General features: G+C 41.4%; 10 protein-coding genes across 15 annotated transcripts; 5 read left to right on the top strand and 5 right to left on the bottom strand.

Moving 5' to 3' along the window:
• Positions 1-3,710: 3,710 nt before the first annotated feature.
• Positions 3,711-6,620, bottom strand: LOC308318653 (E3 ubiquitin-protein ligase BRE1B-like; the record flags this gene model as incomplete). The annotated part of the gene is made up of 1 exon (XM_080768277.1): positions 3,711-6,620. The coding sequence occupies one exon, from the start codon at positions 6,618-6,620 to the stop codon at positions 3,711-3,713; it is 2,910 nt and encodes a 969-aa protein (XP_080624403.1).
• Positions 6,621-25,734: 19,114 nt separating this feature from the next.
• mc5ra (melanocortin 5a receptor) lies at positions 25,735-31,246 on the top strand (the record flags this gene model as incomplete). Its single annotated transcript, XM_080768276.1, has 5 exons — positions 25,735-25,787; positions 26,178-26,352; positions 27,285-27,391; positions 29,299-29,487; positions 30,676-31,246. 5 exons carry the CDS (start codon positions 25,735-25,737, stop codon positions 31,244-31,246), a joined length of 1,095 nt encoding a protein of 364 aa, XP_080624402.1.
• Positions 31,247-38,985: 7,739 nt separating this feature from the next.
• Positions 38,986-40,508, bottom strand: mc2r (melanocortin 2 receptor; the record flags this gene model as incomplete). The annotated part of the gene is made up of 2 exons (XM_080768275.1): positions 39,914-40,508; positions 38,986-39,544 (listed from the first exon to the last, which is right to left on the bottom strand). Exons 1-2 carry the CDS (start codon positions 40,306-40,308, stop codon positions 38,986-38,988), a joined length of 954 nt encoding a protein of 317 aa, XP_080624401.1. The 5' UTR covers positions 40,309-40,508.
• Positions 40,509-45,144: 4,636 nt separating this feature from the next.
• Positions 45,145-61,503, top strand: LOC308318983 (palmitoyltransferase ZDHHC3-like). Of its 5 annotated transcripts, none has more exons than XR_013964401.1 (9): positions 45,145-45,340; positions 48,622-48,737; positions 49,133-49,425; positions 50,380-50,504; positions 50,929-51,025; positions 51,359-51,440; positions 53,781-53,911; positions 57,547-58,279; positions 58,435-60,435. XR_013964401.1 is itself a non-coding variant. In XM_080768739.1 (8 exons), exons 2-8 carry the CDS (start codon positions 48,683-48,685, stop codon positions 61,486-61,488), a joined length of 981 nt encoding a protein of 326 aa, XP_080624865.1. In that variant the 5' UTR covers positions 45,145-45,340; positions 48,622-48,682; the 3' UTR covers positions 61,489-61,503. The 5 variants fall into 5 exon arrangements, 3 of the variants coding, with proteins under 3 accessions (XP_080624865.1, XP_080624864.1, XP_080624866.1); XR_013964402.1 differs by having other exon boundaries at positions 57,547-59,915; positions 60,199-60,435; XM_080768739.1 differs by lacking the exons at positions 57,547-58,279; positions 58,435-60,435 and adding an exon at positions 61,279-61,503 and having other exon boundaries at positions 49,145-49,425.
• Positions 61,504-63,257: 1,754 nt separating this feature from the next.
• LOC308318986 (transmembrane protein 42-like) lies at positions 63,258-65,511 on the bottom strand. The gene is made up of 3 exons (XM_080768744.1): positions 65,247-65,511; positions 64,793-64,939; positions 63,258-63,418 (listed from the first exon to the last, which is right to left on the bottom strand). The coding sequence occupies exons 1-3, from the start codon at positions 65,409-65,411 to the stop codon at positions 63,278-63,280; spliced, it is 453 nt and encodes a 150-aa protein (XP_080624870.1). The 5' UTR covers positions 65,412-65,511; the 3' UTR covers positions 63,258-63,277.
• A 68-nt stretch (positions 65,512-65,579) lies between these two features.
• kiaa1143 (KIAA1143 ortholog) lies at positions 65,580-69,016 on the top strand. The gene is made up of 3 exons (XM_080768743.1): positions 65,580-65,795; positions 66,880-67,021; positions 68,195-69,016. Exons 1-3 carry the CDS (start codon positions 65,676-65,678, stop codon positions 68,515-68,517), a joined length of 585 nt encoding a protein of 194 aa, XP_080624869.1. The 5' UTR covers positions 65,580-65,675; the 3' UTR covers positions 68,518-69,016.
• A 170-nt stretch (positions 69,017-69,186) lies between these two features.
• Positions 69,187-84,155, bottom strand: gpd1l (glycerol-3-phosphate dehydrogenase 1 like). 2 transcript variants are annotated; one of them, XR_013964400.1, is made up of 9 exons: positions 83,950-84,155; positions 82,978-83,155; positions 82,124-82,264; positions 75,129-75,267; positions 74,700-74,812; positions 73,311-73,547; positions 72,435-72,541; positions 69,815-72,196; positions 69,187-69,594 (listed from the first exon to the last, which is right to left on the bottom strand). XR_013964400.1 is itself a non-coding variant. In XM_080768737.1 (8 exons), exons 1-8 carry the CDS (start codon positions 83,991-83,993, stop codon positions 72,100-72,102), a joined length of 1,056 nt encoding a protein of 351 aa, XP_080624863.1. In that variant the 5' UTR covers positions 83,994-84,155; the 3' UTR covers positions 69,620-72,099. The 2 variants fall into 2 exon arrangements, 1 of the variants encoding a protein (XP_080624863.1); XM_080768737.1 differs by lacking the exon at positions 69,187-69,594 and having other exon boundaries at positions 69,620-72,196.
• Positions 84,156-85,280: 1,125 nt separating this feature from the next.
• osbpl10b (oxysterol binding protein-like 10b) lies at positions 85,281-151,792 on the top strand (the record flags this gene model as incomplete). Its single annotated transcript, XM_080768729.1, has 12 exons — positions 85,281-85,519; positions 92,708-92,889; positions 97,227-97,306; positions 110,589-110,681; positions 112,728-113,097; positions 114,801-114,928; positions 138,030-138,197; positions 140,669-141,152; positions 145,168-145,354; positions 145,519-145,701; positions 150,644-150,797; positions 151,109-151,792. 12 exons carry the CDS (start codon positions 85,281-85,283, stop codon positions 151,151-151,153), a joined length of 2,313 nt encoding a protein of 770 aa, XP_080624855.1. The 3' UTR covers positions 151,154-151,792.
• A 35,388-nt stretch (positions 151,793-187,180) lies between these two features.
• Positions 187,181-252,508, bottom strand: LOC308318977 (dolichyl-diphosphooligosaccharide--protein glycosyltransferase subunit STT3B). The gene is made up of 16 exons (XM_080768728.1): positions 251,953-252,508; positions 218,895-219,003; positions 217,362-217,649; positions 214,871-214,936; positions 213,963-214,062; positions 208,267-208,365; positions 207,487-207,633; positions 206,104-206,152; positions 204,924-205,078; positions 198,028-198,239; positions 196,594-196,781; positions 195,689-195,860; positions 194,574-194,747; positions 193,973-194,086; positions 191,653-191,862; positions 187,181-191,077 (listed from the first exon to the last, which is right to left on the bottom strand). Exons 1-16 carry the CDS (start codon positions 252,225-252,227, stop codon positions 190,997-190,999), a joined length of 2,439 nt encoding a protein of 812 aa, XP_080624854.1. The 5' UTR covers positions 252,228-252,508; the 3' UTR covers positions 187,181-190,996.
• A 10,934-nt stretch (positions 252,509-263,442) lies between these two features.
• LOC308318980 (acidic amino acid decarboxylase GADL1-like) lies at positions 263,443-279,804 on the top strand. The gene is made up of 15 exons (XM_080768731.1): positions 263,443-263,817; positions 264,499-264,680; positions 266,089-266,215; positions 267,369-267,459; positions 268,061-268,167; positions 269,238-269,353; positions 270,263-270,342; positions 273,313-273,367; positions 273,730-273,846; positions 274,183-274,247; positions 274,517-274,598; positions 275,632-275,831; positions 277,234-277,285; positions 277,434-277,523; positions 278,674-279,804. The coding sequence occupies exons 1-15, from the start codon at positions 263,787-263,789 to the stop codon at positions 278,845-278,847; spliced, it is 1,569 nt and encodes a 522-aa protein (XP_080624857.1). The 5' UTR covers positions 263,443-263,786; the 3' UTR covers positions 278,848-279,804.
• The last annotated feature ends 1,337 nt before the right edge of the window (positions 279,805-281,141 follow it).

Here is a 281,141-nt window from a genome sequence, read left to right as displayed (position 1 = left end):
CTGCGGTCTGAATAAAGACAATCCTACTCAGCCTGAGCCTATAGTATATAGATTGAGTGGGTATGCCATTGGTTAATCACTACAGCTGTGACTGATTGTGACGTTATACTGCATAACATGCCTACTTCCGATAATGTATCAGGACTGATGAATACCCACACTCCCACAGCGGTCGAAACGCTCTTTGTGGCTAAAAATAAAGTTTCTACTGGGAGCTACAGTGTGCAGACTTCCCTTCCTTTCCTCCTATGTACGTATTGTTGTTCCACACCGGTTTACTGTAAATTTGTTGGGATGTGCGTGCTTCCCATTAGTCTCTGCTCCTCTTCTTGCATCATCACAGAGTTTGATGTCTAGTTGTCTGTCTATTGAAGTCTAGTCCAGGAAGGTTTAAGAGCCGACATCTTCAGTGGGAATTAATAAAGCTGATCTGCTATCTGAACAGGAGCAGACGTCACAGGAAGAAAGAAAGGCCAAGCTTTCTCAAGACGTGTGATCTTCTGAGATGGGAATGTTCACAGGTTTCTGTAACTAGGACAAGCTCCTTTTGTTTGTCACACACACATACAGTGTGTGCAATGCATGCATGTGTGAGGGTGGAGGGGGTGGCCCTAAGCAACAGCATAGACTGCTTATGCCATCAGCTATCCCTGCATGTGATCAACATTTATAAGTTAGATTTTTCAGATCCCATTCCAAGTGGCTATGACCAAAGTTTACATGCCCGAGGGTAGTCAACCCGGTCAGCCGGAGACTAGTTTTCTTTGTCTTTGATTTAATATATTGCTGCTTCATTAGCCAAACAGCACAGATTAATACAATGGCAAGCAGAGGAAAACAGTCTGTTTCAGGACTAATCATTGCTCATGTAGGGTTGTGACCAGCAGGATACAGTTTAGAAAAACTTTAGGAAACTTGTGCAGCGTCAGTGATGGAGAAACACATTCTCTTCCTTCAATAATATCTGACGAGAGGAACTTGTGGTAACCCCAATTGTTCCAGTGGAGTTTCATGCTTCCTGACAACAGAAGAAGACTACAGTACCGTTGTTCCTCTTGAGTGACAGCGTGTGTGTTTTGTCGAAACTCAGAAGTGGAGAGTTTGCTAGGCATCTTCCAACATCACACTCTGGTAACTACATCTCCCAGAGTGCACCAGCAAGATGGCTGCTCGTTTGGCTGAGCTGGAACACCTGAAAAGGCTGGAGGGAGCATTCAAACAAACTATACCAGAAACAAGAAGCAAGATCTACTCGGCATGTTCCAAGTCCAAAGACGCCAATGGTCGGTGATATTATTTTGTCTTAATCAGTGATATTTGTAAATACTGCTTAATGTGTTTAAAATCTGGCTTTAATGTGCTAATGTATTTAGTAACTGCTACAGTTTGGATTGGAGAAGGACCACATTGCAGTATTTCATGTTATGAATGGAAGCTTTCATTTGTGTTTCAAAAGTATAACTTTACAAAATAAGACAAAGTTAGAAATGATTTACTTTAAGAATTTAAAATGCTAACTAAAATGTGAACAGTTCATGTTTCACCGTGTTAAAGGTTTAAAATGCCTAGTTGGAAAAGAGCTGAGCTACAAGCTCAAGGATCAGCTAATTATCTAATTTCTTTATTCCAAGTGTTTAAATGGTTAATTTGAAATATTTAATTAAAATGGTTCTTAAAATGACTTTGCTAAATTAGTTTAAAAGTCCTTTAAATGAAGCATTGGATTGCTTAAAATACATTTAATTGTTTAAAATACTTTATTGCTTGAAAACAAGACTGGTTAAAAATAACTTATTGATTGGAAAAGTGTTTAAAAATAATTATCATTTGTTGTTTGGCATTGTTGTTAATCTTTGTCTCTCTGTTTTTCAAAGGTTTTCAACCCAACCAACCAAATCAACAAATTAAGCCAACTGTGCACAGCATGAAAAAGTTGGAAAATAAAAGTTGAATGAGTTGGAAATCTTGGAGTTGTTTCCTTAATGTCCTTTGGAGTGGAATTAGAGTTTGACTTGACGGTGTGTAATAATATGCCAACACATCCCTCAGCAACCTTAATCCGGTCGTATTAACGCATCCTTCACCAACCTTAATCCGGTCGTTTTAACGCATCCCTCACCAACCTCACCAACAGGAGGTCGAATTAGGGCAGCCCCTGCATACAGGAGTTCTCAACCTTCCTTGGGGAACAGGGAAATGCAAATAAATTTTACATTTGTGACCTTTAAACCAATATTTCAAGTCATGCATTTCTTCTACAGTATGGCACAATCCAATATGCCATGGTTGGGACTTGGCAGTATATGCCAACAATAAAATGTAGCGTATAAAAGTCACAAATGTGTTCAAAAAGCAAAAGAAGAACAATGCCACAGAACATTGTTTATCAAAAGAAGAACAATGCCACAGAACATTGTTTATCTTAAAATAACATATCCCTTTTTTGACTATTGATATACTCCACAAACATTGAGATGTATTAGATGTGTTCTCTTTCATTTGACATAAGAATAAAGTTAAGTATGTGGTCTTTATCCTATCCATGACAGGTTCATGCTCAGCTCCCTTCCGAGAAAATCACAAATGAAACACAAGGCTATAAGGCGAAATAATTAATAATGGAAAGATTATCCTCATTTAATTACATGCTTATGAACGATTTAGTCTCCCTCACCATGGCAAATTGGCAAAATTACTCCAATGTTTCTGTTTTCTTATGTTCTATGAAAAATATAGTGCATGCATACTATAGGTATATTCTGTTTAATGTTCTGACATTCCAAATGTTGATCTTACCTAATCAACCCCTATACACTCAAGACATGCTCCTTATATGGCCAGTACAGCATTCATTCCATGTTGATCTGACCCCCCCATGCCAAAGCGCCAGCGTCTGCCGTCAACTACTGGTATTAAGCTGGATAGCAATTACATAATAAATAACAGTCAGTGTTCTGGGGTTGTGTTTAAAGTATTTTGTATGGCTTCTATGACCCTGTTGAGCTCTGGGAGGAGCAGCAGGCATGAGGAGTCAGCTAGACAATAATCTGAATCGGTGCGAATAACGAGGACCAGAAAGTCTGTTTGCTTGTTGAGTGTGAGTAAAACTGAGTTATTGTGTTAATTTGATGTTTCATAATAGTTAATGTGGTTACGATAAGTGTGAGTGTTTCTCTCATGCCATATATCTTTCTTTATATCTCTGCTGTCAGAAGATTCTTCAGGAAATGAAAAATATTTTCTTTTCAGGAAAAAAAAGCAATACTGCCTCATCAAAGTTGGTGTTGTGGCTTTATATACTGTTAATTACTTGCAGTGGTAAAGTTAGTTGCTTTAGCAGCCAGACAGTCTGAGGTCCAATAGAGTTAAGATGTTTTGTCTAAAATGTGTTTTACTTCCATTATAGTTCAATGTTTTCAAAACAACACTCAGACATAAAGGGTGTTCAATCAATAGCACTGATTTATGCAAACAAATCGAAAACCTCAAAAAGGGATTTATAGGAGGTTTCCTCCTGACAGCAACGGTATATGAAATGAATAAATCTGCTGACACACCAACGATGGCACCAATTGGTAATGATGAACAAAACACTTTCTGGTGAGAGAGAGTGTGAGAGAATGCCTGCATCTCTGAATAAATCAGTTAATTTACTCTCCTTTGGTTCTATCCACCTACTATTCTTTCCCCCTCTCCTTTATCTCTGGGAATTAGGTGATGTAGATGCGGTGGAAATCGCTGGCTCCGAAGGCGCAGTTGCAAATGGGGCACTTCCTCTGCCGGGTGCCGTAGCGTGTCTTCAGACACTCGTAGCAAAACACATGGAAACACTTGGTGAGAACCGTGTCCTTGTCTCGCATGTTGCAGCACGGACATTGCAGCTTAGCCTTGTACTGGTTGATGTCTTCTTGCAGGACCTCAGAATCTGGGCAAAACTCCACCTTCTGTTTCTCCAGCTTCCGTCTCAGCCGGGACAAAACCTCCTGCGCTCGCTTGAGGGTTCCACTCTCCCTTTCTTGGGCAGTGCGCTTCTCAGCTACAGAGACTTGGATCTCCTTGAGCTTGGTCTGGGTGTGTTCCAGTTGCACCTTCAGTTCCTCTGCCATCTGAGCAGCTTCCACAGTCTTTCTCTTGCTGGATTCCACTGCTTGAGTCCGAACCCCCATCTCTTTTTCCAGAGCAGCCAGAGAGCTCTGGAGGATGCCCCTTTTCTCCTCTAGCTTCTGTACAACCAGCAGCTGTGCATCCCTCTGGGTCTTGAAGGTCATGACCTGCTCGGCTAGCTCCTCCTTCTCCAATCTCAGCTGCTTGTATGTCTGGTTGGACTTATTGAGTTCGCTCATCGGCTGAAAGTTGACGTCTTTTTCCCTGAGCTGCAACATTAGACAGCTGTTCTGCTCCTGCATGTCTTCAAATGCCTGGCACGTCACATCCAGCTCACTCATCAAGGACTCCTGCTGCTTTTTAGTGGCAGTGAGTTTCTTCTGGAGGTGGTCGATGGTCTCTTCTGCCACCCTGATCTTCCCCAGTGTGTCCTTTTTGGCCAGCTTCTTGCTCTCCTTACTCTCTCGCTCCTCCATCTCTCGCACACGCACCCTCAGTTCATCCAGCTCAGTTTTGGACATAAATTCGGCTGCCATCAGCTGGACTTTGTCCGTCTTGCCTTTGGGGCCAGACTTGTACATGTCCAACAACGGCTTCATCTCCTTCTGGGATTCCTGGGCTTTCTTGAGCTCATCTCCCAGCATATTCAACATGTCTGAATCCTTCAGCTCCTCGCTGTGCTTCCTCTCTCTCTCACACTCACACTTCTTGGCCTCCCGCTCTCTCTCATGGGCATGCTGCCTGTCCTGCTCCTTTCTCCTTTCCTCTTCATCCTCCTTCTCCTCAAACTCCTCTTTCTTCACATTAGTGCTATCGCTCATCATCTCCAGGATGAGGACGGTGGCAGTGTTTCCGCTCTGGTACCCTAGCTTGTTAATCTCCATCTGTGTCGCTTGCAGCTTCCTCTTGTAGTGCTGCACATTGCCCTTCAGGTGCATGTTGTAGTTTTGCAGAATGCTGATGAGGTGTCTCACCTCTCTTCTGGTGGGCGCTGCTTGTTCGTTAGCTGCTAGATCCAGCTCAAACTCGATGTACAGCATCTCGTACTCTTTGCGCACCTGGCCCAGCATTTCCTCCAGCTGGATGACCTCAGTCCCCAGCTTCTTCTGAAAGGATAGCTTGTCACTCTTCATTTGTTGGATCCGTCGGAGGTGGGCATTCCTGGCTGAGAGCAGCAGGGCCTGGGCCTTGTCCAGCTGTGTCTTCACCTCCACAGACTCATCGAACAGCAGGGAGAACTGGGACTGGAGACACTTGAACTCTGGGCTCTCCTTCAACACCTCCTCAGGAATGTTAATCAGGTCCATCTTCAGTTTCTCCCTCTCCCTCACAGCCTCTAGGAGCTCCAGTTGTAGCTTTTCTAGCTCCGCCATGCGGCCGTTAGCCAACTTCTGGTTGTGCTCCAACTCAGCAGTCAGACTCTGAAACGTCTGAATAGTGAGAGTGATCTTCTGGCCACCAGGTAGGCCTCCTGAGCTGTCTAAACTGTTGTATGCCGTGTTCAACTGCTCTAGGGCCTCAGCCAGACGCTCGTTGAGCTTTTGCTCCCTTTCGTGGAGCTTCTCCATGTCCCACTGCAGGTGCTCTACAGTCGTCTCCATCTCAGACACCCTGGTTTCTGAGCTTGTAACCTTATCCACCAGCTCGTTGTACTCCATAGACCATTTGTGGTGTCGTCCCTGCAGGAAGCAGGTGAGGTCCTGCAGCCAGACATTTTCCTCCGTCAGTGTGCGGTTCAGACTGATGATGTCAGATCGGCTGTCACCCTCACACACTGCTTCCTGAACATGGTTGCAGAGCTCAGAAATGCAGTTGTGGAGCCTGTCGAAGGCACACATCAAGCAGGCGATGGCCTTTGTGCTGAACTGCATGCGGTCCTGCAGCTGCAGACGGAGCTCATCCTCACTGCTGTGGTCCAGTGTGGCTAGGAGGGACTTGGCATTCTCACTAAGGGGAGGACGAGGCAGAGCACTGGTTGTGCGTTCCCACCCCAGCTCTGTGTACGTCTCCACCAAGACATCAGGAGGAGCCGGGGGCTGACGCCCCCAAGTCTCCTGCTGATTGTCCTCCTGTTGCTCCACTGGTGATGGTGGAATCATTCCCACTTCCATCGAGACAGGGTCTAAGGGAGGGCCCAGGGGAGGGTCAGGAGCATGTGCTGCTGGAGGTTCCGGCTTGAGGCGTTGGCTCAGTGCACGAATGTTCTCTTCCAACTGAGACCAGTAGCGGTTGACAGTCAGCAGTATGGTGTCATCAGTGGCTTGTCTTTTCTCAAGCTTCTCAATTTTTCCTCGCAGCTCGTCCTCCATCGCCTGGCGCTGCTCCAAGCGCTCATACAGCTTCCTTGTCTGGAAGTGAATCACCTTCATGTCCATTTCCTCTGTGGAGGACACTGGCCCTATGCGAAAAGGTTCAATGAGGGTGGTTGTTGCCTTTCCTTTTTTGTTCTTCTTCTCAGGTGGGCAAAGGGGACTGTCTCCTCCTGGGGGTCGCTTCCCCCTGCCAGAATCTGTCATGTTGACTTATTCACCCGTAGCATCAAAGACTGCAACATCTAGCTGCTACCCGGTTTGTCTTTTTATACTGGAGAGCAGGCTATATTCCTCACATCCCAAAGTGCTTTTATGCAATAAATTGGCGAGTGGAGTTGACTCGCTGTCAGTCTAACATTCAGTGTCATCATCTAATCTAAATGGAATATAATCTAATTCTTGGCTATTAGCAAAGGGGTGTATTGTCAACTGTTACATCAATGGTTAACCCATATTGCCAATCAGAGTATTTGGAGGTCATTCTGATGTCATGGACTTCCATTTTTGGGCACTTGCCCAACACGAACGTTGATGACACGAGCATTCTGCAGCTTAAAAATCACACCTGTGTGAAGTGAGGCGATACATGATGTCATTCCGGCCAATCACAATTTGCGTCTTCACCTTCGTCTTAAATGTTTGTGTTTACACAAACTCAAAGCTGGCCATTCATTGTCAATGGCATGCAATCGCAATGTTTGTATTAACCCAATGTTTGTTTACACAAACCCTCAAAGCTAGACATAGCTTAGTCCGTTGCTCTCCCCAGGTTGGCGGAGGGTGTGTAGAGCCCAGGATCACAGTAGATGATTGGCACAGGGGTGAAAAATGGGTTACAAATTCGTGGGATAAAAAAAAGCTGGACATAGCTAGCCTGGCTAATAACCCAGACTCAAATCACACTGTCGCCAGCAGGCAATTTTTTTTGCCAACGGCTGATTCAGTCTGGCTTAAAGGTTATTAGCCAGGCTAGGACATAGCGCCCCTCAAAAATGGAGAGATTCAAAGTGAGTGGTCCTATAAGGGGACACCTGTAAACACAAACATTTGGGATCATAAGCAGACATCAACAGCCAAATGTCAAATGCTGAGGAATGGACCTCAACATTTGATCAGAAAATCACCATATCTGTCTATAACGAGCCAGAAAGGGGAGACACACAGATGAACCAAGATTGTACACTTGCTTGTTTTCAATAATCCCACAATCTGCTCCTCTAGTGATTTGTTTAAATATAATATTATTTTTGATTGTACAATCTATGGTTCAAGAGTAGACTAAAAGGTTAAGCAACCTTTTATAGGTTTACTATGAGGAGGCAGATTGAAAACTATTGGGGTGGATGTTCTTCTTCTGCCTACTGTGGCGGCCAGCGTACATATCTTCCTCTGCCTATACTGTGGCGGCCAGCGTTCATACAACGTTTATCTTCCTCTGCCTACTGTGGCGCCAGCGTTCATACAACGTTTATCTTCCTCTGCCTACTGTGGCGGCCAGCGTACATACAAAGTTTAGGGCTGATCTGGCCGGTGGTGCCGGAGATGAGCTGGTTACAGACATACATACTGTGTGTCCGGAACTAATCTCACAAACTGTTCCATCAAGTTTCCACACGTTCCTCTGCACTTAATGCCAGAATCTTGGCAGACTGAGAAATGTTTCTGCCGTAGATGTCATTGATGAGCTTCCAGCCCTGGCTATGCCATGGTTACTGTTAAATGATGTGACTATTCAACCTCCCTGAGTGATCTGTTGTTCGAGTGTTGAGTTGGTATATTGCTCCTCTTCCTTCAACTTATGCTCCTCCCTCATTGCAGGGCTCCAGACTAACGATTTTCACCAACGTCCCGGGAACCGTCCAATTTGAACAGTCCCAAAGTGAATGTATACAATCCGGATTTTGTATTCATTCAAACATGCACTAATGTGAGGGCAGAACATATAATAGTTATTTAAAGGCTTCCAGCATTGCTTTTAAAAGTGGCAAGGAATCATAATAGGCATATCAAGGTACTGTATCAATCCTTGATAAATGCATTAACCCTTGAAGTAAATGCCTTCTTAGAATCTTTAGATCAGCACCAGAAGGGTAACCAACGTTTTTGGAGGGGTCGCCAGGTGCATTTCTGAATATGTGCAAAGTAAAAGCACAGTCACAATAAAGACTATTTAGGTAGTTAGTACAGTAGGTAAAAGCTTTTGGATGCACACATCTGCGTGTGTGGCACTGAAAACGTAGTTTTACTGTATATGTCAGAACCTCAGGCTCAGACATATACGTAGGGCCGATCAATGCACAGCCTCAACTTGCCCACTGTGATCTTCTCACTTGCGGGTTGAAGTTGTCATTGTGGGGTGTTAGGGTAACACCTCCGGTGTTAGGTGTGTGATATATTTTTATGAATATATAATATATGAATATCTTACAAACAGCAGGATGCATCCACCACATTGTTCCAACTTCCATCCACCATCCACAGGCTTAATCTCAACAGTGCTTCATGTACAGTATTAATTTGTGACAATTTCCTTACATACAGTATATTAACTTTTGGCTGTCATTCTTGTTTTATAAAAAAAATTCTCTTCTCTTCAAATAACGCAGCATTTTTCTGACATGAGGGTACAGTACAAAAACTCCTCTAGAGAGAGGAGAACACACTTACACAAACACATGAGAATTAACTTCCCATCAAACTATCCCATGGATAGCCTTCCACCCCCCCCCCCCTCTGTATGCCTCTGTATTTAATAGCCTATCTGTGAATGTAAATAGATAAATACATGTCTCCTCCAATACACCTGGCCAGCCACTTGTTTTCTTTCACCTGGCTGTGAGGTGCTTCACTGGAGGATATTGTGTGGAGGAACATCAACACGCTATCCCTTCCAATTCCACTCCCCGCGCTGCATGACTACTGACAGAAAACACCCTCCCCTGTCGGCTTTTCACATGTGCCACAGGCACCACACCAAACAAGTACACTTTGAGAATTAAACCAAGACAGCTCCAACTGTGTCAAGCATTCAATTTCTGGATGAATAAATCTTGTATTGACCATTTATTGAGATAAACTTGTGACATGAGTGTGACATTTGTGTATTTCACGCCTCGACAGACTGAGCATCATGAGAACATTTTCTTCTCTTTTATGTGAATTAACTTGCCATACTGCACTACTGTATTATTAAAGCACCAGTATAGCCTACTTTGTGAATCTGCTTACATATCAATGAATCTGTGTATGACTCAATGCTTTCTTCTTCTACACACAGCCGCCTTCCACCCCCCCCCCCCCCCCCCCCCCATCAGCTGGGTTATCTTTTTTCCTCCTACCCTTATGCCCATGTCGCCACGCTTGCATGGCTACGCTTGCATGTGGGCCCTTTGTCTAAGACAAATTTCTTCCTCGGGGGACGAATAATAGTGCCCCCCCGGACCCCCCCGGCATGGCAGGGCAGGGGGGGGCACATATTATGTTGCTTGGGGCCACTAAAGGCCTAGAACCGGCACTGGCCATACTGTACTACTGTATTATTAAAGCACCAGTATAGCCTACTTTGTGAATCTGCTTACATATCAATGAATCTGTGTATGACTCAATGCTTTCTTGTTCCCTGCAATTACAGACTTATTCTGCTTGACTCTGGCACACTTGCAGATGGACTATAGGAATCTATATATACACATCTGTGACAGATGCCTCAGAAGGGTAACTTATATTACTTGTTGTTTATGATTATATTATGGACTGAGATTTATCTGCTTGACCCAGTAAATAAATGTGTTGATTCACTCTATCAAGATTCAAGATTGCTTTATTTTGTCATCATTTCCAACTGTAGCAGCAGAAAAAAACGAAATTACCAGATGGATCCCCATTAGCTGCCACCGAAGTAGCAGCTACTGTCAAGGGTTACGCCAAGGTATTGACAGACTGTACATCCTTATGTATATATATATATTATATATGTATATTCAGGCATATATTCACTGGTGATAGCAATAGGAGATATATTTACAGAACAAAGTGGTGTGGTTCCGGGCAGGGAGACAGAGGATGCCACTCCCACAGGCGCCTCATTGAGGCCCAGGGAGTGCGTTTTTTTACTCTCTGGGGGCAAGCTGGTAAGAGACCACTATAACACCCAGGAAGGAATCAAACCCTGGGTGTCCTGTGTGGAAAGCCAACATCTTAACCACTAAGCCAAAGGGATATCTAATGAGATAAGGGGAGATATTAGACTTTTGAGGCCATCAGGCTGAGGTTGTGACTTGTGAGTCACTTTGCTACACTTGCTCCAGTGCCTTTCTTCTTCATACAGATACCAGCCCCGCTCCTGAGATACACCATGGTCGGACCAGCCTGAACTTGGCTTGAGGCAAAGTCACCGTGGTGGAACCCCTTTGTTCCTGATCTGGGGTTAGGTGAGTCCTGGTGTGGACTGTGGAGGTTTAGCAGCAGTCTGGTGAGTTTGTTTTTTAGAGGTCTGTAGTGTTGTTTTTAGTTAACCATGCTAATAATAATAATCTTTATTGTCCCGAAGGATATTCGTCTTCACAGTCTGTTCAAACCAGGGGGGCAGTCAGACAGATATTTTGTGAAGCCACTGAGGAAATCGGGATTTCCTGAAAGTTCATATAATGAAAAACCCATAGCCCCATAGAAGTCCATGTATTTGGGCCCAACTTCACCTAGACTGTATTACCTTAATAAATATGGTCATGAATACTTTCTGCTTCCAGTCACTAGTTTAAAGTCTCATTTCTAATGTTATAATATTCTTTTTGGAAAATTATGGTCCCATTTATTAAAAAAATGACCATAAAGTCGCGTATGTTCTGAGGGGCGTGGCTACCGTTACAGTCTATGATCGGGATTCCCCTCCCACTCGAGTCAAAATAAAAACCAACGAAGAAAAAGGGGGGACGTCCCGCCTCGTTGTCTGGGCCAGCCAATGGCCAGCTAATAACAACACTCTTCCCCAAAGGACACTTAGACATGAAACAAGGAGGAGCCAGGGATCGACCCTTCCGGCTCCGAGTTAGCTCCCGAGCCATTGCCGCCTAATAGCAATGGAATTCCTATTTCTAATTAGAAACACAGACCCATCGAAAATAGAGAAAGAACCAACGAGGCAACATGTACAACAAAAAAATATTTCTGGTAAACAATCAGTGATCACAGTATTTATACATGAATGGTCATTGGACGACGTTCTCATTTTGCTTTTTATGAGAGGCAGATAATGAAGAATGATGCAGAAAGAAGGTGAAAATGTGTCTTTACTTTTCAATTTGAATTCGATTTGGTTTATGACTCACTAATTGAAAATTGACTTGCATCCTTATGTTATTAAAATATTAAATTCCTACACTGGCAGTTTGGAGTCAGCCGCAAGCCTCAAGGGAGATATTGCAAGTGCAACCTATCACATTACTGAACAGTGACTGACATGTTTAAGCTCACTGGCTAGAGGAAAGAGGAGAGGAGCCAGTAAGCTGTTAAACCAGGTGTCCCAAAAGACACCTGTAACACATCAGGAAGTAACAGATGCCTTCTCAATCATGAATGCAGCCAAGCGTTCCATTCCCATAACATCTTATTAGCGGTAGGCTACACACTATGACATGGGAGTATAAAGTCTCAAACTGAAATACATGGATGTGACTTAAATCTGAAATCTTGGTATTAGAGGTGGCCTCCCTGCTATTCCACTGAGAAATGTAGACACTGCATGGTATAGGGTAGGACGCCTACAGTTTGACAAGTAGTCCTGCCTTAACCACTTGAACTCTCTAGACATAATAAACTGAACCTGAGTTGTTTCTGTACTTGGACAGCTTTTTTCCGTCTACTCTACACCAAATCTCTTTGCCAAACATTGCTGATCTACAAGCTCACAACGTGCTGCGACGTGTTATTTTTGGCTAATGTTCCCCCCAGAATATGGATTCTACGGTTAAGTGGTTATGCTCATATTGTCAGGATCTGCCTTCCGTGTTGTGTTTGGTGTTCCTGAATCTTATTTTGAAGTGATGCTTTTGCGTTTCCTGTCCTCCTTTGTAGTAGTTTCCTGCCTTGTCTCACCTTCCCTGATTTTTGGTTATTTGTTTCACCTGTGTCTTGTTTTCCCCAGCCAATCCTTGTGTTGATTTGATTTGAGTTCACCTGTGTCATCACATTATCACCCCCTCCCATAACCCCTCCCCCTTTATCATACAACTACAGCTGTGGGTGCGGCTTAAATTCAGGTGGATCACCACCCATCACCACCCACCAGGCAAACCAGGCATACTTAATGAACTGGTGGAGGTGCCCACATAAAAACATTTTAACCTCCTTATTATATATAACAATGAGACCTGATGATCATGTTTTAGGGTGGAAAAAAATCATGGCACTCCATATTTAAGCTCCTGCTATTCTTTGTTTGAATAAAGAGTTCCTCTAATATCCCTACTTCCTTGCATTTGGGTCCTACTTGAAAACCACCTCTGAGTCCTGACACATAAGCTCAAATTGCTCAATGTCTCTCCTGGCCAAGTGGGGCTTCCTTCATGAGTTAAAGAGCCTAATTGCTGTTGGGACTTACTGTACGTGTTCTTAAACCGTTCATAACGGAACAGATCCTTGCGACTGCTTTTCCGGCCTGCCAGGATGTTGTGCAGAGGATGACTCACATGGTAGGCCTATAGATGTGGTCTTCAAAGCAGATACTCAAATCCCAGGCATTGCAATTACTTCCTTTGGGAAAGGACATAAAAGATACGGACGGCAGGTTTAAAGCTCTTGGCATGATATTCTATATTCATTCATTGTGTGGGTTACTCAAAACATGTTTACACTGCCTGCCTGGACAACAAAACAGCCCAGGGTAATTGTGTATTGTGTTCCAAGTGTGTCAAATGTGTTCCAACTTCAACAAGGTGTTCTTGTGAAGCAGATAAGAAAAGAGTATTGGATCTTGCAATGTTGATGTAAGAAATGCAGGAAATTTAACAACATACTGAGTATTTATGCAAACCTTCATCCCATCCAGGCTGGATACACACATGGTCACAACTGGATGATCCAGCTCAGTGACCATGGCAGAACAGGTGTGCACTGTATCTCGTTCGCTTGCATGCACGCATGCTCACACACTCTCTCTCTGTCTCAGGGGTGAAGAGGGCATTGCATAACTGCGTGGACCGATTTGGGTCTTACTTGTGTGTAACCGCGCAAAATTATTTTTGTGGATATTTTGCAGATTTCAAGGAAAATTTGGAGCCAATCTGATCCAATAAATAGTAATACAAGAGTACAGATGGATCTTTTAAATAAAATAAAAAATAAATCAGACCCGTCTGAACTGGGTGGTGCTGTGTGTGCGTGTGGTGTGGGTATGGCCAGACAGTCACGTTGGGTTTCTAAACAGCTGTTGGATGAAAATGACGCTAGTGCGCAGCTTCAACTTGTAGTGTGGGCGAAAAACGGAAACGCTTTACCCGCCAAGTTGAAGCCGCCATTTCCATCCACCAGCTGTTTAAAAACCAGGAAGAGACGCCTGAGCTAGGCGTTTTCTTGACGCCTCTTCATGCTACTCTCTGGTCATACCCTGTGTGTCAATCAGGAGGTTGATGACCTGGTCAGCTGCATGGTACAGACAGACAGTATATACGTCACCCAGAGGAAACACTGAAGGGAAAAATACATGGTGGCCGAAAGTAGGTATAGGCTAGCTGCACACGCACGGTACTCGTTCATGTGTTTGGCCCACAGCGTTCACGTATGGCCTAAATGCATCCCAGAATCGCCTCATATGCGCTGAGTGAGCAACTCAATGCAAGTGGATGGGAGGAGAAATCTGACTCTATTATAGGCCTACTGTAACTCTATGACTCAAACAGACAGACCTATAGACAAAGCTGTGCCACTCACCACTCAAAAACAATATTTTGCATCCATGTTGCAACTGGCATCACTTAACAGCCCTTTAGCCTGTGAGTTCTTCATACAGCCTCTGCAGTCAATATTCCTCCTACGCAGCATCTTTGAAAAGCTTAAGCACGCACGCACGGACGGACGCACGCACGCACACACACACACACACACACACACACACACACACACACACACACACACTCTCTCTCTCTCTCTCTCTCTCTGTGTGACTGTCTCTCACTCTCCGTAGTCTCCGCTTGGAGACGTCATAACTGCGTTTAGACCAGACTGGCAGCAGCCAATAGGCTACTTGGCGGAAGATCCTCCTGATCAAATCGACAACAAAACACACACACACACACACACACACACACACACACACATTGCAAAAGACCAACACCCACGTGAAAGGAAGGATCCTTCATCCCTGCTTGAGCCTTGCCCAATTGACAGGTAGGTCAATAAGGCCATACTCATTTTAACAATCTAATTTTAACATAATCTCATACGCTCGTTTTTCTTCAAACTCTCAAAACAGTGTGCACCTGCAGGCTATTTGATAATTTGATTAAGACTAATTATAGACGAATTTGGTAGGCTATATTGTGTCAGTGACACCGTCTTTAAAATGCATAATTTTCTCTTTTTTTTGCTTATTTTTTTACTGTGAAAAAGACAATAAAAAGTAGCTATATAAATAGTCTCAATTCCTAAAATATGCCTAATATTGGACAAAATCTTGTGTTAGCTCAGCTGTCAGTGTTGTTGCTTGCAAGTTCTAGTTCTTGCAGCACACCGTCCAGCTGATTAAAACCTGAGGCAGCTGCGGCTCACCATGCACTGTCCATTATAGACTTACACAAGTACACAGTACACTACTGTAGGCTACTGTATGTTGTTGAAGCCTTTTTGACACAGCATCGATACATCATAATTTATTGTGCGTACGTGTGATGAACGCGCGTGACATGTGAAAAATAGAACGAGTGCCTATAAACCCGTTAATCCACATAGTGTTTGTGCCTCGATCAGTCTCTCGGTGTTCCACAGCCTCACAGGTAGGCCTATAGCCTATTTTTTTTCTTTTTATAGTGAATTTCTCCTGTTGGCTGTTGCACCGATTTATTATAATAAATGTAATAACAACCATTCTGCAAAAATGTCCCTTTGTATCACGCTATTTATTGTCACGTTGTCGTGTGTGTGTGTGTGTGTGTGTGTGTGTGCGCGCGTGTGTGTGTGTGTGTGACTCGCATCATTTTTTATTGAGTTCTTTCTTGCGCGTGTTGAGCTTAATTTAAGTGTTGGCTGCTGGTTGGTGCCACCGTTGACAGGTCTATTCTATACGGCGTCAATCAAATAGAATAGTTAGTGTCAAGTCAAATGTTAACATATGTGATGTGATCCAATTAGCCTATGCAGGCTAATTGGATAATATAGCTACTGTATAGGCTATAGGTCCAGTTATCCATTTAGTCTGTCAACATGACTGGCAGGTTACAGCAACGACAATCTTAAATTAATGTCATTGAAAAGGAACCAAAATAGTTTTGCCTGTTTTCACTGAAGATGCAGCCTAATTGGTCTCTCTCTCTCTCTCTCTCTCTCTCTCTCTCTCTCTCTCTCTCTCTCTCTCTCTCTGACTGCTACATTTGGTAATTCAATTAAATTAAATTCAAAGGGCTTTATTGGCATGCAAAAACATGTAAGTTTACATTGACAAAGCAAAACATTCATGCAGCAGAGTTCATGTTGTTCTGAACTCTGCATGCAAGAATCATGTGTGATTGGTGTGATGTAAACATCCTTTGGCTTTGGGGAATTATTATTAATTAATTCCTGGCTGGGGAATTGAACTGCCCACACAGTTCCCACTAATTGATGGGGGGGTTCCTTGTTAGGTTATATCAAATTCTAAGCATGTCCTAGCATTGTGTAAACTGACCCAAAACCATTGCACAGTTTAATTCATACTTTGATGTCATTTTACAATCACACTTCCTTTTCCTGTCCATCATCAGGGCTATGCATTAAGACTCATTTCATTTATGTACAATTTAAAAATGAATGCATACAACAATTAATATAGCATAAAGCTTTACTCACTGTCAAACTAGAAACTATACATAATTATCTCTCATGAAATCTCCTTGAACACATTTAATTTAGGTTAAGATTAGGAATGTTAATCGTTAATTCATTGTTAATTAACCGATTAATCGCTGTTAAGAAATGATTAAATTCAACTTAACAGTTAACAATTAATCGTAAATTCTGCAGTTCCATCATTGGGCGGTTTTCTGTGAATGTAATGCTGTCTGGCCGGTTAAAAAAAGTCAGGACAGTGCACTTTTCATTACATTTTATTCCTCATACAAAGATGCCATTGCCTGGACCGGTATCTCAAATGGTCAAATATGTATTTGATTAAGGAATATAATATGCCTTTTGTACTCATTCTATATATCAGCAAAATGTAGATTTTTATGTTAGACGTGTTTACTTAGTTTTTATTCCTTTTTAACAGGTTATTATACAGACAAGCATTTCAGTCAAAACAGTTCCATTATTTTTTGTACCCCGGATCCATTGGGCCGCAGAGGGAGGTTTATCTACCTTCCAATTCTTTAATATGAGCAGTGAGGCGAAAGCAATCGCACTTCTCATCTGGCCCGAGAGGTTCACCTCTTGGGACCACCCCCAAGATGGCAGGGTTGGGACTTAGTGTCATATCCCCCATTGATGAGAAACATTCAAAGACCCCAGACCAGAGGTCTGTCAGTAATGTAGTGACATCTTGGACAATTAAAGCTGTCCGTCAGGTACATCTTAGACAATTTTTCAGGGGAGTAGTGCAGTCTATGGAATACTTTGAATTGTATCAGATTTTGTCGTACACAGAATGATGCAGTTAATTATGGAGATACTTGACCTTCAAATTTCCTCTGAGATTTCCACCCCAAGATCTAATTCCATACTAGCCTATTGTTGTTCCAGGTAGGAGCACACATGTCCTGTATTGTACTGTATAGTTTTGAGATCAATCCCTTTTCTGTGGGATCAATTTTGAGAATTAAATATATTGGGTCCTACTGCAGGGGGTATGGGGTAGGTGGGGAAATTCCCCATAATGAAACTGCGTACCTGTAGGTAACGGAAGTAATGGTTTCTTGGAATGTTGTATTAATTTAAGTCAGTGAGCCGAAGGATTTATGACCTTATGTAATTGATCTCATCTCATGCATGGGATCAGTATGATGTTTTCCCAAGTCCGACCACCTACTGTACGCGATGTCTCACTCATTTTTGTCTAATTGTCTCCAGCAGGCTGAAGGAATGAGGGGAAGAGTATGTTTTGCACTCCGTCCATGTGTGTGTGTGTGTGTGTGTGTGTGTGTGTGTGCGCACGCTCGCGCGCGTGTGTGTGTGTGTGTGTCCGCCCGTCCGTCTGTTACCAGCTAATCTCCGGCACCGTTAACCCAGTCGTCGATGCCATTTTGTACAAACACTCCCTGGATGCCATTGATGAACCTCTGCCCCAAATTTTGTAAAACAAAATGCCGTCTTTTGTAAAACACATTTTTTTATATTACTCCTCTAGATTCTGTCCAAAAATCCCGCAAATCGTTACACAGTATCTGTGTTCAAGACGGATTTTTCATATTCCATCCTAATTGGCTAACATTGGCTTTCAAATTTTGCAGGATTGGCCCGTTTTGAACAAAAAAAAATCAAATCATGAATGCAGCGTGCAATTTACGTGAACTCTTTCACAGAGTTTCCTACTAGTAGGCTGAGGAATATATACCAGCCTTTTTACATTGGCCTGTTATAGCACCACCAGCAGGTGGATTTTTGGAACAAAAGGCCTCAAATTGCCATTAAAAAAAAAAATGGCACCCTTTTCACATTGGCCTATTATAGCGCCACCAGGAGGCCACAACCTGACTTGGCCTGGTGGAGACCTGTGCCCCAAGGGGCACTTTATCTAGTTTTTACTCATTAGACAAGAAAATAAACCCTGCAGTTTACTTAGCGATACTATCCCATTTAACAACAACAACAACTTTAAGTCCCAGCCACCCTTAACCCATTAAAGCCCCAACCATAGCGTTGTCCCAGCAGTGTGATATGTTCTGTTGCACGTCGACGCACATCGTCCCAAGTGATTCAACTGGTTGAATTCAATGGCCCAAACCACACCACATGCAACTTCTCGCAACCGTTTGGACCAAAGGAGTTGCATGGCGACCCTTTGGTCTGGTTTGGGCTTAAAACCGGGAAAGTTTATTTTATAAAATCTTCAAAGTGTGAGAACTAACTGATTTAGAAGACATTAAATCGCCTCAGCCAGGTCTTAATGGGTAATTCACCGTGCTGTTCTGAACTCTGCATGAATATTGTGTGATAAGCCTCTGTGCACATAAGCAGCCCCTTGGGCCACGAGCATATTATTTATTTATAATTCTCTGTTTTGGGCCCAATTCCCATCATAGTACTACAGTAGGATGCTGGGATAAATCTTGTTGAAATTGATATGACTGTTACTGTAAGATCACCAGCCTCGACTATTTCTTTATTACATTACATTACCAAATATACAAAAGATTTATGAAGTGAAGCATGAATGAAAGCTACTGTCGCCAATTATTAACCAAATCAGTGATTCTCAACCTGTGGGCCGGTGCCCACTGGTGGGCCGCGAGGGCATTGCAAGTGGGCCCTGCAAATAATTGGCAAATATTCTAATGATAACATTAATAACATTAATAGGTGAAAAATAAATATATAAAAATATGTTTTTTAGAAGTATAAGATTTCTGTCTGGGAATGCTCGCTTCAGTACCCATTATCAGAATACCAGGCCAGTCAGTATGATGACGGTACTATGGCATCAGAACATTGTGTTGGAATTGCTTTGTTGTCTAACAAACTCGTTAGACCCTCTCCCACGCTCTCTATTCGGCTGTGACATAAGCCCTTAATCCAGATCTAAGATCATTTACAGGTTTGACTGTAACATTAACATTGTAATATTAATTAATAATATGAATAAAGATGATACCGAGCTTGGCCCAGCATAGTCCTTTTAGTGGAAAACGATTGAATTGCCATCAGCCAACTCGTAAAACTAAAATAAATAAAAATAAAATAAAAACAAGGATATTGTGTATACAAATATTGTGATTAAATATTGACTGGTGTAAAAATAAACACCAAACTAATAAATTAGAGTTCATGTTCTTGTAATTCATATTGTATTTCAACACATACAGTACCTATTAGATGTACAAATGAGTAATACCAGAGGTAAATACTGTATCCAGTATTCTTTGGTGCCCCTGAGAATATAGTATTGTATTTTTATTCTACTTTTGAGGAAACCTTGTTGATATCCACGAATGTAGACAGAACTGTTGCAAGAAGATAGTAACAAAATATGTTACATTTGTGTAAGGGCGGGTTATTCCTTTGAGTCTTTGATGTATTTAGATTTAATAAGGTTACATTTGTTATTTTTGGCTTGATCCCTCTGGGACATATACTGTAGCTGAGCTCACATGATATTCTATTCAACACTCAACCTGCAGTCATGAGTAATTTGTTGTGCTTTGTATGTTTCTGCAAAACATGTTTATTACCGGTATTTACATTTCTGGACCCAGAGTTTTATATACTTTTTCAGATATGTGTATATTAACGTAATGTGGTTTTAATTTAAGGATAGATTGTAATTAAGCATAAGAAAAGGAAGAAAATCTGTACCCACTTCAGTACCCATTGTCAGAATACTTGGATATTCATATTTGTTTACGGGTGGGTTATTCCTTTGAGTCTTTGATGTATTTAGATTGAATAAGGTAATTTGTTATTTCGGCTTGATCCCTCTGGGACATAGCTCACATGCTCTGCACAAGGGTTTTCATTTGATTGACTGTGCTTGTGACTATTGCAGCCCAGATATCAATCAATTCCTGCTGTGCATTTGTAAAAAGAAAAAAGGAAAACGATTTAGTGCATTAGAGATACAGAGAATCAGAGGATCAGACCTGTCTGATTACAGCTGGGGGTGTGATTGCATGAACACAATCACTTCACTGAACACACAGCCACTGCAGAACATTCTGAATTCCTATAGAGGACACACAAAAGCGACAAGGTCAGATTGATATCTAGGCAGGGAGATAGTTTCAGGAAGGATGCCAAATAGGGAAATAATAGGGGATGGATGGTACCAACCGATGTGCTGGTTGGTACCTTGCATGGCTTCCGCTGCAATCGGTGTATGAATGTGTGTGTGAATGTAATGTACAATCTATGTAAAGCACCTTGGACAAAGGCGCTAAATAAATGCACCATTTACACCATGCGTTGATGCCATGTGTGCATATGTGCAAGCACCCAACACTATATCCATACAAAAACACAATACAATACAGTACAATACAGGAACAGATCAACATGGTACAGGGGGGAATAACATTTTCAATCAATCAATCCAATAAGTGATCATATATACCTGTTGGCGGTAGTCACGTTGATTGTGATGTGTCACCAACAACGAGAAGAGGACATACCAGTGCGCATTTCTGAACGCACCCTAGATACGGCAGTCAAAGCCCACACGGTACTTTTTTCATAGTTTTGTTTGATTTGTGTAAGGTATGAAAAAGTACTGCAGGCAATGACTTAAAACCTGCTTGAGATAGAGAGAGAGGCAGATTAAGTTGCATATGGTGCAGTAAAGAATTGCAGTATTGATATGATGTGAAAAGCTTGGTTGGTGTTGGGTATTTTCAGCACATCCAGCTGCACTGCACTGATCCAAAACATTTTGTCAGGGTCAGGGCTTTTGCACTCAAGGCATTTTTTATTACTCTTTTCATCTTGTTGCCACTTGCCAGATTGGATTAATACTTTAAAATGGCTTTAATCCAGTGTATGAAAACATTTAACAAGTACATTCAATTAAATAATGTACTTGGAAGGGTCTAATAGTGAAAGTGCACAAATGTAATGTTTTCTATTTATATTGTGTTGTTACACCTGTGTAAGTACAGTATAGGGAGAAAATATCTTACATCGCCCTGACCCAGAGATGAACTATATGTAATATCACACACACACACACACACACACACACACACACACACACACACACACACACACACACACACTGGTATCTGTCATAAATTACCATATAACGTCATACTGAATGTGATCACATTTTGGCCTCAGGAAAATGTTCTTAAGCAGGAGGACATGAATAGACATGTTTTTCCTCGTAACAACACATAATTAACTGTTCTTCACTGTATGTTATATATGAATGTGATATGGTAATAATGGTAAAATGTACTGTGTGCAAACTAAGTCTAGATTAAACTTATGTTATAAAATATTTGTAAATGTTTACTCCACTGTCATCAGAAGGTTGTCTGTTTTGATTTTGAATGCACCTTTTTCACATCATCAATTAAATTAAACTATTATACTCACAACAGCATGAATATTATTCAACATAACATTATCGCAGTTTTAAAATAATAATAGTTATGGTTAAAACATAATGGATTTGCTACATTTGATAAAACATTATGGATTTTGTCCTTATTTTGGGCATGCCATGAAAATCTTCAAAAATGTGTAAACAAATTGCAGACACACACACACACAACAAAAAATAGGTTAATGGGAAACACAACGTTTCAGATAACCTGATGAAGGTCTCCAGACAGAAGCGTTGTGTTTCCCATTAAAGAACACTTTACTTGTGTATTTTATTTGTTGACATGCATCAGGTTTTCTTCTGCGTTGACCGGCCATTGGTTTTCTCTTACGCACCTGTCGTTTTACAGGTGGGCAAAAGCCTTGCTAAAAAAATATAATAATAATAAAAGAAAATTGGCGATTTTGGAAGAGGAAGAGTTTGGATAATGACATTTTGTTAATTGGGTATGCGATACATTTCATTTGTCAATTGCCTTTGCTTGAACTGGATTACATCTTGACACTGCAATCTCTGCATGTGTATTTCCTCTTTCTCGTTCATTTCTTCCAGCCATGGCGCACCCCATGGGGCAAAGAAATCTATATCTTTGCCAGAATCTATAGCTTTGCTAATGTATCCCTGGGGGACTCCAGTCAACCAAGTATTCTGGCAACCATAAATCCCTTAATAGACCCGGGCTTGTATTTGTTTCACTGAAATATTTTCCACTTTTCCTCTCCGATGCCCCGGGCGACACACCGTTCCGGAGCAATTGCCGTTTTTAACTGAAAAGCACACATCTACAAGCCCGGGAAAACACACTTTTCGGCACCCGGGGTCCGCACGAACGGCCCAGAGCACCGGGGTCGTCTCCGAGGGACCCGTCCGGCTCCGCACCTGCACGTTACGTTATCATTTGTTCCATATACGGAAGTATAAAGACAGGGATGAGTCACGTGGTATCATAGTAATCACCTTGTGACTTAAAAGAGGCGTGTATTAGAGACCGGCTTTTATTTGCTTATATTTTAACGGTGCCCCATCAGGGCTAGTTTTTAATTGAATATCGGTCACTATTAGAGGATTTACAGTAAGTGGTTAATAGGATAATATGATTTGGACTCACGTGTTTGAACATTTGGTATCATCATCAGGGCTTTTCTTAGTTTTTATGATTGTTTTATTATTGTTAACATAGATTATCTCCATTTTACTCAAAACAAGCTTAATGTCAGACATCATTCTGACCAGTTAGCTGATAAGGAAAATAATCCAGAGGCAGTGGATATTCAGCCATTGCATTTCATTGTCAAAGGAATGGTGCCGGTATTCCTCTGAGATTGTTACCCTAACCTTAACCACACCAGAAGCAGATGAAACAAACAAAATGTAATTAATTATCCCATACCAAATCCATGAAACCATACTAACTGTGCCTAACTGAACTTAAACTAATTAAAGCATCACTAACTACTCATTAACTTTCCAGTGCTGAAATTCTTACCACTGAACTAATTGAGCCTACCTGCTCTGGGGAGAAATGTATTTCTCCCCAGAACAAAGTTTGTGAAACAAAGTTTGTGTCAACGGTCTGAAACTAAAAACAGGATCGTGTCAAAGGTCATTTCCAACCGAGACACAGGATCTAAAGGCTCAATAGAAGAACATGGAGACCAAATACAACCACCGCAATTGTATAAGTTATAATGTATTATCATCTTCTTAATTTTTTTTCAAAATAAAGCTTTAATTGCCTAAAGTTAATCTGATCATGCCTAACGAAATTGCTGCAATGAATTATGTAAGGGATACTGTATGGCTCATTGTTTATAGATAAATCACAGACAGGCTGATTAACCACCAACGCGTCAATTAATAAATTGACCCAAAGCACAACAAAACCAGGTATTTCCTGTGTCGCGCTGGCCGGCGTCTGCCCAGCTGCAGCACAGTCGGAAGTGGAAGTGGAAGTGGGTTGATCAAATAGAATCCATTTTCTGCATCGTCTATTCCTCGCTCAAATGTTTTCAAAAACATTTTGAGAGCAATGTTTAGCTGTAAATGAAATTGTGTGTGTGTTTACATGGCTGTTATGTTGGAAACAGAAGTAAATCAGCTGGGCACAGCAGGATTTGATTAAGCATCAGTCTGTTATAGAGCGGAGCGGTCATTATCCAGAAATAACAGACAGCTGAATTTGGCGATTGACCAATCAGAATCAATTAAGCATTCAACCAAGCCGTGTAATAAAAGTCATTATACCACCTTGTGCCAAGTTAAAAGCATGACTCTTACATCTTGCAAAATATTACATAAATTATATAATAATAAACTCAAGAATTAAATTAAGGTGCATTTCAAGGTCCAGAGTAAGAACCAAATTGTTAAATTATTAGATAATTAGAAACTCAGGATCTCAGGTCAGGAGTATATTAGATAAGAATGAATTAATAGATGAATAAGAATGAGATTCACTGTGTGTGAGTGTTTAACCCGTGTTTGAAGGAGTTATTTAAAAGGATCCCTGGCTAATGTTTAGTTTTTCACTAACGATGTTGACAAGAAAAACTGTCCTGTGATGCAATAAAAAATATTAGCTTTCATAAAAAATAACCATAATTATTCCATATGTTTTTGTGCTATTTTAATTTAAAGCATATACTATTGGGACAGACATGTGATGCAAACATGTATGATCACAGGCATAATCCTATTCTTCAGGGAGGTTTGGTAAACAATTTAGTTGCACCTCACGTTCATGGCTCACTGTTTAATTGTGCTGTTCCTTTCATAGTCCCCTTTCTTTAACAGATACTCTCATTTATTTTCAAATACACAGTCATAGAGAATGTCTGCTCCATTATAGATCAAAATGACAAACATGCAATCATTGACTGCATTTAGACAAATATTGGATGATCTGATTTCTAAACCCTTCAGGCGCAGATCCAATGCTTTCCAGATTGTCTGGTTTGTACAGAAACATCTAATTGCCTGTTTGTAGACAATATTGAAAAGATCTATCCAGACTTTATTATTGATTTTCATTTTGTGACAATAGACAGAATACAGGGTTGTGATAGTATCATGTTCGTCCATGTTCGGAGAGGACCAAATTACTTCACGTCTTGTGGGTGCGAAGATGGCGGATGACGCCGGTACGTGCACGGAATGTCCTATTGCAGTGAGGGCATGTGGTGTCTGGGGGCTGGGCTGGCTACAGTGCATGCGTGCGTGCGTGCACTGTAGCATGTGTGTGTGCATGTACAGAGGCCTCTAAGTAATGAGGGCGTATACATATGAGAGGGAGGAACTGGCTCTGGTATTTCGGAGCTGACGCTTCAGTTTGGCTTCCTGGATGCGGCGCTTTTCAGAGTCCTCTACTCCATGTCTGACTGCAGAGCGCCAGTTGGAGCGGTGTTGGGCATCGGCCTCCCAGGTCTCAGTATCCAGACCGCAGCTCTTGAGGCTGGCCTTTAGGGTGTTCTTATAGCGTTTCCGCTGGCCGCCGCGTGATCGCTTGCCATGTTGTAGTTCGCCGTACAGTAGCCTTTTTGGTAGACATTCATCTGGCATGCGGCAGACATGGCCAGCCCATCTCAGCTGGGAGCGCTTGAGCATGGCAGCCTCCTGAGGCATCACATGTGAAAACCATTGAGCTGCTTCGCATGCATAAACAGTCCATCTCTCGCAGGCGTACAGGAGGGACGTGAGGACAATAGCACGGTAGACTTTCAGTTTAGTCTGTAGGCTGATCCCTCTACGGTCCCACACAGAGGTGCGGAGTCTACCGAAGGCAGCGCTTCCATGGGCTATCCTGTGCAGGACCTCCTCATCAATGGTGGCCGCACGTGACAGGGTGCTACCTAGGTAGACAAACTTTTCGGCAGCCTTAAGATGTTCACCATTTACACTAATGAGGGGCTCAGTGTACAGGGCACGAGGAGCAGGTTGGTGCTGATGGTAAGGCCAAAGTCTGTGCATGCTGTGGCAAGGTTATCCATGCTCTGTTGCATTTCCAGCTGGTTTGAGGCATTCAATGCGCAGTCGTCCGCAAAGAGGAAGTCGCGAACGGTAGTCGTCTGCACTTTTGTCTATGCCTGGAGTCTTGGCAGATTGAAGAGTTTACAATCAGTGCGGTTAGGGTTAGATCAAATCTTAAATTGTCTTCCATACCTCCATCATGTATCAAGAACCCTATATCATTCTATTTTATTTTAAACCTTCTTTCCTAACGTAATACTGCATTTGATTTCCATTCTTTGCCCTTTCAGGCAGCCTGCAGTAAAATGCAACCCACAGTCCTGCAGTGATCCTTGCCTCCAACACTTCTGAACCAGAACAGCAGAGATGAATGCGTCAGACGAATCCTCCTACCTGCAGGAGTCACTGTACAGTAACTCCACCCTGGGTTACAACTATCACCAAAACTACACTCTTCCCCCCTCATTGTTGCCGGGCAAGTCCAGCACATCCAAGCCTACAGGATGTGAGCAGGTCCACATCGCCACAGAGGTCTGTACTTTATGTGCAGTGTGTGTGTGTGTGTGTGTGTGTGTGTGTGTGTGTGTGTGTGTGCGTGTGTGTGTGCATGCATGCGTGCGTGCGTGCGTGCGTGCATGTGTGTGCATGTACAGAGCTCTGCAAGTATGTAATGAAGGCATACATATTATTTTGCCATCTCATCTGTATTCTCAATATGCATTATCACCAAAATGTCGCTCTGCTCTAGTTACAGTATTAATGTTTGTATGATTTGGATTGTGATATTAAAGACAAGTTAATATTACACAAATCTTTAAAGCTGCTATAAGCAATAATATGTCAACATTTGAATGACCTTTTTCTCTCTTGTATTCAGACAGCCAGCAATAGGTAGAACGCTCCCAAAATACAACTAGGGGCCGCAATCTGCATTCAAAGATTTTCCTAGAAGCTTTGTCATTGGTCGATTTACCTGTCTACTTCCTGATTGGTTAGTCATTGCAACCAGGTTTTTTTTCGACCAATGACAAAGCTTCTAGGAACATCTTTGAATGCAGATTGCGGCCCCTAGATGGGTCACAGAGACTACATTTTTTTGGGAGCGTTCTACCCATTGCTGGCTGTCTGAATAAAATAAAAAAGTCATTAAAATGTTGACATATTATTGCTTATAGCAGCTTTAAAAGATAGCTGTTGTTCGAATAGAGGAGAAATTGACCTTTGGCATCTGGGTAAAGCCCATATTCCCAAATACTGTAGCCTACATGAGATTGCGTTCTTATTTCAGACTAAAGCCTGTCATGCTGGAAGTTATTTCACAGAGCTCTGTGTTGTGATGTAACTCACCCTGTAAAAGAAGACGGAAGCTTTATTTACTCCAATAATGGTATTTTTTATTAAACTCAACAGGATCACCCAAGCCTAAAATGTACTCTTTACTACAAAATTCTACTCTGCTCTAGGTCTTCCTAATTCTTGGCATCATCTCTCTGATGGAAAACATCCTGGTCATCACAGCCATTGTGAAAAACAAGAATCTCCATTCGCCTATGTACTTTTTTGTGTGCAGGTACTGTACATGTTCGGACATTCTGTTGTGATGAAAGGAAAACACAAAATGTGCTGAGCCTGGTATTCACTTATGCGCTGGGGTCACGCTAATTGAAACAATAATAATCAACCCACCAGCACCCCCTGCACCTAGACTTTGGGATTTTGGCTTCTGGTATCCATTTCATATACCCTTTAGAGAAAATCAACAAATATAAATACCACCCATCATGTCTATTAGGCTTTAACTTTGCGTTAAAAAAAATACTTTTTCATTTTTACTTTTATTTAGTGTAATAGTATTTTTATTGATTTATTTCAGTGTCAATTATCTAATGTAATCCTGGGCGCTACACTTCCTCTTCCAACCTGGGGGGGGGGGGCAGCGGACTGACCTCATGCTTCCTTCTATGCATGAGGAGTCCAAGCTGCTTCTTTTCACGTGACAGGGAGGAGTTTCCCGGCCGGACGTAGCGCGTGGAAGGAACACGTTATTCCGACCAGTTCCTTTCCCCTCCATCAGGCTGGCCAGGGGGAGGTAGTTTAGAGACCAGGATTACTGCATGTTTTTTGTTCTCCCCGTGACCCTAGGGGACACGGGGAGAACATGTGAGGGTACCTACCGAGGGGACACGGGGAGAACATGCAAACTCCACACAGAAAGGCCCTTTCACCAACCCTGCCTCTGGTATGGCCACTGATGACACGGAGGAGGGTCGGAGGGAACATGACCCCAGCGCCCACAGCGTTTTAGTTTAATAGTATTTATTAGAAATGTTAATTTATTTATTTATCTGTCTCTGCTACACTTGGAGACAAATAATAAAGTTTTACTTTCTACCATACACATTACAATAATAAACAACAGACATCAATGCAGTGAATGCACACAGGGACAGGGAAACCATTTCGTTGCTGCTGGGAGGAAACCGCCTTCTTTTTCTTTTTTGCATAAATCAGTGCTATTGGACACCCTTTACGTCTGTGTGTTGTTTTCGCTTTGGACAAAACCTCTTAACTCCATTGAACCCTCAAACTGTCTGCTAGAGCAACTAACTCCACCACCTCTCCCCCTCTCATGCAAGTAATTGAGGAAGGAGACCTTTTGTCTATACTGCCAAAATGTGAATTGCAGACTTGAAAAGAAAAGAATCCAAGGCACTCCGTCTTTGGTGAAAAATTAAATAGTTTATTTGATGATGAGCAAGGCAAATAAATAACAGGACCTACGCGTTTCGACCAAAAGGTCTTCGTCAGGGTCTATCTGATTTGATGAGGCAGTATTGCTTTGTTTTCAAAATATACGGTTTTCTTAGTTTCCTGAAAAATGTATATTTTTTTAATTTCCTGAAAAATGAACATGTGGTTTCTTCCCATCAGCAGAGAAATGCAATGCATGCAAAAGGACCTGCAGTACCGTCTCTAGGCCTAGTGGTTCCCCAACTTAGCTCAAGACACAAAAGAGAAAATAGACATTTTCCTGGTACCCAAACTAGTGTAAATAACAGATCTACAAGTTCACAACGCAAAGCTTCGCAACATGTTGTGTAGTGTAGATTGGCTATTTTCACTACTTCCACGACCCACAAAAAGGGTCACAACCATGTACACATTTGTCTTTAAGTTATAGGCGGGTTGGTTCAGGGGTAGAGTGGCCGGATGGAAACCGTAAGGTTGCCAGTTCAAACCCGGGCTCCCCCAGAGTTAGTGTTGAAGTGGCCTTGGGCACTTGACCTCCTTGACCTCCTGATGTGTTGGTTGGTGCCTTGCATGGTTTCCGCTGCCATCAGTGTATGAATGTGTGTGTGAATGGGTGAGTGTAATGCACAATCTATGTAAAGCACCTTGGATTAAGGTGCTATATAAATATACCATTTACCATTATGATAACCGTTTGACTTAATCTAATTTGTCTTGGTTTTGCAGTCTGGCAGTGGCTGACATGCTGGTTAGTGTGTCCAATGCCTGGGAGACCATTATCATTTACCTCCTCAACAACAGGCAGCTGGTGGTAGAAGACAGCTTCATCAGGCAGATGGACAACATGTTTGACTCCATGATCTGCATCTCTGTGGTTGCCTCCATGTGCAGCTTGCTGGCCATCGCCGTTGACAGGTACTGATGGTGGGGAGATGGACGGATGGAAGAATGCATGAATTAGTGTAAATGGTCTGTTTGTAACTCTGTCATGTTGATATACTTAAGTGTTTATCAAAGTTTATTACACAGCTTGGCTGAATGCTTGATTCTGATTGGTCAAACATTTAATTCAGTTATTTCTGTATAATGACTGATGGGCTCAATACCAGACTGCTGTCTAATCAAAGCGTCAGGGTTACTTCCTTGTTTTCCGAGGAAATTACTTCGAGTGGTTGTCAATCCCTTGCTCCTGAGATCCAATGGCTCACCTGGTAAAGCACATACCATTGCCGCAGCTGGCTCGTGCTTGAGGCCCTTTCCTGCATGTCCTTCACAATCTTTCTCTCCTACCATTTTCCACCTTTCTCCATTAACGTTATCGACTCACTATGAAAAAAATAAGAATAGCTTGAATTTATTTAGCGCTTTTCATGAACCCAAATTAAGGCTTATTGGCATAACCATTGACATAACTTTAGTCAGACTAATGTCTTGTCGGACTAATGTGTTAAAAATGAGGAGTTTCTATGGTCTGAATATTGGATCACAGACAATTGGAGTGTTGGACTATTGGTTGTCGGACTTTTGGGTGTCGGACTGTTAGTACGTCGGACCAAAGAGTGCATGCTTGCTGGGTTGTCTATGGACACAAACAGAAACAAATTAGAAAAAGTGGCACAGGTGAAATCTCAATCATCTCTCTCTCTCTCTCACCTCTGCTCTGGAGCCTAAAACAATCAAAATGGGGTTCAGGTCTGTTTGTCAGGAAAGGTCTGCACTTTAAATGAAATGTGCATCATATCATATTTTTGTGCTTTGAACAGAAGTGACATTGTATATCACCCCATTATTTAGTCTGTCTAGTGGGAGGGGCCATGGGGTAGGCTATATACAGAGGTAATCAGGAGCTGTCACTGTCTCCAAGGAGATATCATATCTGGTCGCCTGTGTTTGTTTTGCTAAAACTATGTTAATCTGCCAACTGCATGCTTTGCCATAATTTGATTATGTCGGTTTGTGCTAAGAGGTTGCACACTACCCTCATCGTAGGCAGGGCTGTGACTTTGTCTTGAGTCACTCACCACAAAGTCACAGCCCTTTCCTGCCTGGGAATAACATTATCCTTATATTATATACAGTACTTACAATGTTTGTTGTGTCTAGGTACGTCACTATCTTCTATGCGCTGAGGTACCACAACATAATGACGGTGAAGAGAGCCGGGTACATCATCGGTGGGATTTGGCTCTTCTGCACGGGCTGCGGCATAGTCTTCATCATCTACTCAGACTCGACCCTCGTCGTCATCTGCCTGGTCTCAATGTTCTTCGCCATGCTGCTGCTCATGGCATCCCTTTACAGCCACATGTTCATGTTGGCGCGGTCGCATGTCAAGCGCATCGCCGCCCTGCCCGGCTGTAACCACACCCACCAGCGTGCCAGCATGAAGGGCGCCATCACACTGACCATCCTGCTGGGGATCTTCATCATCTGCTGGGCTCCTTTCTTCCTCCACCTGATCCTGATGATCTCCTGTCCCCAAAACCTCTACTGCCTGTGCTTCATGTCCCACTTCAACATGTACCTCATACTCATCATGTGCAACTCTGTGATCGACCCGCTGATCTACGCCTTCCGGAGTCAGGAGATGAGGAAGACGTTTAAGGAGATCATTTGTTGTTACAGCTTGAGGAACGCCTGTGCCAATTTCTGCGCTCTGCCAGGGAAGTATTGAAAAGGGTAGTGGTGTGGTAGTGGCAAGCACTTTTCATTGCCACCACCATATTGTGTGTGTGTGTGTGTGTGTGTGTGTGTGTGTGTGTGTGTGTGTGTGTGTGTGTGTGTGTGTGTGTGTGTGTGTGTGTGTGTGTGTGTGTGTGTGTGTGTGTGTGTGTGTGTGTGTGTGTGTGTGTGTGTGTGTGTGTGTGTGTGTGTGTGTGTGTGTGTGTGTGTGTGTGTGTGTGTGCATGCGTTTACAAGCAGTATTTGTTTTGTTTTGTTGAATTACCTCAGCATCCATCATTGTTGGTGGGGAATGTGCTTTCAAGTGTAAAGAAATATGTAAAAAGGTGGATATAGGAAATATAGCATTACCACCACATGCTTCGTGCCGGAAACTGGTTTGGTTGTTATAAAATCCAAAGTGACTCATTGGGATTTGTTTCATGACAAGTTGTTCTGGCTGTAAAGAATAACACAGTTGCCCTTAAAGTTTGTGAATGTTGGAAGCAACATAAATAGAAACTAATTAATTACAGGTAGCTAGCTTGCCTAAAGAACTATATTCACAAGATTTGTATAAATTATTACCATATTGTTATTACCACATTGTTTTCTTGGTTGTTTTGCTTGGATGTTGACAAGGGTTTTCACTTGTTTCCTAGCATTTACTGTAAGTGATGTATTGCTTTTTGCTTTACACACAGAGACATGAATAATTGCAGACACTGAATAATCAGTATTATATATGAAAAGCATTTAGTCCTTCAATATTCTAAGACAAAGAATACACAATTAGACAAACATGCAGAATGGAAGTCCACCCTACAAATAACTAAGAACTAAGAACACAATCATAGTATGTACAATGACATAATATGTATAACCTGTGCAATACATGCATGTCGGGATGTATACATCCCGACATGCATGTACATGTATACAATGTGAAACATTCTGTGAACTTCAGCTGGAAATACTTATGTCAAAGAATTATGTAAATAGAAAGCAAAAAGTTAAAGGGTGGCCTGAAGCCGGATACTGTACATGGGGAATATAGACTAGTACATTTCAAAGTGCTAAAGTGATGATAAATTTAAAATAAAATAAAATCCCGAAAATGTTATATTTGACAGAAATTGTATTTTAACTACAGAATGTTAATTGTACTGAAAATTACACATTTTCCCCTTTTAATTCAACAGGTGATATAACTTAAACTTGCTAAATGTTTACATTATCATTCATACAAAAAACTTCTTGATATCAGACCTTAAATGGTGGCAATGTGTTGGGGACCAGTTTATGGTATATGAATATGATATTGTGCCCTGCATGTGACCCAATGAATTATTAAAAATACTATTTATCTTATCCAAGGTGTAAATGGCATATCTTGACAATTGCATAGTGTTGATGGACGTATGCAATCCTTCTCATTTCAAAAAGGATTTGAAGAAATTACATTAGGGCTAGGTGTCACGGTCTGTCTGTCCACAGACCGTGTCCCCACTTCAGCCACTCCCACATTCCATTCCATCACACCTGCTCACACTCCCTCATCAGCCCAACAGTGCCATATGCCCCTTTCACACCTGAGAACATTTCCCCAATCAACCCACCTCCTATCAGACTGGACTAATTTCACACACTCACTGTCACCCTTGTGTTTGGTCTCGCTTGTTCTTGGACTCTGCGTTTTTGGACATCCTGGTTTACTGCCTGCATTTCTACACAGTAAGCCTTGTATTTGTTGGACTGCTACTTTTCTGCCTGCATTCTGCTCTGTAGATTAGCATGTTTGGACTACTGTTCTCCTGCCTGGTTGTTACTGTAAGATTTGCCTATTTTCTGTTATTAAATTCTTAAATCTACTCTGTCTACTGTGGCTTTGCATCCTGGGTTCAATCTAAACCTCACTCCTGACAGTATAACCTGACCCTTAATATGAACCCAGCAGAGCTACTGTGTTTTTAGAGGAGGGTTAAAGATTTTGAGCCGGCTCATGGCCTCTCCACCTAACCAGTGTTTTGCACTCCAAGAGGAGATTGAAACGCAACAGTTGTGGTTTAAGGAGAGACCGTGGGTTAGTCATTTTGTCCCCCACCTGGATGTTATTCATGGGAGGCTTAAAGACTTTTTAGCCACCAGCTCGCTTCCCAGTGCTTCCCAGCCAGTTTCTCAAACTATAAGCCTGCAGTCCACCAACCCTGTTGCTGACCAGCAGAATATCGAGTACATTGACTTGCTTAGCTATTTTGGCAGAAAGGCAAAAATGGAATCATTTTCTGAACGACTTCATGCCCCGGATCCTTATTTTGGCACATGCCCGGCTCTGGGAGGTCCCAGTAGTAACAACAAACGGGGCAAAGTCTCTCGGGGTCGCCAAGCCCACCCGACCAGCCATCTCAAGCCTGCTGTCAGCTCCTACCCAGAGACCACCAGTGTCTGCAGCTCCACCTGCAGCATCGCCTTCTGTGCCTGCAGTCCCGCCTGCTGCTCCGCCTGCAGTCCCGCCTAAACCTCCGCCTCCAGTGTCTGCAGTCCCGCCTCCGCCTCCAGTGTCTGCAGTCCCGCCACCGCCTCCAGTGTCTGCAGTCCCGCCTCCGCCTCCAGTGTCTGCAGTCCCGCCTTCGCCTCCAGTGTCTGCAGTCCCGCCTCCACCTCCAGTGTCTGCAGTCCCGCCTGCAGCTCCGCCTGCTGCTCCGCCTGCAGTCCTGCCTGCAGCTCCGCCCCCTCCGCCTGCAGCTCCACCTCCTCCGCCTACAGTCCTGCCTGCAGCTCCGCCCCCTCCGCCTGCAGCTCCGTCTCCTCCGCCTACAGTCCTGCCTGCAGCTCCGCCCCCTCCGCCTGCAGTTCCGCCTGCAGCTCCGCCTCCTCCGCCTACAGTCCTGCCTGCAGCTCCGCCCCCTCCGCCTGCAGTTCCGCCTCCTCCGCCTCCAGTGTCTGCAGTTTCGCCTGCAGCACCTCCGGCCTCGCCTCTGCCTGCTGCACCTCTGGCTTCACCTCTGCCTGCTGCACCTCTGGCTTCACCTCTGCCTGCTGCACCTCTGGCTTCACCTCTGCCTGCTGCACCTCTGGCTTCACCTCTGCCTGCAGCATCCTCTGGGGTCCCGTCTCCTGAGTCTGCAGCGTCCTCGTCTCCTGAGTCTGCAGCGTCCTCGTCTCCTGAGTCTGAAGCATCCTCGTCTCCTGCAGCCCCGTCTCCTGGGCCTCCAGGCCGTCCGCCGGATGACTCCGCTGCCTCGTCTCGGCCTCCCAGCCGTCCACCCGACGACGTTTTGACTGCCTCGTCTCGGCCTCCCAGCCGTCCACCCGACGACGTTTTGACTGCCTCGTCTCGGCCTCCCAGCCGTCCACCCGACGACGTTTTGACTGCCTCGTCTCGGCCTCCCAGCCGTCCACCCGACAACGTTTTGACTGCCTCGTCTCGGCCTCCCAGCCGTCCACCCGACGACGTTTTGACTGCCTCGTCTCGGCCTCCCAGCCGTCCACCCGACGACGTTTTGACTGCCTCGTCTCTGCCTCCTGGCCGTCCACCCGACGACGTTTTGACCGTCTCGTCTCGGCCTCCCTGACGTCCTCCAGATGGATTCTAGGTGTTGTTCAGAATCATGATGGTTTATACAGAGTTGAGTGTGGGTGTCGGGATACCAGATTGACAGATTGTACTTGGTTGGTAATACTTGAAGTCTTGCTTTGATGGTGAATTTTAAAACATCCTCCCCAATAGCAGCATTTTTGTACATCGAATGTGAAACAGAGTGATCAGCTGAATAAACACAGGCCAACTTTCCCTGCAGTCGAAGTCCATGCCAATGTGGCTTCAGTCTGTATTTTACTAAGCAGAACCCTTCTTGCCGTTTCTTCCTGTGGTCTAGTGTCCCCTCCCTGGTAGCCTCCACTACCACGCTGGAGTCTGTAATTAATCCATAGAGATTGGCACATTTTAGCTGGACGCCTGTCCGATGGCAGGGGTCGCTCAGATCTGGCCAATCAAGCCCTTGGCTTGTGAGTCCAGAGTCTTTCCTCCTAAAGCAGAGGAAGTTATTCTGGTCTGCAGCAGCCAGGGGTACCTTCCTCCTGCGCAGGTCCAGTATGAGTGATGCCCTGGCCTTTTCTCTGACGGTACCACCATCATTATTGAGCATGTGTAGTAGGTGGCTTAGCTTTGTTGCTGCATAAATCCACTCTACGTTTGGGACTCCCACCCCCCCTGGGACCTTTTCCCCTTTTAATTCAACAGGCGATATAACTTAAACTTGCTAAATGTTTACATTATCATTCATACAAAAAACGTCTTGATATCAGACCTTAAATGGTGGCAATGTGTTGGGGACCAGTTTATGGTATATGAATATGATATTGTGCCCTGCATGTGACCCCATGAATTATTAAAAATACTATTTATCTTATCCAAGGTGTAAATGGCATATCTTGACAATTGCATAGTGTTGATGGACGTATGCAATCCTTCTCATTTCAAAAAGGATTTGAAGAAATTACATTAGGGCTAGGGATAGATATGAATGAATATGAGTAAAGAAGAGTGCTTGTGCTGCTGCCTCTCTCACTCTCTCTCTCTCTCTCTCTCTCAATCACACACACACGCACGCACGCACGCACGCACAGAGAGAGAGAGAGAGAGACTCAGCGCCGTCTGGGTTTCATACAGATAGGATAGATGAATATCTTTTTGGTCCAGAAACTATGATATTTGTATTTATTTATTCAGCACAGTATAAAACAATACAGTGAACATATAAATATAAGAAGGGAAAAGTGCTAGGCTGAGGCAAAAAAGCCCAAGGGGCTTATCCGAGGCCTCTACCCACAGTGAAACATCTTATACAAGGCCTCTACCTACAGTATGTAAATCACAATGAAACATCTTATACAAGGCCTCTACCTACAGTATGTAAATCACAATGAAACATCTTATACAAGGCCTCTACCTACAGTATGTAAATCACAATGAAACATCTTATATGAGGCCTCTACCTACAGTATGTAAATCACAATGAAACATCTTATACAAGGCCTCTACCTACAGTATGTAAATCACAATGAAACATCTTATATGAGGCCTCTACCTACAGTATGTAAATCACAATGAAACATCTTATACAAGGCCTCTACCTATGTAAATCACAATGAAACATTGTACAAGAAATAATGTATCCAGAATACATGATTGCAGTATATAAAACAACAAAACTAAAAACAATACTGGGTTATCTACAGTACATGATTAGAGAAAAGAAGAGATGATACAAAGAAATATAATTAAGTGATCTGGTCAATTAAGTGGGCCCTAAACTTGTGTTTGAAATTATTTAATGAAGTAGAATTTGATGAGATTGCTGTATAGGTGTTCCATAGCTGGGGCCCCCTGTATCTGATGGAGAACTGACACAGACCAGTACGGAACTTTGGGAGATGTAAATGATTTGCCTGTCTTGTATAGAAGTGGTGCACATCACTGTTGAACTGGAAAAAGTCTTTACATGGCAAAGGAAATGAAACTGGTTCAGTGGTTGGAACAATACTTTGAAAATCTTTTTTGCAACATGTGGAGTTTGTGAAGATGAGTATTATAAGTAGCTCCCCAAATGATATTGCAATATATAAGCTATGGATAAATTAAGCTATAATAAAGAGTTAGGAGATAATTTTGATTAACCAGACTACGGAATTGAATGCCAATAATGCCAATAGATTTTGGTATTTTCTTACAGACATGCATGGCATGGGTTTGTCCAGCTTAGTCTTTCATGGATAATTACACCAAGGAAGGTTGTTGATGTAACCTGAGTGATTGGAGCATCTCCTATAGACAGACAGGTGTTAGAATTACAATACTTTTATAAAAAAAATTATGTAAATATAATAACATTTGAAAAAGGTTATGTTTAGTGATAATTTGTTTAATTTAAACCATTTCGAAATATTTTCAAGATCGTGATTAGATCAGATGATTAGTATCATCTGCAAAAAGTACAGGAAACAAGGAGGACAAAGTTGCGGCCAAATCATTAATATAAATCAGAAATAAGAGTGGGCCTAGTATATACCCTTAAGGTGGCACTCTCTGATGATTTACCGTTGATGATAACAAATTGTTGACGATTATGAATATAATTTAAAAACCATGTATGAGTGATTCCAGTAAATCCATAGTGTAGTAACTTTTGAAGAAGAATATCATAATTAACAGTATCAAATGCTTTAGATAAGTAGAGTAGTAGAAAAATCCCCAAAGCCATATTCATTATTATTGAATGCAGTATGAATTTTATCAACCAATTGAAGTATAGCCATTTCTGTAGAATATAATATATTATGTTATGGTCCTGCAGATGTTCCATCATTCTGTTAAAGACTAATTTCTCCAGAATCTTTGAGAAACATGGGAGAACAGAAATAGGGCGGTAGTTACTAAATACACTATGGTCTCCAGATTTGTAGACAGGAACTACTTTTGCAATTTTAAGGTCATTGGGTATTATTCCAGTTTCTAAAGATTTGGTGAAAATGTGGGTCAAAGGCTTAACAATTGAATTTCTAGTTTTGATGATAGATCTGACATCATCATGACCATCAGCTGAGTCTTTCATGCACATAAATATGTCCATGATTTCCTTCTCTGTAGGAGGTTTGAAGCTCTGAATAGAAGGATGGTAGTCAGTCAGAAACTCAGATGGAGACCCGGCTGTAGGACTTATCTGATAGAACTGTACCAATATTATTGTTAAAAGCATATGCAATGTCAGATGGGTCAGTGTAAACTCTATTTTCATGAACAAATTGAGATGGTAGAGTGGCTGTAGCCTTTTTCCTATTTAGAAGCTGGTTGATGACTCTCCAGGTGATTTTGATGTTATTTGAAGCCTCATTGAATTTGTCTGAAAAGTAGTTTTTCTTAGCAGTTCTAACAAGATGGTTGTAATTGTTACGATATTTCTTATAATTTGCTATATTAATTGGGGATGGATTACAGACCTTGTTTGCTTTTTTACTGACAAGAGGAAAGCACCTGTTGAATACAGAGTTAAAGTACTTGACTGACTTGTACAACATCATCATATCCATGCAGAAATAAATGTCAAATAAGGTAAAAATGAAAAGCAATGTGATGACTCCAGTAACATGATTGGTCGACTCCAAACACGCTGACACTGGCTCATTCATTATTCATGAAGCCTATTTTTTTGGTGTCGCTCTCCGAGAACAGCCGAGATCGGCAGATCTACAAGCTCACAATGCCTCGCATCAAAGATGTGTTGTGAGCTTGTAGGTCAGCTAATTCCTGCTACACCGTCGGCGTGAGACAAAGTAAAGTATGAACTGGGTTTAATGTAGAAAATATCGCACCCATGCAAACTGAGCGGTGGAACTATACTTGTATTGTTATAGTTACTTTGTGTATAGTTACATAGTGACTGTGTGTTATAATACTGTGTTATAGTGTGTGTGTGTGGTGCCTTGGAGTGTTGGAGCCAAGCACAGTTGTTGACTAAAGCATCTGCAGGGTCAATAGGTCCTACTCAGACAGGGGTCAAAGGTCCTATTCAGACAGACACATACACACACACACACACACACACACACACACACACACACACACACACACACACACACATGCACAGCTGTCCGTACTCAGACATACGGACATACATACATACATATTATGGACAGACACACATGGCTGTTCATTGGAGGCGGTTTGCCACTGCTCAAAAATGATAAAAGTTGTTAACAGCTCCGCCTCCAGTCAAAACAAAGGAGCAACTTCCTGAAGGTATGTCTTAGTTCAGCGCTGCGGAACGCGTAGATGGCCGGGTCAATGAGGGCGTGGCTCATCAGCAGCAGCAGGTGCAGTTGAAACAGAGAGCGGTAACACTCACAGTACGGGTTCATGGGACACACAGTCATGACGATGAGGTGAACAAAGAATGGGGCCCAGCATATCACAAACACTCCAAATAAAATGGTGAGGGTCATGGCCCCTCTCATGCTGCTACCCCACAGCTGACGTCGCCGATGTGTAGGCCTACCGCTGCCCCCGAGTGCTGCGATCTTCCGCATATGGAGGCGCGCCAGCATGAACATGTAGATGTAGAAGAAGCCAATGAGCACCAAGGAGACGAGGAAGAAGACGACGAAGGAGATCTTAATGACATGGGTCTCAAAGTACCATATCATGGGGATAGCCAATACTCCACACGTTGTCCATATGGTGCCCAAGATTGCTGCTGCACGCCGCATGGTCATAATATTGTAGTAGCGCAATGCATGGAAGATGGTGATGTACCTGGAATATTAAGCATTAAACTTTAGAAAGGTGTAGATGTGATCCATCACAGTTATCAGGTTTTTTTGGATAGTTATCTGTTGGGGATCTTGGTGGCACTGAGGTAATGCTTGATTTATACTTTGTTGCACAGTGAGCTGGGACAGGAGTTTGATTTATACTTCTACTAGATCTGCTATTTTTAGTGTGTGACACCTGGAACTAAGTATAAAACAGGCTTAAAAGTACTCTGCTACATATAGTACAGGTAAGTGTTTCATGTCCATTAGAGTCAAAGACACATATACATTTCCAAATGTACTGATAAAGACAAAGAAATAAATAATCTTATTCTGCTTAAAAGACAATTGCTTAAAGGTTGTTACATACCGGTCCACAGCAATAGTCAGGAAGCTTAAAAAAGATCCTACAAATGACATTAGAAGCAGCGAATCCATCACATCGTCCATTTGCAGCTCTGACTGCCCTTCTTTTTCCAAGAGTTCCACATCGACTAACACCAGCATGAGATTTTCCCAGGTTTTGGCGAGGCTGGCGATAGTGTTGAAGGCTGCCAGGCTGCAGATGAAGCAATACATAGGGGAGTGGAGGTTCCTGTTGCAAATCACCGCCACCACAACCAGAAGGTTCTCCACTAGACTTGCCACTCCGATGGTGAAGAAGAGATAGAAAGGAACCTGCACCTCCAGACAGTCTGACTGGTTCGCAGTCACAGGAGTTGTTGACAGTGTAGTCATTGTTAGACAAGGAGAGGTTCCACACATATTGTATATGGCTATTGACAAAATGTTGATGATTGCGCAATGCCTCTCAGAAAATCTGTTAGGCCTGCATGACTTTCCTCCACATACTCAGTATTGGTACAAATTGTCTCAATCTGCTAAGATTTATCCATCTCCATTTTAAATTTTTGACCATGTACACGTTCAACCATTTCAGTGGGCTCTGCTTCTCATGTCATTATTAGGACAAAAACTCAACCAACTTCATCCTAAAACCAATGGGTTTTATTGTGAAGCAATGTTTCTGCTTTCTTCTCATTTTATGTTTCACAGGAGAAATGGGCCCTATGTACTCCAGGCCCAGGGTACATATAGGTGCTGTCCAGAAGCTGTTTCTTGGCACAGGTTGAACTACAGACTTTCTGTCCCTTTTGTCTCTTCAGTTTTTCCCCACAGATTGCTCTGAATGGATGGACCTGTGGAATGACATCAAACAGTGTTATTGAACAACACCAGTGGTTTTCAACCTTTTTCATATCAAGGTCCATTATTTATTCTGCATTTGAGCCATGGATCACCAGTTGATGAAATTTTGTCTCTCAGACACAAAATCAAAGAATATATGTTGTTATCATTAGATGAGATTTTGTCCACAATTCCATGCTGAATTTTATTTTCTTCCTCTTAGACCAGTCAATCTAAGCTAAAAAAAAAGGGCCTGACCCAAAAGAAATTGCAACGGTAATTGTTCAAGGTTTTTAAGTGGTGCAAACCACTTAAGGGAGTGGTTTGCACCACTTTAAAAGAAACGTCCTTCTGCACACCTACAGAGACGGAATCCATGTTAATGGATTGGTGTGGCCCCCTCCTACATCTCTGACCTCCTTTCATATTCCTCCTCCATCAGGACCCTCAGGTCAGCAGACGTTCCTCTACTCTCAAGCCTTCCAGTCCCCCTAATACTCTTGCACTTTATAGGATACGTTCTCCGTACTGCCTTTTAACTGCTCTCTTGTCTCTCTTGTCTACTGTACCATAACTATGCATTGCTTTTTCTTCTTCTTTTTTTCCTATTATTATTTTTTATTGTTTCACTGATGTATTGTATTGCACTGTATCGTATTGTTTTCTTTGACCTGTGATGCACTTTGGTACGATGAGAGTCGTTTTTAAATGTGCTATACAAATAAAATGTATTTGATTTGATTTGATGTACACTAACGTTGAGGATCTGTTAGAAAACATATTAATCATGTATGCGGCTCCACTCAAAGGCAAGTATTTTATCTGAGTCCTGAGATATGAGATACAGCAAAAGAGAGTACAAATAAATACCTTACCTCTATTCGTTTGGATGAATGAACCGTTTGTTCTAGACTTTCAAAAGATGTTCCAGTACATTGGTCTTCCTTGTGGAACATTATGTGTTCAAGAGAGTTTTGGGGGCAGGACTGTATTCAAGCGTATTACGAGAGGGGGCACTGTTATGGTACCCTTGAGTGGTACCAAGGCTTGTTGTTCTGTCCACTTGTATTTTTCCTTCATTTTTTCCATGATGTCAGGCAGCACAAGGCCTTTCAGTGATATTTTGATATCTGAAAGGGGCTATATATCCACGCTTTCATTGCTTTGTATTGCAGAATATGATTCCCCCGGACCAGTTTATATTCATTTTAACAGAAGTGTGGAAGCTGTCCAAACTGTCAAAAGACAATTTCAACTGGGTTGAAATTGCTCCCCAATGTCAGATGAATAGAAACGGCTTGGACTAAGTAGCCTACATTGTGATGCCAATACTTTTGTACTTTTACTCAAGTACATTTTGAATTCTGGACTTTTACTTGTAATGGAGTATAGTTCTACATTGCAGTATTGATACTTTACTTAAGTAAAACATTTGAGTACTTTTCCACTGCTAATGAGACAGTAGGCTAATTGGTCATGCAGTTCACAGATTTAGCTGAGAAAGAGCAAAACGTTTGTGCATACGCGTGCGCTATAGCTGTTCATTCCCTGTGTGAATACAAGTGCGTAGGCCAGTGGACATCCATGATAAGAAGAAAGATACGCCAGCACACTTAAGTATCTGCTCGGTACATGAGGTTTTACTTTAATTAAGGCAACGTTTCGGTCCCTCCTGACATTCTTCACGCAACAATGCGTCCCGGAGGAGGAGGTGGTGGAAATAATGAGTGACGGCTCCAGAAAATTGTGACTGGGGGTGCTATGGGGGGGGGGGGGGGGTTGCTATTTAGAGGGGGGGCTAAGGCAGGCTAAAGGGGGCTACAAGGAACACTTCCAGTCTTCTCCACCAGAGAGAGAAGTCGTCAATCTTCCTTCTACATGATGAGGTAAATTGGGAAGGTTGGGATACAGTTGTATGCTATGTAATGGGTTTGTTCCTTTTTTTCATTAGCACTAAATTAATGAAAATCATTTCAGATTCTTTTTGGTGAGGAGTTTCATCTGCAAGTTTCTGAAGCCTGCAGCACTGCAGAACCATGAAATCCTCTTAAAAGGAGCCATCAAACCAACTACCAGGTAATTCTACAAGTTCATCAGCAGATGCACATACACTTATTACACTATCCAGTTTTTTATTCGATAATGTCATCTCATCACACACATAGGACCACAATGGAAACAAGCCTCCAGGACGTTTTTGTGTTATCCTTTTAGCCTAAATGTGTGACTCTATACCTTGTGCTGTTTTCATTTCTAATAAAGTGCAATCACTGATGTGATAGAGATACTTAAAGGGGTGCTGTCAAGTTGGCTATTATGGTTGTTGATGGTTGCCAAAGTGACTCAACGCCGGTCTAATACTGACATGTTGAAAATGAGAATATATTGCATCAATCTTTCTCCAGTATCACATACAGCGGCTCTTTGATGGAGGAGACATTACAGCACAGTAGTGGCGTTCCTGGAGAGGGCTGTGGAGTATGCCATGCAGAAACTTCCAATGAAAGAGCCCATCATTAAACACGCCATGTTTAATGAGAGGGAACCAGGAAGAGACCCATCGAGGAGAAGAACAAGTGTCGATCACATGACCGTGGATGTCCATGGAAATGAGAACAAGTTCATCCATGGGCATGTAAAGCACAGAGACTCAAATGCTTACCGTATATATATATATATAAATATATATATTTATACACACAAACACAGGATGCCAATTACAGAAAAGGTCTGATATCATAATCTTCATTTAGACCTTTTGGAGCAAGAGTCTGCAATATGTGTATCCAAAAAAGCTCACGTTTTAACAGGATGTTATTGACGTCGCCCCCTCTACGTGGGGGTTGGATCAATTCAATCCCTGTATATCTGAGTGTGGAGACATTATGACCCGCTTTTCTCTTTTCCAGTATGACTTAAATAAGCCAGGTGAAAAGGTATGCGACACATTGTGAGCTTAAGCGTGATCAGCTATTTTCAAATGGCTGATGTATAAAATTGATCTTAATGATGATGAATAATTATAATCTAAATCTGCAAAGTAACTTTAGTAACTAAATCTGTCAAATAATTGTAGTACTGTAAAAAGTACAATATCTTCCTCTGAGGTGTGGAACAGAAATATAAATGAATCCATAGTCATCTCTGGCAGGTGGCAGGTGTTTGTAAACCGGTGTTTGTAAATCAGTCAGAGTATTAGTTCAGTAATGGGAAGACCTGTCTCCAACTAAAAAACATTTTCAGGCTGGGATACCAAGTTTATCCAATCAACAGATAACGGGATTTATTTTTTTAGGCCTACATTGTACATAAAACACAAGAGCACGATGCCATATGTTTTAGAAGAGCAGTGGTTCTCAAAGTGGAATCCGGGTTCCCTGAGGATGTACTCTTGTACAAATGGAACCAAAAGTAAAACGTTTGAGAACCTCTTTCTGATAATCTTGGAAAATGTCAAATTTAAGGCAAAACCTCATCTGCTCTCAGCCAGTAGATGGCACCAACACAGTACTGAAAACTTTTCTTTTAGGAATTAACTTGTTGCCAAGTGTGTGTGCAATGTGCATACAATCTTATATCATTGATTATGTTTTTGCATACTGTATATTTATATGTAATTAAATGTTCCTATGAATTGAATATGAAGGACCCCAATGGAAACAAGCCATAGGCTTTCTTGGGTTGGGAGTCTGGGACAGGAAACTCTTGTCTAACTCTATCTAACTCTATACTTTTCAGTACGGGACCTTTTGGGTAGTTGACTAGTTGTTGCTATATGTACCAACATACATTTTTCGCAATTTTTTAATTCAAATTTGAAGGTTAATCAGGATTTAGAAGGCGTTTTTAGAATTGGCCTCAGGTCTAAATGGGTTAAATCCTCTGTGCTTTTTTCTGCAACTGTTAATAAAGTATCAACGCTCAGCAGCAGCATGCAGCTCTACAAAGTAGGGTTTTAGCTTTTATGCCTTATTGTAGAATGTAGAAGACCCTCTAATGCCGTGGTTCCCAAACCTTTTCATGTCAAGGACCCCCAAATTGACACAAATTAGCCCACAGACCCCCATTTGAAATTATATGCCAGGGACCCCCATAAGAGAAGATTTTTACGGCTCTAGCATTGATTCTCAACCTGTTTAATTTCAAGGACCCCTAGTTTTACATGCATTAGTCTATGGACCCCCATTTAATGGCATTTATATCTCTGGAACCCCCAATTTAAATTGTAAAATCAATGTTAAGTTAACTCTGAGATTGGACCCCCTGTAACTCCATCAAGGGCCGCTGGGGGCTGGGGGTCCCTGGACCCCACTTTGGGAAGCACTGCTCTAATGGTTTTGGTTTAGGGTGGGGCGTGTCTTTCAAATTAATTTCCTCGTACGTCATGTTGTTGTTAGGTAGGGGGCGGCTCTGGGTACTATAGGGGTTACCACCACCATTAAAATACGGAAAAGGGACTCTTTCTTCTGTTTTAACAGGAAGGAACGACTCACAATAATAATGAACAATGCATTAATATAACCAGGCTGTTCATCAAGACGGTCAAGCACTCCCGGGGCAACTCGCCCTGCATTCTAAACCTCACAGACTTACCCGAACGTGGAAACAGGTGAGGTTGCTCAATGCACGCTAGCAGGCGTGCTAAGCTAAAAGGCTAATGCTGCTGGACTGGTTTTGGCGAGATTTTATTTTTGATGTGGCCTATGTTATGAAACAGCTAATCTACTTGGTAAATAACGTTAATTAGCTACGCTACTCCGCCTTAAACTACGTAACGTTTTGGTGTTGTAACAGTAGAAGATGCCTCGGTTTACGTGGCTAGCCTAGTTGTAGCGAGCATCCATCCATCCATCCATGCACTGCCACTGAGTCACACTGCAGTCCGCAGAGGCAGCATGAACATTCATTTATGCCAGTGGTCCTCAACCTTTCAAGGCAAGCTGCCTGTTTATACCCCCCCAAAATAATCACATTTGAACTGGGGATCCTCCACCCTGACAAGCACATGGAATGTAGGAGTTGAGGGATTACATTTTGTTTGACTCTGTTCCACACAGATAAATATTCTGAAAATAGCAGATCTACAAGCTCTGTTATTATTTGGCAAATGTAACGTTTGGCCGTTTTTGTAGAATAGTTTGTTGATTACTTTTGATGCAGTAATGGTCTTTTTCAGGTATTAAAAAGGTCTTAAAGGTCCTTAAATTGTCATCTGGGGAGTGGGGACTCCCCAAAAATCATGTGGGGAGTGGACTCCCCACCTGTCCCAACCCACAGGTTGAACCATTGATTCATATTCCAATACACGGCGGTGTCGCTTACTGAAAAAAGAACAGATGTACACACAAGCTAATGATAACTTGCAAGTGATAGGGGTAATGTTGCATGTGCTGCTGTTACAGCTGCGTTTGACCTCTGACTGATGACACTGAATATGGACCAGTCACAACCTTTGGTATCTGTGCCATGAGATGCTGGAATTTTTACACACATTAGCCCCAGTGTGTTTGTGTGTACTGTACTGTAGTTTTATAATCACTGTCTGCATAAATCCGTCCGTTCCCCCTGATTACACTATATTTTATATAGCAGACTGAAATGTTGTTATAACTATAAGCTAAGCTCTTTAAATACTACAATTTGCAAAGATGTGAGGTCTGCCACACTGTTACCCTAAATATCTCAGCACATCCTGCAGGAGGAATGGTTGCTTGAATAGCAGTTTGCATAAAGTACAGAGGTACAGTCATCCAATAATTCTAAAAGGATAACACTTTCCATTATAGTCGTGTGTATTAATTTCACCTAAGCTTTAGAGTAACCATATTACAATACTTAATTTAAAGTACGCTTGAAACTGAACAAAGTCATGATGTCACAACATACACCAAACCTCAGGTCAGCCTCATAAACCAATTACAGTATATACATGTATACTTTATCACAGCATGTTGTGACTTGTGAGTGATGCTTTTCAATGCTTTGTTGATCGGCTCTCGGCTGTTTTCCTTTGAATTTAGTCTTTTTGCTATTTCTGAATGATTTCACCTGACGTGCACTGAATAAGGACACCAGGTGTGGTTGTAGGTCTAGGGCCGCAGTCACACCTTTCAGACAAGCGTCTTATGGTTGTCTGATGAAAAGCATCAGACAAGACAGCTCCCAATGCATTTCTAATGGGAGTCACGTGGTTTCATCAGACAAACGTGTTTCATGGGGGGGGGGGGGGGGGGGCGAGACACAAGACACAAAACATTCTGTAGTCCACAAGCTGAAGAACAAGGCGGCACCAGACACAAGACAAAAAGGGTTGGGTTTACCCGCCAACCAATAGGAGAGAAGGTCCGTTTGTTACGCTGCACTGGGCGGTCTTTTCACACTCTGAGTCTGTTGTTTTTTTTTTGCATAGTGCAGACACGGAAGAGGAAAGCCTATGCACTTTCGTATTAACGAAAATGATTTTATTGTTAAGTAAAGTCGTTTGGTCTGTTCCAGTAAGCAATTCAACAGGAAAATATAATCCCTGCCCGTCGTGGCCGAACAGAAAATTAAAACAAACGTTATAATTCAAGGTGCATGCATTTTCACTCCTAATGCTATATGATTCTGCCCTGTGTTATGATCTGAGTGCCTATGCTGTGTAGCCTACTTGTACGACTGTACGTGAATATACAAATGTATTAGATATTTATCGTGTACACACGCACACGCACACCCTGCATTGACAGAATGGACCGGAGCTACTTATAAACTGAAAAAGTCGCTTGTTTAACGTGCCACGGCTGTGACAGCTAGCAGCTGCAGCTGTCAAACTAGCAACAGGCCAGGGCTGACAGTCCGAATGTCGGCAATCCAGTTAAAAAGCACATCAGTAAAACTGTGTATCCGAACCTTAAAATCCATATGCTGTCTGCAGTGGTTAAAAAACAGGGCTTAAAAAGAGCTTAAAAAGACGGAGCTTCGTCATTGAGCTGCTGCTGTGTTTCAGGGTTGAGCTGCTTAACGTTCGGTGTGCATCGTTCATCGCTGAAACTACGCGACTATATTAAAATTTCAAATACTGTCTCAGCAGAAATTTTGATTCATATGATTCAAAATCATATGATTTGGTTGTTAAAATAAAATAAAACTGTTAATATGAATGAACATGTTTTCAGTTCATGGGCAGTGCGCATTGGACTGGAGATTATGAAAGAGTCGTAGCCATGACTTATATTTCTGAAAATTCTACTGCTCCCAAACAATCATTTTGGGCATGAAATGTTATGATTCCCCCCCTTTTTTTTAATAACATTAACATCGAGGTGTCCACTGCAATCTGTCGTCTCCTCTCCTGAAGTAACGCTGAACGGTCTGACTGCAGATAGGAGAGAGCCGTGCGCCCAGGCGCCCCATGGCTAACAGCCTGAAATGCAGCAAGTCGTGTGTTGTGGTAAAATGGATGCGCTTTATTAAAAATAATGGAGTCGTTGTTAACAGAAAATATTAATTTTCCACAATGATGCCATGCTTAGTCTGCGTACCTGGAGGCTATATACATACACACGGAATCAGTGCCAGACTTGGCACCTACCTACTGTGGTAGTGGTACTGATAAAGTGAAGACGCAACACGTTGACACAACCAACGCTAGCTACTAGCTACTGTGTCCCGCAGCTAACAGCGTAAGGACAACAACAGGCAACACGTGGATGTTTCCGCATGTCCTCGCACCGCCCACGCACCGCCCAGATTCCGCAAAGCATTGTGGTCAATTGATGCGACAAACGACAAGACAGATGAAACCATAAAACATTGATAAGACGCTTGTCTGAAAGGTGTGACAGGCGCCTAGGACCTTTTGTAATATTCACCATTCATCTCACTCATTATTTCCTCCTTGTCTCTCAGCAATGCGGTGACTGTAGGCTGAAGGCACAGCTGGTTCAGTGGCAGTGGCATTACATGCAGTATGAAGAGTCCGGTGCACAGGTGCAGAGATGTGGAGCATGGCCGCGGGCACACTGGTAGGGCTGTCATGATCATTACTTTTTGCTTGACGAGTAACGATTTTAGTTGTGTTTTTGACATTAAAAATAGTAATAATCTCGGCTTTGTAACTTCAATATACAAAGAAGTGACTGACAATAACCGGTACCGAATAATCAAAATAAATATTGAACTATGACCAAAGTAGGCCATATTTAAAAACGTAACACAAAACAAGTGGAAGTAGCAGATGTACTAGCCACGAGCTTGTAGATCTGCATTTTCCTCTTATTTCTGAAAATGTAGGTACATTTTTCAACAGATGAATTCATACAGATGGCTGAAACATTACTGTTTCTGTCGATTTATGCAAAAATAATTGCTATCATCTCAAATAATTGAGATGGGGCCAATATGTAATAATTGTTGACAGGCCTGCACACAGGGGCCAACAGCGGCTTTCTACAGTCTGAGCAGCGCATCCCCATCTCCAAAGAAATCATCACTGCGTCTTCGTCGACGGCCATGTGGTTCATCAGGGACGCCTGTGGCATCGTGTGCGCTGTCATCACCTGGCTGCTGGTGTTCTACGCCGAGTTTGTGGTGCTGTTTGTAATGTTGCTCCCCTCCAAGAACCTGATATACAGCATTGTGAATGGAACGGTATTCAACGGTCTGGCCTTCCTTGCTCTCGCCTCGCACTTCAGGGCCATGTGCACCGATCCAGTGAGTAGCATTTGTGACTGTTATGTTTACTGGCATGTTTGTGGAGAATCTGAAGTCTAGCTCACTGTCAAGTTCATTGCCATTGCATGTTCATAGGTTTGGTTAATATTGTCCCAGAACCCTCATCACCCTGTAACACTTACAGTACAACACCATAATTACTATTTACTTACATGTGCATGCCATTTACCTCTGCTGACCAAAGTTATTTATAGGGCTTCGCCTGCAACTAACGATTATTTTCATAATTGATTCATCGGATTATGACACTTATTTATCACCTTTATATTAGGTTCTTTAAGACATGTTCTAACTAACAAACAAAAAAAGACTCAAAATACATAATTTATTACATTTTGCTCAGCTGCTGATTAGGCTTCTATTCAAATAAAAGACAAATAAAATCTAAATAAATTAAAGCCACCCATGGTACCTTTACTCTGGTTCTAACTGCATACATTTGATTAAATAATAGCTACACATAATGTAAGTCTAAAAGCTAACAGTACTTTTAAACTCAAATAGGCCATTTAATGTCATATTATTGGTTCTTGATCCTATAATCCTGCACACAGGTACAGATGTAGTTGTATTGGCTATTGTAATAGAAATTCCATTTTACAAATACTGTGGGTAATCATTTTCTTTAAGATGTTGAGGATAAAATGGCCATAGACTTTAGATGTTGTATTGTTTTTGGATACCATGTTGATTCTGCATAGGGCGCCACCATTGTTATGTGTTATATTTTGCTCTGCAGTCACTACTGTGCATGTGCAACTATCAACAGATTGTAAGGGAAGAGAGATGCCTCACTCCTCTTTAGCGTAGTAGGTTAAGTGGAAAAAACACCCAGAATTAGTTGCTAACGATTAATCATTGCAGCCTTAGTAATGATTAATGGGCTACAGTGTAACCTGGAGTCACCTGCCATACTTTCATCTGTCCTTCTAGGGGGCCGTGCAGAAAGGGAACGCTACAAAAGAGTACATAGAGAGCCTTCAGCTGAAACCGGGACAGGTGGTCTACAAGTGTCCCAAATGCTGCAGCATCAAACCCGACCGAGCTCACCACTGCAGGTGAGGTGAAGGGGTTCATAGTGAAACATTTTTAGGTTTTATTTCCTTGCCTAGAGCTAGTGTATTGTTTCTGTTCCCCCCTGTGCGGAATATTTAGGTACACTTCTAGTCAAAATGGTGTGTGAACTAGAAATGGTTGTCCCTGAAGTATGGCACACTGACTGTAATGTATGAATTTGTCTGCCCTACAGTTGTCCTCAGCGTTAGTCTTTGTGTCACCAATGCCATGGAAGATTATTTTATACTATGTAGTATGACGGTGTTGCTGGCTAACAGCATGTCGCATCGGTTACAAACCGGCATTCTGAAGCCTGCTATGCCCTAATCCTAACTGCACGCGGAAGCCACGTAGTCGGAATGCGGTGTATTAGAATGCCACTGTTCCCGTCACATCACAACACACACTCTCTTTGCTTCCTAACAGTGTTTGTAAACGCTGCATACGAAAGATGGACCACCACTGTCCGTGGGTTAACAACTGTGTTGGGGAGACCAACCAGAAGTACTTTGTGCTTTTCACAGTAAGTGTATTGCCTTGATGCTGGGCACAAATAAATATTTGTAAATAAAATACACGTGCACACACACACATTCACAGATATTCTTCAACTGTTGTTTTGAGTAATAATCAGCCAAATGTACTGAACTAGTTAAACTAGTTAAAATACTTTATCTTGTAAGACTCGCCAAATCATTGCAATGGATTCTAATCATTTTCCAGCCACAGTCGAGAAGCTCTCGTTTCTTCTGCACTGCTGCTTCACTCTGAAAAGAATTACATAGGAAATGAACAGTACTTAACAGAGGATCAGAGAGAGATGTAGAAGCTCACGTCTCTTTGTACTTTCTTCCAGATGTACATTTCACTCATCTCCCTCCACTCTTTGGTAATGGTGGTCTTCCATTTCCTATACTGCTTTGAAGATGATTGGACAAGTAAGTTGTTGCATGGCTTCTTTAACTTAGTCCTCAACACAGTGGTCATTGAACAACAGGGACAGTCTACTCTTGGTTTCCAAAAGGCAACAGCCATCTCAGTGAAACACATTTCAACATCCTCTGCCTCAAGTCGATTTGTAATATTTTTAGTTTTACACGTTATCCATAGCTGTCTAAAGGTCAGTCGTATCCAGGTCAGTCGTATCCAGCAGCTGAGTAAAGAAAATGAAGAGCTTTGTTCTTAAGTGAGACAGACAGTCATGCTTTAATTGTGCTTTTATGGTGTACTTATGTAATAAACCATCTCTGTATGTCTCTCTCTCTCCCAACACCTTCTCTCGTCTGTCTCTTTTTCTTTGCATAATGCTTGAATGTCCCGTTGACTTTGTGTTTATATTTTGTTTTAACAGTTTCCTGTCTATGACATGTTTTACGAACCAGGTTTGTGATATGGAAACAGATGTGCTCACTCAGTTATAGTATCCCATTTACTCAGTTCTAGGATAAATGATTTATAGTCCGCAGTATAATTGTAGCATCCCTTAGTTTGCTTGAGAGAACAGTATGATGTCCTATTGAGAAGTATATGTGATGTGCAGTTTGTGTGTCATATTTTGAGGATACAATCCAGTTTGCTGTCTTCCATTCCAGTCAATATTCAATATCATTAATTTAGCTTGCCTTAGACACTACGTTGCAATGTTTTGCTAAGCATATAAATATGGTAAATGCTCAAATTGTTTTTGAGCCACGAGTCGGGACCCATCATAGTAAAGCCGGATTTGTACTTAAATGCACAACATTGTGCACAATGAATGAAGTACTGTACATTAAGACTGTTGCCTTTACTAAGTGTTTTAAAGTGTTTTCATTCATCTATCTTCTTTTCCTGTCCATTTGGAATGGAGATGGCAGTGCTTCTGCTTTGCCCTATAGACCCTGCATTTGCATTTCAATCATCATTGATCTCCCAAATGGCTGCTATGAAACAAAATAACTGTCATTCTGAAATACAAGCATACTAGATGCAAGCTCATTTCATTTAAATCCCAAGCAGCCATGCTCAATTTATCACATAACCTTGTAAGAAAGCCTTGTTTCTATTGGAATGTCTTTATTCTGTAGTCGGCTTGTCAGACCTGCTCAAATCGTCAGCATAAAGCTGTCTGGACTGGAACCTGTGATCATAGTATTCCTCTCCCTATCCTAAATGGAGTATAACAAACCCTTTGAGGCAACAATATAATATCGTATTATTACACAGCTTGGTTCAATGCTTGAGTCTGATCGGTCAGTCGTTGAATCCAGTGGTGTGTTATTTCTTGATAACAGACCGCTCCGCTCTAAAACAGAACACTGCGGCGCTGCCTAATCAAAGCATCAGAGCACCTGCTGCGCTGCTTAATTTACTGCTGTATCCAACATGACAGCCATGTAAACACACACACACTGTAATTTACAGCTAAACATTGCTCTCAAATGTTTTTGAAAACATTTGAAGCGAGAAATAAGGCGATGCCATACCAAAAAATTGATTCTATTTGATCAACTCACTTCCTTGTTTTCCAACTGTGCTGCAGCTGGTCAGACGGCCAGCGAATACTTTCATTACCGTAAGCAAGGAAATACCTCGTTTTGTTGTGTTTTGGGTCAATTTATTAATGTATGTATTAAGGAGCCGCGTAATAAGCAGGATAATGCATGGCTAGGTGGAAATTGTTTATATACAATAAATCACCTTCAGGGTACGGCGGTGATGAATCGCCCTGTCTGTATTTATTATTTATCAACAATGACCACCTAGCCATGCATTATCCCTTGCATAACTGCTTAGGGCGTGAGCCACTATAAAACAAATGTGGTTGAGATCATATAGAACAACAATACAATTGTCAAATTACAGCTATTCAGTGGTCACACATGTTTACGTAGTTGCCTCAAATCATTTGTTTCCTACATATCATAGTGACGTTAATTAATAATTGACCATATTCACACAGGGGCCACTCTGTTCTTCCTTCATTCCCACCATGGTGATCTAGTATGAGAGTGACGACACCAACACGTTGACTCCCATTGTAATAATGGCTCATTCTTCATTCTATCTCAATGGGATATTTACAATGTTTGGAACTATAGCCCATAGCACCCCGCTTTGCGGCGAGATCAAAGTGTCTCTTCTACGGTGCTGATTCCCACATACTTTGGTTGATGTAAGAGCAAATTGTCCACCATGTGCAATGTGGTCAATGGGAGTTAGGTTGAGTGGTGTGTGGCACCGTTCCTCACTTCCTCTGCTTTACCTCTTCACCTTCCCCCTTCCCTCCCATCTCCCAGAGTGCAGTTCCTTCTCTCCTCCAGCAACAGTCATCCTCCTCATCCTCCTGTGCTTTGAGGCCCTCCTCTTCCTCATCTTCACCTCTGTGATGTTCGGCACCCAGGTCCATTCCATCTGTACCGATGAGACCGTAAGTTGACTCCAGTATACGTAGTGCTCGGCCAGGTTTCTCCCCCTTTTTCTCCTCTTCTCAGCCCTCCAGAACTGCTCCCCACTGCCGCCGCTTTTGCTTCTTTAATGGTGCATCTAGAACCTGTCATCTCTGTTAATAATCTAACCACTTGAACCTCATCACCCTTATTCGGGGGTGAAGTATTTACCAGCTCACAACGTATCACTTTGTGCACTTGTAAATCGGCAATTTTTGGAAAAGAGATTTGGTGTAGATGGGGACAGGGGGGGGTGAATAAAGTGTTGATTGTGTGCTAGGGCACCATGCGCTGCTACTAATTATAGTACTAATAATAATTCCTTGATTCCTGGAGTGTCAAGCGCTGGTAGAGAGATGTTTAATTAACACCATTCTTCCAAGACTAATGCAATCACTGACTGATGGTGGAGAAACATCTGTGGCGCTGCCAGGGGTCTCCCATAAGTCCTTTATTTCTTCCACTCAACAGTGAGACACTTCCTTGATTATAAAATGTCCTAGATGGGGGTATAAATGTGTCCGCCAAGTCTATGGACCTTTAATGTTTGCCCCCTGTGACATACAAAGGCGACCCTCACTCTGACTCTGCAACATGTAAACATGGGATTGGTTGGGATCTGATATGCTTTGAGGCTGAGAAAATAATAACATTTATGACATGTAAAGGGGTTTTGTGTTTGTATAGCACCTTTGATATTGTCATGGTCAGTTGGAAACCATTACCAAAACCATTACTTTTCAATAAATTGAAAAAAGTTCAGTGGCTCCAATGTAGTTATTAATTAGTCTCAAGCTGTTAAAGGAACAATTCTACACTTTTCAACCTACCTTCATATCGATGGGGAATCCAAGCTAATAGAAACTGCAGACTTTCTATTGCTGACTGGGCTAAAAGTTGAGATGCAAGGTTTCAGGCAGCAACAAACATCATTAATTCCAAACACTAGTGGGGGGAAAAGCGAGAAAAAATGAACTAGAAAAGAGCGTTCCTCAGAGCCCAGTTCTCCTCCAGGCAGGTTGCTGTTGCCTACCAAGAGCTGTGTCAATCATGGGATGAAGCCTAGGAAACACAGTATAGTTTGCACAACAGACGGTGCTACTATTTGTGTTTGTGGCACCCCCCTAGGGCCACAAGTGAAAGAACTTTTGGTTGCTTTGGAGATGTACTCTGAGTCCCCCCAACATGTGAGTACCATTTGGGGATGATTCTATTGGATGTTTTGCGTTGAAGAGAGATGCTGTTCTTCTATGAACATTTTGAATGTAATTGCAGGAAAACGATAATATATCACCTGCAACAGTGACTTGTAAATAACAGTGATGCAAATAGCCTGCATTTTGCATCATTAGACTCACTAAATTGAGAAAGGACGCAATGATGTCACCCTCCGGGTATCCTGGGATGCAATACTGTACTCCGTACGTCTAAAATGTCCCTGGGACCCATCTAAAAGACCATCCCTGGTTCCCAGGACCCATTACATTGTAAACTTATTTACATCAGTGCTTGTTGCATTTAGTGTGCCCCCTGGGTAGATGTGAAATGGCCTGTATGGGGAGTTGAGTCATGAGCCTAGGAATTCAGGGAATACTTGGGGTTAAAAATTGGCCAAAACGTGAAGCAGGCTATAGTGCCGCCATGAGGCCGGTTTGAAAAATGTGGGTGTGGGGTGGATGTAATTTACTTGGCTTACTGGGAGTGTGTGTGCAAAATGTCACACTTATTTGTTCAGCGGTGCCGGAAATTATTTGCCCCCACACACAGATGGATAGGGGTGAAACATTTTTAATCTCCGCCCTTAGGCTGTCCAGCCTAGTGGAGATAAAAAACAATGTCAGACTTCTCTAGGGATAATTATGCAAAAATAAGGCAGATGTGTTTTGGCTCTAAAACATTGAGTGGTGCTGAAATGTGTTCAGATTTCTTAGCTCTAGTCTTCTTGAATGAGCTGTAGCTGTCTGACTTTTTTGAGGAGAGAAGACCATTACATTACATTTAACCTGTTAAGAGATAAAAGCATGGGTAATTCTTATTTTAACGTTAATCCCTAAATTCTTATATTTTCAAGATGATAATTGGCTGATTTTGTTATTGACTTGATGTGGGCAATACATTTATTTGTGAATCCATAATTACACCAAGATAACCAAGACAGTTATGTCAGATTCTTCTTTGCTAAATTGAAGTAATCCAGTCAATGCACTAATATAGCAAAAAGATCTATTGGACCATATTTAGATTTATTTTGCCTGTAAAACGTGAATAAAAGGGGCATTGAACTTTGGAGAACTCCACTTCACGCGTGATAGCGTTTCATTCCATTGTGTAGTTGCCAATGGAGACACAATTGTCCCTCAGTTGGAGATACGATTCAAACCAATTAAGGACTGCCAGAAAGTCTAACCCAGTTTCTAGTCTGTAGCAGGATTGTATCGTATGGTCTACTACAGTGTCGAACGCAGCATCGGTGTCAAAGGCAGCTCCCGCCTACAATGCTTTTGCACGATGCATGATGGCTCCCTTCTAGGCGTCACTGAGGGAAAGAAAGGACCCTGTGCACGATGCCAGAGACAAAGTGATGACAAATCGCATCCAGTCATGTGCATGCATGCATCTTGCTAAAAATTTCATTGGATAATGACAACTCTTCTCCCCTGCTGCCTGCCTCAGCCTCTTACTCTGCAGAGCCAGTGGATTTGTCCAGTATCAACAGATTCAGGGAATTGAGAAAACCCTACAGTTCACAGGATATCATTGACAGTTGCCAGTGCCTATTACTGTACAACACAATCCTTTACTTTGGCAGCTACCTTTAACATCCTGTTAGATTACACATCTGTAATCTAACATACTGCAGAGACTAGGTACTTCCTTCATTGAGCCGACATGTCGTCTTCCATCTCTCTAAACGGGACATGGTATTGGCTTCAGATCTATCCTGTTTGGCTTAGGCCTATTGACTGATCCTTGCTAATGCTTGAATGCAGTGATTAAGCATGGAGCATGGAATCTGTTCCAGATTCCATGCTCCCCCTTGTACTGTGTAATGTATTTTACAAACCAAAAGATTTAGTGTTTATTTTATTAGTGTACTTGAATGATGGTTAACACATGTTCCCATGTACAAGGAGATGTGTCCATGTATCAGTCTGAGAAGGAATCAGTATTGTCTCTCTAATGTTTTGATGACATCCTGAAATCATATATAATGGAGATACTAGTGTGAATGTGTAGTATTTCCTCCAGTATCTGTGAGAACTTCTCCATTCTTAAAGCTATGCTCACTACACTAATCTACAATGAACTAACTCACTTTTCTTCCTGCTTCTAATTTCTTTTTGTCTGCAACTCTAGGGTGTTTTCTGTCAAGTTGCTCATCAACTTGAAAACGGGGAGTGTGAAATAGAATACAGAGCAATATAATAGCATTTTATGTGGGTTTATGGCCTCATAGTTTTGTTATTACCTCAAATAAATACATTGGTGAGGATAGACATTTGAACAGTTGTTAAAACCAATACCAGAAAACGAAAGCAGCTCCGTAACTCATGTGGCCTGTGATCGCTGCTCACGAACGCACACCCACTGAAGTTTGGTTGTCTCTCGTTTTCAGGGCATAGAGCAGTTGAAAAAGGAAGAGAGAAGATGGGCTAAAAAAACTAAGTGGATGAACTTGAGAGCGGTATTTGGACATCCCTTCTCCATATTATGGTTTAGTCCCGTCTCCACCCCTGACCATGGGAAGGCTGAGACATACCAGTATGTGGTGTGAGAACTCAGCACAGTGAACCAACCAACTGCTTCAAACCCAAACTGAGAAGGGGGAGAGCAGTGCATTCTCCACACACTTCCATGCCCTACTCCTGTCCTGCTCAGCTCAACATATGAAAAACCCGGCAGTACCTTATTCCCAGTGCTGAACATGATTGTACTGTAAGTCCCACACTAACCATGGACAGCTTCTCACCTGCTGTTTGTGTTGCCAAGCAAGTGCGCCTTTCTTTTTTTTTTATGCCTTTGGATGACCTGAGTTGCAGAGAAAAAGAAACCCTTTTAAACTTGTGAATCCTGCTTGTAAATTCTGATAAATGTACTGGGGGATCTTTCCAAGCTACATTTTTTATTTTCTGTTTGTGATAAATTATGCCTTTTCTTTCTTCTTGATTTATGCTCTTTCTGAAGTCTTCCATGTGCTAGTCAGACACTACCTTTTTCTATTGAATGTTACAGACGGGAACAACAGACAAACTGTAAATGGTTTCAAATATTTAAAATGTAAAGTCTAACTATTCACACTCGTCCTTTTTACCCTGCAACATACAAGGCCAAAACAAAACACGAATGAAGTTGGATGCAGAGTTGCATGACAACAACACAAGCACGGAGCCTGTTACAGAGTTATTTAAGTGACTTTCAAAACAGATGACCTCGGGCATGTGGTACATTTGTGTTGGAACTTATTTCAAACATTATTTTCAACTTTGCCAGCAGATATTTCCAGGTTATTTTATGATCGTAACAAGGGCAAAATGTTACATACCAGTAAGTGTTTAGTTGAACAACAGAACACAGGCACCTTCTAGTTGATACAAATGACACATTTTAATATTTGAAAGGGCAAAGTCTTTTGCTCAAGTCTGAAACATTGTCTCTGATTCCTTTATGATACATGCTTGACACAAACTTACTCGTCGGAGGGAACCGATATTTTACAGTACAAACCACGGAGTGTTTTTTGTTCATGTCACAAAGCAGAATCAATCCAAACAATTGTCATTTCACTTTGGCTGTGGCAAATAACATACTTGATGAATGTGATATTTCAAAGGGTTCTATCAAGTGCAATTGAAAGGTGATTATTAAGCTCTTTTCATCTTTAATCAAGAACCGTGAAATGCAGTTGTCAGAAATGTATTGTGCTTCGTGACTCTTGAAGAGGAGTTTCAACATTTAGTTTTCCTTGGTTCAGAAGTAACTTGCCTCCTACAGTAACACTGTCGCTGTCTGTATGCATGAACACCAAAACGGACATTAATGAGCAGTCTAATTACATTGTGTTGTTTCGATGTTGCCCGCGTGTGCCAAGTCCTTAAATCATGAATTTGCTTGGAAAAGCTGACAAGTTCCTCAGATAATTAACACTGTTTTATAAAATATTGATTTGGTGGAGGATCAAAAGGATATGTATAGTATATACACAGTGTATATATAAAATATAAATTCTTACTATGGGATCACAGGATAGCTGGACTGTCTGCTCTAACAAAACACTAAATACGTTTAATTTTTAACAGTCCATTTTCACTATTCACTCCATATTTACAATATTGCTGTCTTGCACTTTTTTATCTATTGTTTTATGACTTTATCCTGTGTGAGCTGCTCTCTCTTCAAGGGTGTGCATTTTGTTATTCTATTCTGTTTACTATTTGTTATTTGAATGCATGACATAGCTGAAGTAAGGCTTACACCTGGATTCCACTTGGTGAGATTTAGTCGTGTTCCACGACAGTCGTTGGATCTTATCGTCGCCGTCTAGAGTAGACGATGTTTGTTATTCCACCAGACGTGTCGCAGAGCTCTGCTCTGCTAAGAAATATGCACCCACCATTCCGTATTTTTTACGCATTACGCCTTCTCCCATTTATTCAATACGAGAACTACAGGAGTAAATTGGTGCTGCATGTAAGAAATGGTCTGAATTGAGTGTCATGTGAAGTTGTAAATGGGACATATCAATACTTTTATTCAGTGCTGTCAATTAATGGTCAATTTAAAAAAGAATTAAATTAATTGCCTCATTTGACAGCAGCTGAGATGGCACACTTCAGATTCAGAATACACTTTGTGTCATAGTGTCGGCAATAATGTAAATTACGAGATCCCAGTCCTAATTTAACTACTTGAATCCTAGCATAATTATTTGTGGGTGAACATTTTGGAAAAATATTAGATCAGCTATTTTTGTCGAAGGGATTTAGTGTAGAGGAAAGAAAGGAGGTCCTGGACTGGTATAAAGCCCTGGGGGACATATAGGTTTTATGTGGTGAAAGGATTTCATGGCCATCTAGTCTTTGATAGTTCTCGATGGCCCACTCATATTGAACTGTTCACATAATTGCTTTTTAACCATTTTATTTCCAAACTAAATCATGACATTAAATTAACCATTTTAATAATGAATGGTCATTATCAAAGGCAAACTTGATGTTGAAAGACATGCTGCGGATGCTCTACTTTTGAAAGGCTTCCGGCAGGGTTTCAGGCTGTGCGGTGAATGCAACAAAACCGTCAAAGATCCATCCGTGCCTGGTGGAATCCTGGCGTTAGTGATGTAGGTGAAAGGTTGCTGGTATGCTAATGTTAAGTACTGTATTGCTGGTGTGAGAACGATGTTAAAGATATTGGTTTCTTTTTTACTTGAGATTTTAAGTCTTTCTACATATTTTCAAAGTATTTCAGTACATGCGCAGAGAATAAATATTTCTCAGTTGCAATGCAACCCTTTTCTCTGTGTGTTTGTGTACGTATGTTGGGACTGGGAGGTGGCACAATTCTACCAAATTCTGTCAATTACTATTTTATTCCACCAATTACCGGTATTTCAGTTTATTATAACATGGCATGGTAATGATTATTTGTTTGTTTAAAGAGATTTGAGTATTTTAGCACTCATATCTGTCTTCTATCCAGTTCTTTGTCTTTTTCTGTTTATTTATTGGTCATTATATGGTCTGAGATCAGATAATTTGTTTTATATGATGGCATTGTCTGCACACATTTGCTTTGGTTGATTACTCAATGTGGCAATAACGGCAGACAACTCTTGAGTCAGACAGTCTTGAGTCAGACGTGTTATCCTGGTAAATGGACAGAGGTAAGCTTGCAGCAGAGGTCACTGGCTGTTCATCAAGCTTAAAGTAACACATTTCAAAAGCATGCACACTTCAGTTAGTAGTAAGCCTAAGGAACATTAGATCAATGACTAATGGCATGATGCATGTGCACAGTACTGTATTTCTCACCTTGTTGTCTATGTGCTATACCCATAGGCTACTGTTCTTCACTTTGTGGTGCATGTTAACTACGTATATTAATTAATCTTTGTGCACTTTCTTTGAAGCAATTCAAATAAATCGTGGATTAAAAAGCATTGTTCCTCGCAAGTAAGCGTTACGTCCTTGGACGCCTAAACTATTTGCATCACAGAAAGTGGCTCATTACAAATTTGTGTAACGATGTGTAATTTTTTTTTTTACATATTTCCATTGTCATTACTACACGTGCATCACAAATGTCCATTTGTTTTTAGCTCCTCTTCATCTTTTTATTTTGTCTTCAACAGGGAATAGAGCGTCTGAAAGGAGAGACTGGGAAGTGGGGTAAGGTTCCATGTTGGGAGGCCATGGAGGCAGCATTTGGTGGGCGGTTCTCGTTATCCTGGTGTAGCCCTTTCTCTGGGCTCAGCTGTAAGAAGAACCCGCCTGGTCATGAGCCTGTGGTCTTCCAAGGTGAGATCATTGAGGAAGATGTCATAGAGATCCCACTCAACTAGTGCCACAATCGGGAAGACATTTCTTCAAGACAGCTGTTTTTCAGTTGTCGGCTGGTGACACTGGCTTTGAAAAATATTTCTCATTTTGACTCTAACCCATAATCAGAGATTGTCCCTGTCTTTAACAAATGTGTACATACAGTATGCAGTGTATATTTTAGTACACGTACATTTTTAAACATTCACTGCCATTCATGTTGAAACGGTGTGGAAAAACACTACAAGACTTTAAAGTTGCTAGGTATTGGTAATTCACCCTTTTGAAAGTCACTACCATGGTAATTATATCTAAAAGTACTGTATTGCTCTAATACAAGCCATAGCAGATGGTGTAGATTGGACCTGTACAAGTTTGTTCAAATAGAGGAAAACTACATGAAATCTGAATTCTATTTAGACCTAAACAGCGGCGCCAACTATGTGGGTGCGTCGGTGCTTGAGCACCCATGAAGAAAATAGGAACACCCATGACAGTTATAAGAAGTATTCGCATCTGGACCTAAATAGAAAATCTGACTATTAGTTTTCACAAGGAGTTTGCCACATGAGGTTTTCATCTTCCTGTGGAGACTGTTGACTATCGTGGCAGGAACGGTAGAACATGACATTACAGGTCATTGGATTATTGGCACTGAAGATAGACACCAATCACATGTGGGAAATGATCTCAAACTTTAAACTAGAAATTCACAATGCCAAGGCAATCTTCTCAGTTCACCGTATTAGCAAAATGTACAATCTGGTTGAGGGACTTACTGTAGGGGCTTTTATCTATAGAACTGTTAACCAAAGTCTTTGGATGTTTTGGGTTTTGACCGCCATCACAGGCTTTCGTCTCAGGTGAATACCACTAACGGAAATGTTAACGCAGCACTAATTACACACAAATTATGTGCACCTTGTGTAAATATTACAGTTTGACTCAGTGTGCCTTAACTATATAGAGGAGCAAATTGTAACCACAGCATATTGATAAAGTAATCCATCCATTTAATAATGTTTATTCTGTCATTGGGGGAATTAACTATCATGGTATTGTCTTAATTATTTTTAATCTGCAAGCATTGATTCATCTTTCAAAAGTTTGTCTTCATTTGACATACTGAACATGATTAATTGAATGCTGATATGGAGAGTGTTGTGTTATGGAGTAAGACGGCTCCTGCAAAAAGGGCTTTTAACTGCTAAGTGGATGCTGGGTTTATTGGGACCACTCATACCTTTTGTCATTTTCATGTTACAATAAAATGAATTTTATTAATTGTAGTTTTCATTTTAATTTAATTTATGTATGAATTTGTGTCATCGCTGGAGCAACACTTTTTTTTAAAGAAACTGTAAACATTTAACAAACTTTTATATTTTACAGTTCATTATTTACATTAAAATGTACAGTTGGGCATTTTGTCAAGTTCTTCTGAATTGTGAATATTACACAGCTTTGGCCAATGTACAAATTAGAATCCATAGAAACATTGTCGTATTTCACACAAATGGTGCATTAATAGATTCAGATTTGCAATAAAGTTAGTTATTGTGAGGTCCTATCAGTTCTGTCACCCAGCATGAGGTAAACAGTGAGCTGGTACATAGTGTATGCTTACAAATACATTATTACTGATCCATTTGCAATTGCCACATTCAGTTTAACGTGAACCAGTTGGTCTGGAACATATATGTGCATGCCATATCGGCTAACAATGAATAGATTAATTTATGCCACTTTCCCAGAGATGTTGCATTAAAAGGAGCAGACATGGTGTTATTGATTTGACCAGTAGAGTCTGCATCACTTCTTCTTGTCTTCCTCCAGTGGGAAGGTCTGAGGTGTAGCTCCATGGAGCACCAACAAGCCAGTGAGAGTGATAGAAATCCCTACCCACCATAGAACTGTATGTGTCTCTCCGAAAATCACCTTTCCCAGTATTGCCTGAACACAGAAATAGAGAAAGAAAAAGGTAAATAGGTGAGGCGTCATAAAGTGAGTCTTTTTGAAGGGTGCCCAGCTTTGTGTGTGTGTGTGTGTGTGAGAATTTTAGCGATTTGATTGGCTGATCATCACCCCGCAGCGATGATTTGATTGGCTGAGCAAAGTATTGGGCGCAGGCACATTTTTGCGTCAAAAAACACCTAGAACAGACGTCTCTTCCAGGTTTTTAAACAGCTGGTGGATGGAAATGACGCTTGTGCACTGCTTCAACTTGGAGCGTGTGCAAAATAACAAACCATTTGCCGACACTACAAGTTGAAGCCACGCGCGAGCGTCATTTCCATCCAACAGCTGTTTGAAAACCAGGAAGAGACGCCTGCTCTAGGTGCTTTCTTACTGCCACTTAACGCATACCGTATACAGTATGTGCCCTCGCTCATTGAGGATAAAAAGTGAGGGCAGAAAATTGAAGATGACAATTGTGATTCGCCGGAATGGGATGATGTATAAGAGCGCCCCTCACTTTTTTTTTTTTTTTTTAATTTTACCACACTGACTAAAATCTCTCAGCTTACTCAGCTTATGAAACCAAGATGAAACCCCTAGCATTACAGTGAAATGAGTGAAGGTCTGCCTGGTGTCCAGACTATACCAGCTTGACAGCATTGTATCGGATGCTCTATCTATCAGCACCTCTGCCAAATACCAGACGACTCACCCCTTAACCAACTCGCCCCCACGAAATGTAGTATTTCCTTCCCTCTCTGAAATCATCTTGTATACAGATTTATTTGATTGTATAGTCGATCTCCTTGCTCTGTAAAATTAAGAAAGAACAACATGAGACGGTGACTCAGTTAATTTAATTTAGGACCTACCTGTAGCAGTTAATTTCGTTTTATTAAACACATTTAATCCATGTAGCCCATGTTTTGTAATGGCATCATCATGCTATTATGCCGGTGGATATACTGAGTGAACATGATAAATGTATATGATAATACCTTTTATATAATTACCAACAGGAATTATGTTTGTTATTTACAGCTAGATAGAGTAGTGGGGCGAGATGGAAAAGGGGCGACCGTACGGGTACAGGCTTTAGTTCCGACATACTATTGGTCCGACTGTCATTAGACCGACAACCTACCTCAAACCATAACCGCAAGCATGGGAGCAATAATACTATGCTACACTACTACTACTAGTAGTAGTAACTAGCACTATTACTACTATTACTATATGTTACACCACTACGCTATTGACATTTTATTACCACTATCTTCTGTTAGCATGTTGATGAGTCTGTCTGCATGCCTGGGTTACAGATATCGCAGCATTTAATTAAAGACAAGATGTCTATGGAGAACTTACAGAGGAGATGAAGTTTCCTGCTGTGGTAGTTACTGTGGCTCTGGCTGAAGATGATGAGTAGCGAAGTGCCTTGGAGAAGAACGTCCACATCACGGCGTTGGAGCTGAACAACAGGCCTCCACACATCACCCTGAGAGGTATATGGAGCTTTTCAAAAACAAAAGTTTGAAGTTAAAAACAGCTAAACCTCCAAAGTCATGTCTCACATAGTTTACGCTAGTGCATGGAATGGTTGATTTTGCATTGATTTTTAGATGACATTCACACAACAAAATTAGACTTGACCCAAGGCTACCCTTCTCAATCTCATCTGCCCTTTCTCTTTTGGATCTTCTCTGATTCTTTAGAACAGGAAGTTATACATTTATTTATTCGTGCATACACACACACACACACTGCCAAAAACATGTACAGCTCAAATCAGTACATTAGATCATGGAGGCATGTGTCTCACCCAGTCACATGGAGCGGCTTCATCATATTGATTATCACCCCACCTTCTCATTTCTGTGGCACACATGTCTTTCAGGTACTCTGCCCCAAGAGACAGTTTTGCTGAAGAAGATGCAACAGCGCCCAGAAAGCCGGCCAACAACGCGTAAAAAGTCCCAGAAATCATACTGGAGGTTGTCGAAAGAAACGACTATTCACTTTAAGCAATCCATGTAAAATACATGATATTACTTGCCATCATCACAACATTTCTCTTCCTGTTTCAAAGCTAGTTCAAAGCCAAGGGGCGTTTCAAACGTAAACCATGACACAAATGACTGCGACAGGGCGCGACGCATACTGATGACGCAGGCTTTTTGTTTAGAGCACCTTTTGAGCTAATTTTAAGTTCACTTAAAGTGTACTACTTTGGGTTGTCTTCTGCACTAAAATGAACAAGAAGAACAATAAGAAAACTGACGTATCATGGATAAAACCATCGGAACCCTCCTTCCTAAAGAAATTCAAAAGCGATGTTGGTTACAAAGAAGGGCCAACAGTTGACACCAAGGTATTTGCTAACGCTGTTAGCAACACCATTAATTTAACTGCAGTCAGTGGTTATATATATCTGTTTAGCGCTATAAGAATACATTACCAAATTGATGCTAATGATCGAGCTATGTGTAATGTTGAACCCCCATTTTACAGTCGATGTGTTGAATACAGGTTGAGTGGGCAATAACATTGTGGGTATTGAATTGATTGATTAAAATGTATTTGTGTAACATGCAGACTGGGTACACGAAGTACAAGGAAGGTACAGATCGTTAAATGCAACGGCATTAGAGCTATGGAATCAGAGCTGTTAGAGCTATGGATCAGACGGTGCCTATAGCTCAGGTCCATAGCTATAATGCGTTGCGTTGTTTACATAAGGGTCCTCCATTTTCAATTAATCAAGACATAAATATGCACATCTATGCAGAATAAAAATCACCAAATTCACATTACATAAACAGTTATAATACGTGAAAAGTATAGAAGAATAGAGGAGCAGGGTGGACTTTTACTACAAATTTCCCCCCAAAATGTCAATGTAAAATTATGTAAATATTCATGATTTGAATATGCCGGTCATATGCCATTTCATGATCAGAACTAAATTTACCCAAGTGACATGGCTGGCTATCTACTGGTTTGTAAAATATTAGGTTTTAAATTATTACATGTATTTGGCTGGCCATTTATACAATATATAAGTATAAATATAATAATACACACTATAGGGCTACCTATTGTTTGATCATTGTGAATGTGCATTATGTGTAGCTAATAACCAATGGGCAACTTTCATCTGTGTCTCTGATGAAGAATGAAATGTTGGGGAAATAAGATTTGGAGATGATAGTGTGGACTCTGTGGAGTGATTTTATTTTTGGATCTACGTACTACGTTGTATGTTCTAATCTACACGGACTTCAACCCTGTGCACCTGCATAAACGTTACTTGGTGAAGTTGGTCTGCATTTGATGTCAGTTATACACGTGTCGTGTAGTGCCAGAGAACTGTATACCGGTATGTACATTTTTATAACAAAATTATACATTCCTTTCAATTCATTGTTTCCATCTGTTTCATGTTTCCATTATAGCGTCAGATGATGCCAACATTTGATGATGACGACAGTGGGAGTGACCGTGATGATGAGTTACCACAAGTAGTTGTTCTGAAGAAGGGAGACCTGAGTGCTGATGAAGTGAAAAAGATGAAAGGGGGTGATGATAAAGAGAAAGGTAAGACTCATTTGTTGAGGTTGAACCTTCACTTCAATGCAATTAACATTCAAGTCTTACTGCTAATGTTTAGGTTTGCAAGATCCAAGGCAGGGCACCAATAGCTGTTAGCATTCAAGGGAGAGAGAGAGAGATTCTACGGCAACATCGTTTATGTAATGTGTTTAAATATAATTAAAGTAAGGATAAATATAATCATCGCCTCGTGTGATCGTTGATGTTATATCAATTATCAATATACAAAAAAAGTTATGCCTATGTCTTTCAGAAATAACTTTGGACAGGTGGAAAACTTTAGTTAAACTTGCATAGTGACGCATTACTTTACCTGGGTTATCTTCTGATAGTTGATACTTGAATGTCGGCATGAAAGATCAATAAATTAATAATTCAATGTTTCATTAGCACAAGTGTGACAAAATAGGCTACAGCTGTTGTTATGCTGCTGCTCGCTCATTCGCTGAATGACAACATGAATGGTAAAAATAAGAAAAGGACTGGTCTGCGTACCAGTGGTTGGGAACCTCTGATCTGAGAGACTTGCGACCATAGGTCACAGACTCAGTTTACTATTAAAACCTGCATATCCTGTCAGTCAGTCAGTCACACCTTGTGACATGCCATATATAGAGTGACACTCCATATATGGCCAATACAGAAATCATTCCATATGTTGATCTGACCTAATCAAACCCTGTACACTCAAGACATGTTCCATACTGTATATGGCCAGTTCAGAATTGTCACACTTGTGAGTCACACTTCAACACTTGCAAATGAACCAAATTGCTACAACACAATGGATCTCCAATGCTCCATATATGAAGATCACGACACTGACCTCATCAAACCCTGGATAGCCATACATGGAGAAGACTGGTTCATCATCTAGATCTGCATATATGGAGCCGGCCAGCATCTGACCTCACGGACACCGGATTCATAGTTTTACTGCTTCTTAACTGTGCTGTATTAAGAAGCTCTGTTGTTTTGCGACGTCGCTTCTCACCCTCAGGGCATCTTACTGGTATACTTAGCTATGCATCTAAACTTAAAGTTCATATAATTAGCATCTTAAATTTCATATACATTGACAATTATACTAATTCGTAGAAATGTGGGGAGGAAGAATAGTTTCTGAGGAATATGGCATCTCTGTTCGTCTGTTCTCAGATGATGAAGCTCCTGCCGATGGTAAGATCCTGTTTAAGAAGCCAGCAAAGCGATCTTCCTCTGACAAGTTCCAGGGCATCACTGCTACTTCCAGCAAAAAGAAGAAGAGCAAGGAACCGAGCAAGGAACCGAGTAAGGAGGAAGAGGAGGAGGAGGAGGAAGAGGAGGGGAAGAAAGAAGAGGGGAAGAAAGAGGAAGGGAAGAAAGAGGAGGGGAAGAAAGAGGAAGGGAAGAAAGAGGAGGGGAAGAAAGAGGAGAAGTCTGGAAAGAAAGTGAAAAACAACAGCCTTCTGTCCTTTGGAGATGACGAGGAAGAGGACTAAGTGTTCAGAAACGACTACAGACCGTGGAACAGATGGTCTTCTTTTGTTGTAGGCTTGCACTCTGGGAAAGAGGACACACTTTTGAAATCCATTAAGCTTACAAACCATTACAGCTTGTTCAGTTCTTAACTTGGGGATGTAGCACAATGACGATGCGTGTGTGTTTGTGTGTCGTCTCTTAAGGAACATCATTTCTCCTACGTGTTAAGGTCCTGTTCCTGGTCTCTAGTTCAGTATATTAGTTAATTTAAGGTACCAGTGGAACTATCATGTTGGCAACTGTAGTCTAGACTATTCATGAGTGAGTTTTTATACATCAATTGATCCATTCAACAATTCATTGAATGTATGTATGTATTAGCTTCGACAACGGGGCTTTATAAATGTTTAAGTTGAAGCAATGCAGTCTTGTCACTGCAAATGTATTTCAATTGTTTATTGATTTTGTATTGTTTGTTTATAGTGTTTTTGTTGTATGCATTTTTTAATGACATTTTTGATGTTACTATTTGAAATATAAATCATTAAGCCTATTTGATGAGACAGAAACCTTTTTTGTGAATTTAAGGGAATGCATAGAATTCTGTGTAAATATACCTGAGGTTCAGCATTGCAATTTGACATTTAAATCATGCTCTTACACACTGATGAATTGAACATACACTGTATCATAGGTTTATTAAGAGGCAAACTCTGGTTCAGGTATTTCATACATAAACAGAATCACTTTCCCAAAACACAGACCTAGAGACATCCATTTAAACATAAATAATTGTTAGATGAATATGTAACCCTTCTCCGAGCACAAAACCAGGGACCAGTTGACTGCTAAAGATGAAATGTGACTTTGTCGGAAAAAACATATCGCCTATGGCTATAGGCCTACATATAAAAAAGGAAACATTCAGAAGAAATTAAAATGCAAAATTGGAATCAAGTGACATTCCCTAAAATGTCTTCCATCTTTGGCTGCAATTGTATACATAAAACCTTATAAGTCACTTACTGAGGGGGTGGGTGTGACAGTTATTAAATACTAAACCTTTCTAAGCAAACTGGAATATGCCAATATGGTAGCTGTAGGGTTAACTAACCTACCGCTACCATATTGGCATATTCCAGTTTGCTTAGGCCTATTTTAGGCCTGAGGCCGATTCTAAAAAAACGCCTCTAAATCCTGACCTAAGGTTTCTGAAAAACTTATATTTATATAGCAGAATCAAAATGTTTACATTTTTGAATACTGTACATACTGTACAGAACCCAAATATGGGTTCCCGATCTGAGTGGGTAAAACACCAAAATGGGTTAATACACTGAATAGTAGCAAAAAAAATCTGAATTGAACATACAGTATATTATGAAGATTTCATCAATTGTAGTCTTGTCACCCAACTCTTCAAGATCACCGTGTTCTGTGAAAGCTGTATGACCCAAATAAATGTACTTTTATATTTAAAAGGTGAAGTCATGTCACCTATTTTCATGTTTTGCTTGGCAACACATGGCTGTCTAAACAGAGGATCTAATAGTGATTTTAATAGTCATTAAACTGGATGTTAAAAAAATAGAAAGGCATCAATGTCATGTAAATACAAATTGTATTAACTCATGTTCTGAAAGAACTTGACAATTGAGGGAAAAAAACATCTGTACAATTTGTCAGACTATCAAACTTTGTATTTGGTGAACATTTAGAGAGTGCCTTTTTTACCACAATTAGTGCTATATTGGATGTGGGGAAAGAAAACAATGTTTTATTGTGAGCTTGTAGATCTATTTTTCATGTTTGACCGGTTTTGACAATTAGCTTATTGCCCAAAATAGGGATGACCGGTTGAAAGTGGTTCAATGAAATATGAATTGTCCACTACCAAAAAGAACATTACAAAAGTGCATCACAGCGATGCGGGTGTCCACGGATGGGGTCATGTTTGAGTCCTGCTGGCTGGTACAAGGCAATTAAAACACTAGTTAATGGACATGTAAATAATGACTAGACAAGACAAGACAAGACAAGACAAGACAACCTTTCATAAACATTTGTCACCTAAACCATATTTTGATTGTGACAGTAAAATTTACATTGTGGTAGATTATTTCCCCAGATTTCCATTTACAAACAGTATTTTAGTAGAAAACAAAAACAAAATGGAGAATCAAAGAAATCCACAGGATAACAAGGCAGACTAGTCTGTAAAAGCAACTGTAAAATGCCTAACACAATACTATTTTTCTTTTCTTTTTTTTATCAAAGTAAAGTGCCATTTGGGACATTTTATAATTAGATCTTTAAGAAATTCACTCTGTGGGTGGTGCTACAGGAAGGAGTAAAAAAGTTTTTTTAAGAATGTCATGGCAGTAGAATAGATGAGATGTTATCAATCTGTTACGGCTTAATAGTGCTACACAACGTGGCAATCTTCTACTAATACTATATATAGTGGAGGAATATCCTCCAGCGTTGTCTTTGATTTTCAATGATCTCAACAACATCTCAGACCTGTCATGATTAGCATTGTAAACATTTACCGGTAAGTGTAAGTGTGTCACACAGGAGATTTCTGTGCACCACATTAGAACTGGGGCAGCTCCATTAATAAACAGAAGGGTAGGGGGTTGAAGAACAGGTACATTGTTCGATCAGATGGAATGAAACACACTTTAACACAGCAAGATTTCCTGTTTCCCCGAGCCACTTTTATCACTGGTGTCAATTTGAGAGAAGAAGCTGTATTGTTGTGTTAATCTATCTGCAGATAGGTAGATTTGGAATATCATTTGCCACACCTTTATTGAACAGTATATACATGTTTTGACACAAGGCCTGATGCTCTAGTACGGTACGATATAACCGAGAATCACGTTTAGTGGTATATACCACAGAATAAGTAGGATTATATGACATCCCAGTTATTGTTTGAGCATAACAGAGACAAACAATGTTATACACTAGCTCATCACGGTTGACAAGTGCTGGCCATGTGTTAACGAGCCTGTAGACTCGGTGTCCAAATGCTTCGCCTAATAGAGAAATTCATATTAGGATGTGATAGGATTGGTGTCAGAATAATTACCGGTAGGTGTAGGATTGTGAGACCAAAGAGCCAGTAAAATGTGTTCATGGCTGAGTAGCACAATATATAATGTCACGTGTTAAAAGAGGATCACACTCATATTTCTCTCATTTAAAATTGCTATTAATTCAACAAAACATTTTACACTGATGAAGGCCGGATGGCCAAAAATGTTTTGTTATTGAATAAAAGCAATCAATATAATGCAATTTAATGCACAGATGTAAGTTTCTAAGGATAACACACCAGACGGTGAGAGTGCAGTGCTACCCTTGTGAATAGAATGTGTAGCACAATAAATCAATGTGATTACACTTGCACTGCAAACACTATGCACTGCAAACACACTGTCAAAATCTTGGCGGCAGTTCTAAAAAGCTGACGTTGATTTTTAGATGTGAGACTCTCAAAAACAAAAAACAAGTGTTACTGCCGAGATATTTTAAGGGGAACACAACCCTGTATGAATCTATGGCAGCCTCACTCTGGACCTCCAGAAACCAGCTCACATGTGCTCTGGGTGGCTCTGCAAGCAGGAAATCATCTCTGTGACAGGCTTCCCCTCGAAACAAATCTGATACACCGCTGTGAAAAGAGGGAACCTACAAAGAAATGTAAAATGGTGTCAAATGTGCAATTGTTAGGGTAAACAAAATAGAAAGACTGATTTAAGTGAGACTGAAACTGAGTGGAACAGTCAGCCACACCTATAATAACCACAATTTCTTAAACACATGACATGATGGTGGTTTCCACTTGGGAACCCCACAATGTCACTGAGATTAAGAAAGATTTGTTTGTTTTAAGAGAGAAAGAGACTCTTATCAAATCAATACTGACTTGTCGACAAGGCCCTTCTGTTTGAGGATGTGGTGGACTTCATTGGAGGTAGCAGGACCCTGGAGCTTCTGGCCGTTCAACATCTCCTTCTCCAGCTCCTCTATGCTCTGACAATGGGTGGGACAAACAGAAACAGTAGGTCAGGGTGATAACACACAACCATGAAAAACACAGAAAACCGTAAAGAAAATAAATAAATTATGAACTCTAGCATCCCTATTCTGGGGGCAATGTTTTCAGCGAAGAGATTTTGTGTAGACTAGGGTGAAAGGAGGAGAACTAGTTTAGACCACTGGGGGATAATATCCAACATGGTGGCGAACCATAATAGCCAACAGAGATTTCTCTGTTATGGTTAGCCAGTCACAGTAGTTTTAACAGCGGGAGAAAAACAGCGAGCGACACTCCTCCTCCGCCCACTTTTCGACCATCGCCTGTTTGCCTGCTATCGCCAGTAGTTGCCGGGTCCCATTGACAAATAACGCACTTCCAGAAAATCTGTCTGGCTGTTGCCTGCTCTTAAAACGCACTGGTCATTCCTACCAATTGCATTCCCCTTACCACCAGCAGCATGTGTCCTAGTACAATACAGATACAGTAATACTGAAAAAACACATGGTCTTGGCAGCATGGTAATGTGTCCACTTGACCTGTAAACAATGTTTACATTTCTTAATATTAACATTTTAGCTTCTTTGTGGACACCAGCATGATTAGCAGACATTGTTGTACCGGCTTATTAAATGTCCTACTAAATAATAAACTCATACCAACAGCCCAAAGTCGTCGATGAATGTGATCCTATAGGTTTTGTCACCGAGCTGTGTCCATACCAGATTATCCAGTCATTCATGGCCTCCAACAACTCCTACCTACCTTTCCGGTCTTGGCGAAGGCCTCAGCAACCCGCCGGTTGCGTCCACCGTAGCAGGTGGTGATGAGGTCGGCCACACCGCAGCTCTCCAGGAAGGTTGCCGAGGAGACTACGCCATCCTTAGAGAAGAGCTTGGCGAAGGCGATCATCTCCATCAACCCCAGACGAATCACAGCTGCCTTGGTGTTGTCTCCGCACTGCAACCCGTCACAGAACCCAGCACCTACAGCTACAATGTTCTGACGAAGAGGAATATCAAATAAGGCCAGAAGGAGATGGACAGATTCACAGTTATACAGTGGTTCTGAAACGTTTTTAAGTTCAAAGACCCCCCTAATAGTGTAGTGGTTCTATTTGTACACTCAGTTACAGACCTGTAAGGGTCCATTTGGAACCCCCTCAAGGAACCATGAGCGTCCCTGAACCCCACTTCGAGAACCACTGTGCTACACTAAACCTCAGTAGTACTGCTTTTATTTATGCTTTTGACATGACTGGTGTATTGGACTCATATTCACATACCTGTATATAACATTAATAATTTAATATCATCTAAAAAACAAATTAGGCTATTTGAATACATAACCAAATGAACGCTAGTGCAATATTATGATAATATTCAGAGAGACCCGGTTATCAGTCAGCCATCTTTATTTTAGAACTACCTGCCTCCCCGCAGGGGGCAGTCTTATCTCTTATCACAACATCTTCCCTCTAAAAACAAAACTAAAACTAAAATTCATTTTGTGATAAGAGATAAGACTGGCCCCTGCGGGGAGGCAGGTAGTTCTAAAATAAAGATGGCTGAAAAGTGTAAGCTCAGAGCAAGAGAGCTCCTGTTCTGGCCAGGAATGAGTAAAGACATCGAGAGCGTTGTATCAAAGTGCAGCATCTGTCTTACGCTCAGAAATGCAATATTATGATAATATTCAGAGAGACCCGGTCCTGCTGTTATCAGTCAGCCATATTTATTTTAGAACTACCTGCCTCCCCGCAGGGGGCAGTCTTATCTCTTATCACAACATGCAATATTATGATAATATTCAGAGAGACCCGGTCCTGCTGTTATCATCAGCCATCTTTATTTTAGATCTACCTGCCTCCCCGCAGGGGGCAGTCTTATCTCTTATCACAACAGCTAGCATCCATATTCTGCAGGCATACTGTACATTCGGCAAAAGTAGCTGATCTACAAGCTCAAAATGTGTCGTAGTTTGGCATCTTTTGGCCAAGATATTTGGGGAAAGAGGAGGGTACAAATTATAGACACCAGGGGGGCACTGGTAAAGTATATAGGGTGGTTAATATTTTAACAGCTATGTTCATATTTTCCTACATTCTTAAAAGGTACAAATACAATGTTTTAAAAGGTACAATGAGACATTGCTTACCTTGAGTGCTCCACACAGCTCTACTGTGTCAGCATCATCCACTACTGTGATTCTGAAGTTGGGAGTCTGCAGCAGCTCCTTAAACAACAGCCCATTCTCCATCACCTTGCTTCCTAAAAGCACCACATTTCAGATTCAGGAACATTAGCCTCTCTCCGGGTTTGTACCACTGCCAAACACACTTACCGGTAGTCCTCTGGCACGCTGATATTACATATACCCTGTCTCTCTAGAATGACTCAGTCAGTCCAGGCACACACAAATAAAGGTTGTGTGTTATCGTCATCTGATCTGTGGTCTGGCTCTACGCATATGCTCTGAGCTCTAAAAACTCTATATCCATCTGTTATATTTTGGGTACAGGACACTGTGATGATGGGATATAAATTAGTAATATACATTAGTATATACATCCATGAAGTATCTCACCAATGGTAGTCTCACAGAACTTTTCAGCAGCCACTTCGTTGGCAATGTTGGCCCCCATGAGGACACTGACATCAATGGCCATTTTCTCTCTGATGATGTCAGAGATGAGCTTCAGTCCTTCCGGGCCCTCGTCTATACCCTGAGGGAAGAGATAAGGAGAGTGAGTCAGAGAGCAAAGCAGGCAAACATGAGTCTGGTAATGACAGGAACAGTTGCAGTCATTTACATCAGTGGTTCTCAAAGTAGGGTCTGGGGGATCCCCAGAGGGCCTGTGAGGGGGTAAGATTGATATAGCATACAAATGTAACCTATTTGATTTTGAAAATAGCTGATCTACAAACAATTTGCTGCATTTAAACTATGGAGGCTAATGGTTAGACAGCCTGCCTGGGAAGCCGGAGGTCCCGGGTTCAATTCCAGGCCTCATCAATGTGTTCAAAGTGTCCCTGAGCAAGACACTTACTTAACCCCTAATCTGGGAACCCATTCGGTAAATTAAAAAAAAGTTTTTCAGTTTCTGCCTCTGGGGGCACCACCTTCTTTTTTGTGCAGAAACAGGAACTCGGTTTGGCTCCTCACCTTTCTTAGTCCACTTCCTCCTGGGTGTTTAGTTCTACTAACAACACTACGTTGTTTAAGGCAGTGGAGCTGACAGATTTGAGAGTTTACTTAAAGGTTAAGTAACCTTTCATCACGTTAACCATTGTTGTCTTGATTTAACCCATAACTGCTCCCCCCCCTTGTTCCTGTGGGCAACGCTCAGCTGGGTGAAGCTGAAAACCTTCCCTGCAGGATGAAATAGGTCTCCAAAAATATAATAATAATAATAATAATAAACACGCACACAGTAAGAGTCAAGCTCTTTGTTGTCATGCTTTCATCCAAGCTGCATTCTGCTTCTTGAATGCACCCCAAAACAAGCCCAAGTGACCAGAGCAGAGGCAGTCTATCCATTAGTGCAGGGGTCCCCAAACTTTTTCCTGTGAGGGCCACATAACTTTTCCCTTCTCTGATGGGGGCCGGGTCAGTTTGTAACAGAAAAAGTGTGACGATCGCAGGGGTGCCAACGTAAACATTTTTTTCCCCCAGAAAGCCACACATATATAGCCACAAATATTAATAACCAGTGCACTGTACTGTACTGTGGTGCTGTACTGTACATGCAGCACTACAGGGCTGCATAGTGCCAGGGTTTCCTGCACAATGTTGTTGGCATGGCGCTGCGCCATGCTTAAAATAAATCGCGCCATGCCAAGCTGTTTTTTTTTGAGGAGCCTATAGTGAATCATGGTGTGTGTGTGTGTGTGTGTGTGTGATATGAAATGTACAGTACCTCCCCAGTGTCTCCCCAGTGCCTCCCAGTGTCCCCCTGAGTGCCTCCCCAGTGTCTCCCCAGTGCTTCCCCAGTGTCTCCCCAGTGCCTCCCAGTGTCTCCCTGAGTGTCTCCCCAGTGCCTCCCCAGTGTCTCCCCAGTGCCTCCCAGTGTCCCTCCCCAGTGCCTCCCAGTGTCCCCCTGAGTGCCTCCCAAGTGTCTCCCCAGTGCCTCCCAGTGTCCCCCTGAATGCCTCCCCAGTGTCCCCCCCGAGTGCCTCCCCAGTGCCTCCCCAGTGTCTCCCCAGTGTCTCCCCAGTGCCTCCCCAGTGTCCCCCTGAGTGCCTCCCCAGTGCCTCCCAGTGTCCCCCTGAGTACCTCCCCAGTGTCTCCCCAGTGTCTCCCAGTGCCTCCCCAGTGACTCCCTGAGTGCCTCCCCAGTGCCTCCCCAGTGTCCCCTCAGTGTCTCCCCAGTGTCCCCCCAGTGCCTCCAAGTGTCCCCCCGAGTGCCTCCCCAGTGTCTCCCCAGTGCCTCCCCAGTGTCCTCCAGTGCCTCCCCAGTGTCTCCAATAGCAATACAAGAGCAATAATACAAATTAATCTTAATTTATTATTCTAATTATTTGCTCTCATCCAGTGCTAATGAAAAAAAAAAAAAAAATCCTATATTTTAGTTTGGGGACCCCTGCATTAGTGTATTATATGTTATATCAATTAATTTTATGGCCCGGAATTTTAGTACCCAAGATCTCTTACATAATAATAAACTGAATCTTATGGAGAGTATCAAGGCCTGAGACATGTATCTAAATAGACATTTAAATAGACATTTTAGGTTAGCCATATTTCACAATTCCATAATTGTAAAACAATTATTCGCCATTTTAATACAATTAATCTAATCATTGCACTTTCTCCAAAGTAAATACTCTTACATTTGTCTTTTGCCAATGCTGTCATACTTACACTGTGAAGACGACGATGAAATACAGACTGCCTCAAATTCAGTCTTTATAAGTCATCCAAACTACACCAAAAACATTTTGTCTCATAAAATCACATAAACATCCTGGAGAGAATGCCTTACAGTGGCTTAGACAATATTACAGCCCATATGGTAACCAGCTCTTCTGACACACCTTAGGGAATAGGAAACTGCAGCATTCTGAACAAACTCAACATTCATCTCTATTTATAGATCTTATCGGTTCAGCAAAGAATATACCAGTTTCTACTGTGAAAATGCATTTGGACTGTGTGACACTAAAATGCTACAGACTCTAGATTCTCAAATGTCTAGAATTCTATAATTGACGTTCTACATTATACAATCTAGAAGCAGGTGGCAGATGCAAGGTGACCAAGCCTGCCTATTTAACCACTTTCAACATGTGTCCCTATTTTGACCATGTCATTGTGGGCCGAACATTTGTTAGTTTTGCTTAAAAATAACCTGTGGGAACTGAGCGGTGCAACTATACATTTATTGTTATAGTTACTGTACTCTACTGTGCTCTGTACTGTATTGTAGTGTACTACTGTGCGGGGGTCCCCCCAAACATTCAGACCCAACGTGCCCAAGGTGCCAGCCCAGTTCCTGGCGAGCCGGCCCGGTCGAGAAATGACAGAGTTACCGTGTAGGGGTCCCCGGAACATCCAGACCCCCAGGAACGTCCCAGGGCTCGTACTGTAGTATACTCTGTGCCACTTTACTCTGTGCTGTACTGTACTGGCCACTTTAGGTGTTGCAGCTTTCCATGCTCGGACATACAGACACAGACATACGGACAAACATAGCTCCGTAATGGAGCGGCGGCACCGCTCAAAAATAGCTTAAAAACTATAGCACTGAAGTCCTGACGTCACTGTCGGAAGTGGGCGTCAGTCCCCAGGTTCATGTATTTTTTATTTGCATTGAATTCCCCATAGGGGGATTTTAGATCTCTTCATATAAGAACTGCGTTTGAAAAATAAACCGATCACCCCGGCCTTTTCACTCGTATGGATATGAAGCATCGACTGAATGTGGAAATGTACAAATATACCCAAATAGTAAGTAAATAAGCGTTAGAAACGAGTCAAACAACCCAGAAAGAGACTACATTTCCGGGTAGGCGGGTGGCTGCATCTGCCCGTCGCACAACAGAAACTGAATGTTAATTACGTTTATTTTTATTTTATTGATATTTAATGTTTCGTGGTTAGTACGAGTCGAGTCAGCACCAGCTGAGCTTACGTCAACGAGGAATCTCAGGAACGCAATAAGTTGACAGCTGGGCGTGACGTATATTAGCAGCGACATTGCCTTCATATGTAGTTTCAAGGCTTTTGCGGCCACATTCATTCCATTTTCTTCATTCCATTTTCAAACTGGCTGTATCAAATATGAATGGACATCATTAACGACGCACAGCCACCCCCCCGACAGAAAGGCTGAGATGATCGGTTTATTTTTCAAACACAGTTCTTATATGAAGCGATCTAAAATGGAGATTTCAATGCAACTAAAAAAATACATGAACCTGTGTACTGGCGCCCTCTACTGAAAGTGACGTCAGACTTCGGTGCTCTATAGCAGATCTACAAGCCTACAATGCATCGTATCACAATGGCTTGTGAGCTTTTAGGTAGACTATTTTCACTATTTGTTGTACAGCGTTTTCTATAGAATCAACTTTAAGTCTTAATGGGTTAAGTGTAACAAGGAGGGGAACACACAATACTGCAATTAATGGCCCTAATGGGCAACTGATGACAATGTTATAAAGTATCACAACGGCACAGATATTCAAACATCCATTGTCATAATGTAGATTATTGTAAGTCATTTCATTTAAGGCAGGAGAACACACACAGCTAGTGCCATGGGGTGCTGTTCTTCAATCCAGATGGTACTCTGGCTGGTATAACCTGGCAATAATTACATGATCGGTAGTACTGTATAATTACGGCTATAGTAACAATAGTAATACTTTTACAGCAACCTAGTTTGGGGAGTTTCTCAGGAATTACACTGATGGAATTAGATGCAGACTGCAGAACCGTGTCACTGTTACCCACAGTACAGAGTGGTGCCCAAGACTGTAATCACATCGTTAACCTCTAGATAATTCTCTTTTTCATTGTGGCATAAGGGGTTTTCTGAAATCCAATTAATAATGCAGTAATTAAAGCAATGCGAAGTGGCACAGTTAGTGTGATTCTGCAGGTGTTAGAGTCAGAAACAATGCTTTTTAAATCAAGGCTTTATTTATGCCTTGTGACTTAACCTGTCATGGTTCCCAATTGTTACATTATATTCCAGACAGCAATGTCTCTCTAGTCTAGGTCGTCCTCAGACGAGCCCTCCATCGTCGTTTCCAGTCATCCCGGTTCTCCATACATCTGGCCAGTTCGTTGGTACTTTGCGCTCCTGCGTCGTTCTTGAGTACATCCAGCATGGGACGTCCTCGTGACCGGTGCCCGTGTGTTGGTTCCCACAGCACTAGTTTGCTGGCTGGCAGCTCTTGGTGTCTTTGGCAGTGTCCTGCTAGTCTCATTCTCCTGGCTGCTATTTTCTGGCTCACCCTTGGCATTCCATCATACAGATTTGTGTTGGTAACATGTGTGCTCTTATTGATGTTGAGTACTGCACGTAACATTCTGGTGTAGCACCCATCGAGAGACTTCTGCAGGGTTGGCTTCAAGGTCCAGCATTTACTGCCGTATAGGAGAACAGACTCTACCGTTGCGTAGTATAGTCATAGCACGTCATAGTACATATGTGTAGCATAGTAGTATAGATGTATAGCTTATATGTATAGTTTCATTATAGATATTCCACTGTTACTTTCTTAGCTACGCATGTTTCATGATAAATGTCTTTATGTGATGTATTCCCATGCTTTTGTTCTTGCTTAATGTAAGTCGCTCTGGATTAAGAGCGTCTGCTAAATGCCTAAATTGTAAATTGAAATTGTAGAAGAAGCTGAGTTTGGTGGTAGCAAGTACTGCACGCTAAGGCTAAGCCTTCCTACATACGGTATATGTATTGCTGTTTATTGTGCACATGAAGTAAGTAGACTTGGGAACTGACGGTTTCCAAGACATGCATGAGGCCCATAGGTCAGGAGCCCATCTCCTGTTTCAGGAGCATGAGGCAGCTTGATATACAAGTACGTACATCTCCTGAGGCATTGGGTACCATTTCTTTTAGGTATCTTCTTTGGTATGACTTGGCCGGACAAGGCCACACATTGAATGAGAGATATATATATATATAATACTGTATTCCTGTCATTGTTGCTGCAACCACCTGGTGACAATCAGGTGCAAGATGTGAACGGTATGGAATGCAGGACCATGGACAGTACCACACTGTCCATGGACCTGAATTCTATTCAGCAGTGGTTCTCAAAGTGCTGTCCAGGAACCACAGTCTATGCCAGGAACCCTCAGGGGTCCATTGACAGGGTTCCAATGGGACTCCCCAGCTAAATGAGTCAGTTTAACAACTTTATTTTATACTTAAGCTATTAAAAAATAGCAGAGTTGTGAGCCTGTGATACCCTTTCCATGAGTATCCCCCTGCTGGATATTGGGAATTAGTTTAGTTTATTTTGCACGTGTACATTAACAGCTATGTTGTTATTTAGTCTGTCTGAGGCTACTGCATAGTTACAATCATTTGTATATTATCATGAAGATCAGTTATCTCATTCTGATGAGATTAAAGCTCAATTTCGAACCACCGCCAGCCAATCCCCTGATATGACCACACATTTAACTTTACTTTTACAGTGTTGCATTATTGGCTGTTATTTTTTTGCGGTCAGTGCATAGAATGGCTGTTATGGACATAATTGTGTTGTCCTCCATGCTTGTTAATTCCACCATAATGCTCAAATATTAGCCTTCCCAATCCCCTGCCTCACCACTACCTGATCTACCTAATCACTCATGCTACCAAGTAACATGCTATCCATTCCATACAGAAGGTACGGCTCAACAAGGGTTAGGTACTTAGGTAATTGGTGTCAGGCTGTTATAATTAAAGGTCCTCAAAATGAGTATTATTTCTCTGTGTTTTAATGAACCTGGATTCCAGGCCAACACTGGAGACAGTCAAATGTAGGCCCTTAAGCAGAATTTATTTACCAAATTGGACTAACAAAATATCACAGATCTCAAACGGTTTTGTAGATTTTAACAATTGTTAACAGCAACAACACACCTGTAAAATCACAGTCCACACTCTGGAAGTGTGGTTTAAGTCCTCAGAAAAATCAATCTCTGATCAATAAATGTTTATCAGAGTTTTTGTTTTTCCATTCAAAAATGTCCATAAAGGAGTATTATAGTACCTCAAACTTGACTCTATCCTTTTCCTCATTTAATATTCCAGGACCTATTAATTATGCTAATATGCCATGCCCTTAAAGTGACACTATGACACACCCCCTAAAATCAACATGCCAAAATCTCTATGTGCCTGCAAGAATGTCTCTAGAGGAACCCTCTCGTTAACACTGATTACAATAACATCGTCAACTGTGTTTAATAATCAGCTAGATCAGGCTAGAATAATCAGCCTGATGTTATGAGAAGACAGGATGAAATGGATAAACGTCACACTGTCACATTGTGTTTACATTGGCCAAATTTTGGTGTAGAGGGGGTGACCCCAGGATGAGGTGGTGTGCTACCTTTATGAGTGTGATTCCACGGGCCTTGGAGGATACACAGCCCACCATCTCGTCACACAGTTTCCTGATGAACTGGTGCGGGACCACAAACACCAGCAGGTCGGCTCCTTCTGCGGCGTCACACAGCTTTGGGACGGCAACCTAGAGGAGGGTGGGGTGAGAGAGGCAACAGAGGTTACTCCCTCTAACTCAAACGGTATAGAACCACTGTTTAACATCCGTCTTCAGTGCATCATCTCTTTTGAGACATTTAATTTAAATCAATTAGATAGTTTTGGCAGGTACTACTGTAGAACGCTGATTAAAAGGTTAACGTACTACTACTCATGACGTTTCTGTCGGGTGTAAAGCTCATATGTCCAAAATGATTGCTTTTCAGGATTCAACTTCAAAAGTAGTAAAAGTAGCATATCTACAAGCTCAAACACATCGCTTCATGCTGTGTTTCGAGCTTGTGGATCTGCTGCTTTTGTGTGATGCTGTGTAGTATGATCAAGTAGGTGTAGTATGATCAAGTAGGGCATTCATTTACAACAAAAACACACACAAAAAAGAAAATATGGAGATAACAATCGAGCTTTCAAGTCTGCAACTAGCAATTATCTTCTTAGCGATTATTCTTTTGATTACTTTTTCAGTTCATCAAATTGATCAATTACTTTTGTCGTGTCACATTGCAGACGTTTTTGAAACTTTTTGCCAATAATGACAAAATTGATTCATTGATTATTAATTGATTATTATGATTAATCCATTATTTTATTAAATGATCAATTTCGATTACTATTTTTTATAATAGATTGAATTGATTGGTTGGGTTAACTGTTGGATGATGATGGTCGGCAGACACTTACCACATTTTCTGGTAGTTTGCATCCCGGCAGGTACTTGACATTCTCATGGTCAGTGTTGATGATGTCAGAGAGCTTCCTGCCATTGATGTCCTCTTCAAACACCCACATCTTGACTGTGGTAGCAAAGTGCTGCAAGGACCGGGCGTTATTGCCAATAATCTTGGCAATGGCTGAGCCCCTGCAACAAAAGTACAATAATGATAAGGCGCCCACTGGCCAAGTGGTCCAGGCGCATGCCACATAATGGAAATTGGCCTGACAGCGCGTTGCGTGTACGAGTCCCGTTCATGACGATCTTTGCTGCTTGTCTCTCCCCTTCTCCTGTCAGTCTTCTTTATATCAATAAAGGCAGAAAAGCCAAAAACAAATCATGAAATAATACTAATACTACATTTTGTGGACACATGCATGGTCTGCATGTGTACTGTCAACCGAATAGCCACACTATAGGTGCTGTGAATGCAATGAATAAGGAACAAGTTAGGTATTTACTTTAAAGGCCACAAAGATCGTGTGGATAGATTGAACTAAGCTGCTATACACCATTGTAATTTGTTATAATTTAAGCTATACCAGAGATCAAAGATTCTGGTAAGATTTCACTCATCCACAGAGTCTCTGTTCTAGAATAAATATCTGATCCTACATTTTATCATTGTGGTACGTTATTACAGTTTAATTCGATCATTCACGACAACTGTAGTAACCTAATTACCTGATTGGATTGAAAACGCGTGCCTGCTGTCTTGTTAATCTCGTAAATGGTGTATTTAGCCTACTTTGTTAATTATACATTTATACATGAACACAGGCAAAAATGTAGCTACGACATATTATAACCTCATGAATTGCCACGAATGGCCTTTCAAAAGGACTCCATTCAATGCAATGCCTATGCCATATTAGGGACATCATATGCATGCATGCATATTGCACATCCTCACAGCATTGTGCAAAAACCACACAGCTCACCAGTTACCAGAGCCCACTATGCACACTTTCAACGGAGAGGCCATCGCACACGTTTCCCGGAGAGTCCAGTAGATGTACAGTTAGAACAACGACAAGTAGTCTACTAGACCTAAACTGTAATGACATACATGTACAATATAAATAATGTATAGAACTGAAAGAGATGGAGAAAGCGCTGCTGGTGCTACCAAAGAGTCGTGGATGGTGCTACATGGCAAGCGGGATCGTCTACTGCATAGTACGTCACTATATAAGCGTCGCACAGAAATGCTGGGAATTGTAGTCAACTATTTCCATTCACACCTGGTTGTACCACAGCATTATGTAACCAGTTTGGGGCCTGCGTAATTAGTTCTATCTATCTATCTATCTATCTATCTATCTATCTATCTATCTATCTATCTATCTAATCTATCTATTTATCTTATCTTATCTTATCTATCTATATATATCCACACACACACACACACACACACACACACACACACACACACACACACACACACACACACACACGCACCATTTAGTATCATATTATTATTAATAATATTATTATATATTATTACAAAACTATTACAAGAGCGCCTGGCCTGTGTCATCAGCAATGTGGACTAAAAGACAATTAAAGTTTCCCTTTATTTTCTTCCTTTTTACTTCAATTCGTTTAACTGCAGGTGTTACTGTTTTGGCTAATTGGTGCAGCTTAATGAGCCTGCGAGTGTGACTGTGTGAACTGATGCATTTCTTCTGTTCTTTCACCTTAAAGGAGATACACATTTGGGACAGGAGTCGACTCGAGACACGTTCTGCTGTACAGACCACACGATGATAGAATCTACTATCTATTCTACAGTATTTCTACTGCATTCCTTCTGGCTGCCTGCTGCTATGAGGGGGCGGGTGTGTTATGCTCCCTCCCTGAGTGTGTGGGGGGAGTGACCATCCCGGGATTTCCAAAACAAAAACGCAATAACGTCAGACTGAAAGTAGAGAATAACGTCAGAGAGAAAGTAGAGGAGAGAGACGCAGCAAAGGAAGAAAGCAAAGGAAGAGTCCGAGTAGGAATATCCCTCGGTCTGTCACTACAGCACCAAGCTGTAGCCTGAAAACCTACAATCTCTGCCAGTGCCAGCCGTCAGGTCCGGGCAGGCAGTGAGTCACAGACCAGATTCTTTCTTGTCAATACGTGGTGGTAAATGTCCCCAATGCTGCACCACTATAGGCTACTGCTGAAGATCTGCATTGAACACTGATACTTGGAATCGTCGTCTTCCATTAGCTTGCCCTAATATTTTGTTTGCCACTGAAGATCTGATAAAGATAATCGAGATATGAATCGCTCAAGCCGTCACGGGAACCTGCACGGAGCGCTGTCACATCAGAGTCCGGCTCCAGACTCCACAGGCAGCCCGACGGCTGCAGGTGGTTACCGGAGGATGAGCACCAGGGCTGGAGGAGGCAGTGGCAGCGTAGGTTCGAGCCCCACACAGCAACACCAAGTCCGCAGTAAGCGGCATCTGGAAGGAGTCCTGAGCAAATACACCAACATGCTCCAAGGCTGGCAGACCAGGTAGGTTCCATGGGGTTCAATAAAGTTATTTTTTTGTATTATTATTATTATTATTAACACTTTTAGTCACTTCCTTTTATGCTTTATCCTTACAGCAGACTATTCAGAGTTAATTTTAACTCTGAATGTAGAAATGTCTGAGTTTCAGTGGATAAATTAACACTGGGGATTTAGCTGTATTTAAGGAGAGGAATTAATTAATTAATTAATCCTTAATTCATTAATTCGTTAATATCTGTTTTGTCATAGGCTATAGGCTATACAGTATTATTCATGGACATTTGAGCATTTATGATCCAATGTGGATTATATCAACATTACAGTGCTATTTAACAAATGGTTTTCTGAATGCATGTATACATATACTGTACATCCCCCTCTCAAGCAGGAAGTAGCAGTACACTGTTGTTACTTGGACAAAAAAGAGAAATCTTAATTATATGCATGGGAAAGTAACAATATCAACGTAGCTTCAAGTTCACTTTTGTCCCATGGTGGTGCGTTTGACTAAGAAAAGTAAATCTACTGTATTTAGTACAGTAGGTCAGTAGATTTGTCCGTCTGTCCATGGAGCTGTTGTCCATCCATGGATGGATTCATTTGGTCACCCACTCTGTGGACAGTATATATTGGTGCTTTAGATCACAGCTGGTTCCCAAACTTTTCAGGTCGAGACCCAAAACAGAGATTAGACGTTTGGGCAGGGACCCAAATTAGGCCTACTGAAATGAGCAGATCTATCTACAATCGCACAGCGTGTCACTTAGTTCATGAAATTAGTGAAAAAAATCATTGCATTTTTGTTTTTGATTAATGAAAATGTTTGCTTCTTTTGGGAATGTTTTTGTTTTTTTTTTATGTTTTGAGATAATAATAATAGACCTAATTAAAAACAAAATGTGGGATCCATAAAAATGTGTCCGTGACCCACAGATGGGTCCCGACCCACAGTGCTTTAGATCAGTGTAGATGTGGGGGTGGGGATCCTAGCTAGTGTAAGACTCTGAAACCCTGAATGAGTCATCCAGTATACCAGGAAAGCCCCGGCACAGTAAAATCCTGAGTGTTACGGTAACTCTGAATGGACCTGAGAGACCTTTTTCAGGTCCATGTGTACACTTTTAGAATTAAATCAACACTCGAGATTGCAGTGTGCACTGTGCACTCCCTCCCACAGATCCCACTGCTCCCTTCCTCCGCCCCCCCCCCCCCCTCTATCTCTGTGTGTGTGTGTGTGTGTGTGTGTGTGTGTGTGTGTGTGTGTGTGTGTGTGTGTGTGTGTGTGTCTCTCTCTCTCTCTCTCTCTCTCTCTCTCTCTCTCTCTCCTCTTCTTCCTCTTCCTCTCTTTCCCAGTGGATCGATAGGCAGAGCAGTCGAACGTGTAATGAGCTCCATGATCACAGGCCAACAGTGTGAGCTATAGTCTTCTTTAACATACTCCCATGATGGTCCACCCAACACACACACACACACACACACACACATACAGCTTTTACACAGTGAAATCCTCAATGACCCCGCATCCGCCTGGATGACGGCAGACTGCTGGGTGAGCGCTGGCGCTTTGGCATGGGGGGGTCACATGGAATGACTTCTGTACTGGCCATATATGGAGCATGTCTTCAGTGTACAGGGTTTGATGAGGTCAGATCAACATGGAATGTCAGAACAGGTCAGCTCATATATATGGAGATCTAAGGGTGGCAGTGGGGGAGTTGCTGCTCCATATAACGAGTGTACAATTCTAAGTACAGTAAAAGCAGATGTGTGAGAATGTGTGTGTTTAAGATCAACCACAGAATGAATATTTGGAACTATTATCAAAACATGTATAATGTTTTTTTTACTTTTGTTTTTTTGCAGTGTCCCAACAGCCACCCCCACCCTCCCCATGCACTCCCATCTTTATTTTAATTTTCTATTCTGTCAGGGTGAACTGAGGCAGGAGATTGACTGTGCGGTGAAGCGACTGTGGCATGTTTGTATCAGCACAGTGATTGCAACTTTATTGTTGTTCCTAGTCTGTCAGAGGGGATTTGGCTCGTATTCGTTCTGACAAACCGCTTGACAGCCAAATCGCTGGAGTTGGAGCCGGACCATGTATTACTGTCAAACATGAGTCCCTGATTAATGAAATAAAATAAGTTTAGGCTAGACCTGCTGTGTAACTTGCCTCGGTGGGGTATAAAGTTAAAGTTAATAAATTGGGATTGAGCACATTATCTAGGATACCAAAACCAGTTCATGTCGAGAGTGAGAGGTAAAAATACTTTTGCATTTCAGATGGATTTGGTTCATGCTAAATTGGTTCAAATTGGTCCAGCTGGTCCAGCATTCGTGTCACACAACTAGCTTCATACAGTATAGTTGTAAGAGGATGTCACCAATGCTGTAGTATAATTAAGGGGAATTTGGATTCATAACGTCAATGTCACCCTGTAATGATGTTATTTTTTAAATTACTGTGAGAACATAAACGTCCATGTGTAGAGAACTGCCGTGTCCATGCTACTCATAACTGCAAAATCCCAGCTTGGTCCTCAACCATGAATGTTCATTATTCAGACCAGATATATGTACTTCCAGTAATTAAATCTTTGCTCAAATTTAAACTGTACCATTTCAATTACATACTGTACAGTACGTTTTCCCCAAAGAATGGATGACTTTGAGGAAACCTCTTGTGAAAACATTTTCACTGTGACCTACATTAGGGTAGCTGTTAACCACTTAAAATCTATCTTAAACATTGCAAAAATAGCAGATCTTGTAGTGAGATTGTAGATTCACCATTGTGAACATTTTAAAATGTTAGGCATTTTTTCACCTATAATGACATGCCCAAAATAGGGACACCATGATTAATGTGGGTAATAGAAATAGTATTTATAGCCCTGGATTGACCTAATGGGAGCTAATTATCAGTTCTTATAGACCACAGGTGAGGGCCTTTTCTCTGCCACTTTCACATATTAGGATGAGAACAGCTCTGGCACCTCAGCTCTGGCACCTTCATCATAAAATCTTAAAAATGATCCGTGCCACTCTCTACCTCTCTTGCAGTCCATAAGCTCAATTCCAAATTGTGTGCCCTCATTCAACTTTCTCTCATTCTCACCTTTACTGTCCCTTACTCTGTGAACCCCCCCCCCCCCCCCCCCCCCACACACACACACACACACACACACACACACACACACACACACACCCCTTTGCTGTCCCTATCTGAATGAATATTCCAATCTCAAGTCTCCCTGTTCCAGCAAGAGAGCTGCTGGCGTTCTACACTGCAACCTTGAGTGATAGATTAGGAGCTAGTGAGAGCTATAAGGTCTAATGATATCCCAGACACTTCTCTCACAGATGACAGATGAAGACAGTGCTTTATGGCCCAGCAGCAGCACAGTGTTTGTGAGGCTGCAGAGGCTTCAAGTGCACCTCTGAGTCATGATTACAAGCCATAAGAAAACACTGGTTTATGACAGTGAGGGAAACTGTGAGTGAAAGTGAAGTGTGTGTGTGTGTGTGTGTGTGTGTGTGTGTGTGTGTGTGTGTGTGTGTGTGTGTGTGTGTGTGCGGCGTGCGTGCGGCGTGCGTGCGTGTGTGTGTGTTAGAGAGAGAGAGAGTGGTGTGTTTATTCATGTACACATGCAGTTGATTAGTTGCAGTGTTAGTTGGCTGAATTTCATGTTACACGTATTTCAAAGAGGTTTTAATTGTCACAGTGTGTGCAGCGAAATGTTGGTTTGACATGTTCCATAAGACTGTGGTAGCAATATATAACATTAATAAACAAACTAAAATAGCAGGGTATAATTCAAGTTGAGAAAAAGTAAATAGGTGAAAAAAATAATATAAAGCTGCGTGTGCTCTGTAAGCAAATAGTTAATTACAGGTTGAAGACATTTGCTTTTAGCCTAGCTAAAGCCTCGAAGGATATATTAATACAAGTATGCTGTTTGCATTTTTTTAACTGCCACCGCCCACCGCGTGGCCAAAAGTGATAACACTTTTGTGATAACACCAAAAGTGATAACACTCTTGGCCACACAGGGATATCTTACTATGCCGCACTAGCTAGCTAAAATGCATGAAGCAAAAGTGCTAATGCTAGCGAGCTAACGTGATAGCTCACGGATCTGATCATCACCACGGACAGCGCTGTAGATTCCGATAAAACAGCGTTCAAAGTTGGCCATTAAAACATAAGTAAATGGGTGCGCGTGCAGTCCCAAACAGGGCAGGCGGGTCCTTAGCAACCGGGCCAATTCTAAAAGTTGACTTTTAACGAGGCCTTCTCATATCGATATAAACTGCCTAGAAACGAGTATACTCATCTAAAGCACCATGCGGTTTAAATTGATAATACGTCTTTAGCATCAAATGTGTATTGATTGCATCCACGGATGCTATGTTATTTTCAGTAGATGGTGCCTGTATTTTATTTGGACAGATGCTAAGCTTGATGTCTACCTAATATCAAATCACAAGTACATCAGGATGAACCTTATTGATTTAAGTGAAAGATATCTCATAATCTAATGGGTTGGGCACGTTGCAGGATCAACCTTAAACCCCAGGCAATGGCCTTTTCTTTATCGCCTCCCTTAGACTAAAACAAACAACAATTTGTCTTCTGTTTTAAAGACAGTTTCACTACTAGTTCAACAAACCACGTGCAACCCAGATTCGGCACAAACAAGGGACTAGATTAATTTCGCTCCTATGCCACCAAAATGTGGAACGCCCTACCAACAGTCATTAAGACATGCGAATCCCTTGACTCCTTCAAAACCGCTCTCAAGGGGCACCTACGGATGGCTGCAATTCTAAACTGGCCCCCGTAAAATCTGAATCCCCACCCACCCCTTTTTCCCCTCACTTGATTTGTTTTTTTCCCCTTTTTACCATCTTTGTAATGATTTCCTGTTTTTGGCTATATAGAAGCTCCCCCTCCTGTTTTCGCTGGACAAAAATAAATATCTTCCGGAAAATGAAGATGGCACCCATTGTGAGCCTGTAGATCAGCTATTTTGGAAAATTACCTCCAGAATAGGCTATCCACACACGCATGCACGCACGCACGCACACACATCCTCATCTCTTCAACATTGTAATTATTATCATTCTATAAATCAAATGGAGACTGTCACACCTTATAAATAATTTGTTCTTCTGTATATTCCTTAAAAACCACTACAGAGCTACAAGTGAAATCTGCTCATTTGTTCAGAAGCAAATGCAATTCCTTAGATCTCAGGCAAGGTTACACCTCATTCTGCAGCTTTACAACGCTATTATCGACTGAATTATATTATATAGGCCACTGCATATAGGGCACAGAATAACAGATTAAAACTAGATTATTGAGATATTCTTGCACTTGCAGCTAATGGTTATTGATGATGATTACAATACAATTCATTTAACTTGATATTCAGTGGATTCTGGAGGCCACATAATTCCAAAGTTATGAGAAGTAATATTACTGACATGATGGAATTTGCATGTGCCTAACAAGGCATAACAGATTTCGTACCAGATTATATTTTGAAAGTAGCCCTCTCACCGCTAATGGCTAACAATGTAATTTGTGATGGAGACGACTGAGTACCAGCTGTCATGTACTGTAATATATCTATCAATAGGACAAAGTGATAGAAAGCAGCTGTTTTCTTGCACCCACCACACACACACACACACACACACGCATGCATGCACCCACGCACACATGCACACACGCACACACACACACACACACACACACACACACACACACACACACACACACACACACACACACACACACACACTTCACTAATGCTCATTATACTATGGCACCAGCTGCGTACCAGTGACATCATCAATGGAAATACAGCCTTTGTCTTCATGGAAAGGTAGCATGCTAAATTATTAAGTCTGAAACCTGGTGCATACCAGTGATTTCATCAATGATGTCATTGTTAGGCAATAATATAATTTGTATCATGTGTCCCTTTGGTTACATTTGTTACAAATGGATAAATAAACACTGGGGATATTAGTGTCTTTTACACTCTTTGAAAAGAAGTCAGAGCCTTCTCATCATATACAAACAACACATTCTAAAGCCACATGGGAACAGTGACAGACGAGAGACAACAGATGGTTTCATAAAAACTGAGATTTGAATTATTCATTGTGGTTTCTAGTCTCATCTCATAGTTTTCTCCCTTCTTCCACATGTTGTTTTGTGTCCTCTCTCTTGATCGTTGTCTGGGTCTCTGTTGCTCCCATTTCTGCTTTCATATCTCTCTTTGTTCTTTCTTTTTAGCCTCCCTCTCTGTTTTGACATCCACCCCTCTTATTTCTCCCTCCTCCCTACATCCCTCTTCTCCTCCTCCTACCCCTCTCTCCATCCATACCTCCATCAGCGGCTCTCATCAGTGTGGTGCAGATGCTGCTACGTGACCATATTAAAGACCCCAGGGTAAAATCACTCAGCCCTCAGCTGCTTGCATACAAGCTCCAATGTGGGATGAAATAAGATTTGTTCCCGCTTTCATCAGGGGAAGAAGAGAATGCTGACTGAGCTATTGTGTGTGTGTGTGTGTGTGTGTGTGTGTGTGTGTGTGTGTGTGTGTGTGTGTGTGTGTGTGTGTGTGTGCGTGCATGCGTGCGTGCGTGTGCGTGTGTGCACGTCTCCTACACTCCTTTTGATATTTCACAATCTGCGAAAATAACAGATCTACAATGGCACAAGCCTGCGACGCAATGCGCCCAGGCTACTTTTGGCAAAGAGATTTAGTGTTGAGCGAAGAATGGGCAGGCCTCTTATAGACCCCAGGGGGACCCCATCAAGTGTATACGCAAGTACATCAACGAACACATCCCCAAAATTGTGTGGTGTGAGCAGGGTTGAATTAACACTAAGATTGTATCATGTAGGGTTGTAGCCTCACCTCACCTGAGGTATTGTATCATGACCCGACGAAGATGTATTGACATGGAAACGTTGTCGTCTCTGTTTGCCTGCACCCTGTGATTAGAACAGCTTTAATTGTCCGAGTTTGATCCAGTGCCTTCCTTCTACTATATATTGTGTTAGAATACAAAGCAAAGATTTCTGTAATTTCTGAAATGTAGGCCCTGATGGATTCATTTTTAATTTAGTTTTTTTTTACTTTTTTCTGCTTCTATCTCCTGCAGATTTTTTGTACTAGATCCAGAAGTGAGTCAGCTGCAGTATTATCTAAATGCCCACAGTAGCAGCAGCCAGAGGCCTCCGCGGGGGTCCATGTCTCTTCTCGGAGCCTCTGTGGTTTCCAGCGACGAGTTCCCTCACATGTTTACCATCCACTCCGCCAATGGAGACTTCTACAAACTCAGAGGTAGGAAAACAATCCTCCGTTTCCATTTTAATAAGAGGAAATGTATCGATTAGTGAGTTCGTCTCCCTTTGGGAGGCGTATGTCAGATTCTCACTGGCAGCTATGTTCAGCTTATTAGCTATTCTTTTTTAAAGCCACCAACTGTCCCCCAACGCACGCACGCACGCACGCACACACACACACACACACACACACACACACACACACACACACACACACACACACACACACACATTTATTGGGTGGGGTATAACTAGGACACAGAGGGTGATGGAGCGAGGGGTGAGGGGACTGCAATGTTTTGAATAGCCTTGGTCTTAAAGCCTGGGCCAAGGTGCTCTGTGCTGCCACTGATGACCCCTAGGACATCCTGTAATATATAGTATGCATACTGGAGAGAAGTCAAGGGGCTATACCGTACTGCAGCTCATTAGTCTTTTTACTCTTTTTGTTTCTGATCTTTTTCTACTTTTTTTCTCCATGTTATTGTGCTCCATCATCTTACATTGTCATTTAGGGAACAACAGGTAACCCATTCAGAGAGAACAGAGCAACCATGGCAGAAGTCGTAACGGCATTGGAGGCTAAAGTAATATCTCTTATTGTATTGACAAAGAGTTCTGTAGGGGGAATAACTTCTTCTGAGACTCCCACCTCCCTGTTGCTATGGGAACCCCATAGCACCCCAGCATCTCAGTGTCACATTATTGTTTGAAGTTGAGGTTTCAATGTTGCTCACTGATGGGGAAAAAGCCCTGCTGTCAGCATAGTGTAACTCCTGTCAGCAGCTGTCTGTAGAATGAGGGAGAATTTTCCAGAATGATCTTTTTTGATCACGTCAGAAGTGATAGCTGATGTAGTAGTGTGGCTGTGTCTCTCACATGGTTTTCACTTGTTTTGCATGCCAACAGTATAGAGTGGAAATGAGGGTAGAAGGTGTTGTCAGCAAATCTACGCAGTGAGAACAACCTCCAGGTTGAAACAGCTCATACAGTACACACACTATCACTAACTGGTAGGTAGTTTGGAGATGTGCAACAGCACACTGTTTTAAGCTCCAAATTTTTACTTTATTAGATTATTACTGGCTTTCAGGGAACTGGCACACATTTACATGTTTTCCTGTGACATGCATGACAAGTGATTGCACCATTGTGGTACAATGGAAACAAGCCCCGGGCTTTTGTGTGTTTGTGTTATTATTATTATTATTATTATTATTATTACTTGCGCAAGCAGAGCGCGCAAGTAATAATATCGCCCGGTCTCTTCAACGTGACAGCCGTCAACCACTTTTCTGTGTAAGCAAATCTGTGCCTGGTTTGCTGGGACCAGATTACACAGATGACCATTTCTCTTACGTCATCATTGAGAGCTAGTCATACATATACACACCATGTACTCTGGTCCCAGCTCTCAACGATGACGTAAATCATCTGTGTAATCTGGTCCAGACTCCCAGCAAACCAGGCACAGATTTGCATACACAAAAAAATGGTTGACGGCTGTCACTTTTTGGCACCAAGTAACCACAGTATACTGCTAATCAAATTACAACTACATACTCTATATAGTATATGTATATGTACACGTATGTATACCAGAGTACGTGGTGTGTATATGTATGACTAGCTCTCAATGATGACGTAAGAAAAATGGACATCTGTGTAATCTGGTCCCAGCAAACCAGGCACAGATTTGCTGCTTTTCTTGCATACCCAAAAAAATGGTTGACGGCTGTCACTTCTTGGCACCAAGTAACCACAGTATACTGCTAATCAAATTACAACTACATACTCTATATAGTATATGTATATGTATACTTCTGTATACCAGAGTACGTGGTGTGTATATGTATGACTAGCTCTCAATGATGACGTAAGAAAAATGGTCATCTGTGTAATCTGGTCCCAGCAAACCAGGCACAGATTTGCTGATTTTGTTGCATACCCAAAGAAATGGTTGACGGCTGTCACTTTTTGGCACAAAGTAACCACAGTATACTGCTAATCAAATTGCTGGGACCAGATTACACAGATGACCATCATGAACGCATCGTGCAATTTACGTGAAATCTTTCACAGACTTTCCTACTAGGCTGAGGAATGAATCCCACCCTTTTCACATTGGCCTGTTATAGCACCACCAACAGGTGGATTTTTGCAAAACACATTTCTGGAACAAAATGCCTCAAATCATCCAATTGCCATCAATGGTGTCAATGGCACCCTTTTCACCTTGGCCTATTATAGCGCCACCAGGAGGCCACAACCTGACCTGGCCTGGTGGAGACCTGTGGCCCGAGGGGCACTTATTCTAGTTATTATTATTATTATTATTATTATTATTATTATTATTATTTATTTTTTATTGTACTCTCTCAAACTGCTAATAAAGTATTCAATCAATCAAACCTCTGATAAGTCATGACTTGCATTACCTTTGTTTGAGAAGGAATTTATTCGCATAATCCTTGCTAGGTCATTTAATATGAGCACTGTGTCCTGGTCTGGCTCTAGATGAGTTGTTTGCTGATAAGCAGTGAGTGGATCCTCAATGGAGGGTGGCCACGAAATGAAAGAAAGTGACAGAGAGAGCAAAGTGTGAATTTAAAGTGTCAGTCCTATCACAAAAGCCATCAGCGAAACTGTTTACCCCTCTCTAGAGTTCAGAGAGAGAGAGAGAGAGAGAGAGACACACACACACACACACACACACACACAGAGAGAGAGAGAGAGAGAGAGAGAGAGAGAGAGAGAGAGAGAGAGAGAGATGAAACCGTGTGAAATGAGATCTGTCAGACATGGAGATTGCACCTCTCAGACAGTAGGAGGACCCAGGAAAGCAGGTACGTGACCTCTGTGGTCACACAATCAGAAAGTATTACTCCCCCCCCCCCCCCCCCCCACACACACACACACACACACACACACACACAGAGGGGGTTGGGGGCTTCCTGTTTGTGTTGCTTCACAAAGTTTCTTCCTTTTATTTTCCATTTTTGTTTTTGTTTGAGTCATCAAGCTAGGAGCAGGGTAAAATCCTTTGTAAGGGAGGGCCTGATCCACCAGAAGTTGTTTAATTCAAACCTATAGTGAGTGATCACTTAGCCTTGAAGGACAGCTGATTGTCCAGGATCACTCCCAGGATGGTGATCCAGAGTAACAGTTTGAAGTGATGATCAGGTAGGAAGAGAGATCCACTTCAGTGGTTTCCCTGTGATGTCAATAAAGGGTGTGTCCATGAGAGGCTGGTGGTTAACCTTACTGTATCAAGTCTATTGTTCTTCTCAACACTGCAGTGTTGAGAGTTAGTTTCTTCAGGAGCAGAGTAACTCTGGCTGACATGAAGGCAAACAGAATGCAGGAATGCATATCTTATGGCCATGATTCACCATGCAGGAGCCTGGGTGGCTTGGTTCCAGGCTTACAATATTTTATATTTTGGGAAATCTCTTATCGGAAAAGCTAATAGGTTTTCTATCTGTGGCACCACAAAATGGCCACCACTAAGCCAGAGTGAAGCTTTAGTTTATGCTGCATTCCAGCAGAATTCTTTAGCACAGTGAAAGTTAAGGGATTTGACAGGCGTCCGTTCTGGCTTGTATAATTCATATACTACTATGATCTCCTTAAGCCCTCCAAAAAGCAGGCTGTACATCTACATTTAACTCTTCAGATGGTTGTAAAGATTATGGCTCGCCACCGTATGTTAACTTAAGCCCGGTTTATACTTTGTTATATTACGGTATCGATGGCATAGTGAGATTGTAGATGGTCTATTTCTGGCGAGCGACACATCATACCGCTGAGTATAGATTAACCATTAGTCAGGGGCAGGTCAAAGCAGCAGTCAGATGTCCCCGTGGGGTCCATGCATAAAATATGATGATAATTTTCAAGGTCAATTCAAATTAGACTTAACTGCACCATTTTGTCCACAACAGCACAATACATAATAGCGTAGGCTCCATCATGTGTGTCATGTTGATATCATGTCAATTTGAGAATTTGAGAGGTCCCACCTGGCCTTGTGATGGAAATCAAACTACCAATGTACAATAAATCCACAGACAATTATCTGACACTACTTCCTGATGCATAAATTACTTCCTGGGTCAGGTATTGATGGTTCCCTGTACAGTTGGAGTTATGGATATTGATATTGTGTCACTGTGTTTTATAGCTACTTGGGGGCACACAGAAAATAGCTGATCTATAAAGCTGATAATGTGACGAGTGACGGGTTCTGTGCTTGTAGATCTGCTGTTTTTTGGTGTGCAACACCATCGTACGGTAAAGTATTAATAAATCAGGCTTTCTTCTTCTCCCTCTCAGCATTAGATGCTCAAGAGCAGCAATTATGGATGACTCAGCTACAGCTGTGTTCCAGACGCCACTCTGACAGCAGTGCTAAGGTATACTGTACACACACACACACACACACACACACACACACACACACACACACACACACACACACACACACACACACACACACACACACACAGAGCTAATTCACATTTTACCAGGGAAATCTTAATGTAACACTGAAATTCAGGATTTATAGATCCATCACTCCATCTTCGCTGAGATACAAGTGCATAAAACATCCAGAGAAATGTCTGGCTGTGCGTGTGCCCATAGATTTGTTTTCTGAACACACCCATCCAATCTATGACCCAGATGCTCATTACCACCAGAGCCCTCTCATCCTATCTCATACGGCTGCCTGGCTGCTCTGTATTCTGCCCAAGCAGAGCGCTTAAACTACTGACATTGTAGAACTGCAACTGATGGGGCATACAAGAAGTAGGGTGAGAATTTCCAACCGGGGCTCATAATCACTTGAATCCAATTTAAAAAAAAGTCTATATGCAACAACAAGCTCCCCATCATGGAGGGGAGGTTCATATCAGCCACCATGCTTCTGGCTTCGCTGGGTGCTTCAACCAATACTGGCCGTGTTTGGAGGTTTATCGGGTGGGACGGTGGGTGGCTGGGAAGGAACCAGGGAGCCATCTCTTTAGCGACCCCTACAGTTTGGTCATTACGCCTGTTCAGCAGGAAGCAGAACTGAGACAATGCACTCGTCTTAGGTCTTCCTGGTTAAACTCCTCACGGGTTAAAATAGGTGGCTGGTGATGTCACGTGTATCAGAGGTGACGTGTCTACTCCTGTGGTTTTCAACCCTTTTCATATCAAGGCTCATTATGTATTCGGCATTTGAGCCATGGAACACCTTTTTTTCATTGTTCATTCGATAAGGTTTGTCCACAATTCCATATGGATGTTGGTACCAGGCAAACGTTGATCAGGATAACAATTATTTTACATTCTCTAATTGCGTATACTTCTTATGAATTAAGTAGTGCAGATGATTAACAATTAACTTTTAACATCCTAGAGTTAACCCAGGATTTTACTGTGTGGTTATTCTGCAGGCTTCAGTGCACAGCATGTGTGTGTGTGTGTGTGTGTGTGTGTGTGTGTGTGTGTGTGTGTGTGTGTGTGTGTGTGAAATAACACTGTAAGCTCATGTTCTGCTCAACTTTTTGTCATTTGTGGCCCTCAGCACAGTGCTCCTATGCTGGTTTAAACCATAGACTGTAAAAAAAATATGGACAAAGCGTTCTCCGGGTCTGATATGGACGTAAGACGAAGCCTGTCAGTAAATCGCCATCTTTGTAGATCAGTTTGGGCCCAGCTGGCCATTGGCTGGCCCAGACAACGAGGCGGGACTTCCCCCCTTCTTCTTCGTTGGTTTTTATTTTGACTCGAGCGCGGGGGGGGGGGGGGGGGGGGGGGGGGGTCCCGATCATAGACTGCAATGGTAGCCACGCCCATCAGAACATACTAGACTTTATGGCCATTCTTTTAATAAATGGGACCATAATTTTCCAAAAAGAATATTATGACATGAGAAATGAGACTTTGAACTAGTGACTGGAAGCAGAAAGTATTCATGACCATGTTTATTAAGGTAATACAGTCTAGGTGAAGTTGGGCCCAAATACATGAATCATGGGGTTTTTTGGGACCAATGACAGCGCCACAACAGGCCATTATATGAACTTTCAGGAAGTCAGGATTTCCTACTGGCTTCAGACACTATTGGCTTCACTGCCCCCCTGGTTTAAACACACTGAATCCTGTCCTTTTACTCATAAGGCTTGTTATATAGCTCCTTTGTTGACATGACCCGAGAAAGATTGAGAGAAGTCCTTCAGGCATACTATAACCCTCTTCAGGTTGAAGTGAGTAAAGGCCTCTTTTATCGGTGTGAGTTGACACAGTGATACATTTAGTTTACTCTCTCTGAGGAGATAATTCTTCAATAGGTAAACTCTAGAATATTGCTATTTGGTAAACAGACAAGTTACAGGTAATGCTTTAAAATGTATGTTGTTTTTGTTTTGTTTCATGAAAGTCCATGCTCATAGGGATGTGAATATGATGAAGTACTGTACCAAGATTTACAGTACTGCATTTGCAGTGAGATGAGTTTTGCACATAATGCATGCAATCCGGAAACCTTGGTTGAGTGTGTGCGTGCGTGCGTGTGTGCGCACTCTGTGAGCAGGATGTTCTAGCTGCATGCTGCTCCCTCCTCCTCTCCCCAGTCCCCTCACCTCCGCTCTCGCTGCGTCTGCTCTCACTGGACACTCTCCCTCTCTCTCATCCGCTCCCTTCCTCTCCTCTCCTCTTCTCTCCCCTGTCCCCTGTAACGCTGCAATTCTCCCTTGCTTTCAGTCTCTCTTCCTTCACCTCGTATAGCCCTCTCCCTCTCTCTCTCTTGCCTTAGCTTAAACATTACCTTAGAATTCCTCTCTCCCCTCCCTCGCTCTTTGCATATTTTGCAGCCATTACAGCCACCCCCCCCCCTCCCCTATGTCTCTCTCCCTCCCTCCCTCCATACTTGCCTGCCTCCCTTCCTCCCTGGCTGTCTGTCTGCATGCGTTGGTCCCCGTATTGCCCTGTGTACTCGGCCAGAAGATGTCCTTGTGTGTGACAGCAGCCGCCGAGCCGGGAGGAGCAGTGGGAGCTGCTGGGAAGAAGCCGCTCGCGACACTGAGGCCAGAGTGCCCTTCCTCCTTCTTCCACTCCTCCTCCTCCTCCTGCCTTTCCTCTCACCCAGCCTCCTGCTGTGGCTGCTGCCATCTCTTTCCGGCCTCCTGCACGTCTTCCTTCTCCTCCAACTCCTCTTCCTTCTCCTCTTCGGCCCGGAACTGTGGCTGCCCCCCACATCCACACGCTCCTTCTGCTCCACCCTCCACCCAGATACCTCCTCCTCCACCTCCTCACCCCCACCACCACCACCACCATCCTGGGGCTTCTCCTGGTAACATTGTCACCGTCACCCACCATCAGTCCCCTGGCACTGCCCGTCGGGCCAGGACCAAACAGCAGCAGAACCCCGGGAGACTGTGGGAGGTCAAAGAGGTAGGGCTGCTCAGGGTTTAGAGACTGAGCTCTCATTTTAGGTAAATGACATCTTCTACTGTGAAGAGCTAGCTCGGTGCTACATGCTTTTTAGTGCAGTATTATGTTTGTGGTCAAACATTTTCAAAAGAGTATTTATTTTTAAAATAGTACATCTACAAGCCCAAAACGCATCGCAACATGAAGTGTTGTGAGCTTGTAGGTACAGTAGTCTATATTCGACCACGTGACGTGACTCAGTTTTATGACAAAGTATGAAATATGGCTTAAGTGGTTAAAAAGGATACATTTGTGGCGAGCCTAGACAGAAGAAATGTGAGTAAATTCCATTAAAGTTTGATTTGACTCAGCAAAAACAAAAGCCACAAAAAGCATAGTTTTGTTAGACACGTACACGGTATGTATGAATAATTCCAGTTCAATTCCAATCAACTTTGTCTCTATAATTCTAGTTATAGCAGTGTCTGTCTTCCATGTTTCCTTTTCTCTGCTCTCTCAGCATTTGGATTCTGAGAGGTGAATACAGTGCATCTTTCTGCTCATGGCCCCATATTGATCTCTCCAGATGATCAATAAGACTTTAGCCTCAAACCGAGACTTCTCAAAGTGTCATATCAGCATGCTTCCATTATTCATCCCTCAGCTTAAGACACGTTTATTTTATTAAACAGGCCGTTACTTCAACACCACACTGTTACTCTCTCCATCCTCGGAGCAGGAGCCAACGGAGTGATGGAACTGCTGTGTTTCTTGCTGTGTATGTCACATGGACATTATTCAGCAACTTCAAATGCTTCATCTCCCGCTTAGATAAACATCCATTAGAGCAGACTTAGGCCAGAGGGAATAGTTTTTTGACATTCATCCTGTATTTACTTGTGATACTGGTTAGTAGAACGTGCTTTCCTCGCCATCTGTGGACCACAGATAACAGTTACTTTGATTGTCACAGTATAGCTTTTGCTCATCTGTTCATGTCTGGCGTGAGTGAAAAAGGAAAGAATAGTTCAGCATAGGAAAATATTTCCCTCAGCTGGTTTGCATAAGTTGTCCTCTGAGTGGCACTGTGGCAGGAGACAACCTTGGTGGTGATGTCCATGTGTAACAGTGTTATATAATTACACAAAATATGATACAATTAAGTGCTTCTACCTGACTTAATTCTCCATGGTTCATGTGTATAAGAATGCATTAGAGGTCACAGCTCCTTTAAGTCTCCTCCTTGCCCCCCACACCTCCACCTCTTCCTTCTATATTTCCGCATGGAACGAGGTGGGTGTCTTTGTTGTTCTCTGTAACAAAATAAGCATTGTTGCAAAATGATTTATACCGTCTTTGTTCAACTCTGTTTAGAGAGGAGTCCTTGCATTAGGAACTAACGTGGAGACGTGTCTGTGATTATTCCTTGTCAGGTATGTTACGTAGTATTATGTATTGTGTTACTGTCGCTCTGCCTTCTGTATTTCCACATGGAACGAGAGAGGAGTCCTTGCATTAGGAACTAACGTGGAGACGTGTCTGGGATTATTTCATTATTCCTTGTCAGAATAAAACGTTGTTTCCAAAGAGAGTTCTGGGTCGGTCTGTCCATTCAATCTCCCAGACTCAGTATTGGTCCTGCTCGACTCTGCCTCTGTGAGCTTTGACAAAGAGAGTTTTAACTGTAGCCACTATTCCCATTATTCCCACAACTTTCAATGATCCAATATTAAGCAGTACTTAGCAGATCGCTGTTCTCTGGTTTTCTGTTATAGAATGATGTTGTGCTCTTTCCCTGTCCCATTCATGCTTGATGTGTTATTTAAGAATATGAATATCTGCTATCAGTGGTATGGTATTGGACCATTTCCAGTCATGATTTTTCTTCTCAGAGGAATAACATGTGTTATTCTTCTGGTCTTTTAACATTAGTATGAAAGTCCCCGAATCCTCTTTGAACATGGTTTATTTGGAGATTGCTCTCCTGGAGGGAGAAATTACCTTAGATGTATTCCCAGCTGTGTAGACACAGTACACATTCTGATGTGTACAACATGGAATCAAATGAACCCATAAGCATCCATTTGTCAGTGTCATTCTAGGCCAGGGATTCCCAAACTGTGGTGCGTGCGCCCACTCTAGGGGGTGCGTGACATGAAAAGGCTAATGGTGGTATGGTGTTTTTTAAATGTATGAACATATATGCCAATATATGGCAAGTATGCAGAATATATACACCATGCCATATTCAGGTTCATATACAGTAGGGCAAGCTATGTACTGTACATGTGGATATATAGGAAATATATGTCTATAATATCTTGTGTCCACATACTGTATGGCACATATATTGGGTATTTATATGTACATGTAGAGACATACAGTACATGCAGGTGGCCAATTTCTAATATGTCATAATTATGATGAACATATGTTGCATAAGAATATATGTTCATATGTTTCCTTTCCGTGGGGGGGGTGTATCAGCTAGGTCGGGAGATAACGGGGTGCATGGACAAAAAAGTTTTGGAAGCGCTATTCTAGGCCAAACTTACATGGACACATCCATGTGGATTACTTTCTATTTTATCTTTTATTTATGCATGAGTGCAAACTGTAACTATTATACATATTAATTATACTATATATACTATATGCATATTTTAATATTAAAATATGGAAAGGTCCTGTGGCCAGTGGCTCTTATGGATAAAGCTTATTCTTACAAACATCACTACTATATCGTCTCTCTACTTACTTACTTACTTACTTACACCTTACACCATACTAGGGTATACTGTAGGCCGTTGACACAAGGGACCAGTCCAGAGTTCTCGGTGACTGGCGTTCTTCTCCATCTGCGACCAGGTGCATCCCAGCCTCTTGGTGTTTGCCTGGAGATGCTTGGTCGTGTTTGACACTGGTTTGCGCAGTGTGTGCCCGATCCATCTCCATCTTCTTGTTCCAATTTCGTCTGCATGCTGCTGTTTTGTATTCATCCACAGATCGTTGTTGAACTTGTTGCTGATCTTGTCCGGCCAGTGAATTTTCAGTATTCTTCTGAGTCATTTGTTGATGAAGGTTTGCACTTTGTTTATTGTGCTCTTTGTAATTCTCCAAAGAGCATTACGAAAGAAGAAAAAAACTGCAGTTTTTGTTGTTCTTCTTCTTTGTAATTATTTGTTCGGCCCAAAATATTGTGTTTGTTGTCATGATTTGTCACAGCTCGAGTTGGCTTTGTCTGCGGCGTAAATGTCTTTAAGTAATGTCTTTAATTAAATGCTTTTTGAGGTGAAGGACTCTACCTCTCGTGGTGTCGCCTAGAGTGATTGGTTCGGCACTGGTCGTATTTAACGATATCGTCTCAGTCGGTTGGAAACCTCCTACTGTATGTCCAAAATGGTTTACTGTTCAGGATTCAAATTAAAAAGTAGCAAAAGTAGCAGATCTACCAGTTCAAAAGCTCAAGCCACGTTTTGATCTATGTTTAGAGCTTGTGGATCTGCTACTATTGCTGCTGCTGTGTGACGCTGTAGTATGATCATTTAGGACATTCATTTACCAAAAGAAAAAAAAGAGAGATAAGAGGTTTCTGCCCAACAACAACATTATGCTCTTTTCCCAAAGTGGCTCATACCAGAATGAGTTATTATATATTGGCATCTGCTTCTGCCAGGAGAGCGAGTGAGATGAGGCATCCTGTTTCAGAATCGTAGTCAATGTCACCAAGGACACCCTCTACTGAGCCAGCACTTTAGAACTGCAGAAGGGAGTATGAGGGAGAGGGAAAGAAAAAAGAAAAGATTAAGCCGTTTGTAAAGGGAAAGGGAAAAACAAGCAAACAATAGAAACGTTTTCAGACAAGTTGGAAAAGAAAGTATATGATTATTAACATTCTCAAAGTGGACAGAAAATATAAGATACATGACTGGGATGATCGGTTCTTTTCTTGAGAAGATGGATTCCTGAACATTAAAGAGGGACTGAATTGATGGGAGGGAAGGGATGATATGGATTCTGGTATAGGATAGTTTAGATTACACATAAATTATTACAGTAATCTGACAGCACAAACATTTAAAATCATAATCTATAGTTCAGTGTGTCACTCAAGGACTGTGTTGTATTACATTCTAATAATTGTAATAATTACATGAAAAGAGCAGATGTTTTTTAATGTATAAATGTTGGTAATTACTCACAGGTGGGTTATTCTGAAAGAAATTACATTCAAAATCACACCCGTGTGAAGTGAGGGGCACTAATATATTAAAGTCTAACTCATGTTGATTAGGTGATGTAATAGTGATGTAAAACAAACGGTGCCAACACAGACATTAAACATCATTAACAATAAAGAGACAATATGACGCCATGAGTTACATTATGATGTACATTTTCCCTTCATTGTCAATGTGTTTACAAAACAAACATTGAACTAAAGACAAACATTAAACCTGTGTATAGGAGGGGCTAGGGGCTAGACAAACATTAAACCTGCACAAAAGTATGATATTGTGTACTATTGAAACATGGCTCCAATCTTTGGCAGATTTTATTTAATACCCATTTTGACCTGAGATCAGATTCTAAAAATGTCTTCTACATCCTGACAGTTTTCTGAAAAAGCTATGTTTCTACGTCAGTCGTACTTCGATTTTTCAAAAATAGCAGACCTACAAGCTTTATGAGCTTGTAGATCTGCTATTTTTCAATAGCTAAAGCATAACATAATGCTAACACCAAAAGGGGTTCCCGCCTAGAATGGTTAAGCAGTACTTCACTGTTCTCTGGTTTGCTGTTATAGAATGATGTTGTGCTCTTTCCCTGTCCCATTCCTGCTTGATGTGTTATTTAAGAATATGAATATCTGCTATCAGTGGTATGGTATTGGACCATTTCCAGTCATGATTTTTCTTATTCTTATTTTTCTTAGTATGAAAGTCCCCGAAACATGGTTTCTTTGGAGATTGCTCTCCTGGAGGGAGAAATTACCGTAGATGTATTCCCAGCTGTGTAGACACAGTACACATTATGATGTGAACCAAATGAACCCTATGAGCTTGTAGATCTGCTATTTTTCAATAGCTAAAGCATAACATAATGCTAACACCAAAAGGGGTTCCCGGCCAAAATGGGTTAAAGCTGCACTATGTAACTTTCCTCTTCTACTCCAGATTTTTTATTAATAGCGGTAATACAAAAAAAGACACTCCAGCCCTGTTTTGAAACTTGAAGTAAGTAAAAAGCACCGTAGTGCAGATGATACATCCTGGGTAGTGTACCAATGCTAGTGTATAGCATTGTACTCAAAATCGAAAAAATCGAATACTTAAAGTCTAAAACTGTTACTTTTATGGATTCAAATTCAAAGTTAGTAGATGCTTTTGTGTGAGGCTGTAGAATAAAACATATGGAGATAAGTTGAAAAGGGGTTTTCGCCCGACAGCAATGCTACTATAAAACACCAAATGTCGAGATAAAAGATATTACATTTTAAATCTAACACTTCAATGAAGACAATGACAATGCAAAAATAACAATTATCCACTCAATAGAACAATGAGTTCTGGATCTGCTATTGTTGATGGTTTTGTGTGACGTCGCTCTAGTTTGTATGATGTGTTAATTTATGATAAAACACAAAGTCAATATATAGAGATAAGAGGTTTCTGCCTGACAGCAATGAAATATTTAAAGGGATGTTTCGCATAAGAAAAAAGTTTGGTCCTTTTATTGTCTACTCAGGCTTATGTGAACACCCCAGACAGTTTTTAAATTGCTCTATTCAGTATTTAGATATTTAATATTCATTTTAGCTGCCCGCCCCCTTCCTATACTATCCTATATTTTAATGATTTAGTCTCCTCCATCCTCCAGGAGTACTCATTCTTTTCCAAAAACAATTATATATATTTTGTTATGAAAAAAGTAATTGAAAAAACACGGCCCCTCACGTATTAGGACAATATCAGTCACCAGAAAAAGGACAGGTGTTTTTGATGACTCTAACATGGTTGAAATGGAGTTTAAAGTTACATTGGGTTTGTATAGGAAGGGGGGCGGGGTATAGCTCAAAAGTTTCTTTGAAAGTGAAATATCCCTTTAACCAATGAAAATAATTAACAAGAACTTGACTAAGTAAAAACTACTACTACTAGATCTCCGGAAAAGTGGACATTTTAGGCACACAAGGTTTGCCCTGACAGCGACGATATGAACTCTGCTTCAGACAGGGATTCATCAACCTGGCCTTGTAAACTATCAAATAGAGCTTAAATGGTTCATAATGTTTTTTTTGTTAGTTCTGGTCCTGGGGAGACAACCGAATTTCTCTTGAGCTGAAATGTCTGGAAAACATCTGCTATAGACCAGTGGTTCTCAAAGTGGGGCCCCGGGACCCCACATGGATCCTTGAGGGGCCTTCCATGTGATCCCCAGCTAAATTAGTTACACAATAATAGTTCCACTTCAACTATATTTTATACTGTGGCTAATCAAAATGTAGAATGTACAAGCTCACAGTGCGTCACGAGCTTGTACATCTGATATTTTAGAGAGATCTTGACTTTTCCACACTGAGTTTTGGAGGTTTTTCGTTCAGTCCATGCACCCATGGCTGTGTCTTTTGTGAAGTCTGAGGTTTTTTCCCCCATGACTCCACAACGCAATACTGTTGCAATAGCAGCGGCGGAGCAGAGAACATGTACGAGTGTAACTCGGACTCCTCTGTCCTGTTGTGTGATAACATTATAAATGGGGTCTGTTATCACTGTGGCTAATTATTGCACGATTACAAAGCAATAAGTCTTTCTCTCGGGCTCCGGAAACAGCATTCCGCTGCTTCGACTTTTTATGTACGATAGACGATAGGGGCAGGGCGGTGTGTGTATTTGTGTGCGTGTGTGTGTGCGTGTGTGTGTGTGTGTGTGTGTGTGTGTGTGTGTGTGTGTGTGTGTGTGTGAGAATGATTGGTTGAAGTAAGAGATTGAGAGAAAGCATGTTCCATCTTTCATCCCGTTATTTCTGTCTCCTGTTAAACTGTGATTTGTTTTTTTTACCATCCTGCAGACAACTGAGAGGAAAAGGGCGTAGGAAGCACACAAAGCATACATGTTTCATGAGGGTTCGGGTTGTGAGGCAGACAGACACCATGCCAAAACTGTCCCCTGCTCTACAGTGTCTACACCACTCGGAAGGGAATCCTGTTTTCAGACACCTTCCACCTTCTTTAATAAAAGTAACGGCGACTTGGAGAGACCGGTTGGCTGTCGTACCGTGGGGACGTACTGTACTGCATAGCAGGAGAGATGGTGCAGTCGCTGGGTAAACTGGGCAGTTAAGGTATCTCATTAGAAAAAACACCAGGTTTAAAACGACCCACAGTGGAAATGGCATTGCCAGCATTCTTTAGGCAGTGTTATCCTTTTTATTTATAATTTGTATTTATTATTTATTAGTCATTGGAATTGGACTTTGCAGAGTAACATCTATGAGAGGAGAGAAGATGTAATATATAGTGAATGTGGACGATAATTGTTACAGTAAAACAGAACCATGATGCAATGCATCTGGCTTTGTTGAGCGTCTACATACAAGAACACAATTGGCCCGTGTTCGAGGGAGGGAAGCCCGCAGGGAGGGTGATATTTGTCACTGCACATACTCCTACGGGCTGTGGCGGCACCTGTCAGCCTGTAGTGTTGGGCGGGAAGAGTTGGACGGAGGCTCTACGTCCTCCCGGTGGGGGTTACTTACTGGCAGGTGAGTCGGTAGGACTCATTAGCAACAACACAGAAATGTGTGTGGGCCTGTGGGGAGGAACATATTGGCATGACAAGTAACTAAATTGAGGAGAAAAAGGGGGTAAAAAGAAACATCAGAACCATAAGCCTTCTTATCATTTCTCTGGTTACTTTGTACATTTTTTAAGTTCCCCATGTTAACTCTTTCGCCACTGACAATGAAGAGGACATGACCTAAACATGTTCAAACAATGCTGATCTGTTGTACAGTCAGTAGGAGATGTAGCCTACTTTGGAGAGACATCTATTGCAGCCATGTTTCCCAGTCACATTCTACCATACCTGCATTAGAACTGTGGGATTTACAAAGCAGTCTCTCTTCATGATGCAGCCCTAATGCAGTAAGCTTAACTTTAACAACTTGAAACCTTGAACTTGAAACTTGAATTCTTATGCTTGGTTGAACATTCAACAAAAAATAACTGATCTACAAGCTCACAATGTGTCATCCAGCACGTAGATTGGTTATTTTAATATTTGCAGTCTTCTGTATTTGGAGTAAGAAAAAAAACAAAAACAAGAGTGGGCTAGTGTTTAAGTTGTTCATAAAGTAGTTGTAGCTATAAATGTCAGTTTGCAGTTCAAGTAGGCCTACAGTAGATGTGAACTCTACAAAAAACCCTCACAGTGCATAATGATATACTGTAATATACACTGGATATTGTCTCTGTCGGGTGGAAACCTCATTATGTCCAAAACGTTTACTTTTCAGGATTCAAATAAGAATATAGCAAAAGTAGCAGATTTATAAGCTCAAAATGTGGTGAGCTTGCAGCTACTTTTCATGCTTTCTTAGTTTCTTTTGAGTGATGCTGGTATTCATTTACGGAAAAATACAAAAGGTTAGGATATGGAGATATTATATACACTGTATACTTTCTATACAGCACAACAGCTGCACTATTGCTCAATTTATCGTTTCCCAGTCATGACTGGATAATAAGGGAATCAATCGGAAAGGAAGATGACAGGGAAGAAAATGACTTCCTGTGGGGCATTGCCTCGTACGGTAGAAGCCAGGAGGACATGAGCTGTAATTCTATGCGTAGCGGTGCTATTTCAGTCCCCTGCGACTGGAGACACAACGCCGCCGCACAAGAAACCAACGTGTGTGTGAATGACGTATGACTAATTATTATAGAGTTGTGTTGTGTTGGCTCTTTCTGTGGAGTGCTGGTGGTGACTCACCTTCCCCAGGGAGGAGAAGCCTGTGTGAGATCTGAGTGGTGTGAGAGAGAGACGGAACCACATAGATGCACTGAAGCCTGGTTTATATTTCCTATAGTATGACGTGTCGGCGACATATGAATTATTTGACAGAGTATATCAATTATTTTGCACAGTGTGACATCAATGAAACAGACAAATAATTGATAGACAAGCTAAAAATGTGACTGCTCTGTCTCTGCTCGAAAATCGTCTATTTTCAGCATCGCAACGCCGTTGTAGTACGAAGAACAAATTAGGCTTGTGTTGTGTGTGGGGGGGGGGGGTGAATAACAATATGGTATCATTGTGGTTCATTGTGCTCAATTCATCAGTGTATTGTGCATGCATGTGTGCTCTGGATCTAAGAGAGAAACAAATCAATGTATAGATGTGGTTTATGTAGGCTACATGCTGCTTGCATGTTTGTGTGTACATTTTTTGTGTGTGTTAGATAGACACACGAGTGCTTGTGTGTGAGGTATAGACATCTGTCACACAGATCGTTTCACTGCCGACTAAAACAAGCCGTGCTATCCCAGTCGCCCTGGTTTGCAGCACTGGTGTCACTGATAATTGCCTCCTGAAGTCACAGAGGAGCAGAGGAGTGGAGTTGGAGGGTGAGAAAACTCACAAGTTCCCTCTGATATCCACCCCCATATAGTCTCTCTTTCTCAGTCTCTCTTTCTCTCCATGTCTCACTTTCTCAGTCTGTCCCCCCAGTTTCACATTATCTCTCTTACGCAATATGCACTCTATTATTCCTCTTTCCCCATCTTTTGAAACTGTTCATTAATTAATTAATTTGTTCATTCATCCATCTGTCCATTAATTAATTAATTAATTAATTCATTCATTCATTCATTCAGGGTACATCTCACACATTACCTATCTATTTTTCTTTCTCAAACCCTCAATGCACTCATGACACTCTCCACTAGCTTTATTCTCTCTCTTTCATACAGGCTATATGCAACACTGATAGATGGTGGGTAGAATGAGTTTCACTGTCCAACCCGTGGGTGGATGTTTTATCCTCTCGCTGTGATCGTCTTATGGCGTAGCATGTTTGCTGTCTACTGGGAATTCCCTTGACGTAAGAGTGTGAAGACTGACTGCAGCTCACTGGCTGACACGATGCATCACTCTGGCAGTGAGAGAATGACAAGCTAATTGCATTAGAGAAATCGCTCCAAATGATTTCGTGTTTTGAATGTGTATGTCCTGATTCCAGCCTCTCTCTCTCTCTCTATCTCTCTCTCTCTAGGTGATAAACCAGGCTGAAGGCCAACAGAAGAACCTGGTCAACTCTATTGAGTCTCTGCCCCCACGAGGTGGACCTCTCTCTTCTTTGGATGAGGTATTGAAGGACAGCTGACCTGATAATTATCTCTGATAATGGAGTCATTATTTCCACATTGTTTTAATAATAATCAGAAAGAATTACCATAAACTACTGAGTACAGACATTGAAGTATTCAGCAAACTAATTGTCATATATATGATTGCTTGAACCCAGGTACAGACAGGAGACAGACAAGATGGAGTTGCAGTATAGAATATAGGTTTATTTATAATTATCCTTCCAAACATGAGGAGTAGAGCAGAGGCAGGAGAGGCAGGCAACTAGGCAAGAGTCCGGATCCAGGTATGGTAGAAGGTCACTGTGAAAACAGGAGGGTAGAGGTAAGTAACTGAATAGCACACTGAGGTGGAAAGATACTGCTAGCCCGGGTGGTGGAACAAGACTGACTATGGTCCAACAGAGACGGATGATCTGGCAGGGTGTGAAGGGTTGAACCAGGCTTTATAGTAGTGCTGGTAGGTTGTGGTTGCCTCCGCCTCCTCTCCTGCATCTCTGTCTCCACTCCTATAATAGAGGATAGAATTAGAAAGAAGGGGAGGAAGACCGGGTAGGTGTGGCAGACGTGACACTAATTAAGTAAGCAATTAGGTTGGAGACTATTGTCCGTTATCAGCCGACAGTCTCTGTCTCACTGCCAATGAAGCTGATTTTGAGAATACTAGGCATTCTCAATCATGATGGCAGTTTATGAATGGCAGTGTACTTCCTGTCAACAAATGAATTCAAGCGAAGAGGCAATATTATGGAATCCACAATATAACCTGACAAAGTTATTGACCAATAAGACACCTGAGGGCGAGAAGCATGCATCCGCCTCGTTGACGGCAGACTGCTGGGCGAGCGCTGGCGCTTTGGCATGGGGGGTCTGATCAACATGGAATGAATTCTGAACTGGCTATATAAGGAGCATGTCTTGAGTGTACAGGGTTTGATGAGGTCAGATCAACATATGGAATGTCAGAACAGGTCAGCTCCATACAGTATATGTTGGCCTGTTGAGAACTCTAGTTTTCGCAGGCTGCCGGGCGCATCTGCACTAATAACTTTATGGCAGGCCCGTCTAGAGTTTGAAATTTGAATGGACAGGTAGGCCTATAAGTCAAAAGGGAGACATCGAAGAGGAAGGATGGATGGGGAAATATCAACACAGGAGAGCTTTAAAATATAGTTTTATGCAGAATTACCTTCTTTGTACATGCAAATACAACTAAACCTGTCCTTACCCATAATGCCCATATTGGTAGTATACTGTATGTTATCGGGATGAACGGTGTTGACATTTTGGCCGATATCCGATGGTCAAATTGACCGAGAGCGATATTTCAATACAAGTTTCAAGTAGGGTTTACCTCACACCTCTTATACAGTAACTGTAAAAGTGCAGAATGCAGATGTGAGACTTCTATCGGCTAAAACCAAAATATATTATTTTGATATCTGTTCGATACCAATTTTGCATTTTTAAGGCCGCTATTGCCAATAACTAAAATGATGACCGTTATATCGGTGCATAAAGAATGTATCAATGTTTCAATGAAGTTAATGTTTAATATATCTTTTTTTTAAACATAATATGTTTAAAAAAAATTGTGTGTCAATAAACATATTATGTTTATTGATTTTCTTTACAGCACAATAAGTAATTTCAAAACAGTTATTGACATATATTCCCCCCCCCCCCCCCCCCCCCACACACACATCTCCATGGCAGCACAAATACAAAAAAAATCTTATCAGGAAATGTTTTGACAACAATAAATACAGAACAAAAAAATAAAAAAAATAAAAACAAAACAAAAACAAAAGAAAACACATACAGTTAAACAAACAAATGCACCATGTCTGCTTTCAGTGTATTGAGTTGCAAAAAATTGTGAGCTTGTTCAACAAGATAGTTTAGTGTATAGAGAGGGTATAATATCGCTGGGGGACTATCTAGAATCAAGAAGCCGATATATACAAGACTTAAGTGGTTGTTAATACTGTATTTGAATACTTTCTGTCCTGTTTCCATTCCCTTCCTGCCACTCTGCCCTGCAGGACCTTCTGCTGCTGAAAGCCACGTCTGCTGCCACGCTGAGCTGCCTGGGCGAGTGTCTGAGCATGCTGCAGCACAATGTGAGCCAGGCCCTCACCACGCAGTACCACAGCACCACGGCCAGCCACAACCACATCTCCAACCACAGCCCCTGCAGCCCCAGCCCCAGCCACAGTCAGACCGGCGACCCCATAGAGAGAATCAAATCCTGGAGTCAGCGCTGCACGTCTACCACTGTCGACCAAGCGGAGCCGGCCTTCGTGAAGTCCGGGAGTCAAAGCCCGAGGTCCAGCCTCGGCGAGTCCCAGTCGCAGTCCCCGAGTCCCAAACGCAGTGGCCCCAACCACATACAGAGTGACGATGCACACGCAGGTGAGTTGAAATGAAAAAATAGAGCACCCTCTAACTGTCTAATATCTCTCAGACACTCCCTGTTTGCCATCACCAACGGCGTGAAAACACCTGTGATTCCACGCCTCACCTGTTCATCCTGTTTGGCGGCTATCAGCCATCGTCGTTCTCTGTCCCTCTCTCTCTCCCTAGTAGAACCCTGCGCCAGCGACGCAGGCTTTGATGTAGTAATGGTCCTCTTATTTTAATTTAAATTGACACTTCACTCTCATCAGTGGACCTCCCCAAAATCATTTCAGGACCCCTCTGGTGGTCCCGAGTCCACCCACCGTTTGATAACCACTGCTCTAAGGAACCCACAGGGGTGGGCAGCAAGGAGCTGGATATTTGCTGGATATGGATAAGGAGTTGGATATTTTTTAGCTTTGTGCCTTTATTGATAGTTATACACTAGAGTAGGTTGACAAGAAACGGGAAGAGAGATGGGGGGGCTGGGCCTACTTTTTTTTAATTAACATATATACTCTGTATAAACATTGGAGTATATCATTTATTTATCATTTAAATAACCCTCCATCTCTCCAGGCTCATTAGTCCTGTCTTATAAACACTTAATAATCATTAGCAGCAATTCACTTTATTTATTGTGAAAATTAAAGACAGTGAAGTCATTGTTGACATTACCAAAGCTTTTATTAATGGCTCCACAACCTCTGTAACGCTAACTGGTGGTTTGGGTTTGCCACAGCACTGAGCTAACACATTGCTGAACATCTGCCTCATGTCTCAAATTACAGGTTGTATACCATACTGTATACTGTAGTGTACATTATGTGTAATTTCAGCCAGTGTAGCACTGTAAAAATGTGTTGAAATTCAACCAGACAAGTGCTAGGCCACTAGGCCTACTTATGAAAAAGAAAGATCTCTTACTATATAACTATGCGGATGACAGTCAATTATATATACAGTATATACACTCTCACCAAGTGATTATACTCACTGTTAATGCATTGAACAAATCAATGAGAGGATGTACCAAAGTTTCCTTCAAATAAAAGGATGAAACTGAGATAATTGTCTTTGGTACAGAAAGACTGAAAGTTGGTACAAAAAAGATCTAGATAAACAAATTCACACTTTCATATATCCAGTAGGTTAGTTGGAGTACTACAATAGTCTTCTTGCAACCATAGCTCATTCAGAATGCCAAGTGCCATAGTTCAAAGACAAGCATAGACATATAATTTACTTTTAAAACAAATCTTGTCTACAGATCACTTAAATGGTTTAGGGCCAAAATACATCTCATGACTTGCTCCCACACTCTGAACCGTCATTAGGTACATAGCCTCAGAAACCCAGACACTAACTGTTTCTACAGTAGGATTAAAATATCACATTCACATCCACATTCAGTTATTATGCTATGGTAAGGCTGGGAATCTGGGATGAACTTGTTTTTGTCAATTTTATCTTAAATAATAATCATAATGTATTTTATTTGTATTGTACTTTTCATTCACAGGGAATCTCAGAGTACTTTGATTTGCCTCGGTGTGTGAAATGTTTGTACAAATCTGCACAAACATGCAAAATTGGTAAAATCTGCTGTGTGTTCGGCTTCATTTTTACATATCCGGCGTTAAATGAACACTCCAGATATAACTATAGACAACTATGAAGGTATGTTGTTCCATTGTTGGGTTTGCTTCTCTCTCCAGATAGTCTCACTGGATGGCCCACATCTCCACCTGAGAAACAGACCAAAAACAGAGGAGTTTCACCTCTCTTGTCTACACCATCTCCTTCTTCCACACAAACACAGAAGGACCTGCATGCCAACAGTGAGGTAAACTGATTGATTAATTTTTTTTTATGGGAAATCGAGAGCAGAAAGGAGGCTATCTCCAGCTGGGGCGGATGTGACACCACGGTCAGTTACCCTGTAAGATAGTTTCATTGCCTTTATAATACACAACAAGGCGAATTAGAGATGGCTTGGGAGAACAGTTCAGTTTTTGGAACTATTAGCACCAGACATGCTTAAATAAAGCAGCATTATATCTGTGAGGTTTCTGAGTTGTGATGTGTCGTTCATAGCGTCTTGGAGTCAAAGCATGCTTAAGTCTGGACTGGGCGGCTCCTCTGTTGGATTCAGCCACCCTTCATTTATGACTTGCTTCCATTCCAAACTGTCCTCATTACATTCTCTGACCTTCACTGATGATGTAGTGTCAGCTGGTGAAGAGAAAGGGAAGCCTCAGCATGGAGGGTTACATAAATCTTTGCCTGACTAGAAAACTGTGGTTCCAGAGTGTGCTTGTCTGAGGAGTCAGATGTGTACCTCTGAATCGCATTGCAGGGGGCTATAGTGTAGGTCTGACCGTCTGAATGCGGATAGTGTGAATCCATTTATAAGTATGATGTAGTTTTTCATTTATAAGTATGATATAAATCAGGCAGCTGTACTGTAATTGCATTAGAGAGGAGAGTGGAAGAGAGTCTGGGTTGTAGGCCCTTGACAACGGCATTTCAAGACTTTTTACTCTACGTGAAAGTAGTTTAATCATTTGACAAGGCTCAATGGTTATAAGCCCAGCTTATTTCCTCCAAAACTATTGGAGCGGCCCAATTCTATATAGCCAGAGCCCTCCTTTGGGTCCTGACCCAGACTTTGTTCAACAATGTGGAGAGGAGAAAATAATGGTTAGGAAAGGAGAAACGAGGGTGGCACAGAGAGAAAGACCTGTCATGTTTAGCACAGAACGGTTAGAAGTTCCTTAATTAGCTCTTCGGCAGTTTGTTCCTCCTGGACCCTACTAAGTCATGCAGCAAAGTGTGTGTGTGTGTGTGTGTTTGTGTGTGTGTGTGTGTGTGTGTGTGTGTGTGTGTGTGTGTGTGTGTGTGTGTGTGTGTGTGTGTGTGTGTGTGTGTGTGTGTGTGTGTGTGTGTGTGTGTGTGTGTGTGTGTGCGTGCGTGTGCGTGTGCGTGTGTGTGTGTGTGTGTGTGTGTGTGTGCGCGTTCGCACGCTCAGCCACTGAATTTAACTTTTTTTAACTATTCTAGTCCTGCCCTTTCTAACTTTATAATTTTGTCTTCAGCTTCCCTCTGTCTTTTTTCCAGAGCGAATTGTTGCAAGTTCTGTTGTTGCAAGTTCATTTATGTGATCAACCTCAGATCGGTATAAACTATACGTTTATTATTATAAACCTTTATCTTTGGAGTTAAAGCCAGAGACTGATACAGAGGAGGGATAGTGAGTGTATCGGTAGAAGGAAGACCTAAGAGGAGATTTATGCATGTAGAGAAAGAGGTGATGAAGTTTGGTGTGAGAGAAGAGGATGTAGAGGACAGGGTGAGATGGAGGCAGATGATTAGCTGTGACGACCCCTGAAGGGAAAAGCCCAAAGGAAAAGAAGAAGAAGAAGATCTATCATGCACATTAACCACATTAACCCTAGCGATCCAATTCTGGGGCAAATATTTGGCAAGAAATAGCATAAATATCACAACACGTTGTGAGCTTGTGTATTCAGCAAAGATAGAGGAAAAAGTCATCAATATGATGTCATTGATATGAAGTTTTGTCTGTTCGCTCCAGTGAGCACACACTAGTTCTCTACACTACAGTCACTTTGTTGTCATCTAACTACTTCCACATACTTTGTGCTAGAAATCTAGTTCAAACTTCAACATGTTCAGTTTTATGCAGTTATTTATGCTTGTATTTTCATTTACATTTTTTTACTTTTTTAATATTATTTTGTTTTTGCAAGAGGAAGGGTCAGATCTTTCTAGGTTCCCTCAGAGGTCCTATCTGTGGTTGCTATAACAACACATTCAAACATCTGCCGCTTCCTGGGGCGGCATTTAATATACCATCACGGCGCCGGGCAAATGGACCATCTTGGTTGTCATTTTTGTAACGTTTTTCTTCATCTTTAATTATGTCACGATGAGTAGGGATGAGGACCCAAATGCAGGTGACAGGAGGCAGAACAGGAACTCACTCAACAGGGAACTACGAACAAACAAGAACATAATGCAAACACAGGACTTAAATACACACAGGATAACAGGGCACAGGTGGAACCAAAATACAATCAACACTAGGATAGGCTGGGGGACTAAAAGGACAATACAATACTACAAAATAAGATACACAAAACTAAGGCAACAACAGAGTAACAGAAAACCAAAGAGAAACAGTCAGAATACATGAGAAAATACATATAAATGACAGAAATACATTATAGTCCAAAATATAAATAAGGACAGTCAAAGTTCACGGTCCGAGAAGCAGACCGTGACAAATTATCAATTATCAATATGACATCATAGATTCTCTGGTAGAGATATACACTCTAGTCATTACTATAATACTGTGTGAAGTATTATATCGTTTCTGTTGGCCAGAAACCTCTTCTCCATATTTAAACTTTTTGTTTATGTTTTTCCGTAAATGCCCTACTTGATCATACTACAATGTCACACAAAAGCATCAACATTTGCAGATCCACAATCCACAGCTCACAGCGCAGTGTTAAAGTGTAAAGCGACACATTTTTGAGTTTGTATATCTGCTACTTATTTTATTTGAATCCTGAAAGGTAACAGCTTTGGACATATGAGGTTTCCACCCGACAGAGACAACACACATAATTATTGTTGAAGCCTCACTTATATTATCAGAGAACTATAGGGTTACAAAAGAGTAGCCTTAATATGTGTAATATACTTGTACATATAACATAATACTTTGCTTTTTTTTTTAAACAATAATAGTGCAGTTTATTTTTTATGTACACAGTAGTATAACAAAACAGTCAAGCATGTGTGGATACTAGTGAAATGTGCTGATCGTCCATTTACCGCTCCCTCTTTTCTCTCCACACCCTTTCCCTAATTTTCTGCCAGTGAGTCTCTCTCTCTCTCTCTCTCTCTCTCTCTCTCTTCTCTCTCTCTCTCTCTCTCTCTCTCTCTCTCTCTCTCTCTCTTCTCTTGTAATGAGCTCCATCAATCTGAGCCCTGATGGCTTGGGTGAAGTATTGATGCACGCTATGCCTCCCTGCCGCTCTCTCTCTCTCTCTCTCTCTCTCTCTCTCTCTCTCTCTCTCTCTCTCTCTCTCTCTCTCTCTTTTAGTCTGCCTCTTTGTAAAATTGAATTGAATTAAAGATGATGTGATTAAGATGATCTTATACAAGATGGTCTGCTCTTGCAATGCATTATAGCACACCCTGTGCAGGAAGTATTTCTAATGGGTCACCTTCACATTTTCTTTGTGAAATCTCCACGAGACACAGTCTCAATGTGTTTTTACTGGTTAAATAAAGGTTAAATAAAATAATAAAATAAAACATGCACGCACATGCGTGCGAACACACACACACACACACACACACACACACACACACACACACACACACACACACACACACACACACACACACACACACACACGTGCACACACATAATGACCTCATTCCCTCGACCACTGTGTGCAGGATTACACAACAATGGCCCTAATATTGGAATTTGTGTGTATCAAGAGAGTTCTGCCTTGGGGGCCATGCAACCAAGCACACCATTATCAACACATAGCACAAACGCACACACACACACACACACACACACACACACACATGCCTCACACGCATGCATGTGCACACACACGCAAGCACACACACACACACACACACACACACACGCACGCACGCACGCACGCACACACACACACACACACACACACACGTCACACACACAACATTGTTGTGACTGCATGGCATACATAACCAACATACTGTAGCAGGGGACAAAGGCTTGAAATTGTATAATGTAAGTGAGTGAGTGAGAGTGACTGTGTGTGCATGTGTGCGTGCGTTAGTGAGTTTAGCCCTGGTCATATACCACCCATGCTCAGTTATAGATGCAGAAACAGTTAGACAAAACATGTATAATGATTATTTTTATAGTGACCATTATTAATAAGTTCACTCAGTCAGTGTTAATTTTCCTTTTGTAACTCAGAGAGTGAACAAAAGTTTGAGTTAAATTAAACCACAATCCGGTAGTTATTTTAATGAACAAACTGTTAATACAGCCAATATTAATACAATATAACTAGCACATCTGCAGTGGTTGGAGGTGGTCAGGTCTCCCTACTTCTCCATTGAGGACATCTACTGGTTAACAAGTAGTTCTGCCTGAAGCTCCACTGCGTCTTGGTTGAGCAGCAGAAACTCATGCAGTGGACCCGGGTTTGAATGCCGGACGAAAAACATAAAGGTTACGGATTGCCGCTTTACCTCTAAAGGGCCTGGCCATTGTTATTGTGTTTTACCGCGCCGCGCCGCTCTGTGCTTGGCCCTTGGTAAAAAACAAACAGAGAAGACTATTAGATCATATCTGGATAGCCCTGTGAGTTCTCTGTGTGGAGGACAGGGGCACTAAAACACAGCTTGGCTGCAGCCCGCTGCATTAACCAAGCAGTAAATATCACTTAGGAAGACTAGGACTCTGCTTTACAAAGAAAAATGTGATGGTAAAGATGAAGAGAGAGTGAGCGAGAGGGTTTTAAATAAGAAAAAAAGAAAACAGCCACCCAGAAGAGAAAAGGCATAGAAAATCAAGAACAAGCTGAAATTGCATTTCCAGACACATTTTTGGCCATTCATGTTTGTATATTTTGAACTTCATGGGGAATATCATTTTTCCTATTGCGGGTGTTGTGCTCGTCTTAAATTTGATTTTTGCTGTAGCCTACTTTAATTAACCAAAATTGCATTTGTTAGACAAAACGCTGAGGTAAACCAAATTCAAACTGCTAGGCATTGAAGAGTGAAGTGTTTACAAGAGTTAAAGGTCGACTTTTTAGGCATTTAAATTACCAGCCTGGTATCAAGGTGTTGTAGCCTATATAAACCTTGTAGCCGAAACAAAACATTCCAGATAACCCAGAATGCTGTGTGAGTGCCATGCAATTACTCTCTCTCTTTCTCTATTTCTCTATTTCTCTCTCTCTCTCTCTCTCTCTCTCTCTCTCTCTCTCTCTCTCTCTCTCTCTCTCTCTCTCTCTCTCTCTCTCTCTCTCTCTCTCTCTCTCTCTCTCTCTCTCTCTCTCTCTCTCTCTCTCTGAATGATTGAACCAGCCTGTGTGGGGTCAGGCTGGGGTCAGGCAGTGTGTGTGTGTGTGTGTGTGTGTGTGTGTGTGTGACTGTGTGTGTGTGACTGTGTGTGTGTGTGTGTGTGTGTGTGTGTGTGTGTGTGTGTGAGAGAGTGTGTGAGTGAGTGAGATTGAGAGAGAGAGAGTGTGCGTGCGTACATTTCCTCCTTTTAGTGACTATATGGAAATATATCCACTGCATCTTACAATGAAGCTGTACCTGCTTTGAGGTTTCGTTTAAATTGTATTCCTGAGAGTACTTTTCGGTAGTCTATGGAGTTTTGCCCTGTTATTATGTAGGCTGGCTGTGTGTGTGTGTGTGTGTGTGTGTGTGTGTGTGTGTGTTCAGTACTCAGCACTAACAGCAGAGGGCGCCAAGTAACACATGGATGGATTGGATGGTCACAGAATACAATAGATCTGTGCTGCCTCATAGTAAGGAAGTCAATTTTCATTTATATTATATAGCACTTCTCACAGAGAAAACTCACAAAGTGCTTTACATGCAGAGAATAAAAACAAAAACAAGCAAATGGCGATAAGGCGGGATCAAGTAGGACGGCATAATCAATAAGAACAATATGCAGTCAGTTTTGATTGGAGGCGTTCTTGAAGACTCATACACTGACTTGGCAGTGCCCGGATTTGTGGACCTTGTGGTCCAAAGGCAATAGCTCTACCAACTGAGCTATCTGGACACAATCAGTTGTAAACAGCAAAACCATACAGTGTTTTACTAACAATCATGTGTGTCCTGGTTTTGGGTATCTAAAACAGATTGTTTTTTAGATGGTCTACACAGGGTGGACAAGGTCAGTTAGATATTTTGCTGCCTGACCATATAGAGCTCTATAGGTGAGCACTAGGACCTTAAAATGAACCCTGAACTGTACAGGAAGCCAGTGTAATTGGGCTAGGACTGGGGTGATGTGGCACCTTCTACTACTGGTCCTGGTTAGCAGTCTGGCTGCAGCATTTTGAATGACTCATGGTTGTTTTATTAAAGCAGGTGAAAAGTGAATTGCAGTAGTCCAAGTGTGACGAGACAAAGGCATGAATGATCATCTCTAATTCAGGCAAAGAGACCAGTGAGCGAAGTTTTGCAGTATTCCTAAGGTGGAAGAAACATGTACGAGTGACTTAATTTACACCCAGGTTTCTGAGGTTGGGACACACTTTGTCCTTGAGGGACCCAATACCTTAATAAATAATGCTGTCACTGGGGCAACAATAAGAACTTCAATTTTGGCCTCATTTAACTGGAGGTAGTTGTTTGACATCCAGGCCTTAATTGCGGACAGACACACAATGTTCAAATTAAAATCAGCAGGGCTCTTGCGAATAATAGAATATATATATATATATATATATATATATATATATATATATATAGAATAATATATTTGTATGTCGTCTGCATAAAAATGGTAGGACATGCCTTTAAAAGAGCTGATAAATGGCATATGGCTGACCTTGCCTGGTTGTAATAGTAGTACTAGTAACTAGTCTTTGAGCAAAATTTTAGCATGTGTACAACATGTATTTTTTGTGTAGCTGCTTCCTATACGCATAATATGTGTGTATATTAAACAAATATGACAGCTTGGTAATGGGATATGCTCCGTTGTCACAGATTCCACAATGCTGAGTATGACAGGGATGTTTTGACAGATTGTAAACAGACTTTTATTGTCAGAGGAGTGCAGGACAACACAGTGCTGCTGTCTGTCACTTAGAGGGGAGAGACAGAGAAAAAACATCTTTCAGTGGCATTTCTGAGACTGTCAGCTGTTCATACCACAGATGTCTGTTGCGGGGAGTCACTGGAGTGTGACAGAGTCAGCATTGGTTTGTTCTCTGGGGCTCTGTGTGTGTGTGTGTGCGTGTGTGTGTGTGTGTGTGTGTGTGTGTGTGTGTGTGTGTGTTTGTATTCTATATACTCTATGTACTCTATGTACATGCACTGTACTTGCCCTAGCCTCGACGACCTTACAGGTGTATGCATAGGCTCAACTTATTTAACGTAGATAGCATTTTATGTAGACATACTGTACCACTCTATAGTGTATACGAATAGTTTCATTATATAGATATTCCACTGTTAGGTTCTTAGCTTACATATAATTCATTAATCATTATTAATTAATAATAAGTCATGATTACTATTTTTATGTATTACCATGTTTTGTTCTTGCTTGCTGTAAATCGCTCTGGATTATGCCTACATTGTTACACTGCATACATACGTATGTATGTACATAAGGGTGACTTTTCACTGCAGTTTAGCGTGATGTATCACTGCGATGAAACACATGTACAGCTAAATACCGTCACATATTGAGAACGGATTCTATGGGTGAGGACATGATTTATCTCCATCATAATGCATGGGCAAACATCTCAGGACTGAAGAATATCATTCCTACGCTCTTAAAACTAGGCATAGACAGCTTTTTGACAATTAACTACTGCATATGCCAGTCAGAAGTTAAGACAAATGTTCCTACTTCCGTTTTCTGCAGTGTTCAATTGGTGTTGGGACGGATACTTTAAAGATGTCACGTGCACGTCGCTTAACACGGTAGCTTTTGTAAACTACGGTATGTTGATACGTTAACTTTAGGGTTGTTCTAAATCGATGCATGTGTGTGCCTGTGCTCCTACTGCGTGCAATGACCAATGCAACACTGGTTCTCTGAGATGTTGATCAACCCCTCCACAGATGGAGTCATGGTGCTCGAGTAACTGCTATGATTTTCCATGGAAGAAGCTGTACTTTCTTGTTCGTCAATAGGCCTACGTATGTCTATTACACCTCGTCTGGGTCTGACAATTTTAAATTTGTTTTACCAATGGAGAACCTAGAGATCTTAAATGTTCTTAGTTTTGGTTAGAGCCGTAAGCTATGTGTTTACCAGACCCTATAGCCTCAACATTAGGAAAAATACAAATGAATGAATGAAAATGTGTGGTATTCTCCTTTAAAGCAAATCAGTCGGCATGAATCACTGAACTGTATAACACAAGCGAGTGAGCAGGGAGCAGGTGTGCTCTACATATGAGCTGCATTCAATAGGGCTGGGTTTGAAACATTCATATGGGACGTATACAGCACACAGAACAGCTTGTATAGAACGTAGAGTGTGCGCTCTTTCTCGACTGTATTCGCCCTCTAGGTTGGAGGGCAGGACAGTAAATGGCATTTTCTATTAGATGCGCAAATGGTGGAAAAAGTACTCACAGGCTTTAAGTAAATGTATCAATACAGCAATGTAGAAATACTCTGTTTCAAGTAAAAGTCCAGAATTCAAATTTGACTGGTATTGGTATCAAAATGTACTTGCATTCATCATGCAAAATGTCCCATTTCATTAGAAGGTTAAATTAGATTAGAAGGAAAATTCCTGAAAATTGGAAATACTCCAGAAAAGTACAAAAAGAATACCACAAAATTGTACATGAGTAACAGTACCGCTGTGTGCAATTTATGGTTTTGCAAGGTGTTGGCTTCACTTTTCAGGCCAGAAGCTTCTCACATTTTCGTTGTGCGTCACCATCGCGTGGAGTATCAGCAATACACCTGACCTGACCAGTGATCAATACAATGACAATGTTGTAGTTTTCATCCAGACAGTTACAACAGACCAGCTGAAAGCCTCGCTGAAGCCAACATGACCACATTGTGGGCAGGTGGCTCACTTATATTAAACCCATTCTCAATTTACAAGCCTGACTGGCTTTTTAACAAGGATACTTTTGGTCACAAGTACACCTTAAGCCCTCGGGACACGTACAAACAAGCTTTCTGTGCTGAGAATGAACATGCTGCCCTCTCTTCCTGGTATGAATTGAGTACATGGAATATTCCATCTCTTCCTGCGTAAGCATTCTCATTAACTTCTTCCCTGAGGACCGCCTACTTCATTAATTATTCACTAGAACGGTGCTTTTAAAACACTCTGGTTTCCTTTACTCTCTAACCTCCTCTGCACGCACACACACGCACACACACACACACACACACACACACACACACACACACACACACACTGCACTGCACTGCACGCAGCGCTGCTTTGTTCGGCACCAAAAGACAATGTGAATTCTACTGTGAAGAGTTAGCCTCATGCTGTTGCTGGTACGTGCATGAGCCCATAAAAATGCACGCTGTCACGCGCACGCGCGCACACACACACACACACACACACACACACACACACACACACACACAAAACAGCTCTGAATTCCCGTTTGGGCTGATTTGATTTAGAGCACAAATCTATTGTGGTTTAGTGTTTCATTCATTGTAACTGAAAGTTTACAACACACACACACACACACACACACACACACACACACACACACACACACCGGGAGGAGGATTGATGTACAAGTACATTCCTGCTCAGTGTCAAACAGTGAGGCGTTGGGTACTATTATATGGCCAGGGATTGAACCCAGACCTGGCAGACACTGTAACCACAAGGCCACTGAGCTGGTGCAGGGAGGGGATTATAATGGAGGATTACTGGATTGATTGAAGTCTCTCATCTTCCTTTGTTTCTCTCCTCCATCCCACTTCACTCTGCACATCTATCCATCTCTACTTAACCATGTAACCCTATGACTGGAGTCCCCCAGGGCTCTGTACTAGGCACCTTCATTTTACCCTTCTCTCTTGGCCAAAAATAGACGATCTGCTAAATCACAACGTGCTGTGTTGTGAGCTTGTAGATTTGCAATTGTTGCCGAATGTTACAGTAGCCCCACCGCTAGCGTTCATGTGATTTCCTATACAGGCAGAAGTTCTTGAACACGTACAGTTTCAGCTGGGACCCAAATGGATTACAGTTGGACCTCAGCACCCACGTCTGAGTGTGAAGCTGTGAGGAGTACTCAGTCAATTCCAGTGGTGGAAAAAGTACTCACATTTTGTACTTGAGTAAAAGTAGAAATACTAGACTGTTACAAAGTCCGGAATTCAAAATTTACTTGAGTAAAAGTGCAAAAGTATTGGTAATAAAATACCAAATACCAAAAGTAGAAAGTCTGAAAATCTTTTGAAAATAGACGATCTATCATCTACAAACTCACAATGCGTCGCATCACCACACATTGTGAGCTTGAGGATCCGAATTGAGACATTTGATATTCATTTTAGCCGCCCCCTTCAACCCCACTTCAAACTCCATTTTAACCATGATAGATTCATCGAAAACACCCAAAACCTTTTTCTGGTGACTGCATATGTTGTCCTTGAGGGGCCCGTGTTTTTTCATTTACTATTTTCATTTATTTTTATACTTCTTTTGGAAAAGGGAGTGGTGGAGAATAAAAACTCTTTACAAATTATTAAAAAGAATTGAAGACTGTAAATGGAAGAAACACGGCACCCCCACATATTAGAAGGACAATATAGATCTAGATATATCAAAAATCACACCCGTGTGAAGTGAGGGACGCTCATTGTACATCATCATGACGTACACTATGACATCATCAGACACTATGATGGAAAATTGTCCATTCATTGTCAATGAGAATTTAATGTTTGTATATGACAAAGTTTGTGAACATACAGTACACTAAAAGCTGGATATAGAAGGGGCTAGCGTCCCTCAAAAATAGATGAACATTCTGCTATGTAATGTAGAGCGAATTATATAAGGTTTAAGACAAGTGGTTAAAGTCTGTGGCCATCTGCACATATGGACTGACTGGGATTAACATAATGCACAAGCTATTAATAGATATGGAGATCCCTACTGTATAAGTGTTCAATGCTGACACAGTTCAATGCTAGTCCCCACTCTGACTTTTTAATGCTCAGGGTTCCTGCTTCTCAGCCAGAGCTATGAACAGAGCTATAAGACATAAGGTGTGCATGAGCATACAGTAGAAGCAGATATACTGTACATGAGATGCTATGGACGTTAGTTAAGGATATGGACCGTTAGTTCACCGTTATTTCATCGATATTGGCTCAGGCTGATATTTCACAGATATTGACGCAATAATTATGTAAAAAAACAAAAAAATCAGCAATGAGCTCAATATAAATATAATAATGTACAATATATTGTACACATTATATAGACACATTTTGCTGGGGCCCCCCTCGAATCCCCCCAAGGACCCCACATTGGGAACCACTACTGTAGCTTATTGCCAACGCAGTGAGCACTTACTATGAGACCTAGCAGATCATGTCTGTCTGTGTGTGTGTGTGTGTGTGTGTGTGTGTGTGTGTGTGTGTGTGTGTGTGTGTGTGTGTGTGTGTGTGTGTGTGTGTGTGTGTGTGTGTGTGTGTGTGTGTGTCTGTGTCTGTCCCGCTGTTACGTCACCATGACTCAGCCATAACCATATAAGGAGTCCCCAAAGAAGCTATACGTCCAAAACCCAAATATGTACGAGCTGCGTTCGCTTCCCGCGTTTGCGCGTCTTACTTGTATATCTGTATCTAGCTTCCAGTGGTGGAAAGTAACTAAGTACATGTTCGCAATTAATACTCACATTGAGTCAAATACTGTAAAATGTTGAGGTACTTTTACTTTGCTTGTGTATACTTTTTATTTTTTTTATGTATGTTTTTCAATAGCCTACTTCTACTCCACTTCGTAACATCTCAGATGCAAATATTGTACTTTGTACTCCACTGCAATTTGTTGAAAACTTTGTATTTTACAGATACACTATTATACTATTATACATTATACATGTATTCGATACTATTTTCAAAAGATTTTGAGTATTTACATAATTTGTAACAAAGGACTTTTACTTGTAACTATTCCTACATTTCAGTGTTGCTGCTACTTTTACTTAAGTCATACTACTTTCCCCAACACTTGCTAACTTCTGGACTAAACATGTCACTTACTGTAGATGCACGCACGCACACACGCACACCTCATACATTACTGGGTGGTGTCTGTCCAGTAATTGTTGATGCCATTTGTTGTCTAGGCCTGACAGTAATGAGCAGAGGGTTTGAGTCTATTTGTTGTCTAAGCCTGACAGTAATGAGCAGAGGGTTTGAGTCTGGACAGTAACGAGCAGAGGGTTTGAGTCTAAGCCTGACAGTAATGAGCAGAGGGTTTGAGTCTATTTGTTGTCTAGGCCTGACAGTAATGAGCAGAGGGTTTGAGTCTATTTGTTGTCTAAGCCTGACAGTAATGAGCAGAGGGTTTGAGTCTGGACAGTAACGAGCAGAGGGTTTGAGTCTAAGCCTGACAGTAATGAGCAGAGGGTTTGAGTCTGGACAGTAACGAGCAGAGGGTTTGAGTCTAAGCCTGACAGTAATGAGCAGAGGGTTTGAGTCTGGACAGTAACGAGCAGAGGGTTTGAGTCTAAGCCTGACAGTAATGAGCAGAGGGTTTGAGTCTGGACAGTAACGAGCAGAGGGTTTGAGTCTAAGCCTGACAGTAATGAGCAGAGGGTTTGAGTCTAAGCCTGACAGTAATGAGCAGAGGGTTTGAGTCTAAGCCTGACAGTAATGAGCAGAGGGTTTGAGTCTGTTTGTTGTCTAAGCCTGACAGTAATGAGCAGAGGGTTTGAGTCTAAGCCTGACAGTAATGAGCAGAGGGTTTGAGTCTGGACAGGGTCATGGTTATCAGTTTACACTGGTGTGTAAACAACAAGACTTGGGGGGGGGGGGGGGGGGGGGGGATTTGGAGTTACAGCACATCACAGAATCCTTTTCTTTGTGTTGTATTGTAAGTGTAAAGGCCCTTAGTAATTCTGAACATTGTTGTACACATTTCATATTACCTGTTGTGAGTCTGAGTGCCTTTTATACCCACATACAGTATGGAGATCTCTGTTCTTCATTTTGTCCCTTTTTTTGCCCATAAATGGAGATCCCTGATGTCATCAGTATATGCCCAATGCCCATATATGGAGATGCTCATATTTGGGCATATCGGTTGGATTGACGGTTCTGGACAACCAGTTCTTCATATGTGCTTATAATATGGGCATACTGTATCAGGCTTGTTTATGGTTATGTCTGAGTCACAGTGGCATGCTTATTGCGAACGCAGTGATTGCGAACGCAGTGAGCACTTACTATGAGACCTAGCAGATCATGTCTGTCTGTGTGTCTGTGTGTGTGTGTGTGTGTGTGTGTGTGTGTGTGTGTGTGTGTGTGTGTGTGTGTGTGTGTGTGTGTGTGTGTGTGTGTGTGTGTGTGTGTGTGTGTGTGTGTGTGTCTGTCCCGCTATACGTCCAAATATGGAGTGTGTTGCATCAGCATATATATATGGGCACAAAAGGGGCCAGGTCCACATATACAGTAACAGCGGGACAGACACACACACACAGACAGACAGACAGACAGACAGACATGATCTGCAGGGTCTCAGCTGCGTTCGCTTCCCGCGTTTGCGCGTCTTACTGGTACAGTATAGTATATGGGCATATCAGGTTTGTTTATGGTTATGTGTGAGGCATAGTGACATGCCACTTTCAGGTTCATAGTAAATCGTTGAAAAACACTTCTGGAGCCTGGACCATGTGGTGCTCCTGGCGTTCAGGAGAACTATAGTCTGCACACATCCATTCACACTTTTTACACCATGTTTATTTCAGCCAGTCTTCTTAAATTATTAATTGTGTACTTGTGTCTATTCTCATTTACGCTGCATGTGGTTATGGCACAATGAAAAGGTCATACTGTACAGCTATTAGTGCACATCCCCAGTTAACGCATTTAATATGAGTGATTAAGCATAAAGCGAGAATAATAGAATGATCCTTTAAAACAAGTGCAAACCGAAGCACAAAAGCTAGCAAAGCCAAATGAAGAATTGCGCGCATGTGGCAAAAGTGCAGGGAGAATAAAAGCATTCTAAACGCCGCACCGAGCTCTCATCTGCATACTGGAGTATGTTATTCCACGGTGGTAATTAAACAGTGTCATCTGCATACGGAAGACGAAGGCCAAAGGAGCAATGGATGGATGGGGGATGGAAACAGACTCGGAGGGAGTATAGAATCAAATACAGTGATAGAGAAGGACAGAGTAAAAAGGATTGGAAGAAGTACAGTATACAGTGAGTACATGTAATGGGGATGGGGGGAGGGGAGGGAAGGGAAGGGAAAGAGGGAGAGAGAAATGGAGGGATAGAGCACGAGAAATGAAATAGAGTGAAGGAAGGAGGGCACGAGGACTGAAAGCGAAGGGGTGGGGTGGGGGGTGGTGGTGAGGAGAGTCGAGGGGAGGGATTAAACGTAGGCAGTGTCAATGAAGCTGGGTGGGCTGCTGATACAACTGTGTGTGTGTGTGTGTGTGTGTGTGTGTGTGTGTGTGTGTGTGTGTGTGTGTGTGTGTGTGTGTGCGAGGGGGCGGTACTGACAGTGAGAGGGAGGGATGGACGGACGGACGGATCGAGGGGATTCTCAGCATCACTACTAATCTGCCTATCAGAAGTGCAGTGCAAGCTGCTCTCTCTCTCTCTCTCTCTCTTTCTGGCCACCTCTTTCTCCCTCTTTATCTTGTGTTCTCTCTCTCTCTCACTTCACCTTTACTCCCTAGTTCTGGTCCATCCTCAATGTCCTCCATGTCTCTCACATCTCCATGTTGTTCTCTCGCCCTCCCCTCGTCCCTGGCTGTCACTTAGTAGAAGTGTAGTCGCATCACATCACTGGGACTTTACTTGGGATTTTTCCCGTGTCGCTGCACGTATCTCTCTCCATCTTTGTTCCTCTGGATGTGGACATGAAATCCAGGAGGACTCACAGCCAGCCAGCCGTGGTGGCCTGCCAGCCCAGCAATGTGAGTTGCTAACAGACATTGATATATCACTGTATGGGGACGTGTGTGTGTGTGTGTGTGTGTGTGTGTGTGTGTGTGTGTGTGTGTGTGTGTGTGTGTGTGTGTGTGTGTGTGTGCATGCGCAAAGTATGCATGATGGGAAAATAACATTTACACAGTCAATAGTATACTTCCTGAAACTGGAGGACAGTAATTGGACACACAAATAAAAAGGGAGGGAGAAAGAGATCGCAAGGAAGTCTGTGTTTATAACTCAGGAAATAATTAAAAAGTTCTTAAACTTGGCCAGGAACCCAGGTCTCCAACCCCCTTATGATATTACTTTTACTCTCCATACTCTAATTCTTATTCTCACTGAGAAGAGAGAATCAATGTGTATCGGCAAGCTGGAAGCGCAGTGCAAAGGTTTGGAGTTTGTAGACCTTTTGATGCTTCTGTGTGAGACGGCAGTATGATCAAGTAGGGCGTTTTGAGATCGTAGATCTGCAATTTTGGCTACTTTTGAATTGTGTGAGGTTTCCACTACTGCAAGTTGTTTTTAACTTTGAATTCTGAAACTGAATTCTATTGTTTTTTAATGTCATTAGAATTGACATTTGACATGGTAACAATGTTTGAACGATTTACAGTGCTACATATTATAAGCATTATAAGCATTCTTAAATGTTTTATTGTCAGTACTAGACTTTTGTGGAGGAGCTTAACAGAATGACAGTTGCGTTGCTCAGTGTGAAGCTTGTGCATGTGTGTGTGTGTGTGTGTGTGTGTGTGTGTGTGTGTCACATTATTAATGCATATAATTATGTATTGTGTTATATATGAGAGCACGAGAGGATAGTACGTTAGTCGGAAATCAACAAATCGTTGTCCCCCTTTGGATTGTCATAGATGTTAAATCGGCTTAGAGATACAGTATATATTCACCAGTGATCCAAACCAAAATACTTAACAGTGTATGGTAGTGACATTCTTCTGTTATTGTACTGTAGCAAGGACATGACAGGGAGTCATCATGCAGGGTACCAGTGAGACTTACTATAAGTAAATAAATACCCATCAATAATTTCAAGGTCCTCGTACAATAAGAAATATATTGATTCTAGTTCACAACAAATGAAACTGGATGTCCCAGCTCATCTTGATGGGGACAGAACATTGGTGGCAAATAATGGAAAGCATGACAATATGTAGGTAATATCTATGGTAAACAAGTACTGTACGATATAGTAGTAAAAGACACATCTGATCAGGTTCAGGTTCATTTATTTGTTTGTCCCCGTGGGGCGATTTGGTTTACAGCAAGGCATAACACAGGCAGGTAACATGAAACACAAAAAACACAGCAAAAAGGCACATACTGTAGTACACATAGAACATTTAAAACAGGATGGCAGTTCATGGTATCAGTGTAACATTATAATTCATAACTTTTCCAGAAAGTTGTATAAAAAATTAATACAATTCTGATAAACCAAATTATTATCGGTTCTTTCAGTTATACAAGAAATTCAAGAATACTTTGTTGCAGTGTTGCATAAAAGGTGTACGTAATCTACGCATGCTCATTTTCTACTTAGACAACGACCATCAATTATAACATCCAAAACCTCTAGCGAAGGAACTTGGTTCATTCTTTCCAATGGTTCATGTCATCGTTGTTCTTTGCATTGACACAAGAACAAAGGAGATTAAGACAACATGAGTTATTATCATCACTGATAGTGTTATACAGATCTAATATCTGTTCTTTCCTCACCTTAAAGTGTGAGGGAAATGTGTGTAAGGGTGTGGGTAGCCTGGGTACAAAAGTTATATGGTCCAAAGTTATGCCTTGTTAAAAAAGTATAGTAGTTCCAAAATGCAAAGTAGATACCGTAGATAGAGAAGTACAGGTGTACATTTGTATTCCCTGTTTTGAGCCCTTTATCTCCGTATACATGGACATAAAATGTGATTAATAAAAAGAAAAGAAAGAAACAAAAAAATAAGCATTAATACTGAGCGTTACTGAAGGAATTAGAACAAGAGTACCAAACACACTGGTCCACTTGGAGCTGGGGAGCTGTCATCTCTTTCTGGTGCACATCAGTGATTCTCAACCTTTTTGATTATGCATTTAGGTCACAGACCCCCATTTGATACGATTCGTACCTCTGGGATCTCCATCTACACTGTAAAATCCTCAGTGTTGGTTTAACTCATCCTGTCAAGGGTCATTTTTGTTCATAGCTGTCAATTATTTATCTGGGAACCCCCTGGAACCGCCCACGCTGAGAGCCAGTAGGTGCATATAATGTATTATGGGATGTGAGATGAGATTACTGCAGCTACAGGTAAATGGGGCATTGTCTGTGTGCTAGTTCGGGCTGATATATTCGAGGGGTCACCTGCACACAGGCATTATGTGTGTTATGTAACTGGGACCTGTCAAGCAGCTGGCCAATTTGTCGACTTATTTAAGCTCACCTTTGCTCCATTGTTGTTCCTCTTGCTGTCGCATACTGAAGGTGGATATGTGCTTCTTGGCACCCACCATCACCCTAACCTGCTTCCCCTGTGGGTTCTGTCTTGGTTTTGTGATTCATCTCCCTACTCTTAAAAGGCAGGACCACCTTTTTTACGTTTAAGTTGTATAGTTACCGGTACCTTGACATGTAACTCCAAAGGTGGAAAAGAAATACAAAATAATTGCTCCATTGATAAGAAATGGATTCTTCAAAATATGCTCAAAGTCAATCTTTTAGCACATGAATGAACACAAAGTTGATTCAGATAATATAGAGCATCACATAACTAAACAACATAACTAAATGCTTACCAAGCACGTGCTAATGGTGTATGCCTGGTTAGTTTACATGAAGTGGCTCCAGTCAAAACGCAGTGAGTGTGGTGACTGAAAACATGGTGAGTGGTTAATCAAACAAAATATAGAGTTATATGCTTTTAATACGATTTGAACAATGGCCAAGTCGGAGGCAGATCACATCTCTCTGCAACTCAATACCATCAGTGAGAGTGGTGGTCAGGAGAGGTCTATGAGCTCTGAATTTGAAGTCTGGACCATGTTCGGGAGAGTGGAAGTCTGAGAGCATGCTCTGATGTAGCTGAGCATATTTATGTGTTTGTTTATGTGCACACAAAGCCTCCAGTCCCTTGAGCATATTGTCCGTGTGGGACTTACTATGCAGTATAAGTATGCTTATGTATATTTTATAGATTATTTCAGCAAAGTAATTGTTTTACAACTTTCAGCCCGTTACTGTTACACTGTTGCAACTGCAACAACCCGCTATGATGCTTATTGCTTACTACTACTTCACAATGAGCTTCAAGAGATAATGTGTAAATCTGTGTTTAGATAATGTATCATACCTGAATACACACCGTACATACTACTCACATGTGCGAGCATGCACCCACGTACACACACACACACACACACACACACACACACACACACACACACACACACACACGCACACACACACACACACTTATTTTCTCAGTTTATTCTCAGTATTGTTGTGGCGTCCAGCAATTCGTACAAATGATCTTCATTACCTTCACGTTTAATTACTTACAATTACAATTATAGTCATCTCTTCAGCCTTGCCATCATTACTATAATCAACTCTGCTTCCACTATGCTTAATCTGCACCGCATAGTAAGGGAGGAGGAGGCGTGGACTGCCGTGGAATATGAAATATTCAGCTGTATCAGGCCGTCACATAACTGCAGGGTGGTAGGACCGCACAGCAGAGAGAGAGCTGGAAGCAGATCAGCGAGTACGGGCCACGGCCAGCAAGATGCCCCATTTATCTCAAAGGAACAACAACAGAATGCCTGCGAGGGTGCTTGCTAAAGGTGCCTTGGGCTCAGCAAACTCCTGCAGTTGTTCAAAGATACAAAGATTGCATGAACATTTTCAGGCTGTAAACAGTATAACAGCTGCCCTGGACGTTCCGAACACTGTGCCCAGATCAGTGAAACAGTTAGTTAGCATGCAAGCTACTATGCAATAAAATAAGCAATTAAATGTCCATCCAGCTCAGGTTAGGCAGGATAATAAAAACTACAACTGCAACTAAAACACACAGAACTAACACTCGGGGTAACTAGGGGTAAGCAGAACAACACATAAACTAACATAACTAAACAGACATGACGAAAATAACAGAAGTAGTGGCTGGAGGCCGACGCTAAGCAGTGTTTCCACTTCAGAGTCCAGGCAGAGACTGAGCTTTATGGGTCCAGGTAGCCACACCACGTTTGTGCAAATACTCATTTACCTGATTTAGTCGCTATAGAGGTTGTGTTGCAATGTTGAGGTCTCAGTTTTGTGTGTGTGTGTGTGTGTGTGTGTGTGGTGTGTGTTGGGGCGGCGGGGGGGTCAAGAGAACCGGACGGAGAAAACGGGAGAGAGTGAGAGAGATAAAGTGCAAAAGCGAGGGGAAAGAAACATACGACAGAGAGAGAGAGAGAGAAGGAGAGAGAGAGAGAGAGAGAGAGAGAGAGAGAGAGAGAGAGAGAGCGTGTGTGTGTGTGTGTGTGTGTGTGTGTGTGTGTGTGTGTGTGTGTGTGTGTGTGTGTGTGTGTGTGTGTGTGTGTGTGTGTGTGTGTGTGTGTGTGGTTGGGTGTGTGTGGGTGGGTGGGTGTGTGTGTGTGTGTGTGTGTGTGGGGGGGGGGTGGTATAGAGAGGCTCTTTCTTTTCATTTCACTCTTAGCTTTGGGGCCTTGTGCTTCAGAGCTGCTTCCTTACATTATGTATTAGGAACAATAAGTGTATGGCTGGCTCCCTTTCGCCTCAGCTACTGCTGAATGGAGGGTCCAAACACATTAGCCTACGTTAGCTATAGCTCCAGAGTGCTGCGAGGCTGGATGGAGTGGATGGACAGGTTGAGGCAGTGTGATCACGTGTATAAGCAAGCAGCCAAGCACACAGGAACACTACAGTACAGCTAAACTACAGCTGTGATGTCTTGTTGTTGTTGGGGCTGTTGAGTGTACTTTTTTAAAATATTATTTGTAATAGTTGTAGTGTTTTTGTAATATTGTATTCTGTATTCTGTATTATTGTATTCTCTCAAAATCACACTTTTCTGGTTTCACATGAATTGTTTGATGACATGGAGTTCATCTGGTATTCTGTTGCAATGATTCCCAACTTGTGGGCAGGGGCGGCCACTGGTGGGCAGTGAGTATATTGCAAGTCGATCCACCAAATGATTGGCAAAACACTACGATATTAATGATAATATAGCATAAAATAAGATGAGGAACTTGTTTGATTGATTGATTGAAATCTTTATTAACAGTTTGCAGAATTACAGTACATTTCAAGCACAAACTCAATACAAAGACTGTTAACTGTGAGTGGACGACCCAATTAAGCCTTACACTTGTTTACAACAGGGTCCACATTGTTCAATTCATCAAAACATTTAGAGACAAACAAATAGACACTTCTATGTAGTTAAAGAACAGAACAGGAATTCATCATATAGGAAGCGAAAAGGGGAAAAAATATATATACAGTGAGGGGAACAGGGGGATAAAAGAAAAGAAAACGAAAGACAGAGTGTAGGGTGCCTGCACACAACACCATGCGTTGATGCCATGTGTGCATATGTGCAGGCACCCAACACCACGTCCATACAAAAACATAGTACAATCCATAGTACAAAGACAGAGTGTAGGGCGCCTGCACACAACACCATGCGTTGATGCCATGTGTGCATATGTGCAGGCACCCAACACCACGTCCATACAAAAACATAGTACAATCCAGATAAACATTCAGCTTTTACAGAGGCCAGTTTCGAATTGCAGCCATCCGTAGGTGCCCTTTGAGAGCAGTTTTGAAGGAGCCAAGGGATTCACATGTCTTAATGACTGTTGGTAGGGCGTTCCACATTTTGGTCGCATAGGAGCGAAAATAATTTAGTCCCTTGTTTGTGCCGAATCTGGGTTGTACATGGTTTGTTGCACTCCCTCTGGTGTTGTGGGTGTGGACTTCGTTTACATTAAGGAAGTATTTAGACAGGTACATGGGTATCTTGGTGGTGTATCTAATCTTGTGGACCAGACCCATTGCAAGATGCTGTACTCTGTCGTCGACCCTAAGCCATCCCAGCCTGTCAAAGTGGGCAGGGGTGAGGTGTCAACTTCCATTGATATAAGCCATTACACAATCGAAGAATTGACCATGACCATGATCATCAAAATAAACGTGCTCTGAAAATGCACAGCTTCCGGCTGCCGTGTTAAGTGGCCAGATGGGTGGGCCGCCAAAGCTTTTGAGATTTTCAAGTGATCCCCTGATCCAGAACAGGTTGGCACACACCGTTGTGTTGTAATGTCACCGAAGATGCCAGGGCAGAGAAGGAGGGGATTCCATTCTGCTCTGTTCCTCCGGTCGGTGAGTTCATTTCACGCTCCAGCTGACTATGCACAGCGCAGTAAAGAGGTAAAACAGGAGACAGAAGAGGGGAAACCAGGGTATATTTAACTCTGAAAGTGCAAACACTGACCCATTCCAGAGTTAAATGAACACTCGTGTTGAAGGAATCGATGGTAAAGAGAAGGAAAGAGTTATTATATCCCAGACTCAGGGGGGTGATAACATAGTTGACCAATAGCTGCGCACCTCCAGCAGGCAGATAATCAACTATCATGGCAATTTGCAGTTGAAAGTGTACTGTAAGCAGTGGGACAGTGACGTACGGTAAAACATGTTGTGTGATCTGACTTGACGTCGTAAAGTTATATATGCTCCGACCGTTTCAGAAACCTGGAAATTGTATCGTTCCCGGGCTAACGCATGTCAGGATGAGGCCAAAGAACTGACTGCATGGGACCTTTTCACTGTAAAGCTGCTGGGCTTGATACTGTATAGTTAACCACTGGTTTTGTAGTTTATTTTGTGTACAGGTTAATACATGGCAGGCTAGTAAGCAGTGCAGCTGCAATAACATTCATAATGGGTGCGTTAGATTGAGGTGTGCCCAGAGCCACAGACACGGAGCGGGCACCACGCCTGCGTTGGTGTGCACTGCACTTCTTATGTGAATACACAGGCAGACAATCACTCCACAAGTAGTAAACACCAGGTGATCTATGCCTGCTTCGGCTGTGCCAACTGATTTTCCTGCGCATCGTGCAGAAAAAAGTTGACCACAATCCAGCTGTTGTCGCAGGCGGGCGCGTGCGTGAAATGAGCTGTTTCACGGGAGTGCGCATGCATGCCTGGTGCCAAGCCTGTCTTTTTGCCTGCGCCTCGCTACATGACCGCTCGCCATCTCTTTGAAAATGAATTACTATAAACATCAGTCTCTTCTTGTCTGCCCTTCAAATAGCAAAAATAAATAAATAAAGCCCCAATTCCCAATTTCATGGGAATTCGAGTCGCAAAGAACAGAGTCAAGTGACCAACTGAAGTGTCCTCATACAGTATGAATAAATGACGCCTCAGTGTGTCTACTTGTTGGTTCTTGTTGCACTCACATGTTTACTCACCAGAAGTAGAAAAAGTTTATATCTTTAATCTGCAGTCATGTTCAGTAACTTTATCAACAACAGATCAAACAAGAAAACATGTTTGATAACTTTGTTGATAAACACCAAATCCCATCACCAAAAATAGCCGACCTACAATCTCACAAATGTTCGCCTGTTACAAGGGTTCATGTGGTTTAAAAAGCACCTGTTGGGAGGGAATGTTTTTGCTTTCAAAATCTGAATTAATGTACCGTAGATGTGGGAACATGCAATGTACATCATTTGTACAGTAGTGTTTTTCTGTCTAACTCTTCAGGCTACTGTCCAAGAGCTTTGAGTACTCTTTGACCTTCCGCATGACTAGGCCTGTCACAATGAGTAATATAATAATCGCCTGATTATTCTTGTTATTTTGCAGTAATATTGTGGCATTTATTTTCCATGATTTGACAAATATTCATACATTGAACATTCAAATGACTAATGGTTTCATGTGTTGTGTCCCCAACAGCAGCAGCAGCAGCAGCAGGGTCAGGTGAGCAGCCCAGAGCTCGTGGATCCCAGTGAGGAGACCACAGACACGGAGGACAATGAGGAGGAGGACCTGGGGGTCCAGGACGACCAGCGGAGCATCATCCTTCACCTGCTGTCACAGCTCAAACTGGGCATGGACCTCACACGGGTAACAGCCTGCTTCAATCAGTGCTGATTTCCACTGAAACGCTCTATACTTCGTCAAACAGACCTGAGTTGCAACTGTACTTTTCACCAAATCTCCTCGCCAAAAACAACACGTGGCAATGTGACACGTTGTGAATTTACAGATCTGCTTTTTTGGCTAATGTTCCCTGCAGAATATGGATGCTGGGGTTCAAGTGAATAAGAGCTAAATTAACATTGGGGATTTTGCCGTTTACCTACGGTATACTGACTATTAACTTCAAAGCCAAAGGGCAGTAACTACGGGGGGAAATTGGCCGATAATGGGTTTAAAAGTGTTTCTACTGGTAAGCCAAATGAGATAAGAAAATAAGTGATATTACACTACTTGTAAATATGTTCTTGAGGTAATGATTTATCCCCCAAAAGGCTAATTTGACCATTGGCATACACAAAAAAAGATAGATATACCACTAATAGCTTAGCAGAAAATGTTGTTGACAAACTAGGCATGTGAGAAAGACTTATAACGAATAGTTATTCTAAAGTGTTACCCATACAGTGCCATGTGTGCAAACGGTGCATACCGTGTGATGTTCCTCGGTGTACCCTGTACTCACTGAGCCAGTAGGGGAGGGTCAGCTAATGCTGACTCTAACACACTATCAATCTTTTAACTTAAAAAACTAGACATCACTTATTTAGTGGTCTCCTCTCTGAATGTGCAGCAGCCCAGCTCCACCCAATACTGCCCATGCACAATCACTGCACCTGGATCATATGATGCACGGCAGACATCATAGAAAATATTTAGATTTGGATATTTTAAAATGTAATTATTTTTGACTTTTTGTTTTATACAGAAGATCTTACAATTTACAATTTAGGCATTTTGCAGACACTCTTAATCCAGAGCGATTTACGTAAGCAAGAACAAAAAACATGGTAATACATCAAAACATAAACATAGTCATCATGAAGCAAAGCAAAGCAAAGTTACTATGTTTACCCAGGGTAACTGGACTAAGCTCAAGAACTTGTTCAAGGGCACTTCAGCGGTGGTCATTTTAACGTGCCGGTCCGGGGATACGAACTAGCGACCTTCCGATATCAAGACCGCTCCGCAAACCGTTCGGCCACCGCTGCCCCTACGTAAGCTTAAGATACTGTTGCCAACTTTTAAGCTTACTGTACGCACTTACAATTCCCTTTTCTATTATCTCTATGTTTTTTAAGCAATTTCAGAGCATGATTATTTTGATGATCATGATCAATCAACGATTGCTGTTAAGTAACCTTTTCTAAATTAATTATTTTATGTTATCTTATCATTACAATCTTAGTGTTTAAGTATTTTTCTCATGTCTCCTTTCACGATCTCTCTCTCTCTCTCTCTCTCTCTCTCTCTCTCTCTCTGTGTGTGTGTCTGGTAAGTGGTTGTAATCAGCAGTCACACAGTGCTCAGGAGACTGCACTGTGTGTTAGCATCACACTGTGCTCTCTCTCTCAGATCACTGAGCCCACAGCTCTCATTAGCATGGGGGAATGTTCTGACCCAATGAGGGCAGCACCTGGCACCCCATGTTCTCTAAAACAGGCTCTGGGGAATGTTCTGACCCAATGAGGGCAGCACCTGGCACCCCATGTTCTCTAAAACAGGCTCTGGGGAATGTTCTGACCCAATGAGGGCAGCACCCGGCACCCCATGTTCTCTAAAACAGGCTCTGGGTAATGTTCTGACCCAATGAGGGCAGCACCCGGCACCCCATGTTCTCTAAAACAGGCTCTCGTGTACACTCTAGGCAGGGAACAAAACACACATACATTCATCTCTTGATGGAATGTCAAAAGAAAATGTGCGTGTCTGATCAATAACTCCACAGTACAGTATGTCCAGATACTCGTATCGTTATCTTTCCACATTGATCCTTGGCAATGAGATAAATCGATGCAAATCTGACCTTCTGGCGAGGCCTAGATGGACAGGTTTCATAATGGGTTTTGGAGTTTATGTAATCTGACAAGGTTACATAAACAAGTTTGTTTTGTAACTCACTTATTTTAAACTGTGATAGAAATCCTGGCTGATTATTGTACACTCGTTTCGGTGCTATAATATAGCTAATAGCACAGATTTGTTAATGCATTTTTTTGTAAAGAATATTTGTTAATGCTCTATCATGCCAAGCAACATGACCATTTGTCATTTTAGAGCAGTCAGTCCTGTTCTATTCTACATAATGAAAGACAATAGTCTTGCTTGATAAATAATCCTTCTGTGCATACACTTATACCTTAACTCACAGTTGCAGATCTCTGATTTAAATTATTATTCTCCTGATATACTAGCAAAGGGGAGGGACGCTTTTGTTTATTCCCCTCTCTCTCTCTCTCTCTCTCTCTCTCTCTCTCTCTCTCTCTCTCTCTCTCTCTCTCTCTCTCCCTCTCCCCTCCTCCTCCTCACTTTCTACCTCTCTCGTCCCCAACTCTCAGGTGGTGCTCCCCACCTTCATCCTGGAGAAGCGCTCCCTGTTGGAGATGTATGCTAACTTCATGGCCCACCCGGACATGTTCCTTTCCATCACCTCCGGCTCCACGCCGGAGGAGCGCATCGTGCGCTTCGTGGAGTACTACCTGACGGCATTCCACGAGGGACGCAAGGGCGCCGTGGCCAAGAAGCCCTACAACCCCATCTTGGGGGAGAACTTCCGGTGCTCCTGGCAGGTGCCCCGTGACCGCGTGCGGCCTCTCAGGAACAACAGCTCGACCGGTCCCAACGCTGTCCCCGCCGCCGCGTCCGAGTCTGGCGACACGGACTGCTACCGCGTTCGCTTCGTGGCCGAGCAGGTGTCCCACCACCCGCCCGTGTCCGGGTTCTACTACGAATGCAAAGAGCGGCGGACGTGTGTCAACACTCACGTGTGGACCAAGAGCAAGTTCATGGGCATGTCTGTAGGAGTCTCCATGGTCGGGGAAGGTAAGCATTCAAAGAAAAGACGCACGCATAGAATCATGAAAACAGGAGTGGGGGGGCTCGCAACTCGCTTTTCAATGTTCCGATTCTTATTCACAGCAGCACGTTATACAACGTTTCGACACTTAAAACATCTAGCGCGCTGCTATGAATAAAGCATGCACATGCAGATTGGAGAACATAAGCATGTATTTTACCTACAGTTGTAGTTTAACAAACGTGTGTCCATAACTTAGTAGTTTGGAGGAATGATGATTGGCTTTATTTTAGTATCATGTATCAAGGCTGCCCATCCCTCATGGACTGACAGGACATAATTTTAATTTTGAGTTTATCATTTTACTGTGATAAACAAACGCACGCACGCAGGCACGCACGCAGGCACGCACGTAGGCACGCACGCAGGCACGCACGCAGGCAGCTGGGGACTCGGCCACTGTTAGCATGAACAACAACCACAACCATATCCTATAAAACTATCAATCATCAATAAGCTGCATCGCATGTATATAAATATATAAGGATGGCTTTATAAAACCATCGGCATCATACCATGGTCGTTGGTCGACCCTTCATTACAATGGCAATCTTTTCTTGAAAAGTCCTGTTTCTTCTCCTAGTCCAGCCATTTTTCTGCGTTTGTTACTGAGTTAAATCTGTTAAATTAACAATCTCAATAAACCCATAGACGGGAACTCGTGCAGAAAGTTTTAAACACCAATTCTCTTTTGTCATTGGACAATATTTTTCCCCAGCGATGGGATACAAGCACCAGGGACCATGAGCATAGATATTTAAAAAATAGATGCCTCATTGGCCGCTGCAGTTCGTCGGAGCCATGTGTGTCGAAGGAGGGGCGGAACAATTTACACTGGGGGAGAAAGTACGGCGGAAGTGTGGAAGACACACTACGTCACGCTGCCACTCAAGTGATTACTGGCCAATCACAGCGCATCTTTTCCGGGCCTTATCAGACCCGAACATGCGCTCTGTGACGCACGCTCATGCTTCTGTGGTGCTTCGCAAGGAAAAATGTTCCCTTGAGCACATCCGCTCCAGAGCCGGGAGGGCTACCTTTATATGCCAGGCATGTGAAAGAAAACGCCCAGCAGCACAAACTCGAAATCTGATTGGCGAAATAACCTGTCAATATCGCTCCCATTGAATTCAAGAGCAGGGGGATTCTATGGAGATTCCACTGCCTAGTAGTCTACAGGAGTTGAGCATGCATATTACTTATTGGTGTAGTATGAAGGACGTACAGTATGCATGCATGTACTGTATTACTACAGTAGTATTCTGCAAATATACATACATAAGTGATGTGTGTATTCCTAGCTAGTCTAGAGGAATTAAGTGTATGGTTGGTATCCCTAGTAGTCAGGATGATGTTTGCATGTATATTAGGGCACACACAGTACATGAGAATATACAAAACATTAAACGTTTTTGTGTATTTTAATGCAATTTATCTTACAAAAGGAAGGTCAACCTGAGACCAGTTATGTGTCTATTGCTACTCTGTAGGTTACATTTACTATGAAAACCTGTATCTCCCGTCCGTCCATCCGTTAGTTAGTCACTTACGCCTCCATATATGGTCATGCCTCGTGACATCATGGAGACCCTTAGATCTCCATATCTGCATATATGGAGCCGGCCAGCAACTCTACATCTGCAAAAATGACACACTATAGTGGGCTGTATTTTGCGTGTCTTAAGTACCAGGTCTTATTCCCTAACTTGAGTAAACTAAAGACCTGGAGGCGTGATCAACGCCATTTGGCTATTCTGAGTGGCCAAAGAGCATTGATCACGCCTCCAGGTCTTTAGTTTACTCAAGTTAGGTAATAAGACCTGGTACTTAAGACATGCAAAATACAGCCCATTGTCTCAGACTGGTGCGGTCTGTGAGGTCCATCATTCATAATTGACAAGTTACGAATTAAATCTGCCATGTTCCAACGGCGTAATTAGGAGGTTTTTAATTGTATTTAGTGTTTTAATGCTATGTCTTAATCCAAAGTAATCACATCAAAGTCGAATGTAGCATTTAATTGCCTGGCAGGCATCCAGGAATGGGCTTACAGCTCTGTGTGATTAATAGATTCTATTTGAAGACAGTGTTCGCTGAAACAAGACTCGTTTCAGTGAATAATCGATGAGAATCCCACTGGATTCAGTGTGCGATACTGCAATTAACAATGCCAATCATTGCTTGTTTTAGTTATTTTTTTCCTATGCCATACACATTACAATGGCAACAAAAAATGCGGTAGAATGCGTTTTTAGTTTACACGTCGCATTTATTTGTACTGAATTTTATTAAGTTAAGTGTAGAATGTGTGTTCGGGAGAATGTCAGTTTGTGCACCTATATAATCCAGTTGTCATGCTACTAAATTAAGTAACTCCACCTCAGGCTTACAATGCTAACTGGTGCAAGTATCACCGCCAAACAGTCACCAGCTGTTCACAGCTTTGAGTGTGCGTGTGTGTGCGTGTGTGACTGCGTGTCCATGCGTGCGTGCGTGCCTGCCTGCTTGAGTTGAAGTCAGATTGAGCGAGAAGGAAGGAGAGAGAGAATGAATAATAATGTACAGAGGGTTGTGAATGTATTTGCATGTCTTGTGTGTTTATCTATGCAAAAGCATACACAAGTAAGTGTGTGAGTGTGTGCTAAGAAGGAGAGCAGATAGAAAGCAGCTCTAGTGTAGTAGCCTGAGCCATTAGCCAATTAAGCCTAGCTGTAATTAGGGCAGCATTAAGCATTAATTAGTAGTGAGCATCCATGCTCCTCACCCCTTGAGTGATGATGTATGATAATATGTTAATGAATCGTCAGAGAACAATTCATGTTTACTGTCATATGGACTGTGTGTGTGTGTGTGTGTGTGTGTGTGTGTGTGTGTGTGTGTGTTAGAGTGAGTGAGTGAGTGAGTGAGTGAGTGAGTGAGTGAGTGTGTGTGTGTGTGTGTGTGTGTGTGTGTGTGTGTGTGTGTGTGTGTGTGTGTGTGTGTGTGTGTGTGTGTGTGTGTGTGTGTGTGTGTGTGTGTGTGTGTCTGAACGGTGGAATGAGTCACAGCTGCAGTGAACAGAATTAATCTGTTAATGTGATAGTAATTCATAATTTGTCTAATTTGTGAAATACAGTACATTAAATTGATTGTGTAGCCATAACTATGTTATTGTCAGAGTCCTATATATTTGTAATTAGTTAATTGATGAAGTACAATCAGTACTAATTGCTATAGAGTGTTTGCTCTGTGGAACAGGGTTCTGCCCGTCGCTCCAGCTCTAACACATTATATTTTGTTGCTCTCGGGTGGAAACCTATTATGTTCTAAACGGTTCCTTTTTATTTTTTATTTAAAAAACATTTTAAAATAGTGAAAATGTTCTACAAGCGTCTACCTGTTATGAGCTTGTAGATCTGCTATTTTCACTGCTTTCGTGCTACACTTGTGTATGATGAAGAAGGGCATTCACCATTCACACAAAAAACAAAACATTAAAAGTTGGAATATGGAGATCCGAGATACGATATATTACTTTTAGCCAATCAGGAGAGAGACCTCATATACAGGATAAATGAAGTGGAAGAGATTAAACACTGGAACACCATAGACTAGAGCGTTGCAGTCCCTCAGACAAATCCAATCACTCAATCAAACTTAAAATGACTTTTCTTAGTTCTACTGAATCTCTTCTCCACTAGTCCTTCCCTAACATTTTAATGTAGTTTTTATTTGTTGAAGAAATTGACAAAGTATTTAGTCATTTAGTTTGTGCGTGTGTGTGTATGTGGGTGTGTGTGTGTGTGTGTGTGTGTGTGCTTTCTGTACCCTTGATCTGTACCTGAAGCACTTGTTTGTGTTCAAGAAATTTCTTGTAAAATGTGAATGCAAATAAAGATGTTAAATGTGTGTGTGTGTGTGTGTGTGCGTGTGCGTGCGCATGCGTGCGCGTGCGTGTGCGTGCGTGCGTGCATACGTGTGTGCTGTGTGTCTCTCTCTCAGGTGTGCTGTATCTGTTAGAACATGACGAGGAGTACGTGTTCACGTTGCCCTGTGCCTACGCTCGCTCCATCCTGACGGTGCCCTGGGTGGAGCTGGGAGGCAAGGTCACCATCAGCTGTGCCAAGAGTGGTTACGCTGCCACCGTCACCTTCCACACCAAGCCCTTCTACGGAGGGAAAGTCCACAGGTACAGCCGTCAGTAAACTTTAGCTGTTGAATAATAGCAGATCTACATATTTTGTGGCGCAAATCTTTGATCAATCAAATATTCTTCCACAGCAAACGGTTTTTAACTCATATCTTTGCTTCTGGGGGGGTCCCTGGACCTGTTTGGTCATATATTCCTCACAGAGTGACGGCAGAGGTGAAGCACAACCAAACAGGCGCCATTGTGTGCAAAGCTCAGGGCGAGTGGAACGGCACCTTGGAGTTCACCTACAGCAGTGGAGAGACGAAGGTGATTGACACTTCCAAACTGCCCATCATCAAGAAGAGACTTCGGCCCATTGAAAAGCAGAGTCAATACGAGTCACGGTAAGTGGATTATAAAGGACTGGTGTGAGTGAAACACGTTGCTTGACACTGAGACACGTTTCTTATCCAGTAGCCCCAGCAACTCAACACTATAGCTGACAGCCAGTGGAGTGGTGGAAAGTAACTGGAAAGTACATTCCAATGTCCAATACGCGTCCAATACTTTTGCTTCTACTCATTACATTACTCACTACATCTCGGATCCAAATATTGTGCTTTTACTCCACTACATTTGACTTGTAACAGACTATTTCTACATTGCGGTATTGATACTTTTACTTAAGTGGGGTACTTTTCTCACCACTGCTGGCAGCACATATCACGGACTCTCTTCAGACTTCACAAGGATCTGTGTTGATGTTGACGCGTGTCTTTGTGTGGTGGTTGTTCTATTACCACTTACAGCGTGTCAAAGCTAGAGTAATCAGCAGCTCTTTTAGCGGTTTATGACCACCACCAGAACGACTGCCAGGCGGTCAATTAGATATAATTAGTAGCACGATTGTGAATGTGTCGAGTTGGCTTCTGATGCATACACAGGATGTTGACATTTTAAGTAGGCTTACAGTATAAGAACATGTAGAATATAGAATAGAATATGTAAATATCTGACCTGTAGGGCAGTTGTTCTCAAATAGTTTTTGCTCAGGGGACCCCGGCCTGTAAATTATGTTTTCATCCATGGCACCCCTGAATGACATTGTTAATTTACAGCACCTTACAATGAATTATTGTATTTGTCATAATATGACAAATATTATTATGGTAGCCTACTAATTATGTAAATATGCAAATGAATGTAAATATTTCCCCTTAAAATATAGCATGTCATGAGGAAGAATATCTGGGAGAATATCTGTTCCCATTATTATTACAGATTGAAATGAACTCTACGTTTAACCACTTGAAACCCAGTATCTGATCCAGATCTACAAGCTCACAACGTGTTGCAACGCAACACACTGTGAGCTTGTAGATCGGCAGTTTTTGGCCAAGACATAGGTGTAGATTGAACAAGAACACACCAAGTACAGTGCAAGTCATTATTCTAGAGCTACTAAGTGATGAAACTGAAGTGATATTGATGAATTCCAAATATTATCAAAGTATTCTGAGGCAACCATGGCCTTGCATCACAACACCAACTTTGAGGATCCCTGACCTAGTGGTGTCCTTCAGGGGTGTCACATCCGACTGTTCTTAATTCACCTGACGGACTGTCAGAGACGATGAGAGCACAGCACAGGGTGGAGATTCTGGACGTAGCTAGATGTTGTTTGACACACCTCTTAAAGAGAGAGACACTTCCCTGTCTGTGTGTGTGCGTGCGTGTGTGTGTGCGCGCGCGTATATAGGCCTACTTGAGTCAAACTATCCCCAGAAGTATGGTAGTTTTTTGGACAAATAGACATTTGTCCATTTTCCTGGATCTCACAAGAGAGATTGGTTGTTTTTTGATTAGAGAATGTTGGGGAGTTAGGGGTTAGGGGTTAGGGATTAGGAGTTAGGAGTTAGGGGTTAGGGGTTAGGTTTTAGGGATTAGGGGGTCTATATCCAACGGGTTAGGATTAGACACAGCAGTCTGGCACATGTTCTGCAACACTCTCCCGTCTCCACACTATTATCACGGCATCGTGCGACCTTAATTGAAACAGAACTTTGCACATAAACATTTAGCTGGCTGACGAGAGGAAAAAACAAATCCTCTCTGGAAACGAATGATAAGCGCCATGAATACATCCATTTGGAGTTATGATGAAGTTATTATCCACTACATAATTAATGTGATCATTGTGCACCTTTTCCCATCTGGACTGCAGTACTGTGTATACTGACTACCGGCCCCAAAGCACCCTCCTGGTCTCAGCCCTTCTGTTGGATAGTGGGCTCTATATAGCAGTGGTTCTCAAACCTTTTCATTTCAACCATCCCCATAATAACTCTGAGAGTGTGCAAATGGAACCCATATATATATATACATATTTTTCATTTCACCATCATTTTGTTATTTCCCCCTACCATAGACAGGGTGTCGTAGCATCAGGGTACTCCATATGCTGTATGAGTATACAAGGGACACAGGTAGATAGAGACACCTACAGATCTTCCATATATGGGCATAAATGGGACACAGACAGACAGACAGACAGACAGACGGAGAGAGAGACAAACGGACCAAAACATATTGATAAAACCGTGGATCCCCATGGAACTCCATGTCAATTCTACAGTTCCGTTCCCAAAACGGAACTTGTGTTTTCATTTGGTACACACAGCCATATTTTCAAATGACACACACATACCATTAATTTGAGTACACACAACTGAGCATTTGCTGCACACTACCAAGCATTCACAGCACAATGAAGTGCAAAATTGAAAACACAATCATAGAAATGGAACACACTGACAATGACTATGGAGAATGAGCCATTTCTTCTTTTGTAAAATGACTCAGTGTAGGCTTACTTTTTCATAGTCAAACATAAAACAGCACACAATACAGACAAATTGTTGTATTGTATTGTATTGTATTGTTGTAATAAGTTGTATTTATTTATTTTTTACATTACTGTAAACCGACCTGCTCAAACCTGCTCAAAAGGGCCCCCTCCCCACCTTCCCAAACAATACTGTAATTTACAATATACTGTAGGCATCACGCATCCTGTCTGACCAGAGGGCCTCATCCACATCACAGGCAATGTTCTCCCTGTCCAAGCAGCGCTGGAAGAAACGAGTTGTGCAAACTGTAAAGCCCTGACATGCGACTCACGTCGCCACAAGCCTCCTCCATGGCCTGGCTCTGTGGGTTCCATTTATATACTTTCAACCTCCAAGCTAAAAATAACTCCTCAGGAAAGGAGAATAATGTGGAAGGTATAGAACGTAAACATGTGGGTGGTCCTGGAACCACTCACGCACTTGAGCAGCCCGGTGGAAGCTCATTTGTCTCAGATGACAATGTAGTCGATTCACTGTGGGTCATCTATGTGGTCAGGTGTTACCAACAAATTGCTCACCAGAGCTGAATAGAGATTTGAATAGTTGTAACTTGTGTGTTGTAGGTTGATACTTTGAGATTGTACTGTATGTGATAAGTGTGTGCAACAACCGAACATTGTGTGTAGTGTTTTGACAACAAGGTGACAATGTGTAATTGACATCAGAGTGTAAAGAAGGAAAGAGAGAGTCTAATGCAGATAAGGGAGTGTGATGTAGTGCAAATTGTGTCGAGCGATTAGGTACATGAAGTGAAGGTTGTGCAAATTGTGCCAAGTTTTCGATTTTTGTGAAAAACTGTAAGTGAAAGCAGTAATCTCACACATCCTCTTCCTTCTTCTTCACATGTGCTGGCTGGTAATTAGGTTGAGAGGCTCCATATGTCAGTCAATATGTATGAACCGTAATGAGGGGGAGAACACGTGTGAGATGTAGAGAGCCAGGTCGTACACGTGATAATAACCAGTGTGAAGTATCACGTTCAGTTAGTCTTCTTCAAAATCATCCTTCAGTAGCTCGATCAAATGAGGGAGTGATTTAAGTTCTGTTTTTTGAATAGCACTTAATGACATTCAACAGTATAGTCAACATATCTTTTATAGATCCCCCCTTGCCCTCCCCCACCCCTTCCAAGATTTGTCCATCTGTGGGCAATGTCTTGTTGCCAGTACATATTCACAAAAGTATGTTGTGAGTGGCCTAATTCGGCATCATACTGGCCAGTATTTGAATGTATACAGAAAAATAAACAATAAAGAAGAAAAGAAAAGAAAAACAAAACACAACAAAAAGAGAAAGACAACAACAACAACAACCATCTTAAGGAAATGCAGTACAATATGGTTTGGTCGTGACATGGTCAGGTTGTGGCATGGTCAGGCCTCCAAGAGATTGAACAGGCAAAAGTACAGGCGATTTTACGTGCACTGTGCATACACACACACACACACACACACACACACACACACACACACACACACACACACACACACACACACACACACACACACACACACACACACACACACACACACACATACTGTACCTGCGTGGTGATAGTGTGGGTTTCTACGTATCTTATAAAGGGGGACCAGGTTGTGTCGAATTCATCCCGGGCTCCGGTAACAGCGTATCTGATCTTTTCTAACTTCAATGAAAACATCACTTCCTTGATCCATTGTTTAAAGGAGGTGGGTATATTCCATTTCCAGTTTAACAGGATGAGACGACAAGCTAAAAGTGAGGGAAAGGCGAACGCTTTCTTGTGATGTACACATCTTTACCACTCCAAATATGGCCGTAATACGGTTTGGTTCAAATTGTTTCCCACAAATGGTTGAAAATGCGGAGAAGATCTGATTCCAGAAAGGATGTAAGTCGCGGCAGCTCCAAAACATGTGGCCTAATGTAGCTGGACTTTGAGAGCACCTGGGACAGTTGGGATTGGTCGATGGATAGATTCTGGCTAATCTAGGATTGGAGAAGTGAAGACGATGAAACACTTTGAACTGTATTAAACTGTGTCTTATACAGAATGATGAATTGTGGATATAAGCAAGTCCAAGTCAAGACCAAGTCAGAGTCAAGACCCAGTGTGGGAAGGGGTCGAGACCGAGACCAGAGCGAGTACAGAAAACATGCGAGAGCTGCAGGCGCATCAGCTCCGTCACTTAACAAGATAGCTATCTTTAAACGCCAGACAGATCTCTTATAATGTTAATGTGAATGCGCTCCTCATAATATGGATATTAATGAAATTATTTAATTGCATTCTCCATGCTTGTCGCTCCACCACAATTATTGTGCAAAACACATTTCTGATGATTCTTCGCTGTAAATCTAGCACAGCGGCAAGCTGTTGTGCAGTTCTTTTTGATAATGTTGTCCCTGCTTCCCAGTCGTAACTAATGGGCTTGTTCTGCCTCGGTTGAGTCTATAGGCGTCTTTGGCAACACGTGACGGGGTCACTGAAGGCAGGAGACATGGACCAGGCCACCGAACACAAACACCGTCTGGAGGAGAGACAACGCAGTGAGGGCAAAGAGAGGGCAGCCACCAAAACACCATGGAAACCCAAATACTTTGTCAAGGAGGTAATATAAGGACACACACGCACGCACGCACCTACACACACACACACACACACACACACACACACGCGCGCACACACAAACACACACACACACACACACACACACACACACACACACACACACACACACACACACACACACTCTCTCGCACACAAAATAAACAAATAATTATAATTATAATAATCGTGTGTGTGTGTGTGTGTGTGTGTGTGTGTGTGTGTGTGTGTGTGTGTGTGTGTGTGTGTGTGTGTGTGTGTGTGTGTGTGTGTGTGTGTGTGTGTGTGTGTGTGTGTGTGCGTGTGCGCGCGCAGGGCGAGGGCTGGGTGTACCACAACCCCCTATGGAAAACCCACTGACCAGCAGACTGGTGGTGGGCGGGAACAGGTGCTACTTTTCTGTCCATCACAGTGGGTAGCCATGGCGACCAGAGCGGAAGGCAAGCCAGCCACTGAATGAAGAGGAAGAAGATGGAAAAAGTGGGAGTATGAAGAGAAAACAGAGATCAGCCTTTCTGTGGGTCATTCAGACACATGCGGTACAAGACAGAATGAGAGGTGCCAAAGATTTTAAGATTAAAACGGACAAATGGGCGATGGAATTATTAGGTGCTGTACAAGAAATAATGTGAATGGACACAAGATAGTATAAGGCTGAGTATAACAGGACAGCAATTTTATTATTTTCTATATAGTAGATACAAATACTCGTTACTATTATAAACATGCTACTGCCCCTTTCACTTTTTAGTTCTTTGCGCAATGCACTGAACAATGGTGTTGGTCACAGGAGTTTTTGCACAATTCATTGTATAATGTAGTGTTGAAAATAATGATGTATGAACCGTGGGTATTGTATGTTAGCTGCTGTACCCCTGTGCTGGATGTGTCTTTACAACCATGCATAATGTATATAAATATATATATATTTACTATATCTGACTGTGAGTGAATCAAGGAAAGAATGGTGTGAAAAACCCAACCCCACGGTAGAGAGCAATGTTAAATGTCAAAGTGACTTAATTTTGGTTATAGTGATTTCCTCTAATTCCCACAACACAGTCAACGTAGTCAAAAATTGAGTTCACTCGTCATATGAATAATTCAAGAGAATTAACTAATTTACTAACTTCAACCAACCAAAATGTTGACATTTTTTCCCGACAGCATTTTTATTTTATTATTTTAAAGAGAGCACCACAGAGTTCTTCCTCTTTTTATGATCGTGTTACTCTTAAGATTACGGTAAGCTTATATTTGTAAAATATTTGTAAGTCTACAAGAGCACACCTTGGACAAGGTCAGACTACTGAGCAGAATATCAAAGGTGTGTTTTATTCCACTGCAGTTCGAAGCTAGTAGCCCAGGTGGTGGCCATTTTGCTCTGACATCACACTCATGGGCCTGTTGGGGCCACAGAGTAGTGGTTCCCAACCTTCTCTGGATCAGGGCCCACTTGGAATTCTCAAACGTGGTCAGATGGTTGGCCAGAGCATGTTCATTTTAGTTAATAATCAATCAATAGTTAACTGTTCCTGTTCCGGCTTGGATCAATATACTTTAAGATCCTATACAGTGTTACTCACATTTTCAAGCTTTTAAAGAAAGCATACAGCACTTATTTAATTATTTATTTACATTAATGTTCTGATGTTAATATTATATTATCAGTAAAAATCTTAGTGTTTGCCAATTATTTGGGGGCACACAAGTAAAATCCTCACGGCCCATTTAGGTTGAGAATCGCTGTATTAGAACAAAATGGCCACAGTGTGAATGTGATCAAAGTGGCTTTGTGTGTTTCTTGCATACATAATTTGGGTCCTCCATTCCAAACATGGTGTTCATTAGAGCACTGGTTCTCACAGTGGGGTCTGGGGACCCTCCAGGAGTCCTTGAGGGGATTCCACAGGGCCTAAGCAAAGTTAATATAGCATTAAAATCACCACTTTTTTTAACCCTGTATATATATTACAATGTCTATTTGAAAATAGACGACCTACAGGCCTTGTGAGCTTTTAAGTCAGCTAGTTTTCATAAAATCTTGAGATTTAATAACACAAATATTGTATGAGGGTCCATGACACAAAACATTTTCTAATGGGGGTCCATGGCCATTTTTACACAGTACAAGTTGTTCTCCATAAGAACAAATATTTCTAATCCCACACTGGCTCTAGTGTAATTGACATTATGCAAAGAAATGTACAGTACAAACATTTGATCTGATTTAACTTGCTGAATTTATAGCTGAGATGTTACTGATGTTTTGGAACTCTATGACACCATGCTCTGAGCTACAGGATCTGCTGATCTAATCTAAATACGTATGCTCAACACCTTCTTAGTCCCTGTGTGGCTGCTAGCCCCCAAAGATGTGAAACCACTTGTTTTCCAACACTTCAAAGCTCATGAAACGGGGTCTTTAAATATAGTTGAACTGGTATCAGAGTTTATGTCGTTTTTCATTTTAACAAAATGTCATACAATGTAAGATCCAAAGGGTATAACATTATAACTTAACACATTATAGAATATCAAAGTCAAATTCCTTGCTGCCTGCCCTAAATTGTGGTTGTGTGTGTGTGTGTGTGTGTGTGTGTGTGTGTGTGTGTGTGTGTGTGTGTGTGTGTGTGTGTGTGTGTGTGTGTGTGTGTGTGTGTGTGTGTGTGTGTGTGTGTGTGTGTGTGTGTGTGTGTGTGTGTGTGTGTGTGTGTGCGCGCGTGCGTGTGAACAAGAGGTCTGTTTTTGCCTTATATAAAACTCATAAGCACTGTAGAACACTTTGTAGACAGGATAATGGTGACATAGTGAGGAGGAGTGATTCAGACCTGTACATCTCTTATAAGATCTTCTTTGTCCATCTGGTTTATAAGGTGCATTTTGGAAACTCAAACCTGATTTAAGAATACAGTTTGATTACATGATGTAGCCTATCCGAGCTACTCAAGGTAGCTACAGTAAACTTTGAAGAAGAAAGAAAAACGTGTCTTTTTGCTGAGTCAGGTACCCCTCAAGTATACAGCAATTTCTGGTATTTTAACTATATACTGTAAATGTGATTTTACAGATTTTGATCTGTCAAAAACATCTCCGCACTAACTAAGGGACTCTTTGTTCCATTTTTACAACAATGGTACAGTGTTAGTGCTCAGATGTTTAAAAAAAATAAAATAAAAAAGCATCAGACCAGGTCCTATTGGTCATAGGTGTCCCACCCCAGCCAGTATGATGTAAGATGGCTGCCATATGAATATCGCTGTTGTCGGACAGAAACCATATCCATAATTCTAACTTTATTGTGTTTCTTTCGTAAATGAATGCCCTATACTTGATCATACAGTGTCACACAAAAGCATCAAAAGTAGCAGATCTCCAAGCTCTACGGTAGATGTGACAGATGATCTGCTGTTTTGGACATGAGGTTTTCACCCATAGAGACGATATGGTCAATTGAGGCAGTCAGTGGTTCCCAAAGTGAGGACCTTGAGAGAGTTTCAGGAGGTCCCTAGCTAAATGATAGATAGGAACCAAATGGACCCTTATTGGTCTGTAACTCAGAGAGTGTACACATTTGTACACTGAGTTAAATCAATATTGATTTTACAATATAAATTGGGGCCCCAGAGATAGAAATGCCATTCAATGGGGGTCCGTAGACTAATGCATGTAAAACTGGGTGTCCTTGAAATTAAAATGGTTGAGAATCACTGCTAGAGCCTATAGAATTCTTCTCTTATGGGGGTCCCTGGCATATCTTTTTCAAATGGGGGTCCGCAGGCTAATAAATGTCAATTTGGGGGTCCTTGACATGAAACAGTTTGGGAACCACTGCCCTAAGTATGTCTTGTTAGCATTTCCGTTCTGAATGATTGTGAATGTTTCTAGTGTGAAGTGCAGCACTGCAGTGTCACCGTAGAGCTTTGACCAATCAAACACCTGACCTGACTGTATAGTTAACAAACCTATGCAACACATGACTGTAGATGGTAGTCTCAACATATTGGGGCATGGGTATAAGGGTGAGGGAATTTTAAAGGTTCTGTTATTTGTTTAAAATAAAGATCTATTATGAAGATCTCTCTGTGGCCTCAATTTCTTGGTTGCTTTTTGGCAGAGATGGGCAGTATTTTAAATACATAGACTATATTTTAAATACTTTCACATGTTTTTTTTCATATATAGGGCCTAGGCTATATATTTTGGGGCTTTTTGCCTTTTTTGATAGATTACAGTATAGTTTTAGATGACATACTATAGTACGGTATGTTGTTTTTCATGAGCCTCCTTCGGCTCTGTTGCCAGTGGTGTGTCTGTCAGTAGCTGTTTCCAGACCTGAGCAGACAGGCGCGGCCGTTTTCCGCTGTCTGCCGGCGTCTTTTCAGCTGGTGGATGGAAAAGAAGCTCCACCCATGCGGCATTCTGCCGCTGGAGCAAGCGTTTCCGGGAATCTGGCCGTCACGGTATTCAGCCGCATGGGTGGAGCTTCTTTTCCATCCACCAGCTGTCTAAAAACCCAGAAAAGACGCCGGCAGACAGCGGAAAACGGCCGCGCCTGTCTGCTCAGGTCTGGACACGCTGTGTCCACACCTGACACCTTCTTAAAATGTTAAATTGTAGGCTACACATCTAACAGCTAGCCACACTACTAGATGGGACGTGTCTTCCCATCTATATCTATATATTTGTCATCCAATTGACATCAATGGTGTAAGAACAAATGGCACCCTTTTCACATTGGCTTATTATAGTGCCACCAGGAGGCCACAACCTGACCTGCCCTGGTGGAGACCTGTGCCCCGAGGGGCAATTTTTCTAGTTCATATTAATTTTAGTTGCTCATTCCCTTTCTATACAAATCCATTGTAGCTTCAATCTCCATGTTTAGGTTCATCCGTCCTTGTTTCTGGTGACTGAATACTAATACGTGAGGTGCTTGTGTTTATTCCAATTTTATTTATTTATTTTATTTTTGAAAAGAAATGAGAAAATGAGAAAAAACGTATTAGGACAATATCAGTCACCATATCGAAAACCTTTCATTATTGTTTGCTATGAAAACCTGCATCTCCCTTCAGTCCGTCAGTCACACCTCGTGACACGCTCCATTATATGGCCAATACAGAATTCATTCCATATGTTGATCTGACCTCATCAAACCCTTAGGTATCCATATGACCCAGCTGACCTGTTCTGACATTCCATATGTTGATCTGACCTAATAAAACCCTGTACACTCAACTACACCTCATCAAACCCTGGATAGCCATACATGGAGAAGACTGGATCATCACCTAGATCTGCAGAGCTGACCAGCAAGTATCGATAATTGGAAATACTCAAAGTGGAAAAACAACCTCAAAACTGTAGTGTACAGCACTAGTAGTGTACATTTACTTTCCACCACTGAGCTGTATGTGAAGTTTTGTGAACGCTTCTGAACTCTATATGCAGTCTCAAGTTGTTTGGAGTTTAACAGAAAATGTATGCAATGCTTTTGTAGTGGGTTGAGCTTTTTCAATAATGTGACACCCCAATTAGCAATTACCCATATTCAGGACGGCTGAGACACCTGGCTGATCACTGAATAAGAGGGAGCCACACCCAGCTATCAGAGTAGCTGTCTTGCTTGTTGTGTTGGGGTTGTAGGTGCAAGAGAATGTCATTGACGGTATGTAAGGTCTCCATGTGTTTTTGTAATTGTAAAGTTATGAGCTAAATCTAAGTGTTTCTTATTTTGCAGGCATCTGACAGTGGGAATCCCACCCTGGGATAGGCTGCTTGGTTTCCCCCCACCTGTTGTAGACTATAGCTTCGTATGACTCTCATGCGGAGCTGCTGTTCGTTGGCTCCTGATCGTTTAGTGGCTTGCTGCCCCATGGACCAGCTAGGAGTAGGCTACTGACTGCGTGGCTTCTCCACGCCATGGCCTCGTATATATTTATGCCGATTTAGTTTTTGTTTAAGTTTATTTTTGTTGTTTTGTGCTCACCATTGAATTGATTCAAAGTAATAGGTTTTGAATATAAAGTATATTTGCTTCTGACTGTGCCAGCAGTAGCAGTAGTAAGGGTGGGCTAGAGTTGCAGTCCTGACAGGTGGTGGGTCACGTGGTATCGGCTGTCTTGGGGTTTTAACTAGTTTAGTGCATGGTTTGTGAAATCAGTGTTGTGTGTATCAAACTTTATCCTTTTGTCTTGCAGTGTGAGTGGCTTGAGTGTGCGCTCTTGCAAACCTCTCCCCTCACTCCCTATCTTCCCCCTGTCGACAAAGACACCTTTTGTTCCCCCTGGCTACTGGTATTGTGGTAATGGTTAGCATAACTGACATTTTAACTTAGTTTCTGATATGTTGTCATCCCTTTTTAAATGGGTTGTTCAAATAAATAATTATATTTCTGACCTGATGTCCCTTCCTTGTAGTTTTAAGTGATTCAAGTATTCTGCTTTGAGCCTAAATAAATTATTACATTTTTGTACTGGAAACACACATCTCTGCTCCCTTTATGTAAACCTGGTATTCAAGTGTATATATTAGTTATCATATATTCTCTGGGTGAAACTCCCAGAGTGGCGTAGTCTGGTGTTCTGTGTCCAGGCCTTAGTGCCCTGGTCACACTTTCTTAACATACAGAAAAGAGTCGTCTGGCTTTAGTGTGGTTCAGCAATCTGTTGTTCTGTGTGTGTATATACCGGTAAGATGCGTGTCTTGAGTGTACAGGGTTTGATGAGGGCCTTAATTTTTGGGCCTGTTGAGAACTAGTTTTTGCCGGCTGCACTAATAACTTTGGGGCAGGCCCGTCTAGAGTTTAAATGGACTGGTATCGGTCGAAAGAGAGACATTGAAGGGGAAGGATGGATGGGGAAGGATCAACATATGGAATGTAAGAACAGGTCAGCGTCAGCTCCATATATGGAGATCTAAGGGTTTGAGGTCAGATGCTGAGTTGGGCTTAATATTTATGCCCATGTCAAGCCTGGAGTGATGGACCAACCGATGGGAATGCACGTTTGAAAAAATGAGAAAAATGATGGGTTATAGCCCATGTTTTTTGAATTTTGAATTCTTTTTTTATCCTCGTTTTTCATCATTTTGGACCAATTTCCAATTTCCGCAATTTCCGCAATTTTCAATTGCCGCAATTTCCGCAATTTCCGCAATTTCTAATTGCCGCAATTTCCGCAATTTGCAATTTCCTCAATTTCCGCTATTACCTATCGTTTTTTCCGCAATTTTCCGCAATTTCTCCGCAATACTCCGCAATTCCTCAGCAATACTCCGCAATTTTTCCGCAACACTCCGCAATTTATCCGCAATACTCAGCAATTCCTCCGCAATACTACGCCAATTTTTTCTTTTTTTAAACACTCCGCAATTTGCTAATGTTTCTCATCCTCCGCAACACCGCAATTTTTCCGGTAAATACAACACATTGAGCAGGGCACTGCAGGGAGTTGAACCCCGTTCCGGTAAACCAGAAGTACCAGTACCAGTGCCTTAGCTTTTGTCCAAAAATTCAAAAAACGATGGGCTATACGATGGGCTATAACCCCGTACGATATGGGCTATAGCCCATGGTCCAAAATGATGAGAAACGAGGCTAACTTTTTTTTTCAAAATTTCAAAAAACATGGGATATAACCCATCGTTTTTGTCATTTCGTCATTTTTTTCAAATCCTCAAAAATGATGAAAAACGGCGCGCTATAGTATGCCGTACGATATGGGCTATAGCCCACGGTCCAAAATGATGAGAAACGAGGCTAACTTTTTTTTCCCAAATTTCAAAAAACATGGGCTATAACCCATCGTTTTTGTCATTTCGTCATTTTTTTCAAATCCTCAAAAATGATGAAAAACGGCGCGCTATAGTATGCCGTACGATATGGGCTATAGCCCACGGTCCAAAATGATGAGAAACGAGGCTAACTTTTTTTTTCAAAATTTCAAAAAACATGGGCTATAACCCATCGTTTTTGTCATTTCGTCATTTTTTTCAAATCCTCAAAAATGATGAAAAACGGCGCGCTATAGTATGCCGTACGATATGGGCTATAGCCCACGGTCCAAAATGATGAGAAACGAGGCTAACTTTTTTTTTCAAAATTTCAAAAAACATGGGCTATAACCTGCCGTTTTTGTCATTTCGTCATTTTTTTCAAATCCTCAAAAATGATGAAAAACGGCACGCTATAGTATGCCGTACGATATGGGCTATAGCCCACGGTCCAAAATGATGAGAAACGAGGCTAACTTTTTTTTTCAAAATTTCAAAAAACATGGGCTATAACCCATCGTTTTTGTCATTTCGTCATTTTTTTCAAATCCTCAAAAATGATGAAAAACGGCGCGCTATAGTATGCCGTACGATATGGGCTATAGCCCACGGTCCAAAATGATGAGAAACGAGGCTAACATTTTTTTTCAAAATTTTAAAAAACATGGGCTATAACCCATCGTTTTTGTCATTTCGTCATTTTTTTCAAATCCTCAAAAATGATGAAAAACGGCGCGCTATAGTATGCCGTACGATATGGGCTATAGCCCACGGTCCAAAATGATGAGAAACGAGGCTAACTTTTTTTTTCAAAATTTCAAAAAACATGGGCTATAACCCATCGTTTTTGTCATTTCGTCATTTTTTTCAAATCCTCAAAAATGATGAAAAACGGCGCGCTATAGTATGCCGTACGATATGGGCTATAGCCCACGGTCCAAAATGATGAGAAACGAGGCTAACATTTTTTTTCAAAATTTTAAAAAACATGGGCTATAACCCATCGTTTTTGTCATTTCGTCATTTTTTTCAAATCCTCAAAAATGATGAAAAACGGCGCGCTATAGTATGCCGTACGATATGGGCTATAGCCCACGGTCCAAAATGATGAGAAACGAGGCTAACATTTTTTTTCAAAATTTCAAAAAAAATGGGCTATAACCCATCGTTTTTGTCATTTCGTCATTTTTTTCAAATCCTCAAAAATGATGAAAAACGGCGCGCTATAGTATGCCGTACGATATGGGCTATAGCCCACGGTCCAAAATGATGAGAAACGAGGCTAACTTTTTTTTTCAAAATTTCAAAAAACATGGGCTATAACCCATCGTTTTTGTCATTTCGTCATTTTTTTCAAATCCTCAAAAATGATGAAAAACGGCGCGCTATAGTATGCCGTACGATATGGGCTATAGCCCACGGTCCAAAATGATGAGAAACGAGGCTAACTTTTTTTTTCAAAATTTCAAAAAACATGGGCTATAACCCATCGTTTTTGTCATTTCGTCATTTTTTTCAAATCCTCAAAAATGATGAAAAACGGCGCGCTATAGTATGCCGTACGATATGGGCTATAGCCCACGGTCCAAAATGATGAGAAACGAGGATAACTTTTTTTTTCAAAATTTCAAAAAACATGGGCTATAACCCATCGTTTTTGTCATTTCGTCATTTTTTTCAAATCCTCAAAAATGATGAAAAACGGCGCGCTATATTATGCCGTACGATATGGGCTATAGCCCACGGTCCAAAATGATGAGAAACGAGGCTAACTTTTTTTTTCAAAATTTCAAAAAACATGGGCTATAACCCATCGTTTTTGTCATTTCGTCATTTTTTTCAAATCCTCAAAAATGATGAAAAACGGCGCACTATAGTATGCCGTACGATATGGGCTATAGCCCACGGTCCAAAATGATGAGAAACGAGGCTAACTTTTTTTTTTTAAATTTAAAAAAACATGGGCTATAACCCATCGTTTTTGTCATTTCGTCATTTTTTTCAAATCCTCAAAAATGATGAAAAACGGCGCGCTATAGTATGCCGTACGATATGGGCTATAGCCCACGGTCCAAAATGATGAGAAACGAGGCTAACCTCTTTTTTCAAAATTTCAAAAAACATGGGCTATAACCCATCGTTTTTGTCATTTCGTCATTTTTTTCAAATCCTCAAAAATGTTGAAAAACGGCGCGCTATAGTATGCCGTACGATATGGGCTATAGCCCACGGTCCAAAATGATGAGAAACGAGGCTAACTTTTTTTTTCAAAATTTCAAAAAACATGGGCTATAACCCATCGTTTTTGTCATTTCGTCATTTTTTTCAAATCCTCAAAAATGATGAAAAACGGCGCGCTATAGTATGCCGTACGATATTGGCTATAGCCCACGGTCCAAAATGATGAGAAACGAGGCTAACTTTTTTTTTCAAAATTTCAAAAAACATGGGCTATAACCCATCGTTTTTGTCATTTCGTCATTTTTTTCAAATCCTCAAAAATGATGAAAAACGGCGCGCTATAGTATGCCGTACGATATGGGCTATAGCCCACGGTCCAAAATGATGAGAAACGAGGCTAACTTTTTTTTCCAAAATTTCAAAAAACATGGGCTATAACCCATCGTTTTTGTCATTTCGTCATTTTTTTCAAATCCTCAAAAATGATGAAAAACGGCGCGCTATAGTATGCCGTACGATATGGGCTATAGCCCACGGTCCAAAATGATGAGAAACGAGGCTAACTTTTTTTTTCAAAATTTCAAAAAACATGGGCTATAACCCATCGTTTTTGTCATTTCGTCATTTTTTTCAAATCCTCAAAAATGATGAAAAACGGCGCGCTATAGTATGCCGTACGATATGGGCTATAGCCCACGGTCCAAAATGATGAGAAACGAGGCTAACTTTTTTTTTCAAAATTTCAAAAAACATGGGCTATAACCCATCGTTTTTGTCATTTCGTCATTTTTTTCAAATCCTCAAAAATGATGAAAAACGGCGCGCTATAGTATGCCGTACGATATGGGCTATAGCCCACGGTCCAAAATGATGAGAAACGAGGCTAACTTTTTTTTTCAAAATTTCAAAAAACATGGGCTATAACCCACCGTTTTTGTCATTTCGTCATTTTTTTCAAATCCTCAAAAATGATGAAAAACGGCGCGCTATAGTATGCCGTACGATATGGGCTATAGCCCACGGTCCAAAATGATGAGAAACGAGGCTAACTTTTTTTTTTTAACTTTCAAAAAACATGGGCTATAACCCATCATTTTTGTCATTTCGTCATTTTTTTCAAATCCTCAAAAATGATGAAAAACGGCGCGCTATAGTATGCCGTACGATATGGGCTATAGCCCACGGTCCAAAATGATGAGAAACGAGGCTAACTTTTTTTTTCAAAATTTCAAAAAACATGGGCTATAACCCATCGTTTTTGTCATTTCGTCATTTTTTTCAAATCCTCAAAAATGATGAAAAACGGCGCGCTATAGTATGCCGTACGATATGGGCTATAGCCCACGGTCCAAAATGATGAGAAACGAGGCTAACTTTTTTTTTCCAAATTTCAAAAAACATGGGCTATAACCCATCGTTTTTGTCATTTCGTCATTTTTTTCAAATCCTCAAAAATGATGAAAAACGGCGCGCTATAGTATGCCGTACGATATGGGCTATAGCCCATGGTCCAAAATGATGAGAAACGAGGCTAACCTTTTTTTTCAAAATTTCAAAAAACATGGGCTATAACCCATCGTTTTTGTCATTTCGTCATTTTTTTCAAATCCTCAAAAATGATGAAAAACGGCGCGCTATAGTATGCCGTACGATATGGGCTATAGCCCACGGTCCAAAATGATGAGAAACGAGGCTAACTTTTTTTTTCAAAATTTCAAAAAACATGGGCTATAACCCATCGTTTTTGTCATTCCGTCATTTTTTTCAAATCCTCAAAAATGATGAAAAACGGCGCGCTATAGTATGCCGTACGATATGGGCTATAGCCCACGGTCCAAAATGATGAGAAACGAGGCTAACTTTTTTTTTTAACTTTCAAAAAACATGGGCTATAACCCATAATTTTTGTCATTTCGTCATTTTTTTCAAATCCTCAAAAATGATGAAAAACGGCGCGCTATAGTATGCCGTACGATATGGGCTATAGCCCACGGTCCAAAATGATGAGAAACGAGGCTAACTTTTTTTTTCAAAATTTCAAAAAACATGGGCTATAACCCATCGTTTTTGTCATTTCGTCATTTTTTTCAAATCCTCAAAAATGATGAAAAACGGCGCGCTATAGTATGCCGTACGATATGGGCTATAGCCCACGGTCCAAAATGATGAGAAACGAGGCTAACTTTTTTTTTCAAAATTTCAAAAAACATGGGCTATAACCCATCGTTTTTGTCATTTCGTCATTTTTTTCAAATCCTCAAAAATGATGAAAAACGGCGCGCTATAGTATGCCGTACGATATGGGCTATAGCCCACGGTCCAAAATGATGAGAAACGAGGCTAACTTTTTTTTTTTACTTTCAAAAAACATGGGCTATAACCCATCATTTTTGTCATTTCGTCATTTTTTTCAAATCCTCAAAAATGATGAAAAACGGCGCGCTATAGTATGCCGTACGATATGGGCTATAGCCCACGGTCCAAAATGATGAGAAACGAGGCTAACTTTTTTTTTCAAAATTTCAAAAAACATGGGCTATAACCCATCGTTTTTGTCATTTCGTCATTTTTTTCAAATCCTCAAAAATGATGAAAAACGGCGCGCTATAGTATGCCGTACGATATGGGCTATAGCCCACGGTCCAAAATGATGAGAAACGAGGCTAACTTTTTTTTTCCAAATTTCAAAAAACATGGGCTATAACCCATCGTTTTTGTCATTTCGTCATTTTTTTCAAATCCTCAAAAATGATGAAAAACGGCGCGCTATAGTATGCCGTACGATATGGGCTATAGCCCATGGTCCAAAATGATGAGAAACGAGGCTAACCTTTTTTTTCAAAATTTCAAAAAACATGGGCTATAACCCATCGTTTTTGTCATTTCGTCATTTTTTTCAAATCCTCAAAAATGATGAAAAACGGCGCGCTATAGTATGCCGTACGATATGGGCTATAGCCCACGGTCCAAAATGATGAGAAACGAGGCTAACTTTTTTTTTCAAAATTTCAAAAAACATGGGCTATAACCCATCGTTTTTGTCATTCCGTCATTTTTTTCAAATCCTCAAAAATGATGAAAAACGGCGCGCTATAGTATGCCGTACGATATGGGCTATAGCCCACGGTCCAAAATGATGAGAAACGAGGCTAACTTTTTTTTTTTAACTTTCAAAAAACATGGGCTATAACCCATCGTTTTTGTCATTTCGTCATTTTTTTCAAATCCTCAAAAATGATGAAAAACGGCGCGCTATAGTATGCCGTACGATATGGGCTATAGCCCACGGTCCAAAATGATGAGAAACGAGGCTAACTTTTTTTTTCAAAATTTCAAAAAACATGGGCTATAACCCATCGTTTTTGTCATTTCGTCATTTTTTTCAAATCCTCAAAAATGATGAAAAACGGCGCGCTATAGTATGCCGTACGATATGGGCTATAGCCCATGGTCCAAAATGATGAGAAACGAGGCTAACCTTTTTTTTCAAAATTTCAAAAAACATGGGCTATAACCCATCGTTTTTGTCATTTCGTCATTTTTTTCAAATCCTCAAAAATGATGAAAAACGGCGCGCTATAGTATGCCGTACGATATGGGCTATAGCCCACGGTCCAAAATGATGAGAAACGAGGCTAACTTTTTTTTTCAAAATTTCAAAAAACATGGGCTATAACCCATCGTTTTTGTCATTCCGTCATTTTTTTCAAATCCTCAAAAATGATGAAAAACGGCGCGCTATAGTATGCCGTACGATATGGGCTATAGCCCACGGTCCAAAATGATGAGAAACGAGGCTAACTTTTTTTTTTAACTTTCAAAAAACATGGGCTATAACCCATAATTTTTGTCATTTCGTCATTTTTTTCAAATCCTCAAAAATGATGAAAAACGGCGCGCTATAGTATGCCGTACGATATGGGCTATAGCCCACGGTCCAAAATGATGAGAAACGAGGCTAACTTTTTTTTTCAAAATTTCAAAAAACATGGGCTATAACCCATCGTTTTTGTCATTTCGTCATTTTTTTCAAATCCTCAAAAATGATGAAAAACGGCGCGCTATAGTATGCCGTACGATATGGGCTATAGCCCACGGTCCAAAATGATGAGAAACGAGGCTAACTTTTTTTTTCAAAATTTCAAAAAACATGGGCTATAACCCATCGTTTTTGTCATTTCGTCATTTTTTTCAAATCCTCAAAAATGATGAAAAACGGCGCGCTATAGTATGCCGTACGATATGGGCTATAGCCCACGGTCCAAAATGATGAGAAACGAGGCTAACTTTTTTTTTTTAACTTTCAAAAAACATGGGCTATAACCCATCATTTTTGTCATTTCGTCATTTTTTTCAAATCCTCAAAAATGATGAAAAACGGCGCGCTATAGTATGCCGTACGATATGGGCTATAGCCCACGGTCCAAAATGATGAGAAACGAGGCTAACTTTTTTTTTCAAAATTTCAAAAAACATGGGCTATAACCCATCGTTTTTGTCATTTCGTCATTTTTTTCAAATCCTCAAAAATGATGAAAAACGGCGCGCTATAGTATGCCGTACGATATGGGCTATAGCCCACGGTCCAAAATGATGAGAAACGAGGCTAACTTTTTTTTCCCAAATTTCAAAAAACATGGGCTATAACCCATCGTTTTTGTCATTTCGTCATTTTTTTCAAATCCTCAAAAATGATGAAAAACGGCGCGCTATAGTATGCCGTACGATATGGGCTATAGCCCATGGTCCAAAATGATGAGAAACGAGGCTAACCTTTTTTTTCAAAATTTCAAAAAACATGGGCTATAACCCATCGTTTTTGTCATTTCGTCATTTTTTTCAAATCCTCAAAAATGATGAAAAACGGCGCGCTATAGTATGCCGTACGATATGGGCTATAGCCCACGGTCCAAAATGATGAGAAACGAGGCTAACTTTTTTTTTCAAAATTTCAAAAAACATGGGCTATAACCCATCGTTTTTGTCATTCCGTCATTTTTTTCAAATCCTCAAAAATGATGAAAAACGGCGCGCTATAGTATGCCGTACGATATGGGCTATAGCCCACGGTCCAAAATGATGAGAAACGAGGCTAACTTTTTTTTTTTAACTTTCAAAAAACATGGGCTATAACCCATAATTTTTGTCATTTCGTCATTTTTTTCAAATCCTCAAAAATGATGAAAAACGGCGCGCTATAGTATGCCGTACGATATGGGCTATAGCCCACGGTCCAAAATGATGAGAAACGAGGCTAACTTTTTTTTCAAAATTTCAAAAAACATGGGCTATAACCCATCGTTTTTGTCATTTCGTCATTTTTTTCAAATCCTCAAAAATGATGAAAAACGGCGCGCTATAGTATGCCGTACGATATGGGCTATAGCCCACGGTCCAAAATGATGAGAAACGAGGCTAACTTTTTTTTTCAAAATTTCAAAAAACATGGGCTATAACCCATCGTTTTTGTCATTTCGTCATTTTTTTCAAATCCTCAAAAATGATGAAAAACGGCGCGCTATAGTATGCCGTACGATATGGGCTATAGCCCACGGTCCAAAATGATGAGAAACGAGGCTAACTTTTTTTTTCAAAATTTCAAAAAACATGGGCTATAACCCATCGTTTTTGTCATTCCGTCATTTTTTTCAAATCCTCAAAAATGATGAAAAACGGCGCGCTATAGTATGCCGTACGATATGGGCTATAGCCCACGGTCCAAAATGATGAGAAACGAGGCTAACTTTTTTTTTTAACTTTCAAAAAACATGGGCTATAACCCATAATTTTTGTCATTTCGTCATTTTTTTCAAATCCTCAAAAATGATGAAAAACGGCGCACTATAGTATGCCGTACGATATGGGCTATAGCCCACGGTCCAAAATGATGAGAAACGAGGCTAACTTTTTTTTTCAAAATTTCAAAAAACATGGGCTATAACCCATCGTTTTTGTCATTTCGTCATTTTTTTCAAATCCTCAAAAATGATGAAAAACGGCGCGCTATAGTATGCCGTACGATATGGGCTATAGGCCCACGGTCCAAAATGATGAGAAACGAGGCTAACTTTTTTTTTCAAAATTTCAAAAAACATGGGCTATAACCCATCGTTTTTGTCATTTCGTCATTTTTTTCAAATCCTCAAAAATGATGAAAAACGGCGCGCTATAGTATGCCGTACGATATGGGCTATAGCCCACGGTCCAAAATGATGAGAAACGAGGCTAACTTTTTTTTTCAAAATTTCAAAAAACATGGGCTATAACCCATCGTTTTTGTCATTTCGTCATTTTTTTCAAATCCTCAAAAATGATGAAAAACGGCGCGCTATAGTATGCCGTACGATATGGGCTATAGCCCACGGTCCAAAATGATGAGAAACGAGGCTAACTTTTTTTTTCAAAATTTCAAAAAACATGGGCTATAACCCATCGTTTTTGTCATTTCGTCATTTTTTTAAAATCCTCAAAAATGATGAAAAACGGCGCGCTATAGTATGCCGTACGATATGGGCTATAGCCCACGGTCCAAAATGATGAGAAACGAGGCTAACTTTTTTTTTCAAAATTTCAAAAAACATGGGCTATAACCCATCGTTTTTGTCATTTCGTCATTTTTTTCAAATCCTCAAAAATGATGAAAAACGGCACGCTATAGTATGCCGTACGATATGGGCTATAGCCCACGGTCCAAAATGATGAGAAACGAGGCTAACTTTTTTTTTCAAAATTTCAAAAAACATGGGCTATAACCCATCGTTTTTGTCATTTCGTCATTTTTTCAAATCCTCAAAAATGATGAAATACGGCGCGCTATAGTATGCCGTACGATATGGGCTATAGCCCACGGTCCAAAATGATGAGAAACGAGGCTAACTTTTTTTTCCAAAATTTCAAAAAACATGGGCTATAACCCATCGTTTTTGTCATTTTGTCATTTTTTTCAAATCCTCAAAAATGATGAAAAACGGCGCGCTATAGTATGCCGTACGATATGGGCTATAGCCCACGGTCCAAAATGATGAGAAACGAGGCTAACTTTTTTTTTCCAAATTTCAAAAAACATGGGCTATAACCCATCGTTTTTGTCATTTCGTCATTTTTTTCAAATCCTCAAAAATGATGAAAAACGGCACGCTATAGTATGCCGTACGATATGGGCTATAGCCCACGGTCCAAAATGATGAGAAACGAGGCTAACTTTTTTTTTCAAAATTTCAAAAAACATGGGCTATAACCCATCGTTTTTGTCATTTCGTCATTTTTTTCAAATCCTCAAAAATGATGAAAAACGGCGCGCTATAGTATGCCGTACGATATGGGCTATAGCCCACGGTCCAAAATGATGAGAAACGAGGCTAACTTTTTTTTTCAAAATTTCAAAAAACATGGGCTATAACCCATCGTTTTTGTCATTTCGTCATTTTTTTCAAATCCTCAAAAAAGATGAAAAACGGCACGCTATAGTATGCCGTACGATATGGGCTATAGCCCACGGTCCAAAATGATGAGAAACGAGGCTAACTTTTTTTTTCAAAATTTCAAAAAACATGGGCTATAACCCATCGTTTTTGTCATTTCGTCATTTTTTTCAAATCCTCAAAAATGATGAAAAACGGCGCGCTATAGTATGCCGTACGATATGGGCTATAGCCCACGGTCCAAAATGATGAGAAACGAGGCTAACTTTTTTTTTCAAAATTTCAAAAAACATGGGCTATAACCCATCGTTTTTGTCATTTCGTCATTTTTTTCAAATCCTCAAAAATGATGAAAAACGGCACGCTATAGTATGCCGTACGATATGGGCTATAGCCCACGGTCCAAAATGATGAGAAACGAGGCTAACTTTTTTTTTCAAAATTTCAAAAAACATGGGCTATAACCCATCGTTTTTGTCATTTCGTCATTTTTTTCAAATCCTCAAAAATGATGAAAAACGGCACGCTATAGTATGCCGTACGATATGGGCTATAGCCCACGGTCCAAAATGATGAGAAACGAGGCTAACTTTTTTTTTCAAAATTTCAAAAAACATGGGCTATAACCCATCGTTTTTGTCATTTCGTCATTTTTTTCAAATCCTCAAAAATGATGAAAAACGGCGCGCTATAGTATGCCGTACGATATGGGCTATAGCCCACGGTCCAAAATGATGAGAAACGAGGCTAACTTTTTTTTTCAAAATTTCAAAAAACATGGGCTATAACCCATCGTTTTTGTCATTTCGTCATTTTTTTCAAATCCTCAAAAATGATGAAAAACGGCGCGCTATAGTATGCCGTACGATATGGGCTATAGCCCACGGTCCAAAATGATGAGAAACGAGGCTAACTTTTTTTTTCAAAATTTCAAAAAACATGGGCTATAACCCATCGTTTTTGTCATTTCGTCATTTTTTTCAAATCCTCAAAAATGATGAAAAACGGCACGCTATAGTATGCCGTACGATATGGGCTATAGCCCACGGTCCAAAATGATGAGAAACGAGGCTAACTTTTTTTTTCAAAATTTCAAAAAACATGGGCTATAACCCATCGTTTTTGTCATTTCGTCATTTTTTTCAAATCCTCAAAAATGATGAAAAACGGCGCGCTATAGTATGCCGTACGATATGGGCTATAGCCCACGGTCCAAAATGATGAGAAACGAGGCTAACTTTTTTTTTCAAAATTTCAAAAAACATGGGCTATAACCCATCGTTTTTGTCATTTCGTCATTTTTTTCAAATCCTCAAAAATGATGAAAAACGGCACGCTATAGTATGCCGTACGATATGGGCTATAGCCCACGGTCCAAAATGATGAGAAACGAGGCTAACTTTTTTTTTCAAAATTTCAAAAAACATGGGCTATAACCCATCGTTTTTGTCATTTCGTCATTTTTTTCAAATCCTCAAAAATGATGAAAAACGGCACGCTATAGTATGCCGTACGATATGGGCTATAGCCCACGGTCCAAAATGATGAGAAACGAGGCTAACTTTTTTTTTCAAAATTTCAAAAAACATGGGCTATAACCCATCGTTTTTGTCATTTCGTCATTTTTTTCAAATCCTCAAAAATGATGAAAAACGGCGCGCTATAGTATGCCGTACGATATGGGCTATAGCCCACGGTCCAAAATGATGAGAAACGAGGCTAACTTTTTTTTTCAAAATTTCAAAAAACATGGGCTATAACCCATCGTTTTTGTCATTTCGTCATTTTTTTCAAATCCTCAAAAATGATGAAAAACGGCGCGCTATAGTATGCCGTACGATATGGGCTATAGCCCACGGTCCAAAATGATGAGAAACGAGGCTAACTTTTTTTTCCAAAATTTCAAAAAACATGGGCTATAACCCATCGTTTTTGTCATTTTGTCATTTTTTTCAAATCCTCAAAAATGATGAAAAACGGCGCGCTATAGTATGCCGTACGATATGGGCTATAGCCCACGGTCCAAAATGATGAGAAACGAGGCTAACTTTTTTTTTTTTAATTTCAAAAACATGGGCTATAACCCATCGTTTTTGTCATTTCGTCATTTTTTTCAAATCCTCAAAAATGATGAAAAACGGCGCACTATAGTATGCCGTACGATATGGGCTATAGCCCACGGTCCAAAATGATGAGAAACGAGGATAACTTTTTTTTTCAAAATTTCAAAAAACATGGGCTATAACCCATCGTTTTTGTCATTTCGTCATTTTTTTCAAATCCTCAAAAATGATGAAAAACGGCACGCTATAGTATGCCGTACGATATGGGCTATAGCCCACGGTCCAAAATGATGAGAAACGAGGCTAACTTTTTTTTTCAAATTTTCAAAAAACATGGGCTATAACCCATCGTTTTTGTCATTTCGTCATTTTTTTCAAATCCTCAAAAATGATGAAAAACGGCGCGCTATAGTATGCCGTACGATATGGGCTATAGCCCACGGTCCAAAATGATGAGAAACGAGGCTAACTTTTTTTTTCAAAATTTCAAAAAACATGGGCTATAACCCATCGTTTTTGTCATTTCGTCATTTTTTTCAAATCCTCAAAAATGATGAAAAACGGCACGCTATAGTATGCCGTACGATATGGGCTATAGCCCACGGTCCAAAATGATGAGAAACGAGGCTAACTTTTTTTTTCAAAATTTCAAAAAACATGGGCTATAACCCATCGTTTTTGTCATTTCGTCATTTTTTTCAAATCCTCAAAAATGATGAAAAACGGCGCGCTATAGTATGCCGTACGATATGGGCTATAGCCCACGGTCCAAAATGATGAGAAACGAGGCTAACTTTTTTTTCCAAAATTTCAAAAAACATGGGCTATAACCCATCGTTTTTGTCATTTTGTCATTTTTTTCAAATCCTCAAAAATGATGAAAAACGGCGCGCTATAGTATGCCGTACGATATGGGCTATAGCCCACGGTCCAAAATGATGAGAAACGAGGCTAACTTTTTTTTTCAAAATTTCAAAAAACATGCGCTATAACCCATCGTTTTTGTCATTTCGTCATTTTTTTCAAATCCTCAAAAATGATGAAAAACGGCGCGCTATAGTATGCCGTACGATATGGGCTATAGCCCACGGTCCAAAATGATGAGAAACGAGGCTAACTTTTTTTTTTCAAAATTTCAAAAAACATGGGCTATAACCCATCGTTTTGTCATTTCGTCATTTTTTTCAAATCCTCAAAAATGATGAAAAACGGCACGCTATAGTATGCCGTACGATATGGGCTATAGCCCACGGTCCAAAATGATGAGAAACGAGGTTAACTTTTTTTTTCAAAATTTCAAAAAACATGGGCTATAACCCATCGTTTTTGTCATTTCGTCATTTTTTTCAAATCCTCAAAAATGATGAAAAACGGCGCGCTATAGTATGCCGTACGATATGGGCTATAGCCCACGGTCCAAAATGATGAGAAACGAGGCTAACTTTTTTTTCCAAAATTTCAAAAAACATGGGCTATAACCCATCGTTTTTGTCATTTTGTCATTTTTTTCAAATCCTCAAAAATGATGAAAAACGGCACGCTATAGTATGCCGTACGATATGGGCTATAGCCCACGGTCCAAAATGATGAGAAACGAGGCTAACTTTTTTTTTCAAAATTTCAAAAAACATGGGCTATAACCCATCGTTTTTGTCATTTCGTCATTTTTTTCAAATCCTCAAAAATGATGAAAAACGGCGCGCTATAGTATGCCGTACGATATGGGCTATAGCCCACGGTCCAAAATGATGAGAAACGAGGCTAACTTTTTTTTTCAAAATTTCAAAAAACATGGGCTATAACCCATCGTTTTTTTTATTTTTTCATTTTTTTCAAATCCTCAAAAATGATGAAAAACGGCATGCTATAGTATGCCATACGATATGGGCTATATCCCATGGTCCAAAATGATGAGAAACGAGGATAACTTTTTTTTTCAAAATTTCAAAAAACATGGGCTATAACCCATCGTTTTTTTTCATATTTTCATTATTTTCAAATCCTCAAAAATGATGAAAAACGGCGTGCTATAGTATGCCGTACGATATGGGCTATAGCCCATGGTCCAAAATGATGAGAAACGAGGATAACTCTAATTGTCGTAGTGGTTAAGATGTTGGCTTTCCACGTGGGAGACCAGGGTTCGATTCCCGGCTGTTACACTATCATACAAAAGAAGACCTCAACAGCGCTAAGAAAGATCTGATTAATATGATGCTGTGTTATTTAAACTTTACTAACTGAAGGCTAACGAACAAAAGATCACTTCAAAATTACCAGGAGACTTTGCCTGAGAGTGTCTGACTGATGGTGCAGTGGTCTAATCATCAGGCTTTCAGTACAGACATTCCATGTTCAAGGCCTGTTCCTCCTACAGCTCAATGCTGCAGTAATTTGAACTTTTCAAGGCTAGAATAAAAAATAGAAACTCAAAAGCACCCGGAGACATCTGCTGAATGCCCAAAGGTGCCGTGGCGTAATGGTGTGGAGCGCTTGGCCCGATGCCTCTGCTACAGTCAGTTGGCCGGTTCAAGTCCCATGTCATGACATCAAGGTGCTGGAGGACCATCGGGAGTTCCTCCTACAGCTCAATGCTGCAGTAATTTGAACTTTTCAAGGCTAGAATAAAAAATAAAAACTCAAAAGCACCCGGAGACATCTGCTGAATGCCCAAAGGTGCCGTGGCGTAATGGTGTGGAGCGCTTGGCCCGTTGCCTCTGCTACAGTCAGTTGGCCGGTTCAAGTCCCATGTCATGACATCAAGGTGCTGGAGGACCATTGGGAGACGGTGCTCTCTCCCCCTGTTTCCTGAAAAGTAGCATTTGGGGGTTATGTTTGAAAGAACCCTGTCCACCTAAATTTTTACAGATAAGAATTAGGTCAAACTTTTAAAAAGAAATAGCAATGCATTTTGGCCCATCATCTGACAGAATAGTCTGTGACTATATGAATTTGACAATGAAAAACTGCAAATTGCGGAAATTGAAAATTGCGGAAATTGCGGAAATTGCAAATTTGGGAAATTGGAAATTGCGGAAATTGAGGAAATTGAAAATTGCGGAAATTGCAAATTGAAAATTGCGGAAATTGAAAATTGCGGAAATTGCGGAAATTTCAAATTGCGGAAATTGCAAATTTGGGAAATTGGAAATTGCGGAATTTGAGGAAATTGCAAATTGCGGAAATTGGAAATTGCAAATTGCGGAAATTGGAAATTTGGGAAATTGAGGTGGCCCAAAACTTGGTTGGAAAGTCCCTCTTTTATGTCTGGCTTCCAGGCCAGTTGGAAAATGGCACACTGAGAGGTGGTAAGAGTATGTTAAATTGGACATTTTCATGGTAAAAGATTAGCTGGACAGGGTTCTTTCAGACATAAGCCCCAACCGTTACATCTCAGGAAACAGGGGGAGAGAGCACCGTCTCCCGATGGTCCTCCAGCACCTTGATGTCATGACATGGGACTTGAACCGGCCAACTGACTGTAGCAGAGGCAACGGGCCAAGCGCTCCACACCATTACACCACTGCACCTTTGGGCATTCAGCAGATGTCTCCGGGTGCTTTTGAGTTTATATTTTTTATTCTAGCCTTGAAAAGTTCAAATTACTGCAGCATTGAGCTGTAGGAGGAACTCCCGATGGTCCTCCAGCACCTTGATGTCATGACATGGGACTTGAACCGGCCAACTGACTGTAGCAGAGGCATCGGGCCAAGCGTTCCACACCATTACGCCACGGCACCTTTGGGCATTCAGCAGATGTCTCCGGGTGCTTTTGAGTTTTTATTTTTTATTCTAGCCTTGAAAAGTTCAAATTACTGCAGCATTGAGCTGTAGGAGGAACTCCCGATGGTCCTCCAGCACCTTGATGTCATGACATGGGACTTGAACCGGCCAACTGACTGTAGCAGAGGCATCGGGCCAAGCGCTCCACACCATTACGCCACGGCACCTTTGGGCAATCAGCAGATGTCTCCGGGTGCTTTTGAGTTTTTATTTTTTATTCTAGCCTTGAAAAGTTCAAATTACTGCAGCATTGAGCTGTAGGAGGAACTCCCGATGGTCCTCCAGCACCTTGATGTCATGACATGGGACTTGAACCGGCCAACTGACTGTAGCAGAGGCATCGGGCCAAGCGCTCCACACCATTACGCCACGGCACCTTTGGGCATTCAGCAGATGTCTCCGGGTGCTTTTGAGTTTTTATTTTTTATTCTAGCCTTGAAAAGTTCAAATTACTGCAGCATTGAGCTGTAGGAGGAACAGGCCTTGAACATGGAATGTCTGTACTGAAACCCTGGTGATTAGACCACTGCACCATCAGTCAGACACTCTCAGGCAAAGTCTCCTGGTAATTTTGAAGTGATCTTTTGTTCGTTAGCCTTCAGTTAGTAAAGTTTAAATAACACAGCATCATATTAATCAGATCTTTCTTAGCGCTGTTGAGGTCTTCTTTTGTATGATAGTGTAACAGCCGGGAATCGAACCCTGGTCTCCCACGTAGAAAGACAACATCTTAACCACTACGACAATTTGAGTTATCCTCATTTCTGATCATTTTGGACCATGGGCTATAGCCCATATCGTACGGCATACTATAGCACGCCGCTTTTCATCGTTTTTGAGGATTTGAAAATAATGAAAATATGAAAAAAACGATGGGTTATAGCCCATGTCTCATTTAACCAGCCTTTTAGAATTTAGATGGACAGTGAAAATGTTCTTCAGGAGACTAGAACCCTGACTAGAACGATATGGGCTAAAGCCCATGGTCCAAAATGATGAGAAACGAGGATACGTTTTTTTTTTCTTCAAAATTTCAAAAAACATGGGCTATAACCCATCGTTTTTTTCATTTTTTCATTTTTTTCAAATCCTCAAAAATGATGAAAAACGGCGCGCTATAGTATGCCGTACGATATGGGCTATAGCCCACGGTCCAAAATGATGAGAAACGAGGCTAACTTTTTTTTCCAAAATTTCAAAAAACATGGGCTATAACCCATCGTTTTTGTCATTTCGTCATTTTTTTCAAATCCTCAAAAATGATGAAAAACGGCGCGCTATAGTATGCCGTACGATATGGGCTATAGCCCACGGTCCAAAATGATGAGAAACGAGGCTAACTTTTTTTTTCAAAATTTCAAAAAACATGGGCTATAACCCATCGTTTTTGTCATTTCGTCATTTTTTTCAAATCCTCAAAAATGATGAAAAACGGCGCGCTATAGTATGCCGTACGATATGGGCTATAGCCCACGGTCCAAAATGATGAGAAACGAGGCTAACTTTTTTTTCCAAAATTTCAAAAAACATGGGCTATAACCCATCGTTTTTGTCATTTCGTCATTTTTTTCAAATCCTCAAAAATGATGAAAAACGGCGCGCTATAGTATGCCGTACGATATGGGCTATAGCCCACGGTCCAAAATGATGAGAAACGAGGCTAACTTTTTTTTTCAAAATTTCAAAAAACATGGGCTATAACCCATCGTTTTTGTCATTTCGTCATTTTTGTTCAAATCCTCAAAAATGATGAAAAACGGCGCGCTATAGTATGCCGTACGATATGGGCTATAGCCCACGGTCCAAAATGATGAGAAACGAGGCTAACTTTTTTTTTCAAAATTTCAAAAAACATGGGCTATAACCCATCGTTTTTGTCATTTCGTCATTTTTTTCAAATCCTCAAAAATGATGAAAAACGGCACGCTATAGTATGCCGTACGATATGGGCTATAGCCCACGGTCCAAAATGATGAGAAACGAGGCTAACTTTTTTTTTCAAAATTTCAAAAAACATGGGCTATAACCCATCGTTTTTGTCATTTCGTCATTTTTTTCAAATCCTCAAAAATGATGAAAAACGGCGCGCTATAGTATGCCGTACGATATGGGCTATAGCCCACGGTCCAAAATGATGAGAAACGAGGCTAACTTTTTTTTTCAAAATTTCAAAAAACATGGGCTATAACCCATCGTTTTTGTCATTTCGTCATTTTTTTCAAATCCTCAAAAATGATGAAAAACGGCACGCTATATTATGCCGTACGATATGGGCTATAGCCCACGGTCCAAAATGATGAGAAACGAGGCTAACTTTTTTTTTCAAAATTTCAAAAAACATGGGCTATAACCCATCGTTTTTGTCATTTCGTCATTTTTTTCAAATCCTCAAAAATGATGAAAAACGGCGCGCTATAGTATGCCGTACGATATGGGCTATAGCCCACGGTCCAAAATGATGAGAAACGAGGCTAACTTTTTTTTTCAAAATTTCAAAAAACATGGGCTATAACCCATCGTTTTTGTCATTTCGTCATTTTTTTCAAATCCTCAAAAATGATGAAAAACGGCACGCTATAGTATGCCGTACGATATGGGCTATAGCCCACGGTCCAAAATGATGAGAAACGAGGCTAACTTTTTTTTTCAAAATTTCAAAAAACATGGGCTATAACCCATCGTTTTTGTCATTTCGTCATTTTTTTCAAATCCTCAAAAATGATGAAAAACGGCGCGCTATAGTATGCCGTACGATATGGGCTATAGCCCACGGTCCAAAATGATGAGAAACGAGGCTAACTTTTTTTTTCAAAATTTCAAAAAACATGGGCTATAACCCATCGTTTTTGTCATTTCGTCATTTTTTTCAAATCCTCAAAAATGATGAAAAACGGCGCGCTATAGTATGCCGTACGATATGGGCTATAGCCCACGGTCCAAAATGATGAGAAACGAGGCTAACTTCTTTTTTCAAAATTTCAAAAAACATGGGCTATAACCCATCGTTTTTGTCATTTCGTCATTTTTTTCAAATCCTCAAAAATGATGAAAAACGGCACGCTATATTATGCCGTACGATATGGGCTATAGCCCACGGTCCAAAATGATGAGAAACGAGGCTAACTTTTTTTTTCAAAATTTCAAAAAACATGGGCTATAACCCATCGTTTTTGTCATTTCGTCATTTTTTTCAAATCCTCAAAAATGATGAAAAACGGCGCGCTATATTATGCCGTACGATATGGGCTATAGCCCACGGTCCAAAATGATGAGAAACGAGGCTAACTTTTTTTTTCAAAATTTCAAAAAACATGGGCTATAACCCATCGTTTTTGTCATTTCGTCATTTTTTTCAAATCCTCAAAAATGATGAAAAACGGCACGCTATAGTATGCCGTACGATATGGGCTATAGCCCACGGTCCAAAATGATGAGAAACGAGGCTAACTTTTTTTTTCAAAATTTCAAAAAACATGGGCTATAACCCATCGTTTTTGTCATTTCGTCATTTTTTTCAAATCCTCAAAAATGATGAAAAACGGCGCGCTATAGTATGCCGTACGATATGGGCTATAGCCCACGGTCCAAAATGATGAGAAACGAGGCTAACTTTTTTTTTCAAAATTTCAAAAAACATGGGCTATAACCCATCGTTTTTGTCATTTCGTCATTTTTTTCAAATCCTCAAAAATGATGAAAAACGGCGCGCTATAGTATGCCGTACGATATGGGCTATAGCCCACGGTCCAAAATGATGAGAAACGAGGCTAACTTTTTTTTTCAAAATTTCAAAAAACATGGGCTATAACCCATCGTTTTTGTCATTTCGTCATTTTTTTCAAATCCTCAAAAATGATGAAAAACGGCGCGCTATAGTATGCCGTACGATATGGGCTATAGCCCACGGTCCAAAATGATGAGAAACGAGGCTAACTTTTTTTTTCAAAATTTCAAAAAACATGGGCTATAACCCATCGTTTTTGTCATTTCGTCATTTTTTCAAATCCTCAAAAATGATGAAAAACGGCGCGCTATAGTATGCCGTACGATATGGGCTATAGCCCACGGTCCAAAATGATAAGAAACGAGGCTAACTTTTTTTTTCAAAATTTCAAAAAACATGGGCTATAACCCATCGTTTTTGTCATTTCGTCATTTTTTTCAAATCCTCAAAAATGATGAAAAACGGCGCGCTATAGTATGCCGTACGATATGGGCTATAGCCCACGGTCCAAAATGATGAGAAACGAGGCTAACTTTTTTTTTCAAAATTTCAAAAAACATGGGCTATAACCCATCGTTTTTGTCATTTCGTCATTTTTTTCAAATCCTCAAAAATGATGAAAAACGGCGCGCTATAGTATGCCGTACGATATGGGCTATAGCCCACGGTCCAAAATGATGAGAAACGAGGCTAACTTTTTTTTTCAAAATTTCAAAAAACATGGGCTATAACCCATCGTTTTTGTCATTTCGTCATTTTTTTCAAATCCTCAAAAATGATGAAAAACGGCACGCTATATTATGCCGTACGATATGGGCTATAGCCCACGGTCCAAAATGATGAGAAACGAGGCTAACTTTTTTTTTCAAAATTTCAAAAAACATGGGCTATAACCCATCGTTTTTGTCATTTCGTCATTTTTTTCAAATCCTCAAAAATGATGAAAAACGGCACGCTATAGTATGCCGTACGATATGGGCTATAGCCCACGGTCCAAAATGATGAGAAACGAGGCTAACTTTTTTTTTCAAAATTTCAAAAAACATGGGCTATAACCCATCGTTTTTGTCATTTCGTCATTTTTTTCAAATCCTCAAAAATGATGAAAAACGGCGCGCTATAGTATGCCGTACGATATGGGCTGTAGCCCACGGTCCAAAATGATGAGAAACGAGGCTAACTTTTTTTTTCAAAATTTCAAAAAACATGGGCTATAACCCATCGTTTTTGTCATTTCGTCATTTTTTTCAAATCCTCAAAAATGATGAAAAACGGCGCGCTATAGTATGCCGTACGATATGGGCTATAGCCCACGGTCCAAAATGATGAGAAACGAGGCTAACTTTTTTTTTCAAAATTTCAAAAAACATGGGCTATAACCCATCGTTTTTTTTCATTTTTTCATTTTTTTCAAATCCTCAAAAATGTAGAAAAACGGCATGCTATAGTATGCCATACGATATGGGCTATATCCCATGGTCCAAAATGAGGAGAAACGAGGATAACTTTTTTTTTCAAAATTTCAAAAAACATGGGCTATAACCCATCGTTTTTGTCATTTCGTAATTTTTTTCAAATCCTCAAAAATGATGAAAAACGGCACGCTATATTATGCCGTACGATATGGGCTATAGCCCACGGTCCAAAATGATGAGAAACGAGGCTAACTTTTTTTTTCAAAATTTCAAAAAACATGGGCTATAACCCATCGTTTTTGTCATTTCGTCATTTTTTTCAAATCCTCAAAAATGATGAAAAACGGCGCGCTATAGTATGCCGTACGATATGGGCTATAGCCCACGGTCCAAAATGATGAGAAACGAGGCTAACTTTTTTTTTCAAAATTTCAAAAAACATGGGCTATAACCCATCGTTTTTGTCATTTCGTCATTTTTTTCAAATCCTCAAAAATGATGAAAAACGGCGCGCTATAGTATGCCGTACGATATGGGCTATAGCCCACGGTCCAAAATGATGAGAAACGAGGCTAACTTTTTTTTTCAAAATTTCAAAAAACATGGGCTATAACCCATCGTTTTTGTCATTTCGTCATTTTTTTCAAATCCTCAAAAATGATGAAAAACGGCGCGCTATAGTATGCCGTACGATATGGGCTATAGCCCACGGTCCAAAATGATGAGAAACGAGGCTAACTTTTTTTTTCAAAATTTCAAAAAACATGGGCTATAACCCATCGTTTTTGTCATTTTGTCATTTTTTTAAATCCTCAAAAATGATGAAAAACGGCGCGCTATAGTATGCCGTACGATATGGGCTATAGCCCACGGTCCAAAATGATAAGAAACGAGGATAACTTTTTTTTTCAAAATTTCAAAAAACATGGGCTATAACCCATCGTTTTTGTCATTTCGTCATTTTTTTCAAATCCTCAAAAATGATGAAAAACGGCACGCTATAGTATGCCGTACGATATGGGCTATAGCCCACGGTCCAAAATGATGAGAAACGAGGCTAACTTTTTTTTTCAAAATTTCAAAAAACATGGTCTATAACCCATCGTTTTTGTCATTTCGTCATTTTTTTCAAATCCTCAAAAATGATGAAAAACGGCACGCTATAGTATGCCGTACGATATGGGCTATAGCCCACGGTCCAAAATGATGAGAAACGAGGCTAACTTTTTTTTTCAAAATTTCAAAAAACATTGGCTATAACCCATCGTTTTTGTCATTTCGTCATTTTTTTCAAATCCTCAAAAATGATGAAAAACGGCGCGCTATAGTATGCCGTACGATATGGGCTATAGCCCACGGTCCAAAATGATGAGAAACGAGGCTAACTTTTTTTTTCAAAATTTCAAAAAACATGGGCTATAACCCATCGTTTTTGTCATTTCGTCATTTTTTTCAAATCCTCAAAAATGATGAAAAACGGCACGCTATAGTATGCCGTACGATATGGGCTATAGCCCACGGTCCAAAATGATGAGAAACGAGGCTAACTTTTTTTTTCAAAATTTCAAAAAACATGGGCTATAACCCATCGTTTTTGTCATTTCGTCATTTTTTTCAAATCCTCAAAAATGATGAAAAACGGCGCGCTATAGTATGCCGTACGATATGGGCTATAGCCCACGGTCCAAAATGATGAGAAACGAGGCTAACTTTTTTTTTCAAAATTTCAAAAAACATGGGCTATAACCCATCGTTTTTGTCATTTCGTCATTTTTTTCAAATCCTCAAAAATGATGAAAAACGGCGCGCTATAGTATGCCGTACGATATGGGCTATAGCCCACGGTCCAAAATGATGAGAAACGAGGCTAACTTTTTTTTTCAAAATTTCAAAAAACATGGGCTATAACCCATCGTTTTTGTCATTTCGTCATTTTTTTCAAATCCTCAAAAATGATGAAAAACGGCACGCTATAGTATGCCGTACGATATGGGCTATAGCCCACGGTCCAAAATGATGAGAAACGAGGCTAACTTTTTTTTTCAAAATTTCAAAAAACATGGTCTATAACCCATCGTTTTTGTCATTTCGTCATTTTTTTCAAATCCTCAAAAATGATGAAAAACGGCACGCTATAGTATGCCGTACGATATGGGCTATAGCCCACGGTCCAAAATGATGAGAAACGAGGCTAACTTTTTTTTTCAAAATTTCAAAAAACATGGGCTATAACCCATCGTTTTTGTCATTTCGTCATTTTTTTCAAATCCTCAAAAATGATGAAAAACGGCACGCTATAGTATGCCGTACGATATGGGCTATAGCCCACGGTCCAAAATGATGAGAAACGAGGCTAACTTTTTTTTTCAAAATTTCAAAAAACATGGGCTATAACCCATCGTTTTTGTCATTTCGTCATTTTTTTCAAATCCTCAAAAATGATGAAAAACGGCGCGCTATAGTATGCCGTACGATATGGGCTATAGCCCACGGTCCAAAATGATGAGAAACGAGGCTAACTTTTTTTTTCAAAATTTCAAAAAACATGGGCTATAACCCATCGTTTTTGTCATTTCGTCATTTTTTTCAAATCCTCAAAAATGATGAAAAACGGCGCGCTATAGTATGCCGTACGATATGGGCTATAGCCCACGGTCCAAAATGATGAGAAACGAGGCTAACTTTTTTTTTCAAAATTTCAAAAAACATGGGCTATAACCCATCGTTTTTGTCATTTCGTCATTTTTTTCAAATCCTCAAAAATGATAAAAAACGGCGCGCTATAGTATGCTGTACGATATGGGCTATAGCCCACGGTCCAAAATGAGGAGAAACGAGGCTAACTTTTTTTTTCAAAATTTCAAAAAACATGGGCTATAACCCATCGTTTTTGTCATTTCGTCATTTTTTTCAAATCCTCAAAAATGATGAAAAACGGCGCGCTATAGTATGCCGTACGATATGGGCTATAGCCCACGGTCCAAAATGATGAGAAACGAGGCAAATTTTTTTTTTCAAAATTTCAAAAAACATGGGCTATAACCCATCGTTTTTGTCATTTCGTCATTTTTTTCAAATCCTCAAAAATGATGAAAAACGGCGCGCTATAGTATGCCGTACGATATGGGCTATAGCCCACGGTCCAAAATGATGAGAAACGAGGCTAACTTTTTTTTTCAAAATTTCAAAAAACATGGGCTATAACCCATCGTTTTTGTCATTTCGTCATTTTTTTCAAATCCTCAAAAATGATGAAAAACGGCACGCTATAGTATGCCGTACGATATGGGCTATAGCCCACGGTCCAAAATGATGAGAAACGAGGCTAACTTTTTTTTTCAAAATTTCAAAAAACATGGGCTATAACCCATCGTTTTTGTCATTTCGTCATTTTTTTCAAATCCTCAAAAATGATGAAAAACGGCACGCTATAGTATGCCGTACGATATGGGCTATAGCCCACGGTCCAAAATGATGAGAAACGAGGCTAACTTTTTTTTTCAAAATTTCAAAAAACATGGGCTATAACCCATCGTTTTTGTCATTTCGTCATTTTTTTCAAATCCTCAAAAATGATGAAAAACGGCGCGCTATAGTATGCCGTACGATATGGGCTATAGCCCACGGTCCAAAATGATGAGAAACGAGGCTAACTTTTTTTTCCAAAATTTCAAAAAACATGGGCTATAACCCATCGTTTTTGTCATTTCGTCATTTTTTTCAAATCCTCAAAAATGATGAAAAACGGCGCGCTATAGTATGCTGTACGATATGGGCTATAGCCCACGGTCCAAAATGAGGAGAAACGAGGCTAACTTTTTTTTTCAAAATTTTAAAAAACATGGGCTATAACCCATCGTTTTTGTCATTTCGTCATTTTTTTCAAATCCTCAAAAATGATGAAAAACGGCGCGCTATAGTATGCCGTACGATATGGGCTATAGCCCACGGTCCAAGATGATGAGAAACGAGGCTAATTTCTTTTTTCAAAATTTCAAAAAACATGGGCTATAACCCATCGTTTTTGTCATTTCGTCATTTTTTTCAAATCCTCAAAAATGATGAAAAACGGCGCGCTATAGTATGCCGTACGATATGGGCTATAGCCCACGGTCCAAAATGATGAGAAACGAGGCTAACTTTTTTTTTCAAAATTTCAAAAAACATGGGCTATAACCCATCGTTTTTGTCATTTCGTCATTTTTTTCAAATCCTCAAAAATGATGAAAAACGGCGCGCTATAGTATGCCGTACGATATGGGCTATAGCCCACGGTCCAAAATGATGAGAAACAAGGCTAACTTTTTTTTTCAAAATTTCAAAAAACATGGGCTATAACCCATCGTTTTTGTCATTTCGTCATTTTTTTCAAATCCTCAAAAATGATGAAAAACGGCGCGCTATAGTATGCCGTACGATATGGGCTATAGCCCACGGTCCAAAATGAGGAGAAACGAGGCTAACTTTTTTTTTCAAAATTTCAAAAAACATGGGCTATAACCTTAGAGTATATATACAATAGAGAAGACACCCAAGTTCTCCTCCCGTCCACTTGCATTGAGTTGCTCAGAAGCGCATGAGGCGAATCCACTCCTCCTTCCGGTTTAGGAGCCCTGTGCATTCTGGATTTTTGCCCTCAAACACATGAACGCGCGACGACCGACACATGAACTAGCATCGTGCGTGTGTGCGTGTGCGTGCTACTCGTGGTGAACGCGCATCGCTATGTTGGCAGCAGACTCGTCTGCTGTTTTTTATCATATTAGCATTTTGAATAGATTAAGAACATGGATGTATCTGATTCTTTAAATTCGTTATTTTTATACACCTCTATGAACTGTTTACACACCATATAATATAATATTAATGCAATAAACTGAAGTTCATTCCAACTTGTGTTATTGTGTGGTGCAGTGCTGCAGTTGAATATTTGCTTTTAAAGGGACTTTATACTTTTGCTAATTCACATTTAGAAGAAAGTGAAAATATAGGCTACATACATTTTACAAATACACTTTACCAATGACAATGTAGAACAATTTTAGCTCTGAAGAACACTTTAAGCCTTCATGGCAAATGCAAGGTCACAGCACCACTCTAAACTATTAAATAATAATGCTACAGATCTCTAATAAAATGCCAAAATACAATAAATGATGGGTTCTTTTTCATAGCACTTGTAGCACTATGAATGCAAATATAATAAATATTAAATATGTATCAGACAACCAACAAATGTAATACAAACTATATATTTATATAACAAAATAATATTTAAAGTGTGACAATATTGTCACAATTGTAAAATTGTAATTGAAAAAGAATGTCAATATAGTTTAAAAAAGAGCACTTTGACACTTGTCATGCCAATTTGCGCACCACTATGAGCAATGACTTTTTAGACATATTACTAACAAAAATACCAAATCGTACATGATCTACTGCTTGACCAGACAGATATTGTTTTTGGTTCTTTAGACAATATGAACATATTCCAATATCTGATATGCAGAATAAATGCTGCGTAGGCTATTCTATGCCATTCAGGTTCATATATGTGCATAGGAAATATGTCTCAATACTGGATGTACAGTATTCCAGTCCCACTGTTGTTTATCCAGTGTGAATAATAGATTATTTTAAAAATCATTGCAATTTGATCTGTGACTTTTGCAGAACCCAATGTTTTAATTCAGAGGTTGGTTTAAAATGAAAGCATTTTGATTATCTCGGTAAGCACATCAATACGAATCTGGGTTATTATTGTGGTTATCTTAGCACTTCATCATGGATTCCTTGGGTGAAATTCCCAGTTTTACACTTCACATGTGACATAGAGAAATTCTTCCTTGATCTCCACCTTTTCTTAACTGCACTTTGTCCAAACAGAATAAATGTAATTTACACACTTAACCATAATTTGATTTTAATTGGAAAATTGATCATTTTCAGTGTTATGGAATAATTTAACCATTGATTTTAGACGATTAGAGACGGCACTGCACAGAGCTCCACGACCACCAGTCAATCATTCAACCTCTGCCCAGGGATGGAGGCTTGAAGACGGGGTAAATGGAGAGACATACGCCTGGCAGAAAATGAGTTTCGCCTACTTGTAGGTTATCAAACCATGTATTTATATCGGTAAATAATCATGTTGATGCTAAATCAACATTAACATTTCATGTACAGCTGCTATTTAAAAAAAAAAAAAAAGAATTCGGACTCGGGAGTTCTACAGCAGAAGCCTATGGTAAGTGAATGGGAAGTCAAAATGACATAAGCGATCTTTATAATCTTAATACTTGGTCACAAACCAACTATTTTACAAGAACAATATTGATGTAACTAGAGATTAGACAAATTATCTATATTTTATATACACAGAATAATAAGTAATGAGCAAAAGTCCTGATGCGGCATTTCCTGGTTTTAATGCGGTCTGTCTCTCAGCGCTCCGCTCTGGGGCAGAGCTCAGAGAGCTGGCTGAAACTTGCTGGAGTGGGCGGAGCCTAGTGCGCGTTCATGTGTTTGAGGGCAAAACCTTACCAAACTGCAATACCTTCTTCGGCCACTATGTCCATTGCGCTTCAGGATTTTCTCTGGGTGTCTTCTCTATTGTATATATACTCTAAGGCTATAACCCATCGTTTTTGTCATTTCGTCATTTTTTTCAAATCCTCAAAAATGATGAAAAACGGCGCGCTATAGTATGCCGTACGATATGGGCTATAGCCCACGGTCCAAAATGATGAGAAACGAGGCTAATTTTTTTTTTCAAAATTTCAAAAAACATGGGCTATAACCCATCGTTTTTGTCATTTCGTCATTTTTTTCAAATCCTCAAAAATGATGAAAAACGGCGCGCTATAGTATGCCGTACGATATGGGCTATAGCCCACGGTCCAAAATGATGAGAAACGAGGCTAACTTTTTTTTTCAAAATTTCAAAAAACATGGGCTATAACCCATCGTTTTTGTCATTTCGTCATTTTTTTCAAATCCTCAAAAATGATGAAAAACGGCGCGCTATAGTATGCCGTACGATATGGGCTATAGCCCACGGTCCAAAATGATGAGAAACGAGGCTAACTTTTTTTTTCAAAATTTCAAAAAACATGGGCTATAACCCATCGTTTTTGTCATTTCGTCATTTTTTTCAAATCCTCAAAAATGATGAAAAACGGCGCGCTATAGTATGCCGTACGATATGGGCTTTAGCCCACGGTCCAAAATGATGAGAAACGAGGCTAACTTTTTTTTTCAAAATTTCAAAAAACATGGGCTATAACCCATCGTTTTTGTCATTTCGTCATTTTTTTCAAATCCTCAAAAATGATGAAAAACGGCGCGCTATAGTATGCCGTACGATATGGGCTATAGCCCACGGTCCAAAATGATGAGAAACGAGGCTAACTTTTTTTTTTCAAAATTTCAAAAAACATGGGCTATAACCCATCGTTTTTGTCATTTCGTCATTTTTTTCAAATCCTCAAAAATCATGAAAAACGGCGCGCTATAGTATGCCGTACGATATGGGCTATAGCCCACGGTCCAAAATGATGAGAAACGAGGCTAACTTTTTTTTTTTTAATTAAAAAAAACATGGGCTATAACCCATCGTTTTTGTCATTTCGTCATTTTTTTCAAATACTCAAAAATGATGAAAAACGGCGCGCTATAGTATGCCGTACGATATGGGCTATAGCCCACGGTCCAAAATGATGAGAAACGAGGCTAACTTTTTTTTTTCAAAATTTCAAAAAACATGGGCTATAACCCATCGTTTTTGTCATTTCGTCATTTTTTTCAAATCCTCAAAAATCATGAAAAACGGCGCGCTATAGTATGCCGTACGATATGGGCTATAGCCCATGGTCCAAAATGATGAGAAACGAGGATAACTTTTTTTTTCAAAATTTCAAAAAACATGGGCTATAACCCATCGTTTTTTTTCATTTTTTTATAATAGAATTGTGCAACTTGTCTCCAGTATGAAAAAGAACCAAACAGTTAAACTGAAACCTTATTTAAACCTCTTTATTCAAAAAGGCATCTTTCGCACACCAGCATCCAGTTCATTACAATTGATGGAAGAAACCTTGACTTACTAAATCAACACAAAATAAAATCATTGCATTTCATAATGGGATGCTACGCCATTTACTTCCTTTCTCTTTTGAGTCATCGCAGCCTCCAAAGTTCATGTAATAAATACACTCACAGACAGTCTCACTTGAGCTCAGGAAACATTGATATTTTAATTTTTGCCGGTGTATCTATTAAGGCCAAATAAATCCTTGTCACCTGAATATTTTCTTAGGCATTCTCTTGACAAAACGTCAGACAGAAGAATCACAGTTCACACAAGTTGGGTTATGTTCAAATATACTTTACAGGAGAAACTGAGTAAAGAGGGTACAAATATTGGGAAAGGGGGTTGGGAGGAAAAGAAAAGTACACACGTCAAAATAAAAATGATCAGATATGTTTAAAGACAAACTTGGGCATTAGATATACTGTAGGTGAAGACTTGAGTGAATGTAATCTGATGCAATGTTGCATCTTTAAACCCATCAAATTTCATCCCACTATTCCACTAGAACAGTTTTCTGAGCACTGACCGAATTGGAGAACTGGTGTTCATACTGGAGGACGATTGATACTCGATACCTTTGACAAGACCTATTAAGTGCATCAGAACAAAAATTAAAAAAGGAAATCAGGTCTGACGGGACTCTAGGTTGAACGATGGGGTAACATGTGTCTGTCTACTGCTGTGTTCACTAAAAACCTGTCTGTATCTGACAACATGCCTATTATCACCTCTAAAGTAAAGAAATTTCTTTTGTGAATTGTTGCCGTCACTCATGAGTGCTTTTTAGTGCTCAGCATTCTGGGGGGTCAAGGCTAAAGTAAAAACATTTAAATTTGAGAAATTAAGCAACACTTCAAATGGATCGCAGTGGTAGATATGACTAAAGTGTAAAGCCTGATTTACACGTTTTCGTACAATGGTGCCGCTCACCCACAATAGCAGGTCTACCAGTGTTGCATCTGTGACACATTCTGAGCTTGTAGATTGGCTATTTTTGCCACATGACAGTCATAAAATGAAACATAAATTAGGCATAAGGCGTCTAAAAAACTAAAGACTAATAGCATATACTGAACAAAGGTGGACACATGCCCTGTTGGTTAAGACTGGCATCCACCCTGTAATGAGCTGCATAGTAACACTCACATCCAGGGACAGTCACTCACTGCTACTCTGTTCAAATTGACCACAGGTAAATCAGGAAGTGCAAATAATTTTGCATCACACGAGTGATGACTTTTCTTCTGTTACAAAACCTCTTCCTGAACGGACTAAAACAAATCACAGGCATGCATTATTTCACCAATTCATCTAACATTACCCGGCCTTACTCTCATTTGAAAAGATACTTTCTCACACTGATATAAAAACTGCACAGAATGACTTTGGTGAGACTGCAACCATTTTCCTTCAACTTGATATAACTGTTCTTTATGCTGTGTTCAGCTTGAAAGGATTTTTGTTGTGGGCAGCAGGGGCAGTTTCCTTAAAACCATCGTGGAGGTTTGCTGAAAAGACTAGAGTATGAACACTGGAGCCACAATTCTTGTTGGACAAATATAACACTAGTCCTGTAGAACAATGGTGTGGCCGGGGTTCCACGGGATCCCCAACTCAATTATTAATGGTTAGGAACCAAATGTATAATTGCAGATCTACACTCTCAAACTGGGGAACCGTGAACTTAAATTTGAGAACCAGTGTTCTAAACTAAAGCAGTGGTTCTCAAACCTTTTCACATTTCAAGGTTGCAGTTTACGTTCACAAATCATGAGCTTCACAATGTATATAGTTATCGTTTGTGGGCCTGGTTTACAAAAGGGAAAAGGAAGGCAGTTCTTGGGAGCTCTAGAACAGTGTGGGGACTGCCTTCCTTTTCCCTGTACGTATCTTTTTGTTCAGCACCTGTAGAATTCTTTAGAGATGTGCGTGCTTCCCCTTTGGATTCTATTCCTGGCGTACTAAAAAGCATCTCAAACTAGAAGTTATCATTCAATCACTGAATTCCATTGGAACAAAAACGACCATTGTCCTAAAATGCTTTTGGGAAACCCAGCCCTGCTCTGCTCTGTTCCAACCGAGGCACATCCAGGTTGAACGAAGTATCAATGTTACACATGGTTATATAACACAGTACTAAGCTGACAACTTCTGATGTCTAACAGTCTGGCGCTAACCTCACCCTACAGTATATAAGCCAAAGAGACAAGTTTAGTTGACCGTCAATATCTACCCACACTCGTGCCAACTTAAAAACAGCAGAAGTTTCTTTGTCCACATAACACAAGTCGTTGGTGTAGCCTTTGGCCACTAGAGGGACCTTTACCTGTGAGCTGACAAAAGGTAGCAGGGAGAGAGAGGGGTGCTGGGTTGCTTAGTTGTCACAAACCAAGATCTGAAGGGAGCAGACAAACTGAAAGCACTGCCGACACACTCTCCCTCTATAGCAAACTTCACAGTTGCATGTAGGGAAAGCATACAGTCCTATATCAGCCACATTGTGTTGACCAGCCAAATGTTCTCTGGCTGATCAAGTTCGGGTACTTTTCATCAGAGTGGAAAATACCCATATTTGATATATTATTTACTGCAAATGTTCACTACGCACCCAGACCTCCCAAGTGGGGAGATTGCGTAACAAAATAATGGTGTGTAGATATTATAGGAGGTGTTATCCGCTCATGGTAAGATCGTAGAGAAGACTTGGATTAAGTGCATGGAGTAAGTACATTTTAGGAACTCCAAGGACCTGGTCACCAGTGACTCCGTTACAAGTGTTTCAAGTGGCATGATGGTGTGTAGGTAATGATGAATGGATTTTAATTGAATCATTAACTTATTCAATTTGATTATTGAAACTTGGTCGTATAGACTCGAGTAAATTCTCATGAGGTTCTGAGATCAGTGCAGGACATTCCAAAAGCTTTTGAACAAACACTCATCTTTCCTCTACCCACAATGGCACAAAATGGAGTTAAGGATAAAATACGGTTAAGGAAATTACACCTAGACCGATGTAAAAGAGTTTAGTTCAAGTGGGAACCTGGTTAGAATTTTTAAAGGTAGGCAATTATGCAAGTAAGTTTCCCTCCACTTTTCCCCAAATAAATGTTTAACAAAGAGGGAAACCATTCATGCAACAAGGGGAATATAATCCTTTTATCATGCCCTCTAAGACACCTAATATCACTTGTATTTGACCAAGAGGACTCAACGGTAAGCTTGGGGCATGGAGCAGGAATGCCATAGCATCCGAGCATGTAGACTGCTGTACAAGGTTTTATTCCTATCTGAACACTGCGATACACTGACCACTCCTGAAAGGAGCCCCCAGTGGAAGGACCATTAAATTCTCTCTCTTCTTCTACACATTCAAGTACAAAACAAAATGCGAGTCAAAGGTCATAGTTCCTCAGGTTAAAACCGACATGGGGAGGATCTCTTCTTCTCCTCTTCCTTGACCTGTTCCTCTTCAGGTCAAAGGGTAGCCGGGGGGGGGGGGGGGGGGGGCAGGGGCGTGGTCAACAGAACCTCCCGTTTCCTACTAGGTGATTGGTAGAATCTCCCACCTGGAGCTCCAGGCAAGGATTTTTGGGTAACAGGGGGTCCGGAAAAACCTCTGGTGTTCCTTACTCATCTTGATTGGTGGATTAACTTCGCTGCTTGTTGCTGTTTTTTGAAAGTTTTTATTTTATGAAAGATCTTTCCATTCCCCAATGTGCCTCTGTTGGTGGAGGACGTTCTATAAAGATTTCTTGGTCAGTTTCTTGCCTTTCTTGAGGGTAAGCTTATTCCTGATGTATCCACGCTTCCTCTTGGCAGTCTGGAGAAGTAAAGGAGAAAAAAAAAGAAAACTCAGAAATATGAGATCAGGTGGAAGCCAGATGAGATGTTGGCCTAATTTCCTTGCTAGACCTTTCAGAGGACAAAAAAAGAGACACTTCTTGCTCCAACAAAATGTCTGGCCAGGCCAGACCATACCGAGGTTATGAATAGTGTTTGCATAGTGAACTATGCACACAGATCTGTTGAGTTCAAAGTTCAAAAGAACATTCTTGATTTATTTTAGCGTTGGCTATTCAAAAATAGCATATCTACAAGCCCACATCGTGCCGCGCTGTGAGTTTGTACATCTGCAATTTTTGAATATAATTTGAAATGACGAAAAACTACAGATTTAGACGGTATCCATAAATCCCAGGATAATCCCCGTTTACCTTTTTAAATATATATATATTTTTTATAGAGGGAATGAGGGATATGTATACAGTAGGCTGACAGGAAATGGGGAGAGAGAGATGGGGGGGGGTGGGGGTCGAACCGCGGCACACTGCCAGACTGGATTACCAGCCAAGGTAACCAGACATGGCTATGCCAGCCGCCCGGCCCCCTGCTTACCTTTTTAGAGGTGTACTTCTGCTTGGTGGTGTCGGTGTTTCGGAGCTTGCGCTCCACAGGGCTTCTGTTTTCCAGTTTCTTGACCTTGTAGATCCTGACCAGCCAGTGCTCAGAGGTGAACGCCTCCTCCAGGTGCTTCAGCTTAATGTCCTTGTTGCCGATCTCAGCGTTACGTGTCCGGTCAAAACCTGGCGGTGTCCGGAAGTCCAGCTTGTGAGAGATGAAGAGAGGGTTTTATGGGTTGGTAGTGTACACGGGGAGCAAAGAATGTGGCATGTTGTCAAATGTCCATAGGGTGTAATATGACGTTCTGCTGCATTAAGCCTGATGAATTACATAATATAACTTGAACACTACAACTCATTCATTAATTTACGAGGAAAGGTTTGGTTACTTTGGTAGCTATCAATCTGGGAAACCATCTGCAATTATTTTTGTTGAAAAAAAAACAGCACTCTACTGATTTGTTTCCTTGAATTTGGCTCTGGGGGCGCTGCCCAATAGAATTGATACTCGATACCTTTGACAAGGCCTATTAAGTGCATCAGAACGAAAATAAAAAAGGACAACAGGAAATCAGGTCTTACAGTAGATTTGACTTAACTTTCAGAATGGTGGACTGACGGGACTCTAGGTTGAACGACAGGGTAAAAATGTAAGTGTCTACTGCTGTGTCCACTAAAAACCTGTCTGTATCTGACAACATGCTGCCTATTATCACCTCTAAAGTAAAGAAATTGCTTGCCTATATTATCACCTCTAAAGTAAAGTATTGGATTCATACACTCCAGACAGAGCATCCCAAAGGTCTTAATGAGGAGCTGTTATTGGGCTGCTTCCTTTAGAGTTTAGCCTTAGTCAGCCACATTGGCTTATATAATTGGGAAATTCCAAATTCTATTATTGCATGGTTTAGAAGTTCTACAATGAGAACAGATACTGAGATACTAGTGGTCTGGATTCCAAAGGTCTCCCTTCTTAATGTTTTGTATAATGTTTTCTATATTTATTGTCTTTATACATGTTTGAGTTTAAAAAGCATAGACTCAAGGTGTGAGTTTAGCACTGTCTGTTTTATCTATTAACTTTCTAGGCATTTTAGGGGCCGGCCCCATATTTAGTATGATAGCTCATTGTGATGTATTCATATTTTACTATGTACTTATTTATGCTCACATGATTTTTATCCTGTCTCGGTACCATAATTAGTCTCTTTGATACTGTGTAAGATGATAACAGTTAACACCCGTCTTCAATTACAGATGATTGTATCTCATATATATAAAGATCACACTTCCTGTTGTCTTGTCATAACGCTGACGAAGGCCAAACAGGCCGAAAGGCGTTCGTTATCAACTCTTGTCAGAGGTAAATAAATTCATGTGAAAAGGACATACAATGAGTGCTGGCATTTCTTTGATTTCACCTCTAAAGTAAAGAAATTGCTTTTGTGAATTTTTGCCGTCACTCATGAGTGCTTTTTAGTGGTCAGCATTCTGGGGATTCAAGGCTAAAAACATTTAAATTTGAGAAATTAAGCAACACTTCAAATGGATCGCAGTGGTAGATATGACTAAAGTGTAAATAGAATGCGTTATAGGATGGTGGCCCGTTTGGTCCGCCTTCAGCCCCCCTTTTTCAGTGGGGCGCTTATGTTTTATTTTCTTATAATTTGTATCCCACGATTTTGCAACCCATTTGTTCACCCAGTGTCTATTATCTAATGTAATCCTGGGCGCTACACTTCGTCTGCCAACCTGGGGGGGCAGCGGACTGACCTCATGCTTCTGTCTATGCATGAGTAGTCCAAACTGCTTCTTTTCACCTGACAGGGGGGCGTTTCCCCGGTTGGACGTAGCACGTGGAAGGAACACATTATTCCGACCAGTTCCTTTCCCCTCCATCAGGCGCCCCGGCTGGCTAGGGGGAGGTAGTTTAGAGACCAGGATTACTGCTAAATGTTTTTTGTGAGGGTACCTACCCTAGGGGGACACGGGGAGAACATGTAAACTCCACACAGAAAGGCCCTTTCGCCAACCCCACCTCGGGTATGGGCACTGATGACGTGGAGGAGAGAACACGCTCCCACAGCGTCCCCAGCGGGAATTGAACCCAGGACCTTCTAGCTGTGAGGCGACAGCACTACCGACTGTGCCACCGTGCCCAGCGGCGTTTATGTTTTCGTTCCACTAATCCCCAATGTACACACGTTATGAACGCCCCTGTCGACAGATTCAGTAGCTCGGAATCTGTTCTTGAGGGATTAGGTAGCTATGCACAGGTCATTCGTTTCTGGTAAGAAATCTGAACATACACATACCTGCATCTCTCCAAAGCGGTAGTATGACATCTTATACATAAGACAGTTGAGCAGGGTGGGAGAGCCGGCCTTGTCCACTCTGAACTCTCCCTGCGGGGTAAAGTAGTCACTTTCCTGGGTAGAGAAGGACAAAGGGACGAAGACAAATTACAGAATGAACTTTGTCCACTCAGTGCTGAATAATTTCATTTCGTAGTCACACTACTTAAAAATCCATTAAACTTTAGGACTTGGAGCCCAGAAAGCGTATCAAATCATTATATAATTTAACTTTCCGAACAGCCCTCTATGAAGTAAAGTAATTATTTAAAAATCACATCCGTGTGAAGTGAGGGGTGCTGTTATCATCTTCCAATATTGCTAGGAATGTATATATACATATTTTATGACGTAATTATCAGACAAAACAAACATGGACAAAACAAACATTAAACTCTGTCCATTTCAATGGCGTTTGTTTAAGGAAAAACAAACATTAAACCTGTATATAGGACCTGTATATTAGGATGTTCTCCTTCAATGAATATGCTGATTGATTGATCTTTTTCAAGCAATCACATAATCGTGGAACAAAGAAGAAAAAACTGTATCCCTTCCTCACCCTAATGTCTTTGGGGTGTTCCCCTTCTGCGATGCGCACCATCCACAGGAACTTGTTGATGTCATCGCCTGAGTAGCCAATCACACCTCCAAATATGATCAGGACATAGTCTACATCCAATGACCTCATAATCTCATAAGCTGCACTCTCATTAGATGACATTGCCTTTCCCACCTGACAAAGAACAGAAATGGAAAAAGGGTCACAAATTTGACAAATTACATTCAGTAGAGCAAGATGTTACTATGCCTAGAAGAATAAATGTGCAGCGTTATTAATTATAAAATAAATATCATGCAAGTCACATACCTAAAATAAATACCACAAATGGCTATGATTAAATGTCACTCATGTAAGCCACAGGAAAAAAAAGTAATTAAGACCTAACTTTTGGGATGGAGTGCAGTAATATGGGGCGTGTCCACTGGGTGGTGCCATAGATGTACTGTAGGTTCTAAATTGAAACCTACTATGCCACAGTGTGGCTAAATGTATATTTGTATGTATAATTACAGAGGGGCTGAACTGTTGGGGGTAACGGCGTTAACATTAACGCTGTTTCTTAACTGAATACCATTTTGTGTAAGGAGTAACCTAACAAGTTTTGCAATTAGTTACCTTTTCCAAAATAATGTCGTTACTTAGTTAGATTTAAGCCCTATGCTCCAACTATACTATATGTTGCCACAAAGGAAACGGAAAATCCATCCAGTCTGTGGCAATTGCGTAATCATTCTACCATAATTCAATGGGTCACCACTCACCACTTTTGGTGTCACACACGGGTGACAATATTACTGGTCTTGTTTACATTAATTTGTCACACGTGTGCGACATGGCAGACATTGAGAGAAAATAGAGAGGTTGCCCTTTAGTAAGGCTGTGGAAGTATTCACAGTATTTGGGGATTTATTGGTGAAAGGAGAAACAAAGAAAATTAGCCATAGTAGAGCTCCACAACACTCCGGGTAAGGCTGCACTCTTGATTGTATGTTTACCAAACTTCCTCACATATGGGTCTTAATTAACAAGTTACTTTTCTCAGAAGCTATTCCTGTGTTACATAATGAGTTACCTTTAACAGTACCGTTAAAAGGTGCGGTATAGGTTCTCACCAGTGCTATATGACTGTTGTTCCATGTGTTGTTGTCTACCAGTGTGGTCCTGTTGGCCATTCCCGCTATCTGGTAGCCATAGTCCCACCAGGACATCACTCTGACATGTTCATCTGTGTTCTGTCTCAGCCAATAGTAGGCCTCCCTGAAGTCGTCAAGGATATTACGGGAGCTGGTGAAAGTATATAGAAAACAGGATTCTTAATGACGTCCATGGTTCCATCAGCTCTGGCCTAAATCAAAGGTGGGTATTAATTTGTTAACTCAGACGGACAGTCAATTTAATTATTTCTATTGGACAAACAATTCTATAATATGACATTTCAATTACATTCTGTTTATGTAAACAACAAACCAGGGGTCTGTTTCACGAAACCTGGATTAACTAATCCAGTTAATTACATTTTTTACAAAAATAAATAAATAAATGAATAAATAACGGGATGTTATTTAATGCAGGCTACTAAATAAGGCAACATAAACCCATATTAATTGAATAAGTGTGGAAAACATCATTGGTTAATGAAGACATCAGGATTAGGTTAAACCTGGCTGTTAGCCTGGTCCGGAGCAGGCTAACAGCTAAATCCACAGCATTAGTTTCCATGGTAACTAGTGTGGCATTGCTTTCATGAAACCGAATCAAGCTTCAACATATCCAGGTTAACTGGCTAAATGAATCTGGCAAGATTAACCAGGATTCATGAAACTGGTTAATCGCTGATCCAGGATATATTAAAACAGGCTATCTGTTAAATCCCGGTTTAATCCCTAATCCAAGTTTCGTGAAACAGGCCCCAGGTCATCAACTCAGTTCTTGGATGATTCTTTGATGACTACTTCCCGAGTCCAGCGTTTGGCTACTCTAACCACCTCTGGCTTAAGTCAGAATGCATTAGTCTCACCCGTCGTGGTTGTATGAAGCCAGCACTACACTGGGACTGGAGTAGGCGTTGCTGGTGACCCAGGTACAGTGCACGGCGAACATCATCAGCAGCATTAGCATCAGCATGGTGACTATGGACTTGATGTTGGGCCCCAGGCCCTCCTCTGCCTTCTCCTGCTCAGACACGTGTTTACGCACTTTACCAGCCTGCAGTGGGACACGTATGTATGGCATTGTGAATCACATTGTTTTCAACCAGTGGTTTATGGACCATGGCATATAATTACAGGTGGTCATTAATATATATATATATATATATATATATATATATATATATATATTCTCATTCTTCCACACATTCTTCGACTTGTGGAAGATTCTCATTTTCCACAAGTCGCTACAACATTATGAAACTGTCAGCATCGTTTCTTAGGCTGCAGAATGATTCATTATAACGTGCATGCATTGATGAAGATGACAGCATGGACAGATGTAGCACGCACATTTATGGACACGAGATAATAGCAATTATCTTTGCCTAATCATTTCCATGTTGAAACATGTTCATAGATTTTCAACTATGAAAAAGAAGCACAAATAGTAGATCTACGATGTAGATCACAAGGCTTACATGCTTACACGTCACTTCGTGACGTCTTGTAACCTTGTACTGTACATCTGCTATTCTGCTATGCTGTTTTTTTGTTTTGTTTTTTAGATTCGTTTTGGGCCTTTTTTAATGCTTTTATTGATAGTGAACAGTAGACAGACAGGAGAGGGGGAGAGAGATGGGGAGTGACACGAGGCAAAGGCCGTCGGGCTCGGGAGTCGAACCTAGTCTAGGTGCCCAGACGGTTGAGCCAACTGTCCGGGCCTATGCTGTTTTTCCTAAAGTATAAAAATGAATATGTCAGTAATTTCTTTGCATATGTATAGGGGAAAACCACTCATTTTCAACAATGAACTATATCATTAATATACCTTAGAGTTATTGTGAAGAAGTAATACAAAAATCCCCCCCTTCTGTTTAGCCTAGAGCTGGAGGTCTAGAACTTGGCGTCATGTAGTGATCATTCACATAGATGTACTCTGCAAGCCAAAAAGTACATATTTGTGATGTCACTGATCACATGAACCTAAGTTCTAGGCTAAACAGAAGGGGGGGACTTTATTACTTCTACACAAGAACTCTAAGGTACTGTATATTAATGACATAGTTCAATGTTGAAAAATAGTGGTTTTCCCCTTTATGTTATCATATCTGCCCCAGGCAATTTGTGTTTACGAAGCCCAACAACCAAACAGAAATGTAATTTGTTCCAGTGTTCAACAAAAATACTAATCGCAATAATTTGTGTGACAATGAATGAATCGTCATGTAAAATGTCATAATCGTGACAGCCCCGCATACACATACACACACGCATGCATGCACGCACACTGGACCTCGGACCTTATCGTAGAGGTTGCCAGAGTTCTTGCGGTCGTCCTCGTCACTGCTGTCCTCGACGGGAGGGTTCTCTCTCTTCATGTCGTCGCCCAGGTAGTGTTCAAACACACTGGAGAAGGCCACTGCCGACAGCATGCATACTACCGGCGTCAGGGTCAGCATCAGGCGCACCATCACACCGGCAAAGTACACAGCACTGATGGCATACAGAGCCACTGTGGAGGGAAACGACAGAAAGAGAGAGTGAGTTCACTGATGGCATACAGAGCCACTGTGGAGGGAAACGACAGAAAGAGAGAGTGAGTTCACTGATGGCATACAGCGCCACTGTGGAGGGAAACGACAGAGAGAGAGAGTGAGTTCACTGATGGCATACAGAGCCACTGTGGAGGGAAACGACAGAGAGAGAGAGTGAGTTCACTGATGGCATACAGAGCCACTGTGGAGGGAAACGACAGAGAGAGAGAGTGAGTTCACTGATGGCATACAGAGCCACTGTGGAGGGAAACGACAGAAAGAGAGAGTGAGTTCACTGATGGCATACAGCGCCACTGTGGAGGGAAACGACAGAGAGAGAGAGTGAGTTCACTGATGGCATACAGCGCCACTGTGGAGGGAAACGTATGGGCTCAGATCCATGCCAATATTATCTGTGTGTTCGTAAAAGAAAATGCGTAAAAAAACAATCCGTAAAAGAAAAATGCGTAAAAAAACAATCCGTAAAAGAAAAATGCGTAAAAAAACAATCTGTAAAAGAAAAATGCGTAAAAAAACAATCTGTAAAAGAAAAATGCGTAAAAGTTACAGATGCTTTTTTTGGTTCCCCAGTGATATCACTGCCAAAATTCACATGACGGCTGAGAGCCAATCACTTACGAACAGAAAAAAAGACAACTTAAATTACGGATGCTTTTTTTGGTTCCCCAGTGATATCACTGCCAAAAATCACATGACGGCTGAGAGCCAATCACGTGAGGCCTTTTCCTCTACCCAATCAAAAAGCTCCATAAGTCTGCCTGGCAACTGAGGTTGCCATGTTTGTCTGGGGCTACGTTATAAGTATAAGTATAAGTTTATGAGTTACAAGTTTAGCTATATTATATCCATATCTTGTCTTAAAACAACCACTCAATGGCATTATTGACTAATTCATTATTTTATAATGATATATATATGATATATATATATATATATACTATAATTAGTGAATCACTGCCTGCACCAATCGCTCCCACTTTTCACACTGGGGGGCAATATCGCACAACGGGCAAGGGCTAGTATAAAATAGTAATACATAACTTAAAAATATATATTTAATCTGGGACTGGGCTTTCCTGTCTATAGGTTTAGCTATATATCCATAATATCTTGAATTAAAACAACCAGTCAATTACACAAATTCGTTATTTTAGTAGCCTAAAATAAATAAAATAAATTCAGCTATATATCCAATATCCATATGATATTAAAACAATCGGCAAATAGGCTATATCCTAATTTCTGCACACAGGCATCATTATTTTCGTTCTGACGATTAAGTAAGGCATTGTATAATTTCACCACAGGGAGACGCTGTACGTCTTGCTCACTGTCTCATGCACACACCACCCGCACCCCCCCCCCCCCCCTGCCTGAAACAGGATGTGACGTTTATGGGCGTTCCAATCTAGTATGATAAAAATCGCCAAAGAAGAAGAAGTCTTCACCTATCTAGTCAGGAACCATGCTCGCTCGCGGCTAAAGGCTTCTCCCCATAGAGTGGCTTGGAACAAACGAATTAGGCTACACAAACCGACAGCAGCTGGCGATTTTTATCATACTAGATTGGAACGCCCATAAACGTCACATCCTGTTTCAGGCAGGGGGGGGGGGGGGGGTGCGGGTGGTGTGTGCATGAGACAGTGAGCAAGACGTACAGCGTCTCCCTGTGGTGAAATTATACAATGCCTTACTTAATCGTCAGAACGAAAATAATGATGCCTGTGTGCAGAAATTAGGATATAGCCTATTTGCCGATTGTTTTAATATCATATGGATATTGGATATATAGCTGAATTTATTTTATTTCTTTTAGGCTACTAAAATAACGAATTTGTGTAATTGACTGGTTGTTTTAATTCAAGATATTATGGATATATAGCTAAACCTATAGACAGGAAAGCCCAGTCCCAGATTAAATATATATTTTTAAGTTATGTATTACTATTTTATACTAGCCCTTGCCCGTTGTGCGATATTGCCCCCCCGTGTGAAAAGTGGGAGCGATTGGTGCAGGCAGTGATTCACTAATTATAGTATATATATATATATATATATATCATATATATATGATATGATATGATATGATATGATATGATATGATATGATATGATATGATGATGTGATGATGAGGCTGCTATCATATATATATATATATATATATATATATATATATATATATATATATATATCATTATAAAATAATGAATTAGTCAATAATGCCATTGAGTGGTTGTTTTAAGACAAGATATGGATATAATATAGCTAAACTTGTAACTCATAAACTTATACTTATAACGTAGCCCCAGACAAACATGGCAACCTCAGTTGCCAGGCAGACTTATGGAGCTTTTTGATTGGGTAGAGGAAAAGGCCTCACGTGATTGGCTCTCAGCCGTCATGTGATTTTTGGCAGTGATATCACTGGGGAACCAAAAAAAGCATCCGTAATTTAAGTTGTCTTTTTTTCTGTTCGTAAGTGATTGGCTCTCAGCCGTCATGTGAATTTTGGCAGTGATATCACTGGGGAACCAAAAAAAGCATCTGTAACTTTTACGCATTTTTCTTTTACAGATTGTTTTTTTACGCATTTTTCTTTTACAGATTGTTTTTTTACGCATTTTTCTTTTACGGATTGTTTTTTTACGCATTTTTCTTTTACGGATTGTTTTTTTACGCATTTTCTTTTACGAACACACAGATAATATTGGCATGGATCTGAGCCCATAGAAACGACAGAGAGAGAGAGTGAGTTCACTGATGGCATACAGCGCCACTGTGGAGGGAAACGACAGAGAGAGAGAGTGAGTTCACTGATGGCATACAGAGCCACTGTGGAGGGAAACGACAGAGAGAGAGAGTGAGTTCACTGATGGCATACAGCGCCACTGTGGAGGGAAACGACAGAAAGAGAGAGTGAGTTCACTGATGGCATACAGAGCCACTGTGGAGGGAAACGACAGAGAGAGAGAGTGCGTTCACGACGTTACAGAGAAGTAGGAGTCAAAGAAAAGGGAAACGTGTAAAGTAAAAAAGGAGAGGAACATGAGTTTGATCACTCTGATGAAAGAGCTCTGTGCTCAATGGAAGTCTGCGGTGGACAGGATTTCACACAGGGGAGCAGCAAAAATATTATGCATAGTTTAAGACAAAGTCAAACGGCTTGCCTTGCATGAATACCGAATGCACAAACACAGACAGCTTAAACTAAAGACAGCAGTGGGAACTCACGTACACGCAGGTGAGAACGAGACATGCATGCAGAGAGGATGTGTAGGCGTAAGAGAGATGGCTGACTAATAATGAAGTCTGTGTGTTTGACTAGGGTTCGACTGGATTGTTGAATTACTACATGACCATAATGCTTTGGTGCACTGTCCCTCCTTGTGGAGAGGGGAAAGTTGTGTGGAGGTGTGACAACATGTAGTCCAGGCAGGAAGTGAGACCAATGTCTGACATATCATAAATACTAATACTAAAATTAGTAAAATATATAAAACACATATTGCACAAATTAAGTGTTTCTTGTGTCCTAAACATTAAAATAACATCTGGTACGTTGTAAAAGGGGTGAAGTGGCCCTTTAACGTTGGACTTAGACAGGCCCATTCCCTTCAAAATTATCACTTTTGGGTTATTACCGTTACAAATATCCTGACTTTCTTTCAAAAAGTTGTATACATCCAACAAATATTGGAGTTGGGTTTTACTCCACCCACTTTTCTCCCTACCCGTCTGAAAAAGCAATCTTAATAGAAATAGCAATATATTACCAATTAATAAAACTGCTTCACAAACAACAATGCTGGTCCAACTAAAACATAAGCTGCTTGTTAGTGGCTTGCATAACGCAAAAATGTGTGGCTTGCATAACGTATGAAGACGTACCACATATTTCCTAGTTCCAGTACAGAACATTACTTTGAGTAACGCATTTTCAATGCAGACCTTTTATTAAACTGTACTCTCCTGTGCAGACCTTGTATTGAACTGTACTCACCTGTGCAGACCTTGTATTGAACTGTACTCTCCTGTGCAGACCTTGTATTGAACTGTACTCTCCTGTGCAGACCTTGTATTGAACTGTACTCTACTGTGCTTGTCTTTTTTTTATGTCACTTTCCAACTCAGCACCTCAACTAAGTGATGTGCGTATTCTACTCGTTTTGTTTTTACTCTGATGTACACATGGAACCAAATGGACCAATGCCAGTCCATTTGGTTCCATTTGTAAACTCCCAGAGTTGCAGACCGGTGTTAAGCGTTACCCTTTGGAACCTATCAATAATTTAGCTAGGGACCCCCTGGAAACCCTCAAGAATCCCTGGAGGTCCAAGAGACCCCACGTCTAATCCAGTGTTCTAGATAGAGAAGTAATGTCAAGTCCTTGGACAGGAAAAAGTACTTGTATTGTACATGTGTATCCAGAGTGTGTTAGCAATAAAACATGGGGCAGCATTAGCAGCGAGTGTATAAAAATTTAACAGGATGGTGAAACGCTGAGCATGCGGGCAGTGAAGCCGTGCCTGGGTCTATAATCCACCCTGGGCTTGGGGGAGCTGGGGACCATACACTGGCTCAGCAGTGTGGGAAGAATAGTCATGAAACATAGAACGCGAGGATTCTCCTTGATCTTGAATAACCATAAATATGTTATAGTATAGACAAACTCCCTCCACTGCATGGCAACATTTCACTCTTGCGTGGGGAGTGACATATGGGGACATGATTCCATTCAACACAACTCCATAAATATGCTGAATACTCCCGTTGCTTCGGTGTGCGGTTAGGGTTAGGTTAGGGTTTGGGGTGGATTAAAAAATAAATCTCAAGACAGAAAATGTTTGTATGACCAACTCCTAATGTGAAGAAATCACAGATTGAGGCTTTAACGTTTGCTTTTATATTAAATATCCGAGAATATAGCATTAAGATTTTTATGGAAGATGCTATATAGAACATATCGATAGTCTGACCACTTCAAATGCTCCATTATTAAAATAACTGAAAACAGTCGATCTACAGATGCTCTGAATGCGTCTGCAATGCATTGAGAGAACATGAGAAGCTTGTTCGCTGAGAACTTTAACTGAGACATGGGGACAGTGGGCCAAACGTGGCCACCCATAAAGTGATTGCCTTTTGTAAAGTGCCCTGGTATATGGAGTCATGGATCCAAATCAGACAAGCGATCAATGAATAAAAGATATGTATTGGTTTTGTGAGCCAACCACTCTTCTGTCATGTCAAACACATTTTGTGCAACCCTGATTGTGGGTGCAAGAGGCTACACTTCAGTGTTGAACAATCTTGAAATGAAGTTATTCCAGAAGGGTACACTTCCACTTGACATTGTTTCTCAGCTACTGTACAAAGTCGGGACAATGGACCACCAGAGTATTAACTTTTATTTTTTACTCAAGATGCAAACGCATCAGATGTGCAAAGTTTAATTCTTGACAAATCCATACCCTGGATAATAGCTTTGCTTTTTTAAATACATTATTGTAGAAATGAGTTGAAAAACTTGAAATCATTCTTACAGAGGCTCAGATGCGTTTGCAAAGCACTTCTTAACACGAGGCTCAGATGTGTTTGCAAAGCACTTCTTAATACGAGGCTCAGATGTTTCAGTTCAGGACTGACTGACTTTATTTTTTGCCCACATGCAAAATGTCGGGCCGGCCTGGGAATCGAAGATTAGAATTAGAGCCTGAGTCCCCACATACCCTACAGTATGTGGTAGGTGCCCTAACAATTTTATTTTTGCCAGATGCATAGAGTGATTGGCATTCTCTCTTTTTCTACGATTACTTTTTATGGCGCTTCAACTTCATTGTGTAGATAGGATGGAGCCCGCACACCACAGGTAAAGATAAGACTTTCTTTATTAAAGGCTGACAACGTTTCGATCTGTGTTGATCTTCATCACTTCATTGGACAGCCTGCAGCAAACGCTGGCAGTAAAGAGGGATGAGTGGGGATGAGGAGTAATAGCAGATCAAGGACTAGATTTAAATTCACAACCTGCCACAAGCTTAGATTGGAAAGAGAAAACAGGAATGATGCACAGCTGCAGCCTAAGAGCTTGACTTAAATTAGCTAGACATGAGTACATTGGTCTACAATCTACATCATCATACAGCCTCCCTGCTGTCATGTTCTCAATGTGCAGGAAGAGCACAATTACCTACTTCAGACACACTTTTCACAACCATTTTAATGTGGTCACAAAACAAATGTGTTGATTTTACCACAGCAATTATCAATTGAGTATACAAAAAAAGCCCTGGAGATCACTGCACTATGCTGCTTGTTGTGCATAGCTGCATCACTGTAATCCCATAATGACAGTAAAGAACTCCCTCTCAGGCACAATAGCAATAATAATGGATCATGGCCTGACTGACTGTGCTTTGAGGCTTAGAAGGACTCCGATCAATCACCTGCTTCACCACCGGTGCCCTTAATGCAGAGGCACAGCACAACACTCGTCTCGTGAAGTGATCATACTGCATGGCTGCTTGCACTCTTATCACAGAAACATGTTCTTGTGGGTAAGAGTAGAAAATGATGAATTGTACTGTACGTTGCTCTTATTTTGAATTCAGAAATAAATCGGTGCGTGCTGGGACGCTTACCAAAGACGCGTTCGTCGTTGATGTTCTTGATGCAGAACCAGAGGCCTGCTGGGAAGGTGCAGACCAAGATGTGGAGGTCGAAGAAGAATGAGACCCAGGTTGTGGGCTGGTGCTCCGACACAGAGGCGATGATTGGGATGTGGATCTTAGCATAGCTGAGCATGAGCAAAGAGCAAGAGAATGGAAGAAAACGTGGGAGAGAGAGAAATTAAAATGACAAACCATAGAAGCTGTAAAAGGTCACAACACTAAGTAATCAATGCCTTACAAGCCACACAAAAAGTCATTTTCTTCGTAGTATTTTATTGCATGGACTGTACTCCTATACTCAGTTGATATTAACTTCAGCTGATAGTAAAATTAAGTGAATCACGATAGCCTGAGGAGTGAAAGTAGTAACTGTTGTCAGCCAGTCATCCAAGCGTTATTATACATTATACTGCACTGCAGCAAAACCACCTCAAAGTCCAAAGAACGCACCCAGGCCCACTTACACTTGGAAGGCTGATTCTGCACTCGGCAAGTCCCTATAAGACCAGAAAAGTAGCTGTATCCGTTTAGGAATTTATGATGCGTGTTGACTGACAAGCCCAAAGAAACATCTCTCTCTTTGAACTACTTTGTTTGATTTACTTGCTGAAATCACGAAGCAATCCAGAAAGGGGAAACATTGCTCGTCACATTAATAAAATGAAAGGACTCTTGCCAAGCCTCAGTGCACCAGTTACAGTAGAGGCACTTCATTTCACCCTCTGTGAGGAACAAAGTAAACAAAATCGTGTACTTGTGGTTCTGTCAGAGACCATCAAAGTAGGGGTGCATTATACAACTCTGAAAATCAATCCAATATATGAATAATAGATTTGGGGGTGCCCAGTGCCCACCACCACAGAGGCTGGGCGTTCGAATCCACCACTTTGTCGAGCGTCTACGGACACAACTGGCTCGTGTTCAGGGCCAGTTGTTTGTCACTGCACGTATTCCTCGTATAATAATTTGATTTATATATATATATATATATATATATATATATATATATATATATATATATATATATAAAATGTATCTGAATCTTGGTTATTTGAAAATGTAAAAAGTAATTAATAGTTGCATCCCTACAGAGAACAAAATGTGCAACTGTTCCAGCCAGGGACCGGAAAGGTGTATAGCGATGACCTACCCAGTATCCCACAGGGAATAGAATCGTCCGCTCCATGGAGCAATGTAGCCTGAGGGTGACAGAGTAAATACGCATTACACAAAACACATACAAGAGCCAACCCACCAACACACATTAATATACACAGGAACACACACACAACATAGAATTGTTAGCTTGTCACAGATCGGTGGAACATATAATTGGTTTGAAACATTCCTTATTTTGTGTATCAATGATATAATTACTCTCCAATTTGTATGTGCTCTACTGTAATGTGCGTGAGCAGTCTCACAGACAGTAAATTAATATATTGAGCTCTCCCTCGACTGGTGAGTCAGCTGGACTGTAGAATGATAAATGAGAACATGGAAACTAATCACATTTAACATATTGCAAAGTGCAAACATATGAGCTACTGTAGCTAATAGGAACTGGGCTGCTGCACTCATTAAATAGCAAGCACGATCGTATTTACAGCTAGCCATGGTTGAGTAATTAGAAGTGGCAGGTCAGGGCCCAGCCCTAGTGGTCACAGGAATTAGTGATTACTATTGGGCTCCCACATTGCATGCAATACAATGACAGGTTTCAGTGAAAGTGTTGGTTTTTCATTTAGACTTTGATTCGCTGGAACATTATTGCTGCTTGTCTGTCATTAGGTCTGGAACATCCAGTCTCTACCTATGGATAGTGAGCTACCATGTGTGCAGTTTGTGAACAAAGCCACATAATTCACAATACTATGTTGAATGGTAAAACTGCAGTGTACAGGCTGGCTGCATGTGGGCATGTCGACTAGTGTGGTGAGAGCCTACTGTACATCACTAGTGTGGTGAGAGCCTACTGTACATCTCTTTTAGTCAAATGGAAATGTTGATACTGCATTTATAATCCTAACCCAGAAAGTACAAAAGTGCTACACCAGTCCAGAACAGTACTGGTTTAACTAAAGAGATTCGCCCATTCTTTGCGTAGATTCAACTACGAATCAATTTTCACACTATTCATGAGTTTCAATTTGCCTGGACTGTTGACGCTGTTTTCATTTATGGCCTGAGATGGTAACGTTTTGTGATGCAAATAGTGCTATTATGAGCTGTGATTCATCTACCTCTGCTGGGACCGAGACAGATTTTGACTTGAATGTGTAACCAATGCCATTATGTGAATCCACGGTTTGGTTCAAGCTTCAATTTGTGAGCCAGTTTGGTACAAATATTTTTTTTTATTATTATTATTACAGAGACACAGTCTGACACAGAGTGAGCAGACAATGGTGCCATGGGCAAAGTGATCCATTACTGTTAAGTAAAAGGATGTCATTGCCTGCAATGCCGTCTGAAAGATGTATTTGACTCCCGTTAGCGAGGCGTTTAAGGAGCTGTTCTTGGGCACACTCACCTGTGTACGTCAGGTAGATGACGGAGAGAAACACTGCACCGGCAGCCAGAGACACACCAAGGAAGAACAGAGTCTGGAACTCCTGTCTGGTCAGCCTGTCCTTTAGATACTGCAGGAACGCATAGGCCTGAAGCAGCGCAAACACACCTGGATAGATACGACACGCGCAAGGAAGAAGTAAATTCTTGTTTTTTTTGCACTTGGGTGTTGGGGTTGCATGAGCCAACGACGTGCACAATACATTCAAATACCAGTGCAATGACCATTATAAATATACCGGTAATCCCCAAAGATTTACAAGAGTACAGAACAAAACTGCAGTCAAAATAATTATTAAATAAATAATAAATAAATAAACACAACTAATTACAGCATGTGCATTGCGCGCACACACACACACACACACACACACACACACACACACACACACTTAAGCAGGCGGCCGCATGCAAGCAACATACTCATAGACACCGCCGCCAGACACGCAAACAAACTATGAAACAAAGTAAACAAGGTAAACGAGGCAATAAATAGAACATATTTTTCTGATTATGAAAAATGGGGCTGCCTGCAGCAAAGCAAGCACATCCAGACCGTGTTTACAAGACAACTCATCTGAGACACTGCTAATAGAGTTGGTATACAGCTCAAGTAAAAAAATAAAAAAGTCTTCAAAAGTGGTCCAATATGAACAACACATAGAAGTTACTGGACAACAAATGTCTATTTTACATTTCTATTGACTTTTACCTCTGACCGCAGGTGATTAATGTTACTGACCTGCTGCAGCCATGTGCTCGCTGGTTCTGATTGGCTGGAAGCCCACAAAAGGGATCTGCATGGAGAGGACCAGGCCTACGATGTAGAAGGTACTGTAGGCTGGAAGGACACACAAAGTACACAAGTTAACATACTGTAGGCTGGAAGGACACACAAAGCACACACGTTAACATGTACATTATACACAGACCACACACACATGTACAATATATGTATACACAACAAGTATATACACCAGTAAGACGCCTGGGGGCGAGAAGCGACCTCGCCCTAAAGCACTGGCCATATATGGAGCTTATCTTGAGTGTACAGGGTGTGATGAGGCCAGATCATGATATGGAATGCCAGAACAGGTCAGCTCCATATATGGAGATCTAAGTGTAGCAGCTGGGGCAGTGTATTGAATGTACAGGGTTTGATGAGGGCCCAGGTAGGGCCCGGGCCTTAATTTATGGGCCTGTTGAGAACTCTAGTTTTCGCCGGCTGCCGGGCGCGGCTGCACAAATAACATTGGGGGAGAGTTTAAATAGAAAGGTATCAGTCAGAAGGGAGAGCGTGTCCCAGTGCAGACCGTAACAAGAAAGAACTGGAGAGTAGAAAATACTGTTCCAAATGCAAAAAAAACTCTATGGCCAAACTATGGGTAATATGCTTCCAGGAAACCGCTGAGGTCCTGCTGGGTCACAATGTATGAATGTATACTAGTCACTGGCAGAACTCAGAGACACTAATGGGACTGCATTCGAAAATGTCTTTCAAAAAGTAATTTCTACCAGGCTGCCCAGGCATGTCTTCATGAACAAAGTCAAGCTGTAGACGTACAACAATAACGATCAACCTGAGACCATAGTAACGCAAATCCAACCAGAGAATAGAGATCTCAGCCCTCTGGGGTGACCAGGGGGCTGATGTCACGTGATGTCACGATGACCCGGAGGCTGGCCTAGGGTGAGTGACGGGAATTGCGAGTGTTGTGACAGAGTGACGGGGATTGTGGGTTAGGTGACAAAAACTCAAGGTTTCATAGTTATCATAGTTTCATAGTTGGGACCTTCGGACAATAAACTTGAACAATAAACTCTGGAGCGAGTCTTGGTGATCACCGTTTCGGTGGTAACTAAAAACAGAGAGAAGGGCTGGGGGGAGCGGTGGTTCTCTCTTCACCGTGGCTCAGTGACGTCATGTTGTAGTTTTCGGTGGTCACCTCATCACTGAAAACTCAACTATGAATAGGCCTTCAGTCTGATGTATGTGTACTGAATGATTCACAATTGTATGTGCCCGTCCATCCGTCTCCGTCTGCAGCTAATCTCACAAACCCCAGCCTGACCCAGCCTGTGTGATTCCTGGTGTGGAGGGGTGGAGCCTATTGGTTCACCAATCTGAGGTACACAATTAAGCCTTTACGGCAAAACGATTTACACACTTGGCGCGAGCAAAGCAACCGCACAACACACGTGTGATTGCTCCAACCAAAGCCAAAGCGTCTCCAACAAGCTGTCAATTTGACAACAAAGTCTCATAACGGGCTCTAAATGGTTTTGTTTTGATCAACGCAATGCAAATTAAGTGCTTCATAGAGGCTTACTGGAGGGAAACGAGATGCGAGATGAGCTTTTCAGACAGACAATTATGACACCTTAGTCTATGAAAACTACAGACAGCCTCATGAGAGTAAATCAATTCATTTGCCGGAGGATTTGTGTACGTGCGTGTGTATGCCTATGCAGAAGCCTTCAGCAGCTTTGCATTTTAACTGATTAAAATGGTAATATCCTGAGAATTGCTTCAGGGACAGAGTTGGGATGATGATTGGCAGGTTTTAAGTGGGCTCTGCCAAGACCAAACGCACAAAAAGAAGAGTGACGGGGAGAATGCAGAATAAGACAATAAGAAAACAAGAAGATGTGCATTATGTTCTTCAGTTATTTTCCCTCTATTGCAGACTTTAAAGACCAGCTGAAATGAAAAACATGTTTCACACTTTTAGAGTCACTCATAATAGTGATAATAACAGTAAAACGCCCTGATGCACGCATCCGCCTGGGTGACATATGGAATGAATTCTAGTTTAGTAGTAGCATCAACAGATATAAAAACCTATAATAATACCTTGCGTGTATAGTCTCAGTGGAGGAGAGACATCATTTAGCAGCAGACATCAGACATGTCAGTGTAAACATAAGTGGCAGCGACAGACAGTGCACCTGAAGTCTTTTATACACAGAAAAGGCAAAAGGCAAACAGCTTGGGGAAAGGCAGACTATGGGGACGACGTGCGAAGATGAGAATGCAGAAAAAGGAGAGATATATTCCACAATCTCTGTCTTTGACTGTCCCCGCCATGGAGTTGGCACAAACCTACCCAATCAGACAACCTCTCAGAGTTTCATTCCCTCTCATTATCCACAACCGCCGTACAAAGTCAATTTTCTATTGCATTAAAATTCAGTCCTGCACCAAAACCAAATAAGCTCTTCTCCACCTATTCCTTGCTTCAAAATCTAGCGGCTGTAGAATTGATAAGATCACCTACCAAGACATTTGATTAGACTTTCTTCCAGCTTCTCACCAATCAACTAACTCTTGGCACTTTGGCACTTTACATGATCTGGAGGATCAGACCCTTTATCAACAAAGGAGTCTGCTCAGCTCTGAGCTTCAGTCAGGCGCAAACACTGTGACTCCTTCCCTGCTAGTCTGTCTGCATTAGAGGTCACCACTGATGTACTGGAGAACAGCAGTACAGTATGCCTGGCCTTGAACCTCCCAAAATGTTAATGTCTTTACTCTTTACACTTCTGCACCCACTCCACTGGCTCGCAGTTGCTGCTTGCACCCCATTCCTAAGGCCATGGCACCCCCTACCTGCAAGGATGCAGCCCTAAACCCATTACCCAACACTATCCATCTTGTCTATTAAGATAGACGCTACATTAGTCAGATGTATGTGTTCACATACGTAGGCTATGTACATTGTTTAGAGATGTATGCCGTTTGCTTGTCCATAGCTGCTAAATGTTATTTAGAAAGATATGTGTACACATACTTTTCTTAGCAGTCCAGTTATATGACTTGCATCGACGGTTTTAAGTTTATTTTATTACCGGTAGTTGTTAATTATGACAACATGCCACTATAGGAGTGTAAACTTTGCTGTAAAACGTCTGTTAATACTGCACCAGTCTCATGGTCATGAATAAAGATAGAGGAGTGAGGGAGCACTGTACACTGTTTTGAACACATCAGAATATGTCCATAACTGGTTAGGAATCATGATGAGAGTTAGGTTTGTGGCAATGTCATGATTTTAACTGGACTGACTGAACGTCGTTTTCTAAGCAGGTTCCCTCCTCTGCTGAAAAACAAGTATGCCTGACTGGAACCGTACCAGATGACACCCATGGGAACCGTAAAAAAAATAATAAATAAAATAAAGGCCCACCCAATTGGTTCCGGGCAGTGAATCAACTTCTCTCGTCTCTCATCTCCACTGCCGTCTTCGGCAGATGACACAATTATTAAAGCCCATAAGGTAAACGTGGATGGCTTTGAAATAGTTGGGAGGACCATCCACAAGCCTGGAAGATTATTACCTCCTCTAATGTGGTTCTAATCATCTCTATGGCACATAGCGGAAATGAGGGAAGTAACACAAGGTTAAAAGTTCTTCATCGTGCAAATCACACAATTCTGTTGCTTCTCAGGGACAGTGTGAGGTGATTTGTGTAAACTTAAAAGCATGGCCTGCCCTGCAATACCGTGCAAACATTAGTATTATGTTTAAGAAGATAGCCTGCTACTTCGTTGGCTCTCCCAAAATCCGCAAAGAACAGAAATGCCACAGATTTAACCAAACTTAATAATAATTCTTCTCAAAGCTGATCATCTGCAAGGCCGTTTTTTTTTGGCCATTGACAACAAAGCACATAGATTACTGCAGATGATTTTTATAAAGCATACAATAGATTTTTAGATTTGCTGCTGGTTAACTCTCCGAGTTAAGAGTAAGATCCTTCATTGTAGCCCTAGCCTTTCCTTTGTTTTTCTGTTAAATGTCTGTTCGTGTCTGATTAGGAAAACGGCGTCTTCCGTTGGCCAAACACCCAGACAGCTCAACAATTAATACACCCGATATCCAGCCTCTCCAGGTGGCTTCTTCTCATCAAGTATAATCTAATAATTTAGTCCTGGTACTGGGCTGGCAACCATGCAGAGTGTCTCCGTAACAAATGAGCCAGTCGCCATGCCCAGCAAAACGTCTCAGTAGGTGGCACACAGCACCTGTTCCCCAGATGCTGACTGATGTGAATCCATTCAGTATTCTGGGGGATTCTATTTTGGTGCAGAGGAGATATTGCTCATGAGCTAATAAAACGGCTTGATTTGATTGCATTAAAGCATTTTGCCTTGATTGGACAGGAGATAGAGGAATTATATGTGGCAGCAGGTCATGAACTGGACTCAAAGTCTAAGTACGTACGTATGCATGCACCGGGGAACATCCAGAGATAATATAAGTTTGTGCCAACTCAATTATGACTATTGTTACTCCAGACAGTCTGATAGCGAGAGAGAGAGAGAGAGAGAGAGAGAGCGAGAGAGAGAGAGAGAGAGAGAGAAAGAGAGAGAGACGGTAGAGAGGAGAGGGAGACAAGTGCAGAGAAAGCAAAAGAAGTGAGAAAGACAAGAAATTCAACTAAAATGTTCAAGGCTAAATTATTCATTTTGACCAAAAACCACCACAGTGAGACAGCAGCATCCATCAAGCCTGACCCCATGCTCATCTCTGCTCTTTTGGATTTATTCCTCCTCTCATCTCCTTTTACGCTCTCCTTCTCTGCTCTCGTCTTATCTTTAGTTTATCTCCTTTATGAAGCTTATTAGCTCTCTAACTCTGATGGCTTTCAGCAATCTAGCTGGTTGCCATAGCACCCTAGATTGAATGTCGATTCCTTATGTCCTGCAGTTTCATACTTTGATTATCATTATGCAGCCATGATTGCATTATGCAGGACTATTTATCAGCTTCTGTTCCCTGCCCTCCTTTAGGGGTTAGAAGTTAGATGCACATTTTGCAAATGTACATACATTTTGTTGAACTGCAGCTGGTTTGCACAAAAGTCAGTTTTCATCTAGTTTTCTTGGATTTCCTTCCCATTCATTATCTCCACTTCTTGCCCCCTTCGCCCCAATTCTCTCTCAGATTACTTCCATCGGTCTCCAGGGTGTTTGACTGAACTGAATTTGTCTAGTTATAGACACAACACCGTCTGCTAATGAAAGCTATTAATTATCTGCATCTGTGTGTTTACACTGCCCCCGTGGGGAAGAATATTAATGAGGTTGTATGTACAATAAAATCGTCAGTGTTAAGTTTACAGGTCCATTTATGTTTTTTTTTTTGTGGCTTTCGTATTTATTCTATATTTTTTATGGAGGGACAGACAGGCACAGCGTGTATGTATGCATGTGTGTGTTGCTGACTGTACAAGATTTTTGCACTTGCGACAAAGGCTTATCCTGAATGAATGTAATGCAGTTTGTCAAACGAGAACAGAGGAGAACTGCCAGGTCATGTAAAACTTCTATTTCCAACCGTCCTTGAATTAATGTGGACTTTAAGTTATTCTTATGGATGTGTGTGTGTGTGTGTGTGTGTGTGTGTGTGTGTGTGTGTGTGTGTTGCATCTCACCTATGTAGACTCTCTTACTGAAGCGCTGCATAAGCAGCAGGACAAATACGTGAAGTGGAATCAGGTTGATGATAAATACGTAGCCTCCCCATGCTGAAACCTGCAACACACACACACACACACACACACACACACACACACACACACACACACACACTAGATTAATTACGATGAAATCTGGTTATGCATGCACAGGTGTCTGTGTGTGCACAGTTTACTGCCTCCTGTTACAATAGTATTTTGATATCTCTGAGTTCTGAACACACAAACATGCATAGACGTCTTACAAACAATTGAGGACGGCAGACAGACAAGCTCTCTCCAGATGGGACATCATGGTGACAAGGCTGCATGGTCTATCAGAGAGCTGTGAAATCGTTCTGAGCAACACCGTTAACACAGTGCCACTCAAATTATGCTGTTTGCCTGCAGAGCCTCAAAGGCACACATGGATATCTCATCATCACCAGCGTTGTGCTCATCGTCTCAGTGTGGCGTACCCATCAGACAGTGAAAGGCTGTGGCGGCAGAGGTGTGACAGAACACAGATATGGCTACATGGCATTTGAACCATTCCTCCCGAAAATAGCACACTTTGGCTGAATGATGGTCATTCATGGGAAAAGGTTTCCCTGGGGCATCCGTCTTTGTTTGGGGACAATAGGACGGATGATTGTGAGAACATCCATGTCTGACGGAAATCCACTATGATGCTTTGAGTCATTCAAAACAACCTTGAGGGCTCTATTGGTTGCGGTGTCTAATTGTCTGTGGATGTGCTGCTCTGCAAGGAGTGAAATGGTTATCTCTTTGCACGATACTCTGTGTGTGTGTGTGTGTGTGTGTGTGTGTGTGTGTGTGTGTGTGTGTGTGTGTGTGTGTGTGTGTGTGTGTGCACATGTCCTCACCATGTAAAAGTAGGACAGGCAGCATCCAATGGTCCAGAAGACAGATCCTGTCTTCACCGACTTCACCTTTAAATCAGAGAGGAGACAAGGATGGGTTATCAGTGAACACACAAGATTTAGAGCCAGTCAGGGCCGTCACAATTATACTTTTATGACAGGAATTTGGAAAAATCTGGGTGCAATTGTGCTGGTTAGCGACTGTAATCTGCAATAGTCAGTTGTTGAATGCGTGATGTGGAGGCATTAGGAGATAATGGAGTCTATCAGAAAGCAATGGAGGCAGAAAGAGAGACAAAGAAACAGAGGGGGTGGGGGAGGGATGTGATGCAGGAAAACGATATGCACATCCCAGCTGTATTTGTATTGCTCTGGAGTGGATCTTCACATACAGCCTATTGGCTTATCAATTGATTGAATGACGACACCCAGTTATGTTCCACCTATTAAGGATTTCAAGGCCATACGCATGTAACTTGAGAAAGCCCGGAGGGGCGAAACGTTGTATTTAGGTTGAAATAAAAAAGACGGGGAGCAGAATTATATCGTGTGCGGACATTCCACTTTTTTCTTCATTCAGGGATGTGATCCAAGCCATACCGATAGCTAGGTCATGGGGAACAATAAAAAGTGCTACCTCCATTAAGCTCCACCATTAACACATTTAGTACATAACACGTCCTGAAACGTCATAAGGATTGGAACCGAGAGGTGCCTTAGACGTCTGTGGACGTCCTAGCGACGTCCAAACGACGCAGGGCGAGATAATAATATTCAGAATAATTACTTCTTTTTTTTTTGGCATTTCGCTTTTCGCTTGCCGTATGCTAACGCTCTGTGAAACTATTAGCTTGTCATTGACTCCCATGTTAGCGCGGCGGAAAGAATGACTCGTATCTCCTCATCCAGGGCGCTCTCCGTGGTGATGAATGGATCGATATGCTGGCGCTGCGTTTCTGCTCCTCATCCGTCTCTCCCGCAAAATATGAACTCTTTTTGTAGCGTATATAAATATATTAAGATGATCGGAGATTGTGATGGCACTTTGTCAGTCAACTTTTTTAAGAAAGTATTTCCGGTTCATGGCTTTCAAAATGGAAGCGATCACTACTCTGGCGATTACTCCGGCGCAAGCAACGCCTTTATTTTGATGCAGTTCCGGTACTAAATGTGTTAACTAGATTCTGTTCATTCTGTGGCTTTTTGTCCTAAAAGGAGACATGCAGCTTGCAACTGCTGCTTACCAAGCACGACCACGTGAATTATTCATCACATTTCTCCCTGTAATGGCCTGTACAGACGTCCTATACATCTTTACCTTCCCCATCACACCACGAGAGGCTCCGTTAAGGGGCTAGTTCTATCGGGGCCTTAACGAGGCTAACGAGGCCTGACTTAACGAACACGCGTCTTGGAGCTGCTCATGGTTGGATGAGGCTGCAGCTTAGGATGAATGGTCGACCTGAGCCAATGAGACGTATCAGATAAGGAAGCGAGGGATGAAATGAAAGCATGAAGAGCAGCGGGATAGAAAGAGATTGATGGGAGGAATGTTATTTAAGGTTCTGCTGATACCACTCCTACTCTATCTGCCCAGGCATGATGCAACCTGTCAACAAACATCCCTGGTGTGTGTGTGTGTGTGTGTGTGTGTGTGTGTGTGTGTGTGTGTGTGTGTGTGTGTGTGTGTGTGTGTGTGTGTGTGTGTGCCTTGAGATTTGTCTTTTTCCAGCTACATTGAGATTAAAAATTAATCTTCATATGGAAATAATGTTAAGCTATTCCCCATCCATCCAAATACCTCCAATTACCACTTTACTTAGGGAGCTCAATCTCTTTTATTAAATCTCAGTGGCACATATGAAATGCCATGGTTGATTAACTTCTTTGCGAATAACATTAGCCTACATATCAACATGCACAAACCTCTGAGGACCAGTATATTTTAATGGAGCTACATGTACAGTAGAAGAGTGCTTGTGTTTGGCTTTAGAAGTGAAAAGATTCTCTCAACGATAACTCACATATCGCATCCTATGATCTTAAATGAACATCTGGGATTACATTTTCTCATTGAGCTTCCAAAGTTACAAGCTAAGTAATCGTCCAGCATCCAATCAACAAAGAAAGAGACACACACACACACACACACACACACTAAATTATATATCAAAAAGATGACAGCTCCACTACTAGTATGTGTAATGTGTATACTGTATGTGTGTGTTATAGGCATGTCACAATTACTACATACTTGCCTAATCGTAACTATTGGATAGTCGCATAACTTTGCAAAATCGTTTCCATGTTGACTCTCAAACATTTTCCAAAGATAGCAGAAATAAGAGATCTTCAAACTTACAAGACGTCACTTAGTTTTCCCCGTAATACAGCCCTGTGTGTGTGTGTGTGTGTGTGTGTGTGTGTGTGTGTGTGTGTGTGTGTGTGTGTGTGTGTGTGGTGTGTGTGTGTGTGTGTGTGTGTGTGGCCATACCCAGAGGTAGTAGGTGAACTGCAGGGCGAAGATGGCGATGCCCTCGTTGTCGAAGGAGCCGGCCACCGAGCGGGAGATGTAACCGGGCACGATGGCGATGAAGCAGGCCGCCAGCAGCCCGGCTCCCTGGTTCCACAGCTCCTTGGTCAGCAGGAAGGTGGAGATGGAGGTGAGGCCGCTGAACACCGGTGCCAGGAACACGCACACGTCCCGGATGTGGACGGTGATGTGGAGCAGGTTCAGCACATAGTGGATGAGACCGGCTGTGACCATCAGCCCTGGGTACACCTGGCGGAAGAACGGGGGTTATTTGGGTGCAGCTAGTGCTGGGCGGTATGGACCAAATACCATCATATAGTGATGATAATATCGTACTGTAATGATTATTTTGTTCTCACCGTCTCTTTCACACCATTACAATAGTAGATGTTTAAGGTCACAACAAGTTGGGCACTTGTAGATCTGCTACTGTCACTAGTGTAAAGTGCGACAATTCTAACCTTGTTCGAAGTTTGAATGTGTGCGTGCGTGGGCATGCTAGTTTATGTGCGAAATCTGTATCTAAAGAGTAGCCTTCCTCTTGTAGATAGCACAGTCAGTTTCAAATTGACCTTCCTATATTGAAAGTCAGCAGTCAAATAGACTAATAATAGTAATAACTAGTAATATCTTCTTCATTGCATTCCTGGAATCAAACACTTCCATATTCACTAGAGAGAACACCTCATATGAAGGATAGAGCTTCAAATGAAAAGAGAGAGTATACTGTAAGTGACAAAGTGTGCATCAAAGAGACCCTCCAGCATTACAGTTGCCGCTGTGGCCAAATGCATGAGTAAACCACAGGGAAAGAGTAGCTTCATGACCGCTACGCTTCCTTCACCGATTCCTGTGGAGAGGATCTAACTAGTGCTTTAAATACAAGACAGGAGATACACACACATTGAGTGGCAGGGTAATGGTGTGTTAAAGTGACCCTGGACTGGGTGTCCTTTAGGGATTCATGAAGATGGATCTATTCTATGTATCTTATGATGACTCCACAGTCTTCCTAGCTAACTTATTGCCCGTTTAACCAGCCTAAGGCTTCATGTGCGTGTGTACGCACATGTGTTTACACTACATTATATGCGAGAAACAGTATGAGGAGATGACTGAGAATTGAGCACTGCCTGTGACTCTCGAGAAATGATTGGAGAGTTTTATTGGGCCAGTGTGTATAATAATCTTATAAAAATGCAAAGTCCACCCGCAGCAATATCGCTTTCCTCTCGATTGTAACGTTTTTTTTTAAAGACCTAAAAGTTAATTATCTCTTCAGGGCAAACTACTGATCATTCCCTACAAGTTTGAAAATCCAGTTAATAAGTTGTCAATTTTGACCTCAACAGTGACCTAGAACCATAAGATTAATCTTTCCGCAATCTGCCCATCTATTCTCAAGTTTGCTTCAGGCAGGACAATAAGGATTAAGGACCTATGAAACGGTTGTTGGAGAGGGGCCACACACACACACACACACACATTACCCACCGTGCCTCCAACGATCCTGCCCAGAGGGTACCAGGCTCTCTCATCAAACCAGTTGAGGAACTCATAGAAGCCATTGGTGGTAAGGTGATGAGTGGACCTGTAGTTGAACCTGCAATGTAGACGTAGAGGATTATTAGGAGAAGGCAGAGCAAAGACATTATTCAAAACAATTAACTTGAATCCAAATTTGGCCACATAACATAGATTAAGCTCCATTTTGTGACATTTCAACTATCCTCAACGGAAATTTAATTTGTAAATGTTTTTAACACATCAATTTAGATTTTCATGATTCATCAGAATTGACTAAAACAAAACAGTACTTTGTGTGCGGCTGTGAAGGCATAAACTGTTTGACAGATACAGCAGTTTAACCATTTACGTCCTATTTTCAAAAATGTCCAAAACCTTTCAAAGAATTTCAGCCAATAGCGATCCACAAGGAGACACTATATCACAAGTCAACAAATGCCCAAAATAGGAAATGTCACTTTAAATACCAGCGTTAAAGTGTTAACACAAGGAGTGCCGCCTGCTGGACGAAGGTGGTATGGTGCTTGGGTGCAGGGGATTTCTGACCATTTCGCTGTAATGCGCTTCCGTTTTAGGCTTCCATCTTGAATTCTAAAGTATTAGTGTTAATGCTAACGAGCTAAAATGAGGTCCATACTAGCCTTAGAAAACGCCAATGTTCCAAAACAGGAGCCAGTGTGGTTGAGTCAAAACAGATGGTGCGGGAGGGACCCTAGCAACCGTGCATAGCAACCAGAGCGATTCAATGAATGACACACAGCGAGGCTATGCTACAGCTATATTAAACGCCTTATGACCACCCTGCTCGTCATGTGTAATCAGTGCATGGCGCAACATTTATTAATCATGACGAGTATACCTGTCCTACGAATTTAAATGGATTAAAGAGCAGTAAAGTTTCATAAAGATAAACGGATGAAACTGGCCGCGGGGACTTCAAAGGCCGATACTGTCGGTATAATGATGAAACCACAGCAGGACCCTCATTAGCATACTGTAAGAAGACGGACCTCCATTAGCATACTGTAAGAAGACGGAACCCCCATTAGCATACTGTAAGAAGACGGACCTCCATTAGCATACTGTAAGAAGACGGAACCCCCATTAGCATACTGTAAGCCAGTGGTAGAAATAACAGAAGCATACGTAGATGGAAGCGATATAGACATTGCTGCTTGATCAGGCTGCTGTGGACAGCAGGTGGCCTTCATCACTGGCAGTATCAGGAACACTGATAGCAAGCAGCTACCAGCTGGAACCACTTGGCATGAACTACAATCATTGCTAAAGAGACATGACAATCACAACAAGATTGCACTGCACATAATGGTATTAGCATTGTGTGTGTGTGTGTGTGTGTGTGTGTGTGTGTGTGTGTGTGTGTGTGCGTGTGTGCGTGTGCGCGTGCACGAGTTAGCGAGAGAGAAAGAGAGAGACATATCCCTACACTAGTGCCCGTCATGATCATGAAAAACAGAATTAGTTGATGATTAATTGTCATGTGAAAAAATTGCAATTATCTATTTAATTGTTTATCTGGCTTGGAACATGCGCATAAATGACAATTACATATCTTGCTTGGAACAAATGGAAAAATAACAATTACATTACACAATATCTACTAACACAAACACTATATACGCCGGTAGATCGGTTATTTTCAGCAAAGAGATTTGGTGTAGACTAGAGAGAAAAAGGATGAGACAAAGTATACATCCTTAGATAACCCGGTCAACATGTTTTATGCTCTTTTGAAAGCAATTAAGATATTAATAACAACTAACCTACATGTCTGGGCACTGAAACCACATTAGGCTCTCATTATGATGCTTGAGATGACAATGCATGACATTCCAACAGAGTGGTAGCCTGTGTAACATTTGACCATGTATCTATCTGACCTTCTGGCCACGGGAGAGATGACACTGCAACATTTCCAAACAAGTCAAAGTTAACATTTCCATTTGGTGAGCACTGCCTTTTTCTGAGATGTACTCAATTAGTGTGATGTTAGGAAAGGTTTGGGTCCACAGCTGTCTAGAATAACATTGTAGACAAGCTGCCATCTGGCTGTGCTGAGAATTGTGAGAAATAATCATTGTTTGCTAAAAGGACCTTTCAGTAATCTTTGTCAGAGTCAGTATGCAGTTATGCACATCATTTTCATTTTCCTCGGCGCAAAAAATGAAAGCGTGGAGGAACGCATTGGCCGCTCTGGTCTATAAGTGGGAGTCAACCCTTCCGGGTGGGCGTCATGGACACTGGTCTCACTACCTTCCTGGACTACAATTCCCATAATTCTTTGGTGCACTGCTCCTCCTTGTGGATAGGGGGGAGAGCTGTCTTACTGAGACAACATGTAGTCCAGGAAGGAAGTGAGCCCAGTGTCCATGACATCAGAGACAACAGGCTCACTGCTACAATCTAAAATATCTAAAACCACATATTACACACATAAAGACCCCCAGGAAAGTGATCTAAAGCTTCTAAACGTCATTAACATATATTGTTTTTGCAAAAGGGTGAAGTGTCCCTTTAACAGCCAGAATGAAAACATCGTCTGTTGCTGCCCTTGCCAGCGATTTGGAGTGTTTTTACTAACCTTTCAAGAGCTACAGGTCTAGGTCTCTCTGCTTTCATTGGGGGGTGAAAACATTACACGAACGCAACCATCCATTCCATAGTTATAGGCAGTTGAATGTAGCTTGTCGCCAAAAAGCAACAGAAAAATATTTGTATGAATCCTATAACAAAACATTCTTGAAAATGTTGTGATGATGAAAGGGGAGCACGGTGGCATAGTCGGCTGTCTCATCACAGCTAGAAGCTAGTTCTCTCCTCCTCGTCATCAGCGCCCATACCCTAGACTGGGTTGGCGAAAGGGATTTTCTGTGTGGAGTTTGCATGTTCTCCCTCACAAAAAACATCTAAAATATCTAAAACCACATATTACACACATAAAGACCCCCAGGAAAGTGTTCTAAACGTCATTAACATATATCTTTTTGCAAAAAGGGTGAAGTGTCCCTTTAATGAGTGACAACACTTTTCTACCTTGCTGTATTTCTTCAACTCTATTATCCAGCACCCACGTCTGTCTCTTCCTTAGTGGTGAATGAGGCCTGCACAGCTTTGAGTGCAATTAGGCAGGCAAGGCAACAATAAGGTGGTCTCATGGGTATGATTATGCTATTGTGCACATGAGTCTAGCTAGCCTCTGGCCTTGAGCATGAGATGCTGCAGCCACAATTCCACTTTCTCTTATAGGTGACCACCATACTGCACAAACGTGGGGCTAGACAGAGGGCTGCTGCTAGCCATGAGCTTGAGAGATGACATTGCTTCAGAATATTTGTCCCCAGAGCTTCTCAAGATGTATTAGTGTCCCGCCATGAACAACAGGAAAGTCACAGAGGGCGGTGCCATATACAGTAACTTAGCTCAGCTACATCAGCAGTGTAGTGCGTGTGTGCTCTTATACAATAACATTACATACTGTAGAGGGCATTAGCACACTAATTCACAGTAAAGTGTTTCTTAGGCCATTTGTAATTCCTGCCTCTTCAGAGCTCCAGCAAATGTAAATTGTTCAGCATTCTAAAGTTAGGCGCTCAGCAGACCTCATTTGACAAATTTGAATCACAAAATGACACAGGCAAATCCTTCCAGCCCAGGATGCAAATTGCAAAATGAATGAATAAAATGTTGTCTTTCTCCTTGGTAACAAGCTCATTAAAACATTACTCGTCATGTGCAGACGTACCAGCAGCAACAACAGAGAAACAGTTCAGGTACTCATTTGAGTCCAGAACATTTAGTTTCAGTGTCACTAATATATTATGACTTTGAAAGACGTTAAAACCTGTAATAGGCTAGCTAGCTAGGGACTGCAGATAGGCTTTTGATTAAATCACATCCTCTATTATATGGATCAATACATGCTGTCCCTGCAACAAACTAATAAAACAAAACTAATGAGATAGGAAGTGTCACTCCTGGCTAGACGAATCCAGTAAATTATTCAGCCTTAGCCTATAGGGTATATATGAATGGAAAATGCTCAGTGAGCATTTGTATAAATTTAACTAGGGCAACAGCAGTGTTGTTTTTCCTCAGTTCTTTAGCTAAACAGAAAACACCTGGTGTTAAGGCCGTGCCAGGATGCATTCAATATTTATTATAGTAGCATCAGTGCCACTACTAACCCCATCTCAAATCATTAATCATCATTAATAAGTGGAGCTCTCCAGTTTAGTATAGGTAGGTGTAGAGTACCGGTGCACCGGATGTGGGAAGAGAGGCATTTCTAAACACCAATCATCCTTAGTCAACCTGTGCTGGCTAAATAAAGATCAGATATAAATGGAGATACAGTAATTCACCCACATGCAGCTGAAAGCTTTAATAAAGTAAAAGCTGAATTAGTGTCCTGCCGTACTATATGGGTTAGTTAGTTGTAACTCCTAATGCAGGACCCAGAGGCTGCTCTGAAGCTGTTCCCACACACAGTACGCTGGTCATTTGCTCACTTGCTTCCCAGAAGTGGCAACATGTTATGACACTGTGGTCCGAAAATTAACAAGAGCACTTTTGTGGTTGAAATTCTCCCAGATCGAGCGCATGGACACAATATGGATGAGGAAGTGAATGACCAACACTCAACCTTCCCCCAACACCCACCGCTGGAAGAGCCCGTGAGCAAGGCACTGAACAACAAACTGCTCTATAGTGGAGCTGCTCAGTGGCCAGCAGCATGTGTGTAAGAATCGGGGTTGAAAAAGACATGGACATCTCAATATCATTTATTCACCTTTTTTAGGTTAAATAAAAGATAACAAGCACAGAGAACAAAGGAAGGAATTCAGAGACTGTTGCCTCCTCTGTTTAATTCAATTCCTACCAGACGTAATCTGGGATTGTTGGCTATTATTATGTCTGTAGTGTACTGGCTCTCATAGTGTCTTTTATCTGCTGATGTTGAAACCTGTGAAACCTGTATTTCACTGATGTCATTTAATTGCCTTCTTCACTTGTGCTCCAACTGTGCCAACAGACCCCCTGCCTCACTGATACCACCTACCCTTTGTGGCAAATTGCTCTGCTGTACTTTGCAAAATGGCAACAGGGACACATAACAGTCAATGCTGTGGGTGGCATCACATTTTAATGACCTGTCGCCCATAATACTATTTTCCAAAGGGCACGCAGGGAGCCGCTGAGCCGGCATCATCATCAGGGACATCAAGCATCCTGCAACTTCAGAAAGCCTTGTGTGGGAGCCCAGCACAGCAGGAGCAAAACACACTGCCTCTGAGGAGATGGCAGGAGGGAGACGGAGACACACACACACACACACACACACACACACACACACAGATGTTGTCTGATGCAAACACATACACACGTGTGTTGCTTGCCCAACTTGCGCGCGCACGCATGCATGCACACATGCACAGTGACTAGGAAGCTTAACAGATTTGTATATCTTTGTAGATAAGCTTATTGATCAATGTGCGTATAAAACCATTGCCACTCAGTATCATCCATTCCTCACTGTCAATGGAACCCATTAAAGGGGGAATTCCACAGTAGGCGTTTTTTACTGAATTCTGTATGTATGCACCACTGTTAGTGGCGGCAGGGAAAATAATCTACTATATCAAGAATGGGGTCATGTGATCAGTAACATCACGACGATGTACTTTGCAGGCCAAAGAGTACATCTTTGTGATGTCACTGATCACATGACCCAACTGACCCCAAGTTCTAGACGATCTGTTCTAGGCTAAACAGAAGGGGGCGACTTTTTTATTAATTCCATACAACTAAGGTATATAATAACCTGAGGCCGATTCTACAAATGTCTTCTAAATCCGTAGTTCTCACAATTTCAAGATTTTTCAAAAGCTCACAGCGCATCACTTTGTGCCGTGCTGCGAGCTTATACATCTGCTATTTTGAATAGCCAATGTGAAAACCTAAAATTACACTTTCCCGGTTTTAATGGGTTAACTTGTGTACATTTGGGTCAAATTGTAGGATTCATTGACACTGAGGAATTCCCATAAAGCTGGTACATTCCTTTTCATTTATGTAAAGTGACTTTTGGGTACTTAAATCTGAGCTATTATTATTACAGTGTGACTTTGTGCACATCATATTCCCTCTTCATCACTTTCACATTCATGTTTCCTCGACCCACTTCCTTTCAGACGTTATTCTCTTTTTATTTGCCCCTAAATTCTGTCTGTATTTCCTCCCTCAGTCACTCATTCTCCTCTCTGTGCCGGTAGTGTACTTGGTGTTATTCTCTGTTTTCCAAGCCCATTGTTGATATCATGTGATGCATGATATCCATTTATGACATCATGTCATTACTGGCTCAGTACCAGCTGAGCAAGTCAAACGCACACATGGGCGCGCGCACACACACACACGCCTACTGTACTTTGTGGCCAAACGGCACAGCATCATGCTGCATTGGATTATGGGTTTCGATACAGTTTTTTTTGTACAATCCACAGCCAACACCCACGCAAAGAAACAAGCAAATATAATATGCACTCCTCACTGCTCGTAAACAGCCAAAGGCGACTGTCTGAGCCCTGTGTTGACAGACCACAGCACGGCTTGGTAACCTGTAACAAGATCAGTGGTGCAGAGGGGAAGCAATAGGATAATGGTCAGACATTGGCTAATCAGAGTTGTGCCCTTAAAAGGATTCAACAGAATGCCTGGAGCACAGTAGAAAAGAGATCAGCCAACATAAGCTGGTGTAACATATGGCCTGCTGCGACAGGCTACATGCTATTACATGCTACTGTGTGCTAACTAACACAGGCTAAAAGGCAGGTTTTTAGTGGGCAGAAATATAGTCCATGGCACACGGTTAATAACTTGTGTACGACCGATGATATTCGGCTACTTGCTGTCACACTATGGGATCGGGATGTCAGCGTTTGTCTGAATGGCATGGAGGATTTTCAAGCTAAATAAGACCCTCTCGTCTCTCTTGGGCCATCGCACAACCAAAAGGGGGAAAAAGGTTTTGAACCCACAGTATAGAGAGCCATGGGTCTGGAGTAGGCAGTATAAAGTATAAAAACATAGACAACATTCTGTAGATACCCAGCTGGCAGCTATACTGTAGTGTACCTATACAGCAAGGCAGCACAATGTAACTGTGGTTGGGGAAAGAAAAGCTATTGGTCAACGTACAGTATGCCAAGCTTGGCTTTATTCTCCCTGAGAGGGGAATTCTTCAGACAAAATCTATAGCTTTAAAAAAAAAAAAAAAGGAGAAACATAAGGCAGGAGTCTGAAGCAAGTGGAGAGAAATAGATTAACTTCCACACACCATGCCGTCTAGTGCATTCAGCTAGTAGCCATGCCACCAGAGGAGAGCAGGCAGGGGTCGGAGGCCCTGGGGAGAGATGCCGAGAACATAATGGCTAGCTTGTGCTGCTGTGTTGGCAGCCTAGTGTGCTGTGCGTGCACGCGTGTGTGTGTGTAGCGTTCGGTGGAGCATGGAGGTCTGTGGTCTGAGGGCTAGATTAGGAGACGGGATGAGGGCAGTCAACATGAAAGCAACACTGGCTCAGTTCTCCCTCATGTCCTCCCCCACAAACACACACACACACCCACCCACACACATATGCCTCATTGTAATCACTAGACCAGATTCTGCAACGACCACCACACTACCTTTTTTTTGTAAAACGTATTTCACAGTCCATGAAGATGGTTGATAGGGCTTTCCCTCTGTGTAAGAAATGTTTCAATGATCTGAGGTCAGGCTGAGATGCAGTTCGGAAACAGAGGAGAGGACGGTAGAAAACAAAAGTGGAGATAGAGCCGGGTTGAGATTAAATAAAACTGTAGTGATAATTTACATGTATATGCATAATTAATGTTCACTACCGATCAGACTTGTTTTACTACAAAAGGACAAAGGATACATGGGGAAACCAGAGGCAAAGTGAATTTTCAGTGAGCGACACGATCCGCTAGTATACAGTACCTCATAAGCCAGACAGGGCAGAGGAAATGTGAGGGAACTAAGGGGAGCAAGGTTTGAGGAGTAGGGGAAGAAGAGACAGAAGACAACGACACACAGGCAAACAAGGAAGGCAGTGAGCAGAGGACCAACAGGTTGACAATCGTGTTTTGCGAGTGGGTGGAAGGACTTGCTCATTCCCCCAGCTGTGTAAGACTTGTCTCTGTGTACTACCATGGCAATCAAAGAAAAGACAACATAGTGCATGGTGGGAGAGGACACTGAAAAGCCAAAAGCCTATATCAAACTCCAATCACGGTCCAACAGAAACACAGGCTGGCTGTGGAGAAGGACTCTGCATGATGAGGGCAGATTGAAAATAGCTGGCGTTAGCTGAACCAAGCGACTCACCCAGTAGACAGACAAAATAAAAAACAATCCAAGTGAAGCAGCCATGTTTGCATTACGTCTTTGTTCTTTTAAATCAGAAGTATTATGTGGTATTATGTATGTGTGTGTGTGAGTTAATTACTTTCTTTTTAATTAAACAGATTACAGTCCTGGTAGACACTAAGGGATGATTAAGGGGAACAAAGAACAGCAAGAGAGAGAGAGAGAGAGAGAGAGAGAGAGAGAGAGAGAGACTGAGCATGCAGGAGCAGGAGGAGAGTGAAATATTGTCGCTGTCGTGAGGAAACCTTGTCTGTCCAAGACTGTGACCTTTTTATTATTTAAAATAGATATTAAAATAGTGAAAACAGCATTGTGAGCTTGTAGATCTGTGTCTCTTGCATGATGAACCTGCGAAGCAGTAAAAACCATAAGTGGAAATATGGTGATACGAGTTTCCTGACTGACAGCAACGGTTTGGAGAAAGAGTGGGAGATGCCTTCTCTTTAATTTTGTGAAGATATGAGAGACTGAGAGATGCAGTTCAAAACCAGAGAAGAGAGACTAAGCCAGCTTAGAGCTCAGGGGAAGAAAATAAAAGCAAACTTCATAATTATTAATTTGTCATGATCAAAATCTCCCAAATTCTGCATTGTATTAAGCAGGAGCAGGGAGGGGGACTTAGTGAGGATGACTCAGGCCTGAGCAGAGCGTGACTGGCTTATTAAAAAAACAACACCCAAGGGTGGGCTTCAGCAGTCAGCACAACTGAACACACAACTCTACTGCTGCCCCCCCCCCCCCCCCCCGTCTTGATTTGTAATGAAAAACACTCAATTACATTTTGGTTCCCTCAACATCTATGCCAAGCTGTCACTTGTGTAAGCATCATAAATGGGGAATATTTCAAGCCAAGGTACTAGTGGATTCTCAATTTCACAGACATGTACTGTGCTGTGATGGTCGAGTAGCTCTGTGTTACTCAAGGCAATTCATTATGTATTGCACAGCTCTTCAGTAATGTTCTTATTTTGAAGTCCACTGACTGGAAGTCAATGGTTTACTTAACGAACTAATGTGCTAAGCTTTGCATAGACACAAAATACTGCTCTTATAAAAATTAAATAAGGAACCAACAAACAGCACGGAAGCCCACGGCAATTAATTTCCGATGAGAGGCCAGGCGAGTGAGCAGGTCTCATTTGTTGCGGTCGACTCTGTGCAGTTGAATGGTCTTATCGGTCTGACAGAATCCCTGAAGGTAATGCATTCTACACACGCATACAACATACCACCAGCTGTGTCGTTTTCTAAATGTTTTCCCTTACGTGCAAAATACAGAAAGACTATAACATCATGCTTCTTCCGGACGCACGCATGTACGGGATGAAAATAATACTGTAGGAATCACGAATCCTACGATAATTTCAACCGATGAAAATCGTGTCACCCCTGGGCCTGGGCCTATTTGGGAGAAAAGTGGTTGGACTCTACAGCTGAATATACCATATATACCAAACTACACACTAAAGGTGCTGAGCAAGAATTTTAGAAACCAAGTTGTGTTATGACCTTGATTCACACAGATAGCATGCAAATCTAGGACATTAAGTGTATTTACTCAGTAATGTCCTAGACCTGTCCACTATGGGAAATGACTACCTGCTAAAAAATAGAACACATAACGATGGGCACGAGCAGGCTGATAAATACAAAATATCCCTTTTTTAATCAATCAAGCAAAAGTAATAAAGGCATTGAATAAACTAGAGAGCTTGTTCTACTAGACCTCAGTGCGAACGGTACTATGAAATTGTAATTTCCACATCAGATTGTTACAGTAGCACTATATTAGTTCGATTGGCACATGTTGTGCGTTTGGATGTTAATTAACGAAACAAGCGCTTTTTTCTTACCTGACCTTTTCAGGCATGGCCAGAAGGCTTTTGTATGTACTGTATTAGGTATTTTTGCTAGTCAACATTACGGAGATTTACCGACGGTTGGACTAGAACCGGCGGACCTCTGTACTGTAGACGCGCAGATGCATGCATGCAGATGCGATGCGTTGTTTATTGATGATTAAGCCTACAACAATTTATTTATATTGTTAAATGTTGCTTTTTACGTTTTTAGTTTGACTTTTAGAAAGGAGCATAAATAAATGTATACCATTCATCTACCAACTTTAATTATGTAGCTATACATGCATATTACATTTGGGAACCCCCCAAAATAATTTGGCGACACACGGGTTGAGAACCCCTGCTCTAGGCCTCTGGCAGATGGAATGCTGAGGTGGAGCGCAACACCTACCATCAGCTCAGCTCCCAGTACTTGTTACGACATCAAGCCGTGCTACTACTCATATATGCTGAGTTGGTTGTGCCTGGGTTCGAACCCATGACCTTCAGGTCGAAAGACGAGTGCTATACAGACTGAACTACCCGGACACAAAACAAACAAAATGTGTTTCTTTTCTTTTACAGCATTGCCGATTCTGTCCAGCTTGCAAAAGATAATTGGCAGCATTCATTTAATGCACTTCAAGATGCACTCAGAGAGCTAAAGCTTGTACTAAATGCTGGAAAAACTAAATTCATGGTATTCTCCAGGGCCAAGGGTATTGATTATAACAACTTACAGATACTACCTCAAATGGATAAAACATAGAAAAATTGCTGAATACCTTGGAATATGGCTTGCAAATTTACATTTAAATACCATAATTGACAATCTTGTCTGTAAACTAAGGCATTTTCTACCAATGAATAACGAAAACACACTTTTGGAGGTCCATCCTGCAGATGAACTCTATTGATCTCATATACATGAACAAAAGACAAATGCCATGGAAGTGAGTTGAGAGAACCTACTGTAACCCCTCTCCTCCAAATTATCCCCTTCCTAGTAATGCTGATTGGTCAGTAATATGCAATAGCGGTCTTGTGTTTTTTTATAGCCCAAGTACAGGCATGATTATTTAATGAGAGGTTGCCTCACTTCCCCAGCTATATGCTCCAATGCACACACCATAGTGATTCAGTTTCAGAATGCCCATATAGACACACACACACACACACACACACACACACACACAAAGTGTTGAGCCTTCCACAAAGTACAGATGCCACACCACGCCATGAAGACGAATGCATGTGTTGTGCACACACCAGGGTCATGGAGTGTCTCTGGGATGCACATTTTCAAATAATTAATTTCTCCTTGCTACTTTCATAAAATCCTATAAAAAGGCTGATTTAATAGCAGATCACCACACACTACCAGTGCGGTCTTCAAGTTACTGAATAAACCTGAGCAATAGCTACTTCTGCTTGAGCACAGACATAGACCACCTTAAGCATGCACACTGTAAACCACAGTTTAAAGATTCAGAACAAAAGGATTGCACTGCCTCTTGAATACCAATTATGATCCCTCAACACAGAGTAGAGCTACTGCCTAGTCTGCCTTGTACTGTAAACATTTACTTTACCTAGGCAGGTTAAACATGCAATTCAGTTTAACCACAATTATATGTACGATAGTACACACCATTATTTACAGTGCCTTATTTACAGCTTTGCCAGATGTCAAACATAATGGTATTATAACTGTTTATTCTGAGTACAAAGGGCAATTTTGTACTCTGCATGACCTACAATACAGATATACCTGCATACACATTGCCAGGCAAGGCAACATAATTCTTACTCACTGTGGAACCATAAGCTTATCATTACCTCCATGTCAAACACATAACCATTAACCTACCCACACTGGAGCAGACTCTGCATCATCACCTCCCAGACCAGAGAAACATTGGCCTGATTACTCATAGTGCCGCTGCACACCAAGTTGAGTGTTGAGCAGATATTATGAAAAGAAACTGCATATTATGATTTGACATTTATCTTCTTTACATAAGGCTCACCTATTAAGTTTAGTTTGTGAGACCGTGCGATAGAGGTTCAAGAAGTTATGAGTACCAATATAAAAACACAAACGTCAGCAAAGTTGTTCACTCTGACAAATGTACCTTGTTCTTACTTCTGCCAACTACAATCATCAAGGCTCTACCCGTGAACTGTAAAATACTGTACACATTCCCCTTTCTGTGTATGCCACGTTTACTACACTGGCAGTGGTCTGCCTTGGAGTGGTCTGAAGCGTGCACTTTGTCCTGTCATATCTCCCGCTGAATGATGAGGCCATTTTCCTTCCATATTTCTGCAGCCTTGGCCTAAGGACGGCTGTTTAGTAACTCATGCTTATCAGCCCCCCCTGCTGTAGCGCCATAAAATGAGCCAGACCGACCGATACTAATCCCAATGTGGGAGAGTCCTAGCCCACATAAGCAATGTTTTAACAGATGTTTTGTCAAACAGTGCAAAGGTTAATCAATTTCAGTTTCTATTTGAGATTTATATATATATATATATATATAGTGGCGTCTCGGTCCGGGACCGCGCGCCACGGAATAGCCACCTCGGGGAGAGAGGGAGAGAGACAGGCAGAGTGAAGCGTCGCCAAAGGCAACGAGGGCAGGTCCTGGAAGGAAGGTACATCCCAGCCCGTCTCCTCGTCTGCCTTAACGAGCCACCTGCTGCGCGTCCACACCCAGGCAGGTTAAAAGGCTCCGTCCTGTTCACTCTCTCAGAGACTCTCCCGCGAGACAGGCTGGCGTGCGGCACCCGGTAAGACTGATCCATATTCCCTCTCCTACTGCTAGTATACCAGTTATGAGTTGATAATTGATGACAATGCTAATTGTGTGAATCTCTCACCTCTCAGGCTCACCTACCCTAGCCTGGTTAATAAACCAGACTAATATCGCACGGACCGCGGGATATTAGTCTGGGGAGGCTCAGCTTTGATTTCATTTCCAGGGCGGCGGGTTGAAACATTTTCTCTTTGACGCAATTGGTCAGAGCTACTGTCAGTCAAAGGTCTCAAGCATTGAAAGTCACTGTACCAAAGCCCGCCCATATTGCATACCGTGTCCCGATTTTTTGAGGGGCGCTAGCCCCTGCTATGCACAGCTTTGTGTGTATGCCTGTTTGAGCACGGAATGTGTTTGTAGCACGGAAAGTGATTCTTTGATTGACTGATGTATGATGATAACAGCCCCACTCACTTCACACACGTGTGATTAAAAAAAAATGCTTAAGTAAAAGTCACACTTGTGTGAAGTGACACATTCCATGCTCAGCCAATCAGCTGAGCACATTCCGTGCTCAGCCAATCAGCTGAGCACATTCCGTGCTCAAACGGACGGACAGATGGTACACACAAAGATGTGCATAGGAGGGGCTAGCACCCCTCAAAAAAAAACTTTTTGATAGATAATGGCCCTATTCACACATTTACAAAGATATCCCATCTACAAACATCGCAACATTGCGTGTTGTGATATTGTAGATTGCCTATAATGAGCAGGGATGCAAGGTTGAAACTTGAAAGTAGACTACAGGCGTTTCGTTTTCACAGGAAAAAGAAAAGCCTGGGAAAACGAGCCACATGTCCTGGTCTAGGAGAAGAAGTGAACTACAGTGCAGAGGGGCGTCGCTACAAATTTGGTGACTTCAGTGTTCTCTGTTGTTTTCTACCCGGGAGGGGAGGGGGCGGGCGCTCAGACCTGTGAACCAATAGGATCCACCTGCCCCTCTAGGCCAGAAGTCACGCTGGCTGGGCCAGGCTAGGTTGAAAGTGATGATGTCATCAAAAAACACTGGTCGATATCCGTCTGGACGATATATTGGTCAGGCACTAATAAACTCAATGATGTAGTATGAAAATGTAGTGCAGGTGTCCTGTCTGTGTACTGTGCTCGTGTGCTGGGGGCGACTGGCTGCTGACCTTTTAATCTAGCTCTATTAGGAACACCAGGGGACCCGTCAAGGTTACTACTAGCCCTAGAGGGTTCCTGATCATAAAATTAATTTGAGCCAGGATTACAGAGGAGCACCGATGGCTGGCCTTGTCTTGGTCACTTAACGGTGCAGATGTGACCGATCGTTCCATTGAGGCCGATGCGTTTGCTCTGTTTCAGGGTCGTAAAAGTCTGGCAGCATAAGTGTGAGCTCACCGGCTACCGTTGTGTCGCCCAGGCCTCTAGTACACTGCATCTCTGTTTGTTCTCCTCGCCTGATTCCCACTCGACTCCTTTTTTGGCAGATTCAGGCTGAGCTGAGGTAAAAAAATGTACTGAATAATATATGACAGAGAGGTATGGCTGTGAAAATCACTGCTGTATACACACAGACTGAATAAACAGGCTGTTGACAGCTAAACAGGGCTAGGCTGCTGCAGGGCTTTGCAACTGGCTTCCCTGCTGAGTCATCAGCAGCGAGGGCTACACAGTAAAATCCTCTGTGTTAATTTTACTCTGAGAGTGTACAAATGAAATCAAATTGACCCTCAACGGTCCATTTATACACAAAGAGGGAGTTACAAACAGATTGAGGATTTTACGGTGTACGAGCATGATGAAACCCAGTACAAAATTCCCTGTAACATAGGAGCCGATCCGGTCACGTTCAGAAAGAAATATGAAATAGTGATGGAAATATGTTCTATGAATAATTTATGAATAGAACGGCAGTGTCACAGAAAAGCCTACAGTCCCGTTTCTTAAATTAGAGGTCACGGGGTCTGGCTATGGTTTGTGATCGCATGATGAAAGAGGCAATGTTTCCATGAGTCAGGGTCCAGTATTGTATTTGTCTTTTGCATCTCAGACTGAAGATCACTCCGTGGTCTAGTGAAACAACTTCAAAGCTAGCTGCTGCTTGCGTCTTGGGGATGCCCTCACAATCTGCCGTTCACCGAAACACAGTACATAGGGCTGCAAGTTGAAAGATATGGAAACTAAGGCAAAGCAATGAATTAAGGAAGCCAACTCAGGCAATGAAATACAAATAATACTCCTTATTGCACATATGCAATCTGGTGCTTGGTTAAATTTGCGTAAATGAGCAACTAAAGAAAAGAGCTAGAAAATATTATTTTGTTTACCATATAACTAACACTCTTGAGTCTTTAGTGGTTACAGAAGAAGCTTAGAGGACTTGGTGTATTCCAGCTGGCTATCCCCCACATTACAGGCTCCATGAACCAGAGCAAGACAGGATCCAGGAGTATACAATCAGTTGCATATAAATCCACTTATTCACACTCTTCTAATATTTTTATCTGGACATGAGACAACATACTTCTTAAGACATTAAAGCAAAGGCTCTAGTTCTCTCTCCATGGAGGAGAGGACAGGTGGCCCAGAGACAGAGAGAGACACAGACAGACAGACAGACAGAGAGAGAGAGAGAGAGAGAGAGAGAGAGGGGACCATGAACAACAGAGATAAATAGCAATAGGAGAGGCATCTGACAGGGCTACAACAAAGAGATATCTTCCCTTCAATAATCAGCCTTAGGCCAATTTGAATTGACAGCCTATATAGAGCGTCGCAGTCCCGCCTCCAACGAGAGACCCGGAAAATAATTCCCTGTTCATTTTCCTCAAAGACTTTTCAAATTTTATTTATTTAAAGACGTACTTTTGAAAAGTTAATTTAAAAATTAATTAAATATGGAGAAAGATGAAATGACATTTTTATTTTTTATTTTATTGAATATATCAAAATATGTGTTTGTAATGACCTTTTTTGCATTATCATATTTCTTGTCAACTCCAACTGTAGTCATGTAAAAAGATGAATCAGCTGTGAGAAGCGTATGGCAACTATTTTGTTAATTTCCTTCGTTTGTTCGTTTAATTAGGATAATAACATTTTGGTGGGGCAGTAGGGGTGCACGCTAAGGCTGAGAAAATAACCGCGTTACTTATGTCTTTTAACCGCATTACAGGGGTTGTGTGTGCAGTGTGCACTGAGGGGTTTGATTGGCACTTTTGGCAGTTCTGCCTTGGTGTGACCAGCGTGATTGAATAGCAAGGGCCGGTCCCCTTCCTGAATTCAGCCAATTTCAAGCAGGTGAGGGCAGTGCTAGAATTATTAGCAGATCTACAAGCTCACTTAACATTGCAGTGTGTCGTGAGATTGTAGGTCTGCTATTGTTGTCGCACATAAAGAAACTATAAACTTCAGCTGCATGGGAGGGGATACGGGTGGTGCAGGTTAACAGCCGGGATCTTCCGCTATTCAGTGGTAAGAAACAATCCATACATGACAGCCCTATAGTGTACGCTCATCCTCTCTTTGATAGATTACAGTAGTCCGACAGGAAATGGGGCGAGAGATGGGGGGGTGACAGTCACGCAGCAAAGGTTGTCGGGATCGGGACTTGAACCTGTGACATGCTGTCAGGCTGGATTACCAGCCTATAGGTGCACAGATGGCTACGCCAGCCGCCCGGGCCATCCTCTCCTCTTTTAGTAGTAGACCATAGTAGTCATGTGGAGCTTTGGAGAGCAGCCACAGAGACAAAAAACAAGGAAACACAGCACAGCGCTGGGGAAGGATATTGTTAAGAGTTGTTTCCCAACTGCAAGGCCAAAGGGGCTACTAAGTACTCTTTCAGCATAAACATATTCATCTCAAATAACATTTCTGTTGAGCCTGGGCCAATGAGACCATTTCTCAGCTGGGGTGTTCATTCAGTAGTACAATATTTTTCATGGAGGTATTGATAGTTGGTTGGTATCATCCATCCCCTGCCTACTTAGCCCCTGGAGGAAAAGGGGGCTATTGTTGTTGAAACTGTGACAAATGTGATATGACAAACACATTGCGCTCTCATTAGCCACATGGCATCATGGTGATATGATCTAATCAAGAAATAAACACATCGGCTTCCACAGTTACAGATTAAGATTGCTTATTTAAATTTGCAATAAAACTTTGTAATTGCCATGTAATTAGACAAGTAATGTAGCATACACTGATGTTTGCTTTGGATGAGCAAACTCCTGGTTGCCGCTAGCGTTATGCTAGCTGCTGCCCTTGAGGCTTCTTGCCTATTACGAAGCAGCGATTTCTTTTTTACCTGAGCCAACACGTCGTTGGTTTGTGTGTGCTTATGGATAATGTGTACGTGTTGAGCCTAGCAACATAAACCCTGAGGAGATAACAGAGATTTGAACTGATCTGTCTTGTTAATGCAACATGTAGAGCGAGAAAATGATAGGACTTACGATCTCAGCAAGAGAGAGTGAGAGAGGAAAGACAGAGTTAAAGAGAGAGTGAAAACAAGCTGGCAGTCTACCAGGTTACATCTGTTTACTCTTCAAATGAACCATGACAAATCCCTACCACTTGTTCACAGCACGACACACAGAAACAAACAGCACTCATCAAATTCACAGTAGCACGCAGGTGGATTATAATTGTAATAGATGACACTCTTCAATCAAGTGGAACAATCTGCCAGGACATGAAAATTTTGTTTCAAATTGAGTTGGAGATAGGCCTACTTGTAGTTAGATCCGTCAGTCATCCAGTTTAATTGCCTTCTGCATGGCTTTGTAAACCTGCAGTCTGCTTTGTCAGTTCCCCCTGATGGCTAGAACAAGGAAATGGAAGTTATAAAAATAATGAGTCGCATTTGAGGCAACAGGCATGGGTTTTACCATCTACAGCAAAACTAGAATTTACAAATGAGATAAAAATGATGTACTGTAGATCAAAACATTGCATATCCAAATAAAATGTATACTTAATACTATAATTATAGTATATATTTAATAAATAGTTGTGTTCATGTTTTATTTTCACACTCAAATAGACACAACTAGAGAAAATTGTGCCTATGGTGAAAAGCACAGAATAGAAATCCATTTATTTTGTCGTTTCAGTTGTCTCGGATTCTGTAAGCCTCACAAAAAGGAAATAATCAACCAACTCAGCTTTCTCCTGATCTCTGGCTCTGCTCATGTGTACAGTAGAACTGACCTACAGTACCGAGCCCAGAGGCAGAGACCTCTATTTTACTGAAGAGGGACTCTGACTGACTCATTCCACTAAAGCAGCCAGTGATATCCTGCAGACAGCAAGCATCTCTGCATCGGTTATGAGGAAAGTACAGTAGTTTCCCCACTGGAATATTTGTTTATTTTCTGTACATTTTCAATGGTAAAAAAAAAAAAATATGTACACATAGGGGAGTGTGGCGTTTACAGAGACAAATAAAAACTGGACATATCGAATGTAGAGCAAAATACCAAGAAACAGCTACAGCTAGCATGACAAGCATAATCCATGTCAGCCAAAGGACATCATCTCAAATCCCAGAACAGAATTTCTGTGGAAGGCGAATGAGTAATGTCCTCCACTCGACCACTCAGCTACTGTTCAGGTACCCTCGAGTCCAGAACGGACCTCTCAGCTAATCCACTGGAGCTGCTCAATGGCCCACTAGAAAAGATTTTGGTTGTACTGCATGGGGCAGCAAGGTGACCGTGAATATGTACAGTATACAAGTGAAAGTGGAAAGCCATGCGTTACTTAGCAGCAGTATGCAATAATGCAAGGTCAGTTAGTCAAGCTTCCTTCGATACACAAAGGCAAACTACAAATATAAGCTTATGTCTTTTAAAATGCTATTTTGATAGCAAATTCATGTGCATAGTTAAGGTTGAGGCGCACCTGTGTTAACTGCCCAGTATGCCAGTACGTTTGTGGAGGAATGAGAATCATGCTTTCAATGCGCAGAAAATAGTACTGTAGGAGAAAAGCTTTGAGGTCGGAGTACTGAAGCATTTTAATAATGAGAAACATAGAACAACTCCAGGCCATAGACTGGACTACTCAATCACTGTGTAGCTTTGTGACAACTATACAACACTACTAGCCTGGTGTGGGAACAGACAGGCACTTGCCATGCACACTGGTTTATGATAGTGGCTGACAATCTGTGCCCATCTAGACACCCTCACCAGACGCTGAATCTGATAGAAATAGAATTAAATCAATTCCAGCATACAAGATACCAGGAAACGTTTATTTGTGCCTGGTGTCAGTCAGGTAGACTTGATCCTAATCCAGGAAGGAGAGCAAGAAACGAGCCCCCCCCCCCAGAAAGAACTAGGAATTGTAGAAGTTGAGGCATATAAAGGAATATTCCATCCACACTCTCTGTAGTAGTCTTAGGAAAGTTGTTGAGGCATTTCAGTTTATTTCATTTGGACGGATGCTATTCTGACAGGTAGCTGTTTGAAGTCAAGTCATATATAGGCGTCAGAGTCAAAGGGTGCAGATGAGAACAGCTGCACAAATTGGCGTCTTTAAGGCGTGCATGGAAACAGTTTGTGTTGCATGTGATTTCAGTTTATTTATTTTGGTCATTCAAAAACAGATTAATACAGTGCCTGCTTTGTTATTTTTTGCAAAAGAAACATTGACCATAAAAAGGTGTAGGCTGAAGCCTAAGCCTATTGTGCACAGACACCTGAAGATATATAAGATGATGCACCGTGTTGAAAATGACTCTAGACGTCGAGAGAAGAAGAGAGAGAGACAGAGGCAGAACCAGACAGACAGAGCGATGTTGTCTTGGACCGTTTCCAAAATAGGAGGACCAAAGCGAATCTATCATGCTGCTGTAGCAGTGAGGAACAAACTGTATTCCTTTGGAGGCTACTGTGATGAAGACACCAACACCAACAACATGGAACAGATGGATGTCCATGTCTTCAACACAGTGTCTTTATGCTGGAAGAAGTTACCTCCAGTAAAACCTGGAAGAGGAGACGGTCACCTTGAGGTTCCATCCATGCACCACGGCCACACAGCTGTGTTGGTTGAAGATACAGTCTACATCTGGGGAGGCTATCCTTACTGCAATGTGCTTTATGCATTTGATGTCGACACCCACAGATGGTTCAAACCCAGGGTTTCTGGGAGTGTTCCAGAGGAGAGGTGTGACCACTCAGCCTGTGTGTTGGAGAAGGACATGTTTATCCATGGAGGATCCACCAAGCTGACTGGATGGACTAATGACATGTACAAGTTGGACACCAGCACAATGGTCTGGACTTTAATTAACACCAGAGGAACTGCACCACGTGTATCATCAGGCCACTCTGCCACCATCATCAGAACAAAGATGTTTGTAATTGGGGGTTACATGGGGGGTCAGTACTACAGCACCATCAGAGTGTTTGACACAGAGACCGACCAATGGCTGAGCACACCTTCTGCACAGCCTCTACCAGAACGACGCTGGCCACATTCAGCCTTTACCTACAATGAAAAGCTGTACATATTTGATGGCTGCAACGGTAACAAGAGCCTAAAAGATGTGTGGAAATTCAGTCCAAAGACCTTCACCTGGAAGAAGGTTGAGCCCAAGGGGAAAGGACCAGGTCCAACACATGGTATGCGCTGTTGCATTGTGGGTGATCGTGTCATCCTCTTTGGAGGATTCAAAGACAGAGACCCCAAACCCACTGATGAGCTGTTCATTTTAGACATGAGTCCTAGTCTTAAGATCATATGCAAACTAGCAGTTATTCAGTACTCTCTGGACCAATCAGAACTCCCACACGACATCAGGTGGGAACTGGCAGCCATGACCAAAAACACGTAAAAAATCAACAGCTCAGCCATCTAAGAGATAACCAAGCCCCCAGTAAGGCTATCCAACATTGAAGATGCCACTACCTACTGGCAAAATGTGGAATTGCAGCACTTTAATGGAGGTGGACGGACGTTCATGACGTCAAGTGCGTAAGCCTCAAAATTGAGGTCCGGGGCTAGGCTAAACTTCCGCTCGCTCGAGCCATTGAGTTATAATTATACTTCCGGGTGCTTCTAAACGCCACTGAGCAACTTCCACTGAAATGAATAGCGGGGGGGAGGGGGGTTGGTCTCTATCCTTTATATTATCTATGGCGAAAACGAGACAGGATCTCTTCCCTGTGGATGTCCCTTGTTGATGATGTCGTATTGATGATGTCAGCTAGAGTTCTCAGCAGGCCTGGAAATTAAGTGTACAAAATGTTGATCCAAATGTTTTGCTTACACCACCTATACGAGGGCAAACGCTGCCCGTTGGGCCAATAACACCCACACGGAAACTCATTTCTCAAAGATTTTCTTTCCCAAAATAATGAAAGTACAGTACATAGCACACTGAGCACAGTACAGTACAGTAACTATAAGTAAATAAGTTGCACCGCTCAGTTCACACAGGTGTGGTTGTTATTAAAAACTAAATCAATAGCCCAAAACAATGCATATCCAAAACAGTTTTTCTTTCAAGACCTTTGATAAAGCCAAACCTTTTAAAAGGACTGGAAAATTTGTTTTCTAATGTGTTTAAAATATTTCCAGGAATTTCATGACCGTAGAAACCCTGTCTGATGTACTCGTTGTACCCTGATGTACTCATTGTACTCTGATGTACTGGTTGTACTGGTTGTACTCTGATGTACTCTGATGTACTCATTGTACCCTGATGTACTCGTTGTACTGGTTGTACTCGTTGTACCCTGATGTACTCAATTTACAATTTAGGCATTTAGCAGACGCTCTTAATCCAGAGCGACTTACATTAAGCAAGAACAAAAGCATGGGAATACATCACATAAAAGCATTTATCATGAAACATGCGTAAGCTAAGAAAGTAACAGTGGAATATCTATATAATGAAACTATACATATAAACTATACATATATACTACTCGTTGTACCCTGATGTACTAGTTGTACCCTGATGTACACGTTGTACCCTGATGTACTCGTTGTACCCTGGCCTGATGTACTCGTTGTACCCTGATGTACACGTTGTACCCTGATGCACTCTTTGTACTCTGATGTACTTGTTGTATTCTGATGTACTTGTTGATACTTTCCCCCTTTTTTTTGCCGTGAAAATGTCCGTCATGGACTTGGCTGGCGACAGAGAATTTATAATGATGCTCCAGGCATTTGAGATACTGTATCCCATCACAGAGTCAAATACGAGTTCTGTGATCCTGTCCATGTCAAATTCCTGCACTTAATGTGGTTAACATGTCATAACTGTGCAGGAAAGAGCAGTCAAATCAAATAGATTGTTTCACTGCCCTCTTTAATTGTTTCCATGTAAACATAGAAACGATGATGCAAAAAATTATCACGATTAGACGATTATGTAATAATTGTGACAAGACTAATGGCAGCCTCCAGCAGCTGGAAAAGGGGAAAGAGCTAAGAAAACTGGTCATGGGAAAACAGAGAGATGGAGCAAACTGGTGAGGGAAACACATCCCACTATATGTGGAATGTGGAAAAAGTCCAAACTCAATGACGTTGAATGGTTGCTGGTCTGAGTAAGTCAGTCATCCATGGAATTCATACGAAAGAAAAAAAAAACACAACAACAAAACCCTAACCCTGCACAGAGGAGAACAGAAAGTATAAGTCACATGGACTGAAGTTAAATTCCTGGCAGTGGCAATTTCTCTACCGAAGAAGATTCAGAGCTTGTATGCATGCTTCTGTCACTTCGCCATCTACAGTACATAAAGGTGAAAAGAAAAGCCGAGCTCACACTCGCTTCCTTTTCATCAGTGAAACAAACACACTCGCAGCATAGAAGGACACTGTCAGCATCCTCTATAGAAATACAAAAATAAATGTTATTCAGAAAACATTTCCATCCAATGCGTCTAGTTTTACAGAGGGGAAAATAATAGGGGTATAGAAAATCAGCTAGGTGAGATTCTGAGTTGTGTGTGCGCATGCATGCGCGTGTACGTTGGGGGGCTACTACCTGTCTGTCCTCTCAGTCACACACCACCACCTGTAGCTGTGGAGGTCAGCCAAATGTTAGAGTAGTAGTGCAAGTTAAAAGATGAATGAATCCAAATGGTGGTAGTGAGAGTAGATGTTGGCTGAGGAAGGCAGGAAATAAGTCATGCAGGCCTCCCTCCATCTGATAAAACCACATCCTGAAGATACAATTTCTGCAGGCATGTTATTCGAGCCCGACCGATCCGTCGGTCGCACCGATGTATCGGTCATTTTGCGACATCGGTGTTTATTTAATCCGATGTCCCGATGTTTATACAGGAGGGGGAAAACTATTTAATGTTTACTGCAGTCCATCCTGCACATATCACTCTCTCGGTCCTGCACCGCTGTACTGGAGAAGTATATCACCTTTTCGGTTCTGCATCGAGGTCGCATTGCAGGCTTCGTCATAACTTTGCGTGGTGGCGGCGGCGCATGCTTAAAATAAACATATCTACAAGCGTACATCGTGTACCATACCATACATACCATTCCGTGTCGATAACTTGTACATCTGTTATTTTTGCGCATGTGAACCTCGTACGCTGCCATTAAATTTGCGCTGCGCCTCGACAGACATATATGCGTTTACTATTAAAATCAGACAGCTAGCTGTCATATCAATAGTGATCCCTGTAAAAAAGACATGCTTTTAGAACTAATTATTAATGCAGCCTCACAACTGCCGAAGCCCGATGTCCTGTATAAAGTCTGAATGCATTCACACCAGTAACGAACCGCACCGTGGTTCGTTTGGAAGCAAACAGAGTCCGGCCTTTTTTAGCGGACCATGGTTCGTTTCTTTGATCCGCACCAGAGTTCGGATGCACGTTCACACCAACCGAACCAAAGGGGTAAGCGGACCATGGTTCGTTTTAAACGAACCAAACATGTCCGGTGTGAAAGTGCCCTTAGAGTAGTATGAGGCCTACATTATACGTTGATACCTTGTGGCTCTTAACAGGTTTTGGACATCTTTAGAATTACACCCGTAGGAGGCCCATGACGAAGGTCTTTTATTTTAAATCGGATTGCTATAATGTACAGTGCCTTCGGAAAATATTCACACCTTCACTTTTACCACATTTTGTTTTGTTTTACAGCCTCATTTCAAAATGGATTAAATTCGTTTTTTTCCCTCATCAATCTACACACAATAACCCAAAATGATGAAGTGAATAAAGTTTTCAAATATTTTGTTAATTTATTAAAAATAAGAAACTGGAAAAACACATGTAGTTGTACATAAGTATTCACACTCTTGACTTAGTACTAAGTTGAGGCACCTTTGGCAGCAATTACAGCCTTAATACTTTTTGGGAATGATCCTACAAGCTTGGCACACTTGAATTTGTGGTATTTTCCCCCTTCTTCTCTGCAGATCTCTGTCAGGTTAGACGGGGAGCATCGCTGCACAGCTGTTTTCAGGTCCTTTCAGAGATGCTCAATGGGGTTCAAGTCTGGGCTCTGGCTGGGCCACTCAAGGACTTTCACAGAGTTGTCCTAAAACCAATCCTTCGTTATCTTAGCTGTGTGCTTGGGGTCGTTGTCCTGTTAAAAGGTGAATCGTTGACCAAGTCGGAGGTCCCGAGTGCTGGATGTCTCTGTACACCGTCTCTGTACACTGCTCCATTCATCTTTCCCTCTATCCTGACAAGTCTCCCAGTTCCTGCCGTTGAAAAACATCCCCACAGCATGATGCTGCCACCACCATGCTTCACCGTAGGGATGGTATTTGCCAGGTGATGAGCGGTGCCTGGTTTCCTCCAGACCGAAGCCTCTCCTCAATAAAAGGCACATGACAGCCGGGCGTCACAGCACGCATGGAGTTTGCCAAAAGGCACCTAAACGACTCTCAGACCATTATTAACAAGATTCTTTGGTCTGATTAAAAGAAGATTGAGCTTTTTGGCCTGAATGCCATGCGTTACGTCTGGAGGAAACCAGGCACCGCTCATCACCTGGCAAATACCATCCCTACGGTGAAGCATGGTGGTGGCAGCATCATGCTGTGGGGATGTTGTTCAACGGCAGGAACTGGGAGACTTGTCAGGATAGAGGGAAAGATGAATGGAGCAGTGTACAGAGATATCCTGGATGAAAACCTGCTCCAGAGCCCTCAGGACCTCCGACTTGGTCAACGATTCACTTTCCAACAGGACAACGACCCCAAGCACACAGCTACGATAACGAAGGATTGGTTTTAGGACAACTCAGTGAAAGTCCTTAAGTGGCCCAGCCAGAGCCCAGACTTGAACCCCATTGAGCATCTCTGAAAGGACCTGAAAACAGCTGTGCAGCGATGCTCCCCGTCTAACCTGACAGAGATCTGCAGAGAAGAAGGGGGAAAATACCACAAATTCAAGTGTGCCAAGCTTGTAGGATCATTCCCAAAAAGTATTAAGGCTGTAATTGCTGCCAAAGGTGCCTCAACTTAGTACTAAGTCAAGAGTGTGAATACTTATGTACATGTGTTTTTCCAGTTTCTTATTTTTAATAAATTAACAAAATATTTGAAAAAACTTTTTTCACTTCATCATTATGGGGTATTGTGTGTAGATTGATGAGGAAAAAAACAAATTTAATCCATTTTGAAATGAGGCTGTAACAAAACAAAATGTGGTAAAAGTGAAGGGGTGTGAATACTTTCCGAAGGCACTGTATTTTTGACAGGGCCATTGCTAGGCCACACCTTGTGCAGCTCTCTCTGACATGTTTCATGCATGTTTCACTTCCTTGTTTACGGGCCAACTAAACGCTGTTCTCTCTGAATCTACGTCACTCTCCATGGTTTTGATCAGAACGGGGATGTTCTGTCCTAATTTCTGACTTAACCAAGCATCTCTCATATATATATATATATATATATATATATATATATATATATATATAGGCTACAGGACTGCACAATACATAATCTCGAGATGTCTGAAAGAATCATGTAGGTTTAATGCACAATTGCTTCATTACTGTGTAATGTGCCTGTACATATTGCGTGACCATAAAGTGGCTGTGGCACTATATGTGCTGAGAGAGTTGTTTCTCCAACATGGGACCATGAGGCATGAACACATTAGATAGATCAGGAAAGGTGGAAAATATTACATTAACAGATGGAGGGAAATCATTGTCCTGCAGATAAATCACACATCTTTCATACAGATTCAGCACCATGTAAGCTTAGAAGAGCTTGTTTCATCTTCCCCGGTGCCGTTATGTAATCTAGCATCAGATTTCATCTTCTTGTAGACTGAGCAACGGAGATATTCCACAAATACAGAAGAGAGGAATACCTAGTGAAACACAAGTCAGATAAAATACTTATTCGGACAAAAACAAAAGATTAGTTCTCAAGGTTTGCTATTCTATATTCTGTAAATAGGGATAGGAAATGGGGGGGGGAAACGATTATCGATTATTAATTTGAATAATCGATTTCGGGTCCCATTAACGATTATTCGGACCCATCCTTAGACGACGCAGCAATAGACACACGGTGACTACAAATTTCACACCCCCAAATGAGACAGTGTCCCCACTTCTGGTCCGTTAGAACGGTGTACTGCAGGCCAGCCCATAGAAGTCCATTTAGCCTACTTTTAAAACCAGTAAGACGCGCAAACGCGGGAAGCGAACGCAGCTCGTACATATTTGGGTTTTGGACGTATAGCTGCTTTGGGGACTCCTTATATGGTTATGACTGAGTCATGGTGACGTAATCACTCAGCTCCATATATGGGCACAAAAGCGGGACAGACAGACAGACATGATCTGCTAGGTCTCATTGCGAACGCAGTGATTGCGAACGCAGTGATTGCGAAAGCAGTGAGCACTTACTATGAGACCTAGCAGATCATGTCCGTCTGTCTGTCTGTCTGTCTGTCTAACTGTCTGTGTGTCCGTGTGTCACGCTTTTGTGCCCATATATGGAGCTGCTTTGGGGACTCCTTATATGGTTATGGCTGAGTCATGGTGACATGAGTATGATGGCGTGCTATAAATCTTAAAAAACCCAAATATGTACGAGCTGCGTTCGCTTCCCGCGTCTTACTGGTAGTAAGTGCTCAGTGCGTTCGCAATCACTGCGTTCGCAATAATATGAAATGAACTGAAGACTATATTGATTTGAATAAAAATATGTTTCCAAATGTCAACATATATTGTTTTCTCAAGAGGATGTATTTCACATTTAATTTACCACTTTAATGAGTTAACAGAGTAGAGGGGAGACGGCAGACAGAGAACCTGTCGCTTCACTGCATTTATGAGGCTACGAGCGCCGACTTTGAATAGTGGAATTCTCAATAATACATCCCGATCCCGACTGACTTTGTTATTCATGTCTATATTTTGAACATGTCACAAGCTTATTAATATGTTCTACCTACCGCAGAGCTCCGACGCCCGACGGTCTGTTTTACCGTTGTCAACTTAGTATTAATAATTAGTCTTGCAAGATGCGGTTTAGATCATTTTCAACAAATACATAGCATATAAAACGAAATACAACAAATATATCTGGGTATTGAAAACCTCAAGGGATGCAACCGTGACGTATATACAGTAGGCCTACCGTGCGACCACTTTGACTTGAGATTTACAATGCTAGCACTTTTCACAAACTGATGGAGTATATTATAGTACATTGTGGGATGTATATTGAGATGGCAGGTATGTGACATTGAAAAGGACAAATCAAACATATGGGACACTATTGGAACACAAAAATAAATCGCTACAGCCTCAGTAATGAACCAGTAAAATGAGGGTATTTTATGATGCCTCTCATAGGGATTGCATTGGCAGCTGCAGTACACCGTGAAACGGAGCAGAAGTGGGGCCGCTGAGGGGGGGTGAAATTTGTAGTCCCTGTGTGTCTCTATGGGAATCAAACAGGTTAATTTAATCAAGATTCATTAATACGCATGCCTACACGTTTCCGTAATTAATTTAAATGATTTGTAAGGACTTTTGGTATCCATTTTTTTGGCATCCATTGTTAGGTATGCCCATAATGACCACGTATGGTCTAAAAGTGTGAAAATCGTATTTACTCTGTTGAGGAAATGCCCTGCCACGCGACGCGGCCCCTCTCTCCCACCCAGTGGTTCTGTGGATCAGGCTCTCATGTCAGCCAGCCGTCCTTCCTTTCCAGAGAATCTACCTGCCCATTTACTGTGTCTCCCTGCTTATTACTACAAGTCAGGGCAGAAGCTCTGTCTGCCATGTACAAACAGCAATGTCTGGCACAGTTATTGACACTCAAGGCTCAGGTTTCAGGCAGTACAGTATGTCAACGGAGCTGACCCGCAGTACAAACTGTGATGACAAACCGACAAGCTGAGCATGCTGCTGAAGGCATCAGACAACTGAACATGGAGACTATGTTTACTCTCGTGATTCATTGTCAGTAATCACACAGTAGTTGCGTAGGAAGACTGGAATGGATTTTTGTCTTTGTGTGCAATATTTGGACAGGGATCTGAGCTTTTTATTTTTTATTGTCCAAACCTGAAAATAAATAAACCACACATGTATGTATCCACAGAAAATGTGAGATAGCAATGTGAAAGAAAATCTGATCTCTGCTGGCAGCTGGTATAGTATAAATGAAGACAGTGGAGCCCAATCTGGGCATTGTTTTCCTCTTCCATTTCAAAACAGACATTTTATTTTTGCTCCCATGTCTGCATGCCTTCTGCTTTGAAACTTTGAAGCCACCTTTTTCCTGTATGGCAGATATCAAGGTAAACCTAATCCTTTAAGACAGATGTACAACAGTGCAGGTTGGACACCTATTCATTACAGAGAATAAAACTCTCATTCTCCAAGTGCGTCTTGTAATGTAGCACAACTGATTACCACTTCTGCAGTGGCAGTGCAGCCTTGGAGCAAACAAGACACACACTTTATCAGTGAGTCCTCATGAACGAACCACTAGCCTATTTCCCATTATCTTCAATTCATGCATAGAGGGATAACAACGATCTTGTACTAGACTGTTCCTATTATCTATAAAACTAAAGGAGATTCTCCACCAGCTTTTCTGAATTTTGTGGCCCATTGAGCTCATTACTCATGCATAGCATACATGTGTCAAGTAGAGTAACACTAATATTGGTCGGCCACTGTTGGCTAATGCAGATGGCATTGTCTATGTGTATGTATATATATATATATATATATATATATATCTCTCTCATTAAGGCTATTTTTCCAAATAGGTCTTTCTATCATTATCACACACATCTATATATATATATATATATATATATATATAAGTTTATGTTCTCTAATCTCGAGTTGTTCATTTACAGTAATGATGAAGATTGGCTCAATAATTATCCCATGTTGAGAACCACTGCTCCACACACCTAGGTTAGCAGCAAGTATATTAATGAATCCAAATGTTGTTCAGAGGCCAACAACATAAATGACCATCAACAGGCACTGTTAGATTCAAATGATATCTCTATGAAACTTCTAGGGTTCTCCTCTTCAGAGTTTCACCTTTTCAATTTGTTGAAAGGCAGACAAAAAAGTGGCTTTGTGCCAGTTGTTTGAAGTATGATGCTGGTGCAAGAATAATAATTGTTACTGGGTGTTTTTATCATTTAATAAAATGATGTAACACAGACTTGGGCTAAGCAACAGTCAGTTGGTGTCGGATGTAACTAACTTTGACACTTCCTGGCGGAAGCTAAGTTGGATATAACACAAGGAAGGAAAGCTAAATTATGATCAAATGCAAGAACAGCATCGTCTCTGGTTAGTGCCAGATTACTCTCAGGTGGTTCATTATGTCTGAATTTCACTTCTTAAACCAAATTTCATGGACCAGTATTCAAACAAACAGGAAGTAAATATCTCATCGAACCCCCCATTCTATCCCTAAATTTAAAAAATAAGTGTTCTTTGTGCCTCAACACAATACCTCTCATTTGCTGTGAATTTTTGGAGGGGAATATTTGTGAAACATTTTATTTCCATACTCTGCACCCCAGTATTGCCGCGCTCATGGGACCGGACCTTAGTCTTTTTCAAAAATTATTAGTAGACCTTCAGCATTTCTAGTTGAGGACCCCTGGGTTAGACCCACCGTCTGATTGGCTCCCGGGCAGGCATAGTTTTACTGAGGTTAAAGTTAGGTTTAGGTATAGCTTTACTGAGGTTAGGTTTCGGGTTAGGCATAGTTTTACTGAGGTTAGGTTTAGGGTTAGGTTTAGGCATAGTTTTACTGAGGTTAGGTTAAGGCATAGTTGTAACAACCAGAACTGTCAATCACAGCGACAACTGGCCAATCACAGAGGGGACTCCCTAGAACCCTGGTGGGATTCATACATAATGTCGTGTCATGGACATAATTACCTATTGTCAAAAAGTATAATTATGATTATTAAGATATATTTTCACCTTATTTCAACAATCCTTTTTATTTATTTTTCTAATAATTGTCATCCCACGATTTTGTAACCCATTTTTCACCCATGTGTCAATTACCTAATGTGATCCTGGGCTCTACACACCCTCCGCCAACCTGGGGAGAATATTTCAACAATCCTGTTAAACCATTTAGTTGCATCGTTTCCCAAAAGGGGGTAGGGGTACTACATAAGCACCTAGGGGTAGGTGGAGGAAATCGTAAAAGAAAGTCGAAAATGGAAACATGCCTTTTTACCAGCTTGCTATAAAGCTTGTCTATGAAACACTTTGAGAAATATAGGCGTTTCCTTCCTTAATTTCTTCTTTATACCCCACCAGGGAAAAGGGGCATGGCTTTAAACATTATAAAGGCTAGGACACCATATGGTGGCCAAAGAAATGAACTACAGGTTTTAAAGTTGAAACTTAAAAACCACACCCGTGTGAAGTGAGGGGCGCTAATAAAAGTCTAACTCATGTTGATTAGGTGATGTAATAGTGATGTAAAACAAACGGTGCAAACAAACATTAAATGCCATTAACAATAAAGAGACAATATGGCGTAAATGACACATGACATAAATGTTTCCTTCATTGTCAAAGGCGTTTACAAAACAAACATTAAACTAAAGTCAAACATTAAACCTGTGTATAGGAGGGCTAGCGCCCCTCAAAAATAAATACATTAATAAGAATGAAATTCGCCGTCTCTGAAACCGTGTTCAAAGGAGTTGCAATACAAATCCATCTATAAATGCACCACGTCTCTCTGCGTACGTCTGTAATCCACATAACTCGAAAACCGTTCACCCAACCGACTTCAAATGCGACACGTTCCACAGGGAGTGCAGCGCCCGGTGTCGAGTCCGTCGGATAAGCACAAAAGCCTCTGCCCGTGCTTTGGACCTGGTCACCCCTATGTATCCATATATGGAGCTGGCCTGTTCTGACATCACAACACTTCATATTTCTGTCGAACACAGGACTCCAAAATATCCATATATGGGCATAAAAGGGTGGAACTTATCAGGGCAGGGTGGAACGGGTACTCTGACACGGGTACAACGGGTATTGCATAGCCGGGTGTAGCCCCGCTCGGAACCCAACGGTACGTAAAGTTTCTGACATTTGGATGACTTTACCCATAGGGTCCCGTGCCATCGGACACCGGCTAAATGGTACACAGACATACATAACTTCGGAAACGTCCGTGCTGCGCATTCTTGAGGGTTAGATAATTCAAAAGAAGCATAGGAGCTATAGGAGACAACGGAAACGTCTGAGAATTTTCCTTTGGTGCAGAAGCAGTGTTTGACCGTTTTGGCAGCTCTGAAATTCTCTCTTCCTTGACTTCCTTATTGACAACATCCCATTGTACCGCCTCCAGTATCGACAGTGGCTAGCTGCCCTACGTTCCTGCCTCTGAACCGCTCTGTCACAGCTAGCCACTGTCGTGCGGGAGGCGGTACAATGGCATATCAATAAGGAAGTCAAGGGTTCCGAGCGGGGCTAAGCCGGGTGGGGCATGGATCTCCAACTTCCATCGTTCCCGACTCGGTTCTCTACACAGCACCTATCTAAGGTTACCGGTATTTAAAACTGCCGTTTTTATTACAAACCTAGTAGGAGTTTAGCTTGGTATAAATTCCTTTTTTTCTTGTTTACCATGACGACACCATTAAGACATTTACTTTTTGTGAAATCTGCTGATCTGTAATGTTACAAATATAAAATAACTTGACTAACAGAATTGTTCTGTTATTGAACAGAAATTAATACAGATTTGTATGCCGTTTTATTTTGAACGTATTCACAATTCTAATACTAATTCCAAATCTTTTAATTCTTATTTGTAATGTTATATTCTTCAAAACATTGATTATCATAGCACCCGCTAAGGCTTTCTTTTGACATTTTCTAAGATAAATATTGTAGACTAATCCAGGATCCCCTTTACTCACAGGTAAAGGGGAGGGGACTGGAGCCAAAAAGTTTGAGTACCACTGAGTTAGAGGATACCTATACTAGAATATCATCATCTATAACTTAACACTATACAATCGACACAGCGCTTCAGTGTCACCCAGGCACCGTTATGTCACCATTGTCCTCATTCATTGTGCGAACTGAAGACCCCCACCACCACCATCTCCAGCTCCCAATGACAACACAAGCTGCCTGATTACTTGTCCTAGGCTGTTACACGATACGGCGCTGCCGGGTAAAACGACATAATATGACAGACCATCTGACAGCGCTGTAGTTAAACAGGGGGGGGGGGGGGGTTGATGAGAACAAGATATTTCCAACAGAGCATTAAGACAATGTATTGTTCTGGTCACGATTTGTATGGCCTGCCCTGATCCATTCAGCCTTAATTGTAGTATGAACCGACTCGACTCAAAGTAGGCCTGTGTGTATGTGTGTGTGTGTGTGTGTGTGTGTGTGTGTGTGTGTGTGTGTGTGTGTGTGTGTCTACAACTCACCAAGGGTCAAACTCGTGTATGATGCTCTCGAAGCGAATGACAGCGAAGAGCCTGGAGCTGAAGCCGGCCAGCCAGGCCAGGAACAGGATAGTGAAAGACAGCAGAGACTGCCAGCCGGCAGGCTGCGTCAGACCGATCGACAGAGCTCCTGCGCCGGGGCCGCTGCTTCCTTCTCCGGCCACCGCCGTGCTGGTGCGGCCGTTCCCCGAGTAGGACGCCCCGATGTTCGCGGGGGATTTGTGTTTGTTTTCGGAAACTGGGTGATGTTCCGCCATATTCTACGTCAGTCCCGTTGTGGCTAGCAAGCTATCCGCTACACACACACACGGGAAAGAAAGCCCCCCCCTTTTCGCTGCCACGCTCCACTTCTGAAGCGCCTTTCACCCCCTTCCCTGCGCGCCCCTCCTTGTACCTAGGCGCTAGATGTATTCCTGACTTCCAACTGTACTTTATAGCGACCAGAAATTCCACAAAGTTATCCCAAGGAGTCACATAGCAGCCGGGTTTTGCAGACACATGCGGCTAGATTAGTTCCTCCTTCCTTGGAAGTGGATGATGATGATGGGGCGGGAGCAGAGTGGTTAGCAGGAAGAGCCTGTCAGCCTGTCACAGGCAGACAGGTACAGCGAGGCGGGCCGCAGCTCTGGGAGTGAACCAATCCTGTGGCGAGGCCCGCTAATCGACAGCCAAACCAACCAATTGTGTCACACCATTCTGACAGTGGCGGGTGACAGGTCACGAGCGGATGCACCAATAGGTGCGGAGGATTTAGAGTAACTGACAGCAGGGAGAGCGTATAGGATATTAACAACACAGGACGGCTAGACATGCACAAGCCAATTAAATAAATGAATTTGACCAGAAAATATTGACAAGGCGGAAAGGGTGAAAGAGTGAAAGTGACAGCCAGGAGTAAAGTAATAACAATAACTCCACACCAGAGAACCAGAGAACAATAACTCCACACCAACCATTTACACCCAGATATCAACATTGAACATTGAGTATAAAAGTCTGTTCAGTGCTGTTCGAAAATTAAGGCCCGGCCCTATAGGGCCCTCATCAAACCCTGGCGTAATATAATTAAGTATAATATATATAATTATACTCTAAGGCTGCCTTAGGCTTAGATCATCATCTCCATATATGGAGCTGACCTGTTCTGACATTCCCAAACCTACAGTACAATACACTCAAGACACGCTCCATATATGGCCACACCTCACCAAAACCCCCCTCCCAGTATTCCCCCTCCCAGTGAGATGTGGCATTCCACAAGGAATTATACTAGAGCCTTTACTGTTCCTATGTAAACGACATGACATCAGCTTGTGACTGCAATTTATTCGTCTTGGACAGGGATAAAATTGCAGGTTGAAAAAGACTTCAGCTCAGAACTCTGCACCTAGCTCACTGATATTAAACATGCAAACTTTCATTACACCTGGGAAAAACTGAATCCATTCTCTTTGGATCAAATAGTAATCTCATCAAGGCCGACGGCTTCTCAGTTAATGTGGATGACACTATTATCACAAGAAAAGATTAAATTATACCTACCAGTACCTACCAGAACCTAGGTTCCATCATGAAGGCAAACCTTTCCTGTGATAAAATGGCTACCAACGTAATCAAAAAGGCACCGTCAACGTCAACCAAAGAACAAGATTCCTGTACTGGTCAGCAAAAATACTTTGAAGACCCTAACAGGAGCGGAGAGCCCTCATACAAGGTTTCTTCGTCTATGCATGCACCTCGTGGTAGGCTACCACAGCACCTCAAGGCCTTTAAAACAACATCCAAAAACAAACTGGTCAGGCTACTACTTGGCCTAACTCCCAGAACCCACCTCACCCGCTCATTTTGATAGGTTGGAATGGCTTAGGGTTAGGGTTGACGACAAGTACAGCAAGTTAGCAACTTGCAATGGGCCTGGTCTACAAGATTCGCTACACCACCACTAAGATACCCGTGTATCTGTCAAAATACTTCCTTAATGTCAACGAAGTCCATGATCACAACACCAGAGGGAGTTCCACAAGCCACGTTCAACCCAGATTCGGTTCAAACAAGGGCTTAAACTCATTTATTCGCTCCTATGCCACTACAATGTGGAACGCCCTACCAACAACTGTTAAGAAATGTGAATCCCTAAACTCCTTCAAAACCACTCTCAAAGAGCACATACAGGCGGCTGCAATTCGGACTCTGTAAAAAGGTTAGTCCCCCTGGCCCCCACCCCCTATTTTTCTATGCCGTACACGTTTTCCTCGTATTTTCTAACCGTGATGATTTCCATACTTTTTTGCACAGAAACTGTTAATACGATTTTCAATTAATGAAATGAATTAATCAGATTAGAGGTATAGGAGGAACTGCTTGATAATTCAAGAGTCTGCTGCAGCAAGGGGAACTCACCAGAGAATAATGTCCTCCTGGTATGCATTACATGTGCTCACTCAAATGAGTCCGGAAGTTTTGCCTCTATACCAGGTAAGTCTGTGTTCTCTTGGGAAGAACAACTTGATTGTCACATCACAGTTATGGAAGTAAGAGTGTGAAATTTGTGTCCCATCGTGTCTTTATTTTATTATCTATTGAGAGGCATGATCAAAAAGTGTTGCCTATTATAGATCCATTTGTATTATACAACATTGTGAATATGCCTCATTTATATTCATATAGTTTCCCATTCACCTTATTTTCTGGGAACTTTCAATGAGTTGTTCAAGGGTGAACAGTATAGGAGAAGGAAATAAAAATTGATATTTCCCATTGCAGAGTATAGGAAAGACACATGCAGTAACCTTCTCTGATGTAGTATATCATGCATAATGCATATGTAATATGATATAGGCCTATCATATAAGAAACCTTATTTCATTCACTCATTGAGTGTATCTTTAAATATCAACCATTGCAGAGACATTGCATTCAATCCTGTACACTTGCTAGGGGGAATACAATATAAACTACTGTATGAAATGTTCCCTTAGAAAAGTGTCAAAGTGTACAGTATGCTTCAGTCTTGCTCTAGTCTCGTGAATTTAGCAATTAGCATAGACATGTAAAATGCCTGAATTACAAACTCATATGAGAGTGTATTTATTAATTGTTTGTTTGTTACTTCTGTAGACTCAAACATTGGTTTCAATTTAAATTCACAACATGGATAAACTGTACTCTGTACATGTTCCTCCTTGACATGCTGTGTGTAACCAATGCAAGTTCAGCCTGTAGGTGGAATAATAATTTATAAGCTGAGAGAAAATAACAAATCAGAAATAACTCTTTTTTTGGTGTGTCAACTGTCAAATGTCAAAATGTAATTTTACGCCTCAGCTCATTTTCATAATGGTTTGTAAGTTTGTTGATTTTACTGAGATATTGCAATTCACACTTACATATAGGCCTATATTAATCCCACCGACTGTGCAACATAAAGTGTGTTAGCACCCACAAGCTTTTTAAATAGGTGACAATTCCAGAAAGCCTTTATACTTTTGACTGATGCATCACTGTACTAGTGTATAGGCCAGTGGTTCTCAAAGTGGACTCTTGGTACTTGAAGGGGTTCCAGGGGGTCCCCACTAAAATGAATTAATATAGCATCAAAATTTAACCACCAAAGTTTAACCACAACCCTATTTTATGCCCTTAAAAATAGTTGATCTACAATCCCACAATTTGTCACATTGTGGGATTGTAGATCTTTTTTGGTAATATCTTGAAAAATGTAGATACATTTAGATTTTCTTTTAGCATTTAGATTTTTGTGTGTATGTGTGTATGAGTGTGTGTGTGTGTGTGTGTGTGTGTGTGTGTGTGTGTGTGTGTGTGTGTGTGTGTGTGTGTGTGTGTGTGTGTGTGTGTGTGTGTCAGATCAGTATTGATCCTTACCGCATTGGCTGTCCACACTTTACTATGTTGTTGTGCCAGGTTATTCCACCCGATGGCACCCTAGAGCTCTTTTTGTCGAGGTATAGTTTTGACCATGTGTGAGTGCCAGCATTATTTGCAGTCATGAAAACAATACTGTTTCTTCAGGATTCAGGAATTACTTCAAAAATTACATTTAATGCCACCTAAAACAAAAATACATTGAATGGATGCACCTGGGACGTATCCTCACAGTGATGTATCCCAAGGTCATCAGGGTTTCGGGTCTCCCAACATCATACCCCTCACTCAAGTGACTCAACCGGGGTGATCAAGTCCCGACTTACGTCCCAGTAGCTACCCTCGATCAGTCCCATTAGGGAAAAACCAGGGCCACACAATCTGTTCCTCCCGAACTACTCTGCGGGACTGGGAGTTACTATTCTGGCGCATTGAAGGATTATATATAGGCTCTGTGGGTTGACTCCTGTCCGGGCCCCTCCTACGTCTCACCAGGTCCACTTCTGCTCTCACCAGGTCTAGCACCTGTGCGTTGCACCAGACTCCCAGCACCAGGCACTTCATTCAGGAATGGTGGATTCTCGGGCCGCAACGGTTCTGCAGGCTCCACCTAGCCCATGGTGGTGCTGCAGGCTCCGCTTCTTGCGGCTTGAATGGCCCTGGCTCACGTAGTCCTGGGTGTCGCCTCTAGACGAGGCAGGTCACGTACATAGACTTTTAGGTTCGGGTAAACTTATGTGAGTTGACAATGGTAGGGCATAGGGCATACCCCGGAGCATTTAGGTGGACCTCAGCTCAGTTAGCCCTTGGAGCATAAGGCATATAAAGTTTTCACATGGAGAGTATACGTGCATTTATACCCTCTGGCAAGAGGGCACATACTGTGTCATGGCGCAAAAGGCCCATTCATAGTCGAATGAAACTGTGTGCCTGTGGTTTATATGCTGGTAGAATCTAAAGCAGCAGCATCAAATATTTTTAAAAATTCAAAACGGGCCCAAATCGTCTTCCATTGGCCTTCATTGAGTTGAGTGATTGACAGCTGACATGACAAGCCTCTGTTACGGGTCTCAGGGCTGCTGAGTACCTCATTAACAAAACTGAACCTGAATAAACAGGGATGAAGCCGGAGCAATGAAAAGATTTGACGTGTTGCTTTTCTTTCCAGAATGTAACTGAGTGAACCCGAAGCTGCGCTCCTTATATTAGGACCCCAGAGAACCTGGGCTAGAACAAACGTTCCGTCCTGTTGTTACACCTGCATGTTACACTTTGCTAGTGCAATTAATTCACAGTATTAAATGTAAACCTTCATAAAACTAAATTATTATTCAATAATTAAACAGACTCTTAAAACACATTAGGTTGGGTCACACTCTCCTGGGGGTGCCACCCTCCGTTGATTTACTCAACATTGGGGCTAATATTTGTCAGCCCTAGAGCCTATAGAAGGCTCTTCTCAGCCCTCTGTCCCCGTGAGGTGCACTGGTTTTCTCCATGTCCGTGGTAGAGAAAATTAAGTTAAGAGATTGGGGCATATACTGTATCATCCAATGGATTAAAATAAAAGGAAAGAGACAGGTTTGGGTTTGAAATTCTTGCTTTTTGGGGCAGAGACAGACTGACACCGGATTAAGGTTGGTGAGGTGTGCGTTAAGGGTTGGGAGAGGGTTAAGGTTATAGGTTTAGGTGTGCTGCCCCGTGGGAGAGGGTGAGGTTGAGGTTGAGTTGAGGTTAACATCTCTTGGCACAGTACCATGGGTGTGTACGTGGGTGTGTATAACAAAACCATGATGCAACGATTGGTATGAAAAACATCATTGAAGCTGAGAAGGATGATTAATGTGAGGATTGTCAGGGATTAATGTGATTGACAGGCACTGTAGGAGGAGAAGATGAGTTCAGATATGTACCAGTGGCACTGTGCTATTTTGTTTAAAGCTGCATTACACCTCAAGCAGACTGTAATTATGAAACATTTTAATTAATTGTCTGGTTTGGGTGTTATTTTGTTCATAAAGTGCATGCTATTCTTGAATCTTATGTGATCCTCAACACAGGATTTGATATATCCAGACTAAAATTATTAGTATTGCCGCCACCACCAATAACCATGATAGTAGTATCTGCACCCAGGGGCATCACTATATGCCAGCTTGTGAATGTGATGTGATGTGAATGTGATTTCCATTAATAATTGACTCTTGACGTGTCATAGTGTCTACTCTATTCCATTGCGCTACACATTTTAAAATAAGTCACTTATCAAAACTTATTTTTGGGGGAAAGCCGATCTACAAGCTCACAACACATTACGGCATGTTGTGACCTTGTAGAACAGCAGTTGTCCTTTCTTCTTAGCCTATAATGACATGCCCAAAATTGGGATGTCAGGGTTAAATTAGTTAGCTATAGTTACCCAACTTACCCAGCAAGACTGGGAAGTTATCCACTGTATACTGGCAGGTGGCCGTCCTGAGACAGGCATTATATGTGGCACATAATGCATGATCCAAGTATATTCCATGTTTGGGATTTCAATAAATGGGTCTTATACAGTAAGTACAGTTGCAGTCCGAGAAAGGGACACTTCGCTGCAAAGGTGAATGGGTGTGCATTAGGTTATTGCAGATGGCCTTTCAGAGGACAGTGTCACTTGGGGACATGAGGAGACAGGAAGTTCTACAAGCTAAGCCAGTTTTGTGTTTGTCAACGTGGCTTGAATAGTGTCAATAATGTCAATTAAGGTGTGGTACTGTACTCTATGTTGCAGATGACAATGTAAACACACCTAAGATTCAAAACAGATAGTAAGTACATGAGTGATGAGTGAAAGCCATGTCAGGATTTAAAGGATTGCAGTGTCACAATAGTAGTTTGATTAGGGTGCCCAACCTTGATCAGAGCTGAGGAGCAGGTCTGTGGATCAAGGGTTTAGGGTGCCCAACCTTGATCAGAGCTGAGGAGCAGGTCTGTGGATCAAGGGTTTAGGGTGCCCAACCTTGATCAGAGCTGAGGAGCAGGTCTGTGGATCAAGGGTTTCCACGATGCTTGTTGTCGAGTGTTATTATAATTTAGTTGTTCACTTTTAAACACTTTCTCTCAAATGACAAAAAAATATAACTATTTACTTGTCCAGGTCTGCCCTCTTTAACAATTATGTCATGCCATGTTGTTCATATTTGACATGCACTCAGGCCTGTCTAAGGTATACACACAAAGATGCATGCACGCACCAGTGCCCCATCTGGGCCGTCTGACTGACGTAAGCCTTGAGGTCAGGAGGAGATCCAGTTCTACCAGTTCTACCTTATCAAACCAAAACAATTTGGTTTGGTACGATTACGGTAGCTTCGATAGTTTGTGACATCTTGATGAGACATCCTAGAGACAGTCTTAGACCTTGCATTGTTGTGATGTCATGCATGATTCTCATGCATGGAAGAAGAAAGATGGAAACAGTGGAAACAGAAAACAATGGAAACAGAAAGATAAGAGTCAAAACCATCATGTACAATACGTACATGATGGGTGATTAGATATCGATAAAAAGAGCATGCCAGGATTTAAAGAAATGCACCGTCACACCTAGTTCCATGCAAGGGCTACTAACTTTGATCAGAGGTGAACAAGCAGATGGAGGTTCTGGGTCTTTGCTGTTTTTCTCAAAGCCTGTATCTGCCTAAGCTTAAGAAAAATCACACCGGTGTGAACTGAGTGGTGCAACTCCCCTCTCTCTCTCCCCCCCTCCTCTCCCCTCCCCCTCTCTCTCTCTCTCTCTCTCTCTCTCATTAGCAGGCAACAGTGCAGCACTAATACTATCTCTCTCTCTCTCTCTCTCTCTGTTTCTGACAAACAGCGCCCCTACTGGTACTAATAGTCATATACTGGTGCTCATGGCCACATAGGTACATATAGGCACATAGGTACATAGATGAACACGGACATTGCTGTTCCTTGGAGTGGTTGCACCACTCAAAAAGAAGGTATTTTCTCAGTACTGCCCTCCTTAGCTTTTGTAGCAAATAGATCCTTCTGAATAGAAGTGTTTTTGCTGCACCATTTTCCACAGACACATGTGGCCGCTAAATCCCTTATCCCTAAACTACTTTGCCTTTTTTTTACTATTTTGAAAAACATTTTTGAATAGTTCAACTAGCGTTGTGAGCTTGTAGACTGGCCATTTACATTTGGCCATTTTTCCACGCGCTACGTCCGGCCGGGGAAATTCCCCTCTGTCAGGTGAAAAGAAGCAGCTTGGACTCCTCATGCATAGAAGGAGGCATGAGGTCAGTCCGCTGCCCCCCCAGGTTGGCAGAGGAAGTGTAGCGCCCAGGATTACATTAGATAATTGGCACTGGGTGAAAAGGAAAACTGGGTTACAAAATCGTGGGATAAAAATGTAATAAAAAATACTGGCCATTTAGTAAAAATAGTAAAAGGCAAAAAAGTTTAGGGATAAGGGGTTTAGCGGTGACAAAAATGGAGCCCTATATCCATAAAGAACTACACATATAATACTTCACTTCACCTGTGGGCAGTGTGCAATTTTCAACTTGCATTCAACTGCATGTGGCATATTATCAAATGATTCTGTTGTGTCTGTTGTGAGATCTTAATTTTATTGCATATTAAAATAATAACTATAGTTTTTGGATAAGGCAGGTTTGGGGCCACAATGCATATATTAAAAAAATTGCTGATCTACAGCTCAAGCTGCGACGCGTTTTGAGCTCGTATAGATCTGCAATTATTGCAATTTTTTTTTATTGGAATCCTGAATAAAGTTTTAGCTATTTCTGAATTGGAATCCTGAAAATTAACGTTATTTAATTTCAAATACATTTATATGTTCTCATGTTAACTTTATGAACTTAAATGCAAATACATTGGACATAAAAAAAGACTAGTATGTGGGCCCCCTTTGTGGTTGTGGCCCCAAGCGACCGCTTATATTGCTTATGCCTAGAAGCGGCCCTGGCACGCACGCACACACGCACGCACGCACGCACGCACACAGACACACTCCAAAGCCCCCACAGGTAGATTTTTTTAAACTATTTTCAGCAATGGGATAATATAATTTTTGGTGGGTAGATCTTGTTCTGCTGGTCATTTAGCAAGTAGCTCTCAAGTAAAAAAAAGTGTGGGCACCACTGCTCTATGAGTAAGCAGACACTTTTTGATTATGGGCACATTTCATTATAATGGTGACTCAACCAGGCAATCCGGTTATTCCGGTATGGTTTCCCTTGAGATTCTAACTCACTTCCTTGACATCGACATCATTTGTCACCAGATCATTTACTGCATTGTTTCTCAACTTGTGGTCAATACAATAAATTCAAATACGAATCTTCACTTTCCTACATTACTAAATGCATGGTCAGGGACCACATGCAACACCTTAACAGACCACCAGTGGTCCACGGACCACCTGTTGAAAACACATGGCATGGGGAATGAAAATGGGGTTCATTTTTAACCCTTACCCCTTACACATACCCTACCTATATATGCAAATGAAGAGACAAGAGAAAGCAACATTGACATAACTATTGACATAAACAACCTACAGGGACAATTAGGACCCAAGGAATTCAAAACAATTCAAGCTCGTCTTGACTCTATTTAGGGTCAAAAACTGCACAAAAATAGCTGAAAAAAGTGAAAATGTTCTATATTTCTCTGTATACTAAATTCTTAGGTGGATTTTGACGTTCCAACAGTTACTTTTGACAGGTATTTTATTTAATTCGGTTTGATTGTTTCGTATTTTTGTGTTCACATCTTATAACAATGTTAAAAATACCTTGTATTGTCTATTGTCTATTATAATGTATGCGCATAGGACCTGCCTGTCATACCATTATGTTAATAGAATGAGAAGGAAAACACATGGCCTAAAGACGACAACAACAAGAAAACAACCTAATGGCCTTAAAGATGAGGAAAAACAATGACAATATCTTCTCACCCCAGTGATAAAGAGATAAAAAACTGACCGAACACGCTTAATCAAGGACACAGCGTGACTGAAGTAAAAAACAGGCTTCAGACCAGCTGTCGCTCATGACAGCACGATGACACCTCTCTCTGATATATGTCATTTCAACCTATTGAAATGTGACAACTGTGGACTGCAGACTTTGACATCTTTTTTTGGTATAAATGTTTGTGCAAATGACATGACATTGTTCAGAGCATCTTGAAACTTTGTGGAGTCACTCTCTCCTCTATCTCTTTGCAACTGTAAACGCTCTGGATCTGAACTCACTAAAAATATCTTGGAAATACTTTAAGTCCTTTGTTTCCGTGTCCAAATTATTTCAAAAAGCATAAAACCGCATAACTATTGATATAAACAACATACAGGCACAAAGTAACACATGTTTCCATACAATTAGGACTACAAGGAATACAAAGAAATTGTTATTATTAAGATTCAAGCACATCTTGAGATTCTTGACTCTATTTACGGAACACAAACACCCCAAAAATAGCTGAAAACGTTCAGAACACATCTATATTTCTCTTTTCAGTAACTTTTTGGGGTGGATTTTGTTCTTGCCAACAGTTTTTCCTTAAGTCAGTGCAGTCAAAACTGTCAGATTTGGACTAGCCTATACATCCTGAATCAGGATGTTCAAATTCAGACCTTAATTATTATTATTAATATTATTATTATTAAATTATAACTCTAAAAATCTCAATAAAAAACAAACCATAATACCATAATATGGTAGACATACAGGCTATGTTTGATAATAATAAAGTAATAAATATTATTACCAGTGATCAATGATACCTCATCATAGTGATAGCCCACATGTAGGCCTATGATGTGAGCATGTGTGACTGTGAATGTAGTGAAATATACACAATAATTAAATTCAAACAAACAACACATTGTATGCTGCCTGTAGGCTATAGTGTAATGTAGTAGCCTAGGCCCGTAAACAAATGGAAATTACCCGACGTGGTTGTGTCGGCCGAGTGGAAATTAACTGTTAAAAAGCGTTAGACATAATGGCTGTTACACAATTGTCTGAGTGATGTAGGTTACACCAATATTGACGATTGTTGGCATGATTGGGTAAAGCATTGTGAAACATCCGGCGTGTATTCATACCAACGCAAACCCGGTGCCTGGCCATGGCTTGACAATTTACATATGCGTATATGGCCTAGACCTAGAAACAATTATCATTAAAACACACTGTACACAGTTCATCAGTTAAAGTTTATCGTCGGTTCGACTATAACTAGCCTATCTACATCGTGCGAGCAGCAGCACCACACATGCCAGGCTTAGTTGCCAGCAGTGAGTCAGATGTGCATGACACAGCACACGTACGAAAAAAAAACGCATGCACGCACGCACGCTCTCTCTCTCTCTCTCTCTCTCTCTCTCCCTCTGTCTCTCTCTCTCACACACACACACACACACACACACACACACTCACACTCACACATACACACACACATATGACACACACCCGTGCAGCATACAGTGAGTACACTGTATAAAGTGAACTGCAGTTTAGGATCACCAGAGGAAGCAGGCAGCATTGGTGTCCGAAGCATTTTAATGTTAGCAGGATATATAGCCTAGGCTACATTATGATACGTGGGCCATATTTACAACAAGCGGCATCTTGTCCCAAATGACTCATAATATAACAGTCCTCCTGCTTCCTGGTGTCTTTCCAAAAGAACAAAATCTTCCATGACGCGCTTTACGCAGGTGTCAAAAGCGCAGAGGGGCGTAGGTCTACTAACTACTGGTGAAATCCACAAGTGTCCTCATCTATTCAAGACCTTGAACAGAGTTGAACTCATCTAGTCGCATCCTCAAACTGTCACCGATCGAGCCTGAATAGTGAGATTAATTACACCTGTACGGATCAACGGACACGTTACACCAATCAGCAATGGCACCGACGAATGACGGACACATAACTGGTAAGTGTAAAATAGTCTATGATAGCCTACACAATGGTAGGATGGTAGGCTATTCAGTGGATATTTTGTGGGTTGAATTTAACTAACTTCCACCAGTCGAAGCGGAACTGAGTGCATGGCTACTAACCTCTACTAAACTCTGGTCCATGCAAACATTAGAGCTATATATGGACAAGAGCTATAGCTATATGTATCCATAGCCTATGGTTATTTAATTAAACCAATCTGAGGCACAATATGCACAATGCACAATATGCACAATATGCCTAGGCTTTAAATTTTCATGTAATTTAATTACTTTGCAAATTGCAAATGCCCATAAAGTGAAAGCGGATATACTGCAGCTGCGCAATCCGCTGCATGCACAATAAAGAACCCCTCTGTGTGGGTTTTCTTCCTGACCATAACGATATGAGTATAGAGTTGAGACTATTAATCATGCACAGCTCCTTCGTTGCATACCATAGCCTACTGGCACCATTTAGCATAATAAATGAAGACAGTAAGACACCCGTCACACCCCAATAATTAATAATTCGTTTACATCAGCTGATCTTGTTTATATATAATGTAGGCCTTTTATAGCTAGTGCAGTCACATTATATTTTATTAACGACCTGTGTTATAGATATCATCAACATGAGTCAAGAACACTCAATTCTACGTTTCTTACTCTTGTAGAAAAGAATCCGAGTAAGGGACCTGCTGGGCTGCAGATAAAGTGTGCTCCAGTCCTGACAGGTGCAGGGGTTGTACATAATGGCCCATCCATTGACCAGTTTACTGAAGAGAGCTTTATCCACAAAGCTATGGACTTGATCATTGAGGATGCAGTGAAGAAGGCAACTGATGTAAAAGAAAAGGTATTTCTTTTTTTAACATAATCATTTTCATTAAAAGTTTATTTTACTGAACATACTGGGAACTATTTGATTCTATAATGACATGTGTGGCATACAGTATAGCTAATTATATTTATATTACAATATTGACACATCTATCTATGCCTATAGGGCCTGGGTTCCCACACGCCACACCCCAACAAGTCCACTTTACAAAAATGTGGAATAATTAGTTTATTATATGTTATTATTTATTTTATTTTCCATACATGTCATAAGGGATTTCCCTTTAGGCCCGTGGTTAAGATGGGCCCCTTCCTGTGTGGGAGTCACATCTTTGAACCCTGGGGATTAGGTTGGTGCTGGCCCATGGATTGGGTTCCCCAGTATAGAGGGAGGGGTCAAAGGCACAGACATACACACTTGAACACTGGTCAGTTGGAGACAGTGATAGATCTACTGCCGGCATTCCAAATATCTGTTGGCATTCCAAAACGACAAGGTTTTATCGCGGTTGTAATCCTGCAATAACAATGGTGGTAGTAATGGTAGTGGTATAGTAGGTATGGCAGTAATAAAACAGTAGCAGTTAAAGGAATAGTGCAGAGGCGGTGTACGTACCAATACATGGTGTGGCTTGACTGTTGTCTAATACTGTCTATGACCCAAACCCAGCACAGAAGACAGAGGCAGTTGCCAGTTCAAGGCTAAATCACAGTTTATTAAAGGAAATTAACAATGTTCAGGGAGGGAGTTGCCTGCATATCATGCAAAGTAAATGTAAAGTCTTCCCAAGTCGGGGGTAAGTATAGGTTTGAAGGCAATATGGGAACCCATTGGCAAAAAAAAGGAAAAACAGCGCCTCCTGCTGTTCGCTCAGAATTTGTTCTTGAGAGAACACTTTGAAGGCAAACATGCAGGCTTCAACACTCATACGTTGCCTACACGAGAGAAAAGAACATGACGTTTGAAACATTATAACACTGAGAAATGAGTGGAGTGTATCTCTTATCACCAGATGGTGTTTCCCCCAGGGAGACTCAGCAGTGTGAATGAGGAAGAGTGAGCACCTTTTGTAAACTCATCACAGCTGATTGGCCAGCTCAATTAATTGAGAATCAAGAGTGGCACATACCTCCCCTCAACTTGTTGCCCTAGCCAATGGGGCTGTCTGAGGTGCTGGACTCTAGGCTACTCACGCTGGCCCCCGCTGTGGGAAAATTCACCTCACCTGAGCAAGACTCCACAATGGATATAATTTGAACCCACCCACCCACCCACCCGTATTATTTTCAATTATTTTCAATGTATCCATTTGTCAACTATTTGAGATGTTAAGGGTCAATTTGGTTACATTTTAGATGAATACTGTACAGTGTACGGCAACAATCATTTGGTCAATAATTTTCTTGTTTTCCATCATGGTCAGGTGTGTGAGTGGCGTGACCCTGAGCAGCTGAAGGAGCTGTTGGACTTGGAGCTGAGGGAAGGAGGCGAGGCACAATCACAGATCCTACAGCGCTGCAGAGATGCCATTAAATACAGTGTCAAGACCGGTAGGAGTTAATGAGGAAATAGCATTCACACAATGAAGTTATTTGCAGATAAGGTGCAGGGACACTCCAGACCTGTCACTCACGTGAAAAATGCACTAGAGACAAGATTGTAAATTTAAAAAAAAATCTACTGTAGCTGAAAAAACGTGATCGGGACATCCCTAGTATCATTATTATATCGGTATCGAAAGATACTCAAAATCAAATGATCGGAATCAGATCGGGAGCAAAAAAACGTGATCGGGACATCCCTAGTTTTCAGCAGTGACCTTCTGAACCCCAGCCTGCCACAATTACGCTTATCCCCCAAGTCCCAGAATAACCTCAGAGTGCGCCAGCAGACACTGCTAGTCTCCAATGTCAAATAATGTGGGTCATAACCATAAATAGATGGTGAAATTCTGGAGAAGAGGGTGCAAGAACGCAAAGTCTGTGATGTTTGTGGTTTTATTCACATACTTCTGCCATAACAATTGATTTCGGTCAAGGTTTTGCTTTCTAAACCTAATAGCTCAAAAATACCCTCTACCAAAAGTAAATAAATAAATGTGTGTCAAAGGAGAGCCAGCTATTTCAATTGTTACTACAGTATATTATAACACTGTACAACAGGGGTTTTCAACTGATTATGAACCAGGGACCACCACCCTGACTGAGAATCAACCTGGGGACCACTGTTGTGTTGGGAGGGTGTGGGGGGGAAATTAATTAAAATCATGTTGCTGTTCATTGTAACTTACTGTATGTATGAGCGAGCAGTCGACGTGCAATTCATTATGGTCACATTTCCTTATAATGGTGACTCAACCAGGCAATCCGGTAGTTTTCCCTTGAGATTCTAACTACACCTTTCTGTGTAAATTCTTGAGTCATCATATGTCAACATGTCATTTACTGCATTGTTTCTCAACTTGTGGGCAATACAATAAATTTAAATACAAATCTTCACTTTGCTACATTACTAAATGCATGGTCAGGGACCACATGCAATACCATCACGGACCACCAGTGGTCCACGGACCACCTGTTGAAAACCCATGCTGTACACCACTTTACAGCACAACAAATGATGAACAGCATCTTTATTACGTTATTTATTACTTATTATGTATTTAATTGTGTGTAACCATCTCTGTTTGTTACTTCTACTCAGGCCATCCTCGCTTCTTCAACCAGCTGTATGCAGGCATGGAGCCCTACTCTCTGGTGGGAAGCTTCATCACAGAGGCCTTGAAACCCAGTTTGTGAGTCACTTCTTTGGAGTTGTTCCTAAAACATTTTATTAAATAATTTTCATTTATTTTACCATCATTTAAATTAATATTTTAGATGAACATGAAATGACAGATGTCAAAAACGTTTGTGAGGCAGTGTTACAGACTTGTGGATGAGTTGTAAATCCCAACATAACGACAAATCTTGTGGATGCAGAACAAAGTTGCTTGCCAAGTAGTCTGCCCGGTTGAATTTAAGTCAAATAAAACAGAAACACACAGGGAGGAGGGTTGAGCAGATATAAGTAATGGTAGTCAGGTCATTGTAATGTAGATAGATGGGAGTCATATGGACGAAAGTCTTTTCCCCTTTTCCCCGCATACAGTACATAGGTGGAAATAGGGTGGAAATGTCCATCATTTACCAAGACTTTTCTAAATATTCCCTTGTTTTTTGTTTTGAAAATAGAAGATCAATAAGCTCACAACTTGTGATCTTGGAGATGGTCCAATAGCCAAATTACAACAAAAATACTAGGTAGTTTATTACGCTTGCTTAACCTACCGGTATGTTAAATGATCTTCATCAAACGTTGGATGCTAGAGTAACATTGCATACATGTTTCGTCAGGTACACGTATGAGGTGGCTCCAGTTTTTACCCTGGTGGAGGAAGCTGTGCTAAAGAAGATGATCGAGTTTGTTGGCTGGGAAGAAGGAGATGGCCTCTTCAACCCAGGTTAGAGCATCATTACACTTGGACGAATAGTAGCATCCTGAGTGTAGGTGATTGTGAAGTGAGTAGTTTAGTCTACTAGTCAGTGGTGTAGTAAAATGTTACCATATTTTACCAGTGAATCGTGATAGAATATGACCGTCTTACATAGTTTGAAAAGCAAAAGTGAACTGACCTACTGAGGAATTTGTTTGGTGAAAGGTCAATGTTCAGAGAAATGTTCAGTTGTGTAGGTGATTATGAAATGAGATTTCTCCAATTTGGTGCAGTAAAATGTTATCATTATGTTTATCCAGTGATAGAATATGACGTCACATAGTTTGAAATGTAAATGTAACCTAGAAGAAGAGGCGTTATGCCTGAGTGAGCTCCTACAAAAATAGAGGAAACTCAAATAGCCAAAACATATATAGTTTTAAAAAATAGACCAAATATACATAAGTATATCAACTCTAACTCTAAACCTAACCTCACAGGAAGCTCACAGGAAGCCACGGGCTAGTCATAAACCTGCCATTGGCTAGTTTCACCATGTGGAGCCATGGGGGTGAATTAACCCTAACCTCAACACATCTAAATAAGACTAAAAACCTTAAAGTTAAAGTTAACATACTTTAAATGCTTAGCATGAGGTATAAAGTACAGCAGCCATGTTTTCATAAAACAGAAAGATTGGGTATTGGGTAAGACTGACGTTATGTATCTTTCAGGACCTTTCACTGCTTCGTCTCAACCATTACTCAATGGCTCTGGTGTCAGACCCTGCGGTGGATATTTTGACATTCCGCTTATAATAATGTATCACCAGAATGAGGAAATATTATAATCAAATTGAATCTAATCTTATCTGAGCTATGTGCATTCAGAGATGTTGATGAGATATTGAACTAGGGCATTTTCACCAACCAATTCAGTTTAGTATTTGTTCTATACCTTTACACAGTATTTGTGTGCATTTAGAACCAAAATATCTAACTGTGGAAATAAAAATGCATCAATGAAATAACATACATCTTCTCACACTAATCTATCAGTCGGTCTTTGTATTAACAGTAATCCTGTGTGCTCTGTAGGTGGCTCAGTGTCCAATATGTATGCCATAAACGTAGCCAGATACCATCACTGTCCTGATGTCAAAGAGCTCGGGCTCTCAGCCATACCTCGACTGGCCATGTTCACATCACAGGAGGTAGGATATACTACATTGAAATGTGTTATATAAATTATGATTTATTATGTATACCCCTGTAGAAAAGGTTTTCATACTCTTTACCATAGTAATAACCAGTCAGGTATACAATTCTGGGGGTAACTTTTGTTTGGATTTAAAGTCTAAATTCCACATAAATAATGTGTTTAAAATAAAAACCTGTATTTTGTATGGGCTGATTGTGAGTCTGTACTATTATTATTTGCCAACCAATTTGTCATTATTCAGCTTGGAGCAAAACAATGATAGATCAAATCCAAGCTAGGCTTAATTAAACGTTACTAAGCTGCTAGGCTATTAAGTGATTAATTTAATGCGTATTTGTATGTATTCGTTTTTATTTGCACTTTATATGCTGACAATTTGAGTGAAAAAGCCACAACAGTGAGCTGCAGTGTGTGATCACCTCAAGCAGCCAAATTAGAAATATTTGTTCTCTGGTCTCATGAGCTTGAGTGAACAATGAACATTCTTCCCAACATGACAAGAGCATTCTTCAGAACAGGGCAAATCTTTGTGTTCTTGGGAAACAACTCAATGGGAAACACAGCTTGACTCTGCTAAATTATGCCTTATTACAGACTTACTGCCACCTCCTGGTATGGAGAGTTATTCCCTCTCATGCAAAGTTGCCATTCATTGGGGCCAATTAGCTGTAGATGTTGTGTGTGTTCCAAGTAGGGTTAGTGTGTCAGAGAGCCCTTAAGATATTATATATAGTTTTTTTTTGTAATCATTTCATATTTAGCTATTATTGTCTGACCAAATGTAGAATTATAGTAGACAATATCAAGAACAAGTCTAAATTGTAGCTTACCCTTGAATTTTATACACTTGTAACCATGTAAGCATTTCCGTTCATTGAATGACTATTGGCCTTCTTTTCAGTGCCATTACTCTATTGCCAAAGCAGCAGCTTTCCTGGGAATCGGCACAAAGAATGTTTATGTGATACCGTCCGACAAGAGGTATGCTGGTTCTGACACACATTTCACAATCATAATAATAATAATAATAATAAACTTTATTTGTATAGCACCTTTCATACATAAATGTAGCGCAAAGTGCTTCACAGGGCAAAAATAGAATACAATAAAAATAAGTAGTTAAAATGATAAAACAATGGCAAAGAACAAAATTGAATATAAGAACATAAAATAAATAAAAACAAATAAAAACAAATAAAATAATAATAAAAACACCACATGCAGCAAATCAGTCAGGGCAGGGTGGGAACGTGCAAATTAAAACTCAATTAAAAGCAATGTTGTAGAAGTGGGTCTTGAGCTGAGCTTTAAAAATGTCTACAGAGGCTGCCTGACGAAGGTACAGTGGGAGTTTGTTCCATGCCGACGGCCCATAGAAGCAAAAAGCTGCTTCCCCGTATTTTTTAGTTGCCATTTTTTTCGGCAGCGCGAGCAGGCCAGCAGTGGAAGACCTTAGGGGGCGGTTTGGGACATATTTAGGCAGGCAGTCATTTAGGTAGGAAGGTGCGAGGCCATTGAGAGCTTTATAGACAAGTAAAAGAATTTTAAAATCAATCCTAAAAACAACCGGAAGCCAGTGCAGTGATGCCAAAACTGGAGTAATATGTTCTCTCATCTTAGTTCTAGTTAAAACTCTGGCTGCTGCATTTTGGACGAGTTGTAATCTGTCAGTTGTTTTCTTAGGCAATCCTGAATAAAGTGCATTGCAGTAGTCAAGCCGAGAGAAAACGAAGGCGTGGATTAGCGTTTTTGCATCGTCCAAGGACAAATAGGCTCTGATTCGTGCAATATTTCTAAGGTGAAAAAAGGCAATCTTGGTAACATGATTAATGTGAGAATTAAAATTCAATTCAGAATCAATAATAACCCTCAGGTTCTTTACTGTACTGTTACTTTCTACAGTCAGGTTACCAAGTCTGCTTATTATTGATTGTTTCTGCTCACTAGAACCGATGATGAGAACTTCTGTCTTATCCTCATTTAGCTTGAGAAAGTTCTCACTCATCCAACATTTAATGCTAGACAAACAGGTCAACAGCGGGTCTAGAGCACAGGGATCATCTGGAGCAACAGAAAGATAAAGTTGGGTATCATCAGCATAGAAATGAAAATTGACTCCGTGATTGGTAATGAGTTCGCCCAATGGCAGTATGTACAAGGAAAAAAGCAAGGGGCCAAGAATCGAGCCCTGTGGAATACCAGAGCTGATGTCGTGGTTGTCTGAGTCAAACTCGGCTAGATTGACAAAGTAACTTCTGTTTGATAGGTAGGAGGAAAACCAGGACAGGGCCGTACCAGACAGGCCTATCCAGTGCTCCAGACGCTGTATTAAAATTGAATGATCAATCGTGTCAAATGCAGCCGTTAGATCTAGAAGTAAGAGAACAGATACATGTTTCTTGTCAGCAGACACCCTAAGATCGTTCATTACTTTTACAAGTGCTGTTTCTGTGCTATGGCCTTTCCTAAAGCCAGATTGGAATTTGTTGTGCACATTATTATTCTGTAGAAATACATCCAATTGATGAAAGATGCATTTTTCCAAAACCTTGCCCAGAAAGGGTAGATTTGAAATGGGTCGATAGTTACCCAAAACGGAGGGATCAAGATTGTGTTTCTTGAGTAGGGGCCTAACTACAGCAGTCTTCAGTGAGTCTGGGAAGACACCTGATTGTAGAGAGCTGTTTACAATTTTTAGTATATCTCCAATCACACTGTCCAAGACCTCTTTGAGAAAGGTGGTGGGAATTGTATCCAATGAACAGGAGGATGATGTCATCTGTGATATGGTTTTGCGGAGTTCGTCTTCATCAATTTCGCAGAACGTTAATAGGCTCCCCCTGGGGAGATCTACCCTGGGACCATTAGCTGCTGTTTGAAGGTTTGTGCTAGCAGCAGCACCATTCATAATATCGGCTCTAATGTTAAATATTTTGTTATCAAAAAAGCATGCAAACTCATTACACTTAGCTTTAGAGGCCGGGAATGACTGCTTGTAGGACTGGGGGGGGTTTATAAGTCGTTCAATGGTAGAGAAAAGGACTCTGGCATTTTTCTTGTTCTCATTTATAATGCCAGAGAAATATGCCTGCCTTGCTAGACGCAGGGCTTTGTTATAGGCGGCTGTTGATTTTTTAAGAATTTCTAGTTTGCTGGTGAGTTTGTTTTTTCTCCAGGCTCGCTCGGCTCTACGACACTCTTGCTTCAGTGAGCGGGTATGCTCATTTATCCAAGGTGTTATTCTGGTGTTACGTTTCTTTTTTGTTTTAAAAGGAGCCACTATATCGAGAGCTGACTCTAGTTTAAGATTGAAAATTTGAACCATATCATTCACTGGGGGGGTATCGGGCAGGGGGGGGCCCAGATGACGAGAGAACTCATCGGCTGCAGAAGGGCTAAAAAAACGCTTTTTTATAGTATATTCAGTGATGTTTTTCTCTAGTTCAGTGACAGTCATATTAAAACACAGCAAATAGTGGTCTGATAGCTCAGGCCTTTCAATAGTCCTTTCCACAATGATGTTCAGCCCTTTAGAAATTACCAGGTCCAGAGTGTGCCCATGTTTATGAGTAGGCCCAACAACATGTTGGATAAACTCAAAGGAGCTTTCATAGTAATAGTCACTGCATTGTAAAAGCCTCCAGTGTTTAACTGAGAGTGTACAGATGAAACCAAACAGACCCATAAGGGTCTAATATATAGTGTGCCAACATCATGTTGTGTTGTGTGTACTGTACAGAGACCTGTCTAGTACTAGTTTCACATATGGTTTCTTATGTTGTTTGGATGGAAACAGAGTTGTCCAAATTCACTACAGTAGCTCTAGTGAAGTAGTGATCCATTTACCATTACTTTATTTTGTTGGTTGTTGGCTTCAATAATGTATTAATTGTTTGAATTTGATTCAATTCATTCTTTCACTGATGCATGCTTTCATTTTGTATTTGGCAGTGGGAAGATGATTCCTGAACAGCTGGAGGAGAAGATAATGACTGCTAAAAATGAAGTAAGTATAACTAAAAAAGGTTGAGCTGAGTTGGTTACTACTATACGATTACATTTGTTGGCACACTAGGATTAGTATTTTATATTCATTGGCAAGTAGCAAATATTATTATTTCCTTAGGGATATTTTGGGGGATTTTTATGCCTTTATTTGAAAGGACATTAGACTGACAGGAAATAGGGAGAGAAAGATGGGGAGTGAAACACAGCAATGGTCGTCGGGGATCGGTATTCGAACCCTGGGCTGGATTAGAAGCCTAGGTGCCCGGATGTCTACACCAGCCAGTCTGGGCCAAGTAGCAAATATTCAAAGTGTTCTAAATTTCTCCTTGGTATGTGTGTGCTCGTTTGCTGTGTTTTCAGGGTGCAGTGCCCTTCATGGTCAATGCCACTTCTGGGACAACTGTACTGGGGGCTTTTGACCCCCTAGAAGAGATCGCTGATATCTGTGACAAACACAACCTATGGCTGCATGTGGACGTGAGTGGATTTGTATCCTGAAATCTTGTTTATTTAACCTGTTAAGAACTGAGGCCGATTCTACAAATGCATTCTAAATCAGTATCCTAGTTCTCACACTTTCAACATTTTCAAAACATAGCAGATGTACAAGCTCACAGCACGGCACGAAGTGACACACTGTGAGCTTGTATATCTGCTATTTTTGAATAGCCAACGCAGAAATCTAAAATCTTTCCTGTTTTGAATGGGATAATGCATTTATTCAGTCTGTCATATTCCAGAGATCTTATATGTACCTATATTTCCAGATACATAATGTCAGCATAGTCACAGTTTCTGTTTCTTGTCATTCAGGCATGTTGGGGAGGAGGTGCGCTTATGTCTAGGAAACATAAACACTTGCTAAAGGGCATCCAAAGGTAAGAACAGTAAAAATATCTTACATAATCATAAAGGTAATACGCTTGTGATTTAAATCCATCACTGTTAACTGTATTTGATTTCTGACACCTCACATCACACCAATGTCAGAAGACAATGTAGGCAATTTGTAATACTGGTCTTGCATTTTTGCTACATTCATGAATGAGCCAAGTAAACCTCAGTGTTCAGACATTTCATGACTAAGCAAAGCTGACTGTGAAACCCTTTGTTTCCCTACTATTGTGCTGTGTCTGTGTCTCTAAAGGGCCAACTCTGTTGCTTGGAACCCGCATAAGATGCTTATGGCTGGCCTGCAGTGCTGCGCTTTCTTGGTCAGGGACCAGGAGGTAAGAGGGACAACCTTGTAATCAGATCCATTTGCTACCGATACTAAAAGCCACAGCATCTTCTCTTCCACTGTCTCACTGCACTCTGGTGTCCGTATTTTGGGCATGTCATTATAGGCAAAAATCTAAAGATGCCAAAGAATGTGTTAGGGTATTTATTTTAATATGAGCCCGAATAGCAATAAGCTCCAGTCTAACTTGTCTAGATATTGACAGGCAGCCTGTGGTAAGTCTCTGCATCAGACAGATCAGTCATTATGGGCTGGAGGTTGACCTGAATGACTCTCCCATTACCAGGCTGAATGTGTGGTCAGCGGGATAGCCAGAGAATCATGTGTCACAGGCAGGCAGCCGGCAGTCGACAGCTGGACACCTACTACATTATCTGCACTGCAGACGTCTGCACCATATCCACTTACATTATAATTTATATCTTGGTGCTGTACATACAGTGAGTCTAACAAGTTCAACAGTAACACTGATACTTGTGTGGCATAACCTCCGACAGGGTTCCTGAGTCAATGGCATGAGATACTGATTGGTCAGAGAGAATCGTCATTACATCATATTGCGGGGGACTCCCTACCCTATAGGCATGGAACAGACTTTTAAACTACCTATTGTATTGTAAATGTGAAATTATTCAATACTGAGGTGAGAATTAGGCCATGCGGTTGCATGGCCTAATTCTCACCTACAATGTTATCAGAAACAGTCTTTGTTGACTGTACACTAGATATGGTAGATCAAATAGAGACACTATTGTTCTTTAGCGCTCTCATACGCAGAGGGTTGGATGTCATTATATCAACCAGCTGCATTGGAGGGGTACTACAGCATCTACAGTGGTAAACAAAGTACTAAATGCACCGGTGCCATGCAATAGAAAAGCACTGTAATTAAGTCCTTTTCAAGAAGCTAACCTCATTGGATAAGCAGAGCCCAGCTCTCCAATTCTTTCATCCTTCTCTTTTCAACAATGTAATACGTTACATTGATTACATCATATAATGCACATATTTTGCCTCTCCAGGGTCTTCTCAAGCGTTGCCACTCTGCCTCTGCCTCCTACCTCTTCCAGCAAGATAAGTTCTATGACATCAGTTACGACACGGGGGACAAGTCCATCCAGTGCAGCCGTAAGGCCGATGCCTTCAGGTTCTGGTTGATGTGGAAGGCCCTGGGAACCACGGGGCTGGAGGACAGGGTGAATAGTGCTCTCTCCATGGCCAGGTTAGTCTGATGGGACAGAATGAAACAGTCATTCTCAACCTCATGACCTCTCAGTTTGATATGCATCAGGCAAAAAAAAAAAAACATTTCTCTCTGGGACCCCAATCTATATTGTAAAGTCCTCAGTGATAATTTAACTCTGAGAGTGTACAAATTGAATAGTATCAATTTGTTAACATAATTTGTACTCTCTCTACAGACTCGCAAGGTTAATTTGGTTCCTCAATAGTTTAACCGAGGACCCTTAAGGACTCGTGGGGTCCCTAGACCTCATTGAGAACCAGTGTGGAGTAAAATATGGAAGAGCAGCTGTTACCACTGTGCACAAGTGGTGTGAGAGTACACATATTGTAAAATACCATACCTTTAAATATGATCTATTGGCTTTGTGTGCCACTGCTCTGTAATGTGCTGGTCTTCACAACATTGAAAGGCTGTATCACCCACACAAATAAATTACCTCAACCGCTCACCCCAGCATTTGGTGTAATTTGCTGTTGGTGTGTCCTGAAATGCTGCGAAGTGTGCATGAAATAACTACAAGTTATGCACATGAATAATTCATTCAAACATAACTGCTGTTTGAATGAAACACACAAACACATTGTAGGTCACAGAGAATGTGATGCTCATAGTCTAAATGTATTCTTGTGATATAGTGAAAACATTTATCGGGAACAATGAAACTATGCAGGCTGCTGGCGAGAATGTCTTACATGCTCAAGATTTGTGGAATAACACGCATGGTTGCTACAGGCAATTCAAAATGACCATGAACCATGCAGTCTCTGGCATCAGTTGCACCATATTTTTAGACTTTTTATGGCACACGGTGTAGTGACTTGGTTACAGGTTGACAGTTGTGCTATTTTGTCTGACCTTTAGATGGGAGTGCCCTGACCCTCTGAACTGCTCACCTTTACATGTGAACCACAGTGAAGCAGCAGGGTGTCATGGAGAGTGGGATGGGTGGATAGAGGGGGAATAGTGATAAATAACAGCAATATACTTTTCCTCTTCATTCAAGTAACTAGCACTAGAAGATGGATTTCTCACTGGATTCATCAAATGCTTGTCTGGCAGACACTGCACTCTAGTGGTTTATGGTGGAAAACTCATTGTTTTTGGTTTTATTTTAGATCTAAATATCCTTACAGCAATACGAGGGCATACATTATGTCGCTGAGTATTAATAAGAATAGCCACACAGCAAGTATTAATTTAACTCACAAAGTGTACAAATGGGTTTTACAGTGCAGTTTTGATATACTGATTGTTGAGCAGTAACCACAATTCTGAAAGATAAACAATGTAGCATAATCGGATGTCCTTAGCTCTAAATACAATTCAAAGGATCATCCTTCTTTTATTTTATTTTTCTTCTTTTTTCCCCACCTTGTAGGTATCTTACAGATGAGATCAAGAAAAGAGAGGGCTTCCGCCTATTGATAGAGGTAAGATATTACAAGCATGTTTATTTATTTATTTTACTATTCTCAGTGTAATATTGTCTAAAATTCAAATACATTTATATTATACTTTTGTAACAAAACCAAAATGTATAGCAATGATTTAAATGTTGTTGTTCTCTATCACCTATAGCCAGAATATGCCAATGTTTGCTTTTGGTACATTCCACCAAGTCTGAGGAGCATGCCAGATAGTGCTGAGTTCTGGCAAAAGGTCCACACTGTAAGTAAAGAAATGCTTATATTTGAACATACACACATTATAACCTGTAAGGTAGATGTTTCCATAAGACTGCCACCTCCTTTATGATAATAGAATATAGAAAGGGGACTCTACTGGTGGAGACATAGATCTCCACCAGGCTGGGCTGTCTACCCAGGGTTGTATAAGTCATGGGTTGCAGGCACCAGGACCCGTGGAAGCTGAATAGTGTTTCTACGTTTTTCTTTGTGGCAGCTCCATTGTTAAAAATGAAAGCACTTTTTGTGAGGCCTCCTGAAATGCCTCCTCAACACGTGATTAGTATTTTGGGTTGATTGGATGTTGTGCTCATGGCATCGTACCTGGAAGTTATGCGGAAAAACTACTTTCTGGCCTTGACAGCCCATTCATCCAAACAGAAAAGTCCTGTCTGAACAGTCTGATTGCATTAAACAATGTTAAACTCACCAACATTGCAGCTGTACGAAAAGCTTGAATTATCCTCCTTCTATCTGCAAAGTTTTTGTTTCATAAAAATCCACCATAGAAACAAGCTACTTCCTGTCAAGAAATGCCCTGCATTTGATTATTTTTTTCTAAGTGTCAGAGTTTGGAAGTGCTTGTTTTCAATAACACAACATTTTGCTGCCTCCTGCATTATGTGACATTTAGAAACAGGTGGTACGCAGGATGGTTGAGTGATTTCCAACGAGCGCTTCCAAACTCCAACACTCCATGCTGCTCAATGTTTTGCCACTCAGTCTAGATGAGGGGGGCGTGTCCTGATGGGAAAATCATGCATGTGCATACTCTCTATTGGTGATTGTTAGGTGATGTTGTTGATGTTGATTTCACCAGTGTGAGCCAACATGAGACTTAATACTCACTTAATACCGCAGAGGTTTCATGTTTAACATACTTCCAAAGTGTGTACATTGTTTAAGTCACAGATGCATGGTTTTCATATCGTAAATATATGAACTTTGGCATGTTTAATCCAAGTGGGTTCTTGTTTACTATACTTGGTTAGATTTGCCACCATCATAACTTGACTTGAACAAACCAATTCTGAACTATTTTCAATCCCAGGCCATTCATTATAACCTGACCTGAATCTATTACTTAGTTGATTATATATTTAATCACTGTAATGTATCCTCTTCCCCCCTAGGTGGCACCAACTATAAAAGAACGTATGATGAAGAAGGGCAGTATGATGGTAGGCTACCAGCCCCATGGGGACAAAGCCAATTTCTTCAGAATGATTATTATCAGCCCTCGGGTCAGCAAAGAGGAACTGGACTTCTTCTTGGATGAGATACACCATCTGGGGAAGGACCTGTGATGAACTGTTTCAGGGAGTTTCAGTGTCATCCTTTCTCTCTGTAGCCTATGTTCATCTGTTCTTCATGGAAGGACTTATGTATGGACAAAATAATGACACTGACGTTCAGTCTTTGTCAAGGCAGTGTCATTGGCACTCATTTATCAATTTAACCAACGCATATCTTAGCTTACGACGCGTGATTTATGAAACACTCATAATCTTGCCAATAAGAGGCATAAGAATGATTGGGTGTTACATTTAGCTGTATTCTGGTGTTGTTTCTTAGAATGTTAAGTGTACTGTCCTTTGTCTTTGCCCGTTTCTTCTACAAAGTGACCTGGAAGAATCTGGAGTAAAAAGTTTGAGCGTCTTCATCCGTATGTTAAGGAAGATAGTGTAGGTCTGGAGAAAGAAATTAAGAAACCAAGGACAATTAAATTGCAACGGATGAGTGTGTGATATTTTTTCAGCTCTGGTCCCAAAATGTTTAATTAACGTCTCTTGTTTTTTTCTTTTGATTAATTTTCTTTTTAATTTTGGCTGAACACTAAATCAAATCCATTCATAAACTGTAAGGGATTCTTGACCAACCAGTAGTCCCATCTACTGTCTACCAGCTAGTGTACATCTGCATTTGTCTTTTATTCTCATAAATAACATATTATAGTAGACTTACAACAGATTATAAGTAGACTCAATTATGTGTTGGTAATATGGTATTTAGGACCAAGTTTGCCAAGAGTATTTCTTTCCAAAGAATTGTTTGTTATTGTTCTTACCTTTTGTTATTGTGCCGATCCCAGGGAGCTTCTTCTTGGATTTTACTACACTTTAGTACAAGACTTGCCAAGGGTTCATGTGCAATTCACTGCCAAATTATTATATATTTTTTAAAATCAATGCTCTTGTTTTTATTTGTTCAAGATGGGCAAACGTCTATTTTTGTATAATGAAAAGAACAAACCCTGAACCGTTTTCTTTCATTTGTTTTTTCTCATTCAAAAGTGATACTGAATTGATCAGCCTCGTAACATTTTAAATTGTAGGCCTAGTGTAGCTATTCAGAGGCAGAGAGTGGTGACAGCAGGCCAGTGGAATATGTGCAAAACAGTACCACTAGTGAGGCCTATAAAAGAGTGGAAAGCGGGCCAGAAGTTAATTCTGGACACAGGATGTTTGGCCCTAAGGAGAGTCAGTGATTCCAGGAATATACCAGCAGACACACAGCCATAAGGGAGGGAACTTGGGATTTGAGATGGAAAATGAACAAAAGATTGGGAATTAGGGTGAAAGAGAGAGAGAAACACAGATAGAGGGCGAGAACGGACAGAAGGACAGACTAAAAGCTTCAATTCATACTTTCTGGTGCGACCCGTGTCACTTGCCGAAACAACATTTCAACTTACTGAAAGCTGAGAAGAAAAGGGGTTCCGCACACTGTCTTCACTCATAGAGCAGTAGTTTTATTAGATGACAACGTTTCGGTCTAAACGACCTTCATCAGGTATCTGGTAACTTTACTGAAAGCTGAAACAGGATTCAGCTGAAAAGCTGTTATTCTCGGCGGTTGACACAATTGTATGATGAAAGGACATGAGACTCATAAAGGAGAGAACAAGGTACACCGTACACACTGCACAGCAACTATATTTACGCTTTTCAAAAGTGAAACTAACACTGTTGCTGTGTACTGTATTGTATGTGTGTATGCTTAAGAGTTAGTAGCCGCTGTTCAGTGCTCCCTGCTGTTGCCAGACGAGAGCCAGTACGCTGGCCTAGCAGCCCTGTCATTTTATTCTCCTGGTACAAACTCTGGTCTGCACTGGAATGTCTACACCACACAACCACACACACACACACACACACACACACACACACACACACACACACACACACACACACACACACACACACACACACACATAGCCTCGAGCAGACCTCTGTCTAGATTGGTACTCACTTGACTTCACTATAAACAAGTGCATGCTACACAGCTCAGACTGAAAGAGGTTATTCCGCTCAATGGATCCTGGCTGCAGATCGTAGATCTATTTCAATCAGGACACCTGCTACATATCCTCAGAGCCTGGGACAAAAACGAATGATACAAAACATTACTTCTTCAGTTGAGATCAGTTCCAGACCACTGGATTTCCAAAAGTACCCCGAAATACCCAAAAGTATACGTCAAATTACAGTAAGCAACATTTCTGTGTTATTATCCATTTGTAACTCGGAGTGTACACAGAGTTGCATTTGTACCCAGAGTTAGAATGTGAGGAATTTACAGGTCCATTTGGTTACATGTGCAC

Source organism: Protomyctophum bolini (genome assembly GCF_963924005.1).
Source record: "Protomyctophum bolini genome assembly, chromosome: 7".
Lineage (NCBI taxonomy): Eukaryota > Metazoa > Chordata > Actinopteri > Myctophiformes > Myctophidae > Protomyctophum > Protomyctophum bolini.
The sequence above is the reverse complement of the archived record's forward strand: the minus strand, read 5'-3'. Positions and strand labels throughout refer to the sequence as shown.

What these genes read in the sequence shown, in the direction of transcription:
- LOC308318983 (XM_080768738.1), top strand. Translation starts at nt 48,683, where the DNA reads ATGAAGAGTCCGGTGCACAGGTGCAGAGATGTGGAGCATGGCCGCGGG. An exon ending in GGGCCATGTGCACCGATCCA is followed by an intron (nt 49,426 to 50,379) that starts GTGAGTAGCATT and finishes CTGTCCTTCTAG; the next exon opens with GGGGCCGTGCAGAAAGGGAA. An exon ending in GACCGAGCTCACCACTGCAG is followed by an intron (nt 50,505 to 50,928) that starts GTGAGGTGAAGG and finishes GCTTCCTAACAG; the next exon opens with TGTTTGTAAACGCTGCATAC.
- LOC308318986 (XM_080768744.1), bottom strand. Translation starts at nt 65,411, where the DNA reads ATGATTTCTGGGACTTTTTACGCGTTGTTGGCCGGCTTTCTGGGCGCT. An exon ending in AAGCCGCTCCATGTGACTGG is followed by an intron (nt 64,940 to 65,246) that starts GTGAGACACATG and finishes GTTTTTGAAAAG; the next exon opens with CTCCATATACCTCTCAGGGT. An exon ending in CAGGAAACTTCATCTCCTCT is followed by an intron (nt 63,419 to 64,792) that starts GTAAGTTCTCCA and finishes TTCTGTGTTCAG; the next exon opens with GCAATACTGGGAAAGGTGAT.
- kiaa1143 (XM_080768743.1), top strand. Translation starts at nt 65,676, where the DNA reads ATGAACAAGAAGAACAATAAGAAAACTGACGTATCATGGATAAAACCA. An exon ending in GGCCAACAGTTGACACCAAG is followed by an intron (nt 65,796 to 66,879) that starts GTATTTGCTAAC and finishes TTTCCATTATAG; the next exon opens with CGTCAGATGATGCCAACATT. An exon ending in GGGTGATGATAAAGAGAAAG is followed by an intron (nt 67,022 to 68,194) that starts GTAAGACTCATT and finishes GTCTGTTCTCAG; the next exon opens with ATGATGAAGCTCCTGCCGAT.
- gpd1l (XM_080768737.1), bottom strand. Translation starts at nt 83,993, where the DNA reads ATGGCCTCTCCGTTGAAAGTGTGCATAGTGGGCTCTGGTAACTG. An exon ending in GTTCTGTGAGACTACCATTG is followed by an intron (nt 74,813 to 75,128) that starts GTGAGATACTTC and finishes TGGTGCTTTTAG; the next exon opens with GAAGCAAGGTGATGGAGAAT. An exon ending in CCTTCGCCAAGACCGGAAAG is followed by an intron (nt 72,542 to 73,310) that starts GTAGGTAGGAGT and finishes ACCCATTGTCAG; the next exon opens with AGCATAGAGGAGCTGGAGAA.
- LOC308318977 (XM_080768728.1), bottom strand. Translation starts at nt 252,227, where the DNA reads ATGGCGGAACATCACCCAGTTTCCGAAAACAAACACAAATCCCCCGCG. An exon ending in AGTTCACCTACTACCTCTGG is followed by an intron (nt 214,937 to 217,361) that starts GTATGGCCACAC and finishes TCTGATTTAAAG; the next exon opens with GTGAAGTCGGTGAAGACAGG. An exon ending in CGAGCACATGGCTGCAGCAG is followed by an intron (nt 207,634 to 208,266) that starts GTCAGTAACATT and finishes GTATCTATCCAG; the next exon opens with GTGTGTTTGCGCTGCTTCAG.
- LOC308318980 (XM_080768731.1), top strand. Translation starts at nt 263,787, where the DNA reads ATGGCACCGACGAATGACGGACACATAACTG. An exon ending in CAACTGATGTAAAAGAAAAG is followed by an intron (nt 264,681 to 266,088) that starts GTATTTCTTTTT and finishes CATCATGGTCAG; the next exon opens with GTGTGTGAGTGGCGTGACCC. An exon ending in GAGGCCTTGAAACCCAGTTT is followed by an intron (nt 267,460 to 268,060) that starts GTGAGTCACTTC and finishes ATGTTTCGTCAG; the next exon opens with GTACACGTATGAGGTGGCTC.